The following is a 288,358-nucleotide window of genomic DNA, read 5'->3' as shown; positions in this document are numbered from 1 at the left end:
TGGAAACACCCGTTTTGGAGCATGACGGCAGCACACCATGCATATTAATAAGGCATGCTGCCCGAGCTCCTAGGCTTACATGGAGCATGTACGAGTGCAGGGGGCATGTCTGAGAGCAGAGCTCTCAAAATAAACACGCTCCTGCAATGTAGAACAGCAGAAAGTGATAAGTAATGAGCGAGACCACTCATAGGTGTCCTCATATCCCCACCAACAGTCCCCCATGTGTAGAACAGCAACAGTAGATATAAATTAAATGAAGAAACCCTTTAATATATATTTTTTTTAAATCCGAGTACAGCTAACCGTAGGTGCACAGGTGTGCCCATCACTTAGCTACAGTTAAAGCAGCTTAGAAGGCTGAAGAGGATAACAAGGATGATATATGCAAATGGGGCAGCACAGCAATAGTGTAGTGGGCAGAGCATTCGCCTAATGAGCAGGCATTCCCAGTTTGAGTCCCACTCCAGCACATTTTATTTTACATGGCAAAGCACATTATAACCAACATTTTTGTTGCAAAACCCACTAAATAACATAAATTTATGAACTGGAGTACTGCAGGAAATGCACATGTGAAGTGTCAGTGTCATAATGAATAAGGCGCCAGTAAGCAGTTCTAAGCATAAATATGCAGTAATAAGCATATGTAAGCACTAGTAAGCGTGTTTAAGTGCACTTGCATGGCGGTAAGCACTGCCTACACAGATTAAGCAATTTAGAAGCTAATTGAGTATAAGAAACTGTAACCGGAAGTTAGCAGTGCTTACCTTATCGCAAACCTGCACAAGCCCACTTACAACTGCTTTAAAGTGCCTTAATCACTCTGTATCCAATGGCCTGTGTTCTGCTCAGCAACAAAATAAACAGCCTCTGCAAAGCTCAAACCCAGACCACTGCACACCATACAGAAAGTGACTTGCCACTAAGCCATGCCAGAAGTGCATAAGGGTGATGTTTTCAGAAACATAACATACACCCCAGTCATGCAAAAGTACAGAGAATGTATAGTGACATCTAGATTTATGTGTGTGTGTGTGTGTGTAAATATATTAATATCTAAACAGATACAACATATCTATATATGTAACTATATATATATATATATATATATATGTATATGTCTATATATATATATATATATATATATATATATATATATATATATATATATATATATATATATATATATATAAACACCTATATGTCTTCATATACACAGCAAGTTACATATATGTATGCAGATATATATCTCTGTAGGTATATACAGGCATAGTTATAAATATGTAAACAAATATATATACCTATATAGGTATATATGGCCACAGATCTGTAGATAGCAATGGTAGATTAACAGAAACATATATGTCCACATGCACCGTTAATGGGGTTGAGAGGCCCCAAACAATATACATGTTGTACGAATTGGCATACCCCCCCCCCCCACAGCCAAACACATCCACCCTGCAATACACTACCAAATGTTGCAGATCCCATAACCAGGACCTGACATGACATGGGCACATGATGTTAACAGTACTACATCCCACCTGTATGATGTCAGGCTGTTATTCATAGCATATCATGCAGAATAGTCTGGCTCACATAGGATATGTAAAAAGTGGAAGCTATCAACATCCCCAGGATACATATACACAGTCACATATATGCAGATACAGATATATATATATATATATATATATATATATATATATATATACACATATAGATACACACGCAGAGATATGTACAGTAAGATACTTATGTAGTAGGCGCACACAATATGGTACACCCACTATGCTTACAGTTAATACCCTAAAAACTGGACACTCGATGACCCACCCATACAAATGCCATTTGTTGCCTGCAACATATACCCACAGAGAGGTCATAGGATAAACACCACACACAGGTTTGCAGAAATGGAATACCTTTATTTGTGTACTATTACAGAATTACATGCCATGTCATATAGCTGTTTAGACACTGACATCCATATCAACAGAGTAATGCAACTGAGAAACAGTTATACTAATACAGTAGTCTGGAAAGGTCCACAACTGTTGCTGTATATGCCAAGCCCTTCAAATTGTACATTAGTAAAGACAGACTGGGCCACAGGATACCACACAATCAACAGTAAGTGATGCAGGTGTATAGTCCAGCAGCCTCTATCTACACTCTGTACACAATCGCTAGATGGTAAAGACTTCAGTTGACCAAATGAGATATAACTGTTACATAACTAGACATAACTGACACCATCACAGGCACACTGGCAAACAAAACAGTCTGTATGCCAGGAGGCAGTAGGCCTGCAGAAACCCACTTTATGTAAGTTATGTCAAGATAGGTGACTTGTATGGAACTGTACATCCAGATAATTTAAGGTAGCTCACCCTTGATACCTCTACATGTTGTAACAGCCTAGGTTATGTATGGTTCATCCCCCCCTAGACTCAATAATACAGGGCCATATACCACTGTTACATACACTGGCCTCTGGAGTGCATATGGGCCATATGTATTGTGTAGGTGAAGCCCACAAATATATGTCTCCAGCCCCACCGTATGTGTGGGGGATACAACAGCAGTGGACTGCTGGCAGGCATGGCAGCATGGTATATGTATATGTGCATATGTATCTCTATCTATATATGTGTAGACATATACTGCTCTGTATATGTATATATCCGGGTGTGTATATGCATATCTATGTACATATACACACCCATCTATATATGTCGATATGTACATGTGTAATTATCTATATAGATATCTGGATAATCATATGTACATATATATTCCCCATATGTCCTGAACATAGGGTGTAGCCCTACCGCAGCCCCTATAGTCCCACCTTCGTAGTGCAAGGGTATGTCAGGCATGTTTAGCAGGTATATTCACAGACTATTGCTACTGTAATAGGGATTGTCTTCACAGACATGGTGTGTGTGGGAGGTCACATCTGCTTTTCACATGTGCGCCATTGGCTACTGAAAGACATCCTAAGGACATCATTGTACAGTACCGCTGCAAGCACGTAATGCTCCTGTGGACAACAGCGGAGATATTGGCCAACAGATGTGGACATTCTGACACACTCTGTACATTCCAGAGTTATGCACAGAACCCCTTAGTGCCGAACATATGGACCAAGCCTGACAATATGGATGTTAACAGCCATGTAGATGGGGATAACACATAATGACTGGTATACTTTCACCCCCACAGGTTATGCATTCACACACCTGTATCTGTCCTGACACATAATAACTGCTGGTACAGAGGTGCCATGGCCACATACTACCCACTAGATATTGACATACATCTGTACAGCATACCACCACTCTGTCTGACATACATGACTGTTAAGGGAGGCCCGACAGCAGTACATCTGGAAAGTATCTGGACATGACACCTCACTGAGTAAGTACACTAAGCTGCTAGGCATGTAACAAAGCACTGTGCAGGCTACAGGCATACTGGCTCAACACTGGCCTACATCTCCTATGGGGGAATGCACATGTACCTGCATATATAGCAGGCTCTACAGGCATGTCACAGCACAGGTTAAGCTACACCTGTGTGAAATTGCATAACCAGAACCAATGTGAACATTGCTACAGCCACATATGGTAAGCTAGCATAATATTACAGTATATGGACTATCTGTTCAACACCATCCTCATAGCTGCCAGTCGCACACTAGCCCTACATATACTGGGCCACTACACAGTGTGGTCTGATGCCCCTCTGTGGTATGGGACATGTGTGTGTATGGCCCTACAAACATGTAAGCCAATATAGTAACATACAGTGGAGCAGCATGTAACATCAGATAGGATGGGACCTAGGACGATGACATCTACCACAGTCTGTGCACAGGTCAAGGTATATATTAACAATACACACACTGTCAGCATTCACCATAAGCACACAGACCTCAGTACTGTACAAACAACCACAGAATGTCCAGGTCATGTCATCAAATATTACCCCTACTGTACATAACATGTGTAGCAGTCTGATATCCCACTGGCTTGTTATCAGATATGATGATACTAATGATGGTGTACAGCACATATGCACCTCTTAATGCATGGCATATGTACAAAGGTTGACAGAGTTGTGGCTGGAAGCACATATACAGGACCAATATTGACATGTTCCTGTGATAACCTCATACATTTACTGTTGTAACAGGGTTTGCTGCAACATATGCCCTATGAGGGATATGAGGTCAGTAACTGTCATGGCTTTCACCATCTACAGACTGCAATCCTCACACTACCTTCTGCAGTTCACATATAGATGCTCTTTGGGTAACACATGAAACCAAAGGCACAACACACTGCCCAGTCTGCAGATGACCCTACAGATGGGGATTCCTCATAAACATAGAACTGACATGGCAGGTATTAAAACATGTAGGACAGCCATATCCACACACACACACACACACACACACACACACACACACACACACACACACACACACACACACACACACACACACACACACACACACACACACACACACACACACACACACACTGTTAAACCAACATTACTCCAAATGCAGTATAGCAGCACTTGCAGTCTGTAGTCAGGTCAGACACATCCCCCTCCTGTGTGTTGCCCTGTTTACACAGTGTATGTTGTTAGAGGTAAATCTTCAATCCATCTGAGATGCTGTTTGCCAAACAACAGATCTAGTTCCTGCTCACAGTGAATGAAAATACCCAACACCAACATGATATTCCTAGATATTGGAGTGTGTTTCCGTGCAATACCACAGCTGTTACACATGAAATCAGCTAAGGGAGGGCTGAAATTCGTGCAGAGGCCATCAGCTGATCATGAACATCATTTAAAATGCATATGGTGCTGCCCAAGAAAAGCATTTGTAGGTCTCCACATCCACCAGTGAAGGAGTGAGACAGACAGACAGAGGCATTGACAAGTCAGGGGGGTGGGAGAGTAAATCCTAAGCATGTTTGTAGCACACACCTACCAGCACAGGGTATCAAATCCCTGATGACTATGTAGTGCTATCACAGTCCTATGCAGCTATTGGATGCACCACATAGGTTACTTGTTGTTGAGTCCTCAGAACATATATGTGATGGTGAGTTACATCTGCAATAGGGATATGGTAGCTATACGGTAGGTGAAGTACACGTGCCTGTCCACATGAACAGGTGCCAGTGTCAACATAGCCACACTCTCACAGGGATGCACACACATTCACACACTTGGCAGGGCAAGGGATACAGCTCATCACTAGTGAGATTGCCACAAAACATTACTGTGCAGGTATCACATGCACCACATGGGTCATACGGAGGTTAATTTTGGACTAGCATTAACAAACTTCTAAACCCAGGCCAAACTTTCACACCTAACCCACAAGGCTCTTACCCTGAGAATCCCTTATAAACAGCTAATGCCTTTAATGCTTTCTTCACAGACACCATCCAAACTCTTGCTACCCACCTATCTCCTGATACCTCTAACCTGCCTACTTCTACTACAAACCCACCCCCAACATTTAAGTTACAACCTGTATCTACCTCCTTTATTTGTTCCCTTCTCCAGAAATTAAAACCTACCACTCCCTCAGCTAACAAACTCCCAGCAGAATTCCTGCAAAAAGGAGCTAAAGCTATTGCCTATCCCATTTCCATTCTAATAAATAGAACCATAACTGAAGGAACTATCCCATACATCTGGAAAATTTCTCATATCATCCCACTACATAAAGGTGGGAACTCCAATGACTTCTCTAACTTTCGTCCCATAGCACTATTATCCCCTCTTGCAAAAATTATGGAAAAGTGTATCCATAACCAACTACTTAACCACCTACTCCATAACAACCTACTATTATCTGCTCAGCCACTTCTCAAACTAAACTGCAGTCTATTACCCAAAAAGCTTTCAACTCTGTAGAACAATGGTTCTCACACTGCTGCCTTCTCTTAAATCCCCAAAAAACGAAACTCTTACTCTTTACACCAAACCATAAGTCTACCCCTTTACATTTCACTGTTACATCTAACAATGGAACTCTTATTTCTCCTGACCCAACCACTAAACTCTTAGGAATAACAATTGACAACCACCTTAACTTTGATACTCACATTAACACCACAATAAAAATAGTTAACAAAAAACTAGGATCCCTTTATAGAATCAAACCCTTTCTTACACCACTAGCTAGAACCGCTATAGCCAGAACCCACCTAATCTCCACTCTACTCTATGCATCTCCTATATATACCAATCTTTCTAAAAATACCCTCAACGAACTAGTTATATCCTATAATAATATTGCTAGATTTGCCACAGGTTCTCCATTCAGAACCCATCACTGTTTGAACCTAAAACAACTAGACTGGCTAGAATTTCTTAACCAACTACAATTACAGCAGCTCACAATAGCCCACAAGACCTTGTTACAACCCAACAGCACACCTATATTTTCTAGCCTCATAACACCCTATAATAATCTCAAGAATCTATGCTCCTCAAACAAACTGCTGATCAAAACTACCAAACCCAACAACTCTGCAGGTGAATCCTTGTTCTCTAACTTCATTGGGAAACTATGGCACAGACTACCCTCTGAAATCACATCAGACTTCTCTTTTACTTTTTAAAAGTAATCTAAAACTATATCTTAATAAACACTGGCTATGCTCCTGTACTAACCCAGACTAACTTTTCTCCTGTTACTGCTTTTCTTTCTAAACTATACCCTCTATTATCTTCCGTTCATAGTCTCACTATTTTATATTATTGCATACAAATTTGCATATATGTAATAACTATGACTATTATAATTTGAAAAAAAAAATAATAATTTTGTTTTTTTTGTACACACTAAAGTTTTTATGTAACGCTTCCTGTTTTTATCATATATGTCACAAATTTTATATTAATTGTATAAGTTTTTACTTGGAGCTTTTCTCCCCAGGCCTCTACTGAAAATGGACATGTGTCCAGCTAGACTAGCCCGGTTAACAAATGTAAAATAAAAAATAAAATAAAATAAATAAGGTATGGGGAGGTGTCTGGTATCAGACATCATGCTTCAGTATGCCACTGGGAGTTGTAGTTAGTGTGGATGTGATCATACGCATCATACAACACACACAAACACACAGGGTGCCTGTACTGACATGCATGGGTGCATTTATGCATGGGTATGTGGTGGTCGACTGTGCCAAATGGCTATACAAGGCTAGGTGATGGGTATACCTTGACATCAGGCCACATGACAATGGTCTGCATTGTGGCTCAGGGCTGTGGTTTCTGCATTTGCCCACACAGGTGGGTATTGTATCCACCATCCAGTCACTGGGGTGACTATTACGTGTGGCCAATGCTGTGCATCGCTTGCCATGTATGTGTTCCATTGTCCATGACATGGACAGTGTCTGGGATGTGCACACCTCCCACATGCATGTACAGTGACATGTGGAACTGTACCTGGGGTGTTAGGCCCATGTGTGCACAGATTATCATCAGATGTGCCGGTCTTGGCCACCTGTGGCAAGAACTGGTAATGGACAGCAGGTTACCCCTGTACCTACATTGATAGCATGCTAATGGCATTCCCTGGTGTCAGTGGCATCTGTCCATACAGGGCATGTTTTCAGGCATGGTATGTCCTTTGCAGGTCACATGTGATAGCACCACAGGTGTTGCAGGTGTCCAGTGGGGAACATAGGGAAGGTGCACTGTCTGCATGTATGTGCCTATTGGACAGATGGACAGGGTGCCATGCCCTCTGTAGGCCACTGCATTCACTCCATAGTTACTTTCAGTTGCCAATATGCAGTGTACTACACACATATTCGTTGTTGCCTCGGCATGTGTGTGTGTGTGTGTGTGTGTGTGTGTGTGTGTGTGTGTGTGTGTGTGTGTGTGTGTGTGTGTGTGTATGACACATGGGTTGAGAGTGTGCTCTGGGTATTACTGGGGTTGCTAACTGTGACTGCCTGGCCTTGATGTCACATCTCAGCTGTTTCACATCTGTTATCCCTGTGCAGTGGACATTGTGATATATACTACGGCCACCATATAAAAAATTTGCAAAACCCACTTCTCATTGGGCCCAGGTATCACACCCATCTCCACACAGGATATGAGTTACAAATGCACACACACAGGTATCACACCCATTTCCACACAGGATACAAGTTACAAATGCACACACACACAGCATGTCTGGGAGTAGAACCCCTACCTAGCTAGTTTATTATACTACAGCACTACACAGTTATAGTAAGTGCCACAGAGATCACTGGAGTACCCCTTCCCCAAAGGTGTATATCACATTGGCTGACATCAGCAGGATAGCCAAAGTAGGGCATTTGACATGTAGTGAGTGTGACTAGCCTAAAATACATTGCTCCGTACACAGACATTGGAACACATACAAAACATCCACAACTGACTTGTGTGGGTATAAAACCCCTAATAGAGATCTATATCACACTACAGCATGGGACGGTTATAGAACACACCACGGGGATTCCTGGATAGCTTCTTTCCCAAAGGTGTATTTCACAATGAATGACATCATCAAGATTGGCAAAGTGGGGCATTTGAAATGTATTGAGTGTGACTAGCCTCTAATGCATTGCTTCCTACACAGACATTGAAACACACACAAAACATCCACAACTGCCATGGGTGGGAATAGAACCCTGCCAGAGTTCTAAATCACACTATAGTCGTACACAGTTATGGCACATGTTATGAAGATTATTGGGCTGCAACTTTCCCAGAGGTGTATTTCTGGGTGGATGACATCAGCAGCCTTACCAAAGTAGAGCATTTAACTTGTAGGGGGTGTGACTCCCCTAAAAAGCATTGCTTCCTATCCAGAGTCAAACAGACACACACTTGCCACGTCTGGGATTAGAACACCTACCTAACTACTTTATCACACTATGAACTCACAGGATGTGCTACAGAATTTGCTTGACTACAATTTTTCCAGAGGTGTATTTCTAGGTGGATGACATCAGCAGCCTTACCAAAGTAGAGCACTTAAATTGTAGGTGGTGTAACTACCCTAAAAAAGCATTGCTTTCTACATAGACAGACGCACACACACAGTTGCTAAGGCTGGGGTTAGAACTCCTACCTAACTAGTTTATCACACTTTAGCAGTACACAGTTACGGCACAAGCTACAGAGATTACTGGGGTACAGCCTTCCCAGAGATGTATTTCTAGGTGGATGACATCAACAGCCTTACCAAAGTAGAGCATTTAACTTGTAGGGGATGTGCCTATCCTAAAAAGCATTGCCTTCTACATAGAGTCAGACAGACACACACACAATTACCAAGGCGGGAGTTCAAACTCCTATCTAACTAGTTTATCACACTACAGCAGTACGCAGTTATGGGGCACACCATAGAGATTACTGGGATACAACTCTCCCAAAGGTGTATTTCACAGTGGATGACCTCAGCAGGCTTGTCATAGTAGGGCTATGGGGGGGGGGCAGTGTGTGTGCATGGGCCATAACCTATTCATCTAGGGAGTGACATGCGGGCACAACCTGGGTCATATTTCACAGGTACGTGTATACAGCTGCTAGATGACTACTTCCTTGAACAGTCATGTTGCACAGCTGGCACGTGCACAACATACTCTGTAATGCTGACAGATACTGGTGGCTAGTATCTTCAGTGAGTGACATCTGACCCTCGTGTGGTTGTGGCCCTTTACCTGTGTGCTGGGTGGGACAGGCCTGGATGGCTCCTTCACCCTCTTCCACACATCTATGTATGTCTACCTTTGTCTTATTATAGTGTGTTGTCCTTACATATATGCCTGTATTCCTATCCACTGTGTGTACAAAGCATGAGTGGCGCATACTGAAAAGTGTCTGCACTAACATCTGCGGCTGCCAGATATGTTTGGTCCACTGGTGTTTGCAGACCTGGCCTTCATGTGTTCAAGTGTGTGAGTATGCCCAGTATGACCTTTCAGTATGTTGTTGACTGACATTACCTTTATTTCTCTAAGTGTGTGGGCATGCCCAATATGGCCATCTGTATTGAATGTGTGGCTCGAGTCCAGGTCATTTGTACTGCAGTGCTGACCTTTGTGTTGTACATCTACAGGTAGCATGCTGTCTCTGCAGGGTATCCGTCGATCATTTGGCATGGACTCTTACTACATTTTTGCATTTCTACATAGGATGGGGGGCACACCTGACTATTTCTACATTTCTACACAGGATTGGGGGGCACACCTGACTCTTACTATATTTCTACGTAGGATGGGGGGCACACCTGACTATTTCTACATTTCTACACAGGATTGTGGGGGTGGCACACCTGACTATTATTATATTTCTATGTAGGATGGAGGGACACACCTTACTATTTCTGCATTTCTACACAGGATTGAGAGGGCACACCTGACAGTTACTACATTTCTATGTAGGATGGGGGGCACACTTGACTATTTCTACATTTCTACACAGGATTGTGGGGGGCACACCTGACTCTGACTACATTTCTACATAAGATGGTGGGGCACACCTGACACTTGTACACATTTGCTAGGGCTGTACTGGTATGTCAGGTACTCCATTTCAGTCTGTTGTCTTACCTATTGTGCTGACTAGAGGCATACCAGTGTACTACAGATCTTACCTTTTAATTACCTACATATTAGTTTCTGACTTACTACCCTTCAGAACTGACATCCCACTGCCTGACCTGCTGTAGTCTGTCTGTGTAACCCTGTGGGGGAGGTTACCCATAGGCCTCATTCAGAGGCCATAGCACAGCCTTTGTTTGTGTTTGTCTACACCTGTCCTGCTGGCTGAGACTGTTGTTGGGTATGTGACCCCCCCTGACTGGCATGTGTGGGTCACTTACCTTGTGGGCGTCCCAGTATTGAGGGTGGTGCTGCAGGGTTGCCTATGTCGGATGCACATAGTACACTCCCTACACATGGTTAGGCATGGGTAGTATAATACAGTAAAAACAAGCCCAGAAAACACCAAATACCTCTGCAGATAAAACACAAAAATGCAGAACGAAGAAAAAGCTGCTGAGGTACGGCTCCAGATTCTCCAAATTCTTTAAAAAAATAAACACAGTAATATTCAATACGTATGCAGTACTGATTTTAATCTCACACAAGCGCTTTCACATCAAGCTTCATCAGGTGTATAAATTGTTATTTAAGGTGTTTTTTATGTAATCTTTTATACACCTGATGAAGCTTGATGTGAAAGCGCTTGTGTGAGATTAAAATCAGTACTGCATACATATTGAATATTACTGTGTTTATTTTTTAAAAGAATTTGGAGACTCTGGAGCCATACCGCAGCAGCTTTGTCTTCATTCTGCATAGGTAGTATAATGTTTGGCAACCCTTTTACTGTATGTGAGAGTCAGAGAGAGGTGTTTTCCCTGGGTCCCTCCTATGTCAGTGTATGTGCTATGCATTGCAGCTTTGCCAAGGCCAAGGCATACTGGGCACGCCTCCTTCTGCCTACTGGGGCAGGCTCAGGTTTCTCCTCCTCTGAGTTACTCTGTTCTTGTGCAGGCATTGGCAATGGTGGGGGGGCTGTGTGGCCCTGTCCCATGCTGTTCCTGCTGCAGCTGTTTCTGCAGGATCATATTGTGTAGCATGGCACATACAAGGACAATTTGGGTACATGTAGCTGGTGAGTGCTGCAGGGCTCCACCGGATATGTCCAGGCACCAGAACCATGACTTGAGCATCCCAAACACACTCTCTACTATAATTCTGGTCTGTGCGTGTGCCTCATTATGGAGTTCTTGTTTGGGTGTGTGTGCATTTCTGATGGGTTTCATCAGCCACGGCTCCAGTATGTATCCTGCATCCCCCACTAGGTGACCGTGAGGCATGTCCCCATTGGCAAATTTCTGGTACAGCTGCGTCAGATGCCAGATGTGGGAATCGTGATAGCTTCCAGGGCAGCCAGCACATACATTCATTATTATGCCCTGGGCATCGCACACAACCTGGCAGTTGATGGAGGGAACCCCCTGCGGTCGATGTAGTCCCTTCCGCGCTCACCGGGTGGTGCTTTGATGCATATGTGCATGCAGTCTATAGCACCCACTACCTCAGGGTATTCTGCTATTTGGCGGAACAGTTGCATATTGTTGGCCAATGCCTCACGGGTGTTGGGGAAATAATACGTGCTCACAGAGATGTGCTGACATGACATCCAAGAACTGGTGGAATACCCTGGATGCTGATGCCTGTGAAATCCCCATTGTATCATCAGTTGGCCTTTGGAAGGTACCTGTAGCTAGTATTGTTAGACTTACACAAACCTTGGTATCCACTGAGATGGGTTCCCCTTTGTTAGTTCTGTCTGTCAGGCGTGGCTGGCACAGCTCACCAATTTGCTGTAGGAGGTCCCTGTCCACCCTATAGCGCTCCACTATCTCCAGCTCATTTAGCCCCTGGTAGGTTACCCTAGGTCTGTACACTCTTCTCCGTCTCCTCACTGTGCGTTGGTGGACAGCATTCATATCCTGAACACCCTCAGCCTCTTCCACAAGTTGTTGTATGATAGCTATTGTAGCCCCTATCATTTTGATGTACTGAGTGTTAATAGTCCGCCGCTTGTTTACACCAGTGGTGTAGAGTGTGGTAAAAACCAGAGGAGAACGTGTTTGCATAGATTATAGTAGTGTTCTGGGTTGGGCTGGTCTGCTGCCTGTGTAATTGCCTGATTCTGATACATTTCACCTGCCATCTAAGCTAGTCCTCCTTGATTACCTTCCTACTGCTGTTTTCCCTTCCCATTGCCTTCCTGTTTAAGCCCGTGTGCGCGTTGCACAAACAGAGTGCTAAAATGTACACACTGCAGCTATTTCCTTGTTTAACCTCTTTTTTCTTCCTGTAAAACCCGGTGCACTGCATGCACACCCACTTAAGCTTTGTACAGAGTGCTAAGCAGGTTTAGACACATCCCCTAGCTTAGCTGTGCTAAGCTAGGAGCAATCCCGAGCCACAGTGCTCCAATCTGCTTACAGTATGCCTGACACCTCCCCATGAGGTCACCTAAATCCTAGGCTTGCACCAATCTATTCCTACTCTTACACTTTTGGGACCTGACTCACGTGCTGGGGAAAACTGGGATTCACTATCCCTCCCCTCATTTGCATAGGATTGCCTGCTAATGCATAGTTACATGTCTCACACTGAGCCTCCCCCCTTAGCAACCAGTACTCGCTGGCCAGGTTGTCTTCTGCCTGCCATTGACTTGCATGGCGGAATAGTTACTTTAGTTAGACTGCTTATTTTAGGTTTATTTTATTATTTCCCCCCCAATCCCATTTGCGTGCCACTGCCCTCTACTTAAACAATCGGCTAAAAAAAAAAATAAAAGTTTATTTTTGGATTTTTTTTTTGTTTGCAATGCCAATGACCTTATACTTGGCCATTGGCATGCTTACTACATAAAATGCAGCCTTTATTTGGGGCTGTCACAGTTCCGTTTTGGATTTTGCAGAAATGTACTCGGTTACTAACCGAGTACATTTCTGCAGATAGCAGTAGTCCTGCACAGACTGTTGCAAGCTTCCTGGATTGCAAAATCACCTTATTTGCATAGATTTCTCCTGCAAATGGGGTGATTTGCATGCATACCAGGACTTAGTCCATGCAGGATTAGTGCATGAGCGCTCATGCATGCCCCTGCAGGCTGTTCCTGGATCGCACGTCAGACATATTGCCTGCTTGAGCTCCTGTACCGATCTTACACTCCGTGCAAGCTTTTGAGAATCTGGGGATGTGTGTGTGTGTGTGTGTGTGTGTGTGTGTGTGTGTGTGTGTGTGTGTGTGTGTGTGTGTGTGTGTGTGTGTATATATATATATATATATATATATATATCACATACACATATATATAAATACCTCACATTTTTAGTTTACCTCACCACAAAAAGAAGGGTTTAAACATGATAAAATAAAGCTTACCTTTTTGCATAAATAATAGTATCCTTGCGTAATTTTGATTATTCTGTTAGCTAACAAATGGTCTGGAATATGAACTTGTCCCTCAGAATCATACATTAACCCAGTAACTCTGAAACATAATATCAATGTCAAATTATTATTAAAAAAGGCTAGTAGAAGAGCTAAAGAAATTATTACCATTCTGTTTTCCCAAGAAAAACAAAAGTATCATAATAACAAACATATAGTGCATCATCTTTCCAAGCCAATCACTCTCACTCACATTTGCAGCCAGTCAGTAAGAATGTTATAGTAAACAGCTGTATAGATGATACAGCACTTATAAAACACCCTTAAAAAAGTTATGGGTTTAAACTTTATGTACATATACACATTGTTTTTCTTTTCCAATATTTCACTCCTGTCCTATCAGTATATTTCACAAAGTTAGATAAACATTCAACTGTCCATTGAAATTTACTGTGCTAAATATAATTTCACAAACTTCATTAATATCATTGTTTTTAGTTAATTTAAAATTACTTCTAAAAAATCTATGAAAATGTCTCTTTTTATATTCAAAACATCAAATTTTACAAACTAAGATCAGGGAGACTTTTTCTTGTTTGCTTTCTAGACAAACAAAAATTGCAATTCTTGATTAGTTATGCTATGAAAATAAAATATGTTATTTATATAGCTTTAATTTACATTTTAATAATAATCCCCAGGATTTAATAAAACCCATGTAGGCACAGTGTAAAGCCTACATGGAATGTATCCATGTATGTGGCTACAGTCCCCCCTTGGCAGTGAGCTATGCATATTAATGATGGAGCACTGCTGAGAAGGAGCCAAGGAACATGGATATTGAATCAGTGTAGGAAGAGGTGTGGCACCTACCCATGGCTACAGACGAGTGTGAGGCTCCCTGTAATGCTCCCTGCCACTGTTCTAATGTTGTGAAGTATGCCAGCTGTATAATGTCTTTTGTATGATGTTTTATTATTTTTTTAATATTTGTATTATTTATTTATTTATTTATTTATTTATTTATTTATTTTGCTGCATGTCTGCATGGTGCACAGCACAGCAATGCCAAGCTGTGCTCAGCAATGATTAACAGATAGCCTAGTAGTATATGTGAAGGTATACTAACATTTATAATATCCAGCTTGCTACATGGGTATATTTATGGTCTTATGTGTAGTAGGTCCTGGATTTGACTCCATAGCAGGCAGAATATGGTTGTAAATGAATGTACTATTTTTCTTTAATTTCATTACAGTATTGTGAATTGTGGCACTGCTGCACTCTGCTAAGTGTTGTTCAACCATGTTAAGCAGTGCATAAACATGCTAATGGCTACCAATATTTCCTCAGTGCTATGTCTCGCTAAGACCACAGTTCTGCGAGTTTTCACACTGCTTGGCTTCACTTAGCTGGCTTGCATGCTGCTAAGCAATGCAACATTTTTTGAATGTTGCTGAATGACGTGTTAGGGTGGGAAAACAGCCCAATAGGTGGGAATTCTGCAACAGTCATTGGAGTTCAATCAGCTGTTGGTATGGCTGGCAGTGTTGGTGAAGGTGTGCACTTTCGGGCACAGCAGTGAGGCATTCAGAAGTTCATGGTCAAGGTCAGGAGCCTTATTAAAAACCATGAACTCAGCTGATGCACAACAGATTCCAGGGCTCAGAGTACAAGGTGGAGGCCTGGGACCATTTGGCCAGGGAACTCACCAGTGTTACTGGTATCCCCCACACAGGTGAGCAGTGTCGTCACTATTTTGATGACCTGAAAAGGAAGGAGAAGGGAACCCTGGACACCTGGGTCCAGAAAGCTCAAACTGGTAATGCTCCACAAGTATGTAAGTATGTCTTCCTCTGTCTAACCAATATGCAAGCTGAAGGACTGCAAAACAGGTATTCATAATGGTGTGCTTCTCTCTCAAGATCTACAGATGAGAAGGCTTGCAATGCTGACTAGATTGCACTGTGAGTGTGATAAGTACGGATTTAGTATGCCAGCTGTAGTGAAATAAGCAAAAAAAAAAAACATAAAGCATTTACTACAATAAAGTATACACACAAAAACCTGTACTGCAATAATGGGCATGTAGAACTGTAGTGCAATAAATGGGTACTTAGAGCTGAAGAGCTGTAGTGCAGTACATGAACAAGAAGAACTGCATATCAATAATGCATTAGCAATACCAGTAACAGTAAGCAAAATGTTGTTCAGCAGGATTGTGTTTTGTCAAACACATTGCAGCAGAGCTGTATGCATTGATTGTCTATGGTAAGGTTGCTGCAGTCAAGTGTGACACTAATAGCTGTAGCCAGCAAATCTAATTGTCTGCAAACTGTATTACTCAACCCATAGTGGTACTCAAGGCTGTCTACAGGCCAATACTGTTTACAAAATGCTCTCTCTTTCTCAGACAGCAGGTAAAAAAGGTATATGGGTGAGATAGCCCAGTCCATGGGCAGATATTGTGTATGGATTTCATAGATATTGTAAATCAATAACAAGAAAATGTGTTCACTAGTACTGTTGATTTTAAATACAGCTTTTTTCATATATGCAGTATGGTTGTATTCCATGCATGTGCATTCTACTGTCCGTGCAGTCTACTGTGACACTGTAATAGTACAAGAATGCCAGAGGAATGTTCTGTAAATTGTATTGCTCAAATCATAGTACAGTTCCAGGTGATCTTCAGGCAAGTATCAGTCATTCAATAGTCAGCATTGATGCGGTAGCTCAGTCTGTTAAATGCTTTGTATGCAGTACGTTTTGCCACACACAGTCCTGGGTCCAAATCCAGTGGTATATAGCAATAAACTTTCAGTATCAGCGACAAAATTGTAAAACCAAGCTCCAAAGATGATACCATGGGTTCTGGTAGCAAAATTATGTAATAAAGTTAGCGCTTTCACGTTCTTCCACTGAATGCTTCATCAGACAATGAACAAGTAAAACAGCTCAGCCCTTTTAAAAGAACATTAATTACTTAATTACACCAATCAAGTTAAAGTCATACTACATTCACTAAAAGAACACTGTTACAGACCACATAACATTTTTTTGTAAAATACATATTATGTCTATCAAGTACTACTAATAAAAGTTTGACTTAAAACACATATAATATCACAAACTTTTTCAACAAAATACATTTAATGTACAAAAGGTCTACCAGCTAAAACTGGCTTAAGTAAAACTTTGGGCAGGATTCACGAAGCCTCCGTGTAAGAGTTACAAGTCTTACACGGAGGCTGCAGTTAAACAGTGTGACGTCAGCATGCCATGCATATTCATGAGGGCATGCTGACTCACACCCAAGGCTAACACGGTCCGTGTAAGAAAGTAGGGGGCGTGTCCGCAGGGTGAGCCCTGCAAACGGACATGCCCCCAGAAGAGGAACAGTCCCGAAAGTAAACCCCAACAAGAGAGTCCGCGTAAATGTCAACAAACACAACACAACACATGGCCCCACAGACTATAAACATAAAATGTAAAAATGAACATGTTATATTTGTTTTTATAAGTTTTAAAGATGTTTGCCCGTAATTGCACTCGTTTGAGCGGGCGTGCCCTTCGCTTAGCCACAGTTAGCAGTTAGTGGAAAAGCATATAAGATCTAAATGTGCAAAGTAAACCAAGAAGCAATAGTGTAGTGGTAGAGACGTCGGCTGAAGTGGAGGCAGTCACGGTTCGAGCCCCCACAACATCAATTTTTATTTCTAGTGAAATAAGCACGAAACAATTCCCTGACATATATGTACATATATAAAATTATATTTTATGTAAAATGTAATGAAATGGGCCATGTATTTTGAAGAAATGTGAGATAAAAAAAAAATGTCAGAAGTGCCTATAGCTGAGCTACGCTCTAACAAGCTGAGTATATCTGCCCGTAGGTGAGCAGTGGTTTAACAGGTGTAAAATGAGTGCCCAGGGTTGAGCAGTGTTGTAACATGCTGAAACTGTGTGCCTGTAGCTGAGCTGAGCGTAATATGCATGCTGAAAGCCAAATGACGTGTAAACCAGCGTAACCCGTTTGCGCAGAGCTGCGCACCGCGCCAACAAGCTAACCGGCGGGCAACGTTGAGCAAGCTGTATCAAAACTGCCTTTACACAGACACACCTCCTAGCTTGTGTAGACAGTCATAAAAAAAAAAAAGTAATGGCCAGGCTCGAACTCAGGATACCATGCACCATAGTCAAAGTACAGATCCACTAAGCCATGACAGTCACTCTGAGAAGTGTAGTATTAGCATATATATAGGAATGAATGGAAAGAGAAGCATGACAAAGCAGGTTTTGTGAAGCTGATACATTTCCAAAATGGCCAATCACAGATAAGTGCAGGAAAAACGGCATATATAAGCCCCATAGGCGGGAATACACAGCATAACTGATTGTGGAATCGATTTGCAGTCAGGATGGCAGGTGTATGAGAGGGTAATTGCTTCCGAGCACAGAGGTAGGGCGTCGAGGAGTCCAAATATATGGTTTGGCTCCTCGTCCATGATCATGAGGCCCAACTCATGCAGGGCCAGGTCATGTGGGGAGTATACAAGGCTGAGGTGTGGGACCAGTTGGCACATGATCTCACCAGTGCCACAGGAATACCAAGGACTGGTGAACAGGTCTGTCACCACCATGCAGACCTGAAGAGACGGAAGCAGGACCAACTGAACCGTTGGATCCAGGAGACCCGGCAAATGCCCAATGCCCCAATACTGAGTAAGTTACATGTAATTATTTATGTAAGAAATTAACCTAGCTGATATTATGGAGATGTGTATTCCAGTATTACTTCATTCATATTACAGCTGCAGGTGTCCGTTCCATGAATCATCGAGCCTATGCCGATAGGCTTGTGCGGTTGCGCCACCAGGCAGGTTAGTAATTCTCTCCCTGTAACTGTTAAAAAATATAAGTATGACAGCTTGCAAAAGAGTGCAGTGTAGTCACTTATTAATAAAAAGTTCAAGTAACAGTGTAAGAGAGATTCTGCTAGTACTGTGTGATTACATAAGTGTGATGCAGCCTGTAATCCAAAAATAAAAATGAAACAAGTCTGAAATAAAGATGTTCCACCTGTAATGTAATAGTACATAACCTGCAGCAGGCTGTAAATTACAGCTACACAAGCTGAGTACAACACATGTGTAAAATATATTCCTGTTTAAAATCTGAAACATGACACAAGTGAGACTGTTGGAAAGGATTGTTGTAACCAAGTAAAACATGTCAATAAAGCCTAGAATTAAGTACCATCCTGAATTGTAAAAATAAAACAAGTGAAAGTGTGAGAAAGAGGTATGAATCCACCAATAAAGTTGTAATAATTCCTGAATAAAGTATACTGCAGTCAGTACAGAATGAAATGAATGTGACAGGCACAACCAAAGAGTGAAATGTGTGCAATAAAGTACTGAAGCTGGAATGTCCGTCCCACAATTTGGATATGTTGCTGTACCTTTGCAATATGCAGATAGTATGGTTGTATGAAATACCAAACATCCACAGTTGTCTAGAGCTATATAAAGCAAATGTAGCAGGATGCTGTAGCTGAACAGAGCCAGATATGAATGTTTATGAATAAAAATGCAATGTATATTAATGTAGCAGTAACATTCCCATCACCAACATGCCTACGTTTACACATAGGAAACTGTAGTCAGACCTGTAGGGTGTATATATCTGCAGCTAGTAGAAATGTACAGCATATGTATAGGTATTTGAAGTTGTTAATGAAATATTTCTTCACCCTACCCTATAACCACAAATAATCCATTCCACATGAAATGGGTATGTGTATTCACAATTAATTCCCCTGGACATTTGTCCTGTTGGTTCATACATATTTGCATGTACGTTGATGCATGTGCCCTGTTCATACATCCAAACCTGATGGCCTGTTGCCATCAATCAAACCTGCATGCTGTTGGATTGTGTACTGTTGTTCAAGTTATGCATGTGTTATGCTTGCTGTTCAATGTCTTGAATTTATGGGTGTTTGGTTAATGGGAATACTAATGCATGTTGTTACAACTAATTGTTAATAGTATTATTTGTTACTAACCCAAACTGTCATAAAATAATGCAAAACATAGGATGACAGGGAAGGCGGGTTCCAGCAGACCCACCTCTCCCACCTCAGCTGGCGAGTGCACCTGGCACTAGTGCCCAGGCCGGACCCTCCTCTGGTGGCCCAGTGCCACCTTCGGGTGGAAGTGCTGCAGGGGATGGGGCTCATCCCCCCTCTGCAAGCGTGGCCGGAGGAGACCGTCCACTCACCCTTCGTAGTGTCCGGACTGTGGTGCATAGGGAGATCAGGCATTCTGTGCTTGAGCCCCTACGCCAGCTTAAGGCACGGGTGGCACAACTCATGGGCGTGCCTGCTGCCCATCCTACACAGCCCCCAGCACAGCCCCGTCTTGGGCAGTGAAGGCACAGTGGCAACTGCCCATGGGTGGGGATCTCAGTTCCACTGTTGCCATTTGTGGGCTCATGGGCTCGAGATATCCAAACATCCATCCCCGTCAATTGTGTTCCCCCCCACATGTGTCATACACCACCCCTGTATGCGTCTTGTTTGTCTTGTCTGTTAACCTCTCCTACCTACCTCCCCAACTATACCTACTTCCTGTACCTGACATTCCACTCTCACCTGAAAAAAAAAAAAAGGGGGCACTCTGTTCCCGCAAAACAATTACGCCCCATACATAGCTGCCCATTTCGCAGACATGTCTGCTGGACATGTAAACTGGCAATTACAATTGGCTGTACAATAAATATTGTTGTCCTCACCCCTCTCTCAGGGGTGGAAGGTTTCAAATTTCACACTAAATTACACACATATGCACAGCTGTTGCTGATAAAGAAATGGGCAGCTATGGGCCTATCCTACATCCTTCCTGCAAATCCCGAGCTTGTTTTCCTACTGTCCTACCCTCTTTGTGCCCCCTTTTTCACCACTTTCCTATCTCCCAATTTTCTTTTCTTTCAAAGAAATTAGTGCGGGTGTGAGCGAGAGTAAGCACTTTTTAAGCAGTTGTAAGCAGGTGTGCACTTAGCTAAGCATGTGTGCGTGAAGCAAAGTGACAGTGCACATGCGTGAGCTCCGCACAAACCAGCGCTAACCTGCTTACAACTGCTTAAAAGTGCCTTAGTCACTCTGAATGATAAGGCCTGTAGTCTGCTCAGAAGCAAAATAAAATCCCACTGTCAGTCCCGAACCTTGGAAACAGTAGTCTGCATGACTTACCACTAAGCCATGACTGCTACACAAAACCATTGTGCTGAAAGAAATATATCATGAAATAGTAGGAATGAATGTAAAGGGAAAATAGGAAGTCTTGTACACAAAGCATGTCATGTATATTTACTGTCAAATCTAGTGGATTTGTAAAATATTAGTGTGTGAAGAGAAACAGCCATGCTAGTTGGTAGCTAGTAGGTAATAATGTCACAGCAGCACCTTGCAAGCCACACACATACTCAAAGCAGGATAAACACTGCCATAGTTTAATAGTTAAGAGCCCAGACATAGCAACTGTGACTGAGTTACAGGGATGTCCCTGATTTGAAATCAAATGTTAACTGTGCCCCACTGACTCCCTGTGAAATGTACTAACAGTAGGCAGAAAGGTGTTACAACACATGCTATGGTAACTGTGAATTACTGAAAGTATGCACCACTTGCACATCACAAATGGTGTAGTAATACATATGCTCAAAATAACCCACAGTCACAACTGCAGAATATCAGAAAATTTCATGGGTGTAGCCCGCTGATATGTACCATTCCATGAGGCTGATAAAAGATGCACCTGAGAGTATCTGAAGCCTGCTCAGCAGCATAATCAAATACCCTTCTACGTGTCAAGGCCCACACCATGGCCAGACCACACTGCATGCAGTACCACCCTACCACAACAAACACATAGGGAATTGCTGCTCAAACAAATATAGCAAACATTACAAGCTGTGAATGTAAATGGAAAATAGGAAAGCCATAGCAACACATTACAGTAAAGACAGCTAGCAGGCATACAAGGAGTGAATGTAAAGGGCAAATATTGAAGCCATAGCAACAAATTGCAAGAGCCACTGCTATATACCAGTTACACCACAAGTTCCACAGGAAAGCACACACACCCATATACTCAGTATTACTAGTCTTAGGTGTCAGTTTACATACACACTGAGAAGAGGAAACTGGAGGAAGGAATACTCAGGTTACAGTACAACATGCATTGCAGTGTCTACAACACAGCCTGAAATATGAGAAACATACCATCCGTTACACTCACAGAACAGTGTCCACAGCATACCAGCATGGTCCCCACCCTGATAATCTGAAAGGGCTACGCCTACCTAACAAACCTTTTTATAGCACTGTCCTGAAATCACAGTGAGAACTGCAATCACTACACAACAGGCTGCATGCAATTAGTAAATGCTGGCTAACAATTGGTGCAGAGGCCATCACATGGACATGTGCAGATACCTACAAAAGCATCCTGTACTCCCAGTCCACGCATGCAATACTTTCATTGCACCCTCTGGAGGTAGAGACAGAGAGAGAGAGAGAGAGAGAGAGAAAAGAAAAGAAAAGAAAAGAAAGAAAATATATAACAAAAAAACAAACAAGTTGTCATCACAACCTGACAGTGGCAAGGCAAACTGAAGCTGGCAAGAGAAGCAGCAGTAGGCCAACTATCAGAAAGCCAATGCAAACAGCTGTAACAAACACAAGTAATGTAAAGTAATAATATAATAGTCTACATACTGTGAACCCTCCATATGTGTTATTGGTCTGTATCTATGTATATGAAGACGTGCATAGGGCAGGGGACGTACTGCAACTGTCACTGAAGGCTGTACATACATATGTATGTGAAGGTAACTATGTGCACATATCAATGTAGGTTGTAGTGCAATGTACAATGTAGGTTGTACAGTAATGGATGTTCATCAGTACATTAGTGTGTGTATACATATGTGTAAATAAAAAGGTTTATATATATATATATATATATATCTATCATATGTATACGTATGTATATCGAGATATGTATGTATATATATATATATATATATATATATATATATATATATATATATATGTATACATAGATAGAGAGGGATGTAGAAATACATAGACATATATAGATAGATGGAATATGTACATACATATATATATGTAATACACGCATACATATATAGATATATGTAGATACATATACATATACAGACAGATCTGACTGTCTACAGATATGTCTGTATATGACTATCTCTCTCTCTCTGTCCCACCCCTTCTCTCTCTCTCTCCCTCTGTCTCTCTCTCTCTCCCCCTCTCTCTCCATATCTATATCTATATATCTATATCTATACATATATATATATATATATATATATATATATATATATATATATATATATATATATATATATATATATATATATATATATATATATATATATATATATATATATATATATATATATATATATATATATATATATATATATATATATATATATATGTATACTGAGTGAGGCACATGTGTGCAGATGTATTGCAACAGGTACCTGGTGACAAAGGCATGGAGTGAACACCAGTGTGGATACTGGAGTACCATACCCCATTCCAAAACACTTACACCAGTAACCACCACATATGTGCTTGCCTGGCCACTACTGCATGTGTCAGGGGGGAACAGGGGCAACAAGTGTACAATAGGCTCCCCATTGATATTCACAGTGGCACACTAGTCCTGTAATACCTGTACATGGTATGTGTCAGCAGACATGGTGTGTCAGCTATGGACATGTAGGTCACTGTACCCCTCTACACCCCACAATGTCCTACATGGTATGTACCTCCCATGACAGCTACAGATATGGAGAAGGACACAGTCATACGTAAGAAACTGTGACAATGCACTCAAACACATTACCTATGCAGAGCGACTGACAAGACCACAGAGCGCACCCATACTACCTACATAGAGGTTACGACTGCTGGATATACATAGTTAAGTCACACCCATGACAGTTGTCCAACAACCATGGTAACACCTCACAACATCCACAACCCAAATGACATATGTCTGTCGCCCTTGTCACCGCAGTAAAGAGCACATGGTGGAGGTACAGGTTCCTACCCACAGATAAGACATACCCTGGAGTAAACCACACAGCATTAAGAAGCAAGGCTCCCCATGAGTAGCTGTCAGACATACCCCTGCTGAATGTTATGCAGATAGGTAATATGCCATATGAGTCACCCTGTGTAAATTTTTGACAGGAGCAGGTATGATCACATCACATGTGTCACAAGGCAGGGTAGCATAACAGTATGCTGCTGTAGGCCCTGGGCCAATAGCATACTACCTACCTAAGACACAATGCACACCCATGAACCCATTGCAAACCAACTATGTGAGGTGGAATGAGTGTGCCAGTGACTGGGTGCATGTTATGTAATGGTGTGATTGCTCACCATGACTGTCTGTCATGGTAGTGTGTGTCCTTGGTGTGTGGCCAGAGACAGATGTGTGAGGTATTGCGATCCAAACATACTACATTGCCATATGTTGTGCTGTGTTACCCTGTATGTGACTGCAGTGTAGGTAGGGTTATGGCAAGTAAGAGTAGTGTGCATTACCAGTGAAATATGTAACGTGCACTGCATGCAGTGCATGGGTTGATAATGTTCCCCATACAGTACCTTGATACAAACCCCCAGTGTGAGGTTGTGCATTGGACCTGAACCAGTGTGCTGACTGCTGGCGTATACTAGTCTGTCGTATGGAGTGTGCCAGGTACTGTTGCACAGTTGTCAGCTGAGCACTGATATCTGGTCATTTATATGTGTATCCCCCAATAGACAGACAGATGCTATATATGGGAGTTACATTATATCACTGCAGTCGAGTATCATGTGTATTATGTGTGCCATATTTTGCTAACATATATTGCTGACATATTTTTCTTTTCCTTTTCAGGGCTATGGTTCACCAGCAAAACCCTACCTCCTCCACTGTGGAGGATGAGGAGATACACCAGAGCCTGGTGCGGGATTTTGCAATACTCTTTTCCCGCACCAGCCAGAACCAGCAGGAGAGGGCTGCACTGTGGCAAGACCTGGTCCATCGGGTAAATGACATAGGCACGCATAACCACACATATGAGCAGGTACGCCATCACTGCAGTGATTTAATTAGAAATGTCCGTCAGCGTGCATCGGATATCCACAGGCAACAGCTTGCCACAGGTGGTGGGGCGGCTATACATCCCCCCCTCACCAGACTGGAGAGACTACTCCTAAGTGTTGTGGCTCCAGCCCAACAGCAACAACAGCAGCAGCATACATGCATAATGATGGAGGCTGGAGCCACCCAGCAGCAGGACTCGGAGCATGCAGGTAACATGCCATATGTATAGTTGACTGTTCTGTACACTGGTAGTTTATGCATGTGTGAGGTGTGTCCTCGGTTTGTAGCTGTTATTTTGGTAATTATTGTGTAAGAGTGATATTCTCAATATCAGTAGTAGATCTGTGGAAGCCAACGGTTGTACTACTGAACTGTATCATACTCACAGTATCAATGGCACAGTTGTGCACACTGACAATAAATGTCTAATTTCTGCAGGTCCCTCTGGTGTAACAGCAAGGCAGCCTATCCATGCTGGTGAGTGTGTAATAACAATACCTTCAATACTCTTGATACTAATAGTAATAATAGGCTGAAGCAGTACTGCTATGTGTTTGATTGCAGCTGTGTTTGTGTCTGTGTGTTGATATCTCGTATACTGAGGAGTGTGCATGTGTGCATGTGTGCATGTGTGCATCTGTGTGCATGTGGGCATGTGTGCACCTGTGTGCATGTGCATCTGTGTGCATGTGTGCATGTGTGGATGTGTGCATGTGTGCATGTGCACCTGTGTGCATGTGTGCATGTGTGCACCTGTGTGCATGTGGGCATGTGTGCACCTGTGTGCATGTGTGCACCTGTGTGCATGTGTGCCTGTGTGTATCAGTGGTGACATTGTGTACACATTGTAAACTGTGTTTCCTGTCTTACTCCCACAGGTTCTGGTGCTGCTCTGGTGTTGTGCAGCAGGGAACCTGAATCAGCTGCCATGGATAGTGATAATGATGATACCTGTGTAATGGCACAGGGAGGTGTGCCAGGGTCCGTCGTTGATCAGCCAATTGACAGTACATAGCTGTTGACCCCATCAATGCACACAGTCATCCTGACAATACATCCTTTGTCCCTAGGTGATGGCAGGATACAGTGGGCATTGACCAGGGTAATGTGGTATCGGTGGCACATGCATCCCCACACAACAGCCATGGCCAGGGTCCTGACATGGTACCACACAGGCAGATGTCCAGGGGTTCTCGTGGGAGCATCAGTGGGCGTACTGCCCCTGTCAGACGTGCCCACAGAGGTCTTTCAACCTCAGCTATGTTTCGGGCTGTAATGCAGGCACAGTCACGTATGGAACGATACACCAGACAGGGTCTGAGGGAGCTGAGAGCATGTCGCACAGCTATGAATGACAGTATGCGTGATGTTGCGGCTGCCATCCGTAATTTTACCGAGGTCATTGACAGACGTTGGGGGGACACATTAGATCTGTTCCACAACTACATGTCCATGAGCCAGGGTGATGGTGGATGGTTGAGGCTTCGACGTGGGCATATGACAGCAACAGCAGCAGCTGGCAGTCGTCGCAGATGACAACAGGCCCGCAGCCGCTCCCATAGTGCCAGCAGCAGCCCCAGCAATGCTGGGTCTGTGCTGTCATCAGACCGCCCCAGGAGACCACGTGCACGTGGCTCTGGATAGTCCCAACAGGGACCTGTCTCCAGTGACCAACCACCTGCTTCTGATGACAGTACCCAGTCTGGCTTAGTACCTGATACGGTTCATAGCACCCCTGCCAGGCACAGGTACCATGTCCGTGGCCAGAGACAGTGATCTGTATGACCTGGCAGATACAGTCTGTGTCTGTCCACAAACACCTGTATATGGCAGCCATGAGGTGGAACTGTGTGCATGCATACACACATGCTAATTGATAACACCTAGGGCTACCACATACATGCACACACTGCATCAACATTGCCCCATCTTGTACTGCTGTCCCTCACCAACACACACACACACACACACACATGTCAATTGGTTGTATCAGTGGCAGACTCAGGCATACCAAGTACACACCCTGTGCTATGATGAAACTGTGCCACCGCCTGCAATCTGTAACATCGGTGCAGAAACAGGTTAACATGGTGCTGATGCACAGGGTGACTACATAGAAGTGTAGTAATAGTATCATGTCGTCAACAGTACAGTGTAATGATATCATTGTGGGTATATCCCAGCATGCCTGATGCAGTAACAGTATGATTGTCATTGTATTGTTTTGTACACCCATAGTAATTACCATAGTGTAATGTCTGCACATCTTTGCATACTGGTGGTGAGGCTGTCAACAGAAGGCCACCTACATAGGTAGCACAGGGGATAAGAAAATGTAAGTATTGATACTCAATGATGGACATGTAAACTGCAAGTTGCATGCTGTCTACACTCGACTCTGCAATGTGGATGTTGATATCTGTGCAGTAATACACAACAGGTTCAAGACTCACAAGAGCACCCTTGCACTACAAGGTCACACCTCATACCATGCTTGACAGCCCCAAAACACAGAACTAACTATGACAGGAGGGAGAGTCTCCATACATGTCAAGGATACTGTGGTGCCAGGACAGGTAGCATACATCCTATTAAGTTTGGAACTGCTGAGTGAGGGCTCAGTGTCTGTTATTCGAAATGTGTATTCGTTCAGGTATGAGCACTTGGGTTTCAGGCCAGTTATTCTACATTACGAAGGTACATGGTCTGTACACTTGTGGGAGGTGAGGCTGGACCCTGCCCGTCTGACCTGTGAATTTCTGGGTACAGGCTAATAGTGCCTGCATATTTGCACTGTTACCTACTGGAAGTGGTACACCTTGTTTGTTGTAGCATAGACTAGATCCAGGCCTGCTGACTGTAGCTTTGTTTGTATGCATGTTTGCTTGTTATTTCCCTGAAACACTAACTCCACCTGAAATGCAAATTTACAGCACCTCCGTGGATCCCTAGTGACATCTGTATTGCTTACTGTACTGATGTCCATGTCTCACTTGACAGAACTTCACTGTTTGTCCTGTTTGCTTGTAAGTTGCCTGTAACACATTGCATATGACTTACCTGGCATTTGCTCACGAAAGCATTTATATATGCCAGCACTAACAAATCAGAAGCACTACACCCTCACATACTCACCTTGAGTACCTTGTTCTCCATTGGCCCTATGTGTTGTTAATTATTATGGAATTCACAATACTATGGTAGCATGTGCAAAGGTCACCTGTCAATCTCCCCTCTGGTCCAGTTGGTGAATCTGTGAGTCATGTGGCAATGTTACAGCTACCTCATGTACACAGACAACCCTCTCCCCTTCCCATAAACTTACAACACATGTGAGAGATGCAACCACATAGCCAAACTGGGGGCTAAGCTCTCTTAACTCAGTACTGGCATAACCTGTCAGGTGGAGTGGGATACTACAGTGAGTACAATACCAGTCTCACATAGACCTACCACGACAGCAATCCAAACACATAAACACACAGGAACATTTTTGGAGTCTCAGAATAGCATCGTGCCTGAGCAGCAGACACCTGCGAAGCAGAAACACAAGCAAACGTTATGCCAGAACAGAGCACGTGCAACACATAGCTCACAAAGCCTGTGTGCCGAACAGTCACAGCCTGCACGGCTAAACAACACACCTGCTACAGTTGTAATAGGTACCTCTATCGTCAGGTACACTGAGGTCCCGCTCACCAGGCTGAACAAGGAGAAGGTCACGGTGAGATGCCCGTCGGGCACTATGATCCACCACATAACACAAGCATACAGGTCACTCCAAGGCATGTACAAATATGACTCAGTCATTGTCCGTGCCAGTGTGAATGACCTGTGACGTACCTCCCTGGACTACATGATAGGGGACATAGAGGGGCTCTCTGAGCATGTGGCACAGGCTGGTATGACCCTGACCTTGAGTAGCATCTTACCCTCACCAAGAATGCTGCCACAATATGTAGACAGGATGATCAATTTCTACAATTGGCTTATGTTTCGGTGACATTCAAAGGGGATCCAATGCCTGTCAGTGTGGGATTACATGCTAGACAAGCCACGATGCTTTGCTAGGGACAGCTTGCACCTGTCACCCATGGGCCGGTGTATATTGGCAAAGGCTCTTGCTACACACATAGTGCCTTTTTATGCAAGGCTGAAATTACATAGCCACCTCCACAGGTATCACACGGGATAGGACACTAATAGTAATGCTACTCAACGCCAGCAGTTTAAACCTCAAGATGCATGCACTGGAAACTGTCCTTAGCATGGAGAACAGCAATATCTGTGCAGTAACAGAATCCTGGTACAAGGCTCCCAGGTGCACCCCATCACTGCCAGGTCATACCTCATACCATGCTTGTCGTCCCCTAAACATGCACCAAACCAAAACAGGGGGGAAGTATCCAAAGGCACCACAGATACACACACCTCCAGGTTGGTGGCACTGCACAAAGCATCAGAGCCTATCCATGTGCAACTAACAGTGGGTTAGACTGCCTTCAGGTTCATAGCCTGGCACACACCACCCTCCCATACCCAGGAAACCCACTTGCCCTTCCTGCCAACACTGGGAATATGATGGTCTCTACAAACACCATTATATGGGAGGACTGCAACTACCCCAACATAGAGTGTGAGCATTACTCTAGCTCAAAGACCCTAGCTGAAAGGTTCCTAGCATTTATTCACAGACTTGCTATGGAACAACTTGTTACCACTCCCACAAGAGGTGAAAACATGCTGCACCTATTCATCAACAACATGTGGACTATATGCTCCAGACCAGACGTGTATCCCTCACTGGTAGGATGACACCATATACAACTCACACTGTATATTCACATACCACATGCAGCCCCTGCACAGAATACCACAGTTATAAAGTTGTCTAATGCAAATTCCATGTATTAACATGAGGCAGGCTATAGAAATGGGAACTATTGAAGGTCACAGGTACATATGTGTATGTGGCACACATACATCATGTGTGCATTGACATTACTGATATAATCTATGTCGTGCAATATTGGGAACACCCCCCTACACACATGGACAAACTGTGTGACAAAAACACACGTGGCATTCGTAGGATACAAACCCCTACCTAACTATGTTATGACACTTGTGAGAGACGCAGTAGCAGAGTGCGCTATTTGCATTACTGGGAGGCTTGCTTTCCCCTGCTGTACTTATAGGGTGCTGACATCATCAGTGTTTAGACAGTGGAATATGCAGCATGTGGTGTGTTGTACTAGTTGCCAAAATGGACATTTCTCTTACACATAGAATTGCACACACCCTACTCCTTTCTCTACAATCACACCTACACTGAGCACTTGGAGGATTCAAACCCCTATCTACCTCTGTTATGACACTTGTGAGAGACGCATTAGCAGAGTGTGCTATTTATATTACTAGGAAGCTTGCTTTCCCTTGCTGTACTTATAGGGTGCTGACATCATCAGTGTTTAGACAGTGGAATATGCAGCATGTGGTGTGTTGTACCAGTTGCCAAAAGGCACATTCCACTTACACATAGAATTACACACACCCTACTCCCCACATTCACACCTACACACACTAAGCACTTGCAGGATTCAAACCCTACCTAATTATGTTATAATACTTGTGAGAGACGCAGTAGCAGAGCACGCTATTTACATTACTGAGAGGTTTGTTTTCCCCTGCTGTATGTATAGGGTGCTGACATCATCAGTGTTTAGACAGTGGAATATGCAGCATGTGGTGTGTTGTACTAGTTGCCAAAAGGGACATTTCTCTTACCCATAGAGTTGCACACACCCTTCTACCCCCCCCCACATTCACACACACATTCAGCACTTACAGCATTCAAACTCCTATCTAACTATGTTATGACACTTGTGGAAGATGCAGTAGCTGAGCACGCTAGTCAAATTACTGTGTATTATTTGTGCTCCTGACATATGTATAGTGTGCTGACATCATTATTTATGAAGAGGTATGTACATCTGTTACTATCCATCAGTAAGGGGAGAGCATATATATGCATTAACTTTGCAGAGGCACAGTGGCCTACTTTACTGCAGAGGCAGATGCCAAATACACTGTGGATAGCCTTCTGTATTCCCTAGGGACAACAGCCTAGTATTGAACTCTACGGCCATATGTTTACCTGTCAGATGCAAGTATATGTTGCTCATAAACTGTTTGTGGGTCTTTATTGCCATAGCTTTCCCTATCTCTATGAACAACTTGTGTACTGTGGCAGATGTTTGCATATGAGTGGGATCCACTACTTTACTTATGTCTCTGTTGTAATTTTACTGTGTGCACTGGGCAGATTTCTGTATTGTGGGAGGTTCCTGTATTAACACATACAAATGCCAGATATGTGTGTGCAACTGCTGAACTGTGACATGGCCTAAGTGTGTGAGCATGCCCAGTTCACAGTTTATATGGCTTCTTGACTGACATGTCTCATTTATCAAGTGTGCGAGCATGGCCAGTGTGAACTTTCCATATGTTGAGATCTGTGGTCCACCACATTTGTGTTTGTGTGTGGACTTCATCTATATTTCACATGTACAGTTGAGTGTTGGACGTCAGGTTGTGTTCCTACTGCCCAACTGCTTTGTGTCTGAACCTCACAGGCATTATGCTGTGCCTGCAGGGTTGCCATGGGATAGTTTGCATACAGTTGTCAACATCCTTTCATACTGACCAAACAGTGTATTGCCGTATAGTGTACTGGTTCAGTACTTTCACTATGGTGGACAGTATCATCGGTTTCAGTCCTATCACTGCTTGTAATATTTATAGTGAGCACACCAGACTGGTTGAGGGCCAGTTGTGCAGATATGACCTTGTTGCTTTTTGTTCAGATATGGACAACATAGAACAAGATTGTCCGACATTGTTAATGTATTCCACAACTTGTGTGGACAGTGACAAACAATGGCCATGTGCCCTAGGCCATTTGTAATGCTAGTCAGAGAGTGTTTGTCCTTCAACACACATATTTACTGGTGTTTGCCATGACATATTTCAAGGTTAGTGTGCTGTGCCTCTGTCTACCCGTGACATACAGGTGATATCCAGGGTACAGCTACCATCTCCCATCCAGTCATCATGATTCCTCTGGATGACAGTCAATGAGGGACTCCCTGGATAACCTGTACTGGGAGTTTAGTCATGAGTGGAGTGAGCTTCTAGGTTATGGACCAATCGGTACAGCATGTCCTGTTTATGTCTGTGCTGGGGTTCAGGCCTGTCATGTGCATAGGTCACCAGCATTCAGATTTTACATGGTGCCAAATGTCCATTGATTCCAGCTTGGTCATGGCTTTATACATCAGGCACAGATCACCTCTAGCCAGGTGGTATGGCACTGTGTGGAGCTGCAGATTGTTTAATCAGGCGACACATGGCATCTGTTACAGCTTTGAGATCCTCCTGGTGGGGTATTTGTGGGGTCTTTCCAGTTGATGCAAGTGTCTGCTATGGTACATCCCACAAGGGCTATTGTACGCAATTGTGAGGCTGCTGATGGATGACTGGAGAGGCACAATGACCTACCCTGACCTAGCTGTGCTTACCTTCATGATTAGGTGGGTATATGGTATGTTTCTGTAACCACTACAGACACATGGTTGTCACATGCAGGATATCTATCACCTTATGTCCCCAGGTCTCTTATTGCTCCTGATGTACTTAATGGGTTAACACCTATGTGGTAATTTGTGGCCACGTACTGTGTTTCCACAGGGGATGAGTATACACTATTCTGCATTTTGCTTGTTCACATGGCTGTGGCACCACTTGTCTGTTTTTATGTGTGCCTTTTGTAGGATGCTTATGTCAGCTGGAGGGTCCGATATGGTAGGCAGTTTGTAGTCATCTGTGAACCTGTTCAGACACAGTCCTTCCATGTTGGCCTGTACCTTTGTGACATATATACCATACAAGAGAGGTCCCAGGACCGTGCCTTGTGGGAAGCCAGTTGTACCTGGTTTGTAGACTGACATGGCTGCAGCATTTCTGACCAGGTCAGTTCTGTCCTTGAGCTGGTTTGCAACCCATCTACTTAGATAGCGGTTTATAGTTAGGCTGGTGAGCTTATCTGTACTGAACAACTGGGGTATTGTATGTAAGGGTTTAGCAAGGTCCAGATAGGCTGTGTGAATCACATTCCCTCATCAATGGCCTTGGTACGTGTTTCACATGGGTCAGACATGTTTAAGGGGCAGGATCTGCCCTATGAAAGCCACACTGGGTAGGGTCCAATGTCTGTAGGAACCCATTCTCGTTATTCCTGGGGTCCATGATCATCCTTTCCATTACTTTGCTGACCAAGATAGTCAGGGTTGAGGGGTGATAGTTTGCAGTATCCATTCAGGCACCACCTTTGTGGTGAGGGACCACTGTTGCTGTACACTGCTCTTTGGGTACATATCCTGTGGTAAGACTGAGAGTGAGCAGTAGTGCTATTTGGTGTTCCATTCTTCTTTCAGTTCTTGTTGGACACAACCCAGGACACCATCTGGTACCATTGATGCTGTGTGGTTTGCTTTGTAGATGCTGGCTGTTACCTCAGCATCTACAATGTCAGGGGCCAGCACTCTGCTGGGATAGATATTTGGTAGTTTGGTGCTGGTGGGGAGTTTGCAAAGAATCTGTTAGGTTGGATATTGGCAATGTGTGTAGGTTTGGTGTATTGTTTGTGATATTTGAGTAATGCACAGCATATCTGTGGATTATCACCATGGTTCCTACCATCAGTTAGGACAGCTGTGTGATTATTGTTTGTGTCCTGCACAATTTGTATCATCATAGGTTCATAGGTTCATACTAGGCTATCTGCCCTGGCCATGTTTGAGCATAGACAGACTGTGTGTGGCTTTCGACACCCCTTGTAATGTGCATATTATGCCCATTTAGGGTTTACTTTACTAGATGTGACACAGAGATGGCCACAGTGTATACCTACTATCTCCCATGCACTTGACCGGATTTCTCTTGTTGAGTATGAGTGTGGAGCTCAGCCTATCACGGACTGAGATTCTATTCCAGAGTGTAAGGAGCCTCTGGGTTATGAATCTGTCCCTCCAGCACATCCTATTTATCTATGTGTGGAGGTTCAGATATCTCACTGTGGTGTCTCTGCTGGATTTGGAGTTTCTGCAGTGGAGCATGTCCATTCATTCTGGATTGGACATGGCCTTGTACATCAGGCATACATCGCCTCTGACCGGGCAGTATGCATGCGGATTGGGCTGTGGTTTCTTCAGCCAGGCAGCAGATGACAAATGTTTGGACCCTTTATCCTCTTGGTGAGGTACGTTTGGGGTCTTTCTAACTGCTGCAGGTGTCAGGTAAGGTACATCCAAAATGGGGCATTGTTCTCATGTATGGGCCTGATAAGAGAAGAGTATGGGGGCACAGTGACCTCTCTTGATCTACATGTGCATCCTTTCTTGTTAAGGTGGGCAATATAGCAGGTCTTCCTGGCCACCTTGGCAATGTGAGTGTCACATGATGGGTTACTGTCCACTTGTGTCCCTAGGTCCCTGATTACTTCTTCTGTACATAATGGATTACCACCTATGTCATAATTTGTGTCTGCCTTGTTTGGTATTTGGTGAGACATTCATACTCTGCAGTGTCTTCATGAAGGATGACTGGAGTTCCTGGGTTTGGGAGGGTGGTCTGTAGCAGGCTGCAAACTGGGACGCAGTTTGAGCCACTGTTACTTGCCCATGGATAGTCCATGCTGCTTCTTGCTGTGGTACCAACCCGGGGGTGTGGTTATCCTTGACAATTATTGATAGCCACACTCCTATTGTAGTTTGTTCCATGTTTTGGGGCTGTAAAGCATGGTATAAGGCATAACCTGGTAGTATTAGGGTGCTCTTCTGAGCCTTGACCCAGGTTTCTGTTACAGAACAGATATTACCATTCTCCATGCTGAGGTGGGTTTGGTCTGCATGCATCTTGCAGTTTAGACTTCTGGCATTAGATAGCATTACGTCCAGGTTGTTATCCCTTGTGCTACCTATGGTGGTGGGTTTGTGTTTCCAGCCTTACCTATTCAAGGCACAGTGGGGGTGACAACAGCCTTTGCCAGTATCCACACAGCCAGGTGTGCTGGATGCGTGCCATCCCTAGCAGGTGGGGCATCATGTCTTGCTCGGCATGTCATCCCAGGCTGTCAGCCATTTGTTCCCCTTTGACTAACAGCAATACTTCAGTCAATTATTGTACTTGATCTTGTTGTCTTCATAGTGTGGCATCATGCTTGTTGAGGGTGAGATGTTAGGCAGGGTCATCATGTTTGCATATACTAGATGGTGTTACATTGCTTAACACATGGCAATCGTGCCTCAGGTGGTGCTGCAGGGCTGCCTATGTCGGATGCACATATTACACTCCCTGTACATGTTTGAAAGCAGGTTGTGTCATGTTAGGCATCCCTTTTACTATATGAGTGAGTCAGAGAGGGGTATCATTCCCAGGGTTCCTACTGAGCCAGTGTATGTGCTATGCGTTGCCTCTTTGCCAAGGCCAGGGCATACTGGGCACACCTCCTTCTGCTTACTGGGGCAGGCTCAGATTGTTCCTCCTCCGAGTCACGCTCTGCCTGTGATGGCCTTGGCAATGGTGGGGGGCTGTTTGTCCTGGCCCTATGCTGGTCCTGCTGCAGCTGTTTTCGCAGAATCATATTATGTAGCATAGCACATACCATGACAATTTGGGTACATGTAGTTGGTGAGTACTGCAAGGCTCCACCAGATGTGTCCAGGCACCGGAACCATGACTTGAGCAGCCCAAACGCATGCTCTATTACATTTCGTGTTTGTGCATGTGCCTCATTATGGCGTTCTTGTTCAGGTGTGTGTGCGTTTCTGATGGGTGTCATCAGCCCCGGCTCTAGTGCATATCCAGCATCCCCCACTAAGTGACCATGTGGGATGTCCCCACTGGCAAATGTCTGGTACAGCTGCATCAGATGCCAGATATGAGAATCATGGTAGCTTCCAGGGCAGCCAGCACACACATTCGTTATTATGCCCTGAGCATCACACATGACCTGGCAGCTGATGGAGGGGAAGCCCTTGTGGTTAATGTAGGCCCTACCCCGCTCACCAGCTGGTGCCTTGATGCGTATATGCGTGCAGTCTATTGCACCCACTACCTCAGGGTATTCTGCTATTTGCTGGAAGAGTCGCATATTGCTGGCCAATGCCTCATGGGAATTGGGGAAATATACCTGATCTCCGACATGTGCCGACATGGCATCCAGGAACTGGTGCAGTACCCTGGATGCTGATGCCTGTGAGATCCCCATCATATCACCAGTTGGTCTCTGGAAGGTACCTGTTGCTAGTATTCTTAGGCCAACACATACCTTGGTTTCCACTGAGATGGGTTCCCCTCTGTTGGTTCTGTGTGTGAGGTGTGGCCTGCAGAGCTCAACAATTTGCTGCAGGAGGTCTCTGTCCACTCTATAGCGCTCCACTATCTCCAGCTCATGTAACCCCTGGTAGGTGACCCTGGGCCTGTACACTCTTCTCCATCTCCTCACTGTGGGTTGTCTGGCAGCATTTGCATTTTCACCACCCTCAGCAAGTCTCCTATGTCTCCTTATAACAGCTATGGCAGTCCCTAGCATGTTTGGTCTGAGTGCAGCTTTTTCAGTTTTCACTTCTAATAGCCTACTCCTGTCTTGCAGTATCTCTTGAGAGAAACATACTGCAATGCTGTTTGCAGTGTTTTAAGTGCTGGGCTGGGCTAGTATTCTGCCTGTGTAATTGCCTGCTTCTAATTGTTTTCACCTGCTAGCTCTACCAGTATTCCCTGCTAGCTTCCTACTATTTCTTCTGCTTCCTTTTTCCTCTCTGTTTCCTCAGGGGGGAGCAGCGCGCATACCAGCGAAAACACGCTCACAGTGGCTACCACGAATGCACACATGCTTACACGGACTAGACTCTGCTTATTCGGGTTAAAACGCGCGCACACCAGCGCAAACAGGTTTATAAATCTTTAAACAGGCTCCTACATGCTTACTCTGCCTTACACTCGCGCACTCTGTCTTACTCGCGCCTCCCAGCGTGCACACGCACGCATGCACGCACAGCAAGAAACTTTGGTGTTAGCCACTGTGTACACCTTCCATTTCTTGACTTTCCCATGCTTATCTTTTGACTCTCCTCTTTCTATGCTGTGTGACTGACATCTTTCACATACCATTTTGCTCCAATGAGCTTGATTTCTTTCTAACATTCCCCCCTGTGATGTCACCTATCTCATACTCTGTTACTCCCCCTTATCTAACTCTTACACTACAAGGAATGTGCTCATTTGCTATGTGACAGTGAGATTCACTATCCAACCACTCATTTACATAGGATTGCCTACTAATGCTTAGCTACATGTCTTACACTCAGCTTCCCCCCTTAGCAACCACTAAACGGTGGCCATGTTGTTTTTGGTCTGCTAGTCCCTGCATTGTACATTCATGCATTGCATAAAACCTTTATTTTTATGTTTTATATAGCACAGCCCGTTTGCGCGGGGCTGCGCTGCATTTAAACCTCGCCAAGTGCCGGAAAAAAAAATTTTTTTTTCATGTTTGCATCGGGTTACCATGCCAATGGCCACATATTTGGCCATTGGCATGCTGCCTGATACATATGCACACTTTATTTGGAGCTGATATGGCTCCATTGTGTTATTTGCAGAAACGTACTCAGTTGTCAATTGAGTACATTTCTGCACCTAACACAACTCTTACACGGGCTGATTTCAGCTTCGTGGATCGCTAATCTACCTCATTTGCATGCCTTTTGGCTGCAAGTGAGGTAATTAGCATATCCATGCCCTGCCCTTGTAAGAGACGTTTTAGCTGGTCTCTTACACGGTATTTCTGGCTGTTCCTGGATCGCTATGGCTGCATGGAGTCTTACATGACTCTTAGACTCCGTGCAAGCCATCATGAATCCTGCCCTTTGTCATTTAATCCAAAACCTCTGTCAGCTTGTAATCTGATGATCCAACACATTTCTGCTCACTCTGTTAAATTCCTCATATTCCCTAACCCAAGGTTTTTCCTTATTAATTCTATCACTAACAATTTAAACTTATGGCTAGGATCACTACTTAGAACATGACGGGCCAGTGCATTTGTTTCATCTTCTCTATTTATAGCATAAATGTGCTCCCTTACCCTTTTGCAAAGTGTTGTGTTGGTCTTACCAGCATAGAAACTATGGCAATTACAACACTTAGCAAAATATACCAAATTGTATGACTTACAGTCAGCATAGTGATCAAGCTTATATTCCTTAGAAGTGGTTGGATGTTTGAAAACGCTACCATTAAGCATATACTCACAGTGATTGCAGTTCCTACATGAATAAGTACCTTTCCTGTCTGACAACACCTCATGGAAGTGTTCCTTTTCATAGCAAAGTAGTCTCTTTAAAGACTTATTATTCTTATATGAATATCGCGGTTTGGTACCTACAATACCACAAAGCTTCTCATCAGCTGTTAGAATACTCCAATTCTTAGTGATAATGTCATGTATCTTTCTGTTATTGTTGGAATAAGTTAGCACCAACCTGACATCTTGGCCAAATGAACCCTAATGCTTACTCGTGGGTTCCATTCTATCTCTATTCCCACCAAAGAAAGGTTTACCTTTCCTGTTTCTATCAATAACAACTTCATTATCCAATATGGAAACTTCTGTGTTTTATATCCTCTCTGCAAGAACTCTGTCTCTAATATTTTTAAAGCACCATCTAACATGTCATCGTCAGTAGTCAGTCTAGAGACCCATAGTCCCTGACTATGGACAATACTCTTAAACACATGGGGAGGGTGCATACTTCCCCTGTGCAATAAATTGTTTCTTCTACATGCTTTCTTAAATGAATCCGATTGTATTGTGTCACCATCTTTCCAAATAGTCACATCAAGGAAGCCAATTCTATCATTAGACTTCTTTGCTTCAAATTCTAAGAAATCTGTAGTATTAGTGATATAAACTAAACATGTCTCAAACTCAAAAAAAGATGTAATGCCTAAACATGCAATCACCCAACATAGGTATTTTGATATATACTTGTTCACATTTTTATTATTATCCTGATTTATATGACTATTACTTATTCTATCATATTACATATTTTTTATTCCATATGTTGATCTATTTACATCTATATATTTTGTTATGCACTTTACAAATAATCTGTAATATTTGGCTATTATATATTCTGCCCCTTTTTTCTTTCTTTTCACACATTTATATATTTTTCATAACTTTTACATATCGTTTTTAAGTTGTCTTTATAACATTCTAAGGAGTCTGTTGCTTTTAGCTAATATATCTTTTTACTACAATAGATATTATTTATAAATGTCCCTAGTTTTCTTTTATTAGTGTTTTTCCAGAATCTGTGCTTTATATTGTTCCATGCCCAGCCGGAGATTTATTAGCTTTACCGCACATCTATAACCAAACCCTTAGTTTCAAAGAGTTTGAGTAACCATGATTTTTAATAGTTTTTAATAATTTTAGCTCAGTGAGCTTTATGTGTTTTTTAAGTCGGGCCATTGCACATTCCTCAGTAGTGGTATTAGTTTCTAACAGCGTTAAGTGATTATTTAATGACACTTCACATTACTCTATCTACTTAGCTTATAACAACTATTGTTTAGTGAAACTTTATGAAAAGAGTTTATAGAGAGCTGCATTGTATGTATTTATTCATTGCATATGAATTGTTATTCTACTATTGAATGTTTTCTATCACGCACACGCACTTTATCAGATGTTTTGTTTTTTATATAGGTGTTTTTATATAGGTGTTTTTAGTAGTTAATTAAATTTTGTTTATGTGTTTAGTTTTTAACAATATGAGATATGATAATCTCGTACCACTGTACTGAGTTTTGAAGCAGCTCAACATATTCTAATATTATTTGATTCTAAGAATAATGTTGCTGTCATATTAACAGGAAATGCTTTAGCTGGCTCTTTTTAGTAAGCAGCCATCATTTGAGATAATTAGCTTCACATCTTGTTTAATTAATTAAGACACTAATTACCCAATAGATGAATAGAAGCACTATATAAGGTCTGCCTAATTTTATGTGAATTAGATCTGAAGAAGCGTACAGTGTGTACGAGAAAGCGCTCATCTTCCCTGTTCTTTGTACCAATAAAGACGAATTTTGTTGCTGCATCATCGTGGTGTTCCTCATCTTTGTTTTATTCAACATGTCTCAAACTTACTGAGTGTCCCATTTCATGTCATAAAAATATCATCCACAAAACATGTTTAATAAGAGATGTGTTTGGCAAACTCTGAGTTGTGTACATTAAACTGTTAATTGAGCATTTTCAGTCACAGGAGACTGAGCTTGTGACTGAATGTATTGATCTGCAGCAGCGAGTTAGATCAACCCTTTGTGCAGATAAGTATGAAATGTTCATTAAAGATTTAAATATGAATGTCACATTGTTTGAACAGAAGCTACTACAACAAAAGAGAAAGACGTTGGAGTGTGACTGTCATGATTTTTGTGATGGAAATGTGTTTACTTGGCCTAAAGAGACACAAGGGATTGAGCGTTTAGTGAATACGAATGCTTCTGTTGCTTCAGGAGCTGTGGCAAATACACCTACTCCATCTGTCAATCAACCAGAATTGAGTGAGGTGATGACATCAGACACAAAAGGTGGGGTTTCACGATCCTTTCAAAATGCTTCTGGTATCAGTGAGAGTAAAGAAAATGAAGAAGAAAAAATCAACGCTGGTTCCAGTAATGTAAATGTAGCACCCAATATTGTTCCTTTAAGTCTTGGTAACAATGTTAGACATAAGGAACCTGTGAAGGAGTCCATAATAGAAGCAAGGCCTTTTTCCTCCTTCCCTTTACCTATAAGAGCTATGAATTTACAGCAGCGCAGCATGAGCAGGGAGAGAAAGAGACGCAAATCTTCAGGAGAAGTGAGACGTCAAGTACAGAAAAAGAGTTGGACAATAACGAATGCAATTTAGTAATGAATATTTCCAATTATGTTTTGAATGAATGTGAATGTGAAGAATCTATTTTGAATAAAGGACTTTCATTCATACCCCTAGAGGCACTGATGTTTTAGATTTTATAGTTGATATAAAAGGTTTTGCCAGAGCTGTGAAATTAAAATTATTATATTGTCATTGTGATAGTTGTTGTGTCTTTCTGCTTTTCCCGGTTAGGGGTTGCCACAGCGGAACTCCGTTCAGCTAATGATTGGCAGTAGATTTTTATGTGCCAAGTTGCCGGCCCTGACACACAACCTTCAATGAAGGTACGCCTATTCACGCATGTCTCCACACAGAAGACGCTCTAGCTGAGAATCGAACAGGACATCTTACTGTGAGGTGACAATGCTACCGCAGCACCACCACCGCAATATGCTGTTAATTGTTTTTAAATACCTAATGCATGCATACCTCTGAGCCATCCATTGGTAGAAGCATTTGAACAAGCGTGTGAAGCTGATTTACTTAAACTTTATGGTTTTGATATTGGACCAAGAAAATGTGATTTTTATAATTTTAGCAAAAAAGAGTATGAAGCTTTAAAGTCTTTGAAATTAAATGAGTCCATCATCATTAGACAGGCTGACAAGGGTGGGACTGTTGTGATTTTAGACAGTAAGCAATATAATGAGGATATGATTACTATGTTAAATGATACTCATACATATACATCTCTCTCTTTTGCACAATTAAATGGTTTGATACAAGATGTGCATGTCGATTTATATGACCTATTGTTATGTGATGTCATTTGTCCTGACCTTTATAAGTATTGTTTGGTAGAGAATCTTTGTATATCCACTATAAGAGGTTTACCAAAGAAACATAAAGACATCAGCAAGCCCCCTTTGAGAGCAATAGCCTCAAGTAAAGGATGGTTAACTGAGTCTATTTCTATCTATATTGAAAAAAATTTGAGACAAGTTGTGAATGAACTTGAAACTGTTACTAGAAATACACAAAATTTTTTAGAACGTTTTTCTGTGTATGTACACTCTGGGTGTTATAAGTCTGATGTATTAATAGTGACTCTTGATGTTAAGACACTTTTCACAGCAATTCCAAATGATGTTGGAACAGACTATATTAGGCTACTTTTAGCTAGAATAGGAATGGCTAATGATAAAGTGTTAAGGTATACACTGTTGCTAGACTTGGTTTTGAACAACAATGGGCCGGATTCACGAGGGCTTGCATGGAGTCTAAGAGTAGAGTAAGACTCCATGCAGCCAACATGTCCGCTGAGCAATCCAGGAACAGCTGGTAGGGGCATGCAACAGAGCTTCTTAAACAAGTCCTACACGGACAGGGCTTGGATATGCAAATTACCTCAATTGCAGGCGAAAGCTATGCAAATGAGGTAAATTTGCGATCCAGGAAACCCGAACCTGTCCGAATAGGAGTAGTGTTATTTGCAGAAACATACTCAGTTGTCAACTGAGTACGGTTCTGCAAATAGCAAAACAGAGCCATGACAGCTCCAAAAAAAGGATGCATTCACATGAGTAAGCATGCCAATGGCCAAAAATATGGCCATTGGCAACGTTAAGTGATGCAAAATAAAAATAAAATAACTTTTTTTTTCATCCCGATCTCCGGGGTTTAAGCGTAGCGCTGTGCCGCACAAACACGCTGTGCTCTAAAAACCAGAAAATCAATAATGAAGATCCACAAATGTGGATTTTAAAGCTAATATGAATTTACAATGCAAGTGAATGGCAGGCTGAAGACAACATGGCCACTGAGTAGAGGTTGCTAAGGGGGGAACTCAGTCTAAGAGATGTAACCAAGCATTAGTAGGCAATCCTATGTAAATGAGGGTTAGGATAGTGAATCGCAAGTTTACATAGCAAATGAGCACAGTCAGAGGAGTGCAGTAGTAGGATAAGGGGAGTAACAGAGTAGAAGATAGGTGACATCATGAGGGGGGGTATGTATGAAAGAAGTGAAGCTCATTGGAGCAGTGGCATATATCAGCTGTCATTTACACATCATTGAAAGAGGTGTGTCAACAGGTAGGCTAGGTAAAGGCAAGAAATTGAAGGTGTATGCCGTGGATAACACTAAAGTTTCTTGCTGAGCGGGTATGCGTGTGTGTGCGCACCTGTAAACCCGAGTAAGACAGTGTGCATGCGTGTAAGTGTGAGTGCACGCGTTTAAGCCGGAGTAAGCATGTATAAGGCTGTTTAAGGAGTTGTAAGCACGTTTGCGCTGGTGTGCGTGCATTTTAACAAGAATAAGCAAGTTTTAGTCTGTGTAAGCATGTGTGTGCACATGTGAGCTGTTGTGCGCGTGTTTGTGCTTGTGTGTACGGCGTTGCCCCCCGAGGAAACAGAAAGGAAAAAGGAAGTGCAACAAATAGTAGGAAGCTACCAGGGAGTACTAGCAGAGCTAGCAGGTGAAAACAATCAGAATCAGGCAATTACACAGGCAGTACACTAGCTCAGCCCAGCCCAGCACTTAAAACTCGGCAAACAACAGTCCATTATGTTTCTCTCAAGAGACACTGCAACACTGCAGTAAGCAAATAGAAGTGAAAACTGAAAAAGCTTTACTGAGACAAAGAAATGTTAGGGGCTGCCATTGCTGTTATAAGGCGACATATGAAACATGCTGAGGGTGGTGACAATGCGAATGGTGCTGGACAACCCACAGTTGGGAGACGGAGAAGAGTGTACAGGCCCACAGTAACCTACCAGGGGCTACATGAGCTGGAGATAGTGGAGCACTATAGAGAGGACAGAGACCTCTTGCAGCAAATTGTTGAGCTGTGCAGGCCATACCTCACACACAGAACCATCAGAGGGGGACCCATCCCAGTGGAAACCAAGGTATGTGTTGGCCTAAGAATATTAGCAACAGGTACCTTCCAGAGACCAACTGGTGATATGATGGGGATATCACAGGCATCAGCATCCAGGGTACTGCACCAGTTCCTGGATGCCATGTCAGCACATGTAGGTGATTATGTATATTTCCCCAATTCCCATGAGGTATTGGCCAGCAATATGCATCTCTTCCAGCAAATAGCGGAATGCTCTGAGGTAGTCGGTGCAATAGATTGCACTCACATACGCATCAAAGTACCAGCCGGTGAGCGGGGTAGGGTCTACTTCAACCACAAGGGCTTCCCCTCCATCAACTGCCAGGTCATGTGCGATGCCCAGGGCATAATACTGAATGTGTGTGCTGGCTGACCTGGAAGCTACCATGATTCCCATATCTGGTATCTGACACAGCTGTACTAGACATTTGCCAATGGGGACATCCCACATTGTCACCTAGCGGGGGATGCTGGCTATGCACTGGAGCCGTGGCTGATGATACCCATCAGAAATGCACACACACCTGAACAGTAACGCCATAATGAGGCACACGCACAAACACGAAATGTAATCGAGCATGTGTTTGGGCTGCTCAAGTCACGGTTCTGGTGCCTGGACACATCTGGTGGAGCCTTGCAGTACTCACCAACTACATGTACCCAAATTGTCATGGTATGTGCTATGCTACATAATATGATCCTGCGAAAACAGCTGCAGCAGGACCAGCATAGGCCTGGGCCAAACAGCCCCCCCACCATTGCCAAGGCCATCACAGGCAGAGCGTGACTCAGAGGAAGAACAACCTGAGCCTGCCCCAGTAGGCAGAAGGAGGCATGCCCAGTATGCTTTGGCCTTGGCAAAGAGGCAATGCATAGCACATACACTGGCTCAGAAGGAACTCTGGAAATGATACCTCTCTCTGACTCGCACATATAGTAAAAGGGATGCCTAAGTTGACACTGCCTGCTTTCAAACATGTATAGGGAGTGTAGTATGTGCATCCGACACAGGCAGCCCTGCAGCACCACCTGAGGCATGGATGCCATGTGTTAAGCAATATAAAGCAGTGCTAAACAGCATTTACCACCATGTAGTATATGTAAACAAAATCGCACACACCAACTAGCACAACTGTTGTCAATGTTGAGTAATATTGGGCAACGTCTAGCAATGTTGGTTAATATTGAGCAATGTCAGACAAGCCTGGTCTAAGTAGGGCATAGATGAACAAACGCCAACATGCTCATATTTGCTCTACTGGCCCTTAAACAGACTGGTCTGCTCAGTATGAAAATATAAAGCAGTGATGGGCCTCGAACTCAGGATACTGTGCACTATAGTCATAGTACTGAGCCACTAAACCATAACAGTATTGCAGTGGTCAGCCTGTATGAAGAAATGTTGATAAGTCTATGCAAAGTATCTCAAGGAAACCCTGCAGGCACAGCATAATCCCTGTCGAGTTATGACACAAAGGTGAGTCCTGCATAAGAACAGAACCTGACTTCCAACACACACAATATAAATGTTAATATTGGTCATGTTCACACACATCAACAAATGTAGTGGACCTCAGACAGCAACATACTGAAAGGTCACACTGGGCATGCTCACACACTTGAATAAATGAGACAAATGTCAGGCAACAAAACACGGAAAGCCTGAACTGGGCATGCTCACACACTTAGGCCATGTCTGAGTACAGCAGTGGGGCACACATATCTGGCAGTTGCATGTGTTAACCCAGGAACCTCTCACTATCCAGCAATCCACCCTGTGCATCTCAAACATTACCATATGTTCAGAGGTCGATACTAGGCTATCTGCCCTAGGGCATGTACAAGCCTAGCCAGAGTGTGTTTGGCTTTTGCAACCCTGTCAGATTACTACACTGTGCCTGTGAATAGTAGGTCACACAAGATAGCCCATGTACGTTTAGTCTAGTGTGCTCTGTCTAGCTGGGACCCAGAAGATATCCCAGGGGTAAACATACGATCACCCATCCAGTTGTCGAGATGTCTCCTGTAGGTGGTCAGTGGGTGGCTCTGCCTATGCAAAACCGGGGTTACAATCTGGAGTGAGTGGAGCCTCTGGGATAAGAATCTGTCCCTCCAGCATGTCCTATTAACATCTGTGCTGAGGTATATGTCCCTGGAGTGTGTAGCTCCAAGGGATACGGATATCCTGAGGTGGAGCCTGTCCAGTAATTCTGGGTTGGGTATTTCTGTAAACAACAGGCACACATCATATCTGAGTAAGCGGTAAGCAAATGAGTAGAACTGGTGTTACTGTATCCGAACTGTGCAGGGCATCTGTTTGAGTTCCTAGATCTGCTTGGTGAGGAACTTTTGTGGCCATTACAGTTGCTGCAGGTGTCGGGTAAGGTACATCCCAAATGTGGCATTGTAACCAAGCATGGTCGTGATGAGTATAGGGGCACAATGACCTCACTTGATCTAGATGTGAAACCATATGGGATAAGGTGGGCTATATAGAAGGTCTGTCTAACCACTTTGGCAACGTGATTGTCAAAGGCAACAATACAAACAAGTCATGTCCCCAAACCCCTAACAACTCCTACTGTATGTAATGAATTACTACCTATGTGGTAATGTGTGGGCATGTTGTTATTCCCAAAGGGGATGACTATGCAACTAATGGCATTTAGCTGTAGGCCATGGCTCAGGCACCAGTCATCCATCTCTGTGAGACCCTGTTTGAGTATGCATGTGCCAGCTGGAGAGTTGATTATGGCACCTAGTTTGCAGTCATCTACAAACATGGTCAGCTATATTCCTCCTGTGTTAGCCTGTACGTCAGACAAATATATACTGAACAAGAGAGGTCCCAGGACTGAGCCTTGTGGGATGCCACGTGTAACTTGTGTATAGTCAGACATGGCACCTGCAATACTGACCATGTGGGTGCTATCCCTGATCCAGGTAGCAATCCATCGTGTGAGATATGTGTCCATATCGACGCTGGTGAACCTATGCATAATGGTCGAGTGGAGTATTGTGTTGAAGGGTTTTGCAAGGTCCGGGTAGGCTGTGTGGACAACCGTCCCTACGTCGATGGACCTGCTAACTGTTTAAAGAATACAAACAGGTTCAAGAGGCAAGATCTGCCCACAACAATGCTGAAATGTGTAGGACACAGTATCTGTAGGTTCCCAATGTCTATGTGTATGAGTCCCATGACAATACGCTCCATAGCTTTGCAGAACAGGCTAGTTAGGCTTATAGGGTGATACTGTCTGTGGTCCATTGTGGCACCAACTCTGTGGAGTGGGACCACTGTCGCTGTACACCATTCCTTGGGTACATATCCTGTAGTAACTACGATATTGAACAGTGACTTAATGTGAGGGTTACGCCTGTCATGAAGCTCGTGTAAGATGCAGGCCAGGACACCGTCTTGTCCCATTGATGCTGTGTTGTCTGCTTTTGGGAGGGCAGCACTCACCTGTTAATTTGTGATGTCAGGGAGGCTACACTCTGTTGGGATGGATAGTTGCTCCTTAGGGGGGATGGGGGGAGACATCTGCACTGAACCTGTTTGCCAGAATGTTGGCAATGTCAGTGGGTTCAGGGTATGTTTAGTCAGTATGCAGTAACTCACAGCATATTAGTGAGTGTCCACCCAGGTTCCTGACATAACTGAAGAAGGCCTTGTGATTGTCCTACGTGTCTGGTGCAATTGTCCGTTAGAAGCGGGCCTTAGATAAATTAATGAGTGATCGTAGCTGTCTGCTAGTACAGATCACAGATGCTGTCCCTGTCTGGGATTGTGCTCTATCATGTAGTAGCTTCCTCCTTTCATTGTATAGCTTATTAATGACCGGGGTCTACCAGACAGGTCCCCTGCCATTGTAGGAGTGAATCTTGTTGTTACTTGGGATAGCACAACCCATGCAGTCCACTAGGTGTCCATAGAATGTGTATGTAAAGGATTCAACAGTCTGAGCCATATTTACCACTGTCCCAGGGTCTCTGAAGGATACCACCTTGCTTTGGTGAAGTGAGACATTTGCTTATGAGAAGTTCACCAAGATTACCCAGGATGGGTGTGGGGACGGGATATGGATGTCCAGTGAGATAAATGTATGTTCTGATCTTACCAATAAGGGGTATATCGTTGGTGTGGAACATAGAGTCCCCATGTTGGTGATGATCAGGTCCAATATGTTTTCCCCTCTTGTGGGTGTGGTGACTGGTTGTGCCATGGCATATGAGTTTACAAATAGTAGCGACTGTTGGGCGAGGGTGTTGGGGCTTGAGTAGTATCCCCAGTCAATGTTTGGGTATTTGAAGTCATCCAATATAATGGTGTTTGGGGAGACCTTCATATTCTCCATTGTTCCCAGGAAAGTTGAGTGTGGTTCCTGAGTTTGGGAGGGTGGTCTGTAGCAGGCAACAAACTGAAAGGCAGTTTTGCACAATGTTAGTTGCATATGTATGGTCTGTGATGCTTCGTACAGTGCTACTAACCTGGAGGTGTGTGTATCTGTGATGTATATGGATACTCCTCCTATTTGTGTTGTCCGTTCCGAGTCTTGTGGTCAGAAAGCATGGTATGAAACATAACCTGCTAGTGCTGGTGTGCATTTGTGTGCCTGAACCAGGCATCTGTTAGTGCACAGATATCGCTATTCTCCATATTGAGGAGAGTCCTGAGTGTGCGCAATTTGAGGGTAACACATCTGGTGTTGAGCAGCATTACCCTTAGTTTCATTTACTCTGCAATGTCTATGGAGGTGGGTTTGTCTTTTGAGCCCTGCTTAAAAAGGCACTATGGTGGTAGCAAGAGCCTTAGCCAGTATTCGAAAGTCCAAGGGTGACAGGTGCAAGCTGTCCATAGCATGTCGAGCATGTCACCCCAGGCTGACAGACACTGGATCACCTTTGAATGATACCAATATGTTAGCCAACTGTTAAACATGATAAGTTTGTCTGTATACTGTGACATCATACTTGGTGAGTGTAAGATGCTACACAAGGCCAGGGTCATACTGGCCTGGCCTACATGATCAGAGAGTTCCTCTATGTATCATGTCATGTGGTCCAGGGAGGAACATCTGAGGTTTTACGCACCAGCATGGACAATGATGGAGCCATTTCTGTACTTGCTGTGGAGTGACCTGAGTGCATGTGTTATGTGATGGATCCTGGCACCTGGCAGACAGCTCAAAGTGACCATCCCCTTGTTTGACTTGTTGAGTGGGACGTCAGTGTGTCTGACAATAAGTGTCACCTATTACAAGTGTATTAGTTGTGTTGCTTAGCCCGAAGGGCAGTGACTGTGTGGCACACTGACATTGTGAACTATGTGATATGTGGGTATTGTAGTGGGGTAGCAGTTGTTTGTGTGTCTGCTTTGGAGGTCTCTGCTTCTTAGGCAGAGTTTATTTAGAGCCTCCGAGTATGTTTATGTGTGATAATGTGGTTTGATTGCTGTCGCTATAGGTTTATGTGAGACAGATATATGGTGTGTGTGGTTACCTACATCACCTGATAGACTGTGCCAGTCATGGGTCGAGAGAGCTCAGCCTCCCTCCTGTATGTCTATATAGTTGCATCTCTCACATATATCTGAGTTTGTTGGGAGGAGGAGAGGGTTGTCTGTGTACATGAGGCAGTTGTGACATTGTGTCAAAATCACAATATTCACCAGCTGGACTGGAGAGTACACACGAAACCGACCCCTGGACATGCCAGGATATTATGATGACATACTCTGTAGACTGATCACAAAGTATCAGTAGGGTGTTAAGTGTGCAAAAGAGTATAACAGGGATTAGTGCTCAGGTTTGTCGTTGTTTTGTAAAGAGTAGCTGCGAAGGAGTCCAGACGGAATCATGACACCTCCTTCAGCTATGTCATAAATAGCAATGTACACTCATATATGTCCTGAGTCAGGGCCAACTGTACCTGACTGACAGTGCTGACATCCTGTCAGACAAGGCCCATATATACATACCTACCTCCCACTGCTGAAAGTCACTATCATCATACCTGGAGATATCACATGTAGAATGGGTGAATAGCTCCCCCCAAAGCCGAAAGCATGGCAGCAATTGGATTACATTGTTTCCCTATATGTGTCATGAATGAACTACAGAACAAACAGACTCTGCACCTGAACAGTCTGTTGAGCCTCACCCTCTCCACAGGACCTGGAATCATTGAATGTGTTACAGCAACATATGGCTCTCCCCACAAGCGTTGGTGCACAACACACCATGGGAAGTATAGTCCAGTAAGCCTATGAAGTCTGATTTGCAAGGCCATTGAGCCCATCATGGTTGAAGTCATAAACAGAGCTATTGGAAGCTAACAAACACACAACCCTACCAACTGTGGTATGTTCATCTGCAGATCATGGTTCCCAAACATGCTAGACTGTTTGCAAGGCAGCCACCTAGGACACACATCACTGAACGGAGCTACACATGTCTCACATAGACTTTGAACAGCCCTTTATCAACACCCCAGATACATGTCTTATCTACAAAACCAACAATCTGTGCATAAATATGTGTTGACATATGAAGGAATGCCAATTTGTCCACAGATAGATAGCACAAGCTAAGAATTATGTGGCCCTGTTCAAGCTGTTGACACCTGCCGACCCACATGGCGCATTCCTGGGATTGCATAAAACAAAGTGTACACACATTACCATGTCCAGTCTGATGATGTCAGCATCCTACAAATATAGTAAGAGAAACCAAACCACCCAGTCAAGCATATCGCATGCTGTGTTCATGCGTGTCTCTCTAGTATCATAACATAGTTAGGTAGGGGTTTGAATCCTGCAATTGCTGACTGCATGTGTGTTTGGTGGGTGGTGTGTATGTGTATGATTTCTTTTGAGAGGAGTGCCCTTTTTGGAGACTGGGAAAACACATTAAAGAGGTACATTCCTCTTTGGAAAGTCTGATGATGTCAGCATCCTACAAATATAGCAGGAGAAAAGCAACCATCCACTCACGTATCTAGCGCACCGTGTTAATGCGTATCTCTCTAGTATCATGATTTAGTTAGGTAGGGGCTTGAATCCTGCAATTACTGACTGTGTGTGGAGGGGGCATGTGTGTGGTTTCCTTTGAGAGAAGTACCCTTTTTGGAGACTGGGAAAACACATTAAAAGAGGTTCATTCCTCTTTGAAAAGTCTGATGATGTCAGCATCCTACAAATATAGCAGGAGGAAACAAAACACGCAGGAAACCATATAGCGTGCCGTGTTAATGCCTATTTCTCTAGTATCAAAACATAGTTAAGTAGGGGTTTGAATCCTGCAATTACTGACTGGGTGTATGTGTGCGATTTCCTTTGAGAGGAGTGCCCTTTTTGGCAACTGGGAAAACACATTAAAAGAGGTACATTTGTCTTTGTCTGATAATGTCAGCATCCTACAAATATAGCAGGAGGAAACAAAGCAGCCACTAAGGTATATAGCGCGTCGTGGTAATATTTCTCTATCTAGTGTCATAACATAGTTAGGTAGGGGTTTGAATCCTGCCATTGCTTGCTGTGTGTGAGTTCCTTTGAGAAAAGTGCCCTTTTGGAGACTGGGAAAACACATTAAAAGAGGTACATTCCTCTTTGGAAAGTCTGATGATGTCAGCATCCTACAAATATAGCAGTAGGAAACAAGCTACCCAGTAAGGCATATAGCGCTTTGTGTTCATGCGTATCTCTCTAGTGTCATTACATACTTAGAAAGGAGTTTGAACCCTGCTGACAGTGTGGGGGTGTGTGATTTCCTAGGAGAGTAGTGCACGTTTTGGAGACTGGGAAAACATTAAAAGGTGCATTCCTCTTTGGAAAGTCTGATGATGTCAGTATCCTACAAATATAGCAGGAGAAAGCAAATTACCCTGTAAAGCATATAGCGCATCGTGTAAATGTGTATTTCTCTAGTATCATAACATAGTTAAGTAGGGGTTTGAAACCTGCAATTGCTGATTGTGTGTGACACTGTTGGTCAATGTGGTGTGGGTTTTGCTTTTACTATGCTATAACATATCAGGATTAAAACAGTATGTGCATTGCACACATCAGGTATCTGTGTGGCAAATAAATATATGTACATGTGACCTCAATTAGTACATAGGTGTGAAGCCTGCATACTACATGAATACATTTGTTTCCTTTGACAGATTGTGCCGCTGCTTCTCAGATCGTAGGTCAAATATGTATGTATGTGACAAGGCCGGCCACTGTAGTGATCTGTGGCCAAGGTCATCTGTGCAACACACACCCATGACAGTTACTATAGAGTAGTGTGAGTGAGGGTACATGCCTGGGGTATATGTCAGACATCTTCATACACAACAATGACTGGCAATAATGGACAGTCATTATAGGTGTACAACAGCCTTGTGGATATGCATTCAGGCCCCTAATGTCTTATGTGATACACCGAGGGACTCCACAATACCTCTGGATATGTGGATACCAAGGGACAGATGACATAACACGTGGCTGTAGGTACACATTGGTACCCAACATACATGTTGGGGGCTACCACCTATGTGGTACTGTCAGGATAATATGTATAGTAAATGTGGATGACTATGCCATAGTCGGCCTAGTGCAATGCAGCATGTGTCGGACAACAGGTATCTGTCTGTATGATACCCTTGTGTAGGATATGTGTCCCATCCAGAGAATGCATTGTAGGCCAATGTATGCATTTCCAGATGTGGATGGACATATCCCTAGTGTGTTTGCATGTACCAAGAGGCCTATATGCCAAACAGGTGTGGTCCCAGGAATGGGTGGCAGTCAGTACCACTGGTTACTTTTATAGTATAGTTCCGGAAGGATCCCACTATTACTGAGTTCCCTACAACTGTGTGTCAGTTGTCAGGACATCATCTAATGATTGGTTATAGTCATGCTGTTGAGGTTGCGTATACTACCAGAATGCAAAACATTGACAGATATTAACAGTATCACCCACAACATAGTGTCAACCCATGTCATATACACATGTGCAGCCATGTTAGTACATATCTGTAGTAGAATGCATACTGGCCATCGAGAGATACTATGAGATGTTAACAATGTGTAAAACAGGGTATGTCACACATCCCATGTGTCCACTATGCACGTACCTGCAGACAGTGCACACCCACCATGTTCACAGATGTACACCTGCTAATCTGTACTGCACACATCACACATGTACTGTCCACTCACTAACACATGCTGGCAACACTCTACACTTCAGCCAAGTGGCACATGGCCGTATGATACATACTCAGGCCTAACACTGGTGTAAACAATGCTACATTGACAATCAGAGCTTTGATGCATCACGCCTGCTCAGATATATCTACAAGGATATCATTACACTTTCCTGTTGGCAACTTGCTAATATTGCTACACTGCTATAATGTCACCCTGTGCATCAGCACCATGTTAGCCTGTTCATGCATCAATGTTACAGATGACAGGAGGTTTGTCTTGTTTGCCACACACTACCACCTACATATAAAAATGCACATAACCTGCAACAACATATAATTGTCCACCATTCACAAACAGTTGCAGTATGTCCCTTGCTCTATGCACATATTCAGATGCTAATTTATCAGACACATACATATCTCTCCATATGTGTGTGCCATATACACACAGGGTCCACACTATTGTAAGTCCGTACACCTCACGGATGACCTGTTGGGCCTTGCTACAACATGGACAGTTGTCACGTGTGCATACAGTAATAGTACAGGGAGTATATATAGCTGCAAATGATAACATTACTATACTAGCTTGGTACAGCAGTTGTCAACGCTAAGCTACACATTATGTTACTAGCATGCATGTCTTACTCTGTCACATCCAAGTTTATATAGGTGTTTGCACTACTACCCCAAACTGCCATTATATGCAGTACTGTACAGACCATAGATAACATGTTCACATGCTCGACATATTTAGCTGAGATACATATGTCACAGTTATGTCCCACTGCACACAGCTACACATTAATTTGTCCATAGCAGTAGTTATGCATGGCATCACTGCATACATACCTACTGCTGCCACTTATGCATGTTTCTGAGTATGTACAGTACTATTCATAAACATCTACTACTTGCCAGTAACTACAAATCTGTTACATACCTATTACGCATTGTCAGGTCCATCTGTGTATGCTTTTCAAGGTATTTTTTTATTTATTAAGTAAAGTTATTTACTTATTAGTTATTATTGGTTATTAATTAAGTTTTTTTTCTTAATTAATATATTTAGGTTTTAAAGAAGTAAATATAATATTTACTTAAGTAAGGTTTCTTTATTAAGTAATAAAGTTTGGCAGTAGTTGCTGACACATGCAATGTAATGATTGCATGTGGGGATAGCAAGTACAATCTGCTTTTATAGGTATCTGGGCATGTGCATGTGATGCCCTCTGCACCAATTGGTGCCCAGCATTTGGTAAATGCATACAGCCTGCTGTGTGGTAAATGCAGTACTGACTGTCATAGCAACCTAATGCTATAAATTGCTAAGGTATGTAGGCGTAGCCTTTTCAGATTTCCAGAGAGGGGCCCATGCTTGTTTGCTGTGGACACTGTTGTGTAAGTCAGAAGGTTGGTATACTTCTTATATCTGAAGCTAGAGGTGTAGACAGTGATGTACATGTTGTACTCAGGCCTGACTGTTGCCACATGCAGTACACAGCTATCAGTGTAGAGTTTAACTCACCCCTACAAATGCTTACACAACATTTATGTGACTATGTAGTTTCTTTTCCACTCATATAATTAACTGCCATACACACATAGTTATTAAGAAGTATTCTTTTGGCACATGAACTATTTGTGAACTGTTATACTGTGAATATTAATGTAGCCACTTCTGCAGGGTTTGTGGTTTTATTGTTGACATTAGCACAGGATTCACAGGACAACTGGACAATTCCAGTACTGTAAATGCCTACCTACATCCTTGGTAGACCCTAAACACACAAGTGTATTTAAAGTGTGTGGGGGGGGGGGTTGCTGACATACAGAGAGCATTATGTATTATTGTGTGAATGTTATCTTACTGGACTTAAAGGATTGGTGTGTACCTGTTGGTTTATCAAGGCAGGTGGTCTGTCTGCATAGTTCCCAACTGTGAACCTATCCAGATGGTTGTCAAATGTTACACTGTTATTCTTTGTCTGTGCAACCCACAGGTGTTTTCATCACAGGTACAATGGCATTGTTACAGTCAGTTGCTACCAGTACATGGCTACATCCTTTGGTATTTCTGTGTTGTACTCCTACATAAGGGTATGCTTGTGGAAGTCCTACCACAGCTATTTGCAGTGTGTTTAACAGCAGGATAGCTGCTATGCTTGCATGTTTGTGCCTCTGCCAGGCCTATGAAACACTCAGATACATCTTTGCATGGAGTCAAGGATAGGTAGTTAAATGTGAAGTACACCTTACACATAATAGAGACAGTAAAAGTCTAGACTTGTGTGAAGCAGTGCATATGGATACATACTCCTTTTATGAAGTACAAGCGGTGTCTACTGTTATTATTGTCAGTATTTATTGTGTAATACCCCACCTTTCTGACTGACGTCAGTACTTTTCAGAGGGATTCAGAGGGACACAGCTTAACTATGTTTCACAATCAGGGACATCCATGTTAAGTAGTCACAGTTGGGTAGTATGGCCTCTGCCCTAATCAGATATGCCACTGTTTGTCCTGCTATGATACTGTGTGGGGGTTGTAAAGTGCCTCTGTAACTTTATTTGCTGCTAAAATGGCTGCTTCTCATATCACACTCATGTAATGCATTTCACAACAATTGTTGGTAAAGATCCACAAAACAAGCTTTGTGTTATGGCCTTCCTATTTTTCCTTTACATTCAGTCATTGAAATGCATGATATATTTATTTGAGCACCAGGTTATTGTATATCTGCTGTGGCTTAGTGGTAATTCATGCAGTCTATTGTGTCAATGGTCTGGGATTCGAGACTGGTAGAGGTATTTTATTTTGCTGCTGAGCAGAACAAGGGCCCAGACATAGAGTGACTAAGGCACTTTAAAGCAGTTGTAAGCAGGTTTGTGCGGGTTTGCGCGATGCTTAGCAATACTAAGCTAAGCGCACACATGCGCACACTCACTTAAACCCGCTTACTACTGCTTAAAAGTGCTTACCCCCGCTAACCCCCGCGCTAATTTTTTTTAAAGAAAGAAAATGGGGAGATAGGAAAGTGGTGAAAAAGGGGGCACAAAGAGGGGCAGACAGTAGGTAAACAAGCTCGGGATGTGCAGGATGGGTGTAGGGAAGGTCCATAGCTGCCGATTTCTTTACCAGCAGCAGCTGTGCATATGCAATACATTTGTAGTGATATTTGAAACCTTCCACCCCTGGGAGAGGGGTGAGGACAACAAAGTTTGTTGTACTGCCAATTATAATTATCAGTTTACATGTCCAGTGGACATGTGTGCGAAATAGGCAGCTATGTATGGGGCGTAATTTTTTTGTGGGTACAGATTGCCCTTTTTTTTTTTCAGGTGAGAGTGGAAAGTGAGGTATAGGAAGTAGGTATGTTTGGGAAGGTAGGTTGGGGAGGTTAACAGACAAGACAAACAAGACGCATACAGGGGCGGTGTATGACACATGGGGTGGGTGAACACAATTGACAGGGACAGATGTTTGAAAATTGCAAGCCCATGAGCCCACAGATGGTAACAGTGGAACTGAGATCCCCACCCATGGGCAGTCACCACTGCACCTTCATTGCCCCGAGGGTGGCTGTACTGGAGGCTGCATAGGATGGGCAGGCTCACCCATGAGACGCGTCACTCTCGCCTCGAGCTAGCGTAGGGGATCAGCGACTGAACGCTGGATCTGCCTACGCACCACAGCCCAGACCCTTCGAAGGGTGACAGGTGGCCCTTCTCCACCCACGCTTGCATGGGGGGATGAGCCTCATCCCCTGCAGTGCTTCCACTCAAAGGTGGCACAGGACAAACTGAGGAGGGGAGCCCGGGCTGGGCACCGGACCTGCTGGTGCCAGGTGCACTCGCCAGCTGAGGAGGAACAGGTGGGTCCGCTGGGACCAGCCTTCCCATATGTTCTGTGATTAGGTGTGTTTAATTACAACATAAACAACAGCATTCCAGATTAGTTGTAACAGCATGCAGTAATATTCCCATTAACCCAACACACTAAGGTTCCAACAGTTGAACAGCAAGCATAACACATGCATATATTGAACGACAGTGGATATTCTCACAGCATGCAGGGATGATTGGTAGCAACAGGCCACCATGATTGTGGTGTTTGAATAGGGCATATGCATCAAAGTGAATGCAAATATTTATAGAATAATAGGACATATGTCCCAACAAATATGTGAGATTACACATACCCATTGAGATGTGGAATTGCATGGTTTATGTACATACAGTAGGGTGTAGAAAGAAACCTCGATTAACATCTTATAAGTACTTTTAGTCTACACTGCATTCCTAGTGTCTGCAAGTGTATATCCCCCGCATGTATTATTACACTTGCCAAGATGCATTAGGTTGTGTAATGGGTTTGGCTAGTTCAATATATACTTGACCTATATCTGACATACTAACTGTCCATGATGCAGATGTTACTGCTACATATTTCTTGATTTCATTTATATTTCTTTATCTACATATCTGGATGTTTTCACATGACATTTTCACTTTAATTTGTACAGAACCCTGCATTTCTTGAAGCACACTCACATTTCTGGGGAACAAATTAACATGCTACATGTGTGCCAGATTTACTTATGCATGCCAGCCAGTAAGTCACTGTTGAGGACTGTATATATGCTTCACAGCTACTAGCACTTCCATCACCCACTTTAGATGGGACTGCACAACTCTGGTTGCCAGCCCTTATTAAAACAGTACTATTGGTATAATGCAAGGGTACAACAACATTTCAAAGTAAGTAACACAGACACATTCCGGGTTTTATACCTTTATTAATTACATTACACACTTTTCCACAGGCTCGCTCCTTTATTTGATATAACAGTGCATATGGAAGACATGTTCAAGACATATTATACCTTTATTAATAGGTTAAAACACTCTTTTTCAGGCTTGCTCACTTATTTTATATGACAGTACCTGCAGAGATATTATTCCGGACATATTTTACCTTTCTTAATGGGTTACTACACTCATTTTTTCTGGCTCTCTGACTTTTTTATATGACAGTACATGCAGAGGACTTATTCAGGGCATTTTATGGCTGTATTAATGACTACAACACTTTCTTTCATGCTCTCGCCCCTATTTTATATAACAATACATGCAGAATAATCACTACCCTGCCTGGTGGCGCAGCCTTAGCAGCCTATCTGTATAGGCTTGCTGATTCGCAGCATGGTCACCTGCAGCTGTGAAGTAAATGAAGGGATATTGGGACATACCTATCCATTATACAGAATCAATTATCAATTCTTACATACTGCATTCAATGGCTACCTACTCAGTTGTGGGGCATCTTGCATCCCATAGGCCTCCTGTATCCATTGGTTCAGGTGGTCCTGCTTCCGTCTCTTCAGGTCTGCATGGTGGTGATGGACCTGCTCACCAGTCCGAGGAACACCTGTGGCACTGGTGAGGTCATGAACTAACCGGTTCCAAGACTCTGCCTTGTACTCCATCCCTTGGAACTGGCCCTGCAGGAGTCTTGACTCATGATGGTGGACAAGGAGCCAAACCATGTATTTCAACTCCTCGATGCCCCAACGTTGCGCTCGGAAGCATGTACCCTCTCCAGCACCAGCCATTCTAACTGCGGATGCGAGCTACAATCAGTTATGGCGAGTATTCCCGCCTATGGGGCTTATATATGCCACATTTCCCGCACCTTTTTGTGACTGGCCATTTTTGAAAATTCTCAGCTGACTGCAGACCTGCTTAGTAATGGTTAATCTACCATTTCTAAGTATATGTATGTTAACAGTGGCTATTTCTCCTAAGCTGTCATGGCTTAGTGGTTCAGTACTTTGATTATGGTGCACAGAGTCCTGAGTTCGAACCTTGTCATTCATTTTATTTTAATACTGTCCAGACAGGCTAGGGGGTGTGGCTGTGTTTAAGCAACTTTGCTCTACATTGTTCCACGTTGCCCTACGGTGCCCTGGTTGGCACGGCGCGCACGTCTGCACAAACAGATTACGCTGATTAAAGCACTATTTAACTATGGGCAACTCTATTGCGCTGGGTAAAGCGCTTTTTAACTCTGGGCAAATCTATTGCACTGGGTAAAGTGCTATTTAACTCTGGGCAACTCTATTGCACTGGTTAAAGTGCAATTTAACTCTGGGCAACTCTATTGTGCTGGGTAAAGCGCTGCTTAACTGCGGGCAATTATATATCAGGATCCTTTAAAATATATATTTTCTTCACTGATACATAAGCCATTTCACTGCTTTTTACTAATATTTTAATCATATATGTCAGGTATTATTTCATATACTGATTTAAAACATAAATAAGAAGGGGAGTGGTGGGACTCGAACCATGAATGCCTCCTCTTTGTGCAAATGCTCTATCATGATGCTATTGCTAGTTGGTGTGATTTGCATAAACATTCTTTCTTATGCTCTTCCATGTCTGAATTGCTAACTGCAGCTGAGCAATGGGCACACCCGCTACCACACGCGCAAATACGGGCAGCTATTTCGGGAATTTAAAAAAAATAACATTAATGTTTTACTTTTTATAACTGTGATGGGGGTTTACAATGTCAGGGTGTGTGGTGTTGGGTGCAAGGTCATTTGAGTGGACTCGCTCTTGTGTGTTTTCATTTTACTTTTCAAACCCTTGCAGGGGTGTGGGCATTTAGACTGCTCGGCAGTCGGACACGCCCCCTGCTTTCCTACACGGTCTGTGTAAGACTTACGGTTGAGTCAGCGTGCCCTCATGAATATTCATGGCACGCTGGCATCATACCATTCAACTGCAGCCTCCGAGTAAGACTTATTAAGTCTTACACCGAGGATTTGTGAATCCGGGGGAATGTCTTTTTCTTTAGCGACAAGTACAATTTACAAGTGAAGGGGATAGCCATGGGTATGCCCTGTGCTAACTCCTATGCTAACCTAGTAATGGCACAGTGGGAAAATATGTTTGTACATAACTCAGAGTTTGCCAAACACATCTTTTATTATACAAGTTTTGTGTACAATATTTTTATGACATGGGATGGGACACTCAGTGAATATGAGACATTTTTAGTTTATATCAATAATACTACAGATTTCTTGGAATTTGAAGCAAAGAAGTCTAATGATAGAATGACTTCCTCAATGTGACTCTTTGGAAAGATGGTGATACAATACAATTGGGTTTCTTTAGGAAAGCATGTAGAAGAAACAGTTTATTGCACAGGGGAAGTATGTACCCTCCCCATCTTTTTAAGAGTATTGTCCATAGTCAAGAACTACGGGTCTCTAGATTGACTACTGACAATATATGTTAGATGGTGCTTTAAAGACATTAGCAACAGAGTTCTTGCAGAGAGGATATAAAAACATAGATGTTTCCATGTAGGATAATGAAGTTGTTATTGATAGAAACAGGAAAGGTAAAGCTTTCTTTGGTGGGAATAGAGATAGAATGGAACGCATAGCTAAGCATCAGGGTTCATTTGGCCAGGATGTTAGGTTGGTGCTAATTTATTCCAACAATAACAGAAAGACACATGACATTATTACTAAGAATTTGCGTATTTTAACAGCTGATGAGAAGTTTTGTAGTGTTGTAGGTACCAAACTTTTATATTCATATAAGAATAATAAGTCTTTAAAGAGACTACTTTGTTATGAAAAGGAACACTTCCATGAGGTGTTCTCAGACAGCAAATGTACTTATTCATGTAGGAACTGCAACCACTGTGAGTATATGTTTAATGGTAGCATTTTCAAACATCCAACCACTTCTAAGGAATATAAGTTTGATCACTATGCTGACTGTAAGTCATACAATTTGGTATATTTTGCTAAGTGTTGTAAGTGCACTAGTTTCTATGTTGGTAAGACCAACAGGACACTTTGCAAAAGGGTCAGGGAGCATATTTATGCTATAAATAGAGAAGATGAAACAAATGCACTGGCCCATCATGTTCTAAGTAGTGATCTTAGCCATATCTTTAAATTCTTAGTGTTAGAATTAATAAGGAAAAACCTTAGGTTAGGGAATATGAGGAATTTAACAGAGCAAGCAGAGATGAGGTGGATCATCAGATTACAAACTGACAGAGGTTTTGGATTAAATGACAAAGTTTTACTTAAGCCAGTTTTAGCTGCTAGACCTTTTATACATTAAATGTATTTTTTTTTAAAAGTTTGCGATATTATGTAAGTTTTAAGTCAAACTTTTATTAGTAGTACTTGATAGACATAATATGTATTTTACAAAAAGAATTTTATGTGGTCTGTAACAGTGTTGTTTTAGTGAATGTAGTCTGACTTTAAGTTGATTGGTGTAATTAAGTAATTAATGTTGTCTTTTAAAAAGGACTGAGCTGTTTTACTTGTTCATTGTCTGATGAAGCATTCAGTGAAAGAACGTGAAAGCGCTAACTTTATTACATAATTTTGCTACCAGAAGCCATGGTGTCAGCTTTGGAGCTTGGTACTAGGCTATGGGCCCTAGGGCCTATACATAACAATTCTCTGGCTATTTCTTCCCACACTATTTACTTCCCTGGATGCCTATCTAGCAGGGCGACTGAGATGATCCCCAGGGTGAATTTCCTTTCTCCCATCTAATCGTCAAGGTTCCTTTTAAAGAGGGCCAAGAAGGTGCTCTGCTTGACATGTATGGGCAGTCTATTCCAGAGTCTGGGGAGTCTCTGGGTCAGGTACCTATCCCTCCTCAACTAAGTCTGTTTCCTCCTCTACTTGTCTTGGGGTACTTGAGCACTGAGTACTTTCTTGTTCATTCTCCTCTGTTTTAATTGTCTTCCATTCATGAGTGATTTTCAGATGGAAACATTCAGCATGATTTGGGGAAAAGACCCCCACATAAGCACAAGTAGGTAATGCAAAGGCCAGAGAGAGATAGATAATGGGATGTCGGATGTCTCGAACAACACTTTGTGCATGGGAGGTGAATACCTGAACCGCTTCGCTATCTGGTTTTACAATTTTCATTTGAGTTTCTCCTTGAATACTTTACCTCCCAGCAGCTATTGTTTTTCTACTGTCAGCCACATAATGCTCACGTTTTCTCTCTCACCAGGATCACAACAAATATATGGGTGAGGTGTCCCATATTATGAGCAGATAGTGTGTTTAGATTTCACAGAATGTTAACATCAGTACCATGATTGTGTTCATCAGCATTACTGAGTCATAAATAAAGCTGTGTAATCCCAGTATGGCTGTATCCCTTGCATGCCTGTACTAAGTTGCTGCAGTCAGTTATTACATTATTTGCAGATGTTCCCTGCAGTCACAGCTATTGGGTTCTACTCCCATACCTTCCAACTAAGGCATGATGCCTGTCTATGATTTCTGTAGTGTAATTAAAACTGAATAGTAGATAAATTAATACCTGGAATGCAATGTATAACCAAATCCATTTACAGAACACCTGGGTAGTTATGTAAGTTGACATTATGTGAAACTGTTGTGTGTAGTGGTGTACCTGCATTTGTTACTGCTTGGCCCATACTGACCCATGGTAGCAGCTTGAGAGGTATGTACATGCTACATCAGTTATAGGAGAATTGTAGTCACTGTTCTCAAACCTGACATTACACACCTGTAGAGTATATATTTCATTGTATTATCTTTAAAGCTGTCACACCTGGGAAAACCCCTGATTGTTTTAAGGGAACATTATGTACTAGTGAATTTCTCTGTTCTTTTTTCTTCTTTTCCCTCACTCAATCCGCTTCCACCAGACTGTCTCCAGTTTCTCTTTATCAGATTGTCTCTATGGCGGCATGAAGAGCAGCTGCAGAAATGCTACTTAGTATACATATTTGTAAGTGCTAGAAAAACAAATCTTATAATATTCAATATTCTTTTTTATTTACTTGCTCTCTGTTTTAAAAGAAAGGTCCTTAATCACTCATTTCCCCATTCAGGAATGAAAAAATGCACATTAATTTGAACTTTGTCATGCCCCCTTAACCAAGCTCCCTTTTTCCTTTTTTTTTGTTAATCATTGCATTGCCTGTGTTTCTCAAAACTGCAGAAGAACAAAAAGAGAAGAGGGGAGAAAAATAAAAACAACACCTGTTTACAATCCTCATTACACCCAAAGGGGATATAGGCTGCAATGTCAGTAATGCGTTTTTTCTTTCTCTCTACACCCCTTATATTCATTTATTTATTACTGTTATTTATTATTATGATTTAATATTAACATAATTTGTTACACTAACTACAGTTTATTTTGGAAAAATGTGTTTCATTATTGATATGTTTTATTATGATTTAATAATAACATATTTTGTTAAACTAACTATATTTTAGAAAATGTGGTTGATTATTATTATGTTTTATTATGATGCAATATTAACATATTTGTTAAACTAACTGTTTTCTTGGCTCTTTGGTTTACGTTTTACTGGCATGCTGTTACCATACTGACTGTTATGTTACTTAATGTTGTGTTGCACATGTTATACATTAATATGTATTTGGATGGATATATATGATGTTCAGTTCTGTTCATACTAACATCAGTTTGGTTATTTATTAACCATAACCTATTGCTATGCCTCATATCCCTCAGCACATCAAGGTAGGCCAGTTCTGGCTGATTCCCCTACCTTGCCTCAACTGGCCGTGAGACTGGTTCCCAGCATGTCTGCTGTCCTTGCACTACCTTAGGCATCAGGCAGTACAGCCTTAGGGGATGAAGCCCGGCCAGCCTCTGGGAGTGGTGGCGGAGGAGGTGTTGTCATCCATGTGGAGCTTCTGTTTTTGGTGTGCAGGATAGTTCACCATGGCTATGACCACCGCCTATGCCAGATTGAGGGCATGCTGGCCACCCTAGTGGGGCAGCCTCGCACTGGTACCCAGCCTAAAGCACAGCCACCCTCGGGGCAGTGATGAAGCAGTGTCAAAGTCCCATGGGTGGGGATGTGAGTCACACTGCTGCCATCTGCAGGCATGTGGGACTCGAATTACACAACACCCTCCATATCCAAGGTGTTCACCCCTTTCATGTGTCACACACTGCCCCTGTCTGTTGAATTGTCTGTTTTGTCTGTTTGGAAATGCATCCTCACCTACTCAACTTACATCCCCCAAATTTACCTATGTCCCTTCCCCAATGTTCCACTCCCACCTTAAAAAAGAAAATGGGCACCTGTCCGAAAAAAAATATCTGCCCATACATAGCTCTCCATTTCGTACACGTGTCCACTGGAGACACGTAATTTGGTCCAATTGGTTTGACAATGCATTTATGTTGTCCTCACCCCATTTTCTGGAGTTTGACAATCGAAATTCATCTACAAATTCTGTCAAAGTGCACAGTTGTTGCTGTACATGAAATGGATAGCTATGGTTCTTTCCTACAACCTTCCTGGATATCCCTCTCTGCCTTTCACTATGTTTTTCCTTCTGCCTGCTCCCATTTCACCACTTTCCGGTCTCCCCTTTATTTCTTTTCTTTATATTTCTTTAGTATGGAGCTGCACGATGCACCACATGATGCAGCTTTGGTAAGCTCAGCTAAATAGAGCTATAACGACTATATGCATTTCTAACAGTGTAAGACACATGTACAAAATGTACAGCTCTGCCATGTTTCAAACCCGAGCCCATTGCACCTGCAGCATGCTGCATTAACCCACCATGCCACACAACTCATAACCAAAACAGGTGGTTTAAATAACACAGTAATTGTCAATTAGAGTCATTAGGCATGTTTGAGTGGAGATTCGTACTGCCCCACACCGCAAACTGGAATAAAGAGTAATGGGATAAATGGGAGTATAGCTTGGACTGTGGTGCAATAGTACACTAATAGATAGCCAAAGACATGACAATGCATGTAAGTGTAAGGTAAATGTGGCCTTTTATCAGCAACATGTAGAAAGTCACCTGCTAAGGCATTCATGGCAAAATACTTATTCAACTGGGACTCTGGTGCAGAAATACATCCATATAAAGCCAGTCACACTCTGATGGATGTAGAAAATGTTTGTCACAGCCTGTACGTGTGCACATATTTTTTGCAAATACACCTGCTGTAGCAGTGAGTCAGTATCTCACCCTTGCCTTGCATACAGTGCATTTTGCCACACACAGTTCTGGGTTCAAATCCAGGGTAGTTTTGCATTTCAGTTACATTATTATGAAGACAGCAATTAATCAATGACTCATGCACACATTATCCACACAAAGCATTGCAAATGAAATAACTGGTTTTCAGTGCTGGAAGTCGCAGGCCTGTAGGTAGGGACACATTTCACATATCCGTATAGCATTACTATATATCGCCTGGTACTCTGTTATTGTCACAGTTGCCTAACATACGTATCTTTAACACATGATGTAACTGGAGTGTAAAGAGTACCCTCACCCAGGCTCTGCCTCTACAACAAGGCTGACACAGCTGACACAGATACACCTGCAGCTTGTCTTCCTCCAGAGTGTTCACACTCTCTGCCTATGTCTATTACCTGCAGTAGCAGCTGCAGCCTGTGGTACACACAGCTCTATGTAGAGGTTTCTGCTACAGACCTACCCTTTGTGATGATGTGGTGTCCTTACTCCAGTAATGTCCATCTCAATAGTTAAGAAAGGAGCCCTGTTGTACATGAAGGCCTTATATATTTATTGCACAGTGGTTGCATGTCATTTGCTAATGATTGTGCAGTTCAGCTGTTTTGGCTGAAATTAGCATATCAGAGTCACAGATTGGTTTAGAGGCAATTACCTGATAATGAGAAGCATGTTAAAATGCAAGCAGCTGGCTATGGGCAAACATTCTGTATGAGACTTTCCTCACACAGAGTACACCTTTGTGAAACAATTACAACTAGCACATTTCAACAGAGGAGTACTGCACTCCACCAGGTATGTAACTGTTTTTTTGTGTATAACAGGATACAGATGGGAAGATAGAGGTATGGGGAACAGGGAGTACAGCAGTAAGCTTGACTTGGACCTGTGGTAATGACATATCATTGACACCCTGCTGTCTTACACATATAGGGGGTGTACAATATATCAGGGTTGAATTGTCTTTTGTCATTGTGACAAACTGGTGTTGTAGGATGTCCCAATATAGTGGTTGTAATAATGCACAGCTATTTGTCTTGCACTGGTCTTATGACATATTAGTAGGTGGCTGGCCTTAGGGGATACACCACAGTGGACCTGAGTATTGTGTGTATGACCAAACAGTATAATCTCTCTTGGCACACAGAGAACTACCTCAGTAATGCTACTCTCTTGGTTTTATCCATACAAGTAGTATGTTGTCACATTGTGGGCTATCACATGTGTGAGCAAGCAGTGGATAGTGCTGGCCATTTTGTTCTTGCTGTATCTGTACATAGTGGACATCCATGTATTTGACCCTGTAATGTGTTTTCCTTTTGGTGTGTTTCAGGACTAATGTATTGCAGAAGGCATGCAGCCTTCTCAGATGCAAAGAATTAACTTTTACTTCAAGGACTACAGCAGAATCATCACATCCTCCTATCCAGGGGGAGGCATAACAGAGAACAGCAGGCTGCATTGTGGGCATACCTTGTCTGGGATGTGAATGAGACTGGCCACCAGGACAGGGCATATGAGCAGGGTCGACACTGAGCTATGGATATGGTGAATGCTGCATGACAAAGAAAGCTGATGTAGCCAGGAATCCTGCAATCACCACTGGAGGGTCTGCAATAGAACAACCACTCATGGCCACTGTGGACTTCCTGGCAAACCTATGGATACATGACAGCTCCCAGGCATCCGTCACACCATACATCCTGGAGGTGGGTGCCCCAGTGTCCACAGCAGAGGAATATGCAGGTAAGCTTACTGTGATCACCACTGTAGTACTGTAGCAGTCATTCTGTCAGGCTGTACATACTTTATGTGCGTGTCAGGTCTATGTATTTTTGGGGGGTTAGCTCAGTTGTACACTCATACTCAGAATGTCACTAATACATCAAGTAACACAGTAGCTACTGTACATGTGAGATATATCCAGGGATTACCTTGTTGTGTTGAAGCATGTGGTGGTTCTGAAATTACCTCACCCTCACCTTTTTACAGGTTCATTAGGAGTTGTCCAAGGCCATGGTCCTGCTTTTGGTAAGCTTGATACTGTTTTGTTATGGAACATACATATGCTATTAAGCGTGAGAGCCAGGATAATACCAGTGTACAGGTAATGTTGTGTTTAACCAGAGTAGACTGTTTGTATGTTCCAGGCTGGAACAGTTACCTAACTTTCCTAGAGTGGGTAATCACAGGAGTGTAGTTGAATGAGCAGAAACACTTTTTCAGTTATAGTTCAGAGTGAATAGGCCTCCTGGTGTACATGAGGCAATTAATCTGACATGCCTTGTACATACCGAAAGGTCATTGGTACATACCTGAGGGATTTAAACTTGTATTTGTATATTTTTGTTAAGATAGGTGTACTGGGTTTTATGTGGTATGTTATCAGGTATATTGTCATATTGCTTACCTAAAAGGAACATTGTACTGGCTAAGTGTCATGTGATTTACCTGAAGTGCTTTTTTTAAAGGCCTTGAGTTGATTATGTATGTTGTTGTGAGGAAGTCGGTTGTGCATGAAAGCAGACATGAGAGGATGTGAGAGTGGTAATGCAGTTGTGGATCCTCATTATTTGGCCTCTTTGTGGATTTTCCATACATAATAGAGCACATACTGATGCATTGCTTTTGTCTTGTTTTCTACAGGTGACTGGAGGAGTTGGAATCTCTCTCCCATACCACCTGATGTCAGTGTCTCATCAGACTCTGATGATGATGATGGAGGCTACAGTGAGGTACAGGTGGGCTTGTCAGGGACTGAGTCTCTCCCAGAGGTTGACATACATCTTCTGCCCCCATTGTCACTGCAACAGTCAGTATGCCCACACATACCCAGTCCCCACATGCTCATATATGAGACAGTCAGAGGGTGGAGACATTGAACAGGCCAGTGTGGCAACTATGGCTTCAGTGAGTGTAGTCATTGGCCATAGCCAGATAGCTGGTGAAGTCCCACACAGGCAGATTGACAAGTATGCTCACAGCAGGACTGCTGTCCGTCCACCACCTGTTGCAGGTGTCACATCACGGGCCACTTGGTGCATTTGTTAGGCCGTCATGGAGGCACAGGCACATTCTGAATGGAACACCAGATGTAAGCTTAGGGTCATGGATGCAGCACAGTCTGACATCCGTGACTGCCTCCACAGTATTGGGACACCCTGGAGCAGTTCACTGATGCAGTGAACAGATGGTGGGCTGAGACAGTGTCTGTCTTGGACCGCACATTGTCTGTGCTGGTGCATGTGGTTGGACTTGGACACAGGTCAGCAACACCATCTGCTGACAGTCCATGTGGCCATGCACAGTTAATCTCCTGTAGTGGTAGTACATCCAGTGTTACAGAGGGGAGTGTGCTATCTGCACCACAATGTGGCTGGCCATGAGCACATGGCCCTGGGTGATCCCATGGGGTACATGGTCCTAGCAGAAAGCAGTCACCATCAGGTACTAGCACTGTGTCTGACCTTGTGCATGGTGGAGCCAGTGCAACTCTTGGTGGAGCCAATTCCTGTGTTCAGGGCCGGAGTCTGTGAACTGTCATCTTTACCATGTATGGTCCACAACTGTCCAACATGCACACATGTAGAGCTAGCATTGGCTTGTCTGTGTACATGCACATATTCACACACTACTGTCACATGCAGATCACCTACAGACACATGTGGCACCTCTCCATGACCCATCTAACCTGCTCCCCTTCCTTACTCATACACACGTTGTCAACCATTTGGGTCAGCGTAGGCCTACAACACCCCCACAGATCACCCTGTGCAAGTGATGATACCTATACCACATCCCTGTCATCCTTCCTATAGATGCAGGGGAATGAAGCTATGTGTCTGATGCACAGGGTGGGTGTATTACTTGACATGTAGTTGTTTAATGCGGTTTTGTTTTGCATGCCACTTGTAGTGGTCACCACCATATACTGTATGCTGGCATGTGTCGTGTGTATGCAACATACTTTTGTGGACCTTATGTTGTATGATGTTGTACTGGTGGCATTGTTACACAATGACAGGTGTGTCACAGACCTGTGTATATGTCTGTTGCAGGAGTCTGAGGATAACCTTTGGACACACTGTGGCAGTGAAGTGGCACAACATGGCATGGCTGCACAGCAGAACTACAACTTCAGCAAGGTACAGCACTATATGTGCTTGGCTGCATAGGTTCACAGCTGTATGACACTCAACCAAGGACAATGGTGGTGGTCAGCTTACTCATGCAGTCATAATTTGTGATTAGGTCTGCTACAGTGCAACGTGTTACCTTGCTGGTGTGCATAATGCTGCCTATCTGTAGGGAGCATAGTAATGGATAACTCACTATAAGGACAGTCACCTACTATGTGATGTTAGTACTGCATGCTTGCATGAGATATTTGTCCAGCAGATATAAACACACCCTTGAAACAGACCCTACCTAATGGTATACAGAGCACCTCAGTGCATCTCAGCACATGCTATCTGTTTGATTGGCTGGGCAGCCTTTATCTCAACACACAGCATCTGCCTGAGTCCTTCTTGGAGTGAGGCAATACATGCTGGTCCTTTACCGAGGGGTATACAGATGTCTCTGATTGTGAGGGCTGTATGGTCATTATGCTAGTTAAGTTCACATGTGCTATGACCACCCCATAACATGATATATACTGCTGTAAAAGCCTCACACACAAGCATGGCCACATTCAGGATAGCACCACTTCCACTAACTGCACACAGGACACACCAAGGCACACACATACTCCAAGTTGGCTTTATGTAGATTACAACACTTACCTATGTATTGGTACATAGTACAGATCACAGTATCCAATGCATGGAGTACAACTAATGCCTCCTAGTGCTGTCAGTTTAGAACACATAATGCTTGTTGATATAATCATGCCTTGTTGTGGTCAGTCATTTGGGGGCAACATCACTTGCTACAAATAAAATCATGTAAAACTCTGCCTATGTCTACTTTACATAGGTTACCATATGTATACCATATAGATATACATATGTACCATGTTGGGCAGAGTGGAATTGGAATCTCTACCTATCTAGTATTACACACTATAGATCAAAGTATTTTTGTACATGCCACACCTTAAAACATATTACTACAGCTGGTAGTCTTAATGTGGCTGTCATCAGCAGGCCTTGCAGAACAGGGCAGTGTGGAAGCCAGCAGCAAGTGACAAGCCCAAAAAGTGCATAACCCTTGCAGGTGGCTAGCCCATGAGGGCATGTCTGTTATTTTGCAGGAGTACACACACACACACACACACACACACACACACACACACACACACACACACACACACACACACACACACACACACACACACACACTGTGGGCTGCAGTGAGATTAGAATCGCTACCAATCTAGGTTTACACACTATAGATCACAGTACTTATTGCATGCGCCATAGGTTAAGTTTGTTGGCTATGCGATTGCAGGCACAGTACTTGTGCATTACAGAAGCTAGGCTTGTGTTGAACAACATCTGTGGCCTGCAGAGTGATATTGGTTCATACTGTTATCTACATCTAGTATCCTAGCAATGAGATAATTGATATTGTCCCAGCTATGTGTGTACAGTTACCAATATGGCCTTATGTGGCTGCTTGCAGTTAGATAGGTGACACTGTGAGCATGGACACTGTGCTCTGTCCATACATGTGTTGACACCATTGTACATTACACCACCTGCTCACCTGTGTCTGTGTATCTGGTGAGATCCAGCAGGCATAGGGGTAAGTAGGTAAGTGGATTATGTACTGTTGCATCCTTAGTTTGGATCCTTTCAGCAACATTATGTCTGTGTGATAGTGCAGTTTACTAACCATTATTAGGGCATATCAGGCATTGCAGACATCCACATACATATTTCCATATATAACAAGGATGTATATATAAATGTAGCTGTGTGTGTGTATGATATGTATATGTGTTCTGTAGATATATGGGGGAGTTTATGTATTATATATATATATATATATATATATATATATATATATATATATATATATATATATATATATATATATATAGAGAGAGAGAGAGAGAGAGCTATATATACCTATTTGAAACTACATAGTGATAGATATAGCAATGCATGCAAGAGAGAGATACGGACAGACGGATATGTATACATATATGTCTGTATGTATACACATTTATACATAATAGGTCATGTCAATGAGGGGCCAACAGAATTGCACTCATTGTGCTCATCTTTACTAATTGCACAGGCATGCCCAGTGGGACTGTCAGTACTTATAATGTGTCTCCAGGCCACATCTACCTGTATTCTAGTCCAGGGATTTCTATGTTACAGACATTAGCATCCACCCCTGTTTCTGCAGTACTTCACTTCATTGAAAATGTCCACAGCATTCCCTAGTTCTCTTCTGTACTAAATATGTGACTGGGGTTGGTAATGTTACACCAGCAACTGACTGGCAGTCAGCATACCTCTCAGCTGTCCTGCTTTTTAAAGAATGTTCAGAGTTTTGCCCCATATGTTTGGTCTGTTTCTCACACTTTTTTTGTCTTCTACTGCTTTATTGAATGTTAGCATCAATACATTCTTCTCAATACAGACAAGCAATTGTGTGTAAGACTTTATATCCAGCAAGGTTTGTGTCACCAATATTTAAACTCTGTCCCTATGTTTGGGCCTTTGTTCTCCCAATCTTTCTGTCTTTGTCCAGATTTCTTGCACTGAGAGGTTGGGAGGTATGACTTTCTGTGAAAACACCAACATACTCCTACCTCACATGCAAAAGTGAGTAATTCCAGATTAGAACAATCAATACCATCACCCATGCCAGCTTCCCTAGGCCAGTGAGCCATACAGTCCACTAGACAGAGAGGGGCATCCATCACACAATCAACAACATACATATGCACATTGTTATCCTGCGTGAAGAGAGACATACATTGTGTAAGTGCTGTCTATGTTATAGCCCTGAGATTGCCTGGTCCAATGCTATACCATAGCAGATTTTCTGTTAAAGCGGTTATATGGGTACACGACTGTATTGGTGGTGAGGGAACAACACCACATGATCAGGTTGAGCAGACAATAGCCCAAATATCATGTGTGCCCACTGTTTTAACATCTACCTTGCCGAATGTTGTGAATTTTCCAACCATGAAGCTTAGTGAATATTAAAGAAAACATACTATTGGACTGGGTATCAGTTCTCCCATGTGGATGTTAACTCTGACCAAACAGTCCACTACATCTTCTTGCATAACAGCAGCAAATCCATACATATGATACCTTATTATAATAATAGTAGCAAATCCATACATATGATAATTTATTATAGTAATCCTTACAGTAAGTGTGTAGGTTAGAGACTTACCTTGTGAATGCAACAGTTGACATACCTGTAGTTTAGGGCTGACTCTGTGTGATGCAAGTGGTACACAGCCAATGCATGGATAGGTAAAGCTTGTGTGGGTTGCCTTGCATCAACTATTTTCTTATATGCATGTCAGTGGGAGTAAGGTGTCAGTCCCTGGGGCCCTAGGTTGTCAGTGTTTTTGCTATACATTGTCTTTTAGCCAATGCCAGGGCATACTGGGAATGCCTACATCTGCCTACTGGGACATCTTCAAGGGGATAATCTTCTGAGTCCTGTGAGTGTGGCAGTGGTGTAGGCAATGGTGATGGGCCATGTTTCCCTTTCCTATGCTGATCCTGCTGCAGCTGCTTCTGCAGGATCATATTGTGTAGCATAGCACATACTGTGAATATATGTGCACATGTGGCTGGAGAGTACTGCAGGGCTGCACCAGATATATTGAGGCACCAGAACTGTGACTTCAGCAACCCAAAAACATGCTCTATGATGTTCCTAGTTTGTGCGTGTGCCTCATTATGGCATTCTTCTATGGCTGTGTGTGCATTTCTGATGGGTGTCATCATCCACAGTTCCAGTGCATAGCCTGCATCCCCCACTAAATGGCCATGTGGGATGTTCTCCTAGCAAATATCTTGTACAGCTGTGATGCATGCTAGATATGGGGGGGGGGTCATGATAATTGCCGGGGCTGCCATGATGTGTACATGAGTGTAGTCTATGGTACTCCCAGTACTTCAGGGTAGTGTGCTACATGGTAGAAGAGTTGCATATTGCTGGTCCTCGCCTCAGGTGTGAAGGGAAAATAAATTTGCTCACTGGCATGTGGCATCCAGGAAATGGTGGAGTACCCTGGATGATGATGATGCTTAAGAGACCCCCATCATGTACTCAGTTGGTCTTTGGAATGTGCCTGTGGCTATTATCCTAAGGGCTACACATACCTTTTCTTCCACTGGGATGGGTTCCCTCTGTTGCCTCTGGGCCTATGTTGAGAGCAGCAGAGCTCAGTTAGTTCTTGTTGTATGTCCCTGTCCACCCTGTAGCATTCTACAATCTTTAGCTCATGTAACTCCTGGAAGGTTACCCTGGGCCTGAACACTCTTCTCCTTCTCTGCCTAGACCTATTGTCAGCAGCAGCAGCATTGACTTCAGCATCTAACACATACAAATGTAGCAGGCCTACAGCAGGCCATAGCATTCTTTCAGTTATAGTTTCCAAGTCTGTTCTCCAATGGTGCAGAGTATGGGGGAAAATCAGATTGCAGCATGTATACATACTTTATAGTGCTCTACTGTAGGTGCCGCTTGCGTGATTGGCTACCTATGATTGCAGTGCACTTGCCTAATATATCATTGACATCATTTACTGGCCCAAGTTTAAGTTAAGCAAAGATCATCACTATTTATACATCATTGGCCTTTTAGGTACTCTGATCACTGTGGCACACCGCGCAAACACACACCCCATAGGTAAAGACTGCTTAGCAGTCAGTGCACCCTCCCCTAACTTCTATGCTCCACACAGTGGTGCACCATGCAAACACATGGAAAAATAAGACCCGTAGGTAAACAAAGCTTAGACGTCAGTGCACACACACCCTCAGACTTCCATGCTCAGCATGGTGGTCCCCAAGGCAAACAGGCACAGCTAAGCTCAATCACCTTAGAACTTATTGGACACACCCTCACTTGATGTTGGCTATCTCCTCTGTGGAGTCCAATATGTTTCTCTCCCTACACAGAGGAGATTTACGGACATGGCTATCCCTTATGCTATTCAGTATCTTTACCTCATTTGCATAGGGATCCATGCTCACAACCTGGATAGTACATGCTTCCAAGCCCTTCCATGTTAGCAACAGCACCAGTGCACCCATTCAGCAATGTATGGGTTAATCCCTAGATGGCAGAGTTACTCCATGATACCTGAATGGGGGCTAGTGTGAAAGGCCTTGAATAAATCAACATTGTGGTATGTCCTGTTATCCCTCATCCATTGTCTTTGATGTCATTATCAAAGAAGTCTGCAATGTTTAGTAAGCAAGATCTACCCTTGACAAAACCAAAATGGGTCAGGTCAAGTGTGTTAAATGTCACCTATGTCCCTATGGGTAAGATCCATGCTGATTCCTTCCATAGTCTTGCAGATAAGGCTTTGTAGGCTTAGGGGTCAATAGTTGTAGTTCTGTATGTTACCAGACTTATGTGCATTGCATATCACACATCATTTAATGTTAGTGTCTGTAGTTTAGGTGATATATGTGTGGGAAAAGGACTGAGGCATCAGGGTTGCAGTGCTTGTGGGAGGCAACTCATGGCTGCATTGTAAATATATGAAATAATGTTAGATGGGCCTTTAGTTTGTTATGTTTCCACATGTAATTTCATGTTATAGATAGGAAATTGACAGTAAACAGCGGTGATACATAATTATATTTACTTTTCCATAGCACGATGAGCAGCAGGTTTGCGCGATGGCCAGAAAAGTGTTTGCACATGTAAAATACATATTTTCAAAATTTTCCATGTTTTCGCACAGTTAAGCAGTGCTCAAACATGAGCTGCATTGTAAAAAAGAGTTAGTACTGAGTCAATGAAATACACCTGCTGCTTAACTGACTCTGTGGCAGCAGGTGCAAATGCATTGCCACATTTCTTTTTGAGCCCAGATGATACTGGGTTTGAATCCAGGTGTATCTAATACTTTTAAACACTTTTTAATGAACAGTGATAATGCAATGACATGAATTATTTATAACACATGTGTTGCTGATTTTGGCATAGTGCAGTGGGGCTAAGTGGCATTGCATGGATATAACCACAGCACTGTACTGCAACTCGCTGTGACTGCACATTGGTGCACAATGTGAAACTGTGTGCAAACATAGTGGCCAAAACATGAAGGGATCCATTGCATTTTCTGTTACTTATTTGTGTTGTGTTTGATTCTATTTTTTGACTAGATTATACGTGTTAAAATGGAGTAGATTGGAAAGTGGTGAACTGGGGAACAAGCAGGGGAATATCAAAGGGAAAGGAATGCAGGAATGTGCAGGAGGGAGATAGGAAAGAACTATTGCTATCCATTTCTTTAATAGTAAAAACTAAAAAATATGTGCAGAACATTAACTGAATTTGGACTGTCACCTCAACAATGCGGGATGACAATAATGTGATCATGTTGTATAGCCAATTGGAGTGAGATAAGTGTGTAAAGAAGACACATGTGCCAAATGGAGAGCTTTGTATGTGATGTTTTTTTTTTTGTGGGACAGGTGCTCATTTTCTTTTTAATTCAGTAAGAGAGAACTGCTGGATAAGGGACATAGGTATGTCTGGGTCAGCTTAGTTGAATAGGTAAGGAAACAAATGCAAACAAACAACACAAGGAAGTCATTGTCCTACTGTATTCAGCATTTTTCAGTGCAATCATTGAGTTAAATGCCCCTTTTGGTATGTACCTGACTAGGCATATCCAACAACTGGAACATCTACAGAGGTTCCTCACTAAAAGAATATATGGCATAAGTAATATGTCCTATGCAGACCACCTCAAGGCCCTATCCCTGTATTCTGTCTCCTACAGGCTTTTGAGGGGAGATCTATGTCTGGCATATAGGGGATTGTCAGACCTCACTCTGATGGACCTCCTGCATATCCACAAAACAAACAGCACCAGAATTATCCATTCTAAAGACTTAAACCTTGCTGTGATATAAATAGGACCTGCTGGAGAGATAGGTATGTATCCCAGAGACTACCCTGTCTATGGACAGGCTCCCCATCCATGTGAAGTAGAGTTCCTCCCTAACCTAATTCAACTGCAACTTGGACAATTGGATGAGAAACCAGAAGTTCACCCCTGGTTTGGCACCTGTGTCTCTAATAGACACATGTAACCTCTAAATAGTTCATCTCTCAGGCCCATGCTTACATTTATCAAGGGTAGCAGAACTTGTCAGAGATTTGGGCTGCATGGCTAGGCTTAAAAAGACCCTTGTGGTAGTTAGCCAAATAAACACCTATGAACTTATGAACCTATGAAAAAGAGACAGTGATGGGCACAAAAGGTTGGGGGACACCATGATTGGGGAGAGGGACGGGACAGTGTGGCTCATGGACATCAAGTTAGAGACAGTGAGAATCAATTCAGTGTGGGATTCAAACCTAGGCATAAGGGACAAAACATTTTCTTCTACAGAGTTGATTTTCCATCTTTGCAACAGAAGTACTACTCAGATATAGTCAGGAATCATACATAAATAGAGATGACAGCTTGAACTCTTACACATGTATGTGTGTGACCTGACAAGGTTATTGTATACAGATCCAGTTGTATATGTGTCTTAATTAATTGTGAAGACCATGCAAGTCCAGATAGCAGAATTATACTTGCAGAAATATAGTAGACAGTATACCCTCAGTCATACATATGAAAACCCAATAATGGTGTCTCATCCCTCATAAATTAAATTCATATAAACTCCACTATCTAAAGTTGTATGAGAGTGAATACAACTTAAATGAAACAACAGTAAAAATGCCTGGATTGCCCTGTATTATAACCCAGAACCATGCGTATAGCAGTCCTACACTTACACCCGTTGCCACAAGAATGTGAAATAACTATTGTCTATTTTTCAGTTCATTGCTATAAAGTGCACTGTCACAATAGTATAAATAGGTTTCACACCCTATACTAGAACCTAGGATGATATATACTCCAGCCCTACACTTACATCTGCTGCCACAGGATTAGTTACATAAAATTTCCTCATTTCCTAATCATTCTTAAAGAATCTGTATTAACTGCCACACAACACCACTTAGTGGGCTTGTGCAGTGCCCAACAAAATTTATAGAATGTATCTAGTTTCAATTATTGGCTGTCTGAGTCAAGTCTGCAGGTGTTTGATGGCTGCAGCTGCTGGGGGACTCTGCTGTCACACAAAACTGCTAAGAGCACTTGCATGATCAAATACAGACCTTTCAACAATATATTGTTTTTGACCTTTGCCCTTTTAAGACACCCTGTTTACATGTGTTCTGCAGGTGTTCTGTCTGTTTCCTGGGTGGTCCAATAGTCCATTTTGTGCACTGCAGCTCTTCGTGCAAATGAGATAAGCATAGCCAAACCTGGCATTCATTTTTCTCCATTTCTCAGGTCTTTATGAAGTAACACATCACACAAACACTGCCCCCCAAAAAAGAAAAGAAAAAGAGACAAGTAGTTGAAAAGAAGAAAAGCAATCTGTGACATACACACTAGAAAATGTTAGTACACATGAGATATTTCTACATAGAATTGTAGACTGAAATAAAATGTTAATGTAATTACTGAAACACACTCTCCAAAATGCACTCAGTCATGAACCACAAAAAATGAATGAATAACACCAGGTTAATATTTTAAGCACTTTTGTTCTCTTTACTGTGAAGAACTTCAGAATAAAAAAATATAAAACAATTCACAGTTATAAAACCAATCCAGTCTGATGTCATGAAATGAACACCCATTAGGGTTTCCAAGCTTATTAAATAACTAAAATGTTTAAAGGGCTATTAATCTCATAAAATGTTTATATAAAACAATGCATTAGATACATTTGTATTTCAATAAGTTTTTTAAAGACATAAATGAAATAATGAACTTCATGAGCACAAGTCCTATTCCAATGAGTATCAATGGCCCTGTGATTTGTAATATTTCTGAGAACTGAAGATCAGTTTAGGTAGCCCAGAATTGGCTCAAATAATAGGCAAGTCTCCAAATTTTATTTTTATTTATTTATTTAACAATTGTTTTCCATGAAAGTCTGACCTGGAACAAAGCCAATTTTCAGCGGAAGCCTGGGAAGAAATGCTCCAGATGCATGTCTTTATAATGTGAGAAGACACTGGAGCACCCGGAGGAAACCTACATGAATACAGGGAGGACATGCAGACTCCACACAGAAGGCACCCCAGCCAAGAATTGAACCAGAAAACCTCTTGTTCTGAGGTGACAATGCAACCACTGCACCACTGTGCCAACCAATTTTTAGGAAGACTAGGAATTTAAAACAAATTTTGGAACAAACATCAGAGCAGAAGTATGTATGAAATCTAGAGGCACCTTTACTTGTCACAACTATAATTATTGCAGGTACATTTATAGTGTAGCAAGCTTTCACTTTAAACACATTAATTTTGTTTTAACAGCAAGGAATATGCATAGCTGTCACAGTAATGGATTAGTGTATATTATGTATTGTTCCAACTGTGACAGTTTTTACATAGGAAAAAACACACTTAGGTTAGTGGATAGAATTAGGGAGCATGTTTCAGCAGTCAAGAAGAAGGGCATAAAAAGTGCATTAGCTTGACACACTCAGGACTGTAAGGATTTTAGAAAGTTCATGTTTTTAGTGGTTGAGGATTTTAGGAAGTTCATGTTTTTAGTGGTTGAGCAAGTAGATAAAACCACTTTTTTGGGACAATTCAATACCTTTCTTGAATACTTAGAATTAAAAAGCTATTTTTTTTCCAGACCGATATGGCACCAGGGCTCAATAATTATATTTTTGTAAAAAAAGTATTGAAATACAAATGTATCTAATGCATTGTTTAATATACAATTTGTTTGGGATTAATAGCACTTTAAACATTTTGATTATTTAATAAGTTTGGAAACCCTATTGGTTCTTCATTTCATGATATCAGAATGGATTTGTTTTATAACTGTGAATTGTTTTGTATTTTTTATTCCGAAGAAGTTCTTCAGAGAAAAGAGAATGAAAGTGCTTAAAATATTAACCCAGTGTTATTCATTCATTCCTTTGTGATTCATGACTATGTATATTTATACATATATCTAGAGTTGAACTATCACTACTATGAACCTTGAGAACACAGGAAGTGTGGTTTATCCCTTTTTGCCACACAAAAAACATAGCAGGAGGGAACTGAAACATAAATAAAAGGAAAACATAGTTCAAATGAAGCAACACAATCTATGAAATAAACACAACAAAATGTTTGTTAGTAGACATGAGATATTTCTGCATGGGTCTGGATTTGAACTTTCACTACAATGAACCTTCAGAAGAAAGGTATGGTGCCTTATTCCTCTTTGCCACAGAAACAGCTTTTCAGCAAGGAGCTTAACTCATTCTGCATACAACCAACTGCAACATCATCTACAGTAATATGAAACCATTCAACTGTTATTTGTATATTTATTTTTTTGGATGTAGTGCACTAAGTGATCACACAACCAGTTATGACTATTGCTTGCAAATATATAGCTCTGTCTTACCTCTGTGTGTTTGTTGGTCATGCTTCTCTTATCTGACCAGTAATCTGAGATATGCAGTCTGTAAGCTATTCTATATCATTGCCTTAAAATGTGTGAAGATATTAAATGGCAATATTATCATATGCAGTTCCCAACAAATGAAGGGGAGGTTGGATGTTAATAAACAGAACCTATGAATTGTATGCTGTTTACTTACATTTCCATCCTTGACAAAATTGCAGCTAACACTTTATAAGTCTAACCTGACACACACGGATGTAGAGCAGTCTGCAGTGCTGTTGTGTTTTCCTTCTCCCAACCAGTAATCATTTACAGTTGCAATCCATTAAACACAAATGTTGAGGGAGTGCCTGCACTATGTTTATATCTGCAACATGGAGCCAAGTATTTGGGATTCAACAATTCTAATGAGTTCACACCTGATTTGCTTCTTAACTATGCTGATAGCCCTGAATCTACACCATAAAAAGGCAGCCATGTAGCTAGAGAAACTGAAGGTCTGGAGACTTGTTTATGTGGAGAACATAGAAAAGAGGCTATTACTTTGGGAAACAACTGCACAGAGGATTACTTAACTTGAGAAGGTATGGTTGCGTTTTGTCAGCTACATACTGCATATGCTGGAATTTAATTAAGAAAAATCTGTAATAATAGTTTAATATATATATATATATATATATATATATATATATATATATATATATATAAATATATATATATATATATATATATATATATATATATATATATATATATATTTTTTTTTTTTTTTTGATTAGCAAAGACTTTAACACTTTTATCTGTATGCATTAGTTAGAAGTGTACTGATGGCATGAGTACATTTGTCAGGCCATTTCACAGGTATACATACTCGGTAATACCTTAAAATGGAATGTTTTGTGTTAAATCCGTATACATGTTTCAGGGACAGTTCCTCTAATAGCACTTTTAGCATTTTGAAGATAGTTTGTTAGCAAAATGTGCCATTTGCCTATTCTTTGGGGGGGGAAGCAAATTTGCATTTCTGTCATGTCATAAACAAGGATATGTTGCTATTGTTGCTCTCCTTTTACTTTGCATCTAGCCTGTTGCTCATATTTCAAATCTCTAGATTGTTTTATGTTTCTCCAGTGGGTAATACTGAAATGCTACCTTTTCTGTTTTATCTGGGAACAGTTGTTTCGTAGTTATGTGATAATTATGTGTTTTATCCTTCTGTTGTCTTTTAGGATACCTAGGAGTATGCCACCCATGTGTCTCAATCCTCAAAAAACACATTTCACTGACCCTGAGAATCAGGTCATTCCTTGATGCTTTTAAGCACCATGGTGTCTTCCTGCTTGAGAGTGGACATGGAGATATATCAGTCAGAATGTAGATTTGGCAGCTGATTGTTGCAGATATTAATGCAGTGGGTCGCCACAGCAGGATATATGACCAGGTGCACCACAGGGCCACTGACATGATCTCATTTGTATGGAGGAGAGCAGCTGCAGTGGGCCATGATTACATGGGTACCGGGTGGCAGGGCCTGCTACAGAGCCACCACTAACAGCAATTGAAGAGTTCCTGTACACTCTTAGGGATCCAGGCATCTCCCAAAAAACAGCAGAGCTGCATGTCCTCAAAATTGGTTCTACTGTTTTAGGGACAGCAAGCATGCCCCAGGAAGAGCTTCAAGGTAGGCTTTTGTATTTCAGTTGTTGAATATTGTTGTATATTAAAACAATTTAAATCAATCCGTTACTTCTGTTTCACAAGAAATTTTTTTTGTAGGGGACTGAATATTGCTACAGTTAACAGCAAATTCTCATTGATTAGTTTAGGTTGGAGTTGTCATCCAAGTTCTTGTTGAAAGTAGAGTTAATGGACATATAAAGGGGAAAAAGTGTTACCCCCTTTGTTACGCTAATTGTGATGATGTAGTCCTTACTGTTTGCTTAACTTCTTCCAGGACCATCTGGCATGCAGAGACTACCATCATTTACATATTGTAAGCCAGCCATTTTTATATCAGTACTGATAAGCAAATCAAAGACATATTTTAGTGTGTGATGTTGATGTCAGGACTATTGTGTGTATTGCTGTACTGTCTAATAGTGGCAGCACTGTTATTTTCTTAGCATATATTGGAGTATAATAGTTTAGGTAATACATTTTCCTTTGTTTGTTGCTTGTTATCACAGGTGATTCTGACAGTGAAAGTGTGGAACTTCTACCACCCGATGTCAGACTATCAGCAGACTCTGATGATGATGGTGGCCAAACAGAGGTACAGTTAGGGGATGCAGAGTTTGAATCTGACACCGAGGTTGACATACAGTCATCCCCTGAAATTCCATCAGACACAGCCAGTAGGCTTATGCCTACCCATTCCAGTGAGCAAGATACTGGACAGGTGGAAGGTGAGACAATTGATTAGGGAAGTGTGGCTACTGCAGCTTCAGTGCCTGTTAACTCTGTCCATAGCCAAAGAGTGGATGAGGTGCCACACAGGAGGGTTGTTAGGGGTGTACAGAGGAGGCCTACTGTTCATCCTCCAACTGATCCAGGTATCTCTTCCTGTGCCCCACAACATATGTTTAACGTCATCATGGAGGCATGGCATGGTCCCATAGGTGCTCCAGAGAAATGCTTAGGATTGTAAATGTGGCACAGGCTAACATGTGTGACTGCCTCCAAAGTTTTGCCCATTCAATGGCATGGTGAAATGAGCATTATCTGTGATGAAATATCTGCTGGGAGGGGGAAGGCATCCTCATTAGCGGAGGCCAGCTACATCATCTGCTGTTAGCCAATTTGGCCATGCCCAATCATGCTCACATAGTGGCAGTACTTCCACTGCTCCATCTGTGGGTGAACTGCCCACACCCAGATGCAGTAGGCCATGGGGTCATGATCATGGGTGGACTCATAAGGGGAGCTCGTCTAGCAGACATCAGTCTTGTTCAGGTAGCTGCAGTACATCTGACCGTGGGCTTGGACTTGCCAGTGCAATTCCTGGCAGAGCCAGTTCTCATGGTCAGGTTTGACAATGATGAACTGCCACCTCTACCATGCATGGCTCACACCTGTCTGATATACCAAGAAATAGTGGTAGCACAGAGCTTGGCTGTGTTCATGCAGACACTTACACACCAATTTCAACTGGAGGAACCCTACAGACAGACACATAACAGTTACATAATTCAGTTGTGCAGCTTAAAAACTCATTTTGTCTCACAGGCCATTTGTTGGTCTATCCAAATGTCTGTCTGCTTCTCTTTCTTACTCACACACATTCACTGACCTTTTGTATCAGCCTAGGCTTCCTGGTCCACCAACACCCTGTGCAAGTGATGATAACTCTGCCATATCCTTGCTTTGCAATTTTTGGATTCGGTGATACATAAGTTTTGTGTATGATGCTCAGGGTGCATTGCTGACTTAGTGCTTAGTATAGCTGCATTTGTGATGTTGAACTGGTAATTGTACCTTTGACTTATATTGGTCATAGTAAGTTAGGCAGTTGATAGCATCAATATTTTCCTACTTTATTGTGAATGATCCTATGAGGGTTGTGAAGTCTGAAACTGCAATGTGTATCACTACTTTCTAACTTCTCTCTTTAAAGATATTCCAGTACAAACATATGGTGCTAAACTGAGGGCATGCAGTGACCATCACTGGTTGAGAGGTATGACTGTGTGAATCTTTGATTCCCGAGGCCTACTACTTAATAATTTTATTTATTTATTTATATTTGTTGACTGGGAGTATCCGACTGGACATAGGTCCATTTTCAGCGGAGGCCCGGGGAGAAAAGCTCCACAGTTAAAACAAACAGACAGTAGTTACATTGGATTACATAGCGATTAACAATTTACATAGCAATTATTACAACATATTTACAGATGAACATAGTACATCAGTAGACAACTAGAATCTATCTGTGAAGTATATAACAGACATTAACAAATGTTACAATAAGAAGTTCCTGCTGTATAATAAGTACTAGGCTTATGAGCATCTGAGCTTGCTATAATCAAGGTAGTTAGTGGAGTGGAAAGAAAGGTAGTGGTTGGATGGGGTGGGTGATATTAGAGTGGGAGTTGCAAGGGCATAGCCAGCATGTTTTTAGGTGTGCTTTTAGTAAAGTTTTGAAGTGGGTGTATGATGGTACAGAGGTAATTGTGGGTGGGAGGGAGTTCCATAATTTGGCTATGGCGCAAGAGAATAGTGCTACACCAGCAGAGTCATTGGCTTTAGTGATCTACAAGTGATTTTTGTTGCTGGATCTTAGTGGTCTGGTGGTGCGATAGGGTTGGAGTAGATTTTGGAGGGATGGGACATTTAGTGGATGGTTTACTTGTTTGTGGGCGAGTGAGAGTTGATACCATTGAAGGAGGTGAGGGAGTTCAAGCCAACCCAGTTCAGCAAGTGAGAGACAGTGGTGACTACGGTAGGATGCCCCTGTGGCAAATTTGGTGATTTTGTTGTAGTAGGTCTCTAGCTTGTTTAGATCGCATTGCCTTAGGTTGGTATACATTGGAGAGGCATAAAGTAGGGTGGAGATAAGGTGGGAATTTGCTATTGAAATCGTTGCTGCTTTGGTGAGAAGTTGCTTATTTCTGTATAATACTCCTAGTTTTTTTGTGGACTTTTTTAATGGTCATGGATATGTAAATGTCAAATTTTAGTTTATTGTCTATTTCCACTCCTAGCAATTTGGTGTGTTCAGTTGGGTATATATTGGTGTTGTCTTTTGCTGTGATGTTAAAGTGAGAGTTGTTTTGAGTATGTTTGGTGGGTTGAAAGATGAGTAGTTTAGTTTTGTTTGGGTTGAGTATTAATTGGGCACCGGATAACCAAGTTTCAACAGAGGAAAAGGCTTCCTATGTGACTTTTTGCAGTTTGGGTAGGGACTGGGCTGAGCAGATGATGGTTGAGTCATCTCCGTATTGTATGAGTGTGCCATGTTTGGTGGCAGAGGCTAGATTACTGGTGAAAACAGAGAAGAGTAGGGGTCCAAGGATGGATCCTTGGGGAACCCCTATGGAGACAGGTAGTTGGGGAGATATGTAATTCTGCCATACAACGGATTGTTGGCGGTCAGACAGGTAACTCTGAAACCAGTTGGTGACTGATTGTGAGAAGGATAGGTTATTGAGGACAGAGATAAGTTGTTTGTGTGGGACCATGTCAAATGCTTTAGATAGGTCTAGGAAAGTAGCAGAGGAGAAATAGCCATTGTTTTTATGCTGAAGGATAGTGTTAGTAAAGGAGAGTAAGGCAGTGGTGGTGCTATGGTTTGGTCGGAAACCATGCTGAGTATTTTAAAGGAGGTTGTTAGTAAGGAGGTAGTCTGAGACATGAGAGTGTATGCATCTCTCTAGTATTTTGGAGAGTGGAGAGAGAATGGCTATGGGGCGGTAATTGGTTAGTTCTGTGGAGGGTCCGCCTTTGTGGAGGGGAATTATATGTGATACTTTCCACAGTGTGGGAACGTAACTTTCTGACAGAGATCAGTTAATCAAGATGGATACTGGGTAGGCCAGAGCATCAGCTGTGATTTGTAGGTATTCACTTGGGAGGTTGTCTGCTGCTAATTTGGTGGGCTTAAGTTTAGTTAAGAGTTTTTTTATGTTGGAGGTAGGTACAGGAGAAAGTGAGAGGGCAGTGGAGAGATTACTAGTTGAAGGTGTGGGTTGGAGGGGAAGGGGGTTGTGTTGTTTAACTAGTGATAGTATGATTTGTGTGAAGTGTGTGTTGAATGAGGTAGCAATATTTTCTGAGAAGTGAGCGATGTTAGGAGGAGGGGTACTGACTTTACCTGGGTGGAGGATGGAGTTTATGCAGGACCAGAATTGTTTGGGGCTGAGTTGGGAGGTGTCTAGGGCAGACATATAGCGCCGACACAATAATGGACACATATAAGTCAAATAAGTCTCTGCTCTCACATGTTAAGGTAATTTCTGTACAAATCTCCCACCTTTTACTTGCTTGCACTACTAAGTAACAAAATGAAAGGGTATGCCAGTCATTCATAATATTACACAATGCACTTGTAGACCCACAAGTGCAGTTAGCTTATTACTAATCTTTACGGGTGAGAGGTTGTCATAATGGTTAAGGTATTTACCTTACAGACACAAGGTGCAGGGTTTGATTCTCACATGGGGCAATTGGCTAGGCTTAAAATGGCTCACAAGGGCACTTAGCCTAGTACTAATCTATGAACCTAAGTCTGACTGCCATTTTGTAGTAAACCGTTGAGATGTAAGTGTGTATGTATGTAAGGTCTGTCTGTTAACTAGTTTGTTTATATTTTATGATGCTGCTATCCATCCTGATGTGTTTCTATGTATTAAAGCATCTAAATGAAATACCCTGCCTGCTTGTCATCGAGAGGGATGAGTGACATGGTGTCAGAAGTCACATGTCTAAAAGGACATAGTGTTAGAAGTGTCATGTCTAAAGGACTTGAGGCCAGGATGGAATCCAAATTCTTCAGTTTGAATTCAAGAGGCAATTGGTTGGAACTGGAGGAATATAGAGGAGTGAATCATCCCCACAATGTGCATACTTCGCAAAACAGGTCAGAAATAAATTTCAAATGTTAAAACTTGCTTAGCACCATTTTGCATTTGAAAAATATGAAATGAGGCATAGAGAATGTTCTAAACGATATTCGCATAAATCAATATGTCTGATACACAGAAAATATTTGAATTACTATGGAAAATATTTGAAATAAAGTTCAAATTGCATAAAATGAATAAAATAAGAGGACACAACTAAATTTTTCAATACATGCTTAGTGAATCTGTATTTTCCTTATTAATCAAAGCTATCTGAGTTATCAGAAGTGTATAAAGTATTTGCATGTTTGTGTAGTATTACAGTAAAGTTATTTTGCAGAATATAGCCATTACAGAGGATATTTCACAAAGTACAGTATTTCAATTAGTTTATTGTGCATTTGAATGTTATTACAAGCTCAAAGAACAGTTTGTCCATACATAATTACACAGGCCATATTTTTAGTGCATTTGTACATACTTTGTGGGCATGGCAGATGGATTTTGAAAACCCAGTGCACTTCTGTTTAACAGTAGTATTGCTGAGAACTTGAGAGTGTTTGAGCAAGAGTACCACATTTTCATACAGGCTGCATTTTCTGATAAAGATGACCATACAAAGGCATTCATTCTGCTTAATTTAGCTGGGTCAGAAGCCATAGAAAGGGAACGTTAATTTCTGCATGCACCTACTATCTGTGCAGGAGAGAGGGAAAACCATCATATTGTTGTACAGGCTGAGTCAAGGGAGGACCCTGAGTGCTTAAAATGTAAATTCAGAGAAATGTGTAACCCCCAGACAAATGTTAGAATGGAAAGGCACTTATTTTACACAAGGGAAACTTTTACAGCATATATAACTGACTTGAGAAATAAGGTTAAAACATGCAGATCTGGTGATTTAAGGGATGAGTTGATAAAGCACAGACTTGTGTGTGGTATTAAAGATGATGCTGTGAGAACGATTTTGCTTCATGACAGTCATTTAACGTTCAATAAGGCCATTGAGATTTGTCAGATACATGAGCTCGCAAAAAAGTACACAATTATGCTTACAAATGAGAATAGCTAGAAGACACAGTGATAAAGCTCATGTTGATATTATGCACGTTGTTAAAAGAAACAGGCACAAGCCCATACTAGCAACTGTAGCCCCTGCAGCACCCACTGGTAAACCCCAGAGCTTTCCAGCAAATTCCAGAGCTCACATAGTGAAGCATAAGAGTGAGTCAGAAAACTCAAGTCATGGGCACCAACCTAGTTTCATTGCCAACTGTCATAATTGTGGTGGAAGTCATGAATTTAAAAGAGAAAATGTTTAGCTTTTGGTCAATAATACCACAAATGCAATAAATGGAATAATTTCAAAAGGTTTTGTAAATCAAAAGGCCCACATTCTTTTATTAAAAGGGAGCATTTTAAGAAATGAGTTGATCAAGTAAAGAGCTGCAACCCTACTCTTTATGTTGATGGTGTGTCAATGCTTCATGAAACAGTCAATGCAGTAGATTTAGGCATAAAGAATGAAGTATTGTGTACTGTTTGGATAAATGGCAAAATTACAGAGCTCAAAGTTGACACAGGTTCCAAGTGCAATGTTAAGTCAGCAGAAACATTTGCTAGAGTGTGTCACGGTGAAAGGCTTGACTTGGCAAGGTGTGTGAAGCTTATGGAGGTGAATAAATTCAAATCAAAGGTTCAGTAGTGCTTTCATGTTACTCTACTGGAAGAAGCTACAACTTATTTTATGTGGTCAAGAGGCATGTTCAGTCATTATTAGGGCTCAGAGGCAGTTTAATAATGGGACTGCTTTCATTTAATAAGGAAGTCCACCAAGTTAGCTGAAAAAAACACTACTCTAATTTCACCCAGTATATTTTTTCTACCTATGCTGATCTTTTCAAAGACAAATTAGGGAAGCTTCCAGTTGGGTACTCCATGAAGTTAGATCCAGATGTCAGCCCAGTTGTCAGGCCAGCACAAAAAGTTCCAATAGCCATGCAGGACAGACTCAAAGCTGAGCTAGATAAAAATGGTGTGACAAGGTGTAATTTGTCAAGTTGCATCTCCAACTGAATGGGTATCTTCCACAGTGGTAGCTCATAAGAAAAGCTCAGATGACTTCAGAATATGTATTAATACACGAAATGTGAACAAAGTGCTAAAAAGACCTCATCATCCAATGCGCACAGTCAAAGAAATCATAGTCTTGATGCCAAATGCCACTGTTTATTTCTGTCTTAGATGCAAAGAGTTCATTTTGGCAAATTCAGCTTGACAAGAAATCATCATTGCTCACTACGTTCAGTACTCCATTTGGAAGGTACAGATTTTTGAGAATGCCATTTGGAATAAATTCTGCAAGTGAAGTCTCTCGCCATGCAATGGAGCAAATTCTTTCTAGGTATCCTTGTGCTATTATAGTAGACAACATACTGGTAGGAGGTCATGATGAAGCTGAGCATAACAGAAACCTCAGAAAAGTTCTAGAAAGGGCACATCAAGTGAATCTTAAGCACAACCCACAGAAATGCAGATTCAGGATACAAGAGGTTACTTATGCTGGCCATTTATTTACCATTTCAGGCTAATGACCAGACCCTTCCAAGCAAACAGCTATTCTTGAGATGCCAGGTCCAGACAATATTCAAGGCCTGCAATGTTTTCTTTGCATGGTTAACTACCTAGGCAAGTTCATTATAGACTTGAGCCAACTATCAGCACCACTACTCTGAGAGCTGACACATATAGGTGTATTGTGGTCTTGGTTAGAGCAGCACCAGACAGCATTTGATGTCCTGAAGCAGAAAATTGCTAGTCCACCAACTCTTACATACTGTGATGTTCACAAGCCAGTTAGTCTTTCATGTGATGCTTCAAAATTTGGTTTTGATGCAGTCATTCTACAAGAGGATCAACCTGTTGCCTATGCATTGAGAACTCTTACTCAAACTGAAATGCAGTATGCCCAGACTGAGAAAGAGCTTTTTGCAATTGTGTCTGCATGTTTGAAGTTCCATGATTATGTTTATGGTAGACCTATCCAGATTGAAACAGAACACCAACCTCTAGTCACTATCTGGAGAAAGCCTATGCATTCAGCTCCAGCCAGATTGCAATGCATGATGCTAAAATTTCAAAAGTATAATTTCACTCTTGTCTAGAATAAAGGCAAACTTATTGATCTTGTTAATACATTATTGCAATTGCCCATCAATACCATGGGCCAGCACAAGAATGAGAACCTTGATTTTGAAGTCATGGAAGTGAGAAATTTTTCTTCCACATGTTTTGATGAGTTGAGAGATCACATAGCCACCAATCCAGTTTTACAAAACACTCAACCACTTTATCAGTCAGTGATGGCTGTCAAAGCAATCTAGTTTACCTCAAGAAGTGCAACCTTATTTTCCATACAGAGATGAGATTTTCTATGACAATGGTATCATTATGAAAAGTCTGAAAGTAATTGTTCCAAAGTCCTTGCAACAAGAGTGCATTACTATCATGCACTGTGATCACCCAGGAACTGACTCTACCAAAAGAAAGGTGAGAAGACTAGTATTTTTAGCCTTATATGTCACAAGACATTGAGAGAGCACTTTCATCTTGTTTGTGTGTAATAGTACAAAGCCACATCAGCAGAAGGAACCACTTCATCTAAACTAGATTCCTGAATTACCTTGATCAACAGTAGCCACCGATATCTTTGAGTGGAATGGTCAACATTATTTGACGTTAGTAGACTCTTATTTCAGTTGGTTCGAGATTGACCTACTTCCTAATCTAGCATCCAGTACTGTCATTACTAAGATGAAGCATAATTTTTCAATGCATGGTAGTCACACAAAGTTATTTTTGACAATGGGATGCAGTTTACAGGCCAATAGTTCAAAAGATTTGCTGAAGAATGGGACTTTACTGGTGTCACGAGTAGCCCAGAGTACCTGCAGTCAAATTGTTTGGCAGAACATGCAGTTTAAAGTGCAAAACAGTTACTAGAGAAGTCAAAATGAGATAATAGCGATGTTTTCTTGAATCTCTGGATTCTCAGAAATGTTCCTCATGATAAACATCTTGGTTCACCTGCTCAAAGACTTCTGTAAAGACAAACCAGAACCTCATTACCAATCAGTAGTCGATTGTTGGTTTCATGTGTCAAAAACAACAGGTCAGTGAAAGCCAATCTGTTGAAGAAGTGCCTAACCCAGACGTCCTACTATGATAAAACCAGCAAAACACTCAATCCATTATAGGAAGGAGAAGTGGTAAGGATGCAAACATCCAGAGGTTATGATTGGATTAGTGTCGTGTAGAATATTTGTCCAGAGCTGAGATCATACATTATGGAATCAAAAAGAGCAGAGTTTAGGTGGAATTGGAAACATTACAGATTGGCATCTGAGCCTAAGCCACAGCACATAGCCTGTGAGAAAGACTCTTTATCTCAGAGTGAGTTGTCCAGTGTTTCAATTCCTGAGGAAGTTCCACAGAATATTCCCATTTCCTGTGATTAATCCAGAATTTCCTGATATGAGTTGTTCACTGAAGACTGTCCCTATTGCTAAATTCAGTCCAGATTGCTATGGTATGAGATTTGGTCATATCTCCAAACCATGTAGCAGATATATGGCAACTTGGACATGAACACTGTGTTTTATTTCTATTGTCTATAGTAATGCATGTTTGATATTGTTTTTACAAAGGGCAATCATTTTAAGAGGGAGGTTGTAGATCAATGTGTATGTATATACCTTTAAGAAGCTATCCAAGGGCTTGCACAAGTGTGTAGATACTGAGCATGTACAAGTCTGACTGCCATCTTGTAGTAAGCCATTGAGATGTAAGTATGTATGTATGTATGTAAGGTCTGTCTGTTAACTAGTTCATTTATATTTTATGATGTTGCTATCCATCCTGATGTGTTTCTATGTATTAAAGCATCTAAACAAAATACCTCACCTGCTTGTCATCTATGTTAGAGAGGGATAAGCGATAACATTCCAGATTCAACACTTACCTTGTAAATCCAGCAGATGCAACAGTTTTAGTTCAGGGCTGACTCTGTCTGATGCAAGCAATACACAGCCACTACATGGGGAGGTAAAGGTCGTGAGAGTTGCCTGGCATCAGTTTTACTATATGTATGTGCATAGGAGGAAGGTTTTATGCCCTTAGGTGGTGAGTGAGTGTGCTATGCATTGTCTCTTAGCCAATGTAAGGGCATATTGAGCATGTCTATGTCTGCATACACCAGTGGCAGCTGCTGCTTCCCCCTCTGAATCCTCACCTGTGTGTGGCTGTGGTGACCTTGGGGTTGGAGGTGGGATGTGTGTTCTTTCCCCTTGTTGATCCTGCTGAAGCTGTTTTCTCAGCATAATGTTTTGTAGCATGGCACATACTGTAAATATTTTAGTACATGTCCATGGATTATACTGAGGGCTCCCCCAGATGTATCTAGGCAACAGAAGCATAACTTCAGTGGCCCAAACACACAGGCTATGATATTTCTGGTTTGAGCGTGTGCCTCATTATGGCATTCTCCAGTGGGTGGGTGTGGATTTCTGGTGTCATCAGCTATGGTTCCAGTGCATAATCTGCATCCCCCCAGTAAATTACCCTGTGAGATATCCCCCCTAGTAAACATCTGAAACAGTTAGGAGGTGTGCCAGATATGTGAGTTGTGGTAACTGTTGGGGTTGCCAGCATACACATTCAAGATGATTCCCTTGGCATTACACATGATTTGGCAGTTAATAGAGTGAAAGCCCTTTCTATTTATGTAGAACCTTCCCTGTTCTCCAGGTGGTGCCTTGATTTCTATATGTATGTAGTCTGTGGCACTCAGTACTTCAGGGTAGTATGCTACAGGGTAGAACTCCTGCATATTGCTGGCCCTATCCTTAGAAGTATGGGGAAAATATATGTGGTCACTAAAATGATGGAACGTACCATTCAGGAATTGATGGAGGATCCTGATGCTGATGCCTGTGACACCCCCAGCATGTTCCCTGTTGGTCTCTGAAAGGTACCTATAGCTAAGATTCTAAGTGCTACACATACCTTTGTCTCCACTGGGATGGGTTTATCTTGGTTTTCCCTGGCTCTGAGTTGAGGATCACGATACCACACCAAGAACTTTATTAGATAAAGCTTTCGGGTCTACATCCTTCATCAGTATGAGTCATTACAAAAAAATCAGCATTTAAATAGGAGAATATAAAATCACATGCTTCAGCCCATCCCACTCCCTAAGTAACAATCAAAACTAAAAGTAATATACAACTCATAAAGGTCTATATAAAAAAATACTAAAAAAAGGACAAGAAATCTTACTTTACATAAAAACTCTTCTGCTTAGAATAAAACATAAAAATTATTAATAACTTATACAGATATTATATAAGTATTAATATATTTATACACAATAAAGAAGTCACTGGTAGCATCTAACATCCTATGGTGTATTACATCAGGTTCTAGAAACTTGTCATAACGTATTAAAGCCTCTCTCTCTGCCTTTTAACTAATACTGGCTTTAAACTAACCGCATTATTTAAGCCCGCATTATATGCTCCACATATTTTTAAAGGAATAATTAAAGCACAATTTATAAGATTGAGTAAGCTGAATATGGTTGAGGATGTTTTTTCTGAACAGGTAGAAATTATGTCATTAGAGTTTGAGAGAAGTGGTTATTCTAAACATCTGATAAATAAGATAAGGGAGGAAGTAATAGAGGGTAGACAGATTAATTATAGACCAATATTGGCGGTTGGTAATGAGAAAACAAATGATGGTTCACCTGCAGTTGTTGAAACTTTGAGGTATATGACAACATACAATTTAAATACACGGAGTGTATGTAATATAATAGAAAGGAATTGGCCAATTTTCTTGGCTATGCCTGAGATAAAATCAATTGTAGGTGATAAACCAAGGTTTGCCTACAGGAGCTGTGAAGCTCTGAAACAGAAAATATGCTATAAAGACTTTCAGGTTAAAACTAAAAGAAAAAATGAATTAGGAGGGACGATTAAATGTTATAATTGTTCCTGTTGCAATGATTTATATGAAGGAGACACTAAATTTCAACATCCAACAACAGGAGAAGTCTTTGCTATAAAAACATTAACTGCTTGTAATGAGGAAAGGATAGTGTATCTAGCTACGTGTACTTTATGTACATCGTTCTATGTGGGCAAAACGATCAGAAAACTAAGAGAGAGAATAGTGGAGCATAAATCTGAAGTAAGAAGAAAAGTATTGACAAATGCTCTGAGTAAGCATGCCATGGAGAAAGGTGAAAGACATGTATTTAAATTTAGGGTATTAAGTAAAATGGCAGTGAGTTTAAAGAAAGGTGACATTAACAATTTTTTGGAGTTGAGAGAACTTGAGTGGATTATTAGGCTACAGGCGGATGTACCCCCGGGCTTAAATAATGCGGTTAGTTTAAAGCCAGTATTGGTTAAAAGGCAGAGAGAGAGGCTTTAATAGGTTATGACAAGTTTCTAGAACCTGATGTAATACACCATAGGATGTTAGATGCTACCAGTGACTTCTTTATTGTGTATAGATATATTAATACTTATATAATGTTTGTATAAGTTATTAATAATTTTTATGTTTTATTCTAAGCAGAAGAGTTTTTATGTAAAGTAAGATTTCTTGTCCTTTTTTTAGTATTTTTTATATAGACCTTTATGAGTTGTATATTACTTTTAGTTTTGATTGTTAATTAGGGAGTGGGATGGGCTGAAGCATGTGATTTTATATTCTCCTATTTAAATGCTGATTTTTTTGTAATGACTCATACTGATGAAGGGTGTAGACCCGAAAGCTTTATCTAATAAAGTTCTTGGTGTGGTATCGTGGTTCAGTTGAATTATAGCAGTAACACCTACTGTTGTTTCTACTTCTGAGTTGAGGATGACAGAGGTTGCAGAGTTTCTGTAGTGCATCTCTATCCACCCTGTAGCACTCTACAATTTCCAGATCATGTAGGTTGTGATAAGTTACCTGAGGTCTGAAAGCTTTTCTCCTTCTTGGTCTTTGATTGTTAGCAGTAGCAGCAGCATAGACTTCAACCTGTTGCATATTCACCTGAATTAAAGCAACAGTACCCCCTAACATTGTTTCTGTGTAGACTCCTTTTCATGGCTGTATTCTAGTAGGTTTTGGAACCAGCACTAAGTCTACACTGTTGCTTTATAGCTTGTTAAATAACTCCTCCATCTTGGATTGGTTGATAAGCATACAATTCAGCTGCTTATGCTGTAATTTGCATGCCATGGTGTTTACTTTGTTTGTGCGACTGTGCGCAGCTCTATACACTATGTAGAGCTGCTTACTGAATCCAAAACGATGCACTACCATGTGGTTGTCTTGGTGTGATGCACACACAGTGCATACAGACTGTGCAAGCTTTATTAAATCTGGCTGAGGGATAGCCAAGTAGGTTACCTGTGCCCCTATGTTTGTGTTACTGCTGAGCTGGAAAAGAAATTTATATGTGAATTTAAGTTTATAGAGTACTGGAATCTTTATACAAGATTCCTGGATGATATTTATATATTTTGGTATGGGAATGGAAAAATATTGGATGAATTCATTCAGAGGATTTTACTACAGGATATTTTAGTTTTACCTATTAAGTCCCAATGGATAAATTATGCTATTTGGAAATAACCAATGATCTAGTTAAGCTTGGGTTTAGATCTAGTATTTATAGAAAATCTATGCATTCCAATTCTTTATTGCCCTATCAAAGCTGTCATACCTTCAATCAAAAGAAAGTTCTCATCAAAGGCAAATAGTTACACTTGCTAGGAAGATGTCCAATGACAATATCTTCCTGGAATTGTTAGTGGTTTTAAAATAAAATAAAAGAAGAGGGCACCCTGAAAGGTTTTTAAGTGAAGTGTCCCAGGAGGTGATTAGGAAAAGAACTGATGGGACCTGTGTACCCTTATTGGGACAAGGGGAATGTTCTTTGGGCAATGAAAAGGAAATTATGTCAAAGGATAATGTATATAGAGGAGCCATGATCATGACTTATACTAATGGTAACCTTGCTGTACAACAGATAATAAATAAAAATTGGAAGAAATTTACTTTCACTGAATTGGATAAGAAAGCAGATGAAAAAAAGCAAAGTCTGTATATAAAAAAGGCATGGCTATAAAAAAAATTGATGAAACTGGACAAAGCTGAGACAAGATGAGATCAAACAAACTATACCACATATAAATGAGGAAGATGTAAGCAATGTCCATATATAAAAGAAGGGAAAATTATAGAAATCCGAGAGACCAAAACTATTCAGGTTACTGGTTATTTTAATTGTGGGTCAAAGAGATGAGTATATGTAGCTTTATGTCAGCAATACTCCACTTTTCATACTGGTGAAATGGAGCAGTGTTTAAGGGATCATATTTATGAGTGTGTTTATGATATGAAAAGGGGAAATGACAATAATGCCCTATATAGACATATCAAGCAAGGTAATCGTTATACATTCCTTTTCCAGGTATTAGAACATGTAAAGGACTTTTTAGGAAGAGGAACATGGAGTGAAATAACTGAAGCTAGTTAGTTGTTTTGGCAGTTGAAGACTAATACTGAGAATAAACCCAGTCTTAATGATTATTCATCAATTATTCCTACTTTAAAATTAAAAATATGTTAGGAAATGGTATATAGGGTGGTATGAGTGATTTTTAATGTATCATTTTAATGTATTCTATATACCTTATATCATATATTTTTTACCATTTATTTGTCAATATTATGATTATTTCTTAGGAGTCATATAGCTGATATATCTATTTTAAGAGGTGTGGGTACAGTATTATTTATTCTGATGAAATCTTGCAATAAGAGATAAAGGGATTGTTTTATTATTTTAAATAAAGTTCTTGTGGTGTTTCCCAGGCATTTGTTTTTTGACTGCATGGTATTACCACTACTAAATAGTACTGGCAATCATCAATATTGGTACTTCACTTCTACACTGCCATTCACATCCCCCCAACAGTTGGTGCCCAGGGCTGCCTCCACTTCACCATGCTCTAGCAATACTTCTGCCTAACAAGACAATCGATAACTGAGTACTATACTCCTGAGATTTGGAAAGAGACCTGCATCATTTCAATCCACAGAAGTGGAACTGATCTTTGATTTCTAACTTTAGACCAATAACTATCCTGGGTTCCCTATTAGAAGACTGAAGACACATTCTTTCGAATGCATCTTGGTAGAACTCAAAAGCCTGAAATGGCAAAATATCGAAGCAGATTTTAAGCAAATTCTTTCCCTGGGAAAGAATTTGCTTGGCCGCTTCATTACTTTGCCATTTTAAGCACTGTAGTGTGGTCTCATAGGAAAAAAATTGCTGTTCTGACAGTTCGAAATTGTAAGCTTTCGCTTACATAGGGTCTATTAATCACCGTTCGCTTTTTTAAGCATTTGGTGATCTAATATAGACCCACTATCCTGTCACCATTATCTAGTATACTTGAATGATGTACAGCAAATGAGCTCTGAACCAGCATATTAACAATAACCTAGTGGTCCCAACTCAACATGATTTCAGACCTGGACAGAGCATCTTTATAGCTGTTTTTTTTCCTTCCTAAATATGATAAACTCCTAACTTAATTGTCAATCTATGATCACCTCAGTTTACCTAGATGTCTTCAAACCTTGTAATATAGTATCCAACTGACTACTTCTACATTGGTTGACCCAACTTAACACTTCTGGTTTAGTTCTCAAATAGTTCAAAAGCTACCTGTCTAATAGGTCCCTGGCAATCAAATGGAAAGGTACCTATTCCAATTATATTGCCACTTCTGTCAATGTCCCACAAAGATGCATCCTTGATCTACTACTATCTGATAGCTTCACTAATTATAAACACATAGATATAGAAAATAGATACATTGTCCAGTAAGCAGATGACTCTATCTATACCTATATATTCAGTCAATCCACTACACCTAGTACAGTCAAAAACCTAGTTAACCTTCTTTGAACTAGAAACACAACTCTCAGAATTATTTGTAATATTACATTTCAAGAAAACTAAAATAATTCTCTTTGAAACCAAAACAGCTCTCAAAACGGTATCAGCAATAATCATAATCTCTGTAAACAGTATCTCTTTTGAACAATTTACCAAACACAATTGTTGCCTTCATAACAAACTTCCATACTAACTATTCCATAGTAAAGACTATCCAAATATTTGGTGATATATAACGTCAAGTCATACCTAACAGCATGAGCACAGACAGATGTAACTCAGTCTCTCTTATTATCAAGCTTACTGTACACTGCCTCATTCTAATTAACCTCCAAAAACCCTGCTAAACAAATTTCAGCAATGGTAGGTCAATTTTCCTCTGATACATCAAACAAAACACACCACAACACATATTCTGGTCAGCACTCCACAACACCCTCAAATAAAGTCAAGAAAAAGTAGTACATAACATTCTTTTCAACCAAATAAATGCACTGTTATTAATAAATCCATCTTCAGATGTATACCAAACAGACAACTTAGATCACAAGATTTATGTCAAATTATCACAACAAAACCAAATAATCATTTGGTGGCTCTTTGCTCAGTATCAAGAATGGAATCCAACATAACATTCTTCCAAAGTAAACCAACAGTATATGTAACCTCAAAATGGGACTGCTGATGTTATAAGCAGATATCACATCTTATAACCATGTATAAATACAGGCGATATCTTCAAGCCACTACTACTAGTAAGACCAATACCTAGAAGAAAACATTCTTATATCATTTACATTTTCTTTAAGATTATCCTATATATTTCCTCTTATTTTTTGGATTTGATTTCCATTCCCTTAGCATGTGCAATTGATATACTGTCACCTATTTCACCAGATTATACTTGTGTGCACCTTGGTTTCAGAGTACTCATCCATAGGAAGTTTAATTTTCAGAATTATCACCCGCACTATGGCTAAGTTAATATCATGTGAAATAACCCTTAAGGTGGTATTTAACATTTTTCCCTCATGATAACTGGATTTATTGTTGATGTTCTGAAGATACTCAGATACTCTTCCCCTTTATGATGATCTCTGGCACAGACCTCTACTACCTGGGAAACTGAGCCCATAGGTGTAAGACATGAAAACTGGTATCCGTTTTACCATCTGAGTTTTAAAACAGATTGAAATGTCAACTAGGTAATTTCAGACTATGCATTATGATACCTACCACTTTCAGACATTGCCATATTTCAAGTATCTAATAACTTACCATGTTTACCAGATTAGATACACTTGCATGTTAAGTTACAAGTTATCTAGAGAAATGTGATGGCTTAGACCATATCAATCATCAGACCATAAAGAATGATTCCTTGCTTCAAGACTTTGAAAGTAAAGGCTAATGATGAGTAAAGATTTCCTCAATGCTGCTTACTTTCACAATTGTGGAATGTTCTCATTGCCAGGTGTCTTAATCACTATGTCTTCAAATTTTAATTCCACATCAGATATTCAATTTTCATTCCAAATAATTCAAAACTACTTCAGTTGCTAAAACCCCATGGGATGCTCAACAGTCTTTATTGCTGTGCCACAGCAAGATCAGAACAGAACTTATACACTACCAGATTCAATATGTCCAAACTGATGGAACATCAAAGTAGTAAAAGCAAACATTGCTACCCAGGCAAAGGCAGAACAAAATAATGTTATTCTGGAAGACCTAAAACTAGCTTTGCCTCCTCTGCAATAATTAATAGAAAATATGTGCACACAGCTTCTTTATTCAACACCACACTTTCAGATATTGTAAATAAAGATTTAAAATAAAACAACCTATCAGAAACAGAGGATGCTGTCCCAACTAGCCCAAAATATGCATTTATTTATTATTTCATCTAAAAATGTAGATTGAACAGGTTAGCAACAGTGTTCAGTGTTCATAATTTAACTAAATATGTCTAATCTCAATGGCATTTAAAATAACATGTTTATAACACCTATTTGTTAATTCAGACTCTAATGGCAGAGCATAAAATATCTAGTTAAAAATGTTTATCATTTAATGGTTAGTAGTGTTTTAAATTTGCTGTACTATATGTAAATGTTGCTGGAGGAAGCATTTTATATCCAAAATATAACATTTAAAAAAATAACCGGGTATTTACTTTATTTTTTGGTCCCTTACTCCTAAAACGTTTGATTCGCTGGCAGTCATTGCAGATTGCAGATTGCATTGCAGATTGAAGTTATTAAATAATGATATACATTTGAGTTTCAGACTTTTATTTTCTTCAGAAAATTCATGCTAACAGAAATCCTTTACAAGCAAGTTTGTAATTTTATAAAAACAATATTATTTTTTTTCTATTTTTTAACCTTTATTCCCCTCTTACATCCAAAATATAACATTTAAAAAAATAACTAGGTATTTACTTTATTTTTTGTCCCTTACTCCTAAAATGCTTGCATTGCGCACAGTCATTGCAGAATGAAGTTACTAAATAATGACATACATCTGAGTTTCAGACTTTTATTTTCTTCAGAAAATTCATGCTAACAGAAATCCTTTACTTAAGCAAGTTTGTAATTTTATAAGAGCAATATTAGAATATTTTGTATATTTTTGAGCTCTTGTTCCCCCTTTATTTAAGGCTTTATCCAGATTTCTTCAGCTTTCAGGTCCAGGATTATGCAAAGCTCTTTACTGTTGCTTCTCTGACTCACTCTCTCACACATATACCTCTGCTTCAGAAAATGGATGCTAAGGGAAACCCTGTAATTCTAGCAACTTTCTAAGCTTATGAGAGAAATATTTAAAATCCTTCCCTATTTTTGGTTCTTTTTTTCCCCAGTTATTCGTGGCTCTGTCCAGATTTCTCGTGTTAAGAGTTTAAGAGGTATGGTTAAGAGGTATGCTGCCAGGGGATCGGATGATCGCACTCACTCTGTATGTGTGTGTGTGTGTGTGTGTGTGTGTGTGTGTGTGTGTGTGTGTGTGTGTGTGTGTGTGTGTGTGTGTTCAAAATGAATGGTAAGGGAAATCCTATGATTCTACCAACTTTCTAAGTTTATAATATTAGTCTTTAAATTCTGTCCCTATTTTTCGTCCTTTGTTCACCATTATTTGTGACTCTGACCAGATTTATTGTGGTAATGGTTTGAGAGGTATGTATGTGTGGAAAATACATGCTAATGGAAACCGTGTCATTCTAGCAACTTGTATGTTTATAAGAGCAATTTTTTAAATCTGTCCCTATTTTTGTTTCATTATTCCCTTGTAATTATGGCTGTGTCCTGATTCCTTATGGTAATTGTTTGAGCGGTGTGGTTAAGAGGTAATGAAACCTTTAAACAGATGCTGCTGCTAGGAATGAAAAGCTGCCTTTGTAAGTCCACAGCCTACAGAAGTGTATATTAATCCAATGCACCACAGGCAAGGTCTTACTACAAGTGTGAGACAGAAAATATTTGAAGGCATGACGTCATCATTGTGGTGCAAAGCAGTTGTTTGAGCTAAAAGTAATGGAGGAGCCCTCTCCCACTGTAATTGTACGTATTAAAATGATGATGGATGTAATACATTCATAGCATTATACTGACAGCCTCATACTGCTCATACACCAAGCTATTTAATCTACATAACCTACATAATATTGTGTTGACTGCACACATTACATGAAAATTCTAACTACAAATGTGAGATAAGGTCTATTTGAAGACATTATATCATCTTTGTGCTGCAGGGCATATATGTCTTTAAATTGATTGAAAAAGTGATGTGATCTGTCTCTGTGTCACAAATTATTACATGACAGTAGGTGCACCCAACCACATGCACTGAATAATGCAGTTATCTGTGTGGCTGTACAAGCATAATCATGCATAAAACATAGATAATATGCTAAAGTCAAACTCATGACTTACTAAACCCACAAACTAGAGAACAGTGTATCAGTTTCTGACCCCACAGGAGAAGGCTTACTTCAAGGTTGAGATATATTTATTGTAAATAAGCAGTCGCCTGAGCTAAACTGGACAGAAAGTCCCAGAGGCAGATCTCACCATTCTTTCAATGGAGAGAAAGTAATGAAAGAGTTCTCTCCCAGCTGCACAAGTACACATCAGGTATGTGGATGATACCATTCCTACCTACATGGACATGCACAAACACATTGACAGAACTGAGTCTACCGACTGTCAGGGTTCAAACTGACTACCTAACTTCAGTGGCTCTGCTGGACAGAGGCACAGGGAACTAATCTAAGGGGACGGCGAAAGCCAACACATTCTGTCTAGGCTTATAAATGCCTTCGGGCAGATAGCCTAGTACCAACCTATGAACCTATGAACCAAAGCAAAAGGACATTACATGAATTACAAGTGCCACACAAAATGTCTCTTTACAAGTATAAAATTGCACATTTGAAAGCATAAAATTATTATTGTTTTGATAGGGAGATGTGTGTGCTGAGTGGGACTAAAAGCAGTGGAAGAGCCAACTACCACTGTAAAGCTACATAGCTGTGGGTCAAACCATTTCTACCTAGCACGAAAGACATGCACACATACTTAGAGCAGACAATCACTGCTACATTCAAACAGTCTAATTATCAAGTTACACAATCCGTAGAACACAGTATCAACTACAAACACCACAGAAAAAGGCTTAATGTACGTGTTAGATATACCACCGTTGAAAGAATGATCTAATCAGTGTGTAGCACAATTGTTTCCATTAAAAGGGGAAGAAACTGGCATTTGAGCCTCCTTCCACTGCAGATGTGTTCCCTGGATGCAAGTCTATACATCAGATCCATTTACCTGCCACTAGACACACCCACCCGTACCAGTTTCACATGGTTGGATTCGAACTGCCTATCTGTCACACAATGTAGGTTATACAGTATGAACTACAAACACCACAGAAGTCTGATTATAATAGTGAGATAATGCACATTTGAAAGGATGACCCATTAATGTGGTGCAGAGAAGATCTTTTTGACAAACGTGGAAGAAATCGATGGGGGAGCCTTTTCCTGATGTAAATGTGTCTCATAAGTGGAAGTGTACACAATGAATCTCTTTTGAAGCCAATTCTACCTGACACTGCATACATACATACACACACACACACACACACACACACACACACACACACACACACACACACACACACACACACACACACACACACACAGTATTTCCGCAATGCTGGATTTGAACCACCTACCTATCTAGTTGCATAATCTAGAATGCACAGTATCAACCACAAGTGCCACAGAAGAAACCTGATTGCAACAATGACATAATGCACTTTTGAAAGGACTGCCTCATCAGTGTGTTGCAGAAGTGTGTGATAAAAGTGGAAGAAATTAATGAAGGAGCTCTCTTCCAGTTTAAATGTTTTGCCTGAGTAAAAGTGTTCACATCCAATGAGTGGTATAAGCCAGTCCTACTTAGAACTACAAAGACACTGTATCTCTCTCTCTCTCTCTCTCTCTCTCTCTCACACACACACACACACACACACACACACACACACACACACACACACACACACACACACACACACACACACACAAAACTATGTTAGTCATTGTTGCATCTGAGCACCTATCAATGTAATTACACACTTTAGAGTATATTGTATCCACCACAAGTGCCACAGGAGAAGAATGACTTTACATGTACTGCTCATCAGTAGGGATTAAACATCAGTGAGGTGCGGGGAAGATAGTGTGCATCACAGGTTTGGGTGAAAAGTAATGTGTCTTGACAAGCAGAAATGACTGCAATGTGTCCAGCATGACATACTGCTCAGGGCCTGGATGAAGAAATGAAACAGTGCATGAAGGAAAAGGAAAAGGGACATTTTTTTGCACTGAAGTCATCTCCAAATGTTAGTGGGCATCTTCATGTGATGGGCCTGTTCGTAACGAAATTCCACCAAGGCAAAACTGTTATACAGACTGACAGTATACATAAATCATGAAAAAAAAAGAGCTTGAGAAACTTGGATAAAAAAGTGCCCAGCCCTGGCAAAAACACTAAGGACAGGGCTGGTAGAGTGACTAGCGCAGAGTTCTCTAGGAATGGAAGAGATCTTGCTACTGTGTTAGGCCCTGATTCAGTTGAGGGACCCCCTATGGTAATAACAACAATAGTCCACAAACAGTTAACAAATTTGACCAGCCAGACAAGATGTCTGGAAATGGATAAATGAAAACTTGAGGATAAAAAATAAATTATGTTTTGTTTCTACTATGCAACTAACACAGAGTTCCTGAAAAAGGGTTATACTGCAAGAGCAAGGGGGAAAAGATACAGAAGAGAAAAGTCATTGAAATAAAAATGCAAATATTACAGAAGCCAATTTAAGCCATTAATTGATATAATAAAAAAACAATATGTAGACAAGAAAACATTGACTGAGTTAGAAAATGAAGCAAAAAATGAAGTATTAAGAGAGAGAAAAAGAAAAAAATACACAGGTATTTTCAACATTAAAGAGGGAGGATTGGACATAAGAGATGTAATATGGTGCAGTTTATATGCAGAAAAAACATTGATGTTAATAATTGTAAAGAAAAGTCAGAAATATTTGAAAATACATATCAGCAAAGGCACCCAGACAGGGTAAATGTTACAAATAAGAGAATAGCAGTACAGAACTGTAATATAGTGGCAAGTAAGCAGTTTTATGCAGAAATGGAGGAAATAGAAAAATATAGTGATAGATCAGTTGCAAAGTGATTGGATTTGGAATCCAAGATCCATAGGTCACTTCACACTGGTGATTTATTAAAACAGGTACAGCCTGAAGAAGAGACAGAGGAAGCAGAGCAGTGCAGTAGTAGAGAAAATCACTCATTGGGTCAATTAAGTGGTGAAAGTAATAAAGATGTCACATAAAATTAAATGTTACAATCATCACCTCCTCTCTTCTGTTGTGTACTCAAATAACATGTGTTTTACTTTACTGTACAGATCATTATATTAATTGTCATCAAGTACCCATCTGTACTGCCCAATGACAGTACTAAATGTTCATGTACTTCATTGTATTTACCCAATGCTGAAATTATTTTTTTTCTGTACTTAAAGTACCTGTGTTTTATTATAACTGTTGTGATAATCTCTGTGGAGCTTTTCTCCCCGGGCCTCTGCTGAAAACAGCCTCCTTGGCCATTCAGACTCTCCCAGTAAACAAATGTAAAATAAAATAAATAAATAAATAATTTCAATGACAAAAATTTTCCACACACAGGCAGAAAGAACAGGAAATGCAAACCATAAAAGAAACTCTCAATCAGGAAGAAAATGTTTTAAAAGAAGACCTGTGGGATTTGATAGAAATGGATAAATATAATATTATGTTTGAGAGACAGAGGCTGCCAAAAGTGAATAAGACACTGATTTTTAAAAACTTAATAAGCCAAACTAATGAGATCTGCATGATATAAAAGAAATTAACAGAATACATTATTGCATAACAAAATTAATAACAGACAAGGTATTACCAAGAAAGCATAAATCAGTAAAGGAAAATAAAAGTGCAAATAGATTACCACCATGGAAACATTGGCTTACAGTTAAGAAAACAAGTATCATTATTGGAAGAATACAGAAAAGGACATGAATCTAAAAAGAATTCCAGAAATGCAAAAGAGTAAAAACAAAAATAAAACATCAAAACGTATCAGGAGTTGAGTTATACTGTCTCTAACAATAAATTAAAAATCTCTGTGCAGGCTGATAAACTTAAGAGATACATTGATAAATATAAAGGACAGTATAGCAAACAGAAATAGTTGAGATACCGCCAAGAAGAGAGGAAATGAATGCACTCTGGAGGAATATCTATGAAGATCCAGTTGAGGATAGTAAGGAGACTGAGTGGAGAGAAGAAGTAAAAGAGCAATTAAGAGACTCTGATGTAGAAGAAATGGATTGGAATGAGGTAACTCCTACTGAAATAGAAATAAAATTAAGAAAGGCTTTCAAATGGAAAACAACGGGTTCAGATACTGTACCTAACTTTTGTTAAAGGCATTGACATCTTAGCACTGTGATTTAGCCTTGAGTATGAACTATTTATATGTACACCCTGAAATTACACCAGATTGGAAAACCATGCTCATACTTAAATGTGAACCTGCAGATCACCCTAAGGACTATCTACTGATTACCTGTCTCCCAACAACATACAGGCTATATACAGGACCTGATGTAGATAGAGTGCACAGTCATTTAGGTAAAAATTCAGTCATGGCTATAGAACAGAAGGGGAATGAAACCGATTCATATGGAAGAAAGGATCATCTTTTGTTAAATAAAGCCATAATGGAGACCTGTAAAAGAACAGGAATCTCAGTATGACATGGATAGATTACATAAAAGCATTTGATAGCATTCTCTACTCCTTCATTATAGAATTCTTACAGGTGTACAAGATCAATCACATATTGACAAATTTTATTACAGTAACTATGAAGGAATGGCAAACCCCTTTTCAGCTGAACCACAAAAAAGACAAATTGCTATCCAGGGTGTGAAAACCCAGTGTGGAATATTTCAGGGTGATTCTTTGTAACCATTATTATTTTGTCTTGCTCTTAATCCATTAAGCTGTTTACTCACAGGCTAGGTCACAAATTCAGTATCACTCCAAGAAAATCATCATCTGAAAGGATATCTCATGTACTTTTTGTGGATGACTTGAAGCTATATAGTTCATCAGATAAAAACCTAAAAGAGTAACTACAAGTTGTTAAAGCCTTCTCAGATGATATAGGAATGTGATTTGGCCTCAACAAATGTGCAAAAGCAACATCTGAAAAAAGGAAATTGAAGACATGACAAAATATAAAACTTGCGAAGGAATGTGATATAAAAGAATTGGAACAAGAAGGAGTATACAAATATCTTGGAATAGATAAAGGGCTATGATACAGCATGAAAAAATAAGAACAAAGCTTGGGAAGGAATGTTTTAGAAAACTAAAATTAATACTGAAAACAGCTTTAACATCTAGGAACAAAGTTCAAGCTATAAATCAACTTGCGCTTCCTGTTTCAACTTACAACTTTAGGGTGATTGACTGGCCACAAAAAGAGCTGGACAAGCTTGATAGGAAAACAAGAAAATTGCTTCATGTCCATCAACTGATAAAAAAGAACCAGTGTTTGGCAATATTATATAGCCCTCAGTCTGAAGGAGGTATTTGTCTGCTTGAAATCGGCTATACATATAGGTCAGTGATTGTGGGACTGTATACATATTTATTGACATTATCAGATCCAAACATATTCAAAGTTCTAAAACTTCAACAAAGTAAGTCCGAGATAACCTCCTTGCTTAGGTGAGCAGAAGCCTTCAGAAAAAAGCAGGCATGGAAATCTAACAAAATGTGGTTAAAAAATCAGGTGCACAGAAACTGCAAAAAAGCAAAAGAAAGAATGCAAAGAATAGAATCAAGAAAAAAAATGAAAAGTCAAATAGAAATCTCACAGTTATATCAATAAATATAGAGATATGCCAGAATATTGACCAAGAGTTGTCATGCAAATGACTTAGGGTGAATTTAAATCCATAGAAAAAACAGGAGATACAGACAAATATAGGTTTTGCAGTACAGAGCTTGAAACAGTTACACATATCTTTGCAGGGTGTGATACACTCATGGCTGAAGGTTTGAATACTGAAAGACATAGTGTGGCGAGAGTGTTACACTGGAGACTCTGCAAACATTACAACACAGAGGCAGCTGAGAGGCATTGGAAACATGAACTGTAAAAAATTGTTGAAAATGATGAAATAATAATTATATGGGATCACCCAACACCAGCAGCTAAGAAGGTGGAAGCAAACAGGCCAGATATTGTAGCAAAAGAGACAAAGACAGATACAGCTTTGATTATTGAAATTGTTACACCCAGTGACTACATTACTTATGAACTGAAAGACACACATTTGTAAAATATCAGGACTTGCATACACAAACTAGAGCAATGTGAATAAGGATACATGGATAGTTCCAGTTGTAGTAGGAGCATCTGGGCTAATGAAAAAGAATCTTCAAACATACCTAAATATGTTAGTGATAAAAGTAACCCCTTATGAACTGCAAAAAGAGGCAATTCTAGGTACATTGCAGGTGCTGAAAAGAGCAATTGTATCAAATATCAAAGAATAAAGCAAAACCGATTTTATGAACTTCAATTATGCCCAGACTTAGAAATGGGGTCCACTCCCATCAAGGTGTGTAAAACCTTAAGCATTTGGAAAAATTAAACCAACTCAGATAACTTGTCTATCCTGTCATTCATGTACACTGCAGTAATGTGAGTGATATGTAACGTTTTTACTGTATGGTGTATTGAGGACAGTCACAGTTGTCACACTGCAGATTGATAAAGAAACATTCCTGACAGTTCTTCTCAGGATGGCTGTATGCAAATAGTTGTCATCAGTTATGTCATTTTCAATATTTCCATATGCGTAGACAATGTGCAGTGTAAATCCAAATAGACAGGTCAACCATATGAAAGAACACTCCTTAATACCACTCAGGAAGTATGCCTGCAAAGGTCCCACACCATTGTACATAATTTGCAACTGTAAATGTGTTGCAGTGCAGACATAAGTTTACATTATGTGCTGTTTACACAGCATTACAGTGAACTCATCATATCTTGAGTATAACACTTCATTACAGCATACAGAAGGCATACAAACCACTCACATAACGTTTTTGTCAAAGTCTCTTCTTGAAGCACACCACTGACACACTCTTTTGCCCAGTTGATGACAAAGCATTAGCACATGCATAATTATATTTTTGAGATTCTCTACTTAGAACAGTAGTCTATGGTGCTCCATACTAACATTCATGCAAATAAGTACTGCAGATATACAGACAGCTCTGATTCTTATCCATTTCAGAACAGATGTCTGTTATGTAATGTTTTGTGTCATGATTTACACATTTGTCATTATAATTGCAGTAAGGTACTCATATGGATAATGCAGGTGCATACTTCGATATCCCTCATATCTGTTGACTGTCCTATAGTCACCACATGATAACATACTACATGTAAGTGTCATAATTAAAAGACTTCAGAAAATGAATGGAAATGCAAATTAATTAATGCTATCACCTTATATGTATGTATAGTAGCAATATTTTTAAGATGTGCCTAGTGTACTATTCTTGTTAACCCATAAAGCATTGAACGTACCAAATGTCTTCCACCTATTTCTAGGAAATTATGAGCATTTTGGGGCTGACTACAAAATGCATAAGGGACCAAGCATGTTAATGTTGATGAAATCTCAGATGTATGCCTCTATCCATGGGTCAATGATTAATGGGAATATAGACTGTTCAAAAATTGTAGGCCTGATGCTGGATTTAGATATCTGACAAGCCACATGGACGGTCTATAGACATGATCAATAGCTGATTACAGCATTAAGGAAGGCAAATGGCATGTGCCAAAACACAGATGTTTTAAGAGACTATGGAAACACTATGAAGGAAGGGAGTTTGTATACAGCATACTTATTAACAGTAGGTACAGTCGCAACATCCCGTATGGTGTACATTCAACTCTACAACCTGTTCAACATATGATAACTGTCTCATTAAAAAGTGCTCTCAGCCTGCCTTTCCATAGCACAGTGAGGCTAAGCACAAGAGTGTGAAGGGCAGCAGGCTAATGCAACCAAAGTTGACAACTCACCAGTTTTTGTCATAAGACATAAACTGTGATTTACTGTCAGTTACTATTGCTGATCAATGCCAGACATCATGCAGATACTGAAGACAAGGAGAGATGAGACAAAAGGCAGGGGGAAGGAGGGAGAGAGACAGAGAGAGAGACTTAAAAGCATTTTTGTTTATGGGCTATCTATGGCCAACTTTGTGGTATGTTACTCTTAGGTTTGTCATCATAGTAATTCTGTCAAGCTCTGTAAAGTGAAATGTTTCTGATATGGAGCAAGAGGGGGTAGCAAAGTAGAAACATGGTTAAGGAAAAAACAGGATAATGTTGGGTCAATACCATATGTAGCTAATAGAGAACATACACAATATTAATATGGAAAAAAATAATTGTCCGACATAGTTTTGCATCCAAACCTCTAACAGTAAGTGAAAAGTAGTCTATAGACCTGAGTATTATCTTAGAACACCGTATAGAAAGTCATACTGCACAAAGTTAAACTGACACATTTGAAAGGACAGTGACACCAGATTGCAGGAAGAGAGAATGTAGGCATCGGTATTCATCACAGTGATGACAACTGTAACATCCCATTAGGTGTACATTACACCCAGCAGCCAAATAAATAGATAATAGCAAATGCTTTACAATAGTGCTGTCAGTATATTTTTCTGTAGCAAAGTGGGGCTAAGCACATTTGTGCAAAGGTAACTGTACTACTGAGATAAAATGTAAAATCTTAATGTTTTACCTTAGAATGTTAAAAGTCATTTACCATCACTCAGCATCAGTACAGAATGCCTAGTCTTACACAAATGCTGAGGACAAAAACTGCAGATTTTTATTGGCCGTCTCTGACCATGTGTCTTGTGTGTGTGATTCTATTTCTTGACAAAATTAAATGTGTGAAAAAGGGGTTGAGAGGACAGTGGTGAAAATGGAGAGCAAGCAGAGTGTAGGACATGGGGGAAGAATATAGGAATGTGCAGGATAGTGTTGACACGGCAACATAGCTGTCTAGTTCTGCATAGCATAAATCGATACTTCTGTACATACTTCTAACAACAATATGATGAATTTGGATAGTCATCACATCAAGGATGGGTGTCAACAACAGAATAATTCTCTATGATTAATTGGACCAAATCGAATGTGCCAAGTGAATGTTGGTGGGGGTTGTAGAATAAGAGGGAAACGTATGTTGGGAGGTTAGATAACAGGTGCAGACATACAGGACATACAAGACAGACAGACAGGGATGGTGATTGGTACAAAAGGTTGGGGACACCATGATTTGGCACAGGTAGAGGCCATTGCAGATGCAACCATGTCCAACATGAGCACATTGAGAATATAGAGCTTACCATCAGAACAGTCATCACTGTCTTCTGTCGCAGATCCTTGGGTCAGTACCGGACGGGGCATCAACTTTACAATTTAATGCTGGACCTTTTCTGCCCTGCCAGTTTTGACACCAAGGCCCCTCTCCATAATATCCTCCACCAGCCCCGTTAGTCTCAGAAGGTTGACAAAATTGCTGCCTCCAGTACAGAGGGTGACACTGTACCAGCAGCTCGGGCAGAGCTACCTGACACAGGTGGAGCAGGTAGGGCAGGAGTTGTAGACACAACACTGACAGGTTGTGACTCAGACGTGCTGGGTTTCTGTGCTTATGGTGGTGCTGCCACATCCACCTGTGGAGTTATGGTGGGCCAAACACCAGTGATCAGTCTAGCTCCTTGTGCTGATGGCCATTTGTGTTCCAGCATCAATGTTTCCACACATAATAAGAATAAATAAATAAATAAAAGATAGATTATAGTTGGGGAGAGAAAACATATATAATAAAATCAATGCCAAGTCAGATTAATATTTCATTATATAAGCAAATATAACACATAGCTATGTCTAACTTACTACATCCAGATATGAAAATGAAATGTAAATGTTATTTAATATTACAGGAAATAATTTTTACATACTATCCTGTAATAAAAAACAATTTCTGTTACTGGAAAGTGAACCCATGCACAGCTAAGTTAAATTACTCATTTTCTAATGCTGTGATCAATAGCTATTGAAGTAGGCATGTATGCTTGACATGAAGGTTAGGTATGCCTCTTCAGTTGTTTGTTTATCAAGCTGCTATGGACTGATGCCCTGAAATTTGTTAAGATTAACCACATTACAGAGTTACTATGATCTTGCTTGTATTCATATCTGATCCATACTTACCCTGTAAGTGTCTGAGGTATGCAGTCATTGCAGATGCCACACGAAAATTATTGAACCAACTGATATTGTCAACATCCTGGCAGACAGGTTCAGTGCTAACTTTACCCCGCCCCCAAAGGGCCCATATCTATACTGGAAGAATGCAGAGTCCCTGTAATCACAACTACGCAGGTAAAAGCTGCACTCTCTAAAGCCAAAAACACAGCATCCGTGGAACCTGACAACATACCAGGCTGTGTTTTACATGAACTTCAGAATGAACTGGCTGCCCACCTAAGCACCATGTTCAATAATAGCCTCGCATCAGGCTTTGTGCCCACTGAATGGTGCACAGCAACAGTTATCCCACTCCACAAAGGGGGAGCCACCACTGATCCCGGGAACTATCTCCCTATTAGCCTGATGAGCCTGGTCTGCAAGGCCATGGAATGTATCATCATGGAACTCATAAACAAAGACATTGGTAACCTCCAAACTCTGGATCACACCCAGTTCAGGTTTGTGAAAGGCAGATCATGCCTCCTGAACCTAATCGACTTCTTTGAGGCAGACACCAAAGCCGTACATGAGGGTAAGGTGGTTCACACAGCCCATCTTGACCTCGCCAAGGCTTTCAACACCATCCCCCATTCTGGAATTATAGCTAAACTCACTAAACTAGGTATAAATCTCTATGTCACAAGATGGGTTACCAAATGGCTCACTGACAGAACCCACACTGTAAAAGTTGCAGACTCCAAATCTGACCTCAAACCAGTGACAAGTGGAGTACCACAGGGTTCAGTCCTGGGACCTCTCCTGTTTGGCATCTATTTCTCTGAAATACAGGCTAACACAGAAGGCCTCTGGCTAACAAAGTTTGCAGATGACTGCAAACTAGGAGCCATAGTCAAGTCCCCAAATGATGTGGTCATCCTACAGAAGGGCCTCACTGAGACAGATGCCTGGTGTTAGAGCCATGGCCTCAAGCTCAATGCCAAAAAGTGCAGTGTCATCCCCTTTGGTAAAAACTCTGCACCCATTAACTACCACATAGGCAGAAATCTACTTAACACCGAATGTGTGATAAGAGACCTTGGGACCCAGGTGGACAGTAGTCTCTCCTTTGATAGTCACATCGCCACAGTAGTCAGGAAGTCCTTCTATGTGGCACACCTCATCATAAAAGGATTCTCATCCAGGAAAAAAGAGGTCATTGTTCCCCTCTACTCGACACTCATTAGACCCATTATAGAGTACAATGCCCCTTTTGGAATGTACCTCACAAGACATCTGCAGCAGCTGGAAAGGCCACAGAAGTACCTCACAAAGAGGATTACTGGCCTCAAACAAATGCCCTACACTAACCGTCTCAAAAAACTTCAGCTTTACTCCGTAGCATATCACCTGCTCTGATGTGATCTCTGCCTAACATATAAAGCTATGTCAAACCCTGGGCTGTTGGACATGCTACACCTAAAGAAATCCCAATCTCTCCGATCTACACACTCTAGGGACCTAAACCTTGTCACCACAATAAACAGGACATGCTGGAGGGATAGATTCTTGTCCCAGAGACTTCCCATACTCTGGAACAAGCTACCCATCTATGTCAAGCAAAGTTCTTCATTAGCACTCTTCAAGAAAAATCTTGATGAGTGGATGGGAAATAGGAAATACACCCCGGGGATCACTTCTGTGTCTCTGCTCAACAGTGGCACAGGAAAATAACTTTCTTGGGTGGTGTAAGCCAGGGAACCTTGTTGGCTAGGCTTTCATAGGCCCTTGGGCCAAAAACCTAGTACCTACCTATAAACCTATGAACACCTTGATCCTAGCAATGTCCTCTGCAGCTGTACAGAAAAAGAAAAAGCATGGCAAATAACTGTATTTTCTGGCCCGTGCATGGCATTGTATTGGCTGTTAGCAGGTCACAAGACTAATACAACTTAGATGTGTTTGCAGTCCTAAATTCTGCTTCTCATTGGTTCAAGAGGTACTGCTTGTACCATATGATGCCACTGCAATGGAGATGTCATTGTTCACCAATGTGTGCAAGCCTTGTACTGTGACCTGATATAGTTCTCCTGCAACAGTTTATGGCTATAGCACTTTAAGAGGAGGGCTATAAAGATCTTGGTCTCCACTTCACCCTACCTTTGGACGCTAAATGGAGTACCACCCCTCACCATCACCTGCCATGTCTTCTGAAGAACACAGAAATATGGCTAAGAACTGCTGCCCCATTCAAATCTCACATCTAACAGCCTTTGCAACATGGTAGGCAGCCTTACCAGCTGAAGTTGTACATCTGAAAACAGAAAAATGGCTTGGTTGAGAAAATGGGAATGATTCCTTCAAAATAAAGTGGAGGTGTGAAATAAGGTAGTGAGACTTTGCCATGTGTGATGTTCATTATATTTGCGCATGTTCCTTTTAAATTTATCAAATGCTTTATGATACTTGTTATAATCAGTATTATTTAGAGGTAAAATGATACAAATTGAGACATAATTGGTTGGTGGGACATGCAAACTAAACGTTGAGTAATACCACCTGGGAAATGAACCCATTACTAAAAGGAGGGTTACAACACTACAGGCTGCTTATAAAGTGCTAATGTCTCAGGAGATCTAACAATTTTTCACTTGTAAGTTGAGGTGTAACAATTTCAACATCAGTTGAGATCTAATTATGATATGCCTCTATGTGTATACATTTCACCTGTCATGTTACTGGAGTTACCTGTAAAAGCCAGTAATTATTTATGTAAATAAATATAATTTACATTGAGTTGTATGACCTGAGTAAAACATGCTGGGACAGGTGCCATACATACTTTACATGACGTACTGTTCTACACACTTAACAATTATATGTGCTGAGTCATACTTTTTCAAAAAAGTATTGTGCAGATTATACATATGCAAGTGCAGTTTAAATTAATTACCATCATTACGATTAACATACTTTACACAGATTACTATTGACTTATTTAGCAATCATTACACAAGAGTTGTGTTGCAGATTTAATTTTTTAATGATCAATTTTAATTAATTCCTAATAACATTTCTGTGATACTACTCATTCTTACCCCCCTCATTAAAATAATCTGTAAACTGGATTCGAACCATGCATTAAATCTGCTGTTTCTCCATACTCACTGCATTAACACCTTGAACCATATAGAAAGATCATCAACAGGTGTCTTTTCTTCTTTCACTGCTGATGGAAGTATGCAGGTGCCAGTCTCACTTGTGCTGCTGATGGCAGCTCAAGTTAAATTTTGAGTTTTCACTTTCAGAAGTTAATTGCCACATTCATATTGAATGTGACTGCTGGTAGTCAATGAAGCACAATGACAAGCTTTGCACAAAGGATGAAGCCAAAAAAAGAGAGAAAAAGTAAATATATGTCAATGTGATGACTTTCCTGTTATATGCTCTTATACCATGAAAATGTGGATATAAAGGATCCTTTCTTTCACACAAACATCACCATCTGTATATTTGAACCTTGAATTTGTGATATTAACATGAATCAGTGGGAAAATTTAAGAGTACATGCTACATAAAGAGATATATTTATGAGACAGAGAAAGTTGAGAACATATGTTCAAGCTTTGACATTCTAACACTTTACATTTCTGGACCAATATATCCATGCTACCAAAGTTGCCCTTTGTCATTTCACAGTTGATATCTGCAGGCTTTTAATATTTGCAATGGTTAAACTAACAAATCTTGTCACAGTAATGACAAATGTTTTCTGTAAAAGAGTATGCTCTTCCCTTTCTTTTGTGAGCAGTAGCTGTCTTTTGATACTTTTGTAGTGATGGCATTATGCTCTCTATGCATTTAGATATGCCTTGTCTGTACGTTTCTTTTTCATGCACTTCACATAACTTAAACCCGCTTTGTACTCACAGGCTTTGTTGCCTCTTAAGCATATATTCAGAAATGTGTTATAATGTTTTATCATCTGAGTAAGTCAAAGTAATCTCATAGTTCATTTAAATGTATTCTCCCTGGCACACTATCTATATGTATACATCAAAGTGGCAGAAGTGTTAAACGCTCCATTATTCATGCAGTACTGCTAATAAGTCAGACTTGCAAGCCCATAGCAAGGCTTATTTCTCAATAATCATTCTGGTACCATTAGGGCATGTGCAAGGCATTGTGTAGGCCCTCTAACCATGTTTACCTGTCTGACACTTCTAGAGGATTGCGTGATTCATAAATGATAATGAGTTGACAGCTGATGTACATATCCATGGTGTCCTGAGGGGTTAGTCTGCACAATATAAGCACAACCTGGTGTTTAGGAACTTGTATCATACTAGGGGGGACTACCTGTATTCACCAACTTGAAATACTGCTATTTGCTGCTGCAATGTAATTACTATTTTTGTACTTTCCTACAAATCCCATGAAAGGTATGTAATGTTTCTTTACTTTCTTTACAAATAAACTATTTAAACATTTATGATGGCTTATATTTCAGACAACATTCCATGATGTCTGAAATTTGTCCATTTGAGTTTTTGTAGAAGGTTTAGCTGCTTTTATGTGAAGTATCCTCAGCTAATGTTATATGTCCTTATAGCAACATTTCTCTTCAATATGTGAGCACATGATTACATTTTTATATGACTAATAGCAATGTGAAGGTTACACTTTAGACTGACAACTGTGTTAAACCTGATGTATATGTCTGACATCAGCAAAGTTTATCCTAAGTGGCAACATTTTCATTTCCCACTTTCATTTCCCACACTTGATGCATTGCTAATTAGTGTATCTGTTTCAGAGGTACACATTTTCAGCCTTACTAGGTTTGTCATTGCATTGTTGGTTGGTGGAGGGTGGGGGATTACTTATGCTTTACATGTGTATTCATGTAAAGCAGGAAGTAACAGTGCAACTCCTAGAAGAGATAGTGCTCATGGTCAGACTCACACCTGTCCTGGATGCCAGGATGAAGTGATAGCACAAGCACTTTAATTATGTCCCTCCAGACCCACACATGGTATATCTCAACTTGACTGTATCACCACACACACACACACACACACACACACACACACACACACACACACACACACACATGCACACAGATGTAAGCATTACTAGTGAATGACTGACAGTTGTTGCTACTAGCTCTGACACTAGAAACTTGCTGTTAACTTGATTTCTCAGTCATACAGACTCAATTCTTTGGTGTTAGGCTTGCCTTCCTCTAACCCTCCCCATCACTTTGGGTTGTTTTTGTCTGATGCACAGAGGGGATAGTTACTGCTTGCTTTAATCAAATGTATTTTACTGTGTTTTTTTTTTCTATTTTTCCTGCTCAAATATAAAAATTATTGTTATGTAGTTGTTGATCCTCATTGTATTTGCATTGTATTTTTAACAAAGCAGTCCTACTTGCTAGTAATTAGTGCTTGCTCAGCACTATGTCAAATGATACTAAGATTGCCGTGGTCACTGCTGGGTTGTATTTGTTGGGCAACTTTAAAGCGAGATGTATAGTATTGGATAGATTAATATTTGTTGGATATATTAGTCACAAGTTACTGCTGACATTCCTGTACAGCTGAGTCATATTTTATCTTACTGATGAATAATACATGCATATGAGAGTAATCATTTCTATCTCAACTTTACATGCTCATCATTTACCTTTGTTAATGCTGCTGCTACAGGTTGTATCTTTTGAGGTTAGCTCTGTCTGATGCTCATAGAATATAGCCATTGCATGAATAAGTAAAGATCACTAATTTTGCATGCATCATTGTTACTTTTTGTATGTGTTTAGTTTCCTAGGTGTTCACTTATGTATTGAGTATGTGCTATCCTCTGCCTCTTAGCCTGGTCCATAGAATATTGTGCATGTCTATGTCTCCTAGGATCATCCACACCTGCTGCTTTTTTCTCAGACTCCTCATCTTTGTTTACTGGCCCTTTTGGCCCCATCTGTGGTGCTGGGAACTGTGGTCCTTGGCCATGTTGTCCTTTTTGCAACTGTTTCCTGACAATTATATTATACAATGGCACAGGCTGTGAGTATTTTGGTCAAGTTGATTGGGTTATATTGCAGGACATCACCAGAAGTGTCTAGACATTGGAACGTTGATTTGAATAAGCCAAATACATGTTTGATAATATTCCTGGTTTGATCATGGGCATCATTGTATCTTTGCTCAGTAGAGCTGTGTGGGTTTTTCATGATTGTTATGAGCCAAAGTTCTAGTGCATAACCTACATCCCTACACTAGATGCCCTTGTGGAAAGTCACCCCTAGCAAACCTTACATGCAGGTCACAGGTGTGTCATATGTTGGAGTCATGAAAACTGCCAGAGTTACCTGCACACACACACACATTGTATACTATTCCATGGGCATTACAGACTACCTGACAGATGGCAGAATGGTATCCTTTCCTGTTGATGTATCTCATTCCCTGTTTACCAGGTGGAGCTTTTATTTTGAAGTGTGTGCTGTCTATGGCCCCCAGAATCTCATGGAAGTATGTTATAGCATGGAAATGTTGCATAGTTGTAGCTGTCTCCTCTGAGGTATATGGAAACCATAAATGATCCCTTACATATTTTAACAGTGCACTTAGAAATTGATGTAATATTCTTGAGACTGAGGCTAGTGACACCCCTAATATATCATCGGTGGGCCTCTGAAAGTGCCTGTAGATATGTAATGCTACACATACGTTTGTTTTCACTGGTATAGGTTCTTCATGATATCTGCTGGGCCTCATGTGAGGGCAGCAGAGGTTGCATATTTTCTCTAAGGTATGTCTGTCCACCTTGTAGCACTCTACAATTTCTGTATATGGTAAGTCAGACATGGTCTTAACACGCTCTCCTTCTAAGCTAAGGTCTGGCAGCAGCAGCACCTTGTAGTAAAGCCTAGTCCACATACAGTTTAATGATAGCAGCTGCAACTCCTAACATTTTCTTCTAAGTATGTTGGTGGCTGTATTCCAAAGGGTATTGGAATTGAGGCCAAAAGGGAGGGCAGCATGTACACTCTTGTTTTACACATTCCTGAATCACTCCGCCATATTGAATTAAGTAGTATGTATTTCATCTGCTTATGCCTCTTAATGTATTCTGCTGGTTATGCTTGTTTTGAAGATGGATGCAGCATGCAGAACTGTTTAATGAATACCAATTAGCCCGTTTGGCACTGCACAATGCCCATATGTGCTTAGAGTGAAGTATAGGTGTGCATGAATCCGGGCCAATATCTATTGCAAGATAATAATCTCCTACACTGCTATTGACCAACACATTTATTTTAGCTAATTAGAAATCCTCGTTGTGATAGCCTGTACATGCATTCAAATAAATTAACTTGATGTCTCAGAAAAATTAGTTCCTTAATCAAATCTGTTTCCTGTCTCTCTGGTAAAGGAGATCACCAAACCTCTATGAAGAAAACACATGCAACACCACAGTGGTGGCTGGTGACTTGAAAGCAAGGGAGGGGCTGCAGGAAGCAACTGAATGGGTGGAGTTAAATATAGTGGGGCAAGGCTATATTACAGCAAGTCAATAACCATTAACTATGATCAGACAGATGTGGTCATTCACTTTCATCCAAAGACTACTTCAGTACAAACCCTCTCATTGCAGTCACTTTTATTGATTATATCCGCCGTAGATGGATAGTCACAATCGACACTCCATTGGCCCCCTCTGTTACCCACTAGTCTTCCCTTAACTCTCTCAGTGATGCCCTCTGGTTTCCTTTCATCTTGGCTGCAGACCATCCGGACAGAGTACTTCTTTCCTGCTTTTACATAGTTCATCTTGCTTTTTACCTCCCTATGCTTTTAATACTCGGTAACTGTTCAAGGATCCACTGTAATTTAAGTCTGGAGGAAGTAACTGAATTAAAATGGGGTCTGCTACGACCCCAGAAGTCATAAAGTTGTACATGCACTGAGGTGATCTTACATTATTTTTTAACTGACTTTTGACTTAATGATGATGGCATGAACAAATAATCATAAGTAATGAAATATATTAATTTTTTCTAGGACTAGTACCTACCTCTCAAAAAAGAGCTATTTTCTGTGTACCAGTCTGATGTCAGATTGAGATGAAAATTAAAAGAACAAATGACCAGAGGCATATATTATACTGCTGAGTGACTGGTGAAACTATCTAAAGCACATGGATAAAATCCACAAAAATGAAAAGGACTTCACATAGAAGGAATGAACAGCCAAAAACTCAAAAGGAGAAGCAAGTGGTATTATATAGCAACACAACTTGGTACAACACTCTGCCAATGATCAGTTGCTATTATACAAATCCTGCCCAGACAACCACAGACAGCTACTTATTGAGTGCAATGCTGATGCTAGGCTATTACAGTAACTGAAAAAAAACAAACAATTATACACACTACTTCTGCAAAGCCAAAATAATAAATGCCTGTTTTAAGCAAATGACAGTAGTGGCAGTCACGTTTGTCCACAGACAACCCCTGCATCCAATAACTAAAGCCATCTTTAATGACTGGAAATACCTCAGATATCAGAATGTAATAAAATAAAAATAATTGTATAAAGTAATTTATTTTAACTCACCCCTTCACATCGATCCCTTCAGTATTCTACCCATGTATGGACAAGCTATTTACTGACATCAACATGAGACATTTCCCACAATGACCCCTTCAGTAGTTTGTCTATGTATGCCCAAGCACCTCACTGACAACAAAATGCAACATTTTCCCCCCAACAACTTTTTTTTTTAATTCCAGCTAGTTTGTGTCACAGGCTGAGTCAAGTCATCACTTCTGACTGCAAAGTGTGCTTGACATCTAAACTTGTAACCCTGGTATTGCTCTAAAGAAATACATAACCCTATACACAAAGAACTCATCCAGGAATTATCTTCAATGTCGCTGAACTGAGAACACAGGCTAACTGACTCATTGAATGTATTGTATGTTAATCCCTATATGTTTATGATGTTAATGCTGTAGTATTCCAACAAGAAATCTTACAGCCTTATTAAAAATAATAATTTTCACCTAGCTGTTTAATACTGTGGTGTACATACTCAGTTGGACACCAGCACCAAGCCCCTATATACTATTTAGTACAAGCGTAATACACCAAGTGCTTATATTAGACTCTAGTGAATGTTAACAATACTAACAGAAATTGCATCAAGCAAATCTACAGTCATTCCACCCTCAAACTTACTCCCCAGTTGAACTACACTGTTTATTAACACCTGCTTGCTAATACTTGGTTCTCCATTATTTAAATGACCTGTGACCTTTAGCCAACTGATTGTTTTTATCATACTCCTTAGCTTCGGTGACTGGGTCCTGCATTGAATAGTCTGTAACTATTCTTCAACCTATCAACCTGCTGGACATTTCATTACTCTTCCCTTCCCAAGGTCTGCAGGAGTTTATTAGTAGCAGACACTCTTTGGGTGCCATTTCTAAAACCCCAGCTAATTTGTGTTTCAGGCTGAATCACTTCACTAGTTCAAACTGCAAAGTGTGCTCACCATGTAAGTCATAAAATGTTGTTTTGGATTAATTGTTGAATCAACTTGAGTATTTTTAACTGGTTTACCATGTTACAAGTGTTTTTATTTCTGTTTTGATGTATATGTTGCTTTCTGAGACTTATTATACTATAGTAATGATTTGTTTGATCCGGTCGAGCATTTAGCATTCACACTGACCTTTTTTTATGTATCTGCTTTTGTAAAGGAATTGCCAGTCCTGTTTTATTAAATAGTGCAGATTATTGAGTTTTACAACACTGAATCAGTGCATTGACAGGCTAAAATGTTAGCTTTTGAAATATAGTTTTGTTTCTTCTCTGTGTTTAAATCAACCAGTGTATTACTGCTTGCTAGTTGAGCAGAATTTTGTCAATAAGCATTCTTGTGTTTTTTACTTAGTATTATTAACAGCATTTTCTTAGGCTGGAACTACACTGATGAGTGAATTGCATTGCTAGCTATCTTTTATGCTACACTGAACTATTTATTAACTGTTCAACTTAGATTGCTAAACTTGGATCCTTATTCTCTGCCTTTTCCACTTTATTTTCAGCTAAACTTGTCTCCCTGATTTTGATCTAAATAAATACAAAACACTATACACACAGAAGTCATCCTAGAATTAATCTTTACTGCCACTGGATTGAGAACACAGGCTACCTGGCTCATTTTTCACCCTCAAACTTACTCCCCAGTTGAATTACACTGTTTATTAACATCTGTTTGCTAATAGTTAGTTCTACATTTAACTGACATGTGTCCTTTAGCCAACTGATTGTTTTTATCACATTGCTTAGCTTCGGCGACTGGGTCTTGCATTGAATAGTCTGTAACTGCTCTTTAGCCTATCAACCTGCTGGATGTTTCATTGCTCTTCCCTTCCCAAGGTCTGCAGGAGTTTACTAATAGCAGAATGTCTTTGGGTGCCATTTTTATAAACCCAGCTAGTTTGTGTTACAGGCTGAATCACTTCACTAGTTCTAACTGTAAAGTGTGCTCACCATGTAACTCATAAAATGCTGTTTTGGATTAATTGTTGAATCAACTTGAGTGTTTTTAACTAGTTTACCATGTTACAAGTTTTTTTTTCTGTATTTGATGTATACATTGCTTTCCAAGGCTTATCATACTATAGTAATGATTTGTTTGAGCCATTTGAGCATCCAGCATTCACACTGACCTTTTTTTATGTACAGTATCTGCTCCTTTATAGGAATTGCCACTCCTGATTTATTTAATAGTGCAGACTATTGAGTTTTACTACACTGAATCAGTGTATTGCCTGGCTGAAATGTTAGCTTTTGAAATAACATATTTTGTTTCTGCTCAGTGTTTAAATCAACCAGTGTTTTATTACTTGCTAGTTGAGCAGAATTTAGTCAATAAGCATTCTTGTGGTTTTTAATTAGTGTTAGTAACTCCACTTTCTTAGGTTGGAACTACACTGATGAGTGAATTGCATTGCTAGTTATTTTTATGCTACATTGAACTATGTATTAACTGTTCAACTTAGATTACTAAACTTGGATCCTAATTATCTGCCTTCTACACTTTATTTTCAGCTAAACATGTAACCTTGGTATTGCTCTAAAGAAATACATAATCCTATACACACAGATGTCATCCAGGAATTAATCTTCACTGCTGCTGGATTGAGAACACAGGCTACCTGACTCATTGAATGCATTGTATGCCAATCCCTATATGTTTATGATGTAAATGCTGTAGTATTCCAACAAGAAATCTTACAGCCTTTTAAAAAAAAAGAATTATTTTCACCTAGTTGTTTAATACTGTGGTGTACACACTCAGTTGGACACCAGCACCAAGCCCCTATATGCTATTTAGTACAAGCATAATACAAGTGCATATATGTTAGACTCTAGTGAATGTTAACAATACTAACAGAAATTGCATCAAGCAAATCTATAGTCATTCCACCCTCAAACTTACTCCCCAGTTGAACTACACTGTTTATTAACATCTGCTTGCTAATACCTGGTTCTACATTATTTAACCAACCTGTGTCCTATAGCCAACTGATTGTTTTTATCATATTGCTTCACTTCGGCATCCGGGTCCTGCATTGAATAGTCTGTAACTACTCTTCAGCCTATCAACTTGCTGGAAGTTTCATTACTCTTCCCTGTCAAGGTCTGCAGGAGTTTACAAATAGCAGAAGCTCTTTGGGTGCCATTTTTAAAATCCCAGCTAGTTTGTGTTTCAGGCTGAATCACTTCACTAATTCTAACTGCAAAGTGTGCTCACCATGTATGTCATAAAATGTTGTTTTGGATTAATTGTTGAATCAACTTGAGTGTTTTTAGCAAGTTTACCATGTTACAAGTGTTTTTTTTTTCTGTTTTTGATGTATACGTTGTTTTCTGAGACTTATTATACTATAATAATAATTTGTTTGATCCAGCTGAGCATCTAGCATTCACACGGACTTTTTTATGTATCTGCTCTTGTATAGGAATTGCCACTCCTGTTTTATTTAATAGTGCAGATTATTGAGTTTTACTACACACTGAATCAGTGAATTGCCCAGCTGAAATGTTAGCTTTTGAAATAACATATGTTTGTTTCTTCTCTGTGTTTAAATCAACCGGTGTATTATTGCTTGCTATTTGAGCAGAATTTTGTCAATAAGCATTCTTGTGCTTTTTAATTAGTGTTAGTAACAGCATTTTCTTAAGCTGGAACTACACTTATGAGGGAATTCCATTGCTGTCTGTTTTTTATGCTACACTGAAGTATGTATTAACTGTTCAACTTAGATTGCTAAACTTGGATCATAATTCTCTGCCTTTTCCGCTTTATTTTCAGCTAAACTTGTTCCCCTGGTATTGCTCTAAAGAAATACATAACAATATACACACCAAAATCATCCTAGAATTAATCTCCACTGCCACTGAATTGAGAACACAGGCTACCTGTCTAATTTTTCAGCCTTAAACTTACTCCCATATTGAATTACACTGTTTATTAACATCTGCTTGCTAATACTTGGTTCTAGATTATTTAACTGACCTGTGTCCTTAAGCCGGCTGATTGTTTTTATCACATTGCTTAGCTTCGGTGACTGGGTCCTGCACTGAATAGTCTGTAACTACTTTTCAACCTGTCAACCTGCTGGACATTTCATTACTCTTCCCTTCCCAAGGTCTGCAGGAGTTTACTAATAGCAGAAGCTCTTTGGGTGCCTATTTTATAATCCCAGCTAGCTTGTGTTACATGCTGAATCACTTCACTAGTTCTAACTGCAAAGTGTGCTCACCATGTAAATGCTGTTTTGGATTAATTGCTGAATCAACTTGAGTGTTTTAACTAGTTACCATGTTACAAGTGTTTTTTTTCTGTATTTGATGTATACATTGCTTTCCAAGGCTTATCATACTATAGTAATGATTTGTTTGAGCCATTCGAGCATCCAGCATTCACACTGACCTTTCTTATGTACAGTATCTGCTCCTTTATAGGAATTGCCACTCCTGTTTTATTTAATAGTGCAGACTATTGAGTTTTACTACACTGAATCAGTGTATTGCCTGGCTGAAATGTTAGCTTTTGAAATAACATATTTTGTTTCTGCTCAGTGTTTAAATCAACCAGTGTTTTATTACTTGCTAGTTGAGCAGAATTTAGTCAATAAGCATTCTTGTGGTTTTTAATTAGTGTTAGTAACTCCACTTTCTTAGGTTGGAACTACACTGATGAGTGAATTGCATTGCTAGTTATTTTTATGCTACATTGAACTATGTATTAACTGTTCAACTTAGATTGCTAAACTTGGATCCTAATTATCTGCCTTCTACACTTTATTTTCAGCTAAACGTGTAACCTTGGTATTGCTCTAAAGAAATACATAATCCTATACACACAGATGTCATCCAGGAATTAATCTTCACTGCCGCTGGATTGAGAACACAGGCTAAATGACTCATCGAATGCATTGTAGGTTAATCCCTATATGTTTATGACGTAAATGCTCTAGTAGTCCAACAAGAAATCGTATAGACTTTTTAGAAAATAATTATTTTCACCTAGCTGTTTAATGCTGTGGCATGCACATTCAGTTGGACACCAGCACCAAGCCACTATATGCTTTAGTGAATGTTAACAATACTAATGGTAATTGCATCAAACAAATCTATAGTCCTTCCACCGTCAGACTTACTCCCGAGTTGAATTACACTGTTTATTAGCCTCTGCTTGCTAATACCTGGTTCTACATTATTTAATCACTCTGTTTTGCTCTCGCTACACTCAGGCTTCACTATGCTCCCCTACCCTGCCCCCCATTCTCACCTGCCCCCATTACAATTACATTTATTTTCACCCTAAGCTCCCCATCTCATCCCACAGCCAATCACTGGCCACAGGCAATCAACCTTTCTCCCTTTTTAACTGATACCCATTTTACAAGCTCTAGTCCCTTCTCATTACTTCACTGCCTTTTATCTTGCCTATAACTATCTAATTTGTTTGGTCCTTCCCCTACTGTCTCTAGTTTTCTCTACTATTACCCTATTCACTTTTAATTCTCACATTTCATTTACTTTTCATTCACAGACACATACTCTATTAACCTTAAATAATATTTAAGTCGCTAATTCCTATATATATCCTACTATTGCAAACCAAACTATTTGTAACAACTTAATCTTTCCCACTATTACATGCAAGTATGTTTATTCATTTTATGTTAACACTTGCACTTCTCACTTTAACTTCACATTTCATATCTTACCATTTCCATATAACCATAAACATACTAAGTACTACCAAACATCTAAGCAAACAACTCATTTTGAAATATCACCCAGCATCCTCAACACTTCTATCTTAGTCCAACAATTTCATAGAATTGCTATTGTCAGTGCACCTACAAAAAACATTACATTCAGATACCACATGCACATCACCATATGCATGCAAATAATAGCTTATGTAGCCACAAAACACCTAACCAGTGGTGACATACCCCCTAATCTAGTGCCAAACCAACTCCACTCTACCAACACTCATACATCAAAACCACTTAACATACCTCATAAAAGCTCAGATCTATTATTTATTTATTATGTATGTATTTATTTATTTATTTATATTTGTTTACTGGGAAATTCCAACTGGACACAGGTCCTTTTTCAGTGGAGTCCCAGAGGTTCCACAGAACAATAAATGAGCAGCAGAGAACATGAAGAACAATTGAATATACATACAATAGCAAATAATACATACTGCAGTAAACATTAGCTATACATACAATACGAAACATAGTAATGAACAATACCAATATCTAGCTAGAGGCTAGAAATAAAGGTAGAGTGTATATACAGATAGTTCTAAGCTCAAATGGATACTGTTTTAAACTCATATTCCTAAATGTTATATATAAATATTGCACTAAACTCATGCAGATAAAAAGCAAAAACTCCATATGAAGGTGGAACAAGGTAGAAGTGCTAATGGGATGGAAGGGCAAGATAAAGGAGAAGAAAGGAGACAGAGTGAGTAGTATACATGGTAGCGAGAGGAAGCTAGGTGTAAGTCAGTTGGATATGTATTTGGAGTTGAGATGAAGTGAGGTAGTTAAGCATGTTATAACAGGTCCGAGAAATTGAGTGAGGAGGGAAGGGGTGGGTAAAGGAAGAGCCAGAGCCTGCAGAGGAAGGAATGCAATGATCAGATGGTGTGAGGCAGGGTGGCTAGTGGAGGGGAGAGGAAGGGGAGGTAAAAGGAGGGTTACTAGTCAGGAATGGTGCGTGGGCATAACCAGAGACTTTTTAAGTGAGTTTTTAGTGCAGACTTGAAGTGATGGCAAGAAAGTAGTGTGGTTATGGGGGGGGGGGGGATTGTTCCATAATCTGGATATGATACAGGAAAATAGTGCTTCTCCCGCTGAGTTCTTGGGTTTGGTCACTAGAAATAGATTTTTGCTGCTGGAACATAGAGGTCCAGTGGAGCAGTAGGGCTGGAGAAGGTTTTGAAAGGATGGGACTTTAAGAGAATGGCTTACTAACTTGTGGGTGAGAGATAGTTGATTCAGGTGAAGAAGTTGAGGGAGTTCAAGTCAGTCAAGGTCTGTAAGTGAGATACAGTGGTGGCTGCGATAAGATGCACCAGTGGCAAACTTAGCAGCTGTATTGTAGCAAGCCTCGAGCTTGTTTAGGTCTGTTTGTTTAAGGTAGGTAAGTATAGGAGAGGCATAGAGTAAAGTGGTGATTAGGTGGGAATTGGCAGCAGAAATTCTGGCTGTCTTAGTGAGGAATTGTTTGTTTCTGTACAATGCACCTAGTTTTTTGTGAACCTTTTTTATGGTAAGAGAAATGTGAGTGTCAAATCTGAGATTGTTATCAATCTCAACACCAAGTAGTTTGGTGTGTTCTGTTGAGGAGATGACTGTATTCTTTTTATCTAGAATATTAAAGTGGGGGATAATTGGGTTAGATTCAGTGGTTTGGAAGATAAGGAGTTTAGTCTTGTTCGGGTTGAGTAATAACTAGACATTAGATAGCCAGTTCTCTATAGATGAAAAGGCTTCCTGTGTGATGATGTGAAGTTCAGGTATAGTTGGGGCTGAGCAGATGAGGGTGGAGTCATCTGCATACTGTATAAGAGAACCATGCTTGGTGGTTGTGGATAGATCATTGTTGAAGGGTGAGAATAGTAGGGGACCAAGGATGGAGCCTTGTGGAATGCAGAGTGTTACAGGAAGTTGAGGAGATAGGTTATTATGCCAAAAACTGATTGTTGGTGGCCAGTTAGATAGCTGCGAAACCAATCAGTAGCTGATTGGGAAAGGGATAGGGTAGTGAGAACACAGATTAGTAGTTTGTGTGATACCATGTCAAAAGCCTTGGATAGATCCAAAAATATAGCAGAGGAGAACAGGCCATTATTTTTATGATAAAGGAAAACATTAGTGAGAGAGAGTAAGGCGGTAGTAGTGCTGTGGTATGGCCTGAAGCCATACTGCGTGCTGTAAAGGAGGTTATTAGATAAGAGGTAGTCTAAGACTTGAGAATGGATGCATTTCTCAGGTATCTTGGAAAGTGGAGAAAGGATGGCTATGGGGCAGTAATTCAAAAGTTCAGTGGAGGAGCCACCTTTATGGAGGGGAATGATGTAGGATATTTTCCACAGTGCGGGGACATAGCTTTCTGATAAGGACTTATTAATTAAGATAGAGACCAGATAAGCTAGGGCTTCTGCTGCTATTTTTAGGTAGCATTTTCTCAACTTGAATGTCCAAAGTCTAGTTAATAAAGTCCATGAACCAGGGGCTATTCTATTGCACTGTTTCCCAGACTTAGCCATCCTAACTGAGACTTGGCTTAAACCCCATATCCCTGACAATGAAATCTCTCCTTCTGGGTATAACATACTTCGTTCTGACAGAACTAATAAAAAAGGTGGGGGAGTAGCTATTCTATTCTAGCAACTTAAACGTACAACCTTTGGATCTAAATATAACCATACTTAATAATACTGGCCTACTTCTTAGCAAACTACAAATTAATTCTAATAAGCATATAACCATGGCTGCCAGTTATATCCCACCTGGAAGCAATATATCCACTATAGAGTATATCCTATGAAGTATTACTAATCTTACCTCACAAGAAACTATTATTTTGGGTGACCTGAACTCTGATTGGTCAACTTGTAACTCCAAAAATCCAAGCAACCACATCAATCTTTTTGGCTTCTCACAAATTACACAAACTCCTACTAGAATAGACAAAACATCTGATAGGAACTCCATTCTTGATTGGGCCCTAATAAACAAACCCTCCTATTACCTAAACATCAGTTGCCCACCAGACAACATTAGTGACTACATAACTACCTACCTGTTAAGGTAACACATTTACCACTCTAAGCACATAGTTTACCATCAAATTCGCAATAAAATAACTTCAGTCCACAGGAGGTAATTTACACTCTAAAGCATTGCAACTGGTTCTAACTGAAAACCTTCCCCTAAATGCAGCAGTCAGTCACTTCAATAACACCTTCCTCAACATCCTCAACAGTATGGCACCTCCCAGAACAGTTAGAATTAAATCCAGTCATTCCCAATGGCTTACCCCTGAAACTAAAACTCTCCTCAAGCTAAGGGATGAGGCCTGGATCTCATGGCATACTAGCAAAACTCAGCTAGATCATGTAACCTACCTACAACATAGAAATAAGGTTAAACAACAAATAAAAGAAGACAAAAAAATACTATACACAGAAATTGTAGGCTACAATCAATAATATTCTCCACCCCGGCGGCACTACTACTCCCTCCTCCACATTACCTACCAGCTCAGGAACTATTGCTGAATAATTTAGTAGATTCTTTACAGAAAGCATTCTAGCTTTTACTAAAGCAAACCCTAATGATATTCACACAACACCCAATCCAGACAACATAAATTGCATCTTCTCATGCTACCCCATCCCTTCCAGAACTACAAAGAAACTTCTAAAAAAACTAAAACCCACCACAAATGCAGCACATAATCTTCCATCAGAATTACTACATAATCTTCCATCAGAATTACTAAAAATAGCAGCTGAAGCTATATCCTACCATGTTTCTATCCTGCTTAACCACTCCACTGCTGAAAACTATGTTCCATCTCTCTGGGAAACTGCCCACATAATACCCCTGCACAAAGGTGGATTATCAGCTGAACTTGCTAATTACAGACCCATAGCTATTCTTTCCTCATTTTCCACCCTCTTGGAGAAATGCATACATTTACAAAGTATGAAATACCTTACAGCCAATAACTTACTAGCTGTTTCCCAACATGGTTTCAGACTTTCTCACAGTACAACTATGGCTCTTCTCATCTCTTCTCAGCTTCACCAATATGATAAACCAATATAGGAACACTGGTAACTTAGTCTCTTCAGTTTTGCATGACATGTCTAAGATTTTCGACATTGTCTCCCATAATAAACTATTGACTACCTTCTCTGACCTAAAAGTTAATCACTGTAGTCTCTCATGGTTCCAGAGTTACTTAACTGGTCACCAGCAGGCCATTAAATGGCATAATGACCTCTCCCCACTCCTCCTATTACCCCTAGGGTCCCACAGGGCTCCATTCGTGGTCCTCTCCTCTTCAGTCATTTTACTAAAAACCTCAACACAGCTACTTCACAAGCTACCATTATCCAACATTCAGATGATTCTACATTCATTTGCGCAGCCCCTACCATGCAACAACTTCAGGAGAGAACACAACAGACCTTTAATGAAATTGAGAACTGGTTGTCAAACTCTCAGCTCATACTCAATCTCGACAAAACAATACTTATGATCTTTTAACCTACCAAATCAGTTGACTCCTCCCTAACATTCCATATCACAGCCAACAACAACACAAAAATCACTTCTGAACCTTATACCAAACTGTTTGAAGTCTTAAAAGATGATAAGCTAAGATTTGACTCAGACATATCACAAACGATGAAGAAAGGCCATACAAATATGGGTACCTTCTATAGAAATAACAAATTCTTAACAGACTCTTCAGGAGCTGCCATTGCCAGAACATACCTCCTGGCAACTCTACTTATATTCCTCTCCTATCCTTACCAACCTTAAAAAACTGACTTAGAAAAATTAAATACATGCCACAACAAAATTGCTAAGTTTGCCTCCAGTTCAGCCTGTAGATATCACTACTGTCTGCCTCTTAAAAACATTTTCTGGATGGAATTGCCATACCTTCTAGCATATAACCAGTTAAACTTAACCATGGCCCACAATCTAATCTATAACCCTGAAAAGATACCAGCTCTTCACTACCTATTACTCCCCTACGCTAACACTCGCTCACTTGGTTCAACAAATAAATGTTTACTACATTTCTCTAAAGCCAATAATTCTTCAGGAGAATCACTATATTCCTGTTTCACTTCTAAAGCCTGGAACTCTTTACCCCATAATGTCAGATCTACTAACAACACAACCCAATTTAAGAAACTACTCAAAATGTATTTTATCAGATACATGGCAATGTGCATGCAATACCCCTGCTTGAGTATTCCCACACATATCTGACTTCTTCTCTGTCAGTCTCTCTCTTCCTACTAATCTACTCAATGTCTGTTGATATACACTGTGAATTCTTTTTAATGCTGACTTGGATTATCTACGTACTCATATTTTGTTGTTACTCTCATTTCTGTATTAATTTGTACTATACTGTTGTCTCAACTACTATCGTGCAAATTTCACATGTGCATTGATTTGAATAATGTAAGTTTGTTTACACTTCTTTTTAATTTGTTAATATGTTTTTGTTACATAACTCTATGCTGTATTTTCTTTATGCGGAGCTTTTCTTCCCGGGTCTCTGCTGAAAATGGTCATTGCCCAGTCAGACTTTCCCAGTAAAGAAATGTAAAATAAATAAAATAAATAAATGTTTTCATGTACACACAAACACTTCACTGACATTACAATGAAACATTTTTCTCAATGACCGCTTCAGATGTTTATCCATGCATTTACAAGCACTTCACTAAACATCAAAATCAAACATTTCACTCAATGACCCCTTCAGTAGTTTGTCAATGTATGCACATGCACTTAAATGAAATCAAAATGAAACGTTATCCAAAGATCACTCCGGTAGTTTTCCGAGTATATACAAGGTCTTCACTGATACCACAATAAAACATTTCCTCAAACGACCCTTTCAGTACTTTATTCATGTATGCACAACCACTTCACTTATAGCAAAATGCAGCATTTCCCCCGACTCCTTCAGTAGTTTGTCCATATATGTACAAGCACTTCACGAACATCAAAATTAAACATTTTACTCAATGACCCCTGCACATGCACTTAAATGACATAAAAAATGAAACAATTCACCCAAAGATCACTACAGTAATTTTCCGTATATATAGAAGCTCTTCACTGACATCACAATGAAAAATTTCCCCCAGTGACCCCTTTAATAGTTTGCCTATTTCTGCAAAAGCACCTGACTGACATCAAATTGAAACATTTCCTCCAACAATTCATTCAGTAGATTGACTGTGCAAGCACCTCACCGACATCAAAATGAAGGATTTCCCCTAATGACCCCTTCAGTAGTTTGTCCATGTACATACAAGCACTTAAATGAACTGCACCAAGCTGACATACCAAGAATTTAATGATAAAATAAAAAATAATACAAACAGTGGTGAGGGCTTTCACGATTAAACTCGTTGCTTCATCAGACACATGAATGAAACTAAAAACAGCATTTATAGTCTAATAGTCAGCTGACATTTAGAAATCATGTTTGTTTAAACCCTTCACAGACCCTATTTTAGGATGATTAAAACATATAAATATATATATATATATATATATATATATATATATATATATATATATGTATACAAAGTAACAGAAAATATATATAAAAACATGTACATATATATATATATATATATATATATATATATATATATATATATATAGGAAACAAGTTAAAATACTTTAAAACTCACTATTAAATATAGTTAAATACCTAGCACATAATAAAATAAAACTAAAAATCTAGTCTCACTATAAAAATCTGTACAGGTATATGCATATAAGAAGTGTGTGTGTATATATATATATATATATATATATATATATATATATATATATATATATATATATATATGTATATGCACTGAGGTATATATATATATATATATATATATATATATATATATATATATATATATATATATAAAATAAAAAACACAACTATAAGTGTAAATATGTAAACACATAAGGTTATCATTTCAAGCGACAAGATTTCAGAAAGGGTTTTAAAGAAGTAATACCATTGAGGCCAGGATATCTCTCAGCATTAAGTGAGAGAATCCATTTCTGCTCAATACTTTCCGTTAGATTTTCTATATCACCACCTCTTATATTTAGATGAACAACCTGGATGGCAAAAAAACCTAAAGGTGTGTGTAGAATCATTCTGTTTAACATGGTCAGCTAAAGCATTGGTTTCCTTTCCATTATATATGTCTCGAACATGCTCTAGGATTCTATCCTTGAACATTCTGCTAGTCTTGCCCACGTAATACACATAGCATTTCTGGCAAAAAGAAAAATAAACAATGTTTTCAGTTCTGCAGTCAACATAATTATAACTTGTAATTGTAAATTTACATGTAGGATGTGTGAAAGTCCTATTACTGTATAAATATTTGCATGCAGAACATCGCCTGCATGGAAAAGTACCTTTACGTACTGATTGAGTAGGTTTATATAAATCCATTCTATTGCATAGATGTTGTTTTAAGGACTTATTATTTCTAAAAGAGAATGACGGAACATTCCCATTTTTTTTTCTAGACGCCCTGGTACTTCCTGTAAAATATGCCAGTTTCTCTTAATAATTCTAGCGTATTCATTTACATCACTTGAGTATTGGAACACAACTCTGAATCCATTATTACCAGGGGCAGGATTGTCACTATGGTCATTCTGTGTATTATACGTTAAATAAGGTTTGCATCTATTTCTTCTTTGTTTCCAATCTTCCTCTATAGTGGAGTCAATCTCCTGTACAAAATAGCCTCTCTCTCTAAAAATTCACATTACATATTGGCTAAAGCTACTTCTGCTTCATCATCCCTATTGTGTAGCCGCAAAACCCTGTAAACCTGTCCTTTAAGTACATTCCTAGGGATGTGCCTAGGATGCATACTAGTTTTATGTAGTAAAGCATTCCTTCGGGTAGGTTTCCTGTAGATGCTACTACTTATTTCATTCAAATCGGATTTCTTGACTTTTACATCCAAGAAGTCAATCTCAATATTTGAATGTTGGTAAGTGAACTTTAGAAATTGGGTTTGGTATGTAAATAATTCACAAAATTGGTAAGTTCACTCACATTTCCTTTCCACAGCATAAAAACATCATCTACAAAACGGACGTACCATAGAATGTTATTTAGAAAAAGGTTAGTCTCAGAAAGTAGTGACTGTTGTTCCCAACTCACTAGGGCTAGGTTGGCGTAGCTATTTGCACAGGCAATGCCCATAGCCATGCCAACCTTCTGAAGATAGAACTCATTCTCAAATACGAAGATGTTATTTTCTAATATAATCTCGAGAAGGTTGCAGATAAGTTGTATTTTCTCATTTTCGTAACATCTATTTAGGGTGAGGAATTCCCTAACTTTCTTTACCCCCAGTCATTAGGTATACATGTAAATAATGACTCTATGTCCATAGTAACAAAACTATAGTCATCTTCTATAGTGATAACTCTGTTATGTAATCTTTCTAGAAATATTTTGGTATCTTGTAAAATAGTGTAGCATCCATCTGACAGTGTAGATTGTCTTCCACATATAAAGAGAGTGGCTCTGTGCACCATCCCGCTCCTGATACAATCGGCCTCATTGGTGGTGTTTCAATGTTTTTTCTGTATCTTAGGTAGGCCATATATTCTTGGTATAACTGGATGATCAATGCTAAAGAACTTAAAAAGTTGCTCATCTATCAAATTAGTCATTAGTAAATCAAAAATCAAAAAGGATACCTTTTCTATAACCCCATTCACAACTATTTTGGTAATGCATTGATAAGTATGTGTGTCCTGTAATAAAAGTCTCATCTGTTTTAAGTACAGCTCTTTATCAAGTATAACTATCCCTACACCTTTATCAGCCTGTTTAACTTTAATAGAGTGCATGCTTTTCAATTCTTGTAAAGCTCTATTTTCATAAACAGATAAATTACAGAAACTATTTTTCGTTCCTTATGTACATAAGTTTCTAAAACCAGTCTCACATACATTAATAAAAGTTTGTATCCCTGGATGCATTATTGGGATAAAGGTGCTCGTTTTTCTATAAGTACAACTACTAGCATTGTCCTGTCCATCATTGTTTGAATAAATATTTCTCAAAGAAAGGCTCCTGCCAAGGAGTCTAAGGTCTTTCAGCATTTCTGCTGAATCTGCCCGTTTAGCTGGAATAAACGACAGGCTCCTGTTTAATAACTCACTCTGTTCTTTATTTAAAGTCAATGAGGAAATGTTTATGACCAAACCTGTATTTAGGTACATCTTCTCTTCATCTGTTGTGCTGTCCGTTCCTGGCTCTGATGTCTCTGTATTCTCCCCTGCTTCGTGGCACTCCTTGAGTGCATTTTGAAGGGCAATGGGTTTTGTAAAGTGAACTCTCCTTTTGAGTTCTTGTCTAAAAAAAACATTATTTACAGTGCTATTCTCTGTAGAATGAGCTTGAGGGGTAACTGGTATTGAGTTCTGAAATCTCGTCATTCGAAATGTTAACCTTATGTGTTTACATATTTACACTTATATTTGTGTTTTTTATTTTATATATATATATATATATATATATATATATATATATATATATATATATATACCTCATTAGTGCATATACATATATATATATATATATATATATATATATATATATATACACACACACTTCCTATATTCATATACCTGTATAGATTTTTATAGTGAGACTAGATTTTTAGTTTTATTTTATCATGTGCTATGTATTTAACTATATTTAATAGTGAGTTTTAAAGTATTTTAACTTGTTTCCTATATATATGTACATGTTTTTATAAAAAATTTCTGTTACTTTGTATATATGTTTTAATCATCCTAAAATAGGGTCTGTGATGAGTTTAAACAAACGTGATTTCTAAATGTCAGTTGACTATTAGTTAGACTATAAATGCTGTTTTTAGTTTCATTCATGTGTCTGATGAAGCGACGAATTTAGTCGTGAAAGCGCTCACCACTGTTTGTATTATTTTTTATTTTATCGTTAAATTCTTGGTGTATCAGCTTGGTGCAGTTTTCTTATTCGTTTGGCTTTTTACTGTTATCTGCACTTGCTTTGCTTCAAAACATTTGTTTTTTGAGTTTTTTTAAGCACTTAAATGACATCAAAATGAAACATTTCATCCAAGGACCACTATAATACTTTTTTATGTTATGTACAAGCTCTTCACTGACATCACAATCAAACATCTCTGTCAGTGATCCCTTCAGCTGCTTGTCCATGTGTGCACAAACACATCACTGACATCAAAATGAAACATCCCCAACACCTTCAGTAGTTTGTCCATGTATACACAAGCACTTTAATGACAACAAAATGAAACATGTCACCCAAAGATCCATTCAGTAGTTTGTCCATATTTGTACAAGCAATTCTCAGAGTGGATTGTTCGTTCATGACACCATGATTAAAGGATCATATGACTCCAAATGTGTGTGTGTGTGTGTGTGTGTGTGTGTGTGTGTGTGTGTGTGTGTGTGTGTGTGTGTGTGTGTGTGTGCAAATGACTTCAAATAGATTGATAATGAGTAGACCCACAAGCTGGGAATGATTCTAAAAGTGAACTTTGCAAGAATGGCAGAGCTTGATGTTTGACTGGTATGTGTATATAGTACAGTAAAACATTCTAAACGTACCATTTCAGTGGCTTCTGTCATTTGGGCATTGCATACACTACTGGAAACCATACTCTGGTATGCTTCTGGTAGGACTATATCACCTTCAAAAACTTAAGTAAATCACAAAATCATGCAGAGATTCTCTAGAACAGCATGAATCTTAAACTCTATGACTGAGTATGTCCCAGTGCTACTCAAATCCATGCTTCAGATGGTTGGATTCCTCAGTTAGACAGAAAAGCAAGATTGGTCTTGCCAATTTTTTTCTATTTTTAATTTTTTTCTATTTTTAAATATTTGAAAATAGAAAAAAATTAAAACAACAGCTCTGCTATCCAAGAATAATTAGGACGATAGAGAATATAGGTTATGGTACACATAAGTGTGGAAATTGTGCATACTGCATGCACATTGATGAATCCAGATTCTTTAAACATCCTGGGACAGGGCATCTTTGGGAACTTAGGTCCTCAGCGGACTGTAACACAAGTAATGTGGTATATGTGACCCATTGTAAAACATGTTTTCAATTTTATGTAGGCAAGACCAATTGCCACCTTAAGGAACATATTAGGGACCACCTATATTGTACAAGGAATGGACAGGAATATAGTGCCTTGTCAAAGCGCACCTTGTCTAAGAATGAAGAACATACATTTCTGTTTCAATTGTTGCATGTACAGAGTATAAATAGTAGGATGGGGGACATAATAAATTCAACAAAAATATGGAACTTCAATGGATTTTGAGATTAGGAGCACATAGAGGGCAAGTTGTAAATGACTGTGTCCCTCTTAAACCATCCCTAAAATCTAGGAAACTGAAGTGATTCTAATACACTACAATAATCTAGATATATCAGCAGGCTAGGAAGTTTTTTTTACATATTTTTTATATATTTTTATATATTAATGTATTTATGTGTGTGATTAGATTATATGCTCTAGTATTTGAAATCTTTAAAAGTCATGATGTAGTTGTTTTTATTGTGTGTGTAGTAACTAGGGCAATTAATTATATGTGATAGGATTGGTTAGTTTGAATTTGGTGTAGAATATATAAGATTTATCTGTTTGTTAATCACTTGTCTGATGAAGCAATGTTGACCATTGTGCAAGTGCTCACCTTTGTTCATTAAACCAGTGGATTTTATTTTACATTGCTGTGGATCTACTTTATTTCAGTTATTGTGGTGAATTTATTCCAGCTATCTTCCATTTTGGTTTTTATCATTGGCATTTTGCCTGACTCCTTGGGTCTGCCTTGACAGAAAAGCAGTAAAACACATCAGTCTTCTTTTGGTTATGAAGATTTAGAAAACTAAAAACAATAATTTTGGAAGATGGTTACATTTTACTATTTCTAGATAAGATGACACAAGCATTCATGCTATATTCAGCAATCCATTCTCTTTGCCAACAACTGTGTGCACCATCTACAGAATTCCATAACTAACATTACAAATACATTTCCCCTTCTATACCTCCCCACAGGTGAACAAAATGCTTTCTCTACCACTGCATTATACACTCTTGCCTCCTACATCTCAACATTTTACTTATTTTTGCAAATAAACAAAACCCTACTGCAGAAACCTAACACTTCAAGTGCCAACTTCTCCAAGCTAAACCCTAACTTCTTAAAGTTAGCTGTTGGTAAGATAGCTAAACTACTTACTCACATCTTCAACATTTCTTTAACCATTATATCTCTCCCTATGGCATTCAAAAAATCAGTCATTATTCCACTACCAAAACTCTCTTCTTCCGAAAAGCTGAGTGACTAAAGTCCCATCTCTTATCTCTGAGCCATTATAAAAAAATTTCAAAACTTCTGTAAAACTAACTACTAACCCACATTAACTGTTATAATTTACTTTGCTATGCAGAGCATGGTTTTCATAATTTGTTTAGCACTTAACAGCCTACATAATACGGATGCCATATACTGAAACATAAATGAACAGACGCTCACAGCAGGGCCTTTGAAACTGGGAATCATATCATGCTTCTTAATAAGCTAGCTAAACTGAGTTTTGTCTTTAACACTATTCACTGGTTTCAGAGATATCTACAAACATGTCCTTCCAAGTATGCCACAATAACTTTCCTTCTTCCATTGGCCTTCTGAACACAGGAGTACCCAGGGCTCTGTCATTAAGATCCTTTGTAATCTCTTTCTTTATCAATGACCTCCCAATTTAGATTCCTAATCTCAAACTGGTTATATATGCAGATGATATGCTTCTCTTACAGTCCAATAATGTCCACTCTATCTACAAAACAGACTCCAAAAAGACTTCACTAAGTTGTGTGATTGGATTTATCTCAACAGTCTTCTAATCAATCACACGAAAATTAATGTAATGATCTGCTCCTCTTCAAAGAAATTACTCTATATTCTACTCATTCATATAACTGATAATAAAGATAACACTATTCCAAATGCTACTGAGAAACCCTCTAGGTCTTATCCTTGACTCTTCTTTAATTTTTACTGCAGATATTAACTTTATATACAGCAAGGTATTAACACAGTATAAACATTGCTATAAAATCTCACACTTCTTCTCCCAAAAAGCTTACTTAGCTATTGTTAAGAATATACTAGCCTCTAATACCTCTACAAATCTTACATTCAGCATACATTACCAACAAAATACAAATAATAGAGGATAAAATCTATAAATTTTTCCACCTAGCTAATCCTTTATTCCGAAACTGGTTTTAAGTGACAAAATGGGCTACCTTTTATTAAGCACACAGATTCACTAACTCACAAAGTTCTAAAAGAAGGCTACTACTCATCTCTAAAAAGAAAACTTTCTGTTTTTTATAGCTTATATCAACCGAGAATCTTTCAAGATAACTTACAACTTATTGTACGGCATCAAGGAAAACCTTAGAAAATGTTGAAGATGACTATTATTGATATTTGTACTGTAAAGTGTCCATCTTAAGATATATTCAATATTTTATATTATTAATTATATTAATTATACTAATAAGCATAGCTTGTCACATTGCTGTAAATGTCACATGAAATAATCACTCAGAGAGGAATTTCTCATTCTCATATGAAAGCTCAGGTCTAGCTGAACAAAAGTGCTCGATATTATATGTATAGGTTATATGATTTCTAAGATAGGAAACCATTAAAGCCCTTTTCTCATTTAAATATGGTCAGGGTATCATGTCAACTACCAGCACTAATTTTTATTCACAGCCACTCACCTTCCTTCCTTGAAAGTTATGCCCACTTGTTTCAGGTCTTTTGTAATACATTCCATCCATCTTTTGGCTGGTTGTCCTCAACTCCTTCTACCTTCTTTATGTCTTTCCAAAATCTGCTTTATCTCATTGCTTCTGCTTTGTTGCACATGTGACAGAACCACTGCAATCTGTTCTTTTAAAACTTATCTGTAATTTCAGCTACTTTGGGTTCTGCGTTGATGGCCTCATTTCCTCATCTGTCCCACAGGGTGGATTCTACTACTGATTTGAAGCATTTCACTTCCATCACCTTAACCTTCTTCAGTTGCTTTGCCTTTACTGTCTGGGTTTCTCTGGCATATAAAAGCACTGATCATACCATAGTTTGTATGCCTGTGATGATTCAGAGTCCTTGAAACATAAGAAGAATTATTGAAGGCTTTGGATAGCAATACAATGACAGTATGAACATTGCTTCGATTCACAGAGGAGTTCTTAATGAGACTGGGTGTGCATCTGGGTTCAGCACTGAGCCCACTGTGGTGAAGGGACTGCATTAGCAAACAGGTCAGAGGGGACAAGTAGCATAAAGCTGCTGCTTGCAGATGATGTGGCATAACAGGAGACTCTGAACAGGAACATCAGAAAATTAAAGGGGACTGGAATGCAAAACTGAAGGCACATGGGGGAAACTCAGTATAGACAAGAGCAGGGTCATGGCAGTAAATGGAAGAAATCAAAAGAAGCTTAAAACTGAGATAGACAGGAACACAATGAAAAATATTATCAGCTTCAAGTATCTCAGATGGGTGGGTAAGAAGAAGGGAAGTCTGAATGAGGATAACAAAGTTAGAATAAGAGGTGCTGCAGCCAACTGATACAAATGCATGAATGAAGAATGATGAAGAGGTCAGTTGTGAAACTTTTATGAAAAAAGAATCTGGGTTTCTGTGCTTGTTATAGCACTGATGTAATGAGTGTGAATGTGATGAGAATTATTTATCTAAAGCAGATCTTTTACTGATAACACTGCTGTATTAATCTTTTCAATAGCATTCACTCTTCACAAGATATTTACATTGATTGAGCATATGGTTTTTACCCGTGCTAGAGTCATAACATGCCACAACTCAGAGTTGCTAATGAGTTATCAAATGGAGAAAGAGAAAGTTATATCTACTTGAAATTAAGGAAGAAGTAGAAACAACTTTGCTTACTGATTGAGTCTTTTTTGTGTTTAATGTAACCAAGGGTGCTGGTGATCACTTTAGGTGAAAACACCTCCAAATTTTGCACTTCCAATGCATGCTTAGGTCATTAAAGACTCTGGGGTATATTATTTAGGATCTTCCCAGCTTCGGAAATGCTCCAAAGGGTGGTAGCATCCATAGTAAAGTAACTAAATGGAGTGGTTAATATCAGAGATGACATTCTTGACTGGTGGCTGCATAGTAGGAGTATGCCAGATGACTAATCACACGTTGGAGGGACTGAGATCTTAGGATTTGAAACTCAATAAAATTAATACCAGATATGTGTTAACTCTTTGAAATATGAAATATGTCAGAAAGATGTTGACAGGGAATGATTTTCAACACATTATCAAATTTAGTTGTATTATGAATATGCAAAATCTATTAAAAAATTATGTGTGCTACAATTTCTGTGAATGGGACAGTATGTGTCCAAGTCTGCACATACCATGTCAGAGACTGCAGTGTCAGCAAGAAATCTGCCACAGTATGATGTTTCATAGGTTCATAGGTTCAGAGGTAGGTACTAGGCTATCGGCCCAAGGGCCTATGTAAGCCTAGCCAGCAAGGTTCCATAGCTTACACCACCCAAGAAAGTTATTTTCCTGTGCCACTGTCCAGCAGAGTCACAGAAGTGATCCCCAGGGTGTATTTCCTATTTCCCATCCACTCATCAAGATTTTTATTAAAGAGTGCTAATGAAGGACTTTGCTTGACATAGATGGGTAGCTTGTTCCAAAGTATAGGAAGTCTCTGGGACAGGAATCTATCCCTCCAGCGTGTCCTGTTTATTGTGGTGACAAGGTTTAGGTCCCTAGAGCATGTAGCTTGGAGGGATTGGGATTTCATTAGGTGTAGCATGTCCAACAGCTCTGGGTTTGACATAGCTTTATATGTTAGGCAGAGATCACCTCGGAGTATGAGATATGCTACGGAGTAAAGCTGGAGTTTTTTGAGGAGGTCAGTGTAGGGCATTTGTTTGAGGCCAGTAATCCTCTTTGTGAGGTGCTTCTGTGGCCTTTCCAGCTGCTGCAGATGTCTTGTGAGGTACATTCCAAAAGGGGCGCTGTACTCTATAATGGGTCTAATGAGTGACGAGTAGAGGGGACCAATGAATAAAGTACGGTCTTGTTCAGCAGTTCAAGAAAGGGTTTTGAGTTGCTGAGAAATCTAGTAACTGTAGTAACAGCATTGAACTGCTATTATGTGACAGTATCTATAATTCAAAAAAATTGGAACAGTTTATCAAGGGTTAGAAGCATTTCTATGTCATGATGTCAGAACTCTTGCATGTGCATCTAGGGAACTGACATATAGTCACAGCCTGTATACACTCATATTAAAAAAGTAGTAATAAAATATTTCCAGAGGTACATTTATAATAAAAATCCAGAAAGTATGTCAAAGTATCTTTAAACAGTCTTTTCACAAGGCTTATTGCATCTGCCAGGAATGCTATTGTACTACAGCAATATGACCCAGCTGTACAGCATAACCAGAGAAGCTTATAAATGGTGCAGATACTCTTATAAAAACCTGCTTAAATTATTGTAAAGAGCATGTCCTTGGGTAGCAGCTAAAAGTGCTATGGATTGTGTCAGTGGTACAACTCATAACAGATAATCAGCATGCGCTGAAAGCTTATAATTGAAACTTACAATGGAAAAAACTCAGAGTGACAGATGCTGCAAGATATCTTCATGACACAATGTGTAGATGGAATCAACCATTATGTCCTGCTAGTAGAACATATTTTCCATTTACAATTGATCTAGAGTTTGCATCAGGACTACTATTTAAGGGAGATAAAGTAACTATTTCTACGTAGCTACCTGACCAACTGTTAGCAGAGCTACGTGAATCATACCTAAACATGGCAAAACTTAAGAAGATAGCACACGATGTTGCATACTTACTGTCCATCTATGTCTTTCCAGATTGAACTGATTCAGAACTGCAAAGTCTGTGCCATGTTCAAAAAAAGATAAAAAAACAACCTTGTAACATAAAATTATTTCATTACCAATGTTGAATCTGGGAATTGACTTGTTTACTACAATAAATGTATTTATTTTATTTTTATGTGGATTAATATTTGAATTCGCTTGAAGAAGTTCAACTGAAAGATGTCACCATTAGCTTAATGATTATGATTAAGAAGTTTATATTTTCAAGGTATGAGATACACCAACAATTATATATCACAGTTTACCAGTCAGGATTTTAAAGATTTTGCAGAAATGGAGGAGAATTCCAATGTTATGTCAAGTCTGTGGTAACTTTGGTCAAGTGGACAGCTGTAAAGGGTGAGTCAGACAGTCAACATTGAGAGGACATGTGAATGTCATGACTGTCTGACAGTCAATGACATTTAGAAAAAGTCTGAATATTTTGATCAATAAGATTGTAATTTGTCATTACTTGAACACAGAAGCACACACATGCAAACTGTTGGACTAACTCTAGCACATATTCTCCTGGGCAGAAAGTTAAGGTCTAAACTTTGTACCTCATTTTTACTACTAATTTCTGTTAGTAGCCAGTCAACATTTGAACTACAGAACAGGCAGCCAAGACATCTGTGTCATAAAAAATTCAGAAAGATATCAACTTTAAAGGAAAGGAACAGAGATTGCTCAATATTCTACATTTTAAAGAATTAGCTTAGAGATATAGGGAACATAAATAAAGTTTTATTGCACTGGACTTAATATTATGCATATGCACCTGAATCACATAATTAGAATTACTATGATATACTTATTAAATAGTGATCATACATATGTATATATCAAATGCATGAAGGAGATGTTAGCTTTCAGGGAAAACAGGCTGTCACATACAGTGAATGTGAATAAAGTAATATACCTTTAAGGCAGTATCTTGCTGGGTGTGAATCATGTGACAGTGGGCAGGATGAGTCAGTCTTCGTAAGTATGGAATCCAAGCAACTCCTGTGTACCACTGCTTAATCAACTATCCTGAGCAATGCATTTTAATAAACTTCATGCAGATCTGACAACTATCTCACTTATTTGTCTTAACTGTTAATGAAAGAAAAAAGTCAGATGAATTGTACTATCCATTATGCCTTGCCTAAAAAAAATGCAGGATGTCTTCTTTATAACTTCCACTTGAGTCAGTATTCTGCTATTAAACATCTTAACTGTTTTAGTAATAGGATATATAATAAATGCTAGTTGCTTAAATACTTCATATGAAGACACTAGGGGAGGGAACATTTTTGTCTATTAGAATGATGGGCATAATAGAGTGACACTATGTGTCCTGCATTGCTATGTTATATTATGTTTTATTACACTATATTATGTTGTTATGTTATGCTGTCTTATGTTATGTTGTATTACGTTATATGAACAATGAGTAGAGAAAGACACAGAAACGGCTGCTGTATCCAGTTTAAAAACTTTTACTTCAGTGCACAAACAGTAACACAAGCACTTTCACCAAATAGGCATCATCAGGTGTATCAAAAAGCACTAACAAGTACACACCCTTTATACAAACTGAAAATCACATGACATATATTTAAACTAAAAGAGATATAGTACATTTAAAAACACACGATGAACATTTTAAAACACAAAATATATATATTTATAAAAACAATGAAACAAGCTATATATCTTACTTATATTATATTGTTAAAACTATCTCTTTAGGGGTCTCAGCTTTAATTTAGGTTTTAAAGGAACAGACTCATTTAGTCCATGCTCTGCATCCCCCCTCAACCTTACAATCCAAGTGGATTCCAGATCTTCAGTTCTATTACGTATATCCCCTTGTCTCACATTCTCATAGACTCTAACAACTACTAAAAACTGAAAACTGTGAGTGGAGTCAGTAATGCTATTGCTCTTGTTAACATGCTCCCTGGTGTGTTCTCTAAAAGGACGATCAGTTTTACCAGTGTAGAACATTCTACATTTCATAAAGTGAGCCAAATATACTATGTGTGAAGTATCACAAGTAGCATTTGTTTTAAAAGTATATGATGTACCATAATCAGGATGTTCAAAACTAGAGCTAGTGTCGTGTCAATGTATGTGCACCAGTTACAATGTCCACAAGGTCTACTACCATGTGAACAGTAATTACGCTGTGTATACTTAGGATAGCATAACCTACGTTTCAATGACTTATTGTTCTTAAACAAGAATCTAGGTTCAAAATCTATAAATCTGGAAATGTCTCTGTCTGTAGTAAGAACTTCCCAGTTTCTTTTAATGATTTCAGTATAATTACTATTTTCAGTAGTATATGTCACCTTAAACTTCAGATTTATGTCATTGGATCTCTTCTGTCTCCTAACATACTCACTATTGCCAGATGAAAAATATGTTCTGGCTTTATTTTTCTTTTATTAGTGACATTAACCACACTACTTTGAATTATATGATCCTCATAGCCTCTCTCCCTTAAGTTCCTAATGGCAGTATCAACCTCAGCTGAAAAATTAGTATCCCTTGCATTTAATCTAGAAGCCCTATACAACTGGTTAGAGGCAACATTTCTGAATACATAAGATGAAGACTGTCTCTATGCAACAGATGATTGACATAACAGTCCTTTCTGTGTAATTTAGTATATATAACTCCATTCCCATCTTTTATTACTGATACATCCAAAAAATCTACTGAAGTCTGTGAATGATGAAAAGTAAATCTCAAATAATGTGTAGTAGTGTTCACATAATCCATGAATGCACCAAGAACATGCTATTCCATAAGATAAAGAGGTCATCCACAAACCTACGGAAGAACAGAATATGCTCATTAAATGGCCCCCGTAGAATATGTTCAAATTCCCATATGGCCATTACCGCATTGGCTTAACTATTGGCACACAAAGTGCGCATAGCCATGCCATTGCACTGTTTATATACCTGTTCTCCAAAAACAAAAATGTTATGCTCAAGTACTATTTCAATAAGTTTCTCCAACAGTTGAATTTTGCTGGGTCTGTAATCCATATGCACCTTTAAAAATTGCATCGTACTGTTGATGCCATCTGAATTTGGAATAACTGTAAATAAAGAAACTTCGTCCATAGTAACAAATATTAAGTTCTCATTATTATTGGTTGTAGTATATTCATGTGGGTCCCTAAGAAAATGTTCAGTATCTCTGAGCACATGTGTGAACTTATCAAGACCTGGTCTCAAATGTTTCTCTATATAAATTGATAATGACTCAGTGCACCAGTTCCTTCCAGACACAATGAGTCTTAATGGTGGATCTAACCTGCTCTTATGTATTTTTGGGAGACCCTGTATGATGGGACTAGTTGGCTTACTATTATAAAAATACTCATAGAGACTGCCGTCAAATAAATTCATCTCAAACAAACATTTGATTAATACTTGCACATCAAAAATAATAGTATCAGCCTGTGTGCGAGACAGTTTCTCATAAAAAGTAGTATCATTCAAAATAACTATCTTTTGATCATACCATACTCTGTCCAGTATCACTATAGGTCCACCCTTATCTGCAGGCCTAATCATGATACTGGTATTATTTTCTAACCCTCTCAAGGCATCAAACTCTTCTTTAGACAAATTCTGACGTCTTTTATACCATTGATAATTATTAACATTTTTTACATTCATGTCATAGATATCTTGTATGCAGAGTTTTTCAAAAGCAGCAATTAGCGGATTAGTTTTAGGTATAAATGAACTAGGTTTGGAAAACATGTTATCTGCACAAATAAAAGTGCCCATTTAATCATTAAACATAACCTTCAGAGCCAAATTTCTGGCGAACAGCTTTACATCAAAAATAACATCAGTAAAATTAGATTTACTGATTGGAATAAACGATAAGCCTTTACTTAAAACATTCAGCTCATGTTCTGTTAACGTTACATTGGATAGATTCATAACTAGTCCTTCTTGGCATTCATAAATGCCTTCTTTATTGTATTTTGTGAGTTCACAGTACCTTCTAATTTCCGTTTGTTGCGGCTCCGACTCCGTCCACGTTGAGGTTCTTTCAAATACTGATAACTCTGCTCCTTTACTGGGAGCGGAAAATGAAGATTGTAGGAGTATTTAGATGAAAAGAATTGTCCACAGTAGTGTTACCATTAACAACAGGTGATTTACTGGATTGATGTACCTGTGCAGTTGTAACAATAACTTTCTTACAAGCTCCTAAGTCTTTAACAGGAGCTTCTTCACAAATAAACGTAGATGAACTTTGCCCTTCTTCTGACCATTGAGCCACCACATCATGATAAGTAACAGACAATGTAATACTGCCATCTGGTGGAGGAACAGCAGTATTATGCTGTTCATTGTTGCCAGAATTACTGTGAAGATCTTCAGGCGGCCAAGTGAATATATTCCCCAGCCGAAAATCAGTTTGATCATGGCAGATTTTACTAATTTTCCCTTTTTGTAGTTTGGATTCATACACCAAAAGGGAATCAAACATTTGTTGGACATAATGATCTAAGATGGTCTCAGGATAAGTAGTTATAAGCTCCGAATATTTTGCATTAGCTGCATCAACAAGTTCAGAGATTGAACCAACAACTTTAAATAGCTAAAACTTGCCTGTATCTTAATTTTCTGCCATTCCAACAAAAGTAATTTGTCACCATTGATATGTGACGGCATTTTTAAAATACATAGGCCCCAAGGTATTATCTGCTCATCTAGGCAGACCTCCAAATGAAATTTCTGATACTGACATCTCTTCAATTTGTACAAATCCTTTTCTAGCACAAAAAGTCCAGTCTTTAAGGTTATAACACCTACTGAACGATTAGCAACATTCTTAGGGTAATTTCCAATCTCCATTATACAACCAACGAAAGGATTAGTTGCCCTAGTAATGTCCAGTAAAAAAATGTCCATCCTTTTACTGTCAGAAATAGGGATGACAGAATCAGCCTCAGTAATTTCGTCAGCCATATAAGCGAGCCTTGCGGCAGTATAAGCAAACACAAGTAGAAAAACTAGTAAAAGCACTACCACAAAGAACTGGCTCACACACTGTGTCTGAAGTACAAAATCCAATGAACAATGAGTAGAGGAAGACACAGAAACGGCTGCTGTATCCAGTTTAAAAACTTTTACTTCAGTGCACAAACAGTAACACAAGCGCTTTCACCAAATAGGCATCATTAGGTGTACCAGAAAGCACTAACAAGTACACACCCTTTATACCAACTGAAAATCACATGACATATATTTAAACTAAAAGAGACATAGTATATTTAAAAACACATAATGAACCTTTTAAAATACAAAATATATATATTTATAAAAACAATGAAACAAGCTGTATATCTTACTTATAATATTATATTGTTAAAACTATCTCTTTAGGAGTCTCAGCTTTAATTTAGGTTTTAAAGGAACAGACTCATTTAGTCCATACCCTGCATCCCCCCCTCAACCTTACAATCCAAGTGGATTCCAGATCTTCAGTTCTACTACGTATATCCCCTTGTCTCACATTCTCATAGACTCTAGCAACTACTAAAAACTGAAAACTGTGAGTGAAGTCAGTGTTCAATACATGTTTGGCAAGTGCATTAATACTATTGCCCTTGTTAATATGGCAAACATGCTCCCTGATGCGTTCTCTAAAAGTACAAAAAGCGCTTGTGTTACTGTTTGTGCACTGAAGTAAAAGTTTTTAAACTGGATATAGCTGCTTTTTCTGTTTCTTCCTCTACTCATTGTTCATTGGATTTTGTACTTCAGACACAGTGTGTGAGCCAGCTCTTTGTGGTAGTGCTTTTACTAGTTTTACTACTTGTATTACGTTATATGTTATATATTATATTATGATATGCTAATATCAAGTACACTGTATACATGTGGCAGTAGTTATATATGCATGGTAATACTACATATAGCAAATTCAGAACTCCCCAAGCCACCCTCAGATGCTTACCTTTCCAAAAGAAATATGACTTTATTTGCTTCATCCTGAGCAATTGATTTCTCGGTAATAGGAACAAAAATATCTAAGACTAGTAAAAAATGGATTAACACCAACATCTGAAAGGTCACAACTTGATGATCTATGTATAATATTAACATCTGCCAATTTGTAAAATAGTGTCTCCATGTTGCCAAAATTGCAATGAGTTTCTATAAAACAGTCTCTACCATGTTCAGTAGAAAAACATACAATTATTTCAGTCTCTCATTGACATAGATAAGAGTATGTCCTTCTCCTTTTCATGGTCAGTTTAATTTACCACTATTGTTTACAATTTGGTACTTTTTGCATTTCACCACTGTTAATTTTATATTCTGAAAGATGGCCAGATTTAATTATCTTATCAAAGCCTCTTTTTAAATATCTTTGGGTACCTGAAATACTCACCAAAATGTCATTGACAAGCACTGTAAGCTGTATGTGTTTCTTCTAATCCATAACCTTGGATCTCTGACTCACTCCCTATGCCACAAACAAGTCAAAATAGATTGCAAACAGTGCAAGGAGCAGTGGGGATGCATGCCTGTTATCAATTTTTCTGCTTTAACCCATCATAACTTTAAATCTTTGATACCCCAGCTGTGGTACAAGTACAGCTAAAATGGCAAACATAAGAGGCAACAGTTGATATCCATGCTTGCTACTCATTTTTTAGTTAAATATCTGTCATGGCTAAGACTTTAATCCCAGTCACTGATCCCCTGTATGTAGCTAGAATAACACATTTAAATTCCTTTTCAAAGTCAAAGAAAAATGTCAAAGTAAGCTTTATTGTCATTTAGAACAACACACATATATGTAGCCTAAATTAAATTTTGTGCATCAGCTCAATTCTTGAGATACAAGCAGAGGAATAAACGTAACTAACAAATACAATATTACTCCCAATACACACAAGAAAGAGCAGAAATATTTACCAACACTCATATATGAAAAGAATACTCACCCCTGAGTTAAATTAACTACCCTATTTAAAGTAATACAAACCACACTACAGATTGAAATGCCTAAGTTAGTTGTCTAATATTGCACTTCAGTGAGATAACTAATACCGACTATGGATATAATAAATAAATATTGCACTTATGTGGAATATATGTAAGTATATATTGCACAAATAAATAAAAATTGACTTAATATTTGTCCAGACCCATGGGGCTAGTGCCCGAGTTTAGAAGTGTAATCACTGTATGGTAGAAACTGTTACTGAATCTTGCAGTCCCAGAGCGGATGCTGTGATATCTCCTGTCCAATGCCAGATGTTTAAAGAGCCCTTGCGCAGGATGCATGTTGTCCTGTATTATTTTGGTGGCCTTTCAGATGCTTCTTGCAGAATAAAGATGTATCGATGGAAGACTGAAACCTGTTACCTTCTCTACAGCCTTCACCACTCTTTGTAGCACCTTCCATTCTGTAACTGTGTAGCTTCCAAATCACACTGTGAAGTTCCAAGTGAGGATGTTCTCTTCTGCACCTCTATAGAAGGTGGACAGAATATGAGGAGGATGTAGAGAATATGAGAAGGTAACACTTTATAACATTTTTTCTCTAGCACTTAAAAAGAAACTTTAAAACAGGTTTGTACTGAGTACATCTTTCTTTAATCACCTCTTTCCTCAACCAATAAACTCAGCAGGGTATTTTTTATCACAGAACATCTTGCTAAGAATCTTAACTTCATTATAAAAAATACCATCATCCAAAATCAATAGAGACAACTTGATAAACTGTGCCTTTAAAACATTTCTCTTTCACCCCACTGGTTGGTGACTGTTAAAGTGTAATAAACTATTTGAATGTGTCTCTTTCCTAAAAGCAAAACAATGATCTTCAATGTCCTTTGAAATTGTTACATCCCAAAGTTAATAGCAGATTCACTGTACTGCCCTTTAAAAAACAGAAAAGTAGTGGAATGGTTAATAAAATTAAAATGTTCAACTATAATATGAGGGTTACCTGTCCATAAAAATATATAATTCAAAAATCTCAAATGTTACTAACAAAGTGGGAGGAAAGATAAATAAAGCATTTGCCACTTTTTCTGCTTCGACAGAGGACATGGCTACCACCTCAGGGTATCTATTAGCATAATCTATGACTACCAAGATATACTTCTTCCCTGTGGAACTTGGGGTACTCAGATGCCCCACAATATCCAAAGCTACTCTCTGAAATGGCTGTTCAATCACAGGCAAAGACATCAAAGCAGCTTTGACCTTGTCTCTTGCCTTGCCTACATTTTGGCACTGCTCACAGGTCCTGCAATACCCTGTTACATCTCTTTCCATTCCAGGCCAATAAAGGTTCTGCATAATACGTCTCTTGGCATGCTTTCTGCCCACATGACCTGAAAAACTGATGTCATGGGCTATAGCTAGAAGTGACAGACAATAGGATCTGGGTACTACCAACTGCTGTATTACCTCACCATAGCCCTCCATCAGGGGTCCACTGTTTTTTGTCAGCTTGCTATAATCCTCTGCTGACATCCTTGCCTGCTTTCCCTGACTAAACTAAACTAACAAAAATAAATAAAACTGTTCTAAAAATGAAACTCTGTATGTTTACCTTGTGGCTGCTGAGAGTGCACACACCTGCCGTGATAACTGCTCACTGGCTACTGAATATATAATATCCCACCCAGCTGCCTCCAATATGTGTGGGTCCATACTCTGGGCCAGCAATCAAGGAGACTCAATCTTCACCACTGACTCTGGTGAAGGAAGGTCACTAAGAGCAATGATGGATTTAGACAGTATTTTCTGATAGAGCTCCTTGCATCAAGCACAGTTTCCCTTAAGAGCACACAGGGAACATGCTCCAGACCTGTGGCAGGACTCTTCTACTCTCTCCAAACCCACGCATAACTCCACACTGATCACTTTGGAGCTCTTTGCCCCTGTTCCCAGTAGCTGACACATACACTTGGATATTTGAGTTTCACACACACACACACACACACACACACACACACACACACACACACACACACACACACACACACACACACACACACACATACACAGACACACACACACACAGACACACACACACAGACACACACACACACACACACATGCACACACACACACACACACACACACACACACACACACACACACACACACACACACACACACACACACACCTGGGAAAAGCTGGCACAGATGAATTAGCTGTGCCCGTTTTTGCCCAGACTCTGAGGTAATCACACTGCCACCATAAAGTTCTTACAAAGGGTACCTAATTATACTGTATAAAATGAATACTAATACAAATGATAGAGTATGACCAAAATAGCAAGGCTTTCAGGAGTGGCTACCATGTCTCTAAAACAAGTATAAGGACTCTCAATATATTAAAAGTATTCTGTAAAGGACCAGCCACAAAGAAAGGCATTAAAATATTTAATGATAAATAATAAAACAAAAAATATGAGAATACTGAATATGATAAACAACAGAGATATAAAATAATACAGTTGTATAGTTTCTCACAGATGCAGAAAACATTCTCACTAAATGTCTCTGACTGACTGAATAATTACTGTTCCCTGATTACTTACTAAAGCAAGACAAGTTGATGTGTGCTGAGTATCTTACCCCAGCAAATACCAGATGTTGTCTCTCTTTGTCTGTGTGGATCTGTATGCTATATATCCTGTCAGAAATATTTCCTGTCAGGTTGCAAAGTGCTGCTGTGAGAGTTCCAAAAAACAGAAATATTTCAGTAGTAAGAAACACTTGACAACAAAATAAATAAATGGATATAACAGGCTTTAATACAACACAAAGCTTTCAGACAAACACCCTTCATCACTTTTTTCACATTGATGAAGGGCATTTGTCCGAAAGCTTGGACCTTTTGTGGTTGCAGTGAAGGTTTAGGTTGCAGTGAAGGTTTACCATTGTGCTAGTCCTTTACTTGCTGTAAGGTTCCAAAGAAACCAAATGCTGGTTAGAGGATGACATCACCTCTGGTCATCTGACTCTGGTACAATACACACACAGAGCTTTGCTAAGGACTGTGGCAGCATCTGAAAGCTATAACACCATTTCAAACTTTCCACCCTTCCAGGGTTTTCTGATAAACATATACATTTGATCAGTTACAACAATACAACCTAATATGCATACATACATTCTTTCTGTCAGACCTACTGTTGATGCATCTTTAACACAAGTAACAGTACAAATATATTTTTAACTCAAACATCTGTACAAATTAGTATGATAGTCAAATAACATAAAATTCTTTACAAAACTCCAGCTAGCTATGCTGTCATATGTCCACATATACTGCCCTACTCTCCTTGGCAGACATGCCACTACCTCATAACATCACAGCTTATATAACAATTCTTGTATGTTTTCTTGATTTATTTCATAGCATTCTTTTTCTTTGTTAAAGTAGTTTCTATCATTATGTTTTAAATATTCCAGTGCACCATTATATGTTCTTTTATATTTTTCTTTCCCTACTTTTCTCACATCATATTGCCACTGCAAAAAACATTTTTTATATTTATCCTAAAACCTCATCCACCATTCAGACCAATTTTTATAAACTGTTCTCAAAGTAATAGCAAACCTCCTAGCTGGTAAATTCATATTAATACAAATAAATGCTCATACTTCTCTGGGTTCAACACCCAGTGGTGATATGACACTATCCCACATTTCATACCTGTTCAGTTCTTTTTCTATTTTATTGCTTATTCTTACTTGATATTTCCTTCTCCCTTCCAATTTATTTTCCTCAATTTTTGCTCCTTCTTTCACAGTTTGTGCAAACAATGCCTTTCTTTTTTTTTAATCTTATTTCTTGTACTTCCTCCTCCTGTATTCTGTCAATTATTTCTCCCCATGATGCTGCTTTTTTGGGTCTATATTAGAACACTGAACATTCAAAATTTCGAGTGTTCTCATCTCGACCCATTTTCAGTGAATGCTGAAAATATCGAAAAAACAGAAAACCAAATTTTTTCCTAGGGAAAGAATTTGGTTGTCCATTTCTGTGCTTTGGTATTTTCAGGGCTGTGGTGGAAAGTTACGGGTCGGTTCAGGTAAGTGTGCGATTGTGTGGACGTGAGGGTTAGGTGAGTTAGGGTTAGGGCATGGGTCAGGTAAGTGTGCGATTGTGTGGACGTTAGGGTTAGGGCGGGGTAGGTGAGTTAGGGTTAGGGCACAGGTGAGGTGACTGTGCGATAGTGATGCACCTTAGGGTTAGGGTTTGGGTTAAGGTAAGTGGATAGTTAGTGGTGTATGTATAGTTTAGTGTAGGGTTACGTGTAAGAGTTTAGGTGTATGTGTGGATTGCTGTTTGTTTAGTGTGCTTGTGTTGTGTGTATGTGTTTTGGAACAGCAAATCTTTTCCCTAGGAAAAAAATTTGCTGTTCTGTATGTTCGATGTTTTAAATTTTCGAATCATAGGGTTCAATATTAGAACACTCAAAATTTTGAAAGTTCGGTGTTCTAATATAGACCTGCTTTTTTGCTTTCTGGTTCACTCTGAGCAATCAAATCTTTTAAATATACATTATGCAATCCTCCAGACTGTAGGGTTCTAACAATACATTCCACCTGAAACTCTCTTTCATCCTCAAATAACCTTTAATGGAATGACATCTCCATATCATTCTCTTCCTCCTGAAACATCATACCCTTCTTCATCTTCCACTCCTCAGCTATAGTGATCTCCTTCTCCATAAATAAAATTTCTTGTGAAGGCTCGACTGCCTTCATCATCACTTCTCCTTCTCTTCATCTGCTTCTACTATCACACACATTATTCTCCATACTGCTTTCTTGCTTCTGTGAGCCACCTTTGCACTCCCTGAAAAGAGGCTACTAGGCTAGTGGGACTAACCCTGCCAAAATAAGATAAATAAAATAAATTACATCTTCACTTAGAAATTAGGGATGTAGAGGACCTGATGATCCTCTGGAGGAGAGAAGTGAGGAGTGTAATCCAGACCTTCATGAACTGTAAAAGTAGAGGCACAGGTTGTAGAATAGATGGAGGATAATGAACCTTCTCAGGGGCACATTTGTTTTTGATATGTGTAGCATATCACTCAGTAATGCCAAGAAGAAGGCACAGGATTTTGTTGCAGGAGACTTACACTGAATCTAACCAACCAGCTGCATGCTTAGTGCCTGACAGGCTGTGCATTTCAACCAGTCTGGACACTTTCTCATCAGCTGATCATAAGATGTCTGCACTGTTATTTTGAGAATATCTTGTCTCTTCCCTCTTGTGCTACTATAGTACTCTGAGCACAACAGTGTCTAAAATGTGAAACCCTTAGACTTTTGCTGGTCTGGCTCTTATTTTGTTGATTTCAAAGATTTCATGAAGCTGACTTCATCCCTGTGGCTAACTGATTACAGTGCTGGATCACAGATGAGCACTGGCTCTGTCATCTATGATTTCTGCCATGCGGCCTTTGTGAAAAACACAGAGGAAGATGTCGCAAGCCATTATATCAGTGAATGTATGCAAACACCAAGTGTGTGTTCAGACTAAAACAAGAAAAAAAGTCTTGGCTGCTAGAAAAATGTCTTCCCTGATTGGCTGTCAACCAAAAGAAAAGCAAACTGGCCAGTCAATTATAGGAGGGCTGATGGTTGACAGGCAGTAATGTAATGTAATTGTGCAAGGTGATGGAGCAAGATAGTTTTCAGAGATAATGTAGTTGTACAATGTCTAATAAGGATACTTTTGAAAAGTAACAGATTTATATCATTCTACAGTAAGTGACCACAGCCATTCCCAAAATAAAATATTACAATCCAATGCAAAGAGATGTTTTCCAAAGACTAGCACCTATTCTACTTTGAATGAAGAAAATTGTAGTCAGAAGATCAAATATGCACATTTACCTATAATTACAGGTTTATACAGGAGCAACTCCCCTCCCACATGTACACCATCCCATGCCCAGGGACTGCTGTCCTTATGGCTCTTTTTAATTAATATAATCATCAATAAAGTGTCCACTGCTCAGAAAAAATGATCATTTTTTTATTGTATTTATTTATTAGCATTTTCCCTTATTTGGTAAATTTTGATAAAAGCTTGTTTGTCCAGGCTATGTACTTTTAATAGAAAAATGCCTGACTTCAAAAAGGTATGCTTTTAGCATATCTGAGAATGATCTGCGCAACAGACCTGATATTACCCACTTTGACATAACATTGTAGACTTATACCGAGACAACATCATGTTCCAACAGTTTTCTGAATGTGTACTTCAGTACAAACATAACGCAAGCACTCAGGTCTCTCAACAGCAGGTACGAATATGACTCAGTCATTGTCCATGCTGGTGTAAACGACCTGAGACGTACCTCCTTGGACTACATGAAAAGAGACATTGAGGAGCTCTCTGATTATGTAGCCCAGGCAGGTATGACCCTGACCTTGAGCAGTATCCTACCTTCACCAAGAATGATGCCACAATACAGAGATAAGATGATCAGCTTTAACAATTGGCTTAAACACTGGTGTCATTCAAAGGGGATCCAGTATCTGTCTGCCTGGGATGACATGCTGGACAAGCCACGCTGCCAAGGGACGGCTTGCACCTGTCACCCCTGGGATTCCGGATATTGGCAAAGGCTCTTGCCACCCCCATAGTGCCTTTTTAGGCAAGGCTCAAATTCTAAACCTACCACCCTAGAACACAAAAAGGAAAAAACTTAGGGTAATGCTGCTCAATGCCGGAAGTCTAAATCTCAAAATGCACACACTCGAGGCCCTTCTCAGTATGGAGAACATCGATGTCTGTGCTGTGACAGAAACCTGGTTCAAGGCTCCTGAGAGCACCCCAGCTATCAGGTTTTACCTCATATCATGCGTTCCGCCCCAAAATCCGGACAATACCAAGAAAGGAGGGGGTATCCATATTCATCAAGGACACCCACACCTCAAGACTGGTGGCAACGCACGATGCATCGGAGACCATCCAGGTGCAATTAACCATAGGCAAGACTGCTCTGCAAATTGTAGCATGTTACAGGCCACCCTCACAAACTCAGGAACCTCACATGGCCTTCCTGAAAACACTAGAGGGGATAAATGTATCACCAAACACCATCATACTAGGTGACTTCAATTACCCTAATATAGACAGGGAACACTACTCAAGCCCAAACACCCTAGCCCAAAAGTTCCTGGAATTCATAAACTCAAATGCCATGGAACAACTATTCACCATCCCCACAAGAGGAGATAACATGCTTGATCTCATCATCACGAACATGGGAGCACAATGTTCAACACCGGAAGTATACCCCTCACTGGTGAGATCAGATCACAAACTAATCTCGCTGGAGGTCCTCATCCCACCCCCACCTGAAATAAAAAAGACCACAGTAAAGAACTTCTCAAAAGCCGACTTCACACTTCTAAAGACTAGTGTGGTCTTCTTTAAGGCCCCCGAGCCGGCGGAAAACAGTACTCAAGCCGCTGAATCACTTACAAATGCCTTCTACCAGCACCTGCAGGACTGCATGGATAAGGCAATCCCAAGCAAAACAAAGACTCTTTGTACCAAAGGCAAGCGTCCAGTCTGGTGGACCCCAGCCATAAACAAACTCTACAACAAAAGGAGGAAGCTACTACAAGATAGAGCAAAATCCTTAAAAGGTAAGACACCCTTGATCACCATAAGTAAAAACTAAGAGCTCTCATAAAATCATCCAAAGCAAATTTCGAGAGAAAAATAGCTAAAGACTCAAAAGACAATCATAAGGCCTTCTTTAGCTATGTTAGAAACCTAGGAGGAAACTCCCAGATATGCTCAGAACTAGTTCAAAATGATGTGAAGATTACTGATCCTACAGACATTGCCAACATACTGGCTGACAGGTTCAGTGCAAACTTCTCCCTCCCCCAAAAGGAGAGATATCTATACCAAACGATTGCAGCCCCCAAACATCTCCAGCGCCCAAGTGAGAACTGCTCTCTCCAAAGCAAAAACACAGCATCCATGGGACCTGATGGTGTCTCCGGTTGTGATCTCCTCGAACGCAATCAGGATTTAAACACACAGCAAGGACAGCTGTTTAATCAAAGTCTTACCTCTGAATACGCACTCCAGGAGTGGTGCACTGCAACTGTAGTCCTACCTAACAAAAGAGGTGCCTCCACCGACCCTGGAAATTACCGCCCATTAGCTTGACAAGCCTTATCTGCAAAGCCATGGAGAGGATCATAATGGACCTCATAAATAAAGACATAGGAATTTGCAGACTTTGGATCCAACCCAGTTTGGCTTTGTCAAAGGCAGATCATGCCTTTTAAACTTGGTTGACTTTTTCAAACAGTCACCAAAGCCATTGATGAGGGAAAGGCAGTCCATACAGCCTACCTCAATCTGGCTAAGGCCTTGATACAATACCCCACTCGGGTATCATTGAAAAACTCATCAGCTTAAATGTTAACCCATACATCACAAGATGGGTTGCAAACTGGCTGAGTGACAGAACCCACAGGGTCAGAGTTGCTGGCGCCATGTCAGACTCAAAGCCTGTCACAAGTGGTGTCCCACAGGGCTCAGTCCTGGGCCCACTCTTGTTTGGCATCTACTTTTCCAAGTACAAGCAAACACAGGAGGGTTATGGCTGACAAAGTTTTCAGATGACTGCAAACTGGGCCATAGTAAAACACATCTGACACAGATATCCTTCAGAAGGGTCTCACAGAAACGGATAACTGGTGCCAGAGCCACGGCCTAAAGTTAAATGCCAAAAATGCATAGTCATACCCTTCGGAAAAACAAGGTTACCCCTAGCTACCAAATAGGTGGCAATCCACTGAGCACAGAAGAAGTTATCAGGGACCTGGGGACCCAGGTTGATAGTAGTCTGTCATTCGACACCCATGTAGCTAAAGTAGTTAGGAAGACCTTCTACATTGCCCACCTTATCATGAAGGGATTCTCATCTAGATCAAGGGAGGTCATAGTCTCCCTTTACTCATCACTCATCAGACCAATGATTGAGTACAATGCCCCATTCGGAATGTATCTGACCCGACACTTGCAGCAGCTGGAGAGGCCACAAAAGTTCCTCACCAAAAGGATAAAGGGTCTCAAAATCTGTCATATGCTGCCCGACTGAAAGAACTCCAGCTCTATTCAGTCGCCACCGCTTGCTCAGAGGTGACCTTTGCCTAACATACAAGGCCATGTCAAACCCAGATTTGATGAATATGCTTCACCTCAAAAATCTAGATCCATCAGAGCCACAAGGGCGGAGACTTAAACCTCGACACAGCTATTAATAGGATGTGCTGGAGGGATAGATTCATCACCCAAAGACTCCCTATGCTGTGGAACAAAATCCCGGTACATGTGAGGCAGAGCACCTCGCTGGCCTTGTTCAAGAGAAATCTTGACCAATGGATGGGAGATCGCAGATATACCCCAGGGATTACCTCAGTGTCACTGCTCGATAGAGGCACAGCAAAATAATGGGTATAGTTCCCCATACTAAAGGGGTGGCGTAAGCCACAAAACGATGGGCTAGGCTTGTAAATGCCCTCGGGCAGATAGCCTAGTATGAACCTATGAACCTATGAACCTATAAACATCTCAAATGTAATACATTTTGCTGAAACATACTAATACCTTCATTGTCAGTCATTCCCCATATTCTGACTGGCCCCATTAACTCATGATTTCCTTTCTGAGGAGGCAAGAAAAATGGATGTGGGGGGCTGAAAGAGCCCTGAGACAAACGCTAAAGAGGCCTGAAGTCAGATTTGGGGGTTAAGTCCCATACATGTGGAAAGCTCCAATTTCTGCTTTTTGTTATTGGCTCACACTGCCTCAGGTGAGTGCCTTGTACTGGTACTTATGGTAGCTTAAATGAACATGAAGGAAGTTGATACAGAACAGAGGTTTGAGCACAAGTCCATGGGACCATTTTCTTGGTCAGTAGTATGTGCACTGCTGCCAACTAATCTGAAGACAGGAATAATTTTTGTTTTGTCTGTGTGTGTGTGTGTGTGTGTGTGTGTGTGTGTGTGTGTGTGTGTGTGTGTGTGTGTGTGTGTGTCTGTGTGAGAGAGAGAGAGAAACAGAGACTGGGTGTGAGTGTGGAAGTGGGGATTGCAGTTGGTTATACAAAAAATATGCTGTTTCCTTCAAGCTTCACTGTAGTGGAAGCATATGTTAGTCTCAGTTCCTGAAGCTTGACTTAGATTTTTAAGGACTTGGACAACTAGCATACCTATCAGCTGCCCCTGATTTTGCAGAATGTTTCTGATTTTGCCTCATATGTTTGCACTGTTGCTCATAAAATATTTGATTTTTTGGTAAATTACTGAGGACTGTATGCATTCAATAATGCAAGACTTCAGAGTTTTATACTTCTTACTGTTTAGAAAATGTATGTTGATACAAAACCTGCTGTTCTGTAAAAAATTTAAATGAGTTAAAATAGTATTTAAAAAGTGTCTCTGATTTTGAATCTTTGTCCTCCCAATATATATTTTTTGTTCAGAATTTCTGAGCAAAGAAGTTGAGGGATATGCATCAGTACCATTTATTTAGTTTGTTTAAATGCTGGTTTCCTTCCTAAAATTAGGTTTTAGTATATTCTGAATTACAGAACTAGAAGCTCCTGTACTTGTGTTGGTTAGAATAGGTCCAGAGTGTGTGCTAAACACTGCACAAATCTTACATGTTTGCTTCTGCTTATACAGGCATTTTACCTTGTATGAAATCAGGACTGCAAAACAGCTTTAAGTGTTAATGCAAACCAGTACAAAACATGTAAAATGCAGCACTGGATTTCATGCGGGTGGTGTTCTGCTATTTTGCACTATAATATTATAGACATGACACTGCCTTTCTAAAGTTTATTCTGAAATTATACAATTTAAGATTTGTCATGCAAAGTGTACCTTTAACACCTGCAAAACATACTTTGGGTAATATATAAAGTTTCAAGACATGAGATCAATGGCTGCACTTATTATTTATCACTAGCAGATGCTGACAAATTAGAAGGGTGCCTGAAGTATAATATGAGCTGCTGAAAAAGACATTTTATTCTGATGAGAACTGTTCTTTTGTTATAGTATACAGAATCCTCTTTTTTAAGACTCAGTATAAATAAAGTCATCATAAACCAGCATTTTTGTAGCGTATTATTCTATTGCTGCAGGGTAAGAAAATCATTATTTCTTCACAGTCATTAAACTTGATTTCTTTTTCTCTCACTGTATTCTCCTAGAGGATTCCCAACTCATGTATCAGTCATGGTGAAAGACAGGTTTACTGTTACATGTGGTTAGATGAAGGTTACAAGATCACAGCACAAATAGATATTTCAACAACATTGTCATTCTCCATGTGAGATCCCCTCATGTCATTGTAATGACAGCAATAACATATAATAACAGTGAAAATGCGTATCCTATTTTACTGAACATGTTCAGAATTGCAATTTCTTCTGTGATTTTTTATCATCTCTTCCAGGTTTGCCTTTACACTAGCATGTTTTGTTATTTTCTACAGTCAAGATAGCATGATATCTGAAGTCTTTCAGAATGGTTAAAAATGTGTAGACAGTAGCTTTTTGTTCAATGTGCTTGATATACACTTTATAATTTTAACACATTTACTTCATTAATGCACTATAGTGTCAAACGGAATAATCCTCTTTGCATTTTTAGATCTAAAAGGCAGTGTATGCTCACTAGAAAACTGAAGCAGGTTATCATGAAGATGAGCTTTACTGATATTTTTTGCAAATACAAATGTGACAGTATGGAGTCAGTAAAGGGAAAACAGGATACGATACACAGCAATAATCACTGAGCAATGAAAAGTTTAATAAACACAAATCTTACAAGTATGTCCTTTGCAAAGAATCCTTCATATTAGTATTCTAAGAACTAAGCCAGCACGGGAATAGAGAAAGAAGATTCTGATGATAGGGATGACTGCAATTAGGGATACAGAGAATAGGCAAGTGGGGGCTAGAATTTATTGGTGAAAACTGGCAAAACAACCAGGATATTGGGAGCAAATAATTCAAGAGGGAAAGGTAATAGAATGGGAAGAGGCCAAGAATTTAATTTGGTTGCAAGGTAGAGATTGCCTTCCCCCTTGAAGACTGATATCAGAGTTTAGTCAAAGACAAAGATATAGGGGATCCTGAGTGAAAGACTAGCACTGGCAGATTTTTTTAATAGAATCTAGACCAGAAGGTCTAGATGCAGAGGATTCTACACTGGAAAAACTGAGAGGAAAATAAAGAATAGAATATATGAACACCTGAGGGACATAAGAAATAGAAAGGAAACAAATGCCTTGGCCAAACATATTTTAGAATTTAGTGATCATGTATTCAAGTTTTTTACCATTGAAGTATTAGAATATAGGGCCAGAGGGGGTGGGGGGGTCCTTGGAATCTTCTTTTAGAAAAACAAGAAGCATTATGGCAAATCAGGACCAATGCAACAGAATGGCCAGGGCTGAATGAATCCCTGTCTGTGACATGTTTTTTAAGGCTAAAAGCTTTGGAGATGTAGTTAAATAGTTTTAAAATGTGTAATTATTTATTAATATTCATTTTTATTTTATTTTATATTATGTGAGTGGATATAATGTATCTGTACTATTGTTTCTTTAAAAAGAATGGTAATTGCTTTGTATCAAACAGTGACTTTCATTGGTTATCCTGTTGGAGGCGTGGCTGTAGTTGACTTTACAATCTCATTCAAAAAATGTGATGTTATTCTGAGGAAGTTTCTGATTGGGCAGAGACGAAAGAGCTTAAGCTATTGTTTCTTTATCCATAAGGAAAGCTATTTGTTTTTTTATTCACAAGGACATTGGGATTGTGGATATTTCAACAAAGTATTTTGTGCTCATGCACAAGGACCAGCATTGGTATTGTGTGTATCTGCTTTTTAGCTACTATTTTACCTTGGATTAAAGTTTTGTGTATTGATTCTACCTTCAGCGTGCTATTTCTTTTAACCGTGAGGAGAGGACTAGCAATATGCATCTCTTCCACCACATAGCAGAATACCCGGAGGTAATGGGTGTGATAGACTGCACGCACATCCATCTGGTGAACAGGGTGGGGTCTACATAAACTGCAAGGGCTTCCCCTCTATCAACTGTCAGGTCATGTGCAATGCCTGAGGCATTATCATGAATGTGTGTCTTGGCAGTCCTGCACACTATCATGACTCCCACATCTGGCATTCGTCGCAGCTGCACCATGCAATTGCCAGTGGGGAAATTTTGTAAAGCCACCTGGTGGGAGATGCTGGCTATGCACTGGAGCCATGGATGATGACACTCATCAGAAATGCACACACACCCACACAAGAATGTCATAATGAGGCACACACACAAACCTGGATCATAACAGAGATTGTGTTTGGAATGCTTAAGTCATGGTTCCGCTGCCTTGACATATCTGGTGGAGCCTTGCAGTACTCTCTAGCCACATGTACACACATGTTCATAGTATGCACCATGCTACACAATATGATCCTGTGGAAACAGCTAGAGCAGGAATAGCATGGGAAAGGGCCACTCAGCCCCCCACAATTACCAAGGTCCCCACAAGCAGAGAGACCCAGAAGAGGGAGCCCCTGAACTTGCTCCCATAGGCAAACAGAGGCATGCCCAGTATGCCCAGGCCTTGGCAAAGAGGCAACACATAGCACACACACTGAAACTGTAGGGAATTGGGGACTGACACCTCTCTCTGACTCACACACACAGTAAAATGGATGACACACACATTAGATTACCTGTAACTTACCTTGTATAGGCAGTGTACTGTGTGCATCCAACATAGGCAACCCTCAAGCACTGCCCTCACAACTGCCACAGGCACAAAGTAAGTCAGTCTTCTTAACAATAAATGAATGGATTACTATGTTTTGGTAGTGGGGAATGGGGTGGCCTACTGGGAGGGGAGCAGACAACTAATAGCTATGTGGGACACAAGGAAATGTCTACACAATACTGGTTTCCCCACATTATGCAGTATCATTTAAGGTGACAAGTCCCACTGCAGTATATGTGGGGGACAACTAAGTGGGGATCATAGGTCACATGCATGGATGTCACTGTGGGGAGCCCATACTCATTTCCAGACTCACAAGACAAGTCAGCCATAGAAAACCATAAAGGAATGTCTGGCAAAGGCACACAAATGGTAATAATGATGGAATCCCCCCCTACAGACTTACACAGTGATATCACAGCAGGCCTTGCAGTTGCAGTAAGACTCTCTGAAGGGTAAGAAATCTAAAACTCAATTGTATGGCATTACAATCTAACCTGTGGTCTCTAGTGTTATGCCTCTATTCTCCAAGACAGGGTGCAATACTATGCTAAATCGAACCGAAATGTAAAGACAATATCAGCACAGTACCTGCAATGTGTACTGTAAACAGGTGTGCCCCCCCACCCATATTCACATAGAAATACAGTAACATGTAAGTTTGTATGGTAATAGCAGCAGGGCACACATTGCCAGGGTTGTCCCAATCAACATGATAACTTGTTGCATGTCCACAATATGCAGGGGTCAATGAGCTATGCATATGTGTGGAGAATACCTGTCAGGATGTGGCCAGCAATGTCTCATGGCTGTTGCATCCTACTGGCCTAGGTGCAGTACTGTGGTCGACAAGGCTATGTTCCACGAAATGTAGTGCCAACTATTTTGATGTCAATATCCATTACTGCTGGGAAGTTGGATAGGTCGTGTACAGGGGCCCACACATATGAATAGGTCATGTACAGGGGCCCACACATATGAACAGTACACAAGTTGGAGTAACCTACATAGTGCCTACCATACCTCACAACTGTACAAACCTTTTACAGAATGTACACAGGTTTGCATCATATCTGTGGTGTCTTTATTCTGAAATAGTGGTTGTCTGGCAAATCACTGGCAAACCACAAAAGTCTAAAGTCAGAAAATATTGATGGATTGAAGTGTTTCAGACTTCATACCTATAGAAAAATGCATGCTAATGCAAAATCTGTTATTGTATCACCCTTCCAGGTTTGTAAGGCCAATATTTACAATGGTCTGTATATTTAGGCCTTTGTCACCCAATTACTCATGGCTTTGTCCAGATTTCTGGCTCACATATGTAGAGAGGTATGGTGCCGAGTAGCACAGCGGTGAATTCCATCACTTACCATTGTCACCCCAGGGGGGGTCCACTGCCTGGCAGCCTGGGAACATGAGTGACAGAATGCACTGGCTTGCTACAGATGGTTTGCAGCAGTCTCACATGGCCTACAGGCCTCTGGCAAAGGCCCATAACACAGTCAACAAAATACAAATGTAAGGCCATGCCACTAAATGCTAGCAGCATACCTCTCAACCTCGTAGAGGAAGAAATCTGGATAAAGCCATATATAATGGTAGGATAAAGGCCCAACTATAGAGACAAATTGAAATCTTGCTCTCATAATGTTAGACAGTTTATAGAATAACAAAGGGGTGTGTAGTAGCATGGATGTCATGAAGGGTGCAAAGTCTGAAACTCTAATGTTCTGTCAGTATTCCCTGACTGCAACCCTGAGTGATTTGCAACAAATGTGCTAGAAAACCACAATGTTAAGGGAAACTGAACAGATATATGAGGCATGCATCTGGATAATCTGTGAGAATCTGTACAGTTGACAGGTATGGCCACACCAGGATATGATCTGTCAGGTAAGAAGAAAAACGCATAACCAGGAAATCCCCAGCCAGCATATCACCAAGGTCCTGGACCATTTACATAGCTTCAACAGTCAATCAGCTGCAGCCACACCTCCCAACTGGCTGGATTGTGCAAGAATGTCTAGCCTTTACCTCATAATATAGGTCTGTGCATCATCCATCTTATACTTCTCCAGTAAATAACTGTGATGATCCAATTATATCTGTCAGTAGGTAATGACACAATACAGTACAGTGTCAAACATTACATTCCAAAACATTACCACATCCGAAAAAAATGGCTTTAGCCGAATTAAGAAACAATCACAACATAGCAATACTACCGGCTGATAAAGGAGGGGTGGTTGTGATCTTGGATGTGAGTTATTATCTAAAGGAAGGCTTGGAACAACTATCGGATACCAAATGCTACATGCATATGTCTATAGATCCCACTACTAATTTTAAAAAAGAAATTGACACATTTTTGAACTTGGCTGAGGAAGAAGGCATTATTACCCAAAACACGGCCAAACATCTCATAGTGATGGTTCCTCAGAAACAAATTCTGTACCTGCTTCCCAAAATTCATAAATCTATTTCCAAACCACCAGGTAGACCGATTGTGTCAGGCATTGGCTCACTTACAGAACCACTCTCCATGTTTTTGACACAACAACTTAAACCATTATTGAAAGAGGTTAGGGCCAGAATACAGGACAAGACTCAGTTCAGGAGTTTATGGAATATCTCAATAGTAACATTTGGGGCATACAATTCACTATAACATACAACTCCAAAACCATTAACTTCTTGGATGTAACAGTCTACAGGAATAATGATCATACATTGAGTACTAAAATTCATAGGAAATATCCACAATACAGCACTTCATGCATCCAGTATGCATCCGCACCACACCATCCGCAACATACCAAAATCCCAATTTCTCAGGATCAAACGTATCAGTTCTTCCAAGAGGGATTTTGAAGAAGCCAAAGTGGATCTCCAAAACAGATGTTTGGACAGGGGATATCACCAATTTGACATTATATCAGCCAGGATATGGTCAGACAAGCAGGACAGGAACACACTACTGGAATACAAGACACGCCAATCGTCAAAACAGGAATCTTCATTAAGGTTTGTCGCCACATATGGTAGAAACCACAATGTTATTAGAAGCACCCTTGATGTAAATTGGAACATACTACTAGCTAATGATCATCTCAGAGATATCAGGAACAAGAAAGAGACCAACGCTTTATATCGACACACTGCTAAACATTATAATGCCAAATTTATGTTCATGATTATAGATAAAATCACTGGAGACAGGAGTAATCAACAGGGGTGGCACAGTATTTTGAACCACAAAGAGAAATATTGGATTATTCACCTTGGGGCTCTCTTTCCCCCTGGCCTTAATGACCATTTATAATTTGGAATGATTGTTAATACCGGAATTAGCCTGAAGAGTTGGGATTATATTGATTTATGAATCATACATCCTAAGATATTAATTGCTCATGCCATGCATTTTAATAATATTATAGGCTATACGGTCTGGTTATATATTAGTTAACTTTATAATCTATAACATATCATTCCAGTAGAGGTGTTTATTATTAAATGGGATCATATTCCAAAATATTGGAACAATTGTCTGTTCAACCAATGGAATAGTTCTTGTACATATATTATGTAACAGATATATGGTACATCATAGGACCCAGGATTACATACAGCAGATATGTGATGTTTATAAATCATATCAGTTTATTCCCTGGATCTACTTTAAGCCATACATTCCTGTTTTTGTGAATTACTACTTAATAACCATATAATATACCTATTTCTATGGTACTGAGGGTTACATACAGCAGATATGTGATTTTTATGAATCATACTAGTTTATTCTTTGGATCTACTTTAAGCCATGCATTCCTGTTTTTGTGAATTACTACTTAATAACCATATAATATACCTATTCCTATGGTACTGAGGACCTCATGATTTGTTATATATCCCCACTACAATACAATTTTTACAGGTTCTTTATTTATTTCATCTTTTATTTTTTATTTCTTATTATATGTATACTATATATATAGTCATACTTTTTGTTTTATGTTTCATGTATAAGTGACATTATAAGTATTTCATCTTGCTGACGAGACTTTTTTTGTATATATGTATTATATACTAATAGAAACACCAGCCTTAGGGTTGGATCGTACTATTTTTCTATTGGTTGCTGGTTTGTATAAATATTCATGAGTGTTATATGGATGTGAAATGCTTTTTCACTGAGGAAGGCTGTAAAGCCAAAACCGGTTTGAATAGGATTATATATGTTTAGTGGCATTTCATGCCTCAAGGCTAGTTATTATATATTAAATTATTCATAGCTGCACATACTGGCCTCTTGTGTTTTCTTCAGACATTACATATGTCAGGAAATGCCTGCTAAAACAAACCCTCATATCTCAAGCAACTCATACATTGATAAAAACAATAGTTACAGTATCCCCCCCATGTTTGGCCCATTGTTTCCCCATATTGGCAGCCTATCTCCAGATATCTTGCACAAACAGGTTGCAAGGTTTGGCTGTAGCACACAATACCCTGGACTGGAGTACAACTATCCATGAAATGGATTCCCACACTTACTATAGAAGGTCATACTGAGCATGCTTCTATACTTAGAGAAGTGAAGCCCATGTTTGAAACCACATCAAACTATATATCTCTGCATTGTGCAAATGTCTTTGCATACACACAGCTATGTAAACTTAACTATCTCCACAGACACACACACACACACACACACACACACACACACACACACACACACACACACACACACACACACACACACACACACACACACACACATCAGACAGGATCACCCACAACCAGCTGTAGGTGGCACATATGTGGTATATCTGCATCTGTTGTGTGTGATACACACACACATATATATGGGCAACATATTACAATATGTCAAGCATACACACACATAGACATGGGGAAGAGAGGGACAGACAGCGTTCGAGTGAGATGCACAGGGAGATGCACACAGCCAGTGAGTCATACACAGGGATACCCTGAATGGCATAGAGTGATGTACTGCTGCAGGCAGTTGCATACCAGTTGTAAACACTGACATGTGCCAGTATGAAGATGAGATTCATTGTCTGATGGTACTGAGGTTGGGGTAGGAATATCACATCACCTACCTTTGTGTGTGTGTGTGTGTGTGTGTGTGTGTGTGTGTGTGTGTGTGTGTGTGTGTGTGTGTGTGTGTGTGTGTCTATAGGTCTAAGTATTATGATGCCTTACCTACCCAGTACACTTCCCATTGCTCTACTTTACATCTGCCAGTGTCATTCTCCTTAGAGGTTCCTTTGGAGGGGCTTCAGTCCTGTAAGCTCTATAGCACATGTGATACCTGCGTAACACTATCATACAAATAGCTAGATATGTAGGGGTTCTAATCACAGTCCCGGCATATGTAATAGTGGTTTTGTGTGTGTGCATGTGTGCGTGTGTGCGTGTGTGTGTGTGTGTGTGTGTGTGTGTGTGTGTGTGTGTGTGTGTGTGTGTGTGTGTGTGTGTGTGCGTGTGTGTGTGTGTGTGTGTAGGAATAATTGTTTTAGTATATTCCTACCCAGTGCACCTCCCATTGCCCTACTTCACGAGATCTGCTGATGTCATTCACTGTGGAAGTACTGTTGGACTGGCCTCTGCCCTACAAGCTCTGTGGTGTGTGTGATAACTGCATAAGACTATAGTACAAATAACTATTTAGGGAGGGGTCCTAATCTTAGTCATGGCAAATGTAAAAGTGTGTGTGTGTCTGTAGGTTAAATATTTTGAGTGTATTCACACCCAGTACACTTCCCATTGCACTACTTTAGCAGTCCTGTTGATGTCAGTCATCTTAGAAGCATCTTTGCACAGCCCTCAGCCCTATAAGCTCTGTGACATGTGCGATAATTGCTTAACACTATAGCACAAATAACTAGTTAGGCAGGGGCTCTAATATCAGTTCTGGCAAATATGTTTGTGTGTCTGTATGAAAGTGTGTATATGTGGCAGTTAAAATATTTTGTGGCTTCTCTCACCCAGTACATTACCCATAGGCATGCTTTACAAGGGCCGGCGATGTTCCTCACCTTAGAAGTACCTTGGGGCAACCTTCACCCTATACGCTCTGTGGCACGTGCAATAAATGCATAACACTGTAGTAGCATTAACTAGATAGGTAGGGATTCTAATCTCAGTCCTGGCAAGTGTGTGTGTGTTTGTGTGTGTGTGTGTGTGTGTGTGTGTGTGTGTGTGTGTGTGTGTGTGTGTGTGTGTGTGTGTGTGTGTGTGTGTGTGATAAACTTATCCATTGGGAGGTGGGTTTTGCAATTTTTTGCTGTCGCCCACACAGTACATGTCCCAACGTCCACTTTACAAGATCCACTAATGTCATCCACTGTACAGGTAGCTGTAGACACTCTGCACCCCTATATGCTCTGTGCCATGTGCAATAATTATGTAACAGTATGGAATAAATAACAAGATAGGTGGGCTTTTAATCCTTGGATACCATTCCCCACTAAGGAATCATAGGCAAACACACTCAGCTAGGCATCAACCCCTATATTACTAGGTGGCTTGCAAACTGGCTCACAGACAGAACCCACAGTGTGAAAGCAGCAGACTCCATGTCAGACTGCTGAGCAGTCATGAGAGGAGTCCCACAGGGTTTGGTCCTGCATCCCCTCGTGTTCGGAATCTACACCTCTGAAGTCCAGCCCAGCAAGAAGGGACTCTGGCTGACAATGTTCAGAGATGACTGCAAGGTGGGTTCTATTATTACCTCCCCATGTGATGTTGACTTCCTGCATAAAGGCCTCACGGAGACCTATGACTGGTGTCAGAATCCTGGACTTTAGCTCAATTTCAGAAAATATGCCCCCATCCCCTTTGGTAACAACATGGTTCCCATGAATTACTACATTGATGGTAGTTCACTGAATATTGACATTGTTATAGGGGAGCTGAGAACACAGGCTAACAGTGAGCTCTGTGTTGACCACCACAGTGCCACTGTGTTCAGGAAGTCCTTCTGTGTGTCACATCCCCTGACTAAGGGTGTTGCATCCAGGAAGTAAGAGGTCATTGTCTCCCTGTACTCTCCCCTCATTAGGGCAATCAACAAGTGCAATGGCCCATTTGGCATGTACCCCACTGGACACCTGAAGCAACTGAAGAGGATGCAAAAGTAGAGCATCCTAGGCTTTAAACACTTACCCTATATGGACAGACTCCAATAACTCCAACTAATCTCTGTTTCATAGTGGCTGCTTAGAGGCAATCTCTGCCTGACTTATGCAGCCATGTCTGACCCAGCTCTGTCAATAATGCTACATCTGAAGAAACCAATCCATCCACACCACATGCTTCAGAGACTCCAACCCCATTTCCACAATAAACAGAACATGCTGGCGGGACAGGTTCACAACCCAGAGACTGCCCATGATATGGAATAGACTTCACATACATGTCAAGCAGAGCATCTCACTGGCCATCTTAAAGAAAAATCTGGATGAGTGGATGGGGAGTAGAAATCCCACCCTGGGGATCACTCCAGTGGTTATACTCGTTAGACACACTGGGGACTGTCAGCAGGTGGCATGACGCCAGGGTATTGCCATGGACTAGGCTTGTAAAGACTCCATGGCCATTCACCTTGTACACACCTATGAAGCTATGAACCTATGGATCTCAGTACTGGCAAGTGTGTGTGTGTGTGTTTGTATTAGTGTGTATTAGTGTGTATAGAAGTGTTTGTGAGTGTGTAAACATGTGGGTGAAAGTAGTTTGTGGCCTTTCTCACCCAGTACACCTACCATTACCATAATTTACATGGGCTAGTGATGTTATTCATTATATAGGTACCTTGGTACACTCTTCACCCTATAAGCATTGTTGTGCATGCAGTAACTGCATAACACTATAGTACCAATGACTACATAGGTAGGGTCTCTAATCTGAGTCCTGGCAAATATGTGTGTAAGTGTTTGTAAGTGTGTATATTTGTAGGATGCAGCATTTTGAGGCCTTACTCTCCCAGTACACTTCCCATTACCATATTTTACAAGGGGTTATGCTGTTGTTCACCTTAGAAGATCTATAGGACACTCGTCATACTGTAAGCTGCATGGAGCATGTGATAAATGCATAACACTGTATTAGCAATAACTAAATAGGTAGGGGTTCTAATCTCAGTCCTGACAAATGTGTGTGCGAGAACTGTCTATGTGTTTGAGTGAGAACTATATCCATTGTGGGGGTTGGGTTTTACATTTTTAGGCCACAGTACTTCCAGTACATGTCAGCCCTGTGCTGCGTGCAGGAACTATATAACAGTATGGACTGACTAACAAGATAGGCAGAGCTGCTAATCTCAGTCTTGGAAAATGTGTGCATGAGTGTGTTTCTGTATGTAATTGTGTATAAATGTAGGTATGAGTATTTTGGGTCCATTCTCACCCAGTAAATCACTCATTGCCATACTTTACAAGGCCTGGTGATGTTGTTCATCTTGGAATTACCTTGGGACTCTTTTCACCCTGTACGCTTAGTGGCGCATGTGATAAATGTATAACACTGTATTAGCAGTAACTAGGGGTCTAATCTCAGTCCTGGCAAATATGTGTGTGTGTGTGTGATTGTGTGATAACAGTGTTTTGTATGTGTGTGTGTGTGTTTGTGTATGTATGTGTGTGTGTGTGTGTGTATGTATGTGTGTGTGTGTGTGTGTGTGTGTGTGTGTGTGTGTGTGTGTGTGTGTGTGTGTGTGTGTAACTGAGTGAGAACTACATCCATTGGGTGGCTGTGGTTTACAATTTTAGGCCATGGTACTCCCAATACATGTCCCAAGGTCCACTTTACAAAGGCCGCTGTTCAAATCCACCATTGAGGTATTTCTGGATACTCTTCAGCCCTATAAGCCCTGTGTCATGTGAAACAGTTTTGTAACAGTATGGAATGAATAACATGATAGGCAGGACTGCTAATGTCAATACTGGCAATTGTGTGTACAATGCTGTGTATAGCAGTGTTTGTGAGTATGTAGACTCATAGGTAACAGTCTAATGAGTCCTCCACACCCAGTACACACCCCATTGCCATACCTCACAAGGGCATGTGATGTTATTTACTTTACAGGTACCTTGGAACATTCATTACACTATTAGTTCCATGCCACGTGCTATAATCACATAACACTGTAGTACCACTAACTAGATGGGTTCCAAACACAAGACTGGGAACTGTGTCCTATTCATGTGTGAGTGTGTGTGTGTGTGTGTGTGTGTGTGTGTGTGTGTGTGTGTGTGTGTGTGTAGAAACAGTCTTCTCTTTGTGTTTGTTCAACACAATATTTTCTGGGAGTGTGGGTTTTACCAGTCTGAGGTATGTTCCTCCCACTACACTTACCATTGTCCACTTCACAAGGCCTGCTGACCATGGACTTACCTGTATAGAACCCTCAGCCCTATAAGTTCTGTGGCACCTCCAATAACTGTTACACAGACCTGGTAAATGTGTACATATAAAGCTGTATCTTGGCTATGACACAATCGATGTGTTACCAGTCTGCCATACCCCTTTTTGCCAATGTCTGCAGGGCCACCTCCTGCTGATGCACAGCCACCTCCTGCTGATGCACAGACACCTAGAACACAAACAGAATACAGCATGTGAGACTACATTCAGTCAGCATTACTAACACCAATAACTCATCATGGCTGAAAAGGTACACACACCATGGCTGAAAAGGAACACACACTCTAAAGTGTACCCATTACAAATGCAGGCTGACAGCATCTTGCACAGCATTACATAACTAAACTGTACTTAATTTACCCTGTGCATCAGAACCAGATTAGCATGTCCCTGCATCAGTGGTATGGATAACAGGGATGTGGCACAGCTATCATCATATGCGCAGGGTGTTGTGTCAGTTTGCCAAAGGCCTAGGCTGGAACATAGGTTAACATCATGTGTGTGTGTGTTTGGAGGGGTGTACTATGAATGGGCCATGCAGAGGTGGTGTGTGTGTGTGTGTATGTGTCTGGAAGTGACCTGGCTGTGATAGTGATATTTGTGTGTATGTATGTACACAGTCACGCCATGTGGCTGTCCTACACAGGGCTATGTTGGACAGCTGTGGACCATACATGGCAAGGTGTACAGTTCACTGTCTCTGGCCATGGACACAGGAACTGGTCCTGCCAGGGGTCTCACTGGCATACCAGGTCCAAGGCCAGATGCAGTGCTGCTTCCCAACAGTGACTGCTGTCTGCTGGGTCTGTGTCCCTGATGAGATTGGCCAGGACCACATGCCCATGGCCTGCTTTATTGTGGTGTGGACAGCACCCACCTTCAGTAGTGCTGGTGGTACTGCCACTATGGGAGTGTGAATGTGCATGGCCCCATAGACTCTCAGCTGATGTTGGTGCTGACTTATGTTCATGTGGCCGATGCCCATTTCCCCACCACATGCTCTAGCTATGGTTGAGGATTGCCAAGGTCTTACCCCATCGTCTATTCATGACCTCAGTATTTTGATGTGTCACCTCAACAAGGTCATGTATGTCACCACGTAAGCCAGGAAGAGTTGCATCCAAGACCCTGAATATTTGGCATTGTGTTCACTATGTGCATGTGCATCCATGACAGCCCAAAACATGCATCTGGTGACACCTGCTGTGGCACTTGCGACAGCAGCTTAACAGGCAGCAGTCCTCCTTCAAGGACCCCTGTCCATCCGCCTGTGTGTGACATCACCTGCACTCTGGCTATGGCTAGTGGCTGCACTCACACTTGCCATAGTCACCACACTACTTGTTCCATGCCACCACCTGCCAACTGTCCATTATCTGTGGCTGCTGGGGATGGGGTATGTGTGGGCATTGTGACTGTGTGCAGGAACAATGTGGGATGCCAACTGATGGCATAGATTCAGCCCCTGACAACCCCACCTGTGCCCCACTATAATCACCATCATTGTCAGTGTGCTGAGACACTGACATCAGATTCTGAGCAAGAGGGACCACAACCTCCATGTCCACCTGTGAGGGGAAGACAACATATGTAAATTAATACCTGCACTATAAAGTTTGCTGGTACACAGGCACACACACACACACACACACACACACACACACACACACACACACACACACACACACACACGTGAGGTGGCACAAAGGCATTACATAGACCTCACAATAGCCAACTGGTGACATTCATGACACAGTCAGACCACAACATACACACTCTGGACAGGCCCTCAACATCATGCAGTGCAGCCCTTTCCACTTAATGTTGCTACCGATATACACCTCTGGGATATGTGATTAGTGTTAGTAGGTGATGGGCCTTCACCTAGTGCACACTGCAGCCTTGTACATATTATTGCTGTTCACCTGTATAGCACAGTGCCAACTCCTACAGAACATACGTCTCAACTGTACAGAGTTTCACTGAATGCTTACATGTATGGATCATATTTTTGGTCTGTTCCTCATAAATCATGTGGTTGTCTGGCACATTACTGGGATGATCTGAGGATTGGTGTCATTAATTAATGACATGATTTGAGTTTCACACTTCAACACCTGCAGTAAATCTATGTTAAAACAGAGTCGGTTACTCTAACAACCTTCTAAGCTTACAATTATATACTAAGTGTACACACCCCTGTTAACATGCCAGGCTTTTCTGATATATAACGTGGGACCACATAAATCATGTCATAACATTTCCTGCCTGTAATGTGACCTATAACCTGTGCAATCTAACTGAAGAACAAACACATTGGTTAGGGGTAACATATAGAAATGAAATACATACAATAGGCTGGTTTCATGAGTGTGCACAGCCTTAAACTAATACTTTGTTAAAGCACCTTTTGATTTAATTATAGCAGTCAGTCCTCTTGGGAAGGTGGCTATCAGCATGGCAAATCTGGACTTAGCAATATTTGCACACTCTCCTTTGCAGAAGCCTCCCAACTCAGTCAGATTGTGAGGGCATCTCTTGTGCACAGCCCTCTTCAGGGCACCCCACAGATTTTCTATTGGATGTAGGTGTGGACTCTGGCTGGGCCATTCCAAAACATTGATTGTCTTCTGGTGAAGCCATTTCTTTCTGATTTGGATGCATAGTTTTGGTCATTGTCATGTGGAAAGGTGAAATCCCTCTTCATCTACAGCTTTCTAGCAGACACCTGAAGGTTTTGGCCAAAAAGAGTCTGGTATTTGGAACTTTTCATAATACTCTCAACTTTGTCTAAAGGCCCACTTCCAGCTTATGAACAGAAACCCCAAAGCAGGGCACTGCCATCAACATGCTTCACTGTGGGGATGGTGTTCTTTTTGTGATGCACAGTGTTGTTATTGCACCAAACAAGCCTTTTGGCATTGTGGCCAAACAGTGCAACCTTGGTCTCATTATACCATAAAACATTTTCCCACATGCTTTTGGTAGACCTGCTGTATTGTTCTTGAGAGTTTAGCCACACCTTGATGTTGTTCTGTGTGAGAAAAGGCTTCCATCTTCCAACCTTACACCATAGGCCAGACGTGGAGAATATATGAGATTTTTGTCACATGTAGTACATGACCAGTACCTGCCAGAGATTCCTGCAACTCCTTTAGTGTTGCTGTTGGTCTCCTGGCAGTCTCATTGGCCAGTCTGGGTCTTGCCTTTCAACACATTTGGAGGGATATCCACTTCTTTGCAATGTCACTTATGACCCATTTTTTTCATTACCTTTTGATGATTATCGTCACTGTGATCCATGGTATATACAATGCTGTGAAAATGTTTTTGTACCCTTCTCTGGGCTGAGACCTTTCAACAGTGACATCCCTTTGATGCTTTGTAAGATCTATGTGAACCATGGCTGTTGCTGTAGCAGGCAACTGGGTAAATGTCAGGAAAATCCTAGTAGGCCCGCTGACCATTATTTGTTTGTTAATCAAAGAGTCTCTGTACGTGATGACTGGTGTGTATCCAAGAAGACCTAATGCTGTAATTATATCAAAAGCTGCTTCAACACAATATTAGCTTCAGCCCATGTACACTTTTTCATGTAGCTTATTGCACATTTTTTATTTGTCATAATTGTTCACCTAACAGATCTGTTTATTTTACAATTGAGTTGTACAGATTATAGGTCACATTAAAGGTTAGAAGAGTTTGGAAATATTTTATAGTAGTCTCATATTTGTATATCACACATACCTGGCATTTTAACAGGGGTATGTATGTTTTTAAAATACGTCCCTAGTTTTGGGCCTTTGTCCCCCCCATTTTGTCAGCCTTTGTCCAGATTTCTTGCAATGACAGGTTGTGAGGTATACTGCAGATACGTTACATCTCCTGCAAATAGACCCCTGTGATGACCACTGTGATGCAATGCAGCTAACCCCACCACAAGTGGACATGCACATATCACAATATGGCTAAGAGTAACAGTTGCGTGCATGGTAACATGCATGACCTTAACATGCTTGGGGTACTGGTGAGCCACAACAGGACAATCGCATGCTCACCGGCTTCAGGCTGCTGTCTCATGACCAGACCAGAGGGACCTATATAGCTGTGGGGAAGAGGTATTTTCAGCAGACTCACATGTGGCATTGGTACAAGATGAATGCTATTTTTCTGCACATGTACAGTACAAGCTGTGATAGTACACAATTTGCTGTCCTTCACTATAGAAATGCACTTGTGTGCATTAGAAAACCCTGGACACAAATGCTGTTTGACCTGACACATGCATTTTGATACTCTACAGAATCCAGTATGACTGCTACAGTATTCAATTGATGTGCACTGGGTCCTTACCTGGAAGCTCCTCACCTGTTGCCTGGGTGCCACCCACCTCCAAGACTTGTGTTTCTTGGCTTGGCTGGTGTGTGGGTGCTGTTCAAAGGTTGGCAAGAAGCTCCTCTGTTGCTGTAAGTGGGGCCTGTGTGGCAGGAACTCCATCTATAGCAGTACTTTCCCTGGCCATGGCAGCAGCCCTTTGCCGGGCACAACGTATCAGGTCAGTTGCCCAATGCCTGACTTGATCGTATTGTATCCTTGGTGGCCCAAGTTCTTAACTCTGTGGACAAGGTCATCCGACAGGGTGGTCCACTCTCGCAGATTGTGTTGGCCATGGCCAAACATCACCCCATGGTGCTGAATGATGTCATCCATGATGGCTGCATTTTCAGCTGCAGAATATGGTCACCTGGAAGACATAAACAGTGAAACGTATCACAGGACACAGGACTTCATACATTGGTCAAAGTTATTTACAGAACCTACACATCAACATTGACTATCATTAGCCATCACTTACAACCACATCATTCCACTGTCATCTATCAACAGAGTATGAACCTGCACTGCACTCCTGGTCTTGATGTGTCATGTCCCCCCAGTGAAGGCCAGTACATTGCATAATCCGCAATTCATCATTCACCTTTGTGTAGAGGGATGGTAGTGGCCATGTTCCTTGCAGATGGGATGTCAATGCTACTCAGGCTTTGCTTGCGTGCAATGTGTAATGGAGCTGGGAGCATATGTCTGAGTTCATGTAGGATGCAGACAGGATGTTATCAGGTCTCATGGAGACTTACTTTTATAGGCTTTGATTAGGCAGTATGCACCTGCTCCCTGATGATGACGGGAGGGGTGCAGGTGCTGTGCATAACCACCTATACTGATGGTGGGACAGGGGGATGTTGCTTGCCCTTAACCTGTCTGCAGCACTTTGGCTATAGCTATGGTGTGTGTGTGTATGTGGTGTGATTGACCACCATTACAGGGTAGGGTAGGTTTTTGCCTCTGAGATTGAAGACATATGTGAAGATGGCCTTGTGATTGGGCTTGGTGAATGTGTCCAATTTATACTTATAGTTAGCCTCACAGTAATTCACCTTTGACCTTATATGCTCATTCAGACAAAGGTTAACTTGCTTCCAAGTTGATGCCTGCTCCTACTTGGCCCTGTACAGCCAATATGGCAACCGATTATGTGGTTTGTGTATTATTGCTGTCCAGCAAATGGGATTACTCTACCTTGGTGAAGGCAGGTTTTATGAGTAAGGTATTGTTGAGTCCATACAGCTATGTAGGTGCTCATATAGCTGTTAGTAGTAGCCATGGACACAAGGTCATAACACAGTTAGACACCTCTCCAATTTCAACCTGATAATCATGCTTATTCTAGTACCCATGTCTGTGTCAGGGCAATGCAATAAACAGTAGCTGTAGGAATTTATGTCTGCTGGATGCATGAAAACTAAGATGACACATATGTACAACATGTACAGCTTATTTACCTGACATTTTGCATCCCATGTCTGTTGTTTTAAGGCTTCCAGTTACACCTACTCATACATATATGTGCAAAGGTAATACCTGATATACATTTCTGTTCTATGTCATTATGGCAAACTGTATTTACACTCTTGTTGCTCGGTCATACCTCTCAACCTGTTAGAGCAGGACATCTGGAGGACACCACACATACACTGGGGCAATGGTCTAAAATTAGTGACACTTTCTTAATATTGCTATAACACACTTAAGTCATTTGATAGCACAATAGCCTTTGCCTTCACAGAAATACCCTGAAGGATGTCTGGCACTCATATGTATGCTAGTGTGTTCTAATGTCAGTATTCACAGATTTGCCAATGATTTTCCAGACATAACACAACTCTATGAGTAAATGACTACAAATATGAGGCACACATATGGTCCATGTGCATAACACTGGACAGTTGAATAGGATGACCTCCATATATCACACGCAGTTCAACACACATGTCTGCAACAGTAGTTTACTATGCAAATACCCTGGATAGATCTCTCAGATTTGTGAGATAAACATGTATATCATAGTTGTATTCACAAGTAGCATATGGATATCTATGATATCCCAGTAGCTGCCAAGCAGTGTCACAATCAGTATTGTTTCACAGACACTCCAGTAGTGGTCATATGTGAGCCATTCCTTCCTGGGGTGACTCAGGGACCTGAGCTGTGATCTATGTCACTGCAGACAGACCCAGGTGCTATGGCCATAGGTTTTGATCAGCAATATATCAGTACAGCAAGTCTTGTTGAGACATATTTGATTAGCATCCTATTTCCCATTATTGTATACCCTCTACTGCATTCCATTACATGCTTACTTGTTTAACATTCCTTTTTTTCCCCAAGTATTGTCAGTTTGGATTCCAATTACTGTTTCTGTTTCTGTCTCTGTCTCTCTCTCAGTCTACCCATGTAGAGGTATAGACCTACAGCAAAAAGTTAATATAGTGGTGTAGGCTAACTGGTCCCCCAATAAAACAATCATGCACAACAAAAAGCAAAATGAGGCACCAGAACACAGCAGTTAAGATCCAAAATTTATTCCAAACAGATAGGTGAGTGCTTTCGCTTCCAAACCTGCTTCATCAGATAATTAGAGTACATCATTGCTAACTATTTAAAATAGAAACATCCTATCACAAATCACTATTAATTAAGAACAATAGCACTTAAAGACATAGAAATATTTTTTTTCTTAAAAACTCTTCTAAAGAACTCTAAAACTACTCATACAATTACGGCTCAGTAAATACATCATCTTGCCAAAGGTCTGTAGACCAAAATGGGTCTGATAGAAATTTTGTCATTCAGACCCTTCCCTATATTTGCCCACATTTTAATTATCCGTTCTTTAGTTTCCACTGTATTTCTATTGGGACCCCCTCTATTCCCTAATCTAACTACCTCTATAACCATAAACTTAAAAGTATGCAAACTACCTGATGTCATAATATGTTTGGCTAAAGCATTAGTCTCTGCTCTTCTAGAAATATCATAGGAGTGTTCTCTCATCCTGTCTCGTAGTCTTCGCGTAGTCATTCCAATATAGAATGACTGACAGAGTGTACAATAAGCTAAATAGACAAGATTGGTAGTATTACAGTTGGCACTAGCTTTAAAACTCAAATTTTTACCCATATCTAGATGTTCAAAACTTGCTCCACTATCAATGAGATGAGGAAAATTACCGGTACGCCAATCTGGTTATAGCCAAATGGGAACAAAGCAACATACTTAGACAATCTAGATTAGACAATGTTGTCTTTAACTGGATGTTTGTGGATGACCTCTTCCTTCTTTGGGAGGGGGGTAGGGATGAATTCACATACTTCCTAGATGCTCTGAACATAAGCAGTGATTTTTTTAAGATTTTCAGCCAACATCTCAGCAGAATCTATTGAGTTTTTAGATGTGAGGGTAATGAGAAAGACTATTGGTGAATTTACCACTGAAAGTTTCAGGGAAAAACTGCTATAGGAACACCTTTATATACAGACAAAGTATGCATTCTAAACATGTGTTTAAAAATATCACGATAGGGCAGGCATTAAGAACATCGAGGTTAATAGCAGATGACGCTACATTCCGGAATAAATTAGGTACACTTGAACAAAGATTTTTAGATAGGGGATATAATATGAAAGAAGTTGGAAGGGTTACCACTAAATACAATTGGGATGAAAGGCAATGAAGGGAAACCATATTTCTCTGCATCCTTACAGCATAGAAAGGGGAAAGTAGCTAAAAACAATTATATGAGGGTATCAGTGACTTATGCAAGTAACATTAGGTTACTACAGGACATTTACTCCAGAAATTGGAATATACTCACATGTAATGAGAGAATGGGATCTATAGTGGGGAATGCCACTAGCTATGCATATAAAAATAAAAAAAATCTCTTAAAAGGTTACTATGCTACCCTAAAATGGGGTAGGTTCTGTTATAGATTCCCCCCATGGTACATTTCCCTGCAATACCTGTAATTTTTGTCATCTCATTGATAGTGGAGCAAGTTTTGAATATCCAGATATGGGTAAAAAATTGAGTTTTAAAGTTAGTGCCAACTGTAATACCACCAATCTTGCCTATTTAGCCTATTGTACATTCTGTCAGTCATTATATATTGGAATGACTACGCAGAGACTATGAGGCAGGATGAAAGAACACTCCTTTGATATTTCTAGAAAAGCAGAGACTAATGCTTTAGCCAAACATATTATGACATCAGGTAGTTTGCATACTTTTAAGTTTATGGTTATAGAGGTAGCTCGGTTAGAGAATAGAGGGGGTCCCAACAGAAAAACAGTGGAAACTAAAGAACTTGAATGGATAATTAGAATGCGGGCAAATATGGGGAAGGGTCTGAATGACAAAATTTCTATCTAAACCCATTTTGGTCAACAGACCTTTGGCAAGATGATGTATTTACTGAGCTGTAGTTGTATGGGTACTTTTAGAGTTTTTAGGAGAGATTTTAAGAAAAATTATTTGTATGTCTTTAAGTGCTATTGCTCTTAATTAATAGTGATTTGTGATTGGATGTTTCAATTTTAAATAGTTAGCAATGATGTACTCTAATTGTCTTATGAAGCGGATTTGACTGCGAAAGAGGTATAGACCTGTTTTGCGTAGGCAGCAGCTTGCCTGAAGAACAGCTGTGTTGTTATTTCTAAAAAAAATGGCATGGGCAGCACACTCTTGTAATTGAGTACTTCATGTGGGTGTTGCCCCTTTTCATTGCCTGTGAGGAGAACATCATGGAAGTGTGTGAATGACAGCATCACAGAGGGTAGTTGGAATTACCTCTTACAACAAAACATGTGGAGACAACCCAACCAAATGGGGCAGAGGGCACCAGATTTAGGGACAAAATGTGAATATTCCTGTCATACATTTGGATTCATGCTAGTTTAACAGGGTTTGTGTAGACATGGATATTCTGCGTGGGTCTCAGTCTCACAGTGTTATGTGGTTGACATAACTCACAACTGTAGGGCTATCCACAGAATGGCCAGAGGTTTGACTCTTATGTTTGGTCTGTTCCTCCAACAGTTGTTATCCTTGGCAAATCAGTAGCATACTCTGGGTATTGCAGTCAGTAAATGCTAACTTCCATTTGTGTTTCTGACTTCATATCCCTCAGTTAAGATATGTTACAACAAACACTGCAACACCAACAACTTTCTCAGTTTATAACTGCAATATTTCAATTATGCCCCTGTGTTTGGGCCTCTGCCCCCCAATTATGTCAGGCTTTGTCCAAATGTCATGCAGTAAGAGGTTGCTAAGTATGGTATGTCACAGTAGTTAAAAACATTCACTGGTGTGAGCCAGCATTAGTTAGTGCCGTCCTTCCTGATATCATCCCAGTGATGTAGCATAATGCCAGACATGTTATGAGGAAGGGACCATATATATGAGGACAGAGCCTGGACATTCTGTGGGAATATGTACAGTTGAGGGCTATGTGTATGTGTAGCAATTGTTAATAGACTGTCTGAATTGTGTAGCAGTGTAGCATGTAAATTTTTGTAGCTCTGTGAAGGGAGGGGGATACATGTAAGTGTAATGGCTCCTTTCCTATCTGACTGTGCATGCTGCTCCAGTTTCTGGTGGTCTTTTGGCTGTATATGTTTGTAGGGGCAAACTGAGACATGTTCCATACCACCGCAGGAGTCAGACTATACTGTAATGTGGGGCAGTATATGTACAGGTAGTGTGTGAGTGTCAAACATGATATTTATGTTCACACAGTCATTATACTCTACTGTTCATTTGGCTTACCAGTATGTTACTGTGACTGTGGTAAAATTGGTTGTAGGTATGCCGACTCACACCAGTGAATGTTTTTCACTACTGTGACATCCCTGTACTACCTGATATTTTTGCAAATGCATATGTAATTTCCCATAGCTGACTTGGGGTAGTGTTGTGTCAGTCTGACTGTAGTTTGGACGATGCTTAGTGAGTTTGGTGACATGCTAAGCAGCTCAGTGTACTTTCCCTAATGTCATGTTTTGTCCAGATATTCATTAGATGTACAGTTGTTTGGCTCGTATCTTTGCTGCGGTCCCCATAAGTGTTGTGTATGTCTGACAAATCACTGGGATGATGTGAGGATTTCAGGCACTAACTATTGAGAAGAAATTGAGTCTTGGAGTTGTGCTGTTTGGTCAATATATGTTAGAACAGACGGTTTTACTATAGCAACTGTCTCAACTTATCTAGTCAAGTATTTGAGATATGTCCCTATTTTCATGGCTTTCTCCCCCACTTTGTCAGGCTTAGTCCACACTTGTTGCACTAAGGGGTTCTGAGCATACCTCTCAGCTGGCTGGATTGTTGCAGAACATCCAGGTTTATTGCTCATGTTTTGTCTCTGTTCCAAAATTTATTGTAATTTCTCCGGTAAATTACAGTGATGATTGAGGATGTCTGTCATATATATATTTTAAGACATTTTTCATATATATGTATCTCCATACATATATATCTTTATATGTATAAATATATATATATATATATATATATATATATATATATGTAAACATGCAAAACCTGAGTGATTCCACAGAGCTTTTTCCCTACTGTTTAATGACTCTACTGCATATGCTTGAAAAATCATCAAAAATTCCTATAGCTTGAATGGTGTAGTGGTACATTGCTCTGACTATAGTGCACAGGGTCCCGGGTCTGAGACTTGGTGGGGCTGACTGTTTTGTCGCTAGGCAGAACAGTGGCTGATGGAGACAGAGTGATTAAAGCAGTTTTAAGTGGCTTTAAGCAGGTTTGCGCAGGTTTGCATGATGCTAAGCGATGCCAACATATGGTTAACCATAAAGATGCTTAATCTGATTTGGCATCACTTTGCATCACGCAAACTCACTTACTTCCATTTACACCCACACTAATTCCATTTTGAAGAAAAGAAAAAGGGGTTACAGGAAAGTGGTGAGAAAGGGGCATGCAGAGGGAAAAACAATATAAAATGTAGCTAGGGATGTGCAGGATGGGTGTAGGGAAGGTCCATAGCTGTCCATTTCTTATTCAGCAACAGCTGTGCATTTGTACAGAATTTGGAGGTGAATTTGAACACTCAGACTCTAGAGAGAGAGGTGAAGACTACAGAAATGTATTGTCAAGCCAATTGGACAACCTTACATGTGTCCAGTGGACACCTGTGTGAAATAGACAGTTATGCATGGGGCGATAATTTTTCTGGGGGCAGATACCCTTTTTATCTTTGTTAAGGTGATGTTGTGGAAGGATTATAGGTACATCTGGGGAGGTAGGTTGGGTAGGGAGACAGACAAGACAGACAAGACAGCAGACAGGGTGGTGTATGACACATGTGGGGGTAAACACCTTGGATGGGGATAGTGGTTGGGAATCAGAGGCCCATGATCCCCCATATGGATAGGGTGTGACTAACATCCCCACCTGTGGGCAGTCATGATTGTACCTTCACAGCATCAATGTTGGCTGTGCTGGGGGCTGGACAGGAGAGTCAGCCTGCTCCTCAAGATGTATCAGGCAGTCCTTCATCTGGCGCTGCTGGCCACACAACTCAGAGCAGATGATACTGCACACCAAGACTCACACAGACTCTGCTACACTTTGCTGTGAGGGAAAGGTTAGTTTGATTTTTATTTGTTGTATTACTTTATTACATTTTTCTATTTTGAATACTGTGATTTGTTGTATTTACCTCGTGTTTTACTTGTATTCTGCTTTTAATTGTATATTAAAACTTGAATAGAGACCACAACTCTGTCTCTTGTGAGTCAGGTAGAATTTTTTTTCCCGACCCTCCCACTCGGTTACTGTAGTGTGCTTAAACACTACTGTCTTTATAGTTGCCTTCCCCTTATGTTAAGTTGACCATATATCTCATTTCCTCTCTGATTTTACTGGCTTGTGTGAGTAAGCACAACATTATCATTTTGTGAAATCACTCCCCTTCAACTATTTAAATTTATTGGCCATCCTACTGTATTCCATAGTACCAGAATACAAATGTGACCACCCCCTTTCAATCTATCTTGCTGTTTTAAAAATAGTGACTCTCTACTAAAACTTAACTTTTTTAGACAGGTAAAACTTGTTACTTACTTTCACATCTAACTCCTCTAGTGCACACTGCAGTGTTTAGGATAAACCATTTTTTCATCTTACCTTTAAGCATTCTTGTGACTAGCACATGCTTTAAAACCTGCTGGAAAGCACTAGGGAGTCTTAAACTGATACAAGCGCTCAACTCTCCTTGTTAATATGGAGAAATTATTCATAGGCACTAAACAGCCTATAATTACAAAGTACCTTGCTAAGGTAAGGGAAAACAACTCTTGTACTTTACAAAAAAAAAAAAAGCACCAAACCAGACATGTCCAAGGGTCAGCTTCCGGTGATTTCTGCTGTCCACCTGGTGAATCTGGACATACTGGGGCAATGCAGCAATTGCCTCATGTACACAGACATCCTTCTCCTCCTACCACCCAACACTACAACCTGTGAGAGATGCACTTTCATAGCCAAACTGGAAGCAAAGCTCTCTCCACCCAAGATTGTGCTAGACAGTCAAGAGGAGAAGGTTAACACCTGCACTACACCTCAAGCAACACATAGCCCTTCTAAACCCACAATACCAACACCCACACATAGCAACACTAAACCCACATATGTGGAGGCCCTTAACAGTAACCTGCACAAGCAACAAGGACCTCCGAAGCTGAAATGCAAACAAACACCAGTTACAACCAAAGTGTCACATAGCTCACAATACCAATGTGACACCCAATAACAGCCCTTAAGGTAAGACAACGTACCCAACACTTTAGTCATAGGTGACTCTATAGTCATGCACACCGATGTTACACTCACCAGACTGAAGAAGGAGAAAAGTACAGTCAGCTGCCTGTCGGGTGCCAGGATCCACTACATAACACATGCACTCAAGTCACTCCACAGCAAGTACAAATATGACTCTGTCATTGTCCATGTTGGAGTGAATGACTTGAGACGTGCCTCCCTGGACTACATGAAAAGAGACATGGAAGAGCTCTCGGATCATGTGGCCCAGGCAGGTATGACCCTAGCCTTGAGTAGCATCCTGCCTTCTCCCAGAATGATACCACAGTATAAGGACAAAATGATTGACTTCAACAACTGGCTAAGCTTCTGGTGTCATTCAAAGGGGATTCAGTTTATGTCTGCCTGGGACGACATGATTGACATACCACGATGCTTTGCCAGAGATGGTCTGCACCTGTCACCCCTGGGATTCAGGTTACTGGCAAAGGCTCTTGCCACCTCTATAGTGCCTTTTTTAGGCAAAGGTCAAAGGACAAAACCACCACCGTAACAGGTACAAGCTTGCAAAATCTGAAGGTAATACTACTCAATGCTAGAAGTCTAAACCTCAAAATGCACTCTCTCGAGGCACTCCTAAAACTGGAGAACATCGATATCTGTGCAGTAACTGAGACCTGGTTCAAGGCTCCAGAGAGCACCCCTGCAATACCAGGCTGCAACTCTTACTACACTTTTCGGCCACCAAACCAGGACCAAAACACTAAAGGTGGAGGAGTGTCCATATTCACCAAAGATATTCACAACACCAGGCTAGTTGCCCAACACAATGCGTCTGAAATTCTCCAGGTGGAACTAACACTAGGTAAGACTGCAGTCTAAATTGTAGCTTGCTACAGATCCCCCACCATGCCCCAAGATTCTCACTACACCTTTCTAAACATACTGGAAAATATTAAGATACAAGCAAACACCCTAATATTGGGTGATTTCAACTACCCTGCCATTAAATGGGAAAACTACTCATGTCCCAACACCTTTACCCAACGGTTCTTAGAATTAATACATTTCAATGCTCTGGATCAACTAATCCTTAGTCCCACCAGGAGCTCCAATAGCCTAGACCTGGTTATTACCAACATGGGAAATCGATGCTCCACACCTATGGTCACCCCCTCATTGGTCAGGTCTGACCATAAGCTAATCATCCTTGACATCCACATCTCACCCCCCCCAGTAAGGAAACCTCTGTAAAAAACTTCTCCAAAGCCAATGTCATGCTACTCAAGTCTACAGTGACAAACTTCATGACACCCATGCAGACGGGAACTGAAAGTTCAACAGCTGAATCCTACACTAAAGCACTGTATAAGCACATCCACTCGTGCATGAATCGTGCCATCCCCAATAGAACCAAGATGCTCTCCTCCAAAAAAAGGAAGCCAATCTGGTGGTCTCTTGCCATAAACAAACTTTACAACAAAAGGAAGAAACTGTTGCAGAAAAGAGGAAAATCCCAGGATGCAAAAAACTCCCTTACCAGCCTCAGTAAGAAGCTCAGATCCCTCATAAAATCCTCCAAAGCTAGATATGAAAATAAAATTGCCAAAGATTCCAAAGGCAACCACAATGCATTCTATAGCTATGTCAAGAATCTAAATGGCAATGCTCAGATCTTCTCTGAGCTACAACAGAATGGCATTAAATATACGGACCCCAAGGATATTGCCAATATCCGGCAAATCAGTTCAGTGCAAACTTCATTCTCCTCTCACCCCCTAAAGGTCCGATCTCAATACCGAAAGATTACCAAATTCTGTTAATAACAGCCACACAGGTAAAAAACACAATCTCCAAAGTTAAGAATACAGCATCCATGGGACCAGACAACATCCCAGGCTGTGTATTACATGAACTACAAAATTAACTGGCACCTCACCTAAGTGCCATGTTTAATCATAGCCTCACCTCAGGCTTTGTACACACTGAGTGGCGCACAGCTACAGTTATCCCACTCCACAAGAGGGATCCACCTTGGATCATGGGAACTACCTCCCCATCAGTCTGATGAGCCTGATCTGCAAGGCCATGGAGCATATTATCATGGAACTTATAAACAAAGACATTAGCAACCTTCAAACACTGGACCCCATGTGGTTTGGGTTCGTGAAGGGCCAATCTTGTCTCCTGAACCTGATTGACTTCTTCAAATCAGTCTCCAGAGCCATTGAAAAGGGTAAAGTGGTCCATACAGCCTATCTGGACCTCTCCAAGGCCATCAACATCATCCCCCACTCTGGAATCATAGATAAACTTACTAAGCTGGCTGGGCATTAATCTCTATGTTACTCAATGGGTTGCCAACTGGCTTACTGATAGAACCGACACTGTAAAAGTAGCCGACTCCAAATCCAACTCCAGACAAGTGACAAGTGGAGTACCTCAGGGTTCAGTCCTGGGACTGCTCTTGTTTGGCATCTACTTCTCTGAAGTACAGGACAACACTAAGGGACTCTGGCTAACAAAGTTTACAGATGACTGCAAACTGGGAGCCATTATTGAGTCCCCAAATGATGTGGATATTCTACAAAAGGGCCTTACAGAAACAAATGCTTGGTGCCAGAGCAATGGGCTCAAGATTAATGCCAAGAAATGTATAGTTATCCCCTTTGGGAAAAAACATGTACCCATGAATTACCTCATAGGTGGCAGTACACTAGACACCGAAAGTGTGATAAGAGACTTAGGGACACAGGTGGACAGTGGTCTCACCTTCGATAACCACATCACCACAACAGTCAGGAAATCCTTCTATGTGGTACACCTCATCATTAAGGGCTTTTCATCCAAAGAAAAGGGGGTCATTGTCCCACTGTACTCATCCCTCATTAGACCCATTAACCCATTATAGAATAGAATGCCCCATTTGGTATGTACCTCTCAAGACATCTACAACAACTGGAAAGGCCAGTCGCAGAAATACTTCACTAAAAGAATCACAGGACTAAAGCAGATGCCCTATGCTGACCATCTAAAAAAAAACACCTGTACTCTGTCGCATATCATCTACTCAGAGGCAATCTCTGCTGAACATACAAGGCCATATCAGACCCAGAGCTGTTGGACATGCTACACTTAAAGAAGTCCCAATCCCTCAGAGACACACGCTTCAGTGATCTAAACCTTGTCATCACAATGAACAAAACATGCTGGAGGGATAGGTTCCTGACGCAGAGACTCCCCAGACTCTGGAATAGACTGCCCATACATGTCAAGCAGAGCACCTCTTTGGCCCTCTTCAAAAGGGATCTTGATAATTGGATGGAAGATAGGAAATTCACCCTGGGGATCACGTCAGCTGCCCTGCTTGACAGACCTCCAGGGAAATAAATACTGTGGGAAGAAATAACCAGGGAATTGTTATGGCTATGCTTGTATAGGCCTTAGGGCTGATAGCCTAGTACCAACCTATGAACCTATGAACCTATACCCCAGAACTGAAGGTGGATGATGAGCTCATCTCCACACCCATGCCCAGGTGTTGTGAGCCTGCAGAAGATTAAGTTCCAGGGTGTGTCCCAGATGTGCTAGGCCCCGTGCCATGGCCAGATGGGGTAGGACAGGTGGGCCCACTGGGATCATCCTTCCCAAATGTGCAATGATGTTGAGGTTTTCCAAGAGATATTGGTTCGTCATGAGCAAAACATTTCAATATTAGTTTTAAAGGGATGATGTGTGTTCAAATTAACCCAAACATCAGATGTGAAACAGTTGCATAGCAAACAGAACACATACATAAGTAGAACAACAGTAAGCATTGTAACAACATGCCAGTAAGAATGATGGCAACAGGCCACCTGCAATGGTATTTGAACAAGGCATGTTAACATGCACCCAATTAATTATATGAACAATCATGTAACACATATCCCAACATTAGGTTTGGTACAAACACACCCATAGTATATGACTAATAATTAGTGATGCAGATGAGAAGTGAGGGAAGAGAAGAAAGGTGCATTAACAACTGCATAGGCTTCTATTTTTACAACAGTACTGCTCAATACTGTAGAGGTCTGCTCTCACTTTACATTTCCCTATTGCCTACCTATGACATGCCCATATTTGTGAGGGGGGCTGTGTAGACGGCCTTCCATACAATGGTGCCCACACAGATGGAAACTGTCAGGTTGCTACCAACCTCAGTGCACAAGTCACCTCACACCTGATTGCATGTTCAGTACATTATTACTGTCATACTTAGTGTGGATGACATCTGCCACAGCAGGGGGAATGATGCATCTCCTGGCATTCCATTTGCGTAAATGCTTCTTGTACCAGTCAGTAATTGGGTGAGTGTTTCTTGGGTGATGGTCACATCTGTAGGGGAATGTAAGACAGTGGGCAGCTTGCAATCATCCATACACCTGGTCAGCCACAACCACTGCTTTTGTCCTGTACCTCAGATACATATATCTCAAAGAGTAGAGGCCTCCAGACCAATCTTTGGGGTACACCGTTGTGGATGAATCTACTATTAGAGGTAGGTTCTTCTACTTTGACTGAGTGGGTACTATCATTGGGCCAGTTAGTTACCCATCTGGTAATCTACAGGTTGGTGCCTGGCTGTGTAGGTGCATGTATCCTGTCTATCTGGGGATTAGTGTGAGATGATTGGGCTAGGTGATGGTAGACAATGTTCACCATCTTCCCTTTGTCCCTGTGTTTGTTGACCTCTGCAGAGAGGTTGATCAGGTTTAACAGGCCTGATCTCCTTTTGACAATACCATGGTGTGTGGATCCAGGCAGTTTGATGTTGCTGATGTCCCTGTTCATAATGTCCTTGATATTGCCTTCCATGCCCTTGCAGAGCAGGCTAGTTAGGCTGATGTGCATAATATTGGCTGGGTTGGTGGAGTGCTCCGCCTTTGTATATAGGGATGACAGTGGCTGTTATCTGTGCAGATGGGATGACACCGGTGCTCAGGCTATGGTTGGCTACAGTGTGGAATGGATCAGAGAGCCCATGCCTGTTTAAATGTGGAATGAAGCCAGGGATGGTATCATGCCTATGGAGACCTCTGTGTGTTGCCTTTGAGATGGCATTACAGATCTACTTCCTGAAGATGAGGAGAGGGGAGCAGGTGCTGTACATGCACATGTGTGCCACTGGGACAGGGGGGGTGGAGTTTACACTTCACATGCCTGCAGTCGGTTGCCTATATCAATGCCATATGTGTATGTGGTGTTATTGACCACCACTACAGAACAGATTTGTGTGTTGCCTCTGGAATTGCAGACACGTTTGGAAGGCTTAGTGATTTGCCTTGGTGGATGTGTCCAATTTGCATTCAAAGACATTCTTAGGGTACATTAACTGTGACCTTATTTGCTTGTGCAGACCAAGGTGACATTGATTCCAATGAGGCCCCTGTTCATTCTTGGCCCATCCAGCAATTGTTTCCGCCTATTATGGTATTTGTGTATTGCTGCTGTCCACCACAGGCTACCTTGTGGGAGATGATGTTGTCCTTTTAGATACTGCTGGGTCCATACAGCTATGTAGGTGCCCACATAGTATTGTGGTGTGGGCCTGGACACTGCTCTTAGTTCCAATAAATGGGACATTGGCTATGCAGCTACTTCCACCTACTCTGAGAGGATTTACTGTCATTTGTTTGCAGTTCATTCTGTCTGACACTGTAAAGGGGGGCAGGGGAGATGGTGACCTGAACAGTGATGGCTATGTGGTCAGATATTACCAAGGATGGCACTGTAGGAGTGCTACAGTGGCTACTCATGTTGGTTAGAACCAAGTACATGAGATTTCCACCTGCCGTAGGAGTGTTGACCGGTTGATCCACTGCATTGCCATTGACAAAACCGAGGAATCTCTGTGCATTCATATTCAAGTGGCATAAGTCAGGCACACTACGGTTGGGTATTTGAAGAAACCCTGGAGCAGGGTAGATGACTGAATCCTGACAGATTCCAGCAGGTCCCTATATGTGTGGTGGGGGGGTCTATATTATATCCTCAAATGCTTAAAAAAGCGAACGCTGATTGATCAAACTTATTTTCGCGAAACTGCAAAATATCGAAGCAGCAGAAACTCAAATTTTTTCCTAGGGAAAGAATTTGGTTGTCCGTTTCTGTTGCTTCGGTATTTTCAGTGTTATGGTGGAAAGTTGCCGGTCGGATTCTGGTAAGTGTGTGATTGTGTGGATGTGAGTGTTAGGGTGATTTAGGTGAGTTAGGGATAGGGCTCGGGTTAGGTGTGTGTGTGATTGAGTGGACATGAGGGTTAGGGCAGATTTACGTGAGTTAGGGTTAGGGAGTGAGTGAGGTGAGTGTGTGATAGTGATGGACCTTAGGGTTAGGGTTTGGGTTAATGTAAGTGGGTAGTTAGTTGTGTGTGCATAGTTTAGTGTAGGGTTAGGTATCAGATTTTAGGTGTATGTGTATGGATTTCTGTTTGTTTGGTGTGCTTGTGTTGTGTGTATGTGTTTTGGATCAGCAATTTTTTTCCCTGGGAAAAAAATCGCTGATCTGACAGTTCGAAATTGTAAGTGTTCGCTTAAATTAGGTTGATCAATCAGCGTTCACTTTTTTAAGCGTTCGATGATATAATATAGACCCGTGGTGGGTGCCCATAGTCATGGTTGGAGGCAAGTAGCTAGCTATGATTTGAGTAGATGTTTTGTCAACTGCTGACTGCACTCGGGATGTCACCCATGTGTCATATTTTTTGGCCAGCCTGGAGGTGTGTATGTGTATGCTAATGTTCAACACTCCACCTCCAGTGGCTTTGTGGACCTCCATTTGGGGTCTAAATGATGGGATGAGTGACAAGGTAAGATTGGTGTGCTCTCCACAGCTAGAAAGCAGGTGTCAGTGACTGCACAAATTTCGCATCCTACAGGACAAGGCATACCTACATTGACATGGGTGCCATGGTAAGACACCTAGCTCCTGTTAGAACAAGACAATTGCACAAAGGCACACATCAGTGGTGGGCAAAGGCCAATAAACAGTGTCACTTTATGAATCTAGCTGAAACACACTTCGTTGCCAGCAAAGACGGTGTCACATTCACAGGTGTACTCTGCAGAATATGACATCTGACAATGAAATGTATGCTAATTTGTTATGACTTCAGTCTTTAATGGGTTTCCAGTGATGTGCCAGACAATATACAACTGTCTATGGCATTGACTACAAATATGAGGCAGACATGTGGTCAGTCTGCAAAACTCTGGACAATTGTCAGGTATGGCCTTAGTATATCACATACAGTTCAATACACATATCTGCACCTGTTGTGTAGTATGCACATACCCTATGTACACCTCTTACATTTGTAAGACGAGCATATGTATCAGAGTAGCATTCATAGGTGACATATGAATAATAACAACATCCCAGGTAGCTGGCGTACCACTGACACACTCAATATTGGACAACAGAGACTCCATTAGTAGTCATATATCAGCTGACCTTTGCTGGGGTGACTCAGGGGTCAGAGATATGCTCCATGTCAATGCAGGCAGGGCAAGCAGAAATTGCCATAGGTGCTGGATAGCAGCATGTGAGTCCAGCAGGTCTTGTTGCAGCCTAGTGTATAATATCCCACTTGGCATCATTGCATCCCCCTTTCTGCATTCCATTACAAGCTTACATGATTGACATACCTGTTATAGTGCTCATGAGTTCCCTCACAACAATGCAGATGGTTAGGTTTGTGTAGTCACAGTCTGTCTTGTGTAGATGGGTCGAGACCTGTGCTGCATATGCAGCAGCCTGCCTTTTGCAGGTACTGCTCATGAGCAGGTGATGGCCTGTGCACCAATCGTTGTTTCCCATTTGCTACTTGCATCCAGAGCAGCTGTGTTGTCTTTCAATTTCCCAATGCTATAGCAACACAGTGCTATAATTACAGCATTCATGTGTGCCTTGCCCCTTTTCATTGCCTGTGTGGAGAACATTATGGAGGTGTGGGGGCTATAGCTTCACAGACAGTAGATGTGAATATCTCTCAGGAGAGGACATGTGGGGACAGCCCAGCAACATGGGGAACAAAGCTCCAGAATTGGGTATAGATTATAAGTCAGTAGTTCTGTTATACACATAGAGGGTAGCTAGTTTAACAGGTTCATCTGGACATGCATTTTCTGTGTGACTTGACGTCTGACAGTGATATGTCTCTGACATACCTCTCAATTGTCCTGATGTCCACAGGCTGCCCAGGGATTTACCTGTTATGTTTGGTCTGTTCCTCAGACAACATCTGTTTTTGTGGAAGTAGTAGGATAATGTCAGGATTGTATTCAGAGTAACTGTTGACATCCATTGGTGTTTCAGACATCATCTCCTTCACGGATGTTATGCTACAACCAAGTCTGTGACACTGTCAGCTGTTTCAGTTTGTAACACATTATGTGAGATATGTCCCTCTTTCTGACCCCATGGCCCCTAAGTATGTCATGCTTTGTCCAGATGTCTTGCAGTAAGAGGGTTAGAGGTATATGATATCATTATTTATTGACTGCACTCAAGGTATCACCCCATTGACTTAGCAGACTCCTGGAAGTGGTATGCGGCAGTGGCCATGAATATGGTCTCACACCCTGGACATTCTGTGTAAATCTGTACATATGAGAGTTATGTCTGGCCATTGTAAAGCACCTGCCAAGATTGTATAGCAGTGTTGTGTGTTGATGTTTGGTTTGCGTAGGGAGAGTAACAGATGTGTCACAGATCCTTTTTCTATCAGATTTTGCATGCTACTACAGCTGCTGGTGGTCTATCAGGTGTGTATGTTTGTTGGGGCAGAGTGAGAAAGGTCCTGTAACACCTGAGGATTGCCAGTACACTGTGAGTTGGGCCAGTATCTGTCAGTGTATGGTGTGAATGGGAATCAGGATATGTTCGTTCAAACAGTTGTATGACTCTACAGTTCATTTGGGGTACTGGTATGTTGCTGTGACTGTGGTGCAAATGCATGTGGGTGTACATTTATGCACCAATATCTGCGTTTCCCTACAGTTCCATCCCTGTCGTACATGATATATTTGGATATACATGGATAATTGCCCAGAGCTGATTTAGGTTAGTGTCGTGCTGATCTTACTGTGGTTCAGAAGGTGCTGGGTGACATGGTTGGTGGCTGTCACAGGTTTTTCCATTCTGTTACATGACTGTGGTCATACCTCCCCACTGTCCAGATCTCTAGACACTTTCCTGATGTGTGGCTCATTTGTTTTGTCTGTTGGCCACAACAGTTGTGAGTTTCTCAGAAATTATTGGGATGATGTGAGCATTGGCATCAGTAAATTTTGACATTCATTTTGTTTCAGACGTGGAATCTGTCTGGAATTGTATGTGAAAGCACACCATGCCACTCTAGCAGACTTCTACGCGTATGACAGCCATATTTCAAAAATATCACTGTTGTTTGATTGTTTGTCCTTTACCCCCACCCCCATTTGTCAGGCTGTTTGCAGATTTGTTGCAGTAAGAGGTTGGTTATCTGTCTATATATCTCTGTATGAATATAGACAGATATATATATGTGTGTGTGTGTGTGCGTGTGTGTGTGTGTGTGTGTGTGTGTGTGTGTGTGTGTGTGTGTGTGTGTATGTATATATATATATATATATATATATATATATATATATGTGTGTGTGTGTGTGAAATATACATACCAATATATATATATATATATATATATATATATATATATATATATATATATATAGGTATGTATAATTCACACACACAAACACACACACACATATATATATATATGTGTGTGTGTGTGTGTGTGTGTGTGTGTGTGTGTGTGTGTGTGTGTGTGTGTGTGTGTAAATAACAGTACTACAGATATAAATAAGTCCCCCTTATGCTGAATGACTGTTGTCCATGGTGTATTTATAAAAGCATTATAAACTCCTACAGCTCAGGTGGTGTAGAGGGGGTCTATAATATATGCTCGAAGGTTTAAAACTTCGACTTTCATATGATCGACACCATATGTGCAAAGTTTTAAAACTTTGAACAAATAATAATAAAAAAAAAAAACTTACCTGAATGATTCAGGCAGGGGGGCAAGCCCCCCTGCACCCCCAACACCCCCCACTACTTAAATATGCCAACTCCAAGATCGCACTACATTGAAGTAAAGGGAAATATTCCCTATCGCGATCCCCGTTGAAACTTGCGAGCTTTCAAAAGTTCACTCATATGGTGTCTACCATATGAGCCTCAAACTTTTGAATGTTCAAGATTTCTAATGGAACCAGTGTAGAGGTATGTTACTGTGAATGTTGTGCACAGGGTCCTGGGTTCCAGACTATGAAGTGATTCGTTTTTTTCATTAATCTTAAAATGACTAGAATGAATGATATGTTTGTAAAAGCATTACAGATTCCCACAGCTCAGATGGTGTAGTGGCACTTTGCTGTGATTGTAGTACACAGCATCCAGGATTTGAGACCTGGCAGGGCTGGTTATTCTTTTGCCGGGTAGAACAAGGGCTGATGGAGACAGGGTGATTAATCTTTGCTCGCTTTTCATTTTAATAAAATATCAGGATGATGGCTTCATTTAGTAGGTGTATATGATTTACTTTACATGACATCCCTCTATGTGCTTTCATTACATTAGCAAGGGATGTGACTATACTGTAAGGGACACTTGTGTATACACAGGTGATATCATATGTTATATGTACTCACACTTCCATTTTACACCAGCTACACTACCCTGGTTGACAAAAACAGTTACTAATTAATTTAAGTTTAAAAAATTATTTTAACACTGCTTTCCCATATAAAATAAACTTGCCTGTCTTGGTACTCAAACCATGAACACCCACATGTAAAGCCAGGACTTTAACCATTACATGATCTTAGTTCAGGGATTTTAGCTGTATATTTTTATTTATCTCCTACGGGATGTTTAAGCAATGCTAAGTGGAGGGCCATAATGCACACACCTGCTTAGCTACGTTTAAACATTCCTTAGCATGTAAAAAAAAGATTTATTATATTATTATTTTATTATTAGGTTATATAGTGAGTATTGTGGCTTTCTGACAAGTCATTGAGGAATGCAGTCAGGACATCAGGACATAATGGCATACATTTCACTTTCAGGCTTCTATCCTTTGGAAATTCATGCTAATGCATGACCTGTTTTCTATCCACATTCTAAGTTTGTGAGGGCAATATTTAAGTACTGTCCGTTTTTAGTACTTTGTCCCCGCATTATTTGTGCCTTTGTCCACATGGACTGCTGTCAGGGAATAATGGCATACATTTGACTTTCAGACTTCTATCATTTTTACATTTATGCTAACACATGACCTGTTTTCTATCAACTTTCTGAGTTTGTGAGGACAATATTTAAGACGTGTCCCTTTTTAGTTCTTTGTCCCCCTATTATTTGTGCCTTTGTCCACATTTCCTGCTTTAGCAGGTTGCGAGGTGTCGTACAACACGTTTACAATGCAGGGGGTGTGTCACAGAACCTGTCACACACCCCCTGCATTGGTTTTCTGCTCCCGTATGTATTGTAGTGTCCCGGGACACTGAAATGATAATTTATTTCATTTCATTGTTTGCAGACACTGAAATACTGGTATAATATTAGCGGAATTCTCTAATATTTTGCTGGATATGGTTTAGAAGGTGCCGTACAGCACTTCTTAAGTGCAGGAGGAATGTTCATAGTCCATGCACTACTTAAACACACCCCCTGTACTTGTTCACAGTTCGTGTCCATTTAGACTAAAAAGCAGAATGCCTTCATGAATATGCAAGGTATGCTGCTTGGCTACATGAACACGAACCACTCTGTGCAGGAATAGCACTATTCCTGCATGTTTATTGAATTTAGGGGACTGACTATAAAGGCAACACTATTGCATTAAGAAGGTGACAATGAAGAACATTTCAACACGGTATTATCTAATATGGAATTCTTGATAACGGGTTTGAATAGATAAAATGCTGTGCGGCTAGTGCTCTTAGTTAAAAAAAAGCAATTTTATAACAAGAAGTCAGTGGAAGGCTACATGCTACATTTTAGTCTATATTATGTTATCAAAAAGTCAAGACAGCGAATGTCTTTTCATTGATCCCTAAACAGCGAACTGCCAATTACGAGAACAGCCAATTCAGCAATATCTTTCCTAGGGAAAATTCTCTTGGCCATCATTATGAATTTGCCCTTTCCTCACTGTAGTGCAATCTCAGAGTTGGTATATTTAGTTAGGGGGTGTGGGGACAAAGCCTCCCACTTTGAAATGTTTGTATGACTTTAGAGCTAATACTCTATTAGTATTTAAAGTTCATATATTCTTCCACCCAAATACGTAAGTGTATGAAGTGCATCACTGCCTCAACGGGTTCAATGATCTTATTGTAAATGGGTCAGGTACCACCAAAAATTATAGTTTTTGTTTTTGCTTTTTTTATTTTTGATATGTAGAATTTGGTTGGTCAAAGGTGAGGTGTTCAGAGAAGGAAAAATGTTAGTGTGTGTGTGTATGTACTTCATTCTAATATACTTTTATTAACACGATGGATTCCTGTGTGTTTTTCAGTATGTATCTGACAATTTATTTCCTGCCAAATATCAGAAACTCCCACCATGTCTAAAATGTAGAATGTTCTGTTCTTTGTAGAAAATTCTGTTATGGAATCTGTAAATCATACCTATAGGAAAAGTCATAAACAAGGAGTCAGAAGAACTTAGCAAAATTAATACTGTAGGGTTCACTTTTAAATGGTCTCTTGCTTTTCCTAAGATTGTTACAATAATGTCATTTTTAATCAAAAAGGTGTATAGAATGTCTGATTCTGTTGTTCAATGAGAAAGGACCTTGATCTCCTAGTGTCCCAAGTATGTGTTTCTCTTTGTAATTGAGGAAATTGTTATCCTCTGCTGAACTGTTCTGTACGATAGTTGTTTAGTACCATATCAAATTATAGTCTGTAAGTCAGCTGGTCAGGCTGGAGCGGATCTGTTCAAGGAATTTTTTTTTTTATGAAAGAGTGCAACTGGTGGGTTCTGTATATTACCACGTCATCTATATACATTATGCTGGTTAAGTTAGGATAAACTTGGGGGGTGGTACAAAGTGGGAAAAATAACCCTTGCACAACTTCTGGCTGAGGAAGAAGAAGAAATACCAGTGTAGATTATTTGAACTGTCTTAGGGTAATGTCACTTATACCATCTGTGACCAGTAACTTTAGAATGTTTTGGTTAGATCTATGATGACTGCACAAGTAAGGAAGCCTTTAGCCAAACCTGAGAGGATATCATTAGAAAGTCATCATGATGCTCCTGTCTGACAAAATCCAAGCTAGTATTGGAAACATATACTTTGTTTTTCTAAGAAATGCTGCAAATTGTGTGAAAATTAGCTTTTTGATCATTTTTACTAGGTTGGTCATGATGTAGATTAGATAGAAAGCTGCTGGGGTTTGAGATTTTTGGATTATGATATGGATTTTCTGATTGCTTGATTCTATATAGAGAAGATAGAGCTGTAAATATGAAAATATTGGAAAGAGTTTTCAGAGGGAAAATAATGTGTTTTCTCTGAAGTCTGATGGACCATGGGGTAGAGGCCATCCTCTTCTGTAAAAGAGTCCAAAATGATTATACCAAATGCATTCTATAGCTCCTTCTTTTTAATGTCTCTAAAGTAAAATTCTGGAATAAGGGGCGGGGGTTCTTTAGTTAGAGATGTAGTGTTGGGAAAGGGGCTGGGGAAGTTAGGAAGGCTGGGATATCCTTGAAGTCTAAAGATGAAAGAGACCATATAGAAAAGTTAATGATGGTATTATTTAGGGGGATAATTTTGTGCAAGTCTACCAAATTATCTGGTTGATAGTTATCCAGAATACTTTTGGTTTATGAAGGACAAGGTTTGGTCTGAATGAAGGTCAACAGCTTTATGTCTCCCTGTAGCATTTTTGCTAAGAGTTGAAGAATGATGAATTGGCTTCTCACTTTGTTTGATGGGTAAGATTTCCATTTTGTTTATATAGGGCTTTGGGTTCTTTGGTTACCCATAGATTCTGGCTGAATTTCATTAATCCAACCACTTTTGTAAGGAAAGTGTTTTGTAGGGTGAGGAGCATGCATGTAAGGGTTTTAGCTATCTGGCTGGACTCTGAGAGGGTAAAATATTGTAATGGCCCTGTTCAGTGTAGCCAGATGCAAGCACAGAGATACTGGTTTAGGTTTTGGAATGGGAAGCATACAGGGTTGGAGGCAGGTTGCAATGTAAAGATTTAAAAGAAATATGATTGGGAAGTGGTAACTGAGTGTTGTTGGAAGGGTGAACTGTAGGACATAAAGGCAGAGTTATTATTTTGAACAATACTGAGAAGGGAAGGTTTTTCTGAAATAAGACTGTGTCTGTTGGCTGTCTATCTCTATCTATCTATCTATCTATCTATCTATCTATCTATCTATCTATCTGTCTGTCTGTCTATCTATCTATCTATCTATCTGTCTGTCTGTCTGTCTGTCTGTCTGTCTATCTGTCTGTCTATCTGTCTGTCTGTCTGTCTATCTATCTATCTATCTATCTATCTATCTATATAAAACATGTGGAAACAGTTCACTTTGCCAACTGATTGTTTATTCAACAAAGTGAACTGTAGAGTTTTGTTTCCTGAAAGCTTGTTTTCCAGACTGCAGGTTTTCTTGAAAGAAGAAACTTCATTGATATTTAGAGTGGGGGTGGCATACTTTTTGAGTTAAATTAGAGTAAGGATTAAGTAACAATATACTTTTGGTGTTATGTGTGGTTGGATGGGAAGAGTGTCCAAATGTTTTGTGTAGTGCTGCAGTTAGGCAAAGGATTTTTCAGAAGAAAAGGTGCTGGACTGCAGTTTGGAGAAAGGGCTGGGATAGGATTAGGGTTAGCATAATTGACTAAAGTACGAGGAGACCTTTCCGCCAAAGTCAGGAACTCCTTCTATCTAGCCTACTTAATTTCTGAGGGCATATCTTCAATATCCAGGCAGGTTATCCCACCACGGTATTCTTCCCTTATGAGACCAATCATTAAATACACTGCCTCCCTTGCTATCTACAAATCCAAGCATATTGCTCAAATGGAAAAGAGCTCAAAGATATCTATGCAAGAAAAGCTATATACCTTAAATCCTTCAACTACCCTGATAGATTAGCAAGACTGTACTTGTACTCAGTAGCTTACAGGTTGCTCTGAGGATATCAGTACCTAATTTTTTGAGGACATCCTACTTGACCTTCCATTTCTTTTCAAAAGCAGAGGCACTATAAACACCCACACTAGAGATCTAATTCTAGACCAACAAGTAATCAAGACTCATTGTAGGGATAGTTTCTCGATTTGATATTTTACATTCATGAAAAGTGTTCTTATCCAGACTTTGAGTGAAGAGGTAAAATCCTTCCTCAAACTGATTTTGCATGATACCTACCATTGGGACTATTAAAGCCATTATCTTAGGTTAACATCTAACAACAGAACTATTAAACAGTCACTTTTCCTACTTGACTCAGCAAATCGAATCATAAAAATTCTGTCCTTGACGGGATATTTGTTGCTGACCCCAGCATGTCTGCTAACTCAGGATTACTATCTGACTACCTTAGTGGCAATCACCCTATATTCACCAATGGAGAAATCCCAGCTAGAAAAATCAATACAGAACTGCAGAAAATCTCTCTGACTTTCATCTTGATACTCTCAATAATTTACAATAATCCTTTAACTGATTTCCACTCAAAACCCAAATCCTAGATAAAGCCATTAACAAATTCAGTGATATATTCATGAATACTTTTAATACCCTTGCCCCCTACCAGAAATAAGAGTAAAAACTAATCAAACCCCATGGCTAACTCATTCAACTAGAATGTTTATGCAAAATCACAAAAAAGCATGGGAACAATGGCACTAAGATAACCCCCTCACCAAACCTTACATCTACACATTGATTCGCATAACCTCACCAAGAAGCAAATTTACCTGGACAAAAAATTGTTACATAGACCCACAAAATAATTACAAAAAATCCAAAGAAATTCTGAAGCTCAATTAAGAAAATTCTTCAACCTGGCTGTCCTTCCTCACCAAACTACTATCTGGACTTATTCACTTCAGAAACAGCTAATTAATTTAACATTTTCTTTATTGACTTCATAGACTCTCTTACCTCCAGCTCTCCCCAACCATTTAAACAACCACAGAACTCTACTAGCCTGGAATTCCTGACTTTAATCTCCAACCTGTCTCCATATCATATGTTAGGCATCTACTAAAGAAACTGAAATCATGTTCTCCTTCTGCTGATGATCTTCCTGCTGAGTACCTTAATCTCACTGCAGACTCTATTGCATACCCAGTCTCACGCCTCACTGACAGATGTATTAAAGTCTCCCATGTAACAGCTCTTTGGAGAAAAATATTTATTATTACCCTCCATGAAGGAGGTATTTCTTCTGAAATCTCTAACTTTAGGACATTTGCCATCACATTACCTTTGCTAAGATCCTGGAAAAGTGTGTGTTCAGGAGCAACTCCTTCTGTACCTCTTACAAAATTATCTCCTAACCACAAAGCACATTGCTTCAACCCAGGCCAGTAGAGCTCTCCTCAGTTCTAATGACACCATTAATAAGGTTAGTGACTTCTGATCTCATTAATAAGGCAAGTGACTTCTAACACCATTCATATGGCTAGTGATTGAGGAAAGTTTATCTCTTCTGTTTTTCTAGATCTCTCAAAAACCTTTAACACAGTGTCACATGAGAATCTTCTGACTCAAATGTCACCTAACAGCCTTTCCAAACCATCTCTTCTATGGTTCTATAACTGTTTATCTGAAAGATATCAGTCTGTCAAATAACTCTCTTCTCTTTCCCTTTCTCCCTCTCTCTCTCTCCATATCTCTCTCTCACACTCTTCTTTTCTCCTAGTTAAAACAATTAAAACAGTTGCTCCTCAAGGCTCTATTTTTGTTCTTTCTTTAACATTTTCATCAATAAAAGAAATATCTCCTCTCAGAAGCTTGCCTTATTCAGTATGCAGATGATTCTACTCTCATCTGCTCATGTAACAACTGAATACAAATACAGTCCGTCATACAAGATGTCTTCAATTCAGTTGAACTGTGAACCAAAATTGAAGCGAGGCAAATCAGCCAGATAAAACAAATGAAAAGGCTGACTAACCAGTCAACAACACAAGCCAAATAAGCTTAATAAAACTTTTAATATCAAATAAAATAACAAAGTTTTACACTTTAGTCCCATAGGAATAATTCAGAACTATTTTACAACCAGACTTAGCCCATTTTTTATATAAAATGAGTAAGTACATCAAATGACAACAGTAAAATAAAAAATTATTTAAAATAAAAAAAAACTTGACAAGGCAATAACATATAAATATGTTAATATAAACTTAAGAATATAAAAGCTATGCGTTTATTTATCAAAATGAAAACCTTACTGTTTGAGACTTAATTGTAAACAACAGAACAACTATAAACCTTAAACTCATCACTTACCAGCACTGAATTTTAAAGCTTTATTTAAAGAAACAGTGTCATTCAAACCAGGATATTCGCTAACATTGAGCCTCAATTGCCATAATAATTCATGGTATTCCAGTGTGTACTCCCAGGGAGCCCCCTGGGATTCTGAACAATCTGTTCTAATACCATGAAATAATACAATTTAATAGTATTACAAACTACCTTATGTTTAAAATGGCATTAGAATCTTCTTTCCTTTTAAATCATAATAATGCTCTTACATTCTTGTTCTAAATGTAAAAACAAGAACATTAATTACAAAAAGCTAAATATACCACCCCCTTACTATTGCAATTACATCAGGAAGTGAATTTAAACTTATAATTAATACTTTTTAATAGTAGTTCACTTCCTTCAAAAATATATTTACACTCCCTGCAGGCATCACATTTTTTGGTGCCTGGTGATTTCTTCTTAATAGGATTTGTGCAAAAATATGTAGCCCTCTCAAGTTTCTTTTTAATATTAACATGTCTAGATTAAGTAAAGCGGGGTCTAGTACCTAACCTTTTACACAAATCACTATCATTGGGAATTATGTTCCCATTATTATTGATAAACAAAACAAATATGGGCTATCCCTGCCATATTTAATAGGTTCATAGAAGGTTAGTAGGCTAATGGCCTTAGAGCCCTTACAAGTCTAGCCATAATTATCCCGAGTTGCCCAAATTGTCAGTGGTTAGGTGAGTGAAGTTTGAAAAAGTAAGGGTCTATGGTAGTTAATACCAACTTACTCTGCCCAGGAAGGATATGGGTGCCATCCCAGGAGTGAATTTGTGGTCAGCTATCTATTGAGCTAAATTGCATTTGAAGAGAGTCATGGAGATGATCTGTTTCACGTGAACTGGAAGCTTGCACCAGAGCAGTGGCAGTCTCTGTGAGATGTATATATCTTTCTAGTCTGACCTGTTCATGTCAGAGGTTAAGTTAAGATCCTTCGAGCAAGTGACCCTCATGCAGTTTGATTTATAAATCAGGGCTGGTTCAGAGACTGCCCTGTAAGCCAGGCACAGGTGACCCCTTAGGAACCTGTAGGAGACAGAATACAGTGATGGATCTTTCAGTCTTTCTACATAAGACTTGTTTTGTGTACCTTATAATTTCTTGGTGGGAAACCTCTATGGTCTATCTAACTGTTACAGATATCTGGTGAGGTACATGCAAAAGGGAGCATTGTACTCAATTATTGATCTGATTAGGGCCAAGTATAATGGAATTATAACTTCCTTAGATCTAGATGTGATGCTTTTACTTATAAGATGCATCACATAGAAGGATTTCCTTACTACTTTGGATACACGGTGGTCAAACTTCAGGTTGCTACCAATCTGAGTACCCAGATCACATACCACTGGGTCTACACTTATGTGGGGACCTGTCTACAGTATAATTAGCAAGGGTGTCAACTTTCCCAAAAGGAATAATAATGCATTTTTTTTGCAGTTAGCTTTAATCCGTGTTTTGGAACCAGTCTTTCGTTTGTGTTACCCATGTCTGCAGTATATTAACATTGCTGGGTAACTCAATGATTGCTCCCAATTTGCAATCATCAGTGAACTTGGTCAGCCACATGCCATCCAAGTCTGCTTGGACTTCTAAGAACTGACTTCTGAGCAGTAAGGGGCCCAGGACAGAAACTTGTGGTATGCCACTGGTGACTGTTCCTTTGCTAGAGGTGAAGTCACCCACTTTGACAGTATCTGTATTTTGGTGAGCCAGTTGGCTACCCATCTGGTAATGAGGAGGTTAATTCCCAATTGAGAGAGTTTCTTTATAATACCTGAGTGGGGAATTGTATCAAATAACTTGGCTAGGTCAAAATAGGCAGCATGTGCTGCCTTTCCCTTGACCAGGGCCTTGGTGACTTTCTCAAAGAAGTCAACCATGATTAACAGGCATGATCGACCTTGAACTAGTCCAAACTGGGTTGGGTCTAGAGTTTTCAGATTACCTATATCCTTGTTAATAAGGTCCTTAATGATTCTTTCCATGGCCTTGCAGATGAGGCTAGTCAAGCGTATGGACCTATAATTCCCAGGGTCGGTTGATGGTCCCCCTTTGTGCAGAGAGATTACTGTTGCTGTCCCCCATTCCATTGGAACATAGCCAATTTGCAGGCTGTGGTTAAACAGGGATCCAAGTGGGTTTGCTAGGTCATGTTTTAAGTTGTTTAAAAGGCAACCTGGAATGTTGACTGGTCCCACTGATGACATATTTTTGGCCTTAGAGAGCACTGAGAGGACTTGCTCTCCTGAGATAATAGGCTGAGGAATTAGTATACTTTGGGGGATGATTGGAGGGGACATGGGAGTAAATTTGCTGCTAATCTGTCAGCTAGTAGATTGGCCTCTGGTTTAGTATGGGTGGTGCCATCCACAACCAGTTCAGCACATAACTAGGTATTCCCTTTTAGATTTCAGACATAATTAAATAATGTTTATTGATTATCCTTAGCTAGGGAGGCTATTTTTTCTTATAATTAAATTTGGAGGACTTAACAAGATCTCTAATTTGTTAGTTTAAGCTAGAGAGAGATTTCTTCCTCTGCTGAGCCAGTACCCTCTTGTTCTCGGAGATTAGTTTCTTTCTCTTGTTGTATAGCCTGTTTATAATAGGGGGTTCACCAGGGTCGCTTGTCTTTTTGTCAAGACCTGTTTTTAAGCTGGTTAGGTACAGCTGATTCTATACAACTGCTTACATGGTTATACAAGGCGTTGGTGTACACCTCTGCATAGCAGTCCATGTTATCTGCATTTGAAGGTGCTTTGAAACTTCTTATACCATCACTTAGTAAGAGGTAGTTTATCTTTCAAAAATTGTTAAGCATTTTTGAACTTGCTGGAGTATCTGGTCTTATAATTACATTGAAAAAGACTGATTTATGATCCAATCTTACCAGAGAGGAGATCACACAGGAGAGGGTGCAATGCTCTCCCATGTAAGTGAGAAGTATGTACAGGAAATATGTGCCTTTTGTGGGTGTGCTGACTAGCTGTTCAAGAGCATTTGCATTGACAAAGTCCAAGAACCTCTGATCCAACATGTTTTTTTGTGGTCTGCTATGTTTCCTGGTAGGATAATTAAAATCACCCATGAGTAAGGTGTTGGGCTGTATGGCAAGTGACTGCAGTAAGTCCAGGCATGCAGTAGGATTTTCCTGTTTCATGGTGGGGGACATATAGCTAGCTATGATTTGGTAGGGGGCTTTGCTTATAATTAATTGGATATGGAGTAGTATTTTGACACTGCCTAAAAAAGGCACAATAGAGGTGGGTAATACCAAAGAGTAGAAGTCCAGACCATTTCTAGCAAAGCAGCATGGCCTGTCGACCACGATTTCCCAGACTAACAACTATTAGATCCTGTTGGAATGACACCAGAAGCTAAGACAATTGTTAAAGTCAATCATTTCTTGTTTGTATCCTGGCATCATCCTTGGAGAGGGTAGAATGCTGCTTAAGACTAGGCATATACCTGCTTGTGACACATAATCTGAGAGCTCAGTCATGTCTCTCTTCATATAGTCTAGTGAGGTACATCTCAAGTCATTCACCCCCACATGGACTGTGACAGAGTCATACCCATACTTGTGGTTGAGTGACTTGATTGCTTGAATGACTTGATGGATCCTGGCACCTGACAGGCAGCTATCCAGCCTGGTGAGGGGAAGATGCATGTGTCTCACAATGGAATCACCTATGACCAATATATTAGGTTTTGTGGTGTTATGCCTTATGGGCTTATTTGTTGAGACACTGGTGTGTGTGTGTGTGTGTGTGTGTGTGTGTGTGTGTGTGTGTGTGTGTGTGTGTGTGTGTGTGTGTGTGTGTGTGTTATTATGTGCTGTGGTTGTTTTTTACATTGTTATTTGTGTAACTGGTTTCTGTCTGGGGGGGCCTCTGATCTTTCAGTAAATTACTAGTGATTACCTTCTCATATGGACAGAAGGAAGGTTGGTATATTGCGTGTGCAAGAGACCAGATGGAAGGGGAGTAAGGCTAAGTGTATCGGAGGTGGGTTCAAATTGTTTTATCAGGGTGTGGATGGGAGGAGAAATGGCGTAGGAGTTATTCTGAAGGAACAGTATGCTAAGAGTGTTTTGGAGGTGAAAAGAGTGTTGAATAGAGTGATGTTTATGAAGCTGGAAATTGATGGTGTAATGATGAATGTTGTTAGTGCATATGCTCCACAAGTTGGGTGTGCAATGGATGAGAAAGAAACATTTTGGAGTGAATTGGATGAAGTGGTGATGACTGTACCCAAGGGTGAGAGAGTGGTGATTGGAGCAGATTTCAATGGACATGCTGGTGAAGGAAACAGAGGGGATGAGGAAGTGATGGGTAGGTATGGTGTTAAAGAAATGCAGAAGGTCAGATGGTAGTGGATTTTGCAAAAAGGATGGACATGGCTGTGGTGAATACATATTTTAACAAGAGGAAGTAGCATAGGGTGACATACAAGAGTGGGGGAAGATGCACACAGGTGGATTATATCTTATGTAGGAGGGCCAGTTTGAAGGAGATTGGAGACTGTAAAGTGGTGAACGGAGAAAGTGTAGTTAGGCAGCATAGGATGGTGGTTTGTAGGATGATGTTGGTGATCAAGAAGAGGAGGAGGAGTGTGAGGGCAGCACCAAGGATCAAATGGTGGAAATTGAAAAAGGGTAATTGTGAGGTGGAGTTCAGGGATGAGTTAAGGCAGGCACTGGGTGGTAGTGAAGAGTTACCACATAGCTGGGTAACTACAGGAGAGCTAGTAAGGGAGACTGCTAGAAAGGTGCTTGGTATCACATCTGGACAGAGGAAGGACGACAAGGAGACATGGTGGTGGAATGAGGAAGTACAGGATAGTATACAGAGAAAGTGGTTGTCAAAGAAGAAGTGGGATTGTCAGAGAGATGAAGAAAGTAGACAGGAGTATAAGGAGATGAGGGACTGAACTAGGAAAGATGTGCAGCAGGTAAAGGTGATAAACGAAAATGAGGGAAACATACTCACAAGCGAGGAGAGTGTGTTGAGGAGATGGAAAGAGTACTTTGAGGGGTTGATGAATGAAGAGAATGAAGGTTGGATGATGTAGGGATAGTGAATCATGAAGTACAATGGATTAGCAAGGAGGAAGTAAGGACAGCTATGAAGAGAATGAAGAATGGAAAGGCTGTTGGCCCAGATGACATACCTGTGGAAGCATGAAGGTGTATAGGTGAAATGGCAGAGGAGTTTTTAACCAGATTGTTTAATGAAATCTTGTAAAGTGAGAGGATGCCTAAGGAATGGAGAAAAAGTGTTTTGGTACCGAATTTTAAGAATAAGGGTGATGTGCAGAGCTGTAGTAACTACAGAGGGATTGAATTGATCAGTCACAGCATGAAGTTATGGGAAAGAGTAGTGGACGCAAGGTTAAGAAGGGATGTGATGATTAGTGATCAGCAGTATGGTTTCATGCTGGGAAAGAGCACTACAGATGTGATCTTTGCTCTGAGAGTGTTAATGGAGAAGTACAGAGAATGTCAGAAGGAGTTGCATTGTGTTTTTGTAGACTTAGAGAAAGCATATAACAGGGTGCCTAGAGAGGAGTTGTGGTATTGTATGAGGAAGTCAGGAGTGTCAGAAAAGTATGTAAGAGTGGTACAGGATATGTATGAGGGTAGTGTGACAGTGGTGAGGTCTGAGGTGGGAGTAACGGATGCATTTAAGGTGGAGGTGGGGTTACATCAAGGATCAGCTCTGAGCCCTTTCTTATTTGCAATGGTGATGGACAGGTTGGCAGACGAGATCAGACAGGAGTCTCTTTGGACTATGATGTTTGCAGATGACATTGTGATCTGTAGTGAGAGTAGGGAACAGGTGGAGGAGACCCTGGAGAGATGGAGATATGCTCTAGAGAGAAGAGGAATGAAGGTCAGCAGGACTAAGACAGAATATATGTGTGTGAATGAAAGGGAGGATAGAGGAAGGGTGAGGATGCAAGGAGTAGAGGTGGCGAAGGTGGATGAGTTTAAATACTTGGGTCAATAGTTCAGAGTAACGGTGAGTGTGGAAGGGAGGTGAAGAAGAGAGTACAGGCAGGATGGAGTGGGTGGAGAAAAGTATCAGCAGTGATTTGTGACAGACGAGTACCTGTAAAAGTGAAAGGGAACATCTACAAGAGGGTAGTGAGACCAGCTATGTTATATGGGTTGGAGACAGTGGCATTGACAAAAAGGCAGGAGTTTGAGCTTGATGTGGCAGAATTAAAGATGTTAAGATTTGCACTCGGTGTGACGAGGGTGGGCAGGATTAGGAATAAGTATATTAGAGGTTCAGCACAGGTTGGAAGGTTTGGAGACAAAGCCAAAGAGGCACGATTACGTTGGTTTGGACATGTGCTGAGGAGGGATGCTGAGTATATTGGGAAATGATGCTAAGAATTAAGCTACCAGGTAACAGGAAAAGAGGAAGGCCCAAGATAAGGTTTATGGATGTGGTGAGAGAGGACATGCAGGTGGTTGCTGTTACAGAGCAAGATGCAGAGGACAGGAAGAAATGGAAACAGATGATCTGCTGTGGTGACTCCTAACAGGAACAACCGAAAGAACATGATGATGATGATGTAGGTTTATGTGTCATGTCCTTATTTGGTGTGGGAAGTGTGCTGACAACCTGTTTGGCATTTGATTTGTCCTTATGTGACAGTCTTGCCTCCAATTTCATAGTGTAACAACATCTCTCACATAAAGTATTTGTTTGTTTCAGGAGTAAGTGGTTGTCAGTATACATGAGACAGTTGCTACATTGCCTCATGATGCCCATGTTTATCAGGCTGGCTACAGAGATGATGGGAAACTGTCTGTCCATGAAACTAGGCCCTTACTGTATATTTTATTAGGGAATTAATGGAATGTGTTAATTTGACAAGACTGTGCTGGTAGTGCTAAGACTACAAGAGGGATCTATACGTTGTGTAGGGTAGGGTCGATCAATAAGGCAATGCTGCTCAGGTTACAACTAAGTTGCTCCTAGAGCAGCAGAAAAGCTTGGAAGGGTTTCAATGACAGCTGTTTAGGGAAAAACTGAGATTTTAGGCTTTTGCGTCACTGCCAACTAATGCTGATTGAAGAACAAGGCTTAAGTACAAGCAAAGAGAAACAAGTTTTAAGCTAACTACCAATCAGGAAAGCACACAATAAGCCTTTCACCAGCAGTCCCCAACTTAGGTTAGATCTGCATACTTCTGCCACAGGGGTGCAGAAAATCACCATCTTAATGTAGAATAGGGTCTTCATATTAGTTTCCCCTCAAGTGCTTGAAAGTGCTCTGTACAGACTCAGACACCTTGAGTGACATTTTCACTGTAAATGGATTATATAAAGAAACAGCTCCAGTATTTAGTAATAATGACCATCCCTCCTGGCATGTCTAAAGGTCAGCTCCTTGTGCTTTCTCCTATTAACCTGATAAACTTGGGCGTTTTGAGGCAATGTAGCAACTGACTCATGTACACTGACAACCCTCTTCTCTTACTTCCCAGAACTCAGACATGTGAGAGATGTACTTATATATCCAAATTGGAAGACATGCACTCTCAAGCCAAGACTGGAATAGCTGGTCAAGAGGAGAAAGTCAACACCTACACCCCACCACATGCAATACATAACCCTCCAGAACTCCCACCATCACAGCTCTCACATAAAAACACAAACCACACACCCACCATCGTGGAAGCTCTCAAGAGAAATCTACCCAAACAGCAGAGACCTCCAAGGCAGAAATGCACTCAAAAAACAAAACACAGCACAAACCACAAGACACATAGCTCATCTACACAGTGTGCTCCTCAACCTAAGCCCCTAAGGCAAAACAGCTTGCCCAATACACTAAGCATAGGTAACTTGATAGTGAGGCACACTGATGTCCCACTCACTAGACTGAATAAGGAGAAGGTAACAGTCAGCTGACTATTAGGTGCCAGAATGTGACACATAACACACACACTCTGGTCACTCCATAACAAGTACAAGTATGACTCTGTCACTGTCCATGTGGGTGTGAATGACCTGAGATGCACCTCCTTGGACTACATGAAAAGAGACATAGAGGAGCTCTCGGATTATGTGGCTCAGGCAGGTATGACCCTAGCCCTGAGCAGCATCCTACCATTGCCCAGAATGATACCACAGTACAAGCAGAAAATTATTGACTTCAGCAATTGGCTATGTTTCTAGTGTCATTCTAAGTGGATCAAGTATCTGTCTGCTTGGGATGACATGATTGACAGACCTCGATGCTTTGCCAGAGATGGCCTGCATCTGTCACCCCTGGGTTTCCGGATACTGGATAAGGCTCTTGCCACCCCATATAGTGCCTTTTTTAGGTGATGTTCCAAAGACCAAATTACCACCATAACAGCTATAAATAAATGCAATCTGAGGGTCATGCTGCTCAATGTTAGAAGTCTAAATCTCAAGATGCACTTGCTTGAAGCACTCTTCAAAATGAAGAACATTGACATTTGTGCTGTAATGGAGACCTGGTTTAAAGCAGCAGAAAGCATCCCTGTGTTACCAGGCTATAACTCATTCCACGTTTTTCATCCCCAGAACATGGACCAAAGCTCCAAAGGTGGTGGTGTCTCCATTTTCATAAAGAATACACACACCTTCAGACTAGTAGCCCAGCATAACGCATCTGGGATACTTCAGGTACAACTAACATTGGGTAAGATGGTGATTCTTGGTGATTCAGGTTGTAGCCTGCTATAGGTCCCCAACCATGTCACAAGGCTCTCATTCCACGTTCTTAAGCACCCTGGAAACTATTAGGGTCCAAGCCAACACTCTCATACTTAGTGACTTCAACTACCCCTCCATCAGCTGAGAAAACTACTCATGCACCAATACACTGGCCAAATGCTTCCTGGAATTCATCCATTCCAGTGTCTTGGACCAGCCCATTCTTACTCCCACTAGAGGAAGCAACATCCTTGACCTGGTTATTATTAACATGGGCAGCCATTGCTCTACACCACTACTCAATTCCTCCCTGGTTAGCTCCAACCACAAACTAATTACCATGGAAATCCATATCTCAACCCCCCCCCCAACCCTGCAAAGTTAACCACCGTTCTCCAAAGCTGACTTTGAGCTCCTAAAAACAGAGGTGGCTAACTTCATGGCACCCATGTCAATGGAAAATAGATGCATGACTGCCGAATCATACACCAATGCACTGTACAAACGTGTACATACTGTAAATGTATGGAAATAGCCATACCCAACAGAACCAAGATGCTCTCCTCCAAAAACAAGGAAGTCAATCTGGTGGTTCCCTGCCATTAATAAACTCTTCAATAAAAGGAAGAAGCAGTTGCAGAAAATGGCGAAGTCCCAAGACTGGAAAAACTCCCTTATTAGCCTCAACAAAAAGTTGAGATCCCTCATCAAAACCTCTAAACCCAGCTATGAAGGCAGAATTGCGGCAGACACTAAAAACAACCACAAAGCCTTGTATAGTTATATCAAGAATCTCCATGGCAAAACCCAGGTTTGCTCTGAGTTACTGCACAATTGTACCTCCTATACTGAACCAACAGATATTGCCAACATACTGGCCGACAGATTCAGTGCCAACTCCCCCCCCCCCACAGGACCAATCACAATACAAGATGAATGCCAGGCACCCAGCATTACTGCACCATAGGTTAAAGCTGCATTGTCCAAGGCCAAGAATACAGCTTCCATGGGACCCGACAATATCCCTGGATGTGTTCTACATGAACTACAGAGTGAACTGACACCACATCTGTGTGCCCTGTTCAATCACATCCTCATTTCAGGCTTTGTCCCTACCAAATGGTGCACTGCTACAGTCATCCCTCTCCATAAAGGTGGAGCAACTACAGACCCTGGAAATTATTGCCCCATTAGCCTGATGAGTCTGATATGTAAGGCTATGGAGCACATCATCATGGACCTAATTAACAAGGATATAGGGAATCTTCAAACTCTAGATTCCACTCAATTTGGTTTTGTGAAAGGCATGTCATGCCTGCTCAACCTGGTTGACTTCTTTGAGTCAGTCACTAGAGCTGTGGATGAGGGCACGGCAGTTCATACAGCCTACCTTGATCTGGCCAAGGCCTTTGATGCCATTCCCCACTCAGGAATTATTGATAAACTCACCAAACTAGGCATCAACCCCTATATCACTAGGTGGGTTGCAAGCTGGCTCACAGATAAAACCCACAGCATGAAAGTAGTGGATTTAAAGTCAGACTGCTGACCAGTCATGAGTGGAGTCCCACAGGGAACGGTCCTGGGTCCTCTCCTGTTTGGCATCTACTTCTCAGAAGTCCAGGCCAACACGGAGGGACTCTGGCTGACCAAGTTCAGAGATGACTGCAAGCTGGGAGCCATTATTAACTCCCCAAGTGATGTAGACATCCTACTGAAAGGCCTCACTGAGACCAATGACTGGTGTCAAAACCATGGGCTTAAGCTTAATGGCAAAAAATGCATCATCATCCCCTATGGGAAAAACTCAGTTCCCACTAATTACCACATTGATGGGAGTCCACTGAAAACTGAAGGTGTTATAAGATATCTGGGGACACAGGTTGACAGCAACCTCTCCTTCAACCATCACATTGCCACTGTGGTCAGAAAGTCCTTCTATGTGGCATACCTCATTACCAAGGGTTTTGCATCCAGGAAGAAAGAGGGCATCATCTCTCTCTACTCTTCCCTCATTAGGCCAGTCATCAAGTATAATGCCCCATTTGGCATGTACCTCACTAGACCCATGCAACAGCTGGAAAGGCCACAAAAGTACCTCACAAAGAGGATCCTAGGCCTTGAACACATGTCCTACATGTACAGATTCAAAAAACTCCAGCTATTCTCTGTCTCATATCGTCTACTAAGAGGTGATCTCTGCTTGACTTACAAAGCCATGTCTGACTCAGCTCTGTTAGAAATGCTACAGCTAAAGATATCCCAATCCCTCCGCACCACATGCCCCAGAGACCTCAACCTCATTACCACAATCAACAGAACATGCTGGAGGGACAGGTTCATAACCCAGGGGCTGCCCAAGCTCTGGAATAGACTTCCCATACATGTCAGGCAAAGCACTTTACTGGCCCTCTTCAAGAGCAAACTTGATGAGTGGATGGGAAATAGAAAATTCACCCCAAGGATCACTCGAGTGGCTCTACTTGATAGAGACAATGGGAACTAACGTCGGACGGCAAGATGCCAGAGCACTTCTATAGGCTAGGCTTATAAAGGCTCCAGGGCCATTAGCCTAGTATGCACCTATGAACCTGTGAACCTATGTTGTATTTTCAGTACTGGCTTGCTCCAGGTGAAAATGGATTATCAGCAATTAGTAGCAAAATTCTCCAAATGAGTAGCTCTGAGTATCTATGCCAAAGTCTGCACAAATGTGAGGCTTAAATATGAGCAAAGGGAAACAAGTTTTAAGCTAGCTACCAATCAGGAAAGCACAGAATAAGCCTTTCACCAGCAATCCCCAACTCAGACAGGTTAGATGAGCACACTTCTGCCACAAGTGTGCAGAAAAGCACCATCTTAATGTAGAACAGATGGTTTGGAACACAAGAGTAACAAGACCACATAAACTACCTGCATCTAGCAGTTACAATATAATAAAGTGCAAGTAACTACTTAAACAGCAGAAGCCAGAACATGTTTAAACTACCAAGATGCAGTTACAGTATATAAGAGAAGTGCAAGAAAAACATACAGTTTTTTTTGCGTGTTTTCCAGTTCAGATAGACCAGGTAAACACATACTACCACTAGATGAATAACCCCAGTTCTCCTAATGTAAAAGCACAGCAAGGGAGTGTCTGGAGTGAAATGCTACTACAAGTAAGCATAAAAGACATAAAATGCTTCCACAAACAAACTTAAAGATAGAGATATAGCAGTGTACCTTAAACAGCTTATAAAAGTGGGATTATTCAATAAAAGTACACATACTACTTTCATATCTTGGCATTGCTTCATTAGCTTCTCCATTACTATAATTATAGATCAGGTCTTTTCCCAAAATTGGTTTAAATTTGGGTTGCCTTTCCTGTATAATCTCCTATCTAATGTTTATGAGCATATTCCAAAGGATAACCCCTCATTAAAAACATGTTAACCAAAACATTTAACTCCTTAATTAAATCCAAATCATTAGAAATTATTCTTGATAATCTAACCATTTTACCCTTAACCAAACTTTTTTTTTCTGTTTGAACGGATAGTAGCTACTAAAATTGTTACCCTCATTTTACTAGCTATCATCCATTCAAACAAAAAAAAAAAAAACAGAAAAAAGTTTGGTTAAGGGTTACATGGATAGATTATCAAGAATCATTTCTGATGATTTAGATTTAAGTATGGTTAAAATATTTTATATGGCAGGCCTAGCCAACACATTTTGTGATTTATCAATAATAATTGGAATATAATTTCTCATGATGGTGACTTGTGTAAAAGGTTAGGTACTTGACCCCACCTTACTTATTCTAAACATGCTAATATTAAAGGGAAACTGGAATACTGTGATTTATCATGGCAACTGAGGCTCAATGCCAGTGAATGTCCTGGTTTGAGTGACACTGTTTCTTTCAATAGTGCTTTAAAATTGCATGCTGCTAAGTAATGAGTTTAAGATCTATAGTTGTTCTACTATTTGCAATTAAGTCTCCAAGAATAAGGTTTTCATTCTGATAATTAAATATATATATCATTTTCACTAATTCGAAATAGTGTATGGAATGCTCACTACAGCGAAAGTGCACTTAATCGAAAGAGCACTTACGCAAAATTTAGTATAATGGACGGGTGATGTACTGAACTTCCATACAGTACTCACGGACCTTAGGGTTAGGGCACGGGTCAAAGTAAGGGGATAGCCCATACGGCTATCCCCTTACCATGACCCGTGCCCTAACCCTAAGGTCCGTGATGACTGCAGCGCAGTGAAAGACATAGCAATGTCCTCCACTATGGTGCGATAGTCACAAACCTTAGGGTTAGGGCATGGGTTAGGGTAAGGGGATAGCTTTACTAACTATCCCTTTACCCTAACCCTTGCCCTAACCCTAAGGTCCGTGACTATCGCACCATAGTGGAGGACATAGCTTGTTTTTTATGTCATCCACTGTGCTGCAGTGTTTTCAGTGAAGTGCACTTATGCAAAAGTTCACTTTTGTTAAAGTGAACTTTTGCAGAAGTGAGGCTTCCTATTACAAGCTTGAAGTAGTGAACTTTTGTTCTTGTAATAGGAATCCTTTATTTTACTATTGTCATTTGATTAGACATTTTATGTCACATGTACTTTTTAATTTTAAATAAAATGTTGACTGTGTCTGGTTGTAAGCTAGTGCTGTGGAAGTCCTACATGATGAAAACACCTAACTTTTTTATTTTACTTGATATTAAAAGTTTTATTAAGCCTATTTGGCTTGTAGTGACAACTGGTCAGTCAGCCTTTTCATTTGGATCTTAGTTGTTTTATTTGGCTGATTTGCCTCGCGCCATTTTTGGTTCTTAGTTTTTATTGCAAAGGCATTTCCATTTCTACATCAGAGCTGTTTGAGGGCAAAAGAGGTACAGACAACTATGATGTCACCAGAAATAATAAGTATATTGATCCATTATCACATAAGGCTTTTAATGACTGAACTATTGGGATACTTATTGGAGAATTAACATAGTTGGTAGAGGTTTTAACACAAAATTGTTTAAGACCCTTGTCATCTTCCTTGGAATGTGTGTATCTCCCTGATTTGTGGATGAATGGTATGATCCCAACTTTTGAAGTACCAGAACTTCCTTATTCTTTACTGCACATTCAACAAGAAGAACATGGTCCACAGTCGTCATATGCTTCCAGGGTATGGTAGCAACCTAGCAATGTACAAGAAACAATATGACTATCCAAACAACAGGTTTCTGCATTTAATTTTTCAGTGAATGTTGTGGAAGAAAATTCTCAGACTGAGTAAAAGCTGGGACTTCTGATGAATCTGTATTTAGTTTTGAAGGTTGGTTTAGAAGCAATTTATACTTCCAACTGGTTTGATTTGATTCCTTTAGCAAAACCTTTGATTCTTCATTGACCCTTTCTGAAAAGCATATATCCAGGTTTATAACTTTGCAAATAGCAAAGACATATTTTAAACATTGACTATCAATTAAGACTGTGCCTGAGGGTGTATAAATTTCCAAATGGAATAGAAATAGGGTCAGAGTTACATCACAAGCTGGTGAAGACATTTGATGACTGTGGTTTAACATCATGAGACTTTTTATAAATGATAATGAAAGGAAGATGTAAAAAATCAGTTGATTAATTTGCTCATTTAAACATGACATTACAAATTGATTTATTGTTTGATATTAATAAGAATTGTTATTTTGATGTTTTTTTAAAAGAATTGATAAATCTGCTAATGCTAATAGGGACAGACCATTCAAAAAGTTTTTTGGGGATAAAAAAGAGGGGTCTATATTACTATGTTGAAAGATATTTCCATTGAACACCTCTCCATTGACATCAAGCCATCAAAATTCACTTCTGTGAATTGCAGAATTTTTTCCAGGGTAAGGAAGTAGTTGGCCAACATTAAAACTTTGCCGTTTTCCCCACTGTAGTGCAATCTGAGAGTTGGTATGTACAGGTGGTGGGTGTGGCCCCACACTGGGGGGTATGGGGTGAACCCCCACCTGGGTGGGTTTGATTTAGTGCGGTGTGTGCTCCATTCTGCTATAGGGTAATTGTTTCATTGCCCTGGAAAAAATTCTGTGATTAGTGGAACTGAATTTCAACAGTTTCTTGTTGATGGAGACGTGATCGATGGAAATGTCTTTTGACGAAATAATATAGACCCAAAAAGAGTATAAACAAAATATGGCTTATCCTTTACCAAAACTTTTCAACTACTCTAACAACTATGATAGGGTAGATGTAGATAATGATGGCAATTTTTGTGAGAGTGTTAGTTCAAATAATAATTTTTGGGATATGCCACCTACCCCAGAGATGAGGTAGTCAGAAAGGCAGGCTCAACAAAACAAAGCATATCAGCAAAGGAATCAACCACCTTCATGTATTTGGGGGAGGGGAATGGAAAGGGGAAAGAAGACATGGAATTAATTTTCCTCAATTCAATTTCCACTATAAGTATTTCCTCAGAAATTGCATTAGATTTTCACCTACAGTCAGTTATTAAAGCTTTCTCATTTGATGCTTTTACACTTGACCTGGTACCCCTTAACATAGATTATGGCAGCACCACTGGTGATATATCAGATATCAGAACAAGTTTAACCACCCATAATGTTTTCACGATTTCTAATTGTAGTGATTTGAATTTAGATGAAAGATATTTTGATTTATTTATTAAAGGGTTTACTTTTGTTCCCAGTACCCACAATGTTTTAGGAGAGTTGGTTATTAATTCCAAGCTTTATTGTAGAAAGTTAAACTTAACATTAATGTTTTCCACTGATAAATATGCCCCAGGATTTAATAAAATCTGTGTAGTTACAGTGTAGAGCCTACATGAAATGTATTCATGTACATGGTCATGGTTCCCCCTCGGCAGATTGCCATGCATATTAATGATGGCATGCTGCTGAGGGAGAACTGAGGAACATGGATATTAAATTAATGTAGGGAGAGGTGTAGTGGGTACCCATTGCTGCAGAAGAGTGTGAGGCTCCTTGTAATGCTCCCCACCATTGTTGTAATGTTGTGAAGTGTGTCAACTGTCTAAGAAGTAATTTTTACAATGTGTTATGCTTTTTTTTAATATTTTCATAATTTTTTTTTACTGCATGTTTGTGCGGCATGGAGTGCAACAATGCCAGACTCTGCTCACATGGCATGGCATGGAGGTAAGACACTGAGGAAGGATGTTTTTGATATCTGAAAGCTTTGTCGTTTTTAATAAATTTTATTTGGCTTGACGGTGTGGAGAGATTATTTTCTTTTTTGCTGTTGCTTTGGGCTTTTTTCTCTCCACCTTATCGCTTGTTCTACATTTTTACTGTATGGCGTGGAGCACAGCAGAGCCGAGCGGAGCTCATACATACATTGCAACACCTGCCAGACATATAAAAATCGAAACCGGATGTAATTAATTAATTATTTATAGGTATGTATAAGCGTGTTTTTCATGGTGTGGCACAGTTCTCAGCATTGCTAACAGGTAGTCTAGTAGTATATGTGAAGGTATACTAGTTCTTATAACATCCAACTAGCTCGGGTAGAGTTATGGTCTTATGTGTAGTAGGTGCTGAGTTAGCGTCCGTAACAGGCAGAATATGGCTTTAAATGAATGTACTATTTTTCTTTAATTTCATTACAGTATTGTGAATTGTGCACTCTGCTAAGCACTGTTAATTCATGCTAAGCAGTGCATAAACATGCTAATGGCTACCAATGTTTGCACAGTTCTAAGCCTCACTAAAACCATGGTTCTACGAGTTTTCCCACTGCTTGGCTTCACTTAGCTGGTTTGCGCACTGCAAAGTGATGCAATGCTTTTTAAAATATTGCTCACTGATGTGTAAGGGTGGGAAAACAGTCCATATTAAGCCCAATAGTTGGGAATTCTGCAACAGTCATCGGAGTTCAATCAACTATTGGTACGGCTGGTGGTGCTGGTGAAGGTGTGCACTTTCAGGTGCATTGGTGGGGCATTCAGGAGTCCAGGATCATGGTCAGGCTCCTTATTAAAAAACAGAAACCCCGGCTGATGCAGGGCAGATTCCAGGACTCAGAGTGCAAGGCAGAGGCCTGGGACCATTTGGCCGGGGAACGCACCAGTGTTACTGATATCTCCAGCACAGGTGAGCACTGTCATCACCATTTTGATGACCTGAAAAGAATGAAGATGAGAACCCTGGACATCTGGTCCAGGAAGCTCCAGCTGGGGATGCTACACAAGTATGTAAGTATGTCTTCCTCTGTCTAACCAAAATGCAAGCTGAATGCCTGCAAAATTGCTATGCATAATGAGGTGCTTCTCTCCAAACAACTGCAGTTGAGAGGGCTCACAATGTCAAGTCCCATGCTGGGCACCTGGCCAGGTTACTCCGTGAGCATAGTAAGTATGGATTTAGTATGCTAACTGTAGTGCAATAAACAAGAAGGAGTAAAGCATTTACTGCAATAAAGTATACGCAAGAAAACCTGTACTGTAATAAATGAGCATATAGAACTGTAATAAATGGACAATTAAAGCTGTAGTGCAATAAATGAACAATAAGAACTACATTTCAATAAAGCATTAGCAATAAAAATAACAACAAGCAAAATGTTGTTCAGCAGGATTGTGTTGTCAAAACCATTGCAGTAGAGCTGTATGCATTGATTGTCTATGGTAAGGTTGCTGCAGTCAAGTGTAACCGTGTTATAGCTGTAGCCAGTATATGCAATGGTCTGCAAACTGTATTGCTCACCTCATAGTACTGTTCAAGGATGTCTCCAGGCCAGTATTGGTCACATAATGCTCTCTCTTTCTCAGAAATCAGGCAATTAATTTGTATGGGTGAAGTAGCCCAGTCCATGGGCAGATATTGTGTGTGGACTTCACAGATATTTCAAACCAATAATAATAAAATGTGTTCACTAGCATTGTTGATTCTGAACTACAGCTTTTTTCATATATGCAGTATGGTTGTATTCCATGCATGTGCATTCTGCTGTCACTGCAGTTTACTACAACACTGTAATAATAATAGAATGCCAGAGGAATGTCCTGTAACTTGTATTGCTCAATTTATAGTATAGTTCTAGGTGATGTACAGGCAAGTATCAGTCACTCAATAGTCAGTAGTGACTCAGTAGCCCAGTCTGTTAAATGCTTTGTATGCAATACACTTTGCTACACACAGTCCTGGGTTCAAATTCAGTGGTATGTACCATTATATTTTCAGTATCCATCATGTAATGCTCACATTTTTTCTCTCACCAGGAACACAACAAATATATGGGTGAAGTGGCCCATATTATGAGCAGATAGCGTGTTTAAATTTCACAGAATGTTAACATCAATACCAAGATTGTGTTCATCTGCATTGTTGAGTCATGAATAAAGCTGTGTAATCCCAGTATGGCTGTATCCTTTGCATGTCTGTACTAAGTTCCTGCAGTCAATTATTACTATATTTCCAGATGTCCCCTGCAGTCACAGCTACTGAATTCTACTCCCATATCTGCCAGCCAAGGCATGACAGCTGTCTACCTTACTTACTGTACACACACATGCCTTTTAAGTGTCATGATTTCTCATAATGTAATTAAAACTGCCTATTCTGTCTGTCACATGATTACCAGATAAATTATTACCTGAAATGCAATGTTTTACCACATCCATTTACAGAACAACTGGGTAGTTATGTAAGTCAACGTTATGTGAAACTATTATGTGTAGTCATGTACCTGCATTTGTTACTGCTTGGCCCATACTGACCCATGCTAACAGCTTGAGAAGCACATGCTACATCAGTTATAGGAGAATTGTAGTCACTGTACTCAAACTCAACACTGCACACCTGTATATATTTCAGTATATTGAGAGATATAATCTGCAATGTCAGTAATGGAATTTTTCTCTCTCTCCCCACCCCTATCTTCATTTATTTATTACTGTCATTGATTATGATTTAATATTAACATATTTTGTTTAACTATATTTTCTAAAAATGTATTTCATTATTGATATGTTTTATTATGATTTAATAATAACATATTTTGTTTAACTATATGTTGGAAAATGTTGATTATTGTTATATTTTATTGTGATGCAATATTAACATATTTGTTAAACTAACTGTTTTGTTGGCCCTCTGGTTTACTTTTTACTAGCATGCTGTTACCATGCTGACTGTTATGTTACTTAATATTGTGTTGCACATGTTATAAATTAATATGTATTCGGATGAATAAATATGATTTTTGATTATGTTAATACTAACATTGGTTTGGTTATTACTAACTGTAACATATTACTATACCTCATTTACTACAGCACATCAAGGTAGGCTCCAGCTGATCCTCTTACCTTGCCTCAACTGGTCATGGCACCGGGTCCCAGCACATCTGGGACCCAGACCGGTGGTGCCCCCTCTTTGGCCCCTGCATTACCTACATCATCAGTTAGTACGGCCCAAGGGAAAAGAGCCTGGACCCCTCTGGGAATGGTAGAAGAGGGGGTGTTGTCACCCATGTAGAGCTGCCAGTCTTGGTACACAGGATAGTCCACCATGGCTATTATTGCCACCTGCAGCGGATTGAGGTCATGATGGCCACCCTTGTGGGGTAACTTCACGCTGGTGCCCTTCCTCCAGAACAGCCACCCTCAGGGTAGTGATGGAGCAGCATCAGCAGTCACATGGGTGGAGACATAAGTCAGACTGCTGCCATCTGGAGGCATATGGGACTCAGATTCCACAACACCCTTCCTATGCCAGGTGTTCACCTCCCTCATGTGTCACACACCACCCCTGTCTGCTGCCTCGTCTGCCTTGTCTATTTACAAATGCATCCTCACCTACCCAACCTACCTCCCCACACATACCAATGTTCCTTCCACAACATTCCACTATCACCTTAAAAAAACAAAAAACAAAAAAAACAGGCACCTGTCCCAAAAAATAAAAAAAAATCATCCCATACATAGCTCTCCATTTTGCACACATGTCCACTGGACACATGTAATTCAGTCCAATTGACTTGACAACACAGTTATGTTGTCCTCACCTCGTTCTCTATGGTATGAGAATCCAAATTCATTTAGAGATTCTGTCAAAGTGCACAGTTGTTGCTGTACCAGAAATGGATAGCTATGGTTCACTCCTACACCTTTCCTGCACATCCCTCCCTGCCTTTCATTATGTTTTTGCCTCTGCTTGCCCCCATTTCACCACTTTCCTATTTCCTCTTTTTGTTTTATTTATATGGTTTTAGCAAAGAGCTGCGTGACATGCCACATCATGCAGCTTCGCTAAGCTCAACTAAATAGAGCTATAATGACCATATACATTTCCAACATTGTAAGACACACGTACAAAATAAACACCTCTTTCATGTTTCAAACCCATCACACCTACACCACACTGCATTAACCCACCATCCCATGCAACTTTTACTTGGTGGTTTAAACAAAACAGTAATTGCCAATTACAGTCATTAGGCATGTTTCAACAGAGCTGCATGCAGCACCACACCACTCAAACTGGAATAAAAAGTAATGGAATAAATAGGAATGTACCTTGGACTTCGGTGCAATAGTACACCTCTAGACAGCCAAACACATGATAAAGATTGTAACTGTAGCCTGTGAAAGCAGGTAAATGTGCTCTTTTATAAGAAACATGTAGAAAGTCACCTGCTAAGGCACTCATGGCAAAATACATATTCAACTGAGACTCCTGTGCAGAAATCCATCCATATAAAGCCATGCACATACTGATGGAAGTAGTAAATGCATGCCACAGCCTGTATGTGTGCACATATATTTTGCAAATACACCCTCTGTAGCAGTGACTCAGTAGCTCTGTCTGGTAAATTCCTTGCATACAGTGCATTTTGCCACACACATATGGGTTCAAATCCAGTTTTGTGTTGCATTTCTATTGCATTATTGTGAAGACAGCAATTCACAAATGACTCATTCACTCATTAGCCACACAAAACATTGCAAAGTAAATAACTGTTTTTCACTGCTGGAAGTCACAGGCCTGCAGGTAGAGACACACATTATATATCTGTATAGCATCACTACATATTGCCTAGTACTCTATTACTGACCCAGTTACCAAACATACATACCTTAAACACATGCTGTAATTGGAGTGTAAAGGGCACTCTCACACTGGCTCTACCTCTGAAACAAGGTGGACACAGCTGACACAGATACACCACCAGCTTGTTGTCCTCCAAAGTGTTCACACTCACTGCCTATGTCTATTACCTGCAGCAGCAGCTGCAGCCTGTGATACCCACAGCTCTATGTAAAGGTTTCTGCTACAGACCTACCCTATGTGACAATGGAGTCTCCTCACCCCAGTAATGTCCATCTCGGCAGCTAAGAAAGGGGCCCTGTTCTACATGAAGGCCTTATATATTGCACAGTGGTTGCATGTCATTGTCTATTGATAGTGCAATTCAGCTGTTTTGGCTGCAGTTAGCATATCAGAGTCAGAGATTGTTTTAGAGAAAATTACCTGCTAATGAGCAGTATGTTAAAATGAAAGCAGCTGGCTATGGCAAACATTCTGTATGAGACTTTCCTCACACAGAGCACATATTTGCGAAACAGTACTAGTAGCACATTTCAACAGAGGAGTACTGCACTCCACCAGGTATGTAACTGTTTTTTTGTCTATGACAGGATGTAGATGGGAGGATAGAGATATAGGGAATGGGGAATACAGCAGTAAGCCTGCCTTAGACCTGTGGTAATGACATGTCATTGATAGCCTGCTGTCTTACACATACAGGGGACATGGAATATATTAGGGTTGCATTGTCTTTTGTCATTGTGGCTCAATTGCTGTTGTTGGACTGTCCCAATAGTGTGGTCATAATAGCATACTGTTATTTGTCTGGCACTGGTCTTATGACATATTATTGGGTGGCTGGCCTTAGGGGACACACCACAGTAGACCAGAGTGTTGGGTGTATGATCATACAGCAGAATATCTTATGGCACACAGGGAACTACCTTAGTAATGATGCTATCTTGGTTGTATCTACACATGTAATATGTTGTCACACTGTGGGTTATGACATGTGTGAGCAAGCAGAGGATAGTGCATGATATTTTGCTCTTGCTGTATCTGTACGTAGTGAACATCCATGTAGTTGATCCTGTAATGTGTTTCCCTTTTGGTGTGTTTCAAGACAAATGTATTGCAGAAGGCATGCCCCCTTCTCAGTTGTGGAGAATGAAATAATACTCCAAGGACTATGGCAGCATCATCACATCCTCCTATGCAGGGGGAGGCATAACATGGAACAGCGGGCTGCATTGTGGGCAAACTTTGTCCAGGATGTGAATAAGATTGGCAACCAGGACAGGACATATGAGCAGGTTTGACACCATGCTGTGAACATGGTGAATGCTGCATGAAAAAGGGCATGTGATGTTGTCAGGGATTGTGCCATCACCTGTGGAGGGCCAGCAATGTAACAACCACTCATGGCCACTGAGGAATTCCTGGTGAACCTAAGGATGCACAACAGCTCCGAGGCATCCATCACACCATACATAGTGGAGATGGGTGCCAAACTGTCCATAGCAGAGGAGCATGCAGGTAAGCTTACTGTGATCACCATTTTAATAATGTAGCAGTCATTCTGTCAGGCTGTACATACCTTTACATGGGTGTCAGGTCTATGTACTGTGGGGGTGTTAGCTCAGTTGTACACTCATGCTCAGAATGTCAGAAATGCATCAGGTAACACAGTAGCTACTGCACATGTGAAATATATGCAAGTATTACCTTGTTGTGCTGCAACATGCGGTGGTACTGAAATTACCTCACCTTCACCTTTTTAAAGGTATGTCATGAGTAGTCCAAGGCCATTGTCCTGCTTATGGTAAGCTTGATACTGTTTTTCTATGGAACGTACATATGCTACTAAGGGTAAGGGCTAGGATAATACCCTATGTACAGGTAATGTTGTGCATAAATACAGTAGATTGTATGTTCTACTCTGGAACAGTCACCTAAGTTTGCTAGAGTGGGTAATCATAAGAGTGTAGTTGAATGAGCAGAAACACTTTTGCAGTTATAGTTCAGAATGAATAAGCCTCCTGGTGTACATAAGACAATTAATGCAACATGCCTGTACATACCGAAAGGTCGATGATACATACTTTAGGCATTGAAACTTGTATTTGCATATATTTGTTAAGATAGGTTTACTGGGTTTTATGTGTTGTGTTGACAGGTATAGTGTCATATTGCATACCTAAAAAGTACATTGTACTGGCCAAGTGTCACGTGATTCACCTGACGTGCTTGTAATAAAGGCCTTGAGTCATATGTGTATTTTGGTGTGAGGAAGTCTGTTGTGCATGCAATCAGAGATGAGATGATGTGAGAGTGGTAATGCAGTTGTGGATCCTCATTATTATGACTTTTTGTTGATTTTCCATGCATAATAGTGCAGGTAGTAATGTATTGCTTTTGGTGACTGGGGGTGGTTGGGGTTTCTTCCCCACACCACCTGAGGTCAGTGTCTCTTTGGATTCTGATGATGATGGTGGCCACAGTGAGGCACAGGTGATGTTGTTGGGGGCTGAATCTATCCCAAAGGATGACACCCCTCTTCTGCCCCCATTATCACTGCACACAGACAGTATGCCCACACATACCCAGTCCCCACAGGCCTCATATATGAGGCAGTCAGAGAGTGGAGACATTGAACAGGCCAGTGTGGTAACTATGGCTTCAGTGAATGTAGACACTGGCCATAGCCAGAGAGCTGGAGAGATCCCATACATGTGGATTGACAGGGGTGCTCATAGGAGGACTGCTGTCCATCCACCACAAGTTGTATATGTTACATCATGGATCACTTGGCATATGTTTTAGGCCATCATGGAGGCACAGGCACATTCTGAATGGAACATCAGACATATGCTTAGGGTTACGGATGCAGCATAGCCTGACTTTTGTGACTGCCTCCACCACATTGGGGACACCCTAGATCTGTTCACTGATGCAGTGGACAGACATGGACTGGGATAGTGTCTGTCTTGGACCACACATTGTCAGTGCTGGAAAGTGTGGTTGGAGTTGTGTGTTGGATCCATGGATGTAGGTCAGCAACACCATCTGCTGAGAGTCCACGCAGCTGTGCACAGTTATGGTCCCATAGTGGCAGTACATCCAGCACTACTGAGGGGAGTGTGATTTCCACACCATGATGTGGAAGACTATGGGCACATGGTCCTGAGTGATCCCGTCTGTGACACGGTCCAGCAGACAGCAGTCATCATCAGGTACTAGTAGCATGTCTGACCTTGGGCATGGTGGTGCCAGTCCAACTTCTGGCAGAGCCAGGTCCTGTGTTCAGGGCTGGCGATGGTGAACTATCAGCTCTACCATGTACGGTTCACAGCTGTCCAACATACACACGTGTAGAAATAGCACTGAGCTTGACTGCATACATGCACACACTCATACACCACTGTCATATGCTGGTCACCTATAAACACAAACAGCACCTCTCCTTGCTCCATCTAACCTGATCCCTTTCCTGACAGACACACATGTTGTCAACCATTTGGGCCAGCCTAGGCCTCTAGCACCCCCACACATCACCCTGTGCAAGTGATGATACAGTATTTGTGCCACATCCCTGTCATCGTTCCCATCAATGCAGGGGAATGAAGCTATGTGTCTGATGCACAGGGTGACTATATTACTTGACATGTTTTTTGTGTAATTCAGTATTCTTTTGCATGCCACTTGTAGTGGTCACCAACATATACTGTATGCTGGCATGTATCGTTAGCATGCAACTTACTTTTGTGGACTTATGCTGTATGATGTTGTACTGGTTGTAGTGTTACACAATAACAGGTATATCACAGACCTGTGTATGTTTCTGTTGTAGGAGTCTGAGAGGATAACCTATGTATACATGGTGGCAGTGAAGAGGCACAGCATGGCATGGCAGCACAGCAGAAATATGACCTCAGCAAGGCACAGCAGTATACATGCATGGCTCCATAGGTTCACATATGTATGGCAGTCTACCAAGGACAATGGTGGCCATCAGTGTACTCATGCATTCATAACTTGTGATAAGGTCTGTTACAGGGCAAGGTGTGACCTTGTGGATTGCATATGCTGCCTATCTGTAGGGAGCATAGTAGATGAATGACTCACTGTAAGGACATCAACCTACTATGTGACGTTAGTACTACATGTTTATGGGAGACATTTGTCTAGCAGACATAAACAAACTCTTGAAACGGACCCTGCCTAATGGTACACAGAGCACCTCAGTGCACCTCAGCACATGCTATCTGTTTGATTGGCTGTGTGGCCATCATCTCAACACACAGTGTCTGCCTGAGTCTCTCTTAGACTGGGGCAATATGTGCTGGTCCTGTACTGATGGGTATACAGATATCTCTGATTGTGAGGGCTATATGGCCATTGTGCTAGCTAAGTTCACATGTGCTATCACCCCATAACATGATGTATACTGCTGTAACAGCCTCACGCACAAACATGGCCACATGCAGACTAGCACCACTTCCAGTTACTGCATACAGGACATGTCAAGGCACACACATATTGCAAGTTGGCTCCATAAAGATTAGAACACTTACCTGTGTACTGGTACACACTACAGATCACATTACCCGATACATGCAGCACAACTCATGTCTGCTATTACTATCAGTTTAGAACATATAATGTTTGTTGATATCAGCAAGCCTTGTTGCGGTCAGTCATTTGGGGGCCACACCACCCACTACAAATAAAATGATGCAAAATTCTACCTACTACACTGCTAGCTGGTAGTCTTAAGGTGGTTGACATCATCAGGCCTTTTAAAATAGGGCAGTGTAGAAGCCAGCAGCAAGTTACTGGCCAAAAAAATGCATAACCCTTGCAAGTGGATAACCCAGCCCATGAGGGTATGGCAGTTGTTTTGCAGGGGTACACACACACACACACACACACACACACACACACACACGCACACACACACACACACACACACACACACACACACACACACACACACACACACACACACACACACACACACACAAAGTTGCCTGGAGTGAGATTAGAACCCAAGTTGCCTGTAGTGAGATTAGAACCTAGTATCTAGTATTACACAATATAGATCACAGTATTTATCATACACACTACAACTTACGTTTTGCTACTACATGGTTAGCTGGTAGTCATAAGGTGGCTGACATCATCAGGCCTTGCAGAATAGAGCAGTGTAGAAGCCAGAAGCAAATCATGGGCCAAAACGTGCATAACCATTGCAGGTTGATAGTCCATGAAGGGACAGAAGTTGTTTTACATGGGTGCACACACACACACACACACACACACACACACACACACACACACACACACACACACACACACACACACACACACACACACATACACACCAACGTGCACCAAGTAGCCTGGAGTGAGATTAGAAGCCCTATCTATCTAGGCTTTTACACTATAGATCATAATACTTATCTCAAGCATCACAGGTTCAGTCTGTTGTATATGTGTCAGAGGAAAAATCAAAGATCAATGCAGCCAAGGTTCAGTTAAGGTTCCTTTATTATTGTACAAGGAGACAAAAATGCAGTTCAGAAATTTGTCTGACATTATACAGGAAATACTTCATTATTATACTGTTCTGTAAGACATTGCCCTCTAAGCTGATGTAGTCAAATATAACTCTAAGCATTGTTCTAAAACAGGTGTTTACTAAGTTTTTCTGCTGATATAACAATTATAAATGTTCCCATGAGAAAGTTTTCTCAAAAACAACGTGGCCTTGCTGACCACCGGTCTGTAACAATTTGGTGTTACAATTCGTGATTCTTTCTTACTTCGAACACAAAGCATATACTGATTACAGCCTTCAGTTTTATTTAGTTCCTCTACAGCTGCAGTGTTCACTCAACATGAGCAAGGTTATTTGCTTAAGTCTAATAACATTTCAGAATACTGTATTGTTCTATTTTCCTAACGCTAACAAAATCATCTGTTTCTCAGTGTATGAACAAGTTCATTCACTGAGCTGACCAGAAGCAAAGTCAGAAAGCACATGCAATTATTTTCAAGCCTGTAACAGAATAAATGTGTTAACCCTTTTAGGCTTCTAATGCAGCAAGCATAATGCTAAAACATATATGAATACATATATTACTATATATGTGAATACATATTTTTCTTACATTTCCCCCCTATTAACACTTTTATTCTCTTCAAAAGCATAAACAGTTAATTTCTTCTCCCAACCTCTTCCATGTGGGATTTGCAGTTAGGTGAGTCATTTAGTTTAAACTTCTGAAAGCATTTAATTTTCCAGCAATTTATCAATTTCAGTGTTTTGATACAAAGTTTCAGTTACTGACATGTCTATCAATTCTTTAATCAGTTTTTTCATGCAAGGTATGCCACAACACGCACACACTCCCAACAGGAGTATCCCCACACAGACAGCTATTAATATGTTCATTATGAAGGTACCCCACCCCCAAACAGATTCTGGAAAAAGTCCGTCAGTGAGTTGGGGCCTGGTTTGGTCATGGCCGACACTTGCTGTATCACCTCAAGGTGGTCGTTTATCTCATGTTGATGATCAGGTATATATGCACAACACTCTTCTTTGATTAAAGCGCATGTACCACCTCTCGCAGCTAGGGTGAAGTCAAGAGCTATACGGTTCTGGAGCACTACAGTTCTCATAGCATTCAGTTCATCAGTTATCAATTCAAGAGCAGAAAAAGTTGCATTACTCATTACTTTGAGAAGTTTAGACAGTTTTTGCAGTTCGCAAATCGATTTTGCCGCTCCATATGCTGGTAATATGCCTGCCCACGATATGACAGCATCACTCAAGTCCATGTGCATCAGTTTGGTATCCACGGTATGATGGTCTTTCCAGCCCACCTCGATCCATCCCACTGGATTCTCAGGCTTTCTGACAACTTTCTTGGCTACATATCGGGTATTTTGAATATTTCCCTGAGGAAAAACTGCAGTGTGTCATTTGGCCGGAACCAGGTACCCCAAAAAACAACTGCCGGACCAATTCTCAGGTAACCATTTATATGCTTTCTTACCACACATAAAACAACAATCCTCTACCTTAGTAGTTACTTTACTACGAAATGGCTGCCCTGCATGAAATATTTTCCTATCTATTACAGACAGTTGCTTAAAAAGTACAGGATTACGTTACACTTCATCAATGGTCTTATGCATGGATTCAAGAAATGAGTCATAATTTGAATTACAAACTGTATCTATTCTGTTTGCTTTGGTATAACATTTGTAATGTACAGTCACATTGCACATGCTCCAACCCACTTGAATTGTGTCATTCTTATAAAAACACACAATTCCCTTTTGTGTCACAGGCAAATACAGTGCTACCTTATCATGTGCCTTGATAGCTATGGTCTCATAAACCAAATTTTCCCAGGTCTCATTGACCCCTAGGGGGACTGCAGTCATTAATAACCCCCTGTATGCTGTTGGTATGCCTGTGCAAATCCAACAATTCGAAACATTAAAAGTCTCAGCATACACACGTGTAATTGCCTGATAAGTGTTAAAGTTCGGGTGCCAGTCTATGGTCGGCTCATCACGTTTATTCAGTTCAGCTGGTGTGGCCGAAAAAAGGATGGGCCACAGCAAAAAGATTATTGTTGTCAATACAATTAACAGGATAACCATGCAATACTTCTGGGGTTGTTCTGCATTCCTGTTTGCTCTAGATTCTGTCATGTGTAGTCTTTCTGTGAAACAGTAAGATTTTTATCTAGCTCAAAGTTTTTGCAAAGTTTATATTGTGTCAAATGGATCCAGGAGGATTTCTCACCAATCTTGATTGCTGTGGGTGTCGACAAGAGGATATGGTAAGGTCCCTCCCACTTTGGTGAGGTCCAGTTCTTCCGCTTGACAATCTTCACCCAGACCCAGTCGCCTGGGACTACTGTCGCTTCCAATGGTTGATTTGGCTCTTTACCTGAAACAGAAGACTGCAAAAGATGTTTAGAGTTCAGCATACATCCCATATATCTTGCTAGTGTACAGTCTGCTTCCTGGTCCGTGGGCATGAGAGATTTCCACTGAGGGGTATAGTATGCCCTCCCAAATATTATCTCAAAAGGGGTCAATCCTTTTGCATTCAGAACAGTTCTCATGCTCAACAGTGCCAGGGGCAGGCAGTACACCCAATTCTTTTGTGTATCTGACATCAACTTCCTAAGCTTGTTCTTTAAAATCCCATTGTGCTTTTCCACCGACCCTGCAGATTGAGGATGATATGCACAATGGTTTTTCAAAGAAATTCCAAAATATCTACTGAGTTGCTGTATAGTTTGATTTACGAAATGTGTGCCATTGTCACTGTAGATCCTTTCCGGTATACCAAATCTAGGAATAATCTCTTTAACCAGAGCCTTTGCAACCATAGCTGCATCTGGAATTTTAGTCTGAAAGGCTTCCACCCACTTGGAAAACATATCTACAATGACAAGGCAGTAACGTTTATTTTCACATTTACTCAAGTCTATGAAATCCATACAAATAGTGTGAAATGGATATGGTGGTGTAGGGAAACTCCCTTGCCTGGGCTTTAACACCCCCTGTGCATGATGTTTGTTACAAGTGTGGCATGATAAACAAATTTTTGTTGTATAGTTCATAAATCTGTATGTAGTGAATACCCGGTTGACTAACTGTACCATCCCTCCTGCTGAGACATGGCATTGCCCATGGCTCAACAAAGATGCATATCTAAACAAATTAGATGGCAATATTGGTTTTCCTTCTTTGGAGATGTACAGTCCTTCCATGAGGAGTGCTCCTCGCCTTACCCACTTTTGTTTTCCTGCCTGTGTAGTAAGTGTTTGCATTGTTTTCAACATTTCTAAGTCTAAAATCTCAGAAAGTTGTAATTCCTCGTTCAAAAGAAATGCTTCTGAGGCTGCTTGCTTTGCAGCTGTGTCAGCTCTCGCATTGCCTTTTGAAATCCTATCTTGTTGCTTGGTATGAGCTATGCATTTACATATAGCTACTTTCTGAGGTAACTGAATTGATTCTAACAAATCTAAAATAAACTGTGCATGATTAATCGGTTTGCCAGTAGATGTCACCATTCCTCGATTTTTCCACTGTTGTGCAAAAACATGTACAGTAGAAAAAGCATATTTGCTGTCTGTAAAAATGTTCACACATTTACCCTTTGCTAAGGTATTTGCTCGTGTCAAGGCAATCAATTCTGCTGCTTGTGCAGATAAACTATGTGGTAAAGGTTTTGCTTCTGTAATTTCAGTATCAGAAACTACTGCATATCCTGTTAGGTTCCATCCTGTAGGACCCTTTCTGCATGAGCCGTCCATGTAATATGTTACCTCAGCATCATCCAAGGGAACATCCATGAGATCTTTTCTGGGCAGTGTCTTTTGCTCAATTACCTGCAGGCAGCTGTGCGGTGTGCCGTCTGCAGGAGTTGGAAGCAAGGTAGACGGATTCAAAGTTGTACAGCGTTCAATTGTCATGTGAGGTTGGCTCAACAAGATAGTCATACAGGATAGATGCCTAGCAGGGGAAAGATATGCTATCTTCTCTTGCAGTAAAATAATCGCGACTGCATGAGACACTCTCAATGTGAGAGGGTGGAATAATACTACTGAGGCCGAAGCTTGTACTGCCATTGCGGCTGCAACTACTGCTTGTACACAGTGGGGCAAAGACCGTGCCACTGGGTCCAGTTGTGACGAATAGTAAGCAATGGGGTGTTGCTTATCCCCATGTTGTTGTGTCAATACTGCCGTCATATAACCTTGCCTACAATCTACGGTTTGGAAAAAACGTTTATGATAGTTTGGTAATCCTAAAACTAATGTGGATGTTATCAACTGTTTCAGTTTACAAAAAGCTAATTCTGCTTCTGGTGTCCATTGTATCAAATCTTGCACTGCCATAGGCTTCTTAAAGATCAGGTTGGTTAACGGTGCAGATTCCAAAGCATAGTTTGGGATCCAGCTCTGACAAAAATTAGTTGTGCCAAGAAAAGACATCATTTCCTTCTTGGCTGTGGGTTTTGGTGCTTGTAAGATTGCTACTTTTCTGTCTTCATCTAATGTCCTACCCTCTTTGGATATTACATATCCAAGGTACCTAACTTGTTTTCTCCAAAGCTGCAATTTATCTTTGCTTACTTCATGTCCTTCAGTGGCTAAGAATTTCAATAATGCTATAGTGTCTTCCTTACAATCTTGCTGGGTGGGGGATGCCAGCAGGATGTCATCAACATAAAGTAAAATCTGACTACCTTTCGGTGGGGTAAACCCCACCAAGTTACTTGACATTTCTTGTGAGAATATCATTGGACTTTCACAATATCCCTGTGGTAGTCACGTATATGTATACCGTTTCCCCTGAAATGTAAATGCAAACCAATACTGGCTGTCAGGGTGTATCGGTATTGAAAAGGACGCATTGCTAATATCTACCACAGAAAAATATTTTTGTTGAGGCCTTAAATCATTTAATAGGGTGTGTGGATCTAGCACCGTGGGTGCCCTTGATATTACTGCGTCATTTACAGCTTGCAAATCTTGGACCATACGCCATTCTCCATTTGCTTTCTTAACCGGGAATAAAGGTGTGTTACATGGTGAATCAGGAGATTCCACCAGTATTCCTTCCTTAAGTAAAGCTGCTATGATAGGTTTAATACCTGCTTCTGCATCTTTTCTTAAGGGGTACTGCCTTTTTTGTGGTCTAAATGCTGACTTTGGCGTGATAGTAACTGATCCTGCTGTATGAATGAGTCCTACATCTGATTTCCCTGTTGACCAGAGAGTCTCTGGTATGTCTAATAAAGCTTTTTCTTCCTCTTCTAATAGGAGTGCTTCTCAGCTGTCCCCGCTTGACTGCAAGTGTACAGCTGGGTGTGTTTGTGTTATCCAATTCAATTTCTGTCTTTGTACTCCTTGTTCTGATAGTTCTAACTCTGTCTCCTTTTTCCATTTTGTGACTTTTTCTCCTAGGTCTGCCCATTTCATACTTTTGTCCTTAGTTAAACTAACATGTGGTAATCGATTTGATTTATACAGTGCAAAGAACTTCTGGGGCAATGAACAGCTGACTACACTGTTCCCTTTCATGTCCCAGTACAGATTACGCAATACTAATCTGTTTGCATGGTTTTAAACAATTCTTGCTCATATTCTTTGTCAGGTCCTGGTGTATTACAATAATAGAGTACAGTGCAACAGATGTTGTATGTCAATGCAAAGGGAGGGGAACTTACTGATAGCTACATTCATTAACTCTCCAGTTATTGCCCCAGGACCAGTCGTAACCAAGTCCTGGCTGTACCAATAAAATGTTTCACCCTCCGATTACACTACAAAAGTATTAATTTGTCGCTGTGCTTCCATACCCTGCATGGTTGGGACTACTTCTATGCTAAATAGTTGCATAAGGTCTCTGCCTAAAAGGTTCACTGAGCATTTTGCAGAAGCAACAATTTTACTTTTCTGGGTTAATCCTGAAAGAGGATCTGTTATTGCAATATTATGGGAGAGAGGCTCCCGATACAGCTGTCCATTAGCTACTTTCACCAATATGTAATCATGTGACTCTGAATTGTCAGGTAGTTTGGAGGGGTGTACCAGGGTTCATGATGCCCCTGAGTCACACAGAATTTTGACTTCCCTCCCTTCTACCAGGAGTGTAACTTCTGGTTTCATGTCAGCCAAATAGAGCTCCAAGCTCAATAAGGCTAGGTCTAATATTTCATTGTCTTCACTATCGGTAGCTTCCTGCACTTCCTCCATTTCTCCTAACACATTCTCTGCTCTGTCTCTCACACTCTCATTTGTCCTTTCTTCGTTATTCCTATCCAGTGATTCTTGACTATCATATAGTCAGTCCCCACCCTCTTCATTTTTATCCTCCATAGCTGCCTTCTTATTTTTATTGCAATCCCTTGCCATATGTCCCTTTTTACCGCATTTGAAACATTCCCCCCTTTTCTTTCGCTGATCAGATTGTTTGTTTCCCTGGGCATTCTTCTTGCCCTTCTTTCCGGACTGTACTAAATACATTTCTCTGTCATCTACAGCAAATATTTGGGCTTTCTTTTTCTTTTTGTTATTAAAATGCCTTTCAGCATGCCTAGCATATTCAAACAGTGACTGTAATCTGCTTGTGCGATGATCTACCATATGCTTCATAATAAAACTGCTTATGGGTGCAATACTGCCTTTTAAAAATGCATTCTTTAACTGCTGCTCATATGGGGAATCTTGTGTCTGGTCTTCAGGAATCTGCATTCCACAATGGTTATTAAAACATTCTAATAATCTGGCATAATACCTATCAACAGTTCACCTTCTTGTTGGATGCATTGATTAATGCAAGTCCAGTCTGCCCTAGGCTTCCATTTCTCAGAGATTCGGTCTGTTAGACCTTTCACTCTGTTGTCTAACTCTGCGCTGCTATGTGGGAGGGGCTTAAGCGCAGCATCACAGGGATTCCAGTTGCTACTGATCATGTGCCAATCTGGTCCTACTGTTTTTCTTACTACTTTTTCTACTTCCTCTCCGTTTAAGTGATAACTTAACCTCATACCTTTCAAGTCTTCTAAAAACTTTTTAAAATTAAGTTTTGGATGGGGAATTCCCTCTGTGGCTTTCCGGATGTCTTCCAGTGTCCACGGTCTGTATACTAGGAGAGTTGTGTCCTGCCCTTCTTGTCCTGCCTGAGGATTTGGTACTTCTATGACTGGGCATATCTCCACTTCACTCATAGATCGCAAATTTTTATTTATTTGGTATAACTCAATATCCCGTCTCAAATTGCGTGTTCGAGACCTAGTCTCGACAGGATCTCTAACAAATGGCTCTGCTTTTGTAACACCTCTACCTGATGGAACAGCAGGGTATCGTGGGTTGGACCTGCCTGTTCACTTGCTTCATATTCTGGCAAGGGAAGTGGAGGGGGCGGAGGAGCCGATGCTATAACCAAGTTATTATCCTCTTTATCTAAAAACATTGCTTTTGAATTTTTATTTATTTGTTCCCTTCGGTTCGCTTCCTCAATCTACCTGTGTGCCTGAGGAATTCCTAATTTGTGATGTCTTTTTACCTGCCCTTTAGAATCAGTTTTGAGTTGTTTTAAAAGTTTGACAAGTGAGGCTTTTTCTAGTTTACCATCAAATTCATATTTATTAACCCACTTTGTGTAGTACTTAATGTTATCGGCACGTTGCGACCGCATGTATTCTGCGTCTTTGGTTAATGGCGGATTTTGGGGTCATTTTGCACACTTATTACCCATTTTGTCCTAACCTTATGAATGTTACGTAACCCTTCTTATTTTTAACGTGGTACCACGAAGATTTTATAGTCCCTTCAGACTACCTGCCTACTTATTCTGTTTCCCTGATCTATGACAAGATAGCAGTTTTTCTGTCCCTGGATTTACACAAAAATCCTGACTGAACAAGTCCCTGATCTAAAACAGAAGAAAGTAGAATCACCTTACCTGAGCCTCAGCAATTGATCACCCCAGTCTGATTGAAACCTGCCCGTCAGCCGCAGATCAGAAAGTGGCCGGCCTCTGTTTATACGACAATTCAGTCGGAGGTATTTTCGAACAAGAAGAACCGTTTCGGTAACTTCTTCCATACGGATTCAAGCCACCAGGCCTGTCTGATCCGGGATAACTGAGAGGTTTCCGGTCTGAAGGACCAACTTGTCAAAGGAAAAGTCAAAGATCAATGCAGCCAAGGTTCAGTTAAGGTTCTTTTATTCTTGTACAAGGAGACAAAAATGCAGTTCAGAAATTTGTCTGACATTATACAGGAAATACTTCATTATTATACTGTTCTGTAAGACATTGCCCTCTAAGCTGACATAGTCAAATATAACTCTAAGCATTATTCTAAAACAGGTGTTTACTAAGTTTTTCTGCTGATATAACAATTATAAATGTTCCCATGAGAAAGTTTTCTCAAAAACAACGTGGCCTTCCTGACCACTGGTCTGTAACGATTTGGTGTTACAATTCGTGATTCTTTCTTACTTCGAACACAAAGCATATACTGATTACAGCCTTCAGTTTTATCTAGTTCCTCTACAGCTGCAGTGTTCACTCAACATGAGCAAGGTTATTTGCTTAAGTCTAATAACATTTCAGAATACTGTATTGTTCTATTTTCCTAACGCTAGCAAAATCATCTGTTTCTCAGTGTATGAACAAGGTCATTCACTGAGCTGACCAGAAGCAAAGTCAGAAAGTACATGCAATTATTTTCAAGCCTGTAACAGAATAAATGTGTTAACCCTTTTAGGCTTCTAATGCAGCAAGCATAATGCTAAAACATATATGAATACATAATTTACTATATATGTGAATACATATTTTTCTTACAATATGTGATTCCAGATACAGCACTTGTGCATTACACAAACTAGGCTTGTATTTTTACTGTTATCTGCATCTAGTATTCTAGCAGTGAGATAACTGATGTTATCCTAGCTATGTGTGTACAATTACCACTATGGCCATATGTGGCTGCTTGCAGTAAGAGAGGTAACACTGTGGGCATGGACAATGTGCTCTGTCTATATGTGCATTGACACCATTATACATTACACCACCTGCTCACCAGTGTTTGTCTCCGTGGTGACATCCAGCAGGCATAGGGTCTGTAGGTAAGTGGATTATGTACTGTTGCACCCTTACTTTCGATCCTTAGAGCAACATTATGGCTGTGTCATAGTGCAGTTTACTCACCATTATTGGGGTATACTGGACAATGCAGACATCCACACACTTATTTCTGTACACAACAGAGATGTATATATAGATGTAGCTGTGTGTTAATGATGTGTGTGTGTGTGTGTGTGTGTGTGTGTGTGTGTGTGTGTGTGTGTGTGTGTGTGTGTGTGTGTGTGTGTGTGTGTGTGTGTGTGTGTGTGTGTGTGTGTGTGTGTGTGTGTGTCTGTGTGTGTGTGTGTGTGTGTGTGTGTGTGTGTGTGTGTGTGTGTGTATGTCTATATATATATATATATATATATATATATATATATATATATATATATATATATATATATATATATATATATATATATATATATATATATAGTTATATATATCTATTTAACAGTACATAGTGATAGATATACTATGCATGTGAGAGACAGATACTGACAGATGTATATATATATATATATATATATATATATATATATATATATATATATATATATATATATATATATATATATATATATATATATATATATACACACACGCATATGTCTTATGTATAGACATTTATACATATGTCTGTATGTATAAACATTTATAAATAATAGGTCATTTCAACGAAGGGCCACCAGAATTGCACTCATTTGTACTAAGTGTACGGGCATGCCCAGTGGGTGTGTCAGCACTTACAATGTGACTCCAAGCCATACCTACCTGTATTCCAGTACGGGATGTTGTATGTTATAGACATTAACATCCGTCCCTGTTTCTGCAGTACTGCTCTTTACTCAAAATGTCCACAGCATTCCCTAGCTGTCTGCTCTACTAAATATTTGACTGTGGTTGGTAATGTTACACCACCAACAGACTGACAGTCTGCTTATCTCTCAAGTGTCCTAATTTTTACAGAATGTCCAGAGTTTTACCTCATATGTTTGGTGTGTTCCTCACACATTTGTGGATTTCTGTTGCTTTATTGAATGTTGACATCAACACATTCTGCTAACTACAGGCAAACAATTTTGTGTCAGATTTTATATCCATCAAAATGTACATACTACTGCAACACCTTTACATTCAGCAAGCTTTACGTAACCTATATTTAAACTCTGTCCCTATGTTTGGGGCTTTGTCCCCCCATCTGCCTGGCTTTGTCCAGATTTCTTGCACTAAGTGGTTGGGAAGTATACATTCTGTGAAAAGACTAACATGCTACTACCTCACATGCAAAAGATGTAAGTAATTCCATATTAAAACCATTAGTACCATCACCCATGCTAGCTTCCCTAGTCCACTGAGCCACACAGGTTGCTAGACAGAGAGGGGTTATCCATCACACATTCAACAGCATACATATGTACATTGTTTTCCCATGTGAAGAGAGCCATACAATGTGTGAGTGGTATCTGTTACAGCCCTGAGATTGCCTGGTCCACTGCTATACCATAGCTGATATTCTGTTAAAGCAGTCATATGGGTACACCATTGTGTTGGGGGTGGAGGAACAATAGCATATAATCAACTTGGGTAGGCAGTAGTCCAGATATCATGTGTGCCCACTGTTTAACATCTTCCTTGCCTGATCATAAATATTTCAACCATGTGGCCTAGTAAAAATTAAGGAACACATACTATTGGACTGGTTATCAGTTGTCCCTTGTGGATGTTAACTCTGACCAAATAGCCCACTATATTTTCTTTCATAACAGCAGCAGATACATACATATGATACCTTATTACAGTAAACATTACAATTAGTGTGTAGGTTAGAGACTAACCTTGAGAATGCAACAGTTGACAGAACTGTAGATCAGGGCTGACTGTGTGATGCAACTGGTACGCAGCTAAATACATGGATAGGTACAGGTTGTGTAGGTTGCCTTGTATCAGTTATTTTATTATATGTATGTGAGTGAGAGTAAAGTGTCAGTCCTTGGGGCCCTAGGTCCTCAGTGTATGTGCTATGCATTGTCTCTTAGCCAATGCCTGCTGAGCACACCTAAGGCTGCTTCATGACCTAGGCACTGGGGGTGGCTGTGTATCCCTTTCCTATGTTAATCCTGCTGCAGCTGCTTCCACAGGATCATATTGAGTAGCATGGCACATACTGTAAATATATGTGCACGTGTGGCTGGAGAGTACTGCAGGACTGCACCAAATATATAGAGGCACTGGAACCATGAGTTTAGCAACCCAGACACATACTCTATGATGTTCTTAGATTGTGTGTGTGTGTGTCTCATTATGGCATTCTTTTGTGGGTGTGTGTGCATTTCTGATGGGTGTCATCATCCATGGTTTCAGTGTGGAGCCAGCATCTCCCAGTAAATGGCTCTGTAGGATGTCCCCCCTAGCAAACATCTGGTACAGCTGTGATGTGTGCCAGATATGAGAGTCATGGCAGCCAACTGGGCTACCAGCACACACATTCATGACAATGACCTGGGCATTACACACAACCTGGCAGTTGATGGAGTGGAACCCCTTGTGACTGATGTAGATTCTACACCCCCTCATTGGGTGGTGCCTTAATGTGTACATGAGTAGAATCTATGGCACCCAGTTCTTCAGGATAGTGTGCTACATGGTAGAAGTGTTGCATATTGCTGAGCCTGACCTCAGGGGTGAGGGGGAAAGAAATGTGCTCACTGGCATGTGGTAGCAAGGCATCCAGGAACTGGTCGAGTACCCTGGATGCTGATGCCTATGAGACCCCCATCATGTCCCCAGTTGGTCTTTGGAAGTTACCTGTGGTTATTATCCAAAGGGCTACACATACCTTTGTTTCCACTGAGATGGGTTCCCTCTGTTTGCTCTAGGCCTGAGTTAAGGGTGGCAGAGCTCAGTGAGTTCATGTAGTATGTCCATGTCCACCCTGCAGTGCTCTACAATCTCCAGCTCATGTAGCTCCTGGAAGGTTCCTAAGGCCTGAGCACTCTCCTCCTCCTTCTCTGCCCAGGCCTATTGTCAGCATTAGCAACATTGACTTCAGCATCTAATACATACAAATGTAGCAGACCTGCAGCAGCCCCTAGCATACTGTCAGTCAAAATTCCCAAGTCTGTACTCCAATGGTGCAGAGTATGGGGAAAAATCTGATTGTAGAGTATATGCATACTTTATAGTGCTCTACTGTAGGTGTTGCCTGTGTGATTGGCTACCTATGATGCAGTGCACCTGCCTAATATATCATTGACATCATTTAAGGGCCCTAGTTTATGTTAAGCACAGATCAACACTAATTAATACATGATTGGCCTTTTAGATACTCTGAGCACTATGGCACACAGCACAAATACACACTCCATAGGTAAACTCTGCTTAACAATCACTGCACACCCCTCCCACACTTCCAAACTCAGCACAGTGGCACTCCACACAAACATGTGGAATCATGCACACCATAGGTAAACAATGCTTAGACATCAGTGCACACACCCCCTGAGATTTTCATTCAGCTAAGCTTCAATCAGCTTATCAGTTATTGGACACACCCTCTCTTGATGTCAGCTACCTCCTCTGTGGACAGCAACATGGTTCTCTCCCTACAAAGAATTATATGCGGACACGGTTATCTCATTATGCTATTCAGTATCTCCACCTGATTTGCATAGGGACCATGCTTACAACTGGGATACTACATGCTTCCAAGTCCTTCCATGTTAGCAACAGCACCAGTGCACCATTGAAGATAGTGCACACAGGGTCCTGTAATACATTTTGTCTCATGATATTAATATTTGAGTTTTCCAGGTTTTTCTTTTTCTATAAGGCATGTTTGTGTACTGTTGTGCACCATGCAAACATGCTAAGATTATTAAAAAATATATATTTTAATATATTTACTGTGACATTTGGAACACACACAGAGGATAGTTTTGCTCATACATGTGTGTGTTATGCCATTTTTGTCTATCTACCTATATTTTACCGCCCATTTTGTTTTGTCTACAGTCCTGTACATGGAATTTTTCCATGTACACTATGGACACTGACATGGGGTCTGCAGAGCTGCCTATCTGCTGGCTGGATCACTCTACCTGCCTCATTTGCATGAGATTCACCTGCTTATGAGGTTATTTGCATGCCATGTAAGTTTCCCTGTTGGCATGCTCGTGCTCACCACTCAGCAGCTCTGAAATTATAGTAAAAATGTTTGTGCTCATGTTAGCAGCACGGCACAATGCCTACATGGAAAAAATGTGTAGGCTTTATTAAATTCCCCTATGGAGTTTCTAAAACTCAGTTTAAACCTGGTTAGCCATTTAACCAAAAAAATCATGTTTATCCCCTCATTACTTCCCTTATTATCTTTATTTGAAAAAGTGTGTATTCAGGATATTAGAACATTTTTTGCTTAGCACAAAAGTTTAACTTTTGCAATTTGACAATATAGAAGAATCCAGGTTGTTGAAAGAGCTTAGTATGAATAATAATATAAGTATTATGAAGCCTGATAAGGAAGGGGGGTTATGAATACCATTGATTATTCCACATGCTTAATAATGACAATTAATATGTTCGGGCAGATCTAGGACTATTGAACTTTCCACAATAACCGAACACACTTTAATGAAAGCACTTTCACCGAAAAAGTGCGTTCGTTAAAGTCTGTTCGAAAAACAAAAAACAATAAATCTTCTTTTATGCAAGGGGCAGGCCCCCCTGCACCCCCCATGTGGGGGGCTGTGCCCCCACCCCCTACTTTTATATTCTCACTTCGAGGTTGCACTACAGTGGGGAAAAGGGAATTCTCCCTTAACCGCACTGTAGTGCAACCGGCACAACCAGCATACATAACCAAAAGTGCTGCTTTGGTGAACAGCACTTTCAGTTATGTATGTTTGGTGATTTCTGCTTCATCAGAAAGTGCTGTCGAAGATCAGTATGGATCCCGTTAAGACATCCAAAAACAAGGTTAACATTGCCTATAGCAAAACTGATTAATTTTTGTAGAATTTGGTTAACCAGAGGGTGAGAGGCAATATGTTACTAAGATTTTTACATATAGAATACCCCATAGTCCCTAGTCTATTTGGAATTCTCCTTTTAGACCTTTTGTGCTGGCAGGTGGATCAAAAACTCACCCACTTGCACTTTATGTGGATAAAGTAATTAAACCCTTCAGGTCAAAATATCGATATATCCTTAAGGATTCGTGGGACTTTTAGGACAAATGAAGTCAGAATTTTTTCATCCCAGTTGGATTTTGGTTACTGTAGATTACTATAGATGTGGTAGATCTTGTTTTGTATTCCTCATGATATCAGTTTCAAATTGATTAATGATACTCTCTGTAATTGTTAATTTTTCTCTAACAGAGACATCAATCTTATTTAATTTATAGAAATAATTTTGAAGAACAACTATATTTATTTTGAAGGGGGTACTACAAGCTAATCAGTGGGGTGGTGATGGGTGCTGCATGCTCCTCACGCTTTGCTGATACAGTTATGTCATTCTGGGAAAAGAAGTTTGTTTTTAATTCTATTTATTCTTCTAACACAGTGACTATATTTAATTTTTGGATGATATACTCATTGTTTGGAAAGGTGATTTTGAACAACTGGCTAATTTTATAACATACATTAATTCTACTACTGTCTTTTTAAAGTTTACTTTTCAGTATTCTAGTGTTAACATACATTTTTTAGATGTTTCATTGATCAAAGATGTAGAGACAGGAACATTTAAATCTACTATATATATATATATATATATATATATATATATATATATATATATAAAACCATCTTTTTTCAAATTTTTACCTTCAGTTTGGTAACTACCATCTGTTCAACTGGAAAAAAATGTCTGGTAAGGGACAAATGGTTTGATTCTGAAGAATAATTTCTGATTATTAAGATTTTAATTAAGGAGTTAAATATTTTGGTATACTTTTTTTAATAAGGGGTTATCCTTTGGATATACTCACAAACATTACAGAGGAGATTCTACAGGAAAGATAACATAAATTTAAACCAATTTTGGGGGACAGGCCTGATGTATAATTACAGTAATGAAGAAGCTAATGAATCAATGCCATGATATGAAAGTAGTATGTGTATTAAATATGGCAGTGATAGCCAGAATATTTTACCTTTTATCAATAATAACTGGAGCATAATTTCTCATAGTAGTTATTTGTGTAAAAGGTTAAGTACTAGACCCTGGTTTACTTATTCCAGACATGCTAATATTAAAGAGAAAATTGAGAGGGGTACACATTCTTGCACAAATCCTATTAAGAAGAAAGCAACAGGCACAAAAAAATGTAAACATATTTTTGAAGGACTATGTAGAACCAAAACACCAAAATTCAGAAGAGAACCAGGTCTTTTAGTGTAAAATGATTTATATCGCTATTCGTCAAAAAAAGACTTCATCAGAAATACAAAAATCAACTCCAAAAAGACAATTTAAATACTGTCAGCAACTAAGCAATTAATTAAATAACAGGCTATCAACACTTAAAACAATCATTCTATTAAAATAAACCATCAGTTAACTAGTTTGATGTCGCATAACTGCTATTGCAATACAAAATACATTTAAATAAACCTTTTTTTTGTTAATTTTTCTATTCTTTAAAAAAACATTTTATATTGACTGTGTCATTCAATCCAGGGTGTATGTAAGAAGCCAATCTCAATTGCCATTCCACTTCTTTTTTCTCCACTAAGTTCCTGTAATCACCACCCCTAATATCCTTATTTACAGACTCAAGGACTGAGAAAGTGAATTTTTTCCAATTAGTACACATAGTGGAGTGTTTGTACAAGGCATTGTTACAATTTTTTGTTCTTATTGCATACAAATGCTCAAGTATGCATGTCCTCAAGCTTCTAGTGTACATTCCCACATAGAAAGCTGGGCATCCACTACAAATGGCCAAATAAACAATGCCTTCACTACCACAGTCTAATCTTCCTGGAACAGTAATGTTAAAGTCAAGATGTTGCAAAAGAATATAGAAACCAGTGTGAATATACCTACATACTTTACAGCCCATACACTCAAACATACCTCTATTGTTAACATCCAGACAATGGAAGCCATTTCCCCTCTCCAACATGTCCTTAATGTTACAAATCTTCTTATACACAAAGATGGCAGGTAACCCAGTACATTCACCATGTCACCATTGCCTAAGATGAATTTCCAATTTTCTCTCATAATCCTGTGGATCTGGTTTTTATCCACACTCATATCCAGACAAAACCTGGATTTACTCGGAACATCACAATCTGTATCCATTCTTTTAGTAAAACCTTTTACCAAAATAGGGGGAAAATTGTTCTCCCTTCAAGAAATAATTTCACTAGCCACTCTATCCAATAAATCTGATGAAGTCATTTTTGATGAATAGCAAATTAAATAATTTTATGCTAAAATACCAGTTTTTCTTCTGATTTTTGGTGTTTTGGTTCTACATAGTCGTTTGGTGTACATCGTTGTTGTTCCTGCTGCTTTTGGTTTTCTTTATATTTTTGAAGGAAGTGACCTACTTTTAAAAAAGTATTAACTATAAGTTTAAATTCAGTTCCAGATATGATTGCAATAGTATGGAGTGGTATATTTAGCTTTTTGTAATTCATGTTCTTGTTTTTACATTGGGAAAACAGAGCACAGGTTTAGAAAAAGAATATAAGAGCATTATTATGACATAAAGGGAAAGAAAGAAAGATTAAAACAGCCTTTTTAAAATAAAGTAGTTTGTAATGCTAATAAATGTTCTTATTTCATGGTATTAGAACAGGTTGTTCAGAATCCTGGGGAGGGGCCCATAGGAATACACAGTGGAATACCATGAATTATTATTGTGATTGAGGCTCAATGCCAGTGAATATCCTGGTTTGAATATCATTGTTTCTTTAAATAGTGTTTTAAAATTACATGATGCTAAGTTATGAGTTTAAGGTCTATAGCTGGTCTACTGTTTACAATTAAGTCTCCAACAATAAGGCTTTCATTTTGATAAATGAATATGCATTTTTTTATATTCTTAAATTTATATGAACATATTGGTATTTTATTGCATCATCTAGTTCTTTTATTTTAAATAATTTAATTGCTTTTATTTTACAGTTGTCATTGATTGGGTATTTTATGTCGCATGTACTTTTTAGTTTTATATAAAAATGGGCTGTGTCTGGTTGTAAGATAGTTCTGAAGAAGTCTTAAGTGACAAAAGTGCTTAACTTTGTTATTTTGTTTGATATTAAAATTGTTGTTAAGCCAATTTTGCTTGTGGTGTTGATAGGTTAGTCAGCATCTTCATCACTGTCTCCCAAATCATCCACTGTGCTCTCAAGACAAAACCCTGCTTGAAATCTATAAAAAAAACAAACAAAAAAAAACAGTGTGGGACAAAGTCTATACTCAAGACTCATACTGCCTAGTCAAGCTATAGAACTCTATCCCACATTCAGTCAGAACTATATCTAGCCTTCATGTTTTATGTCCTCTGTTAAATAATTTTTCATTAATTTATGGCTATGCTCAACCCTTGCACCTCACCAGTATGAGCTGCATCAACAAATATTTCACATTCGTACTGTCTAACTGTATGTTTTTATACCTGCCCTCTCTTCATTCTTGGGGGGGGGGGGACTTATATCTTTTAATATATTTTTTCATTTTCTAGCATAATGCTTCTAATACTTTTGTATACATTGATTATCATATGTAGATATTATTTTTCATTTTTCTTAGGGTTGGGAGGGTGGCCTAATGGTTAAGGTGTTTGCCTTACAAGCACAAGGTACAGGGTTTGAATCTCACAGGGGATAACTGGCTAGGCTTAAAATAGCTTGCAAGGGCAGTTAGCCTAGTACTACCCTATGAACCTATTACATCACTGGCGTCTCCTCATTCTTTATTATATCCTGTCTTTTACACTGTCAAATTTGTGTATGTATATATATTTGTTTATTATATCTAAGTTACTGTTTTATTTAATGTTATCTAACTCTCTGGAGCTTTTCTCCCTGGGCCTCCAATGAAAAATTGTATTTATTCAGTCAGACCTTCACAGCAAATGAATATTAATAATAATAATTTGCACTTTGATTTATATAAAGTTAAGTTTCAAATGTTAAAATAACTAATAAACAAGGGCTAGAACTCAGGATAGAAAAGTAAAAAATAAAAAAAAAATGTTTTGGGATTGAAAAGCATATCCTCAATCACATATTTTTAATAATAAGATTACTTTTCCTAAAAGTAATATATCAAATTAAGAAAATTAACTAAAATGGAGCAATAATGAAGATTTCTCAAAATTCACCACCCCTGTTGACAAGATCAGAACAAATGGCAAAAAGAATAATAAAAATCTGGACCAAACAGAATTTGTGATGTTTCAACCAATACCCAAATCAAATGTCATGACAGGGAACATGTACATACAGGAACAACCTGCAGAGATGATGCAATCACTAAGACTAACAGTGGATTCTTTCTAAAATAAATTTATGATGAGCATTCTAGGAATTGTAACATTTACAATTGCTGTGATGTGACAATCAATGAAACTTATAAGGAGCTTTTGAAAATAGGGTTATTTTCATTCCTTTAAGACAAGCCAACTCAACTGAGATTTTGGCGGACTTGAAACATTGCACACGAAAGTTAAACTTCAGTTTATTGTTTGAAGAGGCAACCAGAGATAATTCACAACTGATATTATCCTTGAAGCAGTACATTTAATTCACCAATGCATTCACATGTCATGATGTTTGAAAAACTTTGTGGATATGGCTTCAAAATATTTGTTTAAATAAGCCTGTTAACACTTGATATAATTTGTCTCAATGCTGGTACAAAATAACAACAAAAATATTATAATAATAAAAAATATAAAAAGAAGAGGAGTGATTTTTAGTTGATAATATTTATTATGTGTCTAAGATGTAGTCATTATTATCTAATGATTCAGCATACAGACTTGATTCATTGCATGGAGTGCACATTGCATTTAGGAAAATTAATTGTAAATATTTAGATTTGAAATGTGATAGTTTTATTTCCAATGAGACTTTTCTTAAGTGAAGTGTTCTTTTATTCTTGAACTTTTGGTATCCCTAACATCCATATAGATATTAGGGAGCCCCCATTTAGACCTACAATTTCAGCAGCAAGTTGAAATCCAGGACTGTTGGCAATGTGAGTTTATTGATAGAAAATTAAAACAGGATCTTGGAAAATCTCACACCTATATTAAAAGATTCATGGCAATTTTAGTTATACTAAGAAATTGTAAATGTAGTGGTGACTTAATGAGTATGACAGTGGAAATAAATAATTTGTTTATGGTAATTATGCAGAACATTGGTTTAGAGTGTTTCTGGATTGTTTGCTGTCCTTTGGATGTATCTCACCAGCTGATGTGGATTTACTTCGTTTGCTTATGAGACGAGATTCATGAGCATCACACTACATGTACACAATCTGTATTCAAGAACATTCCTACCATATTTTTTGTGCTGTCTTTTATTTCAGAAAGATTACACTAAGTGTAGACCTATATGAATTCCCCTTGATATTGAAGGTTGCAAGAAATTCAGTAGGAAAACTAAAATTAGGAGGAGGAAGAAGGTGGGAGTTATGCTTGTGTTGTCTATTCACTCAGAATAGTGTACACTTAGTGTAGTCATGAATGAATCCAGCCCGTGAATTTAATTTTGAATAACAACTTTTCAATTTTTGAAAATTAAATTTATCACCAAATTAATGGTATAGCCATAAGGGAACTGCAGCACCTATCTATATACTGTGCTATTGGGAACATAACTGTTTTTAACTATTGCTTTCTAATGACATTAGGTGTTATCTTTTTTTTTTTGTTTTGATATTTTCTTTACTATGAGGACTTGATTAACAATTAACATAAATAAAAAAGTAATATTTGCATTTTTACCTATCACGCTTCTAAAGAAAAATAATCTTTTGGACATTTTATCTAATAAACAGTAGTGTGGAAAGGGATTTTGTTCAATGATTTACTGGAAATGCACATTTTCAAATGTATATCTGCACTTTAATAGCTGTAATCCACTGGGGAGTGAAAGACATGTTGTTAAGGGCAAGTGGTTAGAATGTCCTATACAATTTACAATGACAATTAAATTTTAAATGATGTTATTATACAGATGTTTATGAAAAGAGGCTATTCTAAGGAGTTAATTACGGAGCAAGCCACACAAATGAGGGTTAAGAGACAAGCAGACTAAAATCTCTTTTTAAAATTCACTAGTAATGAGGTAACATGACCTTTGACTAATAGGTCTAAAGGATTACACCATCAATGGTTGATATGCTAAATAGCTGACTTACAGATAATCAACAAGTGCTGAACATTCGTTAAATCAAAAACATGACTTCCCAAAAACCTGCAGATTGAAAAGGGCAATACATTTACTTTTCTTATTTTTAAACCACAACACTGCCAAGCATTCAGATCATATTTGCCTGAACACTGGTAGTATTACAGATAGGGTTTTTTATAAGGTGAGACGTTAGGGTTAAGGTTAGGGTTAGCAGCTAGCATGCATTACTAATGTGGAGTAGGGGGGCTTTCCCCCTTTGCTTCACCTTAATAATGCATGCTAACCTTAACTCTAACCCTAATTGTACACATTACCTTAATAAGCCCTTTCCATAACACTACCAATACACAAGCCATCGTAGATACTAATCACAAACAAATACACATACATGCACATCCCCAAGTCTATCTACTTACCTAACACAACTCTAACTCTAACCTGCAAACGTTGTCACATACATTAAATCTATTCCCATTATTCTCTTACCTGATCCTTACCCACAAACACTCAGACATATACTAAAGCTATTCCCTTACTGATCCTTTCCTCTATGTTTAAAACACACCCAAACAAAACCGTTAGTATATACCCTTTATTAACCCTACTCTAACCCTAATCAAAACACACTCATACATTCCCACCCCAAGTGCACCACCATTTACCTTTGTCAACAAATACAACCAAGCTGGCACTCAATAAATCTGCCAGTTGCCTAAATTAATATGAGATACACTTTATCAACTAAACCAGTAATCTAACAAAATGTATTGTAACAGTCTGTAAATTATATAGTAAAGGGTTCCAGAGAAAATACGACAAATGCAGACAATGTTGTTTTGTTTTGTTTTAGACAATCCCTATGTGACTGAAAGGCAATCCTAGAACAACTGGGGCACTAGGCAGATATAGTGTAGGCACTCTGGCTTACATGACTGTTTGCTAGTCATGTGAAGCATTTTATAATAGAAAGATAGTTAGAAGACTGCTACAACGAATATGTGAACATATATACAGTATTACACCTTCTAATAATGATGCTGTTTTATGCCAAATTTAATGGTTTATTTTAATTAAAAAAAATCTTATTTTTTTTATTTTTGAAAAAGATCTTTGAGAGGATAATACTGGAAAATATACTAAAATAAAAAGTATTACTATGGTAACTAAAACTGAAAGCAATGTCCCCTGGTGTAAATTGGTTTACGTCCATTTCTAGTGTGTTGAAACTTACAGCTGTAAAACTGAAGCTTTTTATAAATAATTTTTTGCAGTTTTCCATTTTTATTAAGTTTATTGTATTTGTTTAAGTAGCAATTGATCCATTTTATTGGTTCAATACAGCATTCCATCACATACTACTATTTAAACGTATACATTTGCTGATGAATATTATTCTGATAAAGCCTGATAGTTTGTGGATGAAAGTGCTAAAGAAAGTGTGTCGTTGTTATTCTAAGACATCAGTTGCTGTTTTACCAGTTTGTTTTTGTTTTACATACAATACAAACATTTTGTTGTATTTTGATTTATTAGCAAGAAACAAACCCAAATGGCACCAGTTTCATCTTGGAGTAACCAATAAGATTCATTATTGAACTGTAACTGAAATATGATTAATGGCTGTCACCTTATTTTAAACAAAAACTATGCCATTGATAGAGTCATATTTAGATAAGGTGAAAGTATATTTGTTCTAATTAAAACTGCTTTCTAGCATTAACATTCTTGTCAAGTAGAATTCTTGTCTGAAATTTGAAACAAATTCTTGTCTGGAGCATTTCTCCCCTGGCCTCCGCTGAAAACAGGCTCTGTGGAACCTAGTCGGACATTCCCGGTCAACAAATGTTAAATAAAATAAATAAAAAAAATAAATAAATAAAAGTAACCAAAACCAGCTTCCCTCCCAATTCAGCTAGAAGGACATACCAAAATACTATTAGCAACCATCTACATTCCCCTACCTTCCTCAGTAACAGTTACTTTACCATAAAGATGGTCATCATAAAAGATTCCCTGAACCCAAAGGAATGAGAAAATGTGGGAAATGCAAAGCATGCCTACATATTAATCCTGTTCTAAGATTTAGGCATCCAGTAAATGGCAAAGAAAATAATTTCAAGGTATCTGCCACATGTAACACCAAACATCTAGTATACTTAGCGACCTGTAAACAGTGGACAGCATTTTATATAGGGAAAATGGACCAACTCTTCAAGGACCGTATTTTAAGGCACCTTAGAGATATTTTACATGAAGAAGTTCAAAATAGTTTGGCCAACCATGTGAAATGTTTTCCTACACATTCTTTCTACTTCCAAGCTGTGGATATAATTATACCAAGTCCCACAGGAGGAGATGTGAAGAATCCAACAGAAACCCGAGAAATAAAATGGATCACTAACCTTAGAGCACACAAGTATCCAAGGTTAAATGCTGTAGTTCTCCTTAAACCTGTGTTAAAAAATAGGCATATATCCATTAATTGATTATCTGAGGAAGGCTTGCTCTTTAAGTGTTTAATGAATTGAAGCTACTGAAGGCGTGTCCAAAATAAAGGTTCCTGATAGGTACATAGATGTTTAAAACATTCAGCACAAACCTAAAAGATTTACTGAACTGAAGAAGGCCTGAATATGTTGAAAGCGCTTTTCTTCTTTTTTACCCTTTGGTTTTAAATGAAGTTTTATGTTTAAATAAAGCCTAAAGTTTTAAATTTTCAACATTAAGGTTTCAACGCTATTTTCTAGCTTTGTGATGGTCAACTCAGGAATATTTTCTATTTTTTTCTCATTTGTTTGCACCTGGGAAGATCTTTAGCAGCTAAGGAAGTTTTTTTTTCTGCCATTGTTTACATTTTGACTCTGTAGCTGCACATTAAATATGAATTTGGAAACTGGTATTTTGACATATACATCTGAACCTAATGTAAATGAACATTTTGAAGTTATCTAAAGAGAAGTGGAAGATGCTGCCTTTCATTTGCAAAGACTGTAATGGCAGCACTTCCACTTTGAAGCATGTTTACACTACAGAATCGTTCCTAGGGGAATGTGGGTTAAGTGTCTGCCTATGTATGTAAACAGTAGACCTGAGCTATTAGCCAAATGGCAGAGCATAAATCTTGATACCAGTTTCAATTATTTAAAGTTATTAATTGAACACTTTAAACCCGAGGAAGAGCAAACTACTGAACTAATTAGTATGAAACAACTTGAGTTGGAAGGAATGGATCTATCAGGATCGGGCTTGAGTAAATTGGAAATTTTACAATGTCTAACTGCTTATGATACTAGGCTTAAGAATATAAAAATGAAAAAGTTAATGAGGGATTTCAAAGATTTTAAAGATGGCAACATCTTTGATTGGCCGAGGGAAGAACGATAGAGTGTAGTTCAAACTATGAACCACACTGCTTTAGAACCGCCTAACCAGCCACCACGGGTGGATACTTTTGCAAATGGGTCAACCCTGGAGGCAGTATCCACAGCCATATCGAATGAGTCTCCAATTACTACCTTGACTGTTACTATGGCAAACTTAAAGCTGCATTCCACACATATTAACTTAGTGCCCAGTACTTCCACAGGCACTATACCGAAGGTAGGGGCTAACCATATCCCTTTTCACTACCAATTTCTTGTCCCAGTAAGAGACAGGTTTCAGAGAACTGGTCGAACTCAGAGTCAAGAAAGAAAAAGGAAGAAATTTTAATAGAGATTCCAGAAGAACAATCCTTGGTGATAAACTTGTCAAATGAACACCTGGATAAAGCATGTATTAATATTTTGTCTAAAGGACTGACATTTATTCCCTCATTAACTTCTGACCTAAATGAGTTCTATGTTGATATAAAAATGTTTGGTAGGAATTTAAGTCTAAAATCGATTTTTGGGAATAGCTCTTCTACTAATGAACAGACATACAGAAAACCAAGTCCATTTGTTCCAGTTAATCATCCCACCATGGAAACATTTGTCCGCCTATGTAAAAATGAAGTAGTGAAACTTAGGGATAACCAGATGAACAAAAGGCGCTTTATGAATATGACATCAGATGAGAGTAAAGTGCTATTCAAGTTATAATAAAGGCAGGACTTAGTGTTTAAACCAGCTGATAAGTGTGGAGCCATTGTGGTAATGGGAGCTGAAGGGTACAGAAAAAGGATGCTATCCTTGTTACAGGATAACAGAACATATTAAGTTATATCCCAAAATGTACGGGAAAGAAAAATAAAACAAGTAAATGATGATATCTATGCATTACTCATGGAGCATAGGATTAACCAAGAACTCTACATTTTTTTTAGTGTGGACCATCCCATTATTCCAACTATAAGTGGCTTGCCAAAGGTCCATAAACACCCGGAGGACCCACCATTAAGACCAGTTGTGGTGGGACGAGGTTGGGTGACTGAAACCCTCTTCATGTATGTTGAGAATGAGTTAAAGCAGCACCTATCAAGAATACATTCCATAATCGGAGATACTGGTACTTTTTTAAGACACCTATACAGATAAAATGAATGCAATCCAACAGGGAATTAAGGTGCTCTTGGTAAAATTGGATGTTAACAATATTTTCACGGTAATGCCTCATGACTATGGGATTGAGGCAGTAAGATCTTTAGCACATGGATTGAAGCTTAATGCTGACATTATTTGTCACTTATTAGATATTCTTCACAACAACATTTTTCTTTATGGTGAAAAGTGCTACTTACAAACATGGGGAGGTGGCAATGGGCACACCATGTGCCAACACCTACTCGAACTTGATACCTGCATATTGGGAACAGCAAAATATAATATGCTTGAAGAATCCATGGAGAAGTCATTTATTATATTATGGATGCTTTGTGGATGATATTTTTACTGTGTGAATGGGGTAGGTCTTAGATCTGCAAGCATTCATAGACTATTTGTGCTCTACCACAGAGTTCCTTAAATTTTCAGTTAAATATTTAGATAGATAAAGAGATTGACTTTTTGGATGTTAAAATTAGCTATGATGTCACGCAAGGTCTCCGAACAGAAGTACATTGCAAGGAAACAAGGCATAACCATTATTTATATCGACATAGTATGCACCCAAGTCATATCTACAAGAGTATAATGGAAAATCAAAGGATGCACCTATCTAGGTTATGCATTGCGGAAGATATATTTAAGGAGGAATGTGAATTGCTCAAAAGACATCTTAGAAAGAGAGGCAATAAAGAATCAGATCTGAATAAACCAATAGATCATAACACATTCAGAAAGACTAAAGGTTGTCCCTACTATTTAACAGCATCTGTTGATGAATACAAAGCTAAACCCCCAGGAGAACAGCAAGGGCAGAAGATTAATTGTTTTCTCACCTACAGCTCAGATAATCAGCAAATCTTTGAAATTATTAATAAATATTGGCCAATACTCCTGGAAGATGAGAAGCTTAAAGCATTAGTGGGAGAAAAACCAAGATTCATTTTTAGAAATAAAAGAACTTGAAACAGTTACTTTGCCATAAAGATGGTCATCATAAAAGATTCCCTGAACCCATAGGAATGAGAAAATGTGGGAGATGCAAAGCATGCCCACATATTAATCCTGTTCCAGGATTTAGGCATCCAGTAAATGGCAAAGAATATAATTTCAAGGTATCTGCCACATGTAACACCAAACATCTAGTATACTTAGCAACCTGTAAACAGTGTACAACATTTTATATAGGGAAAATGGACCAATGCTTCAAGGACCGTATTTTAAGGCACCTTAGAGATATTTTATATGAAGAAGTTCAGAATAGTTTGGCCAACCATGTGAAATGTTTTCCTACACATTCTTTCTACTTCCAAGCTGTGGATATAGTTATACCAAGTCCCAGAGGAGGAGATGTGAAAAATCTAACAGAAATCTAAGAAATAAAATGGATCACTAACCTTAGAGCCCACAAGTATCCAAGGTTAAATGATGTAGTTCCCCTTAAACCTGTGTTAAAAATAGGCGTATATCCATTAGTTGATTATCTGTGGAAGTCTTGCTCTTTAAGTGTTTAATGAATTGAAGCTACTGAAGGCGTGTCCAAAATAAATGTTCCTGATAGGTACATAGATGTTTAAAACATTCAGCACAAACCTAAAAGATTTATTGAACTGAAGAAGGCCTGAATAGGTTGAAAGCGCTTTTCTTCTTTTTTACCCTTTGGTTTTAAATGAATTTTTATGTTTAAATAAAGCCTAAAGTTTTAAATTTTCAACATTAAGGTTTCAACGCTATCTTCTAGCTCCATGGTGGTCATCTCAGGAATGTTTTCTGTTTTTTTCCCTCAATAAGCATGATTTGAAAAGGCTTAAAGAAAATCACCAGCCATTCAGTATAGCATAAGCTTATAATTCTAGGTCACCTAAATATAGATTAGAAAATTCAGTAAAAACAAAATATATCAGTATAAACCTTATGGCACAAATAAATAATATGTCAGGGTATAACCATCATTAAACAGTGCTTCAACTCTATAATAAAAAATATGCCAGATAAGGATAAATCCATAATATACCACCAAATAGCATAAGTACCCATTTTCCTGGACTAACTAATTGGTCTCTCAAAGCAAATAAACTCTCTAATGACAACCTAAGCAAGATCAAATTTAGAATCATCAGAGTCCAGTCTGTTGGTTAAACTTGAATATATAAAGTATTCTCCTCTCTACAGTAGCACAGATCATACATCAGACCTCTCTGTATTTTGTAATTTACTAAACCTAATTTTGAACAAAAGAGTATTCATTACAAAAGAGAAAATTACAATAAACATCACCACCTTGGCTTATACCAGTACTAAAACAGCTAATGAAGACATTAGACTTTTAACATTGGAAGCAGGATTGTTCCAAGCCAAGCAAACTTATCACCTACAAGTACCTAAAAACTGTTAACTAGAGAGAGAATACAATGCAAAGGCAAACTATCTCATAAAACAAAAAGCAATTAACTTAGGGCAACCAAAAATATCTTGAAAGTGATAAACAATATTTGCAATAGCAAAATACTTGTACCTCACTTTCACTTTAAGTCTAAAAACATCCCACATCTAAGTCCTACAATAAGAAGAATGCAAGGTGCAAGATTGTATACCATATGCTGCATGCAAAGCTTTTAAAAACAGTAGTGCAATCTTGTGCAAAACCTTGAGTCCATTTATATAAAACAATATACTACAAGCTTTAAATACAGTCTAATCAGGTCATACCCCATAATTCCTTCACATTTATTAGCTCATATATTTACCATCATTTGCCCTAGCAAAAATGAAAAAAAAATGTGTACGTTTAAATGTTCAAAGACACACTGTGATTCAATAGCAGTATGGCAATGGTCTTGATCAGCCCTGCTCTCTTTACTGTACATATGAGATAAGCCTTGATGCTTCTTCAGTGAATACTGCCAGGCAAGTGTGCATGTTGAGCAGCTGATTAAAAACACTGGCTGTGACTGCAACAAGGATTGTGGGAAGATCATGTAAAACTATGGTATGCCCTCAGGGAAGTATAAGCAGTAGTAGGGCTCATTTGTTGAGCAGGAGCAACAAGGATGCTCAGAGCAGTCTTATGCATAGAGTCATGGCAAGAGGAAGAAAAGGTATGCGGCAATGATACAGGGTCATGATATATACATGCAGATAATATAACTTGTGGAAGGTAGTAAGGGAAGTAAACAAACAGAAATATAATATAAACAAGATTGTGAAGGGAGATGCTGATACAATCAGGAATGTGGAAGACAGAAGGTGCAGAGACAGTTTCATGGAAGCACACAGCAGTTGGCGATTACACACTTGCAGAATGAAAGAAAAAAAAAAAAACGACCAAAAGACATACAATCAGAGAAGAATTGAACGCACAACTCTCCTCCCTTACACTGTAGAAAGCTCTTCATGTACAGGTTGAACTACAGATGAAGCATGATAAATGGTGTCAGGGAAGCACATAGCAGTTAGTGTTTGCACACTTGTAGAATAAAGGAAGGGAAAAAAAAAAGACGAGAAGCATAAAATCTTGAGGGGACTTGAATCCACAGTCCTCCTCATTTACAGTGCCCAAAGCACTTAATTTACAGGTTACAAAAGCAGAAAAGAAAAGGCATTAGGGAAGCACTCAACAGTTGGTATTTATACATTTGCACAATGTAAGAATGAAAGAACCAACAACACCCCATCAGTACACATTTCTGGTGTCTAATCAATTATCTAGTATGTCAGTGACACAGCAGGTATCACACTTGACTTTGCTGTGAGTTCTGTTCCCACTTCAGATGATTGGACTGCTGACATTACAGTGCAGCATCACTGGGTGGTGGGGTGCTGCACTTGACTGTGTTGTCTTTCAGATGGAGTAGGTAGTAATTAAGGAGAATGTAAAATATCCCATGGCTTCTATACAAAAAGAGTATTGTTTTTATTGTCAAGCATCACTTAGTTACACAATAATTATTATATACATATTTACAATGTTTGCAGTTATTTACACTTGATACAATACTACTTGAATTAATATTAATAAGCATTCCTCCACCCTTTTTCCATAACCAAAAATGTATTTTCTTTAGAATTTCTGCAAATACCCATATTCCATTAAACCTAATTTCATTCAGTCTTTCTGTCCATAATGTCTAGGAAACAAAAAAAATATTGTTCTATAATTTTTGTTAATTTATTCTTGTTTTAGCACCATAAAAACATATTTAATCATATCCATATTAATTTGCTCCATTTTTGTAAAACCTTGCATCTTTTCACATTTACATATTTTTTCCATAACTTTTTAACTCTCAAACTATTCAAAAACACATGTTCTGTAGTTTCAAGTTCGCCACAATTATTGCACATTATATCTTGTTTTCTTTTATAAAGCATGTTTGCCTTGACAAGTAGTTTACTCATGGACAAAAATTCTTTACATTCATGTACTGTATGTTCTTGTACCATTTCTATCTTGTTAATATTGGTTTATTTTTCTTATTTCTAAATGTTTCCAAGGATCAATAAAGTAATTTTGTCTCATAACATTTAAATACCATACTTTTCTATTTTTTTCACTCATATTCACTTTTAATTTTATTCTGATATTCCTTTATCTCTTCATTCATAACTCCCCTGAGTCTTTTCCTATTTCCATTTTTGCCAAAAGCATTGATAATTATGATATAATATAAATTCTATCAGGTTCTTTCATTCTTTTATATAACCCATTAAAGCTAAGTATAGATTTAAAGATACTACAAGCACAATTGGGTTTATTAGGCCCAATCCTCCTTGTTCTTCTTTCATATCCAAAATTTCCCTTTTGACTGGATTTGATCTTGGCCCCCATATAAATGCAAATATAAAATACATTATTTCTTTCTCATACTATATTTGTATCATATAGGTATCAGCTATATATGCTATTTTACCTATTAAGATGGAATTTATTAAATACACTTTCTTTCTATATGCCAAACTATATGTTTTCCAAAAATTTCATATGAATTTTATTTCTTGTACTAATTTTTTCCATTGTTTTTTGTCTTGTAGTCCCTTAATCCAAAAAGTCTTCCTAATATAGCTATAGTTTCTTCATTTAATTTTATGGCTCCTATATTTCCATTGAATCCAAAACCCTTACATTTTCATTGTTTATACAAAGACCTGTCTTCTTTAACAATTTATTTAACCTTTCACTTATTTCTTCCATGCATTCTTTGTTTCTGGTTATTAACACAATATCATCTGCATATGTATACATTATAGGTAGTTGCATTTAATTTACTATCTTTTATCCTGCAATATATGTCATTTTATTAATGTTGGTTACTATTGTGTTCATAACTAAAGAAAAAATAATGTTACTAGATAGGCATCCCTGTCTTATTCCGCATTCTATTTTTATTTCTTCAATTATCCATCCATTAACATCTAATTTAACATTATTCATTTAATACAGTGACTTAATTATTTGTATTGTTTTCTTATCTATATTATATGTCTTTAGAATATCCCATAAAGATTCAAATTGTATTTTGCAAATGCCTTATTTAAATCTCCTATCATAACTTTTGCCTCTGCTTTTTTATTTTTAAAATCATCTATTACCTCTTTTATCAACAATAATAAATCATGAATTCATTTTCCCTTTCTAACAAATAATGTTTGATCAAGTGACTTGTCAATTTTATTTGTTAAGCTTTTAGTTATTATCATAAATATTTTATAATCTGTATTGTTTAGTACTGTTAATCTCCAGTTCTTTATATCATATTTTTTCTCTATTTTCCATATAGATATTGTAATTCCTACACACATTTTCTTATCTATCATTTCTAATTCCAACCATTCATTTAATACTTCTACATATATAACTTTCCATATCTTCCATACTTATATTTTGTTCCACATTTTCATTACCTTTTTTATTTAATTTATTAACTTTATATTTTTTAGTCCATTTTATTTCTTTTTTAACAAAAGATTGTGCTCTCTCTCTCTCTCTCTCTCTCTCTCTATATATATATATATGCATATTCTTTAATTACCTCACACATTCTTTCTTGTTTTGTTACTTCAATTCCTTCTTTATTTTTCAACTCCCTTCTTTTTTTTAATTTTCTTTAAGTAATTTATTTAACTAAGGTGCTACTTCTTTTTTCAAATTGCTAATCTTTTTTGATTTATTTCATATAATTCCTTTTCTTTTTCATAACTAAATCCTCTGGTCCTGCACTAATTCTCTATATATGTCGACTTAGTGTTTTATATTTTCTTTTTTTCTTTTTCCTCTTATTTTCATAAGCATTCCAAATAACAACTTTATACTTTTCTGTAAAACTTATCCAGTAACTTGTCTAGTTTTCATAAAATCATCTCACACCTGTATGATCTTTCCATAATTTCTTTCTTTCTTTCTTTCCTATCATCTTGTTTTAAGTCTCTTTCATTCAACCTTTTGATTCCTTTAACTATTCCTATATATTCGTCTTTCTCATGCACTTTTATCCATATAGCTATATAATCTGAGAATCCTGTCTTTCTATTCCTTTCTGTATAATTCTTAAAATATCTGATATAAGAAAATAATCAATTTCAGTCTTAATCTCACTATTTATAGGTCCAATACTTATTATCCCATATATATAATTTACCAGTTTTCATTATTTCATTTACTGTTTTAACATCACCACTATTCTTTTTACTTACACTTAAGTCAAAATTAAAGTATCCCATGACTATTATATCCATATTTACACAGACATAATTAGGATTTTTTTTAAACATTATCGCTCTCTTTGTTTCTTAGTAACATAGGCATATATAGCAATAATACCATATACATTTGCATTCCATCTTACATCTAGTATTGTTCATCCTAGCTCAACTTTAGTAACATCTAGTATTTTAATTAATAAACTTGTGTGGCTGTCCAAAATATAGACCAAGAATACAAAAAACAGGATAGCCGTCGAGTAGAATGCAATTACTGGAAAACTTCAAACTTGAAAACGAAAAGTGACACCGTCAACGTGCATAAACGCTTTTATTAGACAAAATCCACATGCGTTTTCGTCCCTTCATGCAGGACTTCATCAGATAAAATAACACAAAAACCTTCTCATTTTTATGTTACCATTAAGGTTAATTAACCTATAAAATTCAATTTCTTTACTTTGAATGAACCAGTCGGTCTTCTTTCCTTTCCTCATTAATATTAATTTAATTTGTAACAATGTGAATTGATATATGTATTATTAAACAACCTCCACAATTGATTTTAATGTATCATAGTAATTTTTATATATATTCTTATAATAAATAATTATTGTGAAAGTTCCTTAGTCAATGCATACTAATACTTAAAGATATATATACGTAAAAAACATGTATGTAAAACTCCGAGAAAACTCCCTCTAATGTCCGAAACCTATAAAACCTAATAATAATACAAATAAACTATTCTTTTTTAAATATATGTTAAAATATGTAAATATATAAATATTAAATATTGAATATAAAAATATGTACGTATAAATATGGAAAATATAAATATAAATATAATTATATATAAAAACCTTAGTATATATAAAAAAATGTTAAAAATTATATTTATAGATATAAATGTTAAATATATGCAATCAATTCTATTTCTTGTTAAAAATACAACCCAGAAAATAATGTAACTCAAACTTTGTTGGCTTTCAACTTTAAAATAGGCCCAATAGATATATTTTCATTTAATCCAGGCTTCTTACATGCGTCAAGATAAACCTGCCACCACAATTCTCTGTTTTCTAATATTTCCTCCCATAAACCTCCCTTAACATCCTGTTTTACCTGTTCTAATATAAAAAATAAATATTTTGCTCCTATGCAACTTTTAAAGTGCCTATATAGTGCATTTGTTTCCTTCCCTTTACCAATGTCGTACATATGTTCATATATACGCCTTTTGAATACCCTTTCCATTTTCCCAATGTAAAAAGACTGGCAGTTTTGACAAACTGCTAGGTAAACTACTCCTTGGGTATTGCAATTAAATCTATCCTTACTTTTTATCATTCTCTTCCTACTTTCAATAAAAATGTCATCTTTGTTCATCATGTAAGGACACTGTGCACATCTCCCACACTTAAAAGTTCCAACCTTCCTATTTTCTACCCTTTTTCTATATTTTCCATTTCCTTCTATTTTCTTCCTTATATTAGGTGGGTTTCTGAAAGTCACTTGAGGTATTATATTTTTAATTTCTTCCATATCAGTAATGGCAGAAAATATCTCCCATTCCCTCTTAAATATCTGTTTGACATCTTTACTTAAAGTATTAAATTCTGTAATTAACCTTTTTAAATTCTTGTTCTCATCTAAATTTTCATTTTTCCTATCCAAACCTTTTTTCTTCACCTCCATTATTCCTTTTATTGGTTGAAATTTTTCTCCTCTACCCATCTCAACTTCCTTTCTTATTCCCTTCACGAATTCCAACGGATAACCTCTATCTAAAAACATTGTTTCTAGTTTATTACATTCTTTGTAAAAATCACCTTCATCACTTGTCATCCTCGAGCCTCTCACAAACTGGCCTTTCACAATATTTTTCTTGCAATGGATAGGGTGAAAGCTATCATAATGCAAGTAAGAGTTACAAAATGTGTCTTTTCTAAATACCTTAGTTTCAAATTTTTTGTTTTTCTTATAAATTTCCACATCCAAATAATTTATAACTTCTACATTCATCGCATAAGTAAACTTTAAATAATTTGTAGTTGAATTTATGTAAGAAAAAAATTCCTTAAATTTTTCTTCACCCCCTATCCAAAATATCACTATATCATCCAAGAATCTGTGATAAAGTGACCAATATTGTCTAAAGGTAGAATTAACTATAAATCTCTCTTCCCATTTAGCAAGCACTATATTAGCGAAAGTGGGGGCACTTTTCACTTTTCGTTTTCAAGTTTGAAGTTTTCCAGTAATTGCATTCTACTCGACGGCTATCCTGTTTTTTGTATTCTTGATCTAGTATTTTAATATTACCTAAACATAATAAACATATCCCTGAACATGTGCCTTTACCCATATTCTAAATAATTAGTCCACCCCATAATTTTTCTGTTTGTGACTTATCTTCTTCCATCAATGATCTTATATCCACTAGTATACTGACATATTTATCTAATGAGGCACACCATTCCAAATTGCCTATTAATTGTTTTCATATTTTTCATAATATTAACATTCAAAGTTATAATTTTCAGCTTTTACGTGAATTAATTATAATATCTTTCTCATCCTTTGCCTTTTTTCTTTCTTTTATTATTAGACTTTTTAATTTGCTTTTCCTTTCTTTCAATCTTTTTCCTATGGAATTTTTCTTTCCTTTTACTACCTGCCAAATTACATATTCTTCTTCACTTGTATCAATTGTAGCTTCTTCCTTTTCTTTATCCCCTTCTTTTGTATTTATTACAATGTCTCTATTTTTCTGTATGTCACTTTGTTTTTCTTGTCCCTCCTCCTGCATCTATATCCTGAACTAAGTTTGTGAATCTTCTTTTTCTATAAAATTGCCCATCTTCTTCATACTCTAACAATGTATGTCTAGTATTACCACAATTCTTACATTTTATAATCACATTTCTTTACCTCATGTCCAGCTTTACTTCATAGGAAACATTTTCTTTTATCACATTCACTAATCAAATGATTGTTTTTCCCACAAGAAAAAAAAAATAAAACACATTTTAGGTTGTCCTTTATATTTCACAAATCCTCTGTTACCATTTGCATTAATTACACTAGGAATGTGTATCACATTATTATTTTGCATTTTTATATAACCCTACATTCCCATCCCTCTTTCATCATAAATTTTTGTTGTGTCCAAAACATCTTTGCACACAGTCAATGTGTCCTTTTAAGTATTTTATTTCGGTTTCATTTCTAAATTGAATCAATATTCTCTTTTTTGTTTCTCTATAAAGAGATTGTATCACATACTCTGACCATGGATTGCTGTTTTTTTTGTTCATATTTCTCTAAAAAAGTTTTCCATGGCCTGTCCAGGCTCAAAAAATGTATTGCAAAATGTATCATTAATGAGAATGAATGCTCTTACCTCTGTGGGTGAAACACCCACTGGTGCAATCACAGAGTCATACACTTCATATCTTTCCAGCCCTTTTTCTTTTTTGCTGCTTATTCTTATGATATATTTCTTCTTTATCTTCACCTCCTCAACCTTCTTTTCTCCTTCCTTTACTTTTTGTGCAAATGACTTTCTTCCTGTTGTTTCTTCCATCATTGCTTCTTCTTGAATTTTTTTCCATCAAATCTCCCCAGGTTGCTGCTACCTCACCTTCTGGTTCACTTTGGTTGATAAGTTATTTAATGTAAACATCCCACAACCCTCTGAATTGGATGGTTGTAGTAATACACTGCTGATGGTTCTCAATATCACCCTCAAATAATTTCTTCTGAAAAAGGTTTTTCAAGTCTATTCCATCTTCTGGTACACTCTCCAGATCATTTTTTGTCTGTTCCTTCTTTCTCCTCTGATATAAATGAACCTTTCACCTCTGCCTTGTTTATTATCAATTCCACCATCTCCGGATTCAATTTAGCATTCTGCTTTACATCTTCATGCTGACTAGTAGTCACCATGTTTCCTTCTGTTTCTGCAGGCTGCCTACATGCCTGGAACGGAAACAAGAAGACAGATGCACCACATTCAAATGTGTCCCCCTACACCAAAGCGTAGGGGAAGTTCCTCAACTCTCTGGCCAAATTTCTCCCTGTAATATAAATTACACCTTGAGTTTTCCTGAAAATAGGTCATTACCTTAGTATGACTACCCTGGTAAACAAAGGAAATACTATCCACAGGCTGAGTTGGCATTATAATTCACTACAAGGGGAAGCAGTCAAATCCTGACAGTTGTACCCTATGTGCAAACTACTGTGCAAAGATGTTCATCTCATGTAAGTGGCAAGTGCATATGGAACATGGCAGTCTAGTTCTTTGTTCTGCGACAAGCCAATTCTACTTGGTTGTACATGGGCATCAACAGTGTTCTTCATGTCTCACAAGTACAATATGAATAGAAAGGACAAGTGGTTGGGAAGCCCTAGATGGCCTTCTATGAGGTGTATTTATCTATTTTTTGATCAGATTAAAGGTTGGAAATGGGACTGGGACTATGAGAAACAGATGAAATGGAGAAATGGAAATGTGAGTACAGGAATGAAACAAAAAGGGAAGTATGCAGAGGGTAGAACAGATGGTGAGCAACTAAAGAATGAGGAAGATGAAAGTGAGGAAGGTGGATAAATAGATTTTGTGGGGCAGATGCCCATTTTTCAAGCATAAAGAGAAGGTAAGTTGGGGAAGGAAGTAAGGAAGGTAAAAGGAGTAGGTATGGTAGCAACAGGAGACAGATAGGACTGACAGGATGTCTGGTCGCACCATAAAGTAGGGTAAACAGAATGGTGACAATGACAATAGGAAAACAGAAGAAAAACAATATTGAGGACAGAATTGAATGACTAACAAGGGTGAACCTAAACACAAAGGTAAGAGAACACCAAGGTGGGGGAATAGGATGGGATATCCACAGTTCCAGGCTCTGCCAGCTATAACTCAGTGGGAAATTACTAGCCAATCTGGGCACAGTCACCATTGGACTGTGTTCAATATGGTGGCAACAGTGTTGAATAGGAACACAACTTAATGAGATGCTGGAGGCAGTTCTCTCTCTCTGGGAGATTGGGGGGGGGTCCAATCACCTGTCAATAATCTCCATTCAATGTTTGCCAGTTGCTGATGAGGGCAACAGTGTCACCTCCATTGCACTGCTACTGGTGGGCACAACTGTTCCAAAATCTGATGCAGGGATAACAGAAGCAGGTGGTGAAGGTAGGGAATGATGTGTGGAACTGTGGCAGGCTGGGAGGCAGATGTGCTGGGTGCTTCTAGTGGTGGTGGTGGTAATGGCACTGTAATTGCTACCTTTTTGGGGAGGCTTACAGGGTTGCCAGATGAACAGGTGCTGCTTGTGACATTGCTACATATAATAATAAAATAAATGGAGAAAAACAAATAATAAACAAAATAATAATGTGTAATATTAAGGATAGAGACAAAGAGGGTGCAGGAGACAATAGTACAAACACAATGAAAAACTGAAGCTGATATATATTATGACTATAATACATTTAAATGTAATATAGTAGAAGGACCAAAACACAGTTCTCAGTATAAAAAGGCTGTTAGTATACACACAACTGGGAGACAGATTAGAACCAATAGCCATCGTCATCTGTATTCTGACAGACAGACAGACAGAGGATTAATGGGATAAGCTACTTGTATATGCCAACATGGTTCTCTAGTCAAAGACATAGCAATGATTTCTGAGACAAATGTACATATACAAGGAAGACATGCTACTCAGGCAATCATTTCACTCAGAGGTCATAAATAAAGGAAACAACTATATTTCCCTTGTCTATTGCTGTATATTCAGTATAATGAGACAGAACCTCAAATGAATAATTCAAGATAAAACAAATGTCTGCGGTGGGGATTGAACCTATAGGCATCCTCCCAATGTGGGAGCACAGCCTTAACAACCTGGCCCACTTGTTCAAGTATATGAGATGATGCATGCACACACACAGTAATACAATTCAGCAGTGATACTGCAATATTTGACCTATGGCAGTTATCACTGAACTGATAGCAATTTCTGAAAGGTAAACCTTTTTGGAAATGAATCTTTACTGATGTCAGTATTAAACACTGTACAGTCTAAACCAAGAACACTCACTCTGACACTCTCTTAGGTGTTCCAGTCAATGCCTGTGCAGCTCCGTATTTACTTTAATTTCTTCAGAGGGAATAGAGATAAGAAGAAAGCTGTGCAATATTTTTTGGATGGCATGCAATGGCAAATTAAATGTGTAGCTAAGTTGTACTTACAGTGCATAGGCGGTGATTCCCGTTTAACCTTATCCTTCCTTCAGAGTTTGAATTCAGGACAGCAACACCTTGTGTCACTGTAATAATGATGGCACTGCTCCCTCAGGTGTAGGATGCCAGTGGCATGTATGACAGTCTGGGATAAACTATTCTAGGCTTCAGTCTTACATTGAGGCCCTCTATAGCCCTCCTGCAGGTGTCGCTGGCTGTAATCCTTATGGAGTCCAGAAAAAATTGGATTCCTCCTCATACCACCTCTGCACTCTAAAAGGATCATTACTCTCTCATTTTCCAGCCATGATATCTCACCATGAAGAACCTCAGTACAAACTGGCAGAATATTAGTGAGCAAATTAGGTCTTATGTGTACTATCTGTCACACAATTATGGGCATCAGAGGGCACCTCAATTGTTTGACGTATCGTGGGCTATGATATAGTAGATACTGTATTATTATGGTTCACAATAACATTTTAAGATGTGAAACATGGCAGTCCTGTATCCCTATGTATTCTGGTAAAAAATCAGGCACTACACTGATTCCATTTACAGATGGCAATATGAGGAATTACAGGTTACACCTTCAAGTCATGGCATGGACTGCATATAAGCAGCGCTGCCCACAGGGTTCATGCATGTGCATGGCATGAAGTACAACCGAGTGTAATGCTTAGCAGGTTTTCTCATAGAGGAAATTAAGAATTCAGAAACAATAAGGAACTGAGACCTAATTACATAATCATCATGCCCAGCCATGTAAATATGCATGATATAAGTTCAATGGTAGGCAGATAGCTTCATCCCGCTACAGAAGAAAACTGTAATTCATGGAGTTTAGAACCGGCTAAAGGTGACTTTCAGAAGATCCCTTCAGGAAAAGAAAAAAAACTTGTTTGAGCCACGTAAGTAGTACTTTTTACAAGTGTATTCATTTTTAGCATGGCTGCTTTTAACTACTGTTCAACCCGTTGATATAATAAGATGGTTGTTTATCAAGTAGTTTTAAGTACACTGAGAAAGATGTATTGAGCGGGGGATTGCAAGAGTACAGCAATTACTGGGCTGAAGGATTTTAAGCTTAATTGGAGTCACACCTATGAGAAGACATTCAGAGCACAGTTTCAAACATTCATTTAGTCTACTTTCAGTGAATACATTTGATTGCTGTATGCAGTGCAAATATCTAAGTAGCAGAAGTATTTTTAACTTTCAGAGGGACAGTCACGTCACCTACAATGGTATGTGATTGGGGTGAAAAGTTGTTCATGGGGCCAGTCAGCTGCTACATTCACAGATGGTAACCAACATGCCCATGGATGACTAAGATCACACTCCCACAGTGATGGCTCTTCCACAAAGATATCTGTTTTGGAGGTGTCTCTTCCCAGGAGAGGACACCCTGTGGTTGTGACCATAGCCACAATGGCATGCCTCATAGCAGATGCCACACAAGGTCAAGCAGCTCACTAACATCTAGTCAGGGTTGTGGTACATCCAGATCAACTCCTGGTGGAGCCAGATCACATAGCTGGGGGCATGCGTGGGATGCTGAACCCCCTGGAATTCATGCTCTGGACCTGTCCAGTAGACTGAGCCACAGTGCTGAAACTAGTTAGACATCATCCACCACAGCTCCCATTGTATTACACACCTTAACTAATAACAGCCCTTCTTGACAACTGTTACGTTGGAGGTCCTCCACCCACTTAGTACTGACATTTCAAACAAAAGCACATTTTATTTTTATACTCCTCTACACACTCAACTTCCTTGTGAAAGATATCCACTTTTGTGCTCCCTCCCCATCTGTGCAAATGATAATAACTGTGCCCTACCCTTTGTATATTGTTATTTGGTTGCATATGTCTGAAGCACAACATGGCCAGCCTATGCATGGTTAAGCACAGTCTGGTGTTGGTTTTGTAGGAATCAATTTTATTCTAACTCTTGTCTAATATTTCTGAAGCTATGTGCAGGCTACTGTCTCTTTGACAGTACCGCGACATTCTGCACCTGCCTCCAGCTAAAACAGTAATACCCCCACTGCTTGCTCCTCCACTGACTCCTCAGCCGACTAAGCCTTCACTGCATGGTGTGCTGGTGACTGCTGCTCCTGCAAGTGTCCACTCTGCTCTGACTGATTCCTAAGTATGAGATTAAGTAACATTGCACACATTGACAATATTTCTCCACAAGTCAGGCTTAGACTGCAGGGCACCACCAGATGAATCCAGACAGTAAAATTGTGCCTTCAGCAACCCAAACACATCCTCAGTAATTTCCTTGTTTGTAATTGGGCACAATTGCGCCAATGGCTTATTTGGTATTGTTGATTTCATATGGGCAGCATGAGACAGGGTCTTATATTACAAGATCGAAACTTCAGGTAGTCGAATACCTAAAGCTCGATCTATAAATATTGAAACCTAAAAACCATGAATGGCCACTTCCACACAGGGAAAGAATTTGCTTGGCCATATAAAAAAAAATAACTTTTAAGCCCAAATCAAGTGTGGGGCTTCACCCCCCCCATAACTAAATATACCAACTTCAAGATTGCTCAAAATTATAGAAAATGGCAAATTCCACATGATGGCCAAGCAAATTTTTTTCCCTGATGAAAAATTTGTGGAAGTGGCCATTCGCAGTTTTCATTTTCACTATTTATGGATTAAGCTTTAGGTATGCGACTACCTGAATTTTTGATCTTGTGACATAGACCCAAACACGCACCTAGCAAACCATTTGTATAGGTCATATGCATGTCGTATGTAACAATCATGATAACTGGAGCAGTAACTTTTGCAGTTTGCATAACTCCTTCCCAGTTCACTAGGTGGAGCCTTTATTTCAATATGAGTAAAGTCTATGACCCCTAGTACCTCATGTAAATGGGCTTTATTATACAATTCCCATATATTGTTGGCTGTCTCCTCTGGGGTGCATGGGAATCAGATGTGCTCCTCCACATGCTGAAGCATGGCATCAAGAATCTAGTGGAGTATTTTTGAGGCAGATTCCTGAAATACCCCCACTTTGTCTCAGTTCATTGCTGAAAGGTCCCTATAGCTAATGTATGTAAAGCCACACATTTCTTAGTATCGACTGGTATAGGTATTCCATGAGTCCCATGGGGCTGTAGACAAGCATGGTGGCAGCAATAGGAGCCAATTGCAGATACACATTTATTAATGTTATTAATGTTTAGTTATGGCTAGGCCATGAGCCATGAACTACATTTACAAGTCCTGCATAATGGTATATTTCATATGGCACACAAATCACAAATGATTTTATTATAACAAATAGACTTTAGGTAGTATTCATTGTCCTGGTCTGCACACAGGGTCAAGTTGAATGATTGAAACATGCCACTACTCTGATATGCAAATGTAATAAAAGTGAACAGAGTGTGTTGGTTTTCAAAGTTCTGAAGCCTGGGATGAAACATGCACATAACCTATGTGGAGATGAAAGTATATTTTTATTTAACATTTGTTAACTGGGAAAGTCCAACTTGCAACAAAGCCAATATTCAGCAGAGGCCAGAAAAAAACACTCCAGATGCATTTTTTGTAATGTGGAAGGAAATCCACATGAATGCTGGGAGGACATGCAGACTCCACCCCAGCTGAGCATCAAACCGGAAAACCTCTTGCTGTGAGGTGACAGCACTACTGCTGCACCACTGCGCCATCCATAAGAAGTCAGTTAAGAACAATGCACAAATTTCGCAAACGTTTGTGGCAGTTGCACACATTTGTAAGTTCCAGAATAACTTCATATGTTTTTGGCAATCAACAATATGCACAAAGTCATGCTAGTATCACAAGAAGTTATGGTGAGAGCATACATGTATTGGACTTTTATAAGTAAGGAAAAGGGGAAGATAAAAAAGTCAGAAAGAAGGCAGACAGCAGACAGGGAACCACAACAGGAAGACAGAAGTGTGTTACTCTGAAGGAGGTGAGAAAGTATATATATATTTTTTTGTTGTTGTTGTTGTTAGTTTCTATGTACAAGAAAATGGCGAAGGATATTAAGGAACGAGAATTAGAAAAGAGATGAAAGTGCTGACAAAAATATAAAAAGATAGATAAGCACAGATAGGGCTATTCAAACACTATGCACTTGGAAGGGGGGAGTGGCTAAACACAGGGTGACAAACAGATGGTGGGAATGGGGGTACACATGAATGCCTCCACTTTTAATCCGGTATGGGGAGCCTTAGAAGAAGACATGAATTGGTGTCCCTGGGTGGGGAAAACATGATGGTGTGGGAATCGAGGCTTCTGATGGCTTGTTCTGATACAGAGAGTGAGTCTTGCACTGGTTGAAGGAGGCTGTGACAGGGGTCTCAGGGGTCATGCCACTTCTTCACAGCCCTCTCTACTCCAGCCTACACCAGGTCCTAAAGCTCTAGCCAGCTAACCAGGATGCTCCACCATGGGCTGCCTGTAGTGAGGAGCCACCACTCCCACCCTGTGAAGTAAACCCCAGATGGCCAGAGGGTGGTGACCTCTCCATTACCTGGATCAACCTTAGTCAAAGTGCCTCTGGCTCAGATGGATCTGCAGAAGGAGATTAAAAAGGAAACAAGGAAGAAATATTCATGTAATGCAATGCAAATGCTTTTATTTCAGACAAAACATGAGAGCCACAATATGTTCAGTTTTCTTTTTATAATAATCCAGGTAATGCAATATATGGTAACAGACATTTATCAAAAAGCTTTACAGTTATGCGTCTAGGTGCATTTCCTGGTAATATGACATTGCTGGATTTGTTATAAGTTGTAATTACTGCAGTGCCCTACTCATCAGTGTAACATCATTATGTATATTTTACATACTCATTCCTTTTATTATTTTTTTTATTGCCACATTTTTAGGGGGGTGGAAAACAGTACTTACAGGGTTGGGGGGCCATTCATGGAAGCCTCCTTTAAAAGAGATGGCTGAGAATCTCAATATAATCAGATGCTGATAGGTTCATAGTTATATGCTATGTTAATGACCATTAAGGCCTTTATAAACTTAGCCATACAACCCAATCCAATCGTGTCCCTATGTATCGTAGGCATTTATTAGAATGGGGTATGTAGTTAGGGAGCTCTTAAAGGTTATGGGGGTAGTTTGGGCAATACTGTCTGCCCCTGCCTAACAGAGACATGGGGGTAGACCTAGGTTGGATTTCTGATTTCCCATCCATTGGTAACGTTTATGCTTAAATGTAGCTAAAGATTGACTTTGCTTCACATTGATGGGGAACCTGCTCCAGAGCATGGGGATCCTCTGAGATGCATGTTTGCCGCACCAACATGTCTTCACAAGCAAAATTAAATCCTTGGATCTAGTGGTTCTGATAATGTTCATTTCGTGGATGTGCAAAAAGTCCATCAGAGTTGGGTCCAGGGATGCTTTGTATGCCAGGCATAGATCACCTCTCTGTAACCTGTAGGAGACGGAGAATAGGCTTTAAGACAATCCATATAGGACAGTGTATTTATATCCTGGATTTTGCTAGTAAGAATCTTTTGTGGGCATTCCAACTGTTACAAATATCTGGGCAAGCACATGCCGAAGAAGGCATTATAGACAATCATGGGTTTATTAAGGACTGAAACAAGTGATACAATGACTTCCTTTCACCTGGATGCCATGCCCTTACTTATAAGCTGGGTGACATAGAATGATTTTTTTTACTGCTTTGGCCACATGCTGATGTTTGAGCTGAATTTATAAGCCAGCAAAGTCATTTTGTCACTCTGATCATTGAAGAGGGCAACATTGACCACCAGTTTAGCACACTGATGTGTTATGCCTGTAAGGTTTTGGACATAGCAGTAGAAGGCCTTTTGCTTATCTTTAGCCAGTGAGGCTATCTTGATCTTGATTGAGGAGCTGTTAATAAGCTGTTTCTTGTGGTCCAGAGGTGCAAGGTTTGATTCCTTCAGCTTCCATTGCTTAACTGTGTGACTGTGAGTAAGTCACTTAACCAGACAGCTCTCCTGGGCTAAGATTGAAGAGGTCCATTGATATCTGTACTCTATCCCAGAAAACAAAAATAAATAAAAAAGTCATCTTAAATTCCTGTTTAATTTAATTAGAGAGCTACTATCATAATGGGAGTTGTTCTTTCTGATTTTAGCCATGACGTTTTTTCCTTAATTATATATCTGGTCAAGGGTATTTGTGCAAATAAAGTCCAGGGATCACTGTGCCTGCAAGAATGAGGTAATGTATGTTTCCCAGTCTATAGAAAAGTAATCAAAGTCTCCCATGAATAGGGTATTTGGTTTAATGGTTAGTGTCTCCAGTAGGTCTAGGTATGAGCTATGGGATTCTAGGAATATAGAGGGAGGCCTAAAGCTAGGTAGGATATGGTATGGGACTTTGTCTGTGGTGATTTGCGCATTGATAAATTACAGGGCAATATCCTATTTAACCAACCTAGTGTTATGCTTTTTGCTAATATAGATAGAGACTCCTCTACCTTTTGTCTCTGTCTATACAGCTGATGATCTAAATGTGTGGAAGCTGCTGAAACCTTGAACTGTTGGAGTACTTTAAATAATGGCACATATGTTTATATTCTCCAGAGTGAGGAGAGCTTGTAGGGTGTGGAGTTTCTTGTATAGGCTCCCGGCATTGAGTATTAACACCTTTAGGCTTCTTTGGGTTTTATTTACTATGTCAATAAGTTTGCCAATTTGGCATTGCCTACAAAAGGTTCTAAGAGGGTGAATAAAGTTTTAGCCAATATTTGGAAGCCTAGATGAGACAGGTGCAGACCATCCTTTGCAAGGCAATGTGGTTTGTCAACCAATGTCCTCCCATGCTGACAAATATTGAGTCCGCTAGGAAAGACATCAGAAACTAAGCCAATTATTGAAGTCAGTCATCTTTTGTTCACACTGTGGCATTATTCTTGGTGAAGGTAGAATGCTGCTCTATGCAAGGAGCACACCTGCCTGAGACACATATTCAGAGAGATCAACAATGTCTCTTTTCATACAGTCCAGGGAAGTATGTCTCAGGTCATTAACACCCACATGGACTGTGATAGAATCATACTAGTGACTTGAGTGCATGCATAACTTGAGGGATCCTGGCTCCAAATAAGCAATTAGCTATTATTTTGTCCTTGTTTAGTCTGCTGAGTGGGGCATCTATCTGTCACAGAATGGAGTCCCCTACAACAAGATTCCTAGGTAATGCATTTGGCTTGCCTTATGGACTTTGGTCTTGGGGTTCCACAGGGTGTAGACAATGTGTGCGTTGGGAGGTAAAGAAAAAAAAAACAGAAAGTGGAGTTAATAGAATTTATTGCCTGTATATGTGTAATCAGCATTGCTAACTACAAGGTTTTCTGTTATTTTTTTTAATCTGATATTGAAAATGGCATCCCTGTAACTACACTGAATTTGAACAAAACAGCAAACAGAATAGCTGGATTTTTCTCTTTTATCACTTCCAACTAAGTAACAATGAAAATAACTGCAGTTCTGATGTTGTTGTTGTATTCCTTTAAAACAAGTAAAAATGCATTGCAGATTAAATGAAATTGTAACAGACACTTCACAACTTCTGTAAAAGATACATTGAAGAGCAATGTGTACCTTGAGTATGGAGGGTCAGGGAATTAGTCATCAATCAAGAATGTTGCTGCTATGTCAACTTTGCAGTTTATTAATTTCAGCAAAGCGAGATCCACATAGGTATGTCTATGGCTAAAATAAGTGAGCAGCCTTATCAGTAAGTAATGAATTTATGTTAATTGCATATCTGGATTTTTTCATTGATAATGCTATCCCAGGTCTCATACCTGCATTTACCTCTCCCATCAAATACATGAACAAGCCTTCAGTGCACTATCCAAAGCCAAGAACACTACTTTGACGGAGCTAGATGACATATGCTGTTTAGTGGCCAACTTTAAACAGGACCTATCACACCCCCTACAGAAACTATTCAATGTCTGCCTCCAAATAAGATTTTTGCCATACAAATGGAGGACAGCAAATGTTATCCCCTTACACAAAGGAAGGGTGTCAATGGACCTGAGAAATTATAGACCTATAAGTCTGACCAGCCTCATCTGGAAAGCTATGGAAAGATAAGGACATAGGTACCTACAAACTCTCAACTCAAGCCAGTTTTGATTTGTTAAAACCAGACCCTACCTACTTAACCCAACTGATGTCTTTGAGAAGGTTAATGAAGTAATGGATGAGGGCAAATATTTGCACATTGCATATTTAGGCCTTGTAAAGGCATTCAATACCACCGTACACTTGGGTATCATAGATAAACTTTCCCTGCTAAATGTTAATTCCTATGTAACTCATTGGATAGCAAGTTGGTTCACAGAAGGAAGCCAGAAAATTAGGCTGAGCATCCCTACCTCTTTCAAAAGATGTTTCATATGCAGTGCACTCAGGGTTCAGTCATTGGGCCACTCTTCTTTGACATTTACTTCTCAGAGGTAAAAACTACTGGTAAGGGTTTATGGTTTGCCAAGTTTGCAGATTACTATAAACCTGGTTACATTATAAACTCTGCAGAAGGCACCAAGATCCTCCAAGAGGGCCTTTCCCAAACCAGTAGCTGGTGTCAAAACCATGGACTAAAACTGAATACCAAGGAATATATAATTGTATCCTTCAGCAAGCAAGAAGTCCCTTGTAACTATCAGATTAACAACATACCCCTAAAAAGTGTTTCAGTAGTTAAGGCTCTAGAAAACACTGTCCTTAGATCACCATGTGTCCACATTGCACAGTTTATTAATAAAGGTATAGCATCCCGATCAAGGGATGTGATCATTCCACTGTATTCCACCCTCAAGAGGATGACCATTGAGTACAATCCCTCCTTCAGTATTTACGTATCTAAACATTTGACAAAACTTGAATGCCTATGATACCTTCTTTCTAAGAAAATCAAGGGTTTAAATCATAAAACTAAGCAGTCCATATCAAAGTCATGTCCCTTTTCTTGATATCTTACAGACTACTGCGGGATGATTTCTGCCTTGCACACAGAGCATCAAGAGATCCCATCTTGCTAGACCTACTGCACATTTGCAAGTCCAGTGGGAACATATACACCCACTCAATCTCTTTTGTAACATAAATATAACATGTTATCTGGATAGATATTTATCAAAGAAGATACCATTCTTTGTAATCATCTTCATCTCCACATAAAACCAAGTTCTTTCTTACACTATTCAAACATAATCTGGATGAATGGATGGGTAACTGCAAATTCATCCCCAGTTTAGCACCCTTGTCCCCCATGGATAGGGGCAACACATAAATGTTCTGGTCATCTCTGGGTTTTTCACACTTAAAATATAAGGGATAAAATGTCAATAGACTGTGTGGTTAGCTTTCTAAAAATCCTCAAGGAGCAATCACCAAGTAAGTACCCACAAACATATCACATCTTTCAGTCAGAGCCATTCCTGCATGAATCCAGCCTTGCCAAAATGGATGAACTGCAAAGTTGCCATAGCAATATTCATCACTTATAAGTAATTCAGTAATTCCATGATCCTCCACACACCCCCCCCCCATCCACTGAAGTACATAGTGTTGTTGAAAGCAATCTTTACAGATATTTTGAACAGTTTTGGAAATTCCCAATAGAATATCAATAAGATGCAGTCTTCAACAAAGGTATTGGAATGCTTATTCCTAATACAATGCAAACATCTAATACTTCATTAACTGGTTTTATTCAATTTATAATTAAGTATACACATTGCTGACTAAAAACTTGATAAAACAAGTGTAATACTCTACAGATGCCAATGCCACAGCAGGTAAAAGCTGCAAAAATGCTTCAATTAAATTGCAGTTACTTAAGAGAATTAAATAATAAACTACTATTAAGTACAGTTACAGAAATAAATAAAATTTGTAATTACCTCCACAGTATCTGTATATGTTTTGGAGAATACTGCATTAATAATTGGGTAGTCATACTTAAATACAGAATTCTGGCTGGCTCTCCTGTTCTTTTGTCACCCACTGGGCAAACTGGTCTAGTTGTTGTTTTTGCAAGATATCATACCAGTGCCTGCACTGCTCTCCACTCCTGGAGATGCTTATATGACATGACAACATGTCTTCCGAGTCTTTCCAAATATCTATTTTTAAATGAACCAGAAGCTGCTTAGCCAAGACTGCCCCAGTATGATGCCTGCTTCTTCTTCTTCTTTTGGCTGCTCCTGTTAGGGGTCACCACAGCAGATCAAATGTTTCCATTTCTTCCTGTCCTCTGCATCTTGCTCTGTCACATCAACTACCTGCATGTCCACTCTCACCACATCCATAAACCTTATCTTAGGCCTTCCTCTTTTCCTGTTACCTGGCAGCTTCATCCTTATCGTCTTTTTCCCCAATATACTCTGCATCCCTCCTCAGCACATGTCCAAACCAACGTAATCTTGACTCTCTGGCTTTGTCTCCAAACCTTCCAGTGTGGGCTGACCCTCTAATATACTTATTCCTAACCCTGTCCAGCCTCGTCACACCCACTGCAAATCTTAACATCTTCAACTCTGCCATGTCAAGCTCTGACTCCTGCCTTTTTGTCAATGTCACTGTCTCCAACCCATATAACATAGCTGGTCTCACTACCCTCTTGTAGACCTTCCTTTTCACTCATACTGGTACTCATCTGTCACAAATAACTCCTGACACTCTTCTCCACCCACTCCATCCTGCCTGTACTCTCTTCTTCAACTCTCTTCCACACTCACCATTACTCTGAACTGTTGATCCCAAGTATTTAAACTCATCCACCTTTGCCACCTCTACTCCCTGCATACTCACCATTCCTCTATCCTCCCTCTCATTCACACACATATATGCTGTCTTAGTTCTGCTGACCTTCATTCCTCTTATCTCTAGAGCATATCTCCACCTCTCCAGGGTCTGCTCCACCTGTTTCCTACTCTCAATACAGATCACAATGTCATCTGTAAACATCATAGTCCATGGGGACTCCTGTCTAATCTCGTCTGTCAACCTGTCCATCACCATTACAAATAAGAAAGGGCTCAGAGCTGAACCTTGATGTAATCCCACCTCCACCTTAAATGAATCTGTCACTCCCACCGCAGACCTCACTGCTGTCACACTACCCTCATACATATCCTGTACCACTCTTACATACTTCTCTGACACTCCTGACTTCCTCATACAATACCACAACTCCTCTCTAGGCACCCTGTCATATGCTTTCTCTAAATCCACAAAGACACAGTGCAACTCCTTCTGACATTCTCTGTACTTCTCCATCAACACTCTCAAAGCAAACATCGCATCTGTAGTGCTCTTTCCTGGCATGAAACCATACTGCTGATCACTAATCATCACCTCCCTTCTTAACCTAGCTTCCACTACTCTTTCCCATAACTTCATGCTGTGACTGATCAATTTAATCCCTCTGTAGTTACTACAGCTCTGCCCATCACCCTTATTCTTAAAAATCGGTACCAAAACACTTTTTCTCCATTCCTCAGGCATCCTCTCACTTTCCAAGATAGGCTCATACTAGGCTATCTGCCCTGGGGCAATTATAAGCCTAGCCTGATTCTATATGGCTTACGCCACCCCTTGATTTGAGTATACTGTGCCCTTTTTAAGGTTTAGTTTACTATGCCACTGTCTAATAGTGACATGGGAGTAATCCCTGGGACAAACCTATGATCCCCCATCCACCTATCGGATTCTTCTTGAAGAGATTCAGTGAGGTGTTCTGCCTCACATGAACTGGAATTCTATTCCAGAGCAAAGGGAGCCTCTGGGTTATGAACCTGTCCCTCCAGCAAGTTCTATTTATTTCTGTGCTGAGGTTCAAGTCCCTCGAGCATGTGGCTCTAAGGGATTTAGATTTACTGAGGTGGAGCATGTCCATTAATTCTGGATTTGACATAGCTTTGTATGTCAGGCATAGATCGCCTCGAAGTAGGCGGTATGCAACTGAGTAGAGCTGGAATTTTTTCAACCGAGCAGCATATGGCATCTGTTTGAGACCCTTGATCCTCTTGGTGAGATACTTTTGGGGTCTTTCTAATTGCTGCAGGTGTCGGGTAAGGTACATCCCAAAAGGGGCATTATATTCTATGATGGGCCTGATGAGGGATGAATAAAGGGGCATGATTACCTCTCTTGATCTAGATGTGAAACCCTTCGTGATGAGTTGGGCTATGTAGAAGGTCTTTCTAACCACTTTGGCAATGTGGTTTTCAAAGGAGAGATTGCTATCAACTTGGATCCCCAGGTCCCTAATAACTTACTTAATGGGTTTCTGCCTATGTGGTAATTTGTGGGCACATTGTTTTTGCCAAAGGGTATGACTATACATTTTTTGGCATTTAGCTTTAAACCATGGTGCTGGCACCAGTTATCTGTCTCTGTGAGACCTTTTTGAAGGATGTTTGTGTCAGCTGGAGAGTCGATTATGGCGCCCAGTTTGCAGTGGTCTGCGAACTTGGTGAGCCATTGTCATCCCACGTTTGCCTGTGCCTCGGAAAAGTATATACCGAACAAGAGTGGTCCCAGGACAGAACCCTGTGGGATGCCACTTGCGACCAGTTTCGAGTCTGACATGGCTCCAGCAACTCTCACTCTGTGGGTTATGTCTTTGAGCCAGTTTGCGACCCATCTTGTGACATAGGGATTTATATTTAAGCTGGATAGCTTATCTATGATGCCCAAGTGGGGTATTGAGTCAAATGCCTTTGCAAGGTCCAGATAGGCTGTGTGGACTACCTTCCCTTCATCTATGGCTTTGGTGACTGTTTCGAAGAAGTCAACCAGGTTCAAAAGGCAGGATCTGCCCTTGACAAAGCCGAACTGGGTAGGATCTAGTGTCTGTAGGTCCCCAATGTCTTTGTTTATGAGCTCCATGATGATCCTCTCCATAGCCTTGCAGACTAAGCTAGTCAGGTTTATGGGGCGATAATTTCCTGGGTCTGTAAAGGCTCCACCTTTGTGGAGTGGGACCACTGTTGATGTACGCCATTCTGTGGGCACATATCCTGCAGTGAGGCTGAGATTGTATAGCTGTTTTATTTGAGGGATTAGTTCCTCTTGGAGTTCATGTAAGACGCAACCTGGGACGCCATCTGGTCCCATGGAAGCAGTGTTTTTTGCTTTGGAGAGGGCAGCCTTCACCTGAGCATCAGAGATGTTTGGGAGGCAGACCTCTGCCGGGATAGATACTTGCTCTTTTTCGGGGGGAGTTTGCACTGAACCTGTCTGCCAGGATATTGGCGATGTCTGTGGGTTCAGTGTATTTTTTGTCATTTAGAATCAACTCAGAACAAGTCTGGGAGTTGCATCCCAGGTTCCTAACATAACTGAAAAAAGCCTTATGATTGTCTTTGGTGTCCTGTGCAATTTTTCTCTCGAAGCTGGCCTTGGAGGATTTTATGAGGGATCGTAATTTTTTGCTAGTACTGATCCTTCCCTATTAGGGATTTTGCTCTATCATGTAGTAGCTTCCTTCTTCTGTTGTACAATTTATTTATGGCAGGGGTCCACCAGACTGGACGCCTGCCTTTGGATGATTGGGTCTTGGTTTTGTTTGGGATAGCATGATCCATGCATTCCTGGAGATGTCCGTAGAATGCGTTTATATAGGATTCTTCAGTTTGGGCCATGGTTTCCACTGGCCCTGGGGCCTTGAAGGATTCCACTTCAGATTTGAGAAGTGAGAAGTTCGCTTTTGAGAAGTTTTTCACTGTGGTTTTCTGGGCTGGGGGTGGGGTCGGGATGTGGACATCCAGTGAAATTAATTTATGGTCTGATCTTACCAATGAGGGATATACTTCTGATGTGGAGCATAGAGTCCCCATTTTGGTAATGATCAGGTCTAGTATGTTGTCCCCTCTTGTGGGAGTGGTGACTAGTTGTTCCATAGCATTTGAGTTTATAATTTCCAGGAACCTTTGGGCTAAGGTGCTGGGGCTTGAGTAGTGCTCCCAGTCAATGTTTGGGTAGTTGAAGTCACCCAATATAATGGTGTTCGGAGAGATCTTCATGTTCTCCAATGTTTTCAGGAAAGCCGAGTGGGATTCCTGACTTTGAGAGGGTGGTCTGTAGGATGCTATAAACTGAAAAACAGTCTTGCCCATTGTTAGTTGCACATGGATGGTCTCCGATACTTCGTGCAATGCCACTAACCTGGAGGTGTGGATATCCTTGATAAATATGGAAACTCCCCCTCCTTTTGTGGTTCGGTACGGGTTTTGGGTCCGAAAAGCATGATATGAGGTATAGCCTGGCAGTGCTGGGGTGCTCTCTGGAGCCTTGAACCAGGTTTCTGTCACTGCACAGATATCGATGTTCTCCATACTGAGGAGAGCTTCGAGTGCGTGCATCTTGAGGTTAAGACTTCTGGCGTTAAGCAGCATTACCCTTAGTTTCTTGTTCCTTGTGCTGTCTATAGGGGTGGGTTTGACTTTTGAGCCTTGCCTAAAAAAGGCACTATGGGGGTGGCAAGAGCCTTTGCCAATATCCAAAAGTCCAGTGGTGACAGGTGCAAGCCCTCCCTAGCAAAGCAACGTGGCTTGTCGAGCATGTCATCCCAGGCTGACAGACACTGGATCCCCTTTGAATGACACCAAAATTTTAGCCAATTGTTAAAATCGATCATTTTGTCTTTGTACTGTGGCATTATTCTAGGTGAGGGTAAGATGCTGCTCAAGGTCAGGGTCATACCAGCCTGGGCTAAATGATCAGAGAGCTCCTCTATGTCTCTTTTCATGTAGTAGGGAGGTACGTCTCAGGTCATTCACACCAGCATGTACAATGACTGAGTCATATCTGTATTTGCTTTGGAGTGACCTGAGTGCTTGCGTTATGTGGCGGATCCTAGCACCCGACAGGCAGCTCACCGTGACCTTCTCTTTATTCAGCCTGGTGAGCGGGATGTCAGTGTGTCTGACAATTGAGTCACCTATTACAAGAGTATCAGGTGTGTTATTCAGCCTTAAGGGCTGTGGCTGCTTGGCACACTGACTTTGTGGGTTATGTGTTGTGCGTGTTTTGTTTTAAGGTAGCGTTTGCTTGGATGTCTGCTTTGGAGGTCTCTGTTGCTTAGGTAGATTTTTATTTAGAGCCTCCGAGTATGTTTTTGTGTATTTATGTGTTTGGTTCGCTGATGTGGTGGGACTATGTGATACTGGAATTGTGTTGTGTGAGGTTACCTTCTCCTCCTGACTGGTTACACCAGCTTTGAGACGAGAGAGCTCAGCCTCCAGTTTGGCTAAATAGTTGCATCTCTCACATATATTTGAACCTGTTTGGAGGAGGAGAGGGTTGTCCGTGTACATGAGACAGTTGTAACATTGCCTCAAAATTCCCAGATTCACCAGCTGGACTGGAGAGGAAACCATTGACTGACTTTTGGACATGCTAGAGTAATATAGGGAAACTGAATTTAAGACGGACCAGTAGAGGACAGGGTAATCATAGAGAGTATAAGAGTAAGTAGTGCTTATGGTTTAATAGTGCTAACTTGTAGGATTACTTAATTGGACCAGTGAAGGGCCTTAGAATGAGAATATGGTGTTTAAATTGAGAGATAGAGCAGTTCTAATGGAAAAAGTGAAGAGCAGACTTTGTGGAGCCAGGAATAGTTTAAACCCAATTAGGCGACGCTGCCTGCTGTTGCGCTATGCACATAAACGCGCAAAACCGCGCAAAATAGGGTTTTAAGAGAGGAAGATGAAGGAGTTTGGAATTGACCCAAAATGGCCAATAAAACTACAGTTTCAAGTCAGTAACCACTCCCACAGGGGCAGGCAGGCTGCTCAATGTTTTTCACTGCCACTGATCAACAGAGAGACTTCCCTTTAGCCCAAGCAAAAATGGCCTCCAAGAAACTTACAAACAGTTCAAGAACAGCAAGCCTGTAACTGAACTTTTTTAAATCTCAGAAAAGTGGGAAAAAAGCAAGATTTTTTTTTTTTTTTGTTTTTTTCAGAGATGGCAGAGGTTCACAAACATTAAACAATCGAGTTAAAAACTCCACTGCCATTTCACGTAAACACCTCCATACTTCCACAGGTATGTCATCTGGACCAACAGCCTTTCCGTTCTTCATCCACTTCATAGCTATCCTTACTTCCTCCTTTCTAATCCACTGCACTTCATGATTCACTATTCGCACATCATCTAACCTTCTCTCCCTCTCATTCTCTTCATTCATCAGCCCCTCAAAGTACTCTTTCCATCTGCTCAACGCACTCTCCTCGCTTGTGAGAACGTTTCCCCCATTATCCTTTATCACCCTTACCTGCTGCACATCTTTACTAGCTCGGTCCCTCTGTCTAGCCAATCGGTACAGGTCCTTTCTCCCTCCTTAGTGTCCAACCTTTTATACAACTCATCATTTGCCTTATCCTTAGCCTTCACCGCCTCTCTTTTTGCAATGCACCTCATCTCCTTATACTCTTCTCTACTTTCTTCATCTCTCTGACAATCCCACTTCTTCACCAACCTCTTTCTCTGTATACTCTCCTGTACTTCTTCATTCCACCACCAGGTCTCCTTGTCCTCCTTCCTCTTTCCAGATGTCACACCAAGCACCTTTCTAGCCTTCTCGCTTACTAGCTCTGCTGTAGTTACCCAGCTATTCGGTAACTCTTCACTGCCACCCAGTGCCTGTCTTAACTCTTCTTTGAACATCAGCTCACAATTACCATTTTTCAATTTCCACCATTTGATCCTTGGTGCTGCCCTCACACTCATCCTCCTATTCTTGATCACCAATGTCATCCTACAAACCACCATCCTATGCTGCCTAACTACACTTTCCCCAGTATGATGCCTGCTATACATACAGAAAGATGTTGGTGTCTATCATGCAGCAACCTGGAACCCTATCTTGAGCTTTAACAAAAGTGGTGAAACTTGAAGCCAAGTTCACTGCAGATTGATGCCCTAGGTATGAAAGTGAAACTCCTAGGGTGTCAACTGCACCAACTGCAATGTGACATCAACAGTTAACACAGCTAACAGGCTGCTCTCTAACACATGCATGACCTAAAGGCTAGTGCATACGAAATGAAAATGCACATAAAACTCACTTAGCACCTGGGTAGATCAAACCTAAGCAGTCTATATGCAGGTGCATGCATTTGTGGCTCATTCATGTGGAACAAGTTGCCTACAAAAACTGGTACATTCACACAGATGCATAATATAGCGACCCATATACCTATTTGCAAAGAACTTCATAACTTGAAGTAAAATTGGCAATATGTTTTGAGTGTTGCCATTTTGTGCCCTGCTGGTTACTACATTTATGCAACATTGAGATAAAGACATGATTAAAGCCAATACTTTAAAATAGGTAGAGTTAAGATCAGAATATCAATGACAACAGCAATGCTCAAGACTGAGCTTCAATCTGATTTATTGTTTTTCCAAGTAAATCATCACAAATCTACTTTGATAGATATTCTCCCTTCCCTACAATTCACCTTTGCACAATCACAGACTTGCTTGTGCCTTTCCTAGACCAGCAAGTTATTTAAAAAAAATGACTCACAATGGAAACCCCCCCCTGACACACACACACACACACACACACACACACACACACACACACACACACACACACACACACACACACACACACACACACACACACATACCACAAGCGCAATCACACTTGTATTTTAGACTGGCTTTGAGATTATATACACCACACTGCAGGGCGAGGTAATCTCACCTTCTGAGGTACCCAGGCATATTCAGTCAATGCTCCTCAGCAGTTGCAAAGCACATGCTGCTAAGTGTACATGTACTGCACATTACATAATACAAGAAAGTGGTAACCCAAAGCCAAATATTTGTAGTACTTATCTGACTCCACCTCCTGAACCTTTGTTTCTCACTGCCAGAGCAGGTTGAGGTGGTACCACTTTAGATCATCAGATCGATGATGGCACAGTCCCAGTACGGATTATACCAGTGCCACCTCGATACATCCCTCCCAGTTCATATCAGGTATGCACCTTCTTCAGATGGCACTATACTGGTCTTGCACATACTCCTTGAATTCTTTGAGCAGGAAGAGAAGGAAAACTCTGTAAACCTGGAACATCACACAGAAGACCTGTTTTTCTTAGCAGATGAAGCATCTATAGCTACTTGGTAGGTCCACAGGAGGAGTAATATGGTAGGGTCATGAGCACAGGTACACACTTGTGAAAGATGTGTATCTGTACAATTTGTATAAGTGAGTTCCTGTTTGTGAAGCATTTATGTATTACACAGAAAATATGGAACCACGGTGAAACTTTTCAGCTGTAAAACTGAAAATTTAGCATGGTGTGTACTTTCTCATTTGTATTTGAGTAAAAGGTTATACAGTTTTAAAAACACATTTCTGAATTTGAGAGAAATATTTACATTGGAGAAAAGCTAAACTATCTTATCTAGACATTGTGACAGTTAATCTTTCATACCATACAGTGTGATACCATTATCTAATGTTTATTATAGAATTTATTTGCAGAGCATAAATGTTTCCTAAATGAGAAACACAGAAGCAATTTTCATGAATTTCTGTAAAGAAGGAGTATTTGTGTTGACGTAGCAGTACTACTTTAGATGAAATGTAGGATAGTTTAATTTATTTACTGACATTAATAGTTATAACAATTTATATGGAGATTGTATTGCGTGTGCATTTATGAATCATATTCATACATTAATAGTTGCCACTCTGAAGCTGCAAAAGCATAGCATATGCTAATGGGCAATAAAGTCTCTGTTAAAAGCCAAGAGCACTTGAGTTTATAGTTTTGAAATGCTTAGCGCAGTTTAAATAAGGACCTTCATCCATCTTCACAGTTCTATTAGTTTCCAAATCACAATAAAATAAATCACACTTATTTGAAAAGTTTACTTTTTATACACTGGCACCCGTTCTGTTGCTGCTAGTCTTTGCCCCTGAAATGAATGCAGCTCTTTGAGAGAAGCTTGAAGCTTTAGTGAACAGTTACCCACATACACATTGTTATAAGGGAATTCAGACATTATTCACTATGTTAACAGGCAGACATTTCCAAAAAGAGGCATTAACAACATGGAACAGCACTCAAGATAGACTTAAGTAAAGAAAATGATGTAATGATTTAGTGAATATATATATGAAGTTTTGTAAACTGCTTCATGCAACATTTGTTATCAGCTTCAAGAACTGTGTTTCTAACAAAAAGCATGTTTCTCTTCCATTTTTTCTTCTCTAGCTTCATGGCAAAAGTTGCAATCAAGTTTTTTTTTTTCATTCTCTCCATTTCACCGACTTTTCATACACTGACACATAAAATATTTATCAGGCTAAGGTGACAAGGCAGAAAATGACTTTTACAGATCTGATCCTTCTCTTCAGTGTGCAATTTTATCCTTATTATTCATTTGATTCAGATAAAAAGCAAAGTTTGCAAAGTGCCCTTTGAGAGAAAATTCAAGAAACGTGTACATATTTGTAACAGGAATTTGTGACACACACACACACACACACACACACACACACACACACACACACACACACACACACACACACACACACACATCTATCTACATGCATTTAAAATGAATAAGGGGTTGGGATGGCATAATGAATAAGGTGATTACCAAGCATGCACAAGATACAGGACTTGATTCTTACCTTTGGAGGAAAACCCGGCTAAGCTTAAAATGATCTGTAAGTGCAGCCAGCTTAGCACTTGCCCTTGAATAAACCAGTCTCTGAAACAGCTTTCTGATA

This window comes from Protopterus annectens, chromosome 2.part0, assembly GCF_019279795.1.
Source record: "Protopterus annectens isolate FY-2018-M chromosome 2.part0, PAN1.0, whole genome shotgun sequence".
NCBI lineage: Eukaryota > Metazoa > Chordata > Ceratodontiformes > Protopteridae > Protopterus > Protopterus annectens.
The sequence above is the reverse complement of the archived record's forward strand: the minus strand, read 5'-3'. Positions refer to the sequence as shown.